The 231,914-nt window shown below is 35.5% G+C and overlaps 1 protein-coding gene across 1 annotated transcript; it reads left to right on the forward strand.

Moving 5' to 3' along the window:
• The first annotated feature begins 51,799 nt into the window (after positions 1–51,799).
• On the forward strand, positions 51,800–225,543 carry LOC145672682 (membrane metallo-endopeptidase-like 1). The gene is made up of 18 exons (XM_081741850.1): positions 51,800–52,070; positions 112,891–114,136; positions 124,774–124,956; positions 142,787–142,912; positions 150,237–150,327; positions 158,626–158,821; positions 159,862–159,984; positions 166,589–166,657; positions 175,362–175,486; positions 182,866–183,052; positions 187,048–187,227; positions 191,644–191,750; positions 195,872–195,936; positions 201,990–202,109; positions 204,854–204,987; positions 209,304–209,462; positions 216,126–216,202; positions 225,281–225,543. The coding sequence occupies exons 1-18, from the start codon at positions 51,882–51,884 to the stop codon at positions 225,459–225,461; spliced, it is 3,558 nt and encodes a 1,185-aa protein (XP_081597976.1). The 5' UTR covers positions 51,800–51,881; the 3' UTR covers positions 225,462–225,543.
• Positions 225,544–231,914: the final 6,371 nt, after the last annotated feature.

A 231,914-nucleotide genomic window follows, 5' to 3' on the forward strand; every position in this document is an offset into this window, starting at 1 on the left:
GCTACTATATATATATACAGATTCGAATTATTTCATTTTCTACTCTCAGTTATTTCCGGTAAAATTATACTCCGTTGGAGAGTACCTCGAATACCATTGAAGTCATAGTAGTCCGTGGTAGGATGTTGACCTCTTGAAATTTGAACGTAGTGGAAAACACGATCATAAGTAATATTGGACTTGCTCTTTTCCTAAGAAATATGTAGCATTTCGATTACCTGAATTCATTTATGGTCTATACAACATCACACGAAGCTGCCTCTTTCTTAGCAGCGAAGCAGATCATGGGAGTTTTATTTCTCTGAAATATGGTTGGATTTTAAGCTACCTGGTTGTTTCATTTTAGTGGTCATCATTACAGCTTCACCATTGTTCATTTCCATTTTATTTTAGTCTAATATCTATCTATCTATCTATCTATCTATATCTATATCTATATCTATATCTATATATATATATATATACATATATATATATATATATATATATATATATATATATATATATATATATATATATATATATATATATATATATATATATATAGAGAGAGAGAGAGAGAGAGAGAGAGAGGTTGTTCTGTATTATACAGGCATAGTTTCAGAGCACTTAAGACAGTTCACGTTGTTGAACTATTTACTTCTCACAATGAAAACTTGTAATATGTCTTTTAAAATTTTACACTTAGTGGAAATAATGTATCAGTTGTAGCTTCAAATAAATATCTAAAATTTAATACTTTTTTCGAAGAATTCTCTTTGATAATTGTGAGTTTCTTTCAAGAATAGCCAAGTCTTAGCCAAGTTATAAAATAATATAAATAATAGAAATAAGCGAAGTGAGTTTGAATAATTGGTTTGTTTTAAAAATAGCAATATGTCATAGAAAAGCATCTTAAAATAGTTTATCTTATTTTAGGTGGTCTTTAGATCCACTATTAAATCATGAAAGTGCATTGTCATTTTGTTTATCAAATAATAAACTCTCCGTTGTGGGTTTTCGTTTTTTTCATGTATATATCAATATCATTGGTGGCTTTTAACCCGAAGTTGCAGATAGATGGATGTGGATTTCTATTTTCTCGTATAATTTTTCTCGTTCTTACGGGACCCTCTTTTGGCGTGTAAATTGTGTGAGTCTAAGTATTACGTATTCGCAGCTGGAATGTTTTGTATTGAGTTTTTCGAATAGTCAAAACTTCAAAATTGTATACCAAGGTAAACACTTGAGGATATTGTTTTAGATTGCAGTTGTATGGATTTTTTTTTTTTTTTTTTTTAATAGCTCAAGTGAAATTTTTGCTGGCTGTATGGTAGTACACTTCGCTGTGCTTTTTGAGACGAAGGCAACCATAAAATCATGATCTTATTCTCATTTGTACATGATGTAAAAGGAAAATACTTAATAGTGTAGCCGTTATTATGGATAGACTACGGGACTTCCATAGTAGGAGACGAGTGTGTGGCTATTTGTTCTGTCTCTAAATGTGATTGTTTGGAGCAGGAGGAAAACTTCACCTTGTACTAAAATATGATTGGCATGAAAGAATTATAACTAGGGTTAGGATTTTTAGGGGCGAGTGCAAAAACGAACTGTCCAAATGTACCAGACGTGTCAAATGTTTGTTAAGTTGAGAATAGAGTTAATTTTTCAACACTTTTCCTTTTTAGATTATTTTTTCCCTTAATCTGCTCCGGTTTCCCTTTTCTTTCATTTCTTTACCGCTGCGTTTTAAAAATTTAGTTCGAATTTTTCGATCATCGTGGGTTGAGTGTTGTTGTGCTAGAATTTTGGCAAGATCAAGCAGTTCATGCTTTCTTTGAATCCAAACTACGCAGTGTAATTTCAGAGACGTATCAAAATTATTCAGCCAGAGAAGATTAGACAACTACTTTGTTTCTACTGTTACAAATATGTGGAAACTACCATTAAAATCTTAACAACAGCATTTAGAGATGTAAATAGCAATCTTCTTCAATAAGGCAATCGTTAAATGGTTTTGCCAGAGAAAAGCTTGATGTTAGTCTTCAGAATTTGAATCAGTCTTTATCTACAGATTTGTCATTCTGAATGAATTCAAAGTTTGTCTCTGAGATATGTGGTAGGAAATTTTAAGTATTTACAAAAATGTTTCATTTCCAAATAAAACATGCATTTACATTTAACAACTTAGGCATACTTAAATATAACAGCTTTATTTTTTTCCTTTCGAACATAAGTTAGACTATTCAGTATTTATATATGAATAAGAGCACATAGTTTATATTATCAGTTATAGTAAAGAGCAGCTAAACGAAATAGCACTTTTCTTGTCCTGTATTTTGCCTTACTTTAGCACCTTGTCCCTTCCTTTTTTCCTGTAGAAACTGACCCGAAAAATGTTAACCCTAATTAAAACATATCTACACATTCGTTTTGTGTATTAGGAAGGAATAAGATTAATCTCTGTTACATTGGAAATGCAATAAAAGTGTATCTGAATAGGTCTTAAGCAAGGCTGCATTTCAACTTCTTAAATCGATATTTTTATTGGATACGGCTTGATGTTGTTAGAGGTATATTGATTCGCACAATTGCAAGATAATGTAAAATGTTTTCCTGTATCTTACTTTATTGCTATTTTTGTTTTTCTTTTATTTTCGCATGGAGAGGAAGACGATAAAAATTACCTATTCTTAATTTTCCAGGAGCAAATATCAATACTTTTTTTTTTGTAATTACTCGTACTGTGTATTATATGAACACACAAAAATAAATTTATATATAGTGGTTGCATTTATATACATGCATTTAGCATGAAGAACATTTATGTACAATTTTCATTTTGTTAAAATGTGGACAGGGTTGTTTTTGTTTTCGTTTAATTGACACAATTGAACACCGTCATATATTATTTAATAGAACTTGTTACATTTTATTATTATATTAAATACTTGTTTTGTAAAAAAAAAAAAAATATTTTATTAATCATGTCCTATAGCCCTATATATAGTTTTAAGTCTTGAAATATACAGAAACTTACATTTTCTATTTATACAGGTTGACACACTATACAGTTCCCAAAGTAAACATAAAATATCTAGTTTTTGCATCAACAAGGTACTGTATACGTAATTACGAAGTGCATACCGAAAGTTCGAACCTATCACATTTCGGAATGTAAATTCTTGTAACTGAGTCATCCTACTACATCGTTCGCGTGTACTGTCTTTTAGCCCACCTATCGAAGCGTTCAAGAAGCCATTTTCGGGCGAGAAAAGGGCAGAGTTTGGACATTGAAAAATAGTACTTTTGGGGATCAAACTGCCTAAAAATGAATCCTCCGGTTTCAAAAATCATCAGACGTCAGGTGTAATATTGGGATTCCGTAACGAAGTCTTAATACAATTTTAAATATTTGACGTTGTTTATTATCCCAATGGTAGAGAAGGAAAGTATTGTGCCAAGTAAAGAGTATGGAAGAACTAGAATGAAAACAACTACCTACGACAGGAAAGCGAGTATGGAGTTCGAAACGGTGTATTCTCCCGTGCTTTGGGCTTCGAACTGCAGAATTCTTTGTACACAAGCAATGAAATGGTAGCAAAATTCAAAGACGGTTTGTGCAAAAGGATGAGAGATTCAGGATTTGCTGGTTGTTGCCTTGGCCATACTGCTGAGCTACGCTGACTCCCCGATGTCTTGAAGAATAATTATTATTCGTCGAGTAACTAATAAAATGTATCTGCCAAGAATCGAACTATATTGCCTTATGACCTCAGTTCAGCACCGGAAACACGTATCCAGCCCAATTTATTCGATGAAGAGGATTCTGACTGGTCCTAGAACTTCTGCTAAGAACATGCGAAGTTTGGGCCAGGCTCGTAACGTCTGTATCTCCCAGTTTTCACACACGACTTAATAGATTCTGATCATCTGCTTATCCGAAAATAGTGGAGAGTATATAGAGGACCCATCATGGCACGCTGGACAGCCGCTGACGATGAACTAAAGGAGACCTCTGCTTTATTTCTGATTTTATAACAGTATTGGAGCGTGTTACATAAATGGAAAGAAAAGCATTAGTCAGCAAAGTTGAGTCAGTCAAGAAAGTTCGTTAAATGCATGAATGTTTATGAATAAAATAAACAACAAATGAAAAATGAGAGCAGGTTGAATCATTATAGTCTTTTTGGTTTTAGTCAATAAACGATCAATAATTAATGTTTAACTACAGTACCACACAAAGATCGTTAAAAAAAAAAAAATAATAAACACTTTTCCTCATAAGAGTTACCTTATTATCGATTCGGTAATTGCCAATCGAAACCGACCAGACTTATGATGTGGATCAAATATTCACATCTCTTTACACAAGTTAGACCGATTTGGTGCACTGCAGAAAGAAATTGTTATCCAAACGTTTGAAAACATTGCTGCTCATTTTATAGTTTTTCCTTTACTATAGAATCAGCTAGAATTAGTCCACTTTCGTCCAAAACATGGCATAAAGAATTTTTTCATTCGATGGGACCTTGCAAAATTTCTTGGCCGAGGGAAAGAAAACTGTCTTTTTCCTATTTGATTAAGGAGAACAGTATATAAATTTTTTCCATTGTAATTAGAAACTCCAATAATTGGTTTTCATAGTATGGGTTCTCTTTATACGAGAGGTCTCATGTTTATTCAGGTGCCGGTGGACTCAACGTGAACTAACCCTGGACAATTTCAAGCGTTCTGTCTAAATGTTTTTGACACTTCTAGAACAAAATATTAGATATCTTTCAGCAGTGTACCTTTTATGTTTCGTGGCAATGATCTTCAGTAAAATGAATCCTTTCTGGTCAATATCAAAAATATACCACTTTTGATGTGTCAAATGGCCTGCTTCAGCATAGGTCGAATTTACATACACCAAAGCTCTCCAGTGAAGCCTAATTGATTTGTATAGTCATATACAGAAGTAAATAGCGTATTCTCATGACAAGCTGTGTGCAATATTCTTTTGTCGGAGAATGTACAATCTGATGACTCGATTTACTTTATCTGAGACGTTTTGGAGCCAGGCAAGGTATTGACATAACTTAATTCAGAAAGAACGAAAATGTAATTATGCAGGACAAATTAATTCTAGAGATTTTGCACTTCTGTTTCTCTCCTATTTTTATTTATTTTATTTAGAATGTATAGTCTCTATTTCGTATTCGGAAATCTTTAAAATTTTTCTAATCAACATAGTCCTCGGTTTTTGTGTCACAAACAACGAACTTACTTTCCTCTATAAAATATATTGTAAGGATCCGTACACCACACGTACTGTAAGCCGCATGTTTTCATTATAAACACGTGTTTTTACAACTTATAAACAAACCGTGGAAGACGATGGAAGGAACATTACCTGGAAGAAACGAAATGGACACGAAGAATCACGAAGTAAAACGACTACCCCTCTACAAGTTCTTCCTCGAGAAGGATGGCTATAAAAGAGGACGACGGAGCCAAAAAAAAAAAAAAAAGTACCAGTGCTGATCGCTCACCTACCGGAGACTTTCTTTAATTACCTACTCCCGGGGCTGCTATGAGCTACGGAGTATAACCGATCCTGTCTGAAGCCGATGTGAACTAAGACAGATATCCTTTATTCCCAGTGCCACATTGTGTGCCGAGGGACTTGCACTAATTCTACACTGGAACATTTTAAATAATAAAAACGTGAAGGGTTAAATTCCCGCGTATATTGACTCTACCTACAGAACATTACAATATACAGCTTAAATTCATGTATTTATTTATATGAAGCAGTTCTTTCTAACTGGACACTGTATGACACAGTGGCACGCTTTTACGATCGGAAAAAACGATAAAGAGATAGGGTAACAGAGGAGAAGGGACAAGGTAGGAGAAAGGAACAAACGAAGTGTTGGTAAGGTAAGAGTAATCGTATTCACGAGTAGTGTATCTGTAAAACCATCGACTACACCATTCTTGTTTGCCTGTTACCACTGGTTTTTATAAACGCCAGTTTTCTGCTTTTTCCTTCCCGTGGGATTTAGTGAGAATGGGAGCAGTAATCAGTGATGTCACTGAGCATCTAATTGGAAATGACTGGTAACAAATACAGTCAGTGCGTTTGCTTAATTTTCATGTGAAAATTCTTTTATTTAGTAAATTTAGTAAGCTCTACTTTGCATTGTAAATAAAAATATAATGACAATCACTAATTATTATTGGTATCATTATAATCTAAAATTACGAGGGATGATCGGAAAAAGTTACAAAGCATATAACTTTTGGGTTTATTCACTGTAACTTAACGAAAGTGTATTTGTAGATTAATAATGTACTGTACCTGTCTTGTTGAGGACTTGAATTCTGACCAGATATACCCGAGAAGCGGACATTTAAAATGATTCATCTGGAAAATTGGTCAAGAATAGAAGTTCGGATAGCAAAACATAATATGTGCATTTTGACAGGAGAGCATACTACAACATTTTGTTTTAAATTTAAAATACACACTTTCAATGCACTAATGAAAACTATATATGTATATACAGTGAAACCTCTACTAACGGACACCTCTGTAAAGCGGACACCTCCCGTAACGGACATATTTTGTAATCCCCAAACACTGTAATAGGAAAAAACATATTGGCAAACCTCTCTAAAGCGGACACTCTCTAGTACGGACACGGACAGTCTTTTCTGTCTCTTATAGTTATTATTTACCTCCGTATTACGGACGCTTTCTCTAAAAACAAGTTGAAAAGTACAGTAAAAATACATTTTTAGTAATTCATACATGTGTCACTAAGGAAGCATTATGACAGCATTTTGCCTTCTCAACTGTCTGCCTGCAAGCCAGACGAAGCGCCTATGTTTAACAACACTCTCATGTCTTTTGCTTGCATCTCACTCCCACCCAAGCTGTTTTAGACACAAAAGTGATTGATAATTGTCCGCCGTTTGGAATGACATGTTATTCTACTGTCCCGCTGGAATCTCTAACCAAGCAAAAGACAAGCTTGGTATTTTTGGCCCGCGGGCACGCATATTATCCCGAAAAAGACATTACTGGACTGTAATTAACCACAAATTAAAGCGACATACTGAAAACGTAGTAAAGTGATAAGTGTAAACTGCAGAGAACTATAACATCTTATTTCTATGTTATCCCTCGAACATAGAGTATTGGATGGCGGAGGATAATGCGGGTACAGTAACATTTGGCAACATTCGTAAATATATGATTCATGCAAAAAATATTTATTTCGAATTGCATATTACCTTTTTTACTCATTACATAAGAAAATATTGAAACCTCCCTAAGGCGGACACCTCTCTATAGCGGACATTTTTTTATTCCCCACGGCTGTCCGCTTTAGAGAGGTTTCACTGTATACTGTCAAATAGGGAACTTATAATTAAACTGTGATCAACTTTTTTCCGACATATATTTCTTAATATGAACAACTATTGGAGCGAAAACACAAAGTGACATCATATATTTTGCCATCCTCTTACAGATTTAATTCATAAAGTCACGATTCGATTTCCTGTAAAAATGTACGTATTATGTAGCCTATAGATACAAAACGTGCATACCTACCGGAAGTTGAGTTGATTTTGAGTTTATCGTCCCGTTCAGCAGCGAGGCTATATGAGACGTGGACCTACAGATTAACGTGGAATCCGAACCACATGAGCTCCCGCCGGGAATCGAACCCGGGTCTCCCGCGCCAAAGGCGCGTACGCTAACCGCTTAGCCACGGAGGAGCTCCTACCGGAAGTTGAAACAAATTGGCACATTCGATCCTATTATTGACAAGAGAACCTGCTAAGAAGGAAGAGACATTTCCTTCGTTGGTGATTTTAAGTTACTTCTTTATTACTATAGCAACAGTTAACCCTTTTAGAATTTCCACTTTTTGAGGTAAATTTTAGACTTTCACTCAAACAGCTAACCCTTTTAGAATTTCCACTTTTTGAGGTAAATTTTAGACTTTCACTCAAACAGCTACTGCTTCCTTACTATTTATCGTAGGATCATGATTCGTACCTCGAGCTCATCCGTGGCTAAGCGGTTAGCGTACGCGCCTTTGGCGTAGGAGACCCGGGTTCGATTCCTGGCGGGAGCTCATGTGGTTCGGATTCCACGTTAATCAGTAGGTCCACGTCTCATATAGCCTCGTTGCTGAACGGGACGTAAAACTCAAATTCAATCAATCAATGATTCGTACCTCGTTATTTTCCTTTTTTTTTCAGGATAGAGTATACTTTAACGGTACTGCTCGCTTATTCGTATTATACACCAAAAACGGGAAAACCGAGAGATTTTTCGAAATTTTTCCGCTCTTCTCTGAGCCTGGGTTCACGTAGGGATCTGAATTTAAAAAAAAAAAAAAAAAAAAACTACGTTGTTATGCACATAATACGTGTGCAAAATTTCGATCTTGTAAAGATCAGGAGAAATTTTTGAAAATCTGAAGGTGATCCATATATATATATATATACTTCAAAAATGTACTACGTCATTACTATTTCACCTAGAGTCATGGTTCAAACGCCATTCGTATAACAAGCCCTTTCTAACGGTACTACTCACATGTCCGTATCATACACTTGAACCAGAAAAATCGGAAGAACCGGAAATTTTTCTGAAAAACCACCCCCTCGAAACACTTGCACCCTCCGGGCCCAGCCCCAGTTTCACGTGGGATCTCAAAAAAAAAAAAAAAAGAGAGAGAAATACCCAAAGATACACACAATTTGTAGGGTGATTTTTTTTTTTTTTTGAAATTTGCTTTAAGAAAAAAAACAATAGTCATGTCCCTCCGCCCCCACTTGACGCCGCCAAATTGAACATTCGGTTCCAAAACGCATCTAGGGTAGTCTCTGGTCCATCCTTGAGTTGACCAATAAAAAAAAAAAAAACCGGCCTAAATACCTGTTATAGAATCTAAATAATTGGTCAAAGACGATACTACTCCATGGTATAAAAAATGTACCATAAATCCTAAAAGGGTTGAGGGCCAATTAAATGATACTCGAAGGAAGCAAGTAAAGTGATCATGATAGAGATCAATCATGATAGAGATCTTATTGAATCTTTTCAATGATTGCTGCCATCAATGTCGATACACGCTTCAACACTCTTGCGTCGTCACGTTAGATCAAGATACTTAACGAAGTCGAAAAGTTCAGCCCCATATAGCCAGTGGTGCTATTCAGCCGGTTCGTTAGAACCGGTTGTTAAAATATTTCGAGCTCGCAGAACCGTTTGTTATACCCAGACATAGACACATAACTTGTAAAAAATCCTCTGTACTTTTCCCACTCGCTTATATTGTTGTGAAAATAAACAACTTTTAATTGTTTCAATTCAATGGGCAAATAGAAATTTGAACGTGAATTCCGGGATTATGTCCGGGATACTGGGATCTGTGAGTGTAATGAACAGTGTATCTTGCCACTTGCTGCGATGAAAATAAAGTACTACACATTACGCCATACGATTTCGCCACTAGCTTCCTATTTGCTAATCAGTTAAAACAGTATTTCTGGGCATCGTGGCGAAAAATGTATTTGCTTTTTCGTGCATTGTACGAAAAACACTAAGAGTGAGACGCAATAAAAACAAGGAAAAACAGAAAAAATACAATGAGATGTAAAGTGCTTGGACTCTTTCGACAAATCACTCAATATAGCACTATCCTTGCAAGCAGGTCTTGATGGTGTAATCGGTAACACCATGGGCTTAAGTTCACGGGGTCCTCAGATCGATTCCCCCTGCAGACATACATTTTATTTTCTTTACAACAATAGAAGTTATTTAAAATGATCTAATCATCCGAGAAAAGGAAATTCTGTGGAAACACAACATTTCACTTTTGCTCAACATTTCATTTATTTCCTTTTTTGTCATTCTAGTGATAATAATAATAATAATAATAATAATAATAATAATAATAATAATAATAATAATAATAATAATAATAATAATAATAATAATAATAATAGTAAATGGACACTGTTTTCCTCATAAACTTGCGACTTTAAAGCCTAGTGTAGAGCTCTGCCGACAACAACACACTGGACATTGTTTATAAAAGAACCGAAATACATTATTCACTAACTTATTGTCTACGGTTTGAACTGAAAGAAATTATCATTTCTTCGCGATAATGTGAATGCAAAAGTGAAATGTGTTTTTACAGAATTTCCTTTTCTCGGATGATTAGATCATTTTAAATAACTTCTATTGTTGTAAAGAAAATAAAATGTATGTCTGCAGGGGGAATCGATCTGAGGACCCCGTGAACTTAAGCCCATGGTGTTACCGATTACACCATCAAGACCTGCTTGCAAGGATAGTGCTATATTGAGTGATTTGTCGAAAGAGTCCAAGCACTTTACATCGCACTGTATTTTTCCCTTGTTTCCTTGTTTTTATTGCGTCTCACTCTTAGTGTTTTTCGTACAATGCACGAAAAAGCAAATACATTTTTCCCCACGATGCCCAGGAATGCTGTTTTAACTGATCAGCAAATAGGAAGCTAGTGGCGAAATGATATGGGGTAATGTGTAGTATTTTTTTTTTTTGGCATAGCAGCAAGGGGCAGTGGTGCCCCCCTCATGTCCATGACGCACCCCCCCCTCAATTGTCTATCCGTAGGTGTTCTTCCATGAAAAAAAATCTTTTCGATTAATTTTTACACCCCCTCAAACATATTTATATAGATTTTTAAACCCCCCAAATATTTCAATGACGCAGTTTGCGTCATAGCCCCCTTTGCGGACACCCCTGGCAAGGGGCAAGATACTATCCCGCTGAAAACATGTAGTATTTATTTGTTTGACAGACAATACAGGTCTTACATATGTGTCGGACTTCAAATAAAATATTAAATAAAAGCGTAGTGACCTCATTCCGTTAAGGTTTGCGTCAACGCAATGCAAACTACTTTTTAGCTCGCGATATATAAAGTTACAATTGATTTTTTGAAAATTTTACGTTGAGTTGCGGTTCGCAGTGTTTATGAAGACTAGTATGAAATAAGGCTGTAGATCGCATTTTGTGTGTGTAGTGGCACCAAGTTGAACACATGTAATTCAGGATCATATTCTCCATGCTTTCCGTTTTCTTATATCCAATCTCTTATGATTGTCGGCACCCAATGTGCCTAAATATCTCTTTTGTTGGTTTTTTACAATGTAAGTGGCAATGTTTTTTTTTATTTCTAAGAAATTAAAAACGAAAAACAACTTCAGTATTGTGTTTCTGAGGAAGTTCTAGCCTTCTTTCATGTATCGCACATATATAGTCTTGTTCAAATAATTTTGGTCATCCATTTAGTTTTAAAATGCGATATTATGGTACCTGTACGTAGTAAATTTAATACTTTGCGTCTAAACAAAGATCTATATTGGATATAGAGAACAACAAGGGCGCAGGTCCTGGGGGTGAGGCCCCTCCCCAAAGCTCATGTGGGCCCCCGCATTGTATTTATGAATGTACAATATTTGGCATAATTTGAATGCATTTTTTTTTTTTAAATCCTCATATTTATACCTTCTGCATCTGAATGCCCCCCCCCCCCAAATTTACAGAGAAATCGGCGCCCTTGGAGAATAAACGTTAGTTTGATGTAATTTCCACTGTACGTAAGGATATAGGACTTTTCAGAGAGAGGTGGGTGGTCAGGTTTTTGAAAGCAATACTGTACTTTTCCATTTAGTATGTATGAACGAAATTCAATATGCTGGATACCGAAAGGGCAAATGTGGGTGGTACTACAGATGCCACCCACCCCGATTGCTCATATAGACCTACATTCTCCAACTACTGCTACCTGCTTCACTTTTCTGAATGAATAGCCCGCGGCAATGATTTTTGGGGCACCCTGTAGTTCTTTATTTTTTCTGAGAATATAGGTGGCAGTATTTAACAATTATTCATCATCTTTTCGGGCACAGATTAACATCGGTTCAATACCAGATATATGTATTGTCTTGTAGTATTGGACTTCACTCACATTTGGACCCCTCCCCTAAAAAAAATTCTAAGTGCGCGTCTCAACACCTCCCTTACATCGTGTCATTACACTAGCATTGTCATAATACTGACAAATTATTTCTTCCTTTTGCGATCCTGCTTCAGAAAAGCTTCAAACTCTTTTCTAATAACGTATGCCTTTAGATGATAAATGCGATAATTTGAAAAGATCCAATAAATATTCATGCACCTTTTCTTCTTTCCCAAATTTCACAACCTCAGACAAATTTTCCACACCAGAGAAGTCTATGTTTCATCAGCTTTCAATCAAAGAAACTGTGATTCATTTTCATCATATTCTGTTCTTATTTTGTCCAGTATCATCTTTGCAAACACATCTATTGTTTTGTTCTGGACTTCAGGTGATGTATATACATTGAGCATTCTGAGGAATATGTGTAACTATGGACTTCAGTTTCGAATCTTTTTCCACTTGTGTACTTGAATAGTGCTGTAAAAATTTTAGTAGAACCTAATTCATAAGGATTTAATTCTTACAGATCTTCGAGTCCATATCCTCAATCCCCATGATATGGTACATCATTTACTTGGAGAAACTGCACTACCTCAGCTACACACTTTGCATAGTACCTGTTTCATGCTATCTGTTCCACACCTAGAATCATATTAGCATCTTTCCCCTGCAACTGTTTTAATTTAAGTTCTTCCCAAATTTGAATTGCTTCAGGCCGTGCCGTGCCGTAGAGGAAGGGGCGAGCGGGGCGACGGCCCCGGGCGCCGAAGTAAGGGGGCGAAAAATTCGGGAGAAAAAAGGAAACAAGATAGGAAAAATTGCTTGGAATATATGTATGGGAGCGCCGTCGTATACTCGCGCCACTGGCGCTGATTTTCCACGGCACGGCCCTGGCTTCAGGGACTCTGTGTGGGGGAATTGCTCTGTGTGGTTTTTAGAGGAAGAAAGCTTATCAAATCCTTTCCCCTGCTCCAATGTTGATTTCAAGTGCAAAATCCTGTCACAGTAAAAGTTTGATCCCATGGACTATTCCTAAAAAGCTTCCTACAAGGATACCAGAACAGAGATGGAGTGGGTGAGTGAGTCAAGTTTTGTGAGTGGGTCAGTGGGTCGTGGGTCAACAGCAGGTGACTCACTGTGACCCACCACCCACCGTGACCCACTGCAACCCACTACCCACCATGACCCACTGCAAACCACCGACTCAGTCTGATCTACCGACTCTGCTCACTGCATTGTACACAGTACGAGCTTCTGAAGACTGGTAAATTTGTCTGCGTTGTACTTTCAAGACCTTCATTTCCCTTTCTTTTCCGTTTGTTTCTTTGGGGTCGCGGTGGCTCAGTGGTAGAGCGTTCATCTCCGGTGCTTCGGGTCCTTGGTTCGATCCCAGCTCGCGCCGTGTGGACTTTGTGGTGGGCAAACACACACGACGGGTCGTGGGTTTTTTCGGGTTCTCCCGTTTCCTCCCACTTTCTTCATTCCACCATCTCATTCATTTCTCATCATCACCGTCTCCTTTAGCCTCACCGGCGTGAGACGTAAAACTGATTTCATTTCATTTTCATTTTCCATTTGTTTCTTTCTACTTACCTGAGATGAATATATCTAATTAAAAAAGAACTTCAGGCACTTTTGGATATTGATATTTGTAATTGGAATAATAGCAATAGGACTTATGCTACTACTTGGCTTTCGAGGCTTATGAGTTTTTAGAGCTAACTACTGGAAAAAAAGAGACATTTTTGAATTACTGTAATATAGAAAAATATATAAATTATTATATAAAAAATTGAATGTAACTATGTATGCCTTATCATCACGGCCAAATTCCAAAGTCAAACGAAATGACTTTTGGCATATAGTAAGGCCTTAATCCAAAGTGGGATGATGCTTTCATTATAATTCATATCCTAGGGAGGTAGTGAGGATTCGAATTTTTGCGAAAAAAAAATTGAGTATCTCGCAAGCCGTTAAACTTACGGAGCTAAAATTCAGTCTTGAATTAACTCTTTATTGAAAATAAACAGAATGTGTCCTAACATTTTTTAAAATTCTCCTTTATGGGGGACTTTCTATATATGGAAAATTGGTAGTGAGTTGGTTTGTAAAATGTTCGAAAACGATCGATATTAGTTAAGAAAAAAATTCAGAAACAAAAAATACAGTGCTTCGCTTCATATATCCATTGCTTTCTACTACAATAATTGCTAAAGCTTATGTTTATTATATAGAGCGCTTACAGCACAGGGCAATCAACCCATAAAGTTGTGAGAAAAATAGGCATAAAATTTGTACTGTAAGCTTAATTACACGGAAATTTTAAGTTTGGATTGTACGCATAATTATATGGAAAATTTTACACTTTTTTCCTGTACGTTGGCCTACTTACCTTTATTTGGGACTTCCAAATTTCATCCTTTTTTCCACTGAAAAGTATCGACAATTGAACAAGGAAATAATTATATTATGATAATTTAATTAAAATTTATCGTAATTTGGCCCATGACAAACAGCAGTGTCGCAATTGAAGGGGAAGAAGGAGAGAAATTCCCATTCACCTCTGAACACTTTCCCGGAACTCGTTCCCTTTTGCTTTCTGGGTTGGGGGGGGGGGGACTTCGTAATGACATCAAACCTTCATATGTAATTACAAAAATTAAATTTATAAACAAATAAGAAATCATCAGTTTATCAGGCTTTAATTGATAATTTATGCACAAGATTCCCTATCGAAGGTGTGGTAGATGAAGTTTCTGTTCTACAAGGGTCGACTCGACATTGCCAACTGACATGGTCGATATGGAAAAGATGTTGTATGGTGATAGAGAGATGATACTTCTTGCTGAGTATTTCAAAACTGACCGAGAAAAATCGTTATCAGAATGAAGTCTAACAAGGAGATTGTCGATGAGGAGTTGCAGAAATCGGGTAGAAGTATTATCAATTTCTACGACAGAGTGGGAACAGGGATTTTCCCTTATGAATTTACAGATGACTGATATTAGAAATAGACTAAGTGCTCAAACATTGTCTAACTTGTTGCTCATCAATGTTAATGGCCCACCGCTAGACAAGCTCAAAGTAGACGAGCTAGTTATTTCTTGGCTGAAGGATGGACATCATTCCGCTGCGGATGATTTACCACGAAAAAGCTCTGGAGGCCAACAGGAAATAAACCCGTATTTAGATTTGTTTTGAGTTGGCAAATTACGAGTTATGGAAAAAGTAGGATAGTTGTATTACTAATAGTTTATTTGTGTTATTAAATTTGTACCTAATTTTTAATAAGTCTCTTCTTTGTTTTTATAAACTAGAAGGTAAACTACTTTGAATAAATATTCATAATAATTGCAATTATGCACTGAGAAAAATCCATTATCCGGAGAGCGGTATACTGTACAAATACAAGGATTCGTTATGTTTACTAAGGAAATCTGTACGGAGCGTACTTTATCCATATACTACACAGGTACTGCCTTTTACCCGCTTAGATATTACATCATTTCGCTGCAGGATGTCTGACATCTAACAATCTTCTGTATTTTACATACATATACGTATGTTAAGTACTTCAGTTATACGTTATATACGTCCATCTGTACGTGAGATCCAGACCGCCTATAGACACTCTTTCTTTCGCCATGGCTGACGTCATTGAACTAGCGTCTTTTGCTTGCGAAACGAGGTTGTTACAATCGGAAAAGAAGAGAGGAAGGAAACAAAACCTGGGTAAGTGCACTAGTTAACTATTACTTTAGTTAAATATTCCATTAATTATATATTCTTTTAGTGTAACTTGCTTTAGTATAGTACTAAGTAAGTAATATAGTTTATGACTACAACTCGTTAATGATTGAGGAGAATGGAATGGGTGAATCTGAATTTTGAGAAATCTTTGAATATTAATGTTTTGAAACATTTTACGTTACAAGGGAGCAAAATGAATGTTATGTGTTTATTCATTCCGTTTTATATGTGACGATTTATTACGTGGTGCAGAGTTACTACAGGACTGCTTAACATAATTGCTAAGAAACCGTTTTCAGCGCGAAAATTCCCTTGTGTAGTGAAGATTTAGGCTTTAGGTCTCTGGGCTTTCGGCATCAATGGCCTTGTTAGCCCGTCACATATGAGGGATGACGTCCCTCGATGAGCACACTATCCGGGTAAAGGAAGGGAAGAAAGGATTGGGGAAGGAAGAAAACGGCCTGGGACCTATATGTTAGGTACCACTCCGGCATTTTCCTGCTGTGAATGAGGAAAACCCAAGGAAATCTCATTCAGGATGGCTGGACTTAAAATCTTTTGATACTTTTTCGACTGAGGAAATCGATCCCCAACGGGATCGAACCCGGGACCGTTCGCACCGAAGGCGAGAGCGTTAGCAACTACGCTACGCGGGGCCACTTGTGTAGTCTAGAAAACTCATTTTTATTAGGATATTTGCATTTTTTTTTTTACTTTTAGTTTAACGCCCCATGATTGTACATAAACGTAAGTGAGAAGGTGACGATGAGATACATGATAATGGTGGAATCAACAACATGTAAGGAAACTGGAAAGTCTTAAGAATAACCACACCTACAGTGTTCACCAAAAGGCTATTTGTCGGGAGCAGGAATCGAACCAGGGACCTAACAGGTCAGAGGTAAGCGCTCTACTACAGAGCTTTCTTTTGTTTAAAGAACTTGTTTACATTGAAATATATATATTTGACGAAGATATTGATATATTTTACAGCCTCACTGAAATTTAAAAAAAAAAGTAGTCAGGGAGAGCTTACTTGTCAGGTTTTTATTTTTTAAATTTAATTTGATTTGATTTCTATTTATTTATTTTTGCTTGTTATGTTCCCTAGTTAATTAATGTTTGGGTTACTGAGAATTAAAACCTTTTTAGTATTATTGTTATGGCATCACTTTGGAACCAAAAAGTTTGAATTTTTTTTTTCTTGTGTTTTCATATAGGAAGTTGGTAAGTTTGTGCCTTAGCATTGGTTTGGTTTCTACTGTAGAACGTAATTGAAGGTCATGTTGAGTTGAGTCTTGGCGGGTTTGAGTTCGTGAAGTGTCAGGCACTGATTGTGCCCCTGTCTTCTGTCTGTGATGTTTCCTGGTTTTGGGCAGTGACGTATTTATGTTGAGGAGTACCAACGCAGGCCGCGTAACTACAACACAGCTTCAACAACTACGAGTGCCAGGCGTTTGAATTTCACCCTTCGTTCCGGCGTGACTAATGCAGTATAGTACTAGGTTCAAATTCTATGGCTGGTAAAAACGGTATGGTAAGAAACACAACGTAATAGTTATTAGTTTAATTAGTGTTTCTTCATAGTATTGTTTCACTATTTCTAGAAGGAATTAACTATTAACGAAGTAATGAATAAGCAAAAACACACTTTGATTGACGTTTACGATTTCTCATACTCCATTGAGGATGTTTTGATCCTCAGTTGCGCAAACATCCAGTGTGCGTTTTTTTTTTTTTTTAATTTTTTGTTGCTTACACTGCCTTACAGATGAGGGTTATAGTTAAGGAGCCGTACTTCCCATTTAGGGAAGGACGAGAAACGCCATACTTTCAGGAATTATTCATTGACTATCTAGGACAGCGTTTCCCAACCGGTGCGCCGCGGCACACTGGTGTGCCGTGAATGGGCCGCTAGTGTGCCGCGAGGAAGTCGAAGCAAATTATTAATTCTATAGCAATCAAATTGCAAGACGAAGGAAAAATGTATATTTTTATTTCACATTACTATGAACCTCTACTATGAATCTACAACTTTAAGTTTCATACCGTGTTACTTTTCTGTACATTTTTAATGTTGAAAATATATATTGGTTATCATTGTTGTGACTATTATTGCTTCTTTATTGTTGCAGACTATTTTGTAACTTGAAAATTTAAAATAACATTCAATCCTTTCGACAAATTAAATACATTTGTATTTTAAAAGTAAAAAAGATTTGTTTGTTCGTTCGTTATTTAGTGATCTTACTTCTTAGTGAAAGGTTGGATACAGTTTTCGAACAAGAAAGCTTAGTTTTAAAAACCTGAGTCCAATATTTCATTGCAATTGTTTTATATTTTTAAATTAGAATGAAAAATAAGCATAATAATTTACCACGGGGAAAAAAACAGTGATTGAGCTTTCTTCTCTGTGAGAAGAAGATCAATAATCGCAGAAAAAATACTAGTTTTATATTTACAAATAATAATATCTATGAGTGCGCCGCGAGAATTCAAGTTACATCCGTAGTGTGCCGCAAGTTGAAAAAGGTTAGGAAACGCTGATCTAGGATGTTAAAAAGCAGGTAATAGACTGAGTTCTTGCCCTTGTACTTAGGGTGTTTAGGTAGTGCAACAATAAGATGTATCCTCGTGCACGGGAGATGAGAAGTAGCTGTTCTTAACTATTACCCAGATGGGTTCCCTCGTGGCTAAGTGGTTAGTGTACACGCCTTTGGCGTGGGACACCCGGGTTCGATTCCCGGCCGGAGCTTATGTGGTTCGGATTTCACGTTAATCTGTAAGTCCATGTCTCATACAGCCTTGCTGCTGAAAGGAACGTTAAAATGAACTCAGCACTGCTTTACAGATGCAATTGTTCGATTCCGAGTTCGAATGAAGCTTTTTACGGGCAGGGGGTGACTTTTATATATACAATCCAAGCATTTTAGTTATCAGTCAGTGATGTAATATATATATACAGTAATATATACTGTAATATATATATACAGTATATATATATATATTACAAAATTGAAAGTGACTAAGTTTATGACTCTCAATCTCTTAGGGCCGCGGTGGCTCAATGGTAGAGCGTTCACCTCTGGTGCTTGGGGTCCCGGGTTCGATCCCAGCTCCCGCCAAATGAACTTTGTGGTGAACAAACACCGCGTGCGTGGGTTTCCTCGGGATTTTCCCGTTTCCTCCCACTTTCTTCATTCCACCATTTCATTCATTGCTCATCATCACCGTCTCCTTTAGCCTAACCGGCATAACCGTGAGACATAAAACTCAAAGATTTCATTTCATTTTCATTTCCATTGTAGCTCTCCCCGCAACCAGTGTTGCCAAAATGTTGACAATAAGTTTGCGAAACGAGAGGTGGCGACTCGAATTTTGGGTGAAAAGTCGCTATAAAAAATAATCGAGAAATTCATTGTCTATAAGCATTGTTTTAAAGTTGTAGATGTAAACTAAACAATATGTTCTACTCACTGCCGCAAATCCCGGGGGGGGGGGGATGACGGATACATGTCCCCTCCAATCTTGGAACTGAGGGGGAGTTTTCCCCAATAATCCGATTTGAAATGTGTTTTTTGGGAGAAATTTGATGATTTTTGTCCAATTGCTACAAAGGAACGTGAGATAAAATAGACGTCTCCCAGAATAAGCCTCAAATCTGCAGCTTCCCAATGCTGAAGACAACTCTGATACTCCACAACATTGTTTTTCAACTTCATAACTATTTTGGACATCGCAAAATAAAAAGTATGGTAACGGTCTTACCCTTCCCCCCCCAATGTTGAAGACAGATTTGCGCCGCTGGTTCTACTCACATCTTTGTAAACAGGGCGCAACCAATCCTTGAATTCAGGGATCATTTCAGATTGTTTCGGGTACTTTTGTTCATATTGTGGAGTCAAAATAGTTCCGAAATAATTAACACTACAGTACTTACGTTAAGCAATTTTTTGTAAAAGAAAAACTGCAGAATAATTAAAAGACCCCAAAGAACAAATATAACAAACATCCACATCGCCTTTATTCACGCATCTATAGCTAATCTTTTTGCTATCGGTAAAGATGTATTACGTGTGTCTCTCAACGGAAACTGCGAACTAAAGGACATCAAGTTTGTAGTTCTTCTTCGTTAGAGGACAAGGGCAACATAACAATGCAGGATTGTGGGCCAGTGGGTACGCTGTATTTCCAAACTCTTCATCACTTGCGCTGATTAAAACAAACAAACAGAAAAAAGAACAAACAGAAGCATTATTAGTTCAAAAACTGTTTTGAACTAATAATGCTTCTCTACAGATGAAAATTTTGTTTGCAGCAAAAAGTCGCTAAATGTATAAGTAGCTGAATCGTCATTTAAAAATCACCCATAAAAGTCTCCAATCGGAAAAATTATTCGTAGGGCGACCATACGTCCCGTTTTGACCGGGACAGTCCCGTTTTAGGGGCGTTTCCCGGCCTTCCCGTCAGTAGATGGAAAAAAGTAGTATTCGTCCCATTTTATGTAAATGAAAGAAGTAAATAACAAACCCAGTACCTTTACTCCTTTTAAAAGTATTAATAACAACAAAGAGGCAAAAATTGAACTGAAATTCCCTATATTAAACATACTCTATAGTTCGTAGTACTGCTCGAAAGACAGCAGAGATTTAGCAGTTGGTTGTGTGTTGAACAAACTTCAACGTGTCTTTCCTTTTTCATAAGTACCCGCTCAGTAACTAAGAGAGAGAGAGGGGGAACTCTGATATCAAGGCACTGATAAATGAAATGAAATGAAATTTTTGAGTTTTACGTCCCACGGTTATGCCGATTAGGCTAAAGGAGACGGTGATGATGAGAGATGAATGAAATGGTGGAATGAAGAAAGTGGGAGGAAACGGGAGAACCCCGAGAAAACCCACGCACACGGTGTTTGTACACCACAAAGTTCACTTGGCGGGAGCAGGGTTTGAACCCGGAACCCCAAGCACCAGAGGTGAACGCTCTACCACTGAGCCACCGCGGCCCCAAGGCACTGGTAAGAACAAAGGTAGATCTAAAAGCCAGAACCTATCCCGTTTTTAACTGAAAATTTTATGGTCACCCTACGCTATCGTTGAGGTCGAATTCCCCTGATTTAGTGACTTTTCCCAAAATTGGCAACATTGACCCCCACCGAACAACACCAAGTCATCTGTAGCCTAGCAAGCATAATAGTGGGACGTAAAACTTAAAGATTTTATTTCATTTCGAACAACACCCCCAGAAACCTACTGTTATACCATTCCCAAAACACCCTTTTGTACAATTCTCCCTATTCGAAAAAAATTGTAAATAGCAGGGTTCATACATAAATATGGAACTCAATTTCCCTGAATTTTCCAGGTTTTCCAGGTATTAATTTTGCAATTTCCAGGTCTAGTGGAAGAAACTAATAATACGAGAAGACATAAATTTTAAGAATACTATATTTATATATTTGAGAATGGCCACCCTTCTCCCCAATGAACGATTGCAATTAAATATTGAGTCAAAAGAAAATAAATAATCAAAACAAATAAAATTTAAGTTGAAAAATATTAAGTTGAGAAGCCTACTAAGGGAATTAATTAAACACTTTTGTTCCATACTTGAATACATTCAAAATATATAAAAATATTGGGTTGGGAAAGAAAAAAGGGCCCGCGAGATTTTAACAGATTCTTGTAGTACTCGACGACAGAAATCGATTACTGAAAGAATTTTCAAAATCGGCGCAGGCAAATATGGAGAAAATCATATTTTCATGTACCTGTTCAAAATGGGGAAGGAAAAAGGGCCCGCGAGATTTTAACTGATTCTTGTAGTACTCAACGAGAGAAATCGACTAGTGAGGGAATTTTCAAAATCGGCGCAGGCAAGCATGAAGAAAAACCCATTTTCATGTACCGGATCAAAATGGGGAAGAAAAAAGGGCCGCGAAATTTTAACTGATTCTTGTAGTACTCAACGAGAGAAATCGACTAGTGAAGAAATTTTCAAAATCGGCGCAGGCAAGCATGAAGAAAAACGCATTTTCATGTACCGGTTCAAAATGGGGAAGAAAAAAGGGCCCGTGCGATTTTAACTGATTCTTGTAGTACTCGTCGAGAGAAATCGATTAGTGAAAGAATTTTCAAAATCGGCGCAGGCAAACATAGAGAAAATGGCATTTTCATGTACCGGTTCAAAATGGGGAAGGAAAAAGGGCCCGCGAGTTTGAACCGTTACGATGTATGTTCACGAATGTGCTCGTCTTCTCATATTTAGTTAATTACTGTAGCACTGAAACATGTGACACAGAGTCACGTTGTGGATGACTCTGCAATCGGCAACCACTGCACATATACTCCTCCAGTCCCACAGTTTTATTATTTCGATCCATTCCTCACGTGCTAACGGCATGGTTTAACATCTGCAAGAAAGAGGTAAATGTAACGTTCAATTGGCAATAGCTTTTCACCAAATTAAGCTGCATGAAATCTGATTGCATTTTTGACATACTGAGAAAATTTTAGCCCGTGGCCATATGTATCACATATCCCACCAGTTCATAATAAAAATTTTGAACACAAAATTACGGTCGTCCGTGTGATGTACTCCCAAAAGGCCTAATGTGTATCACCCACCTCACATTCAATGAAACCACATCCGTGTAGAATTTAGAAAGGAACTTCTTATGATGTATACAGTATGTCTCAAAAGTTCCCTGACATAGGGTAACTCTGTTATTATCAGAGTTACAGCAAAATGTAAGAGGAAAAATCATATCGAAATATGACGTTTTCAATCTAAAGTGAACACTTTTTTTTTTTTTTTCAAAAAAAAAATCGGACGAGATATTTGTGCTGTATACTCTTTATGCACCCAAATTTAAATGAAAATGCAACGTTGTCATTTACCTGGACCCACAACATAAGTGAATGAAGTTCCTGTTTGAAACGGGGGCTGGCCATCGAAATGTTAGCGCAGAAGGAAGTAACTTCATTCACTTATGTTGTAGGTCCAGGTAAATGGCAACGTTGCATTTTCATTTCACATTAGGCGCATAAAGAGTGTACAGCGCAAACGAGTCATCCGATTTTAAAAATTCCTTCACTTTAGATTGAAAACATCATATTTGGAGATGCTTTCCTCTCCTACATTTTGTTGTAACTCTGATAATAACAGAGTTACCCTATGTCAGGGGACTTTTGAGACACCCTGTATACCTTATTTAATGTATGTTTTATGTCACTATAACTGTAGTATAATTTAGTTTGTTTAAATTTACAATTTAATATAAGTAGATTCGGATTTACATGCGTAGGATTTTGTATGCATCTAACTAATGAATTCTTTTATATTCATGCTTCACTTAGTGACTTGGCTTTGGACTGCAACTGATTATTGTAACCCATTATTGCTTGAGAAGAAACAAGATATCCGAATCTTCATTTGAAGAAATCAAAGGTCTATTGGAAAGCTGGGGATTACAATCATTAATTTCTACATTTCAAGGTGCGTAAATTATATATTCTGTGTTTCTTGTTAAATTACTATTACTATTATTGGGTTTAGAATCAATCAAGCACTTCATGATATTTTATGGGGATCAAGATGGGTGCCGGATAGATAAGTATTTAAGCGTCAGGTTCTTAATTCTTTTCAATTTAATATTTAATCAATGATTATTTTCTCCCTCGTTATTCGGCCAAATCGTATTCCAAGATCATCAATTTTCATTACTCAATTCTGACCGTCAACCTACATAGCATATTCGTAGGACGTAAAACAAAGATTTCCTGTTATTTTTTTTGTTTCTATCTCTTTCCTCCATAGCTGTGAAAAATAACGCCTTCAGCATCATAAATTTGTATGCTACTTGCGCCTTCAGTCGTCTACTCTTCGGTGGCTCAGTGGTAGAGCGTTCACCTCCGGTGCAGGGGGTTCCTGGTTCGATCCCAGCTGCGCCGTGTGGACTTTGTGGTGGACAAACACCGTGCTCGTGGGTTTTCTCGGGGTTCTCCCATTTCCTGCCACTTTCTTTATTCCACCATTTCAGTCATTTCTCATTATCACCGTCTCCTTTAGCCTAACCAGCATAACCGTGGGACGTTAACTCGTCGTTACACGCACCCGCGGCAAATTGCCGCAGTTTTGCAAAAACACCTGCACTTTACTTATTCTAAGACAATAGGGGCGGAGGGGCCGAGTTATCCCCTACCCACCCCAGCTCTACCTGACCCTGACCGGTTTTGCCAGTCACGCGCATGGTTCTGGAGTGGAGGGGTGTGTATTGGTCACCGTGAGCAAATTGCTAACGGCGCGTGTAACCACGTAAAGATTGTTGTGAGCAGGCTGCTAACGGGCGTGTTCTAGTGTTAAGTGTTTTATTTTAAGGGCAGTTTGCTCATTCTTTAAACGTATTATTTGAAGATTAGAACAACAGGTGGCACTAGTATCGTACAAAGCTGCAAAGAACAAGTATATTGTATTACTTTCCACATGGGAGGAGGACGATGAGATTAGTGAAAGTACAGGTGATGCATGCAAAACATCAATTACCTTCTACAACAGAAACAAATGTGGTGTAGATGTCAGTGACGTCATGCAAAAAGAGTATAGCGTATCGAGTGTATCAAATCGCTGGCCACTAACAATGTTTTTCTTTGAATTGAATATTGGTGGAATAAATTCGTTTGTTATTTGGAAAGCCAACAACATGGGAGATAATGAATTCAACAAGCCTGCAAGAAAAGACTTCTTGAAATCACTTGGTCGACAGCTTATTATGGACCATGCGCAAAGAAGAATAGCTGCAAACTATCCAATCGCAAGGTCAATAAAGGACCGGCTAGTTGAAATGCAAGGAACATAAGACCATCATGTACAAACCGCACCGAGCGTGGCGAAGGACCAGCTGTAAACGATAAGGACGGAGAAGATGACATGTAACTATACGTTTTAAATTTCACTGGACTAGTTTCATAACATCACTGTTCTAGTACATTAATGATGTTTTTGTACATTTTTTTGTATTTGCAATAATAAAACGTGTGTCAATATGACGGAGAAAATTTCCTATAGCCCAAATAGCTAATGCGGCAATTTGCTAACAGCGCGTGTTCTGGCGTTACTTTGTAAATCCAAGAGTGCAGCAATATGCTAACGTGGCGTGTTCTCGTGTAGTAATAGAGAATTCAAAAACTGTGAAAACATAAAAAAAAAAATCTCAACATCTTTAGGTTAATCTTTTCTAGGCACTGAAAGTGTCTATAATAAGCTAAGAAGCCAACATTTTATAGAATAAATTTTCACTGTCAATAAAAATGTAAAAATACTGAAATTAACTATCAAAACTTGCGTGAGCAAATTGCCGTCATGGCGTGTCCTCATGTTACAATTGGGGGGCGTGTACTGACGTGTTAAAGATTTCATTTTTTATTAATCTCAGTATTTTATAGTGTATTCTTAAGCTTAAGGTGATGTATAATTAAATTTTGAATTCAGTTAACTTATTTTATTTCTCAGATTGTTTTTAAAATGAATGTACAAACGTTTATTTTCATTCTTGAGTGTTTAAAGTGATGTATAGTTATTAAACATAGTATTTAATATTGTACTCTTAACGTGAAAGTGATATACAGTTAACTTTTGAATTCAGTTAACATTTTTCTTTCTGAAATTGCTTTAAAAAGTATGTAAAAACGTTTCTATTTTCTTTCTTGAGTGCTAAAAGTGATGCAAAGTTATTAAGCTTACTACTTTATATTGTATTCTTAACCCTAAACTGATACACAGTGCGTTTTTGAATAAATTATATCAAGTTATTTGAGTGACGAATACTGGTAGAAAATCCTGACTACTACTGGAACATTTTGATTTTAAGGTGACGACTACTGGTGCAAGGATTTTAAAATATTGTTTTTCCTTCAACGGCTACTCCTTTTTGAATTCTGACTATATGGTCATTATAGGAAGGATCAGTGAGTCCTTCCAACTATGGTACAGCTCCGACAGATTCACGATGCTCAGAGAAGAGACAAAATAGTATGTTTTCAACCTTAAAGTGAGAACCATTGGCGTTTTTACCCTGCTATGCAAAAGTAAGTGAGTACTCCAATGGGGTTCCAATGCGGTACCTAATTTCTGCATTTTAGATATTTGGAAATACATGTCTCTAAAATGTAAACAACTGATTTTTTTTTTTTAACTGAAAACTGCAACTCGGTAAGCCTTATGGATACCGAGATATGGGAAAATAAAGAGCGATACTATAGGTATGTGGGACTTGCATACTTGACGCTAGAATTCGGAAATTGAATTAAAATATGACTAAAGGCTATCAAGATGTTGTCAAATAAAGGGAGGACCAACACAGTTAAGGGGTTTTAGTGTTAGATGCTAAAATTTCCGAAATCGGTCATAGAAAGTTAATAAACACCAGTAGCAATTTCATCTTAAAGTAATTAGATATCTTCAGGGGGTGTTAGAACATCATGGAGTCTACCAAAATTAAATTTTAAAAGCTTTTGAAAATATAATCTGACATTTGTAAACAATATTTGAAATATGTGTTTACCCAAAACTTCCAGCTAGTACATCTAACATCTGGAGAAACACTGAAATAAAAGCGTATGAGATCTTGAAATTTCGGAAACAATTATTGGTCGCAACAAAATTAAATCAGATGGGTACTTCTATGGGTTAAATGAGTACCTTAGTACAATTTCGATCGAAAATTTAGTTCAGTCCTAGGTTTTCTTCAGGCAATTCCAAGGGTTCATCGAGCTGTGCAAAAGAATGAAAAGTCGCTGTCAATATCTAAGATAGTCGAGAAGATATAAGGAATTATATATTTTATGACGTAAAAATAGATCTTTATGGATTTGTACTTTTGGGTCTTTCCCATAAGAAAAAAAATCAGGAAACTACTGTATATACCTTAATAGACAATTCAATGGACGGGGATACAGTAGCTTAGTGGTAGGGTTTTTAACTAGTCTTCTTTTGCAGAAACTATTGGAGTTTTCACTTATCCCATAGAGATACGATCATACTTAACTCCCTATTTCATTTTAAAATTAAATAAAAGGAAATATTTCAGAGTAGCGACCCACGATTATGCATTTTAGTCTCAGGGAGATTACGATTAAAGCAAGTGAATGTTGTTGACAGAATTGATGGAATGCAAAGGTGGGAGGAGAGGTAGTACCTCTAGAAAACCCACGAATACGATGTCCACTACAAACTGACGGCCGCGGATCGAACCACGAACCCAATACACCAGAGGTAAGCACTCTACCACTAAGCCACCGTGCTCCCGCCCATTTAATTTTCTATTAAGGTATATACCGTTGTTTTCTGAAATTTCTTCTTACAGCAAAGACTCAAAAGTACAAATCCATGTGGGTCTCTATTTTTACGACGTCATAAAATAATTTCTTATATCTCGCTTGCTATATTAGATATTGACAAAAAATGTTCACTTATTTCAGAGCCCGATGAACGCTTGGAATTGTCCAAAGAAAATTTAGAGCTGAATTAATCTTTCGATCGAAATTGTACTGACAAGTCTGAGGTAGTCACTTAACCCATAGAAGTACCATCTTATTTAACGTTTGTTAGGATCAATAATTGTTTTCTGAAATTTCAAGATCTAATACGCTTTTATTGTATGGTGTCTCTCTAGCTGCTAGATGTACTAGCTGGAAATTTTAGGTAAATACATATTTCTAATACTCTTTACAAATGTCAAAATATATTTTCCAAAGCTTTTAAAATTTAACCTTGGTAGACCCCATGATGTTCTTAAACTCCATGGAAGTACCTAATTACTTTAAGATGAAATTGCTACTGATGCTTATTAACTTTCCATGACCGGTTTCGGAAACTTTACCACCTAACACGAAAATCCCATAACTGTATGGATCCTCCCTTTATTTGACAATATCTTGATAGTCATATTTTAATTAATTTTCTAAATTGTACTGTCTAATATGCAAGCTCCACGTACCTATGGTGTCGCTTTTTATTTCACCATATTTCGGTAACTGTTAGGCGTACCGACTTGCAGTTTCGGCAAACACACACCTCTAACGTTCTTTAAAACGTTATTAAGACATATTTTAGAATATTTAGAAATGAGAGTTCTGCGAATATCATGGTACCCGAAAAGCCCCATCAGGGCGTGTGTGTAGTGTATTTAATTGAAATTACTTTTGAGGTTGTTGTAAGCCCTCGTAATTACATTTCCGAAACTGCACCATCTAGTACTCAAACCCCACACTTCTATGGTGTCGCTCTTTATTTTCCCATATCTCAATATCCATAAGGCTTACCGAGTTGAGGTTTTCGGTAAACAGATGTCAGTTCCTTACATTTTAGAGACATACATTTCCATATATCTAAAAAAATACAGACATTAGATACCCCATGGTACCCCGAACACCATTGGGGTACCCACTTACTTTTGAATAGTAATACATTTTGAGTTGTTATTCAGCATCAATAAACACTTCGTAATTTTTCTATGTGCAACCTAAAAGTCCATACCTGACCGAACAGATTTTGTCCATTTAATCTCAAAAATGTTAAGATACTTTGTATTGTTAAGTACAACCAAGTTGAGCACACCGAATGTAACATTTTAAATGTTTTCTGATTTTTGTTTCAGGTATTTCGTGCATCAAACCAGGATTCTGCTTGAAAGACAGTGAAAAGAAGCAGTGTAGGTTGTGGCTAAAAGTACGTCCTTTCTGAAGACAGACCCAATTGTACTTACATTCTTTTGTACGAACATATAACCCTAATAAAGATACTGTACTACAAATTATTTCTTTCTTCCATAAATTAGAATAAAATATTGTCTCTGTTTAAAGAAAATGTTTGTTACTGTTAAGTCATTTCAACTCTTTTTCTCTGTAATAAGAACATTATCTTTCGCAATATTTTTTTATCTTCGTGCTATTACGTTTGAATGAAGTAAAATTCTATACGAAGCACTATTATTTCAGACATGCATTAATAACTAATGTATTGTTCTGTATGTAAGACAATGTGTATACTGAACATGTCTAGCAAAGGTGTTGTTTTAATACAGAATCTGTAACTCAGCTTTTCAGTAGTCAACTTTATTGGGAATCCGAAGAAAGAAGTAAAAAAAAAAAAAAAAAGTTCGACTTACCAACGTATATGTGTTCGAATTCTGGACTAATCCAAATTATCCAGAGAAATCATATATTTTTTGTTGCAATTTCAGATGTATCCTTTATCCAAGTCGTATGAAACGGAGACTTCATACATCGCTATACTTTGTATGAACTATGTTCCGTATTTACTTAATCACTTTGTAACTTTCTCTAGTGTTGACAAGGCCGCAGGTGTCAATCGAATAGTTTAGTGTTTCACTCATGTCACCTTGTGACTAAGGTACGTCCTGTCGGTATATATATATGGTACTGGGTTCAAGTAGCGATAAAATACATTTTTAGCATTAAACAAATGCAAAAGTCTACACGAAATGAGATACCATGATCTCTGACTTACGGATAACAACATGAACTAATGGTACTGAGTGTGATTGAGTTTACTAGTTACTATCTGGCTAAAATCAGTGTTCCTTTAGCTATAGTTCTTTTCGTGCTCTGAATTGCAAAGTTTGAAATAACAGTTTTAAATTATTGTATATATATATATATATAATATCTTCCGAGTAATTCTGAGAATCATTGCTCTTTCTTTAAGCAATGTATGAGACTGTTAATCCGCTCGTTGCTTAAAATGTTGCACTAAGAAGGATGCACCCACGAAAATCCAAATTTGCAGAATGTCTAGAGCAGGGAAGGATAAATATGTTTAGTCGATGGCTGCACAACGCCTCCGCTGTCACCACGTTGTCGCACAGCGAATACGGTGGACGTTTAAGAGTATTCTGCACTTACTATTAGGTATCGGCCTGGGAACTTTGGCGCAGCTACCCAACCTCCTTCTTGGTGTTGCATTTTTATGGCGAGTACTGAGTAGAAATCATCTTGTGAGCGAACACGTTTTCAGCTGACACCATACTTTTAATTGTTGCGACATTAAAAAAAAAAAAAAAAAACATACCTGTTAATTAAAATGTACAGAGAAGTTGTTTGAGTTTGAATATAGGATTGTATATGGCTGTGCATTTTGCATTATTATTAAAGTGCTGGAACTAACTAACAACAAAGCATATGATAAATTCTTACAGTAATATATCACATATTGATTTACTCTGTATGAAAACGAAAATAGTTTAACATACGGTTAACCTCCTTTGTGCCCATAATTTTAAAATTAACGCTTGTGTCACTTTTCAACACTTGGCTTTGCAGTAGCTTCCCAACGAATTAGCAGGAAATCCAAACTTATAGGACACCCTGCAGGTAAATACATTTCTTTGGACACTTTCACTGCTCCAAACTAAGATTGTTAATTTTATTATTATTGGCACAAAGGAGATCAAACATATTTTAAGCTATTTAGTTTTCATACAGAGTAAAACAATATTTGACAACATTACAGTAAGAATGTATCATGCATTTTGCAGTATGTTGCAGCACTTTAATAATGGTGCACTATACGTACAATCTAGATCCTAAATATGTCCAATCCATATATTACAAGAAGGCAATACGTATGCGATACAGGTAAAATCCGTATATTTCATATGGACAACCTATTAGCTATATACATCCAATCCATACATTACATATGGCCAACCTGTACGCGACATACGTATAATCTATATGCTGCATGCATACAGTCTGTAAGCTACATATGTGCACTCTGTATGGTGCATATGGATATTCTGTATGCTGTATCTGGACAAGCTGTGTGCGACATAAGGAAAATCTGTATAATACATACGTACAATACGTATACTGTATCTAGTCGTACGTACGGGGCACAAGTACAATATAGATGCTGTCTTGGGGTTGAACGAAAGAAACATACGTAAAGAACGTATATTGCATACTTCTTGAAATTATGCTCCGTCCTGATAGTCAGTGTGTGTCGTCATTATTAACCCACATGCTACATACGATCCTGACGTCACAAAGCTAGATATCACCTCCGTATATATTTGTTACTGCAGATGACGTCACACGAATGACGTCATTGCACTTATGCAGACAGTGCGTATAATACATACTTTTTCAGCTATACGTTTGCTGCAGGATGTTATATACGGTTGTACGTTAAGTCCAGAAACTACAGGAATTACGAATGTAACCTACGTTTTTAAGTATGCCACCTACATTTTTTTTTCTCAGTGTGCATATTTGTAACTTAAATTTAATATGGTGTTTTAGTGATTGCACAAATTACAATTATGAGCATACTTTATGGAGATGCTCTCACGGAGGGTACCCGAGCACCTTTATACGCTATGGGAAACTGATTTTTCAAGTCTTTAATGAGAAAAATACTGTGAACTGAGAAATAACCTTTTCCATATTGTACAGAGGTAGTTTTCTGCGAATAGAAGTTTCTTTTGGAATTCGTTGAGAAATTAACACTTATTTCTACAAGAATATTCTCTTACACGTTAGTACAAGTATATTTTAGGCACACACTAATTTTCCGCACCTCGAAGTACTTCAATTTCCTCACTGACAAACACTTTACCATTTTATATCGTAAAGGTTAGATCCACCATTATTATAACAGAGTAGTGCTTCAGCGATTGATCGTAGAAATTCAAACTCCGATTAGTGACAATTTCACAGTCTTGTTTTATTACAAATGTAAACTCTTTAGTCAGTAGAGAACAGGCCGTGGATCGTGTCAGAATTGATTATGGATTTTGGTGAATCAGAGTAGGTCACAGTGGATGAGAGTGGTTCATGATGGGTGGTGGGTCAGTGGGTCACGGTGAGTCGTGGGTCACGATGGGTGGTAGATCAGTGGGTCGTGGATCAAGTTTTCATTGATCCACGCCAACTCCGTACCAGAATGCTTCGTCTCTTAAAACGGAATATTCTAACCAAGGCCTTGTATGATTCCACTGATTTTGGAAACTTCGAACTTTGTTTTGAGGTACTCAGTAGATTGAGCTGAGTAGGTTTTCCGTCCCTAAGATCCATCGCTTGTGCAATGCAATTGAAGGTTGTAGATTTTGCACTTGACAACATGCTCTGAATATTATCTACTTAATCTTCAACGTCAAATATTTCACAGTAAATGTTCATAATTGTCACTTGAGGATCATTGGTTTGAACATTTGGTTCTCTTGGCCGGATAATAACAAACTTATCAATCCTATTTTGAAATATACTGTGCTTGTGTATTTACAAGAAATACTAGCACTTTAAACTCTTTTTTTTTTTTTTTGAGTGTGTGTGTGTGTGTGTGTGTGTAATGATACTCGCACGAGCAATATATAGGGCCTAGGTCGTGTAATGATGAGCAATATAAACATCGACATAAAATAATATACCTTGAGAATTTGAAAGATTATTCTGTAGATAACGTTACCTTATTCCAAATTAAGAACTTTCTACATTGATTCACTAACTTGCTACGCGGAGACACACAACTTTGCATCATGTCATCACCACAAAATATTGAACACACTGTAGAACTTGTTAATAGAGATTTGACCTCTATATCTGAATGGTGTACTGATAACGGTCTTGTCATCAACCCTAGTAAGAGTACATTTACGATTATAGGAACCTCACAACAGTTGAGTAAAATCAAGGCAGCGGATCTAAAAATTAAAATTATGGACACATACAGTATTTCTTACTCTACCCATGTGAAAAGCTTAGGACTCATATTGGATTAGGAACTAAACTATAATAATCATGTATCTACTCAGTGTAATAAAGCTATTACTTTATTACGTCGACTTTACAAAGCCAAAGACTTTCTATCTCAGTCTATGAAATTATATCTCATACAACTTCTTGTTTTACCGTTATTAGACTACTGTGACGCTGTATATGGACCATTTCTCTCCGTTCACAATTTTAAAACTATACAGAAAATACAGAACTTGTGCATTAGATTTGCCTTTAACTTAAAGAAATCGGAACATATCCTACCAGTGCTAAATAGAAACGATATTTTAACAATCTCGAGAAGAAGAAACCTGCACTATAGTTGTCTGATATATAAAATCCTTAAAACTCAATCCCCAGAATATTTATATTGTAAATTTACAAAGCGGTCACAAATTCACTCTCACGTTACGCGTAACAGTGAGAAATTCAATGTGTATACAAAGACTTAAACTGAAGATAGTGCAAAAATCATTTTCTAGAGCAGATCCGAGAGTATGAAATGCGATACCAAAAGCTCTCACGGAAATAGAGTCATTTAACTTAATTCATTTCGAAATTCATTAAAATCACATTTGATGAAATCCCAGCGACTGGCCTCTGGCACTTACGACATGTACAGTTTTATGTAACAACTTAGCTAAATCCAACAATATCGATACATTTTATTGCATACGTTACTTGTTTATTTTCTGATTTATTCTTTTACTTGTATTTTTTTCCGTTCCTTTTGATGTGTAATGTTTAATATTGTATTCTTTTGACAAGGGTTAGGTGGTAGAGCAGCCATGGCTGAACCTCGCCTGCTTCAATAAAGACATTTTAATTTCATTAAAAAAAAAAAAAAACTTATTGTGAGCAATATTTCTTGATTCAAAAATACGAAACTTTTAAGTTTTACAGGGGCCGCGGTGGCTCAGTGTTAGAGCGTTCACCTCTGGTGCTAGGGGTCCCGGGTTCGATCCCAGCTCCCGCCAAGTGAACTTTGTGGTGGACAAACACCGTGTGCGTGGGTTTTCTCGGGGTTCTCCCGTTTCCTCCCACTTTCTTCATTCCACCATTTCATTCATTACTCATCATCACCGTCTCCTTTAGCCTAACCGGCATAACCGTGGGACGTAAACCTCAAAGATTTCATTTTTTTAAAGTTTTACAATACCCGTACATTTGAATCCAAAGGTTTTTTTTTTTTTGGCACCATCTAAGCTTCTACAATAAAATTGTTTTATGCAGGTACAAATGTAGAGTATCGATTTCAAAGTGATAGAAAAAAATAACCACTAGTCTAAGTGTGAATCCAAGTACGTATTGTTTTAAGAGTGGTTGTGAAACACCGTATTTTGTTTACGTATTAGTATGATCTCTCTCACCAAAAATATGTTTTACATGTTGAGTGTAACCTACTGAGATTCGAAAGGACAGCTGAATAAAATATATGTAATGATTTAATTCAGAATATACGTATAATGCTCTGATGTAATACACCATAAAATTTATTCTACCATAAAATTTATTCTAAAATCTTTCGCCAGTCGAAACATGTCAAGTATAAATATGTTCTGACTAGGTAAAAAGAAAAGTCTTTCTTACTTAGGTTTTGGTCTTATTTATTTATTTATTTATTTATTTATTTTTTGCTTCCCCCACTCTCCTGTTACCTCAACCTTTACCTCAACCCTGGAACTACAAAAACTAGCATCGATTGATGAACGATATCTCTAAACTAGTAGACTTGATATAAAACAAATCAAGCACTTTTTGTTGATCTTTCACTTGGGGAGCACGACTAAACTTGGGGAGGAGCTGCCCCAGACATAAGTTAAGTAATATAAAATAATTATTTTCTGTATACAAAAAACTTCTTCCCCCAAGATATCTGTGCCCCTCTACTTCCCCCTCCCCTCAAGAAAAGAAATTAAAATTGGTATCGTCACTGAGTAGGAGATTGTAATATTTTGGCTCCAAACATTTCATAGTAGTTGAGTTGAGTTTAACGTCCCGCTTAGCAGCGAGGCTATATAAGGGGTGGGCATACTAATTAACGTGGAATCCGAATCACATGAGCTCCCGCCGGGTATCGAACCCAGGTCTTCCACGCCAAAGACGCGTATGCTAACCGCTTAGCCACGAAGGAGCTCTAAACATTTCATAGTAGTATGGGATAAACTAATAACTAATGACCACATTGAACCTAACTAAACGTCAGTTAGGATAGCTAAACTATTATAGTTTACCATAGAATGTCTTCTATGCTAGACCGTAGAAGAATCACGTAAGTGAGATTTCTGTGGCAGAGCTTTGTATATGACATCATGGCTTATCAATTTGTACATTGATAACTCCTGTAATAACAGAAACTCTAGTTCCGACAAATATTGCAAATATTCTCTATAAAGGAAAAAGTTCAGCGGATGTTGTTTTATCTCGTTTCCTTCTCGGAAAGATATCTGGAACAAATTCCAGGATACTTATCTTTCAAAAAAAAGATTTACTTGTTTGGAGTAACGTTCTATGTCATTACATGGCTAAATTAAATTCCCTTTAATTTAAGGAACTTTATTACACTCTTCATCACTTCCTTGAATTTTAATACAATTTTGAATTTTAATAATAATGTAAATACAATAAAAAAAAAGTACCAAAAATTAGAAATGTAACCTTTTTAGTATACGATTTGAGGACCTTCCCATAATTAAAATGAAGTTATTATCTGGGCCAGCAACCTCTCGATTGGTTTGACGCAGCTGTCCACTCTTCCCTATTCGTACTAAGACGTTTCTTCTTTCCTACATCTTGTATTATTTGATCTCTGTAGTTTAATCGTGGCCTTTTTCTAGGTATTTTCTATCTGTCATTCCTTTTACAGCCAACAGCACGATTCCTTTATGTCTTATAATGTACCCGATTATCAATTTTTTTAATCGAAATGGTCTTTTCGCAGTAACGTACGAAAGTAATGGGTTTCCGGATTTTGACCCCTTCCCCTCTTAAACAAGATATTGTACAAAAATAATCATTTACCATAGGAAGATATGTAGGATGTACAAAAATCTCAAATGATATGAACTTGGAGATTGAGCTCCCCCTTGACTAAATTCTGCGTACACCACTGGCTTATTTTTCCTCCTACCATTTCCACTACTTTTCATTTGATACCTTATCAACCCATTTAATTTAAAACACTTTTCCGCGTAGCACCGTATTTCGCAGCCTTTCATTCTGTTTTAACTTCTTGAGTCCACGCCTCAAATTCATAAAACGCTATATTCCATTCATACTTTCATGAGTCTTCTATTCAGACTTTTTCGTTATTTCCGATCAGAAACTTTACTTATTCTTCAAATGTCTTCTTTACCTGAGATATTTATAGATTTTACATCTTTTTTTGCACCCATTACACTTGTTATTTTATTACGTAATTAATAGAATTATAGCATATATATAGCATATAATATATATACAAGAATTTTAATTGAAAATATAGATTGCACAAGGTGCGTGATATTACTGAGAAGATTCTTTTGGGAATATACTGGGTCATGTCATATCATTATGTGTTGGTTTCTTCCTTCGATCTGATGGAGCTGGTCGTGCATCTGCTAATATGTGGAAATGAAATATTCTTCTCTCGGATGGTACAGGGAGGTTATCTGTTGAATCCTACTTCTAGCAATCGGAACGGTTATTTTGTTAGATCAAAGAACCAACACGAGATCCTCGTCTGGAGAACTGCATGTGTAGTCATATCCAAACTTTCACTTAACTCAGTATAATGTGCTTATTCCCTAGAAAATACGAAAACTGGATTTAGGGACCGTTCAAGAATTTTGTGGCCCCTGATCCAAAAACTAATTATTGGCCAAGGTCGCAATCTTTTGATGGACTTTTTTTTATCGTTCCTAAAATTCTTGGCCAAAATCGCAATCTTTTGATCCATTTTTTGATCGTTCCTAAAATTCTTGTGTTTATCACATGCCTCATTCTTTCACCATGGCCATTTCTAAATACACAAATGTGTTCTTTTTCTTTCTTCTTTTCAAACGATTGAAACCTACATAAGGCAAGTTGTGTCGTTTAGTTGTAAACCAGAGAAGGTATTTACATCACAAAATACCATAAAAATGCATTCTTTGACATGTCATGTTTATTCTGTTTAGGCTTAAGGAAACTGTTGATTAATGAAAGTGAATGACTATGTAATAGTTGGTAGATTGAAAATGTGGGAGGAAACAAAAGAATCTCGAAAACCTATGCACACGCTTTTGTCCGCCAAAAACTACTTCGCTTGGGATCGAACCAGGAATCTCTAGTACTAGAGATGAGCGCTCTGAACTGAGCCAGTGTGTCCCCTACATGTCATAAATTTCAAGACTCATTCATTATTTATTTAATAGAAAATATTTTGTAAATATTAATTTAGAATTCACGAGTAATAATAATAATAATAATAATAATAATAATAATAATAATAATAATAATAATAATAATAATAATAATAATACAAAACTGTTCTTTGTCTACGGGATCCATGGCGTGTCAATAAAATTCAAAGATTTGAATTGGGTTCACTCACTTCAACAAACTTTAAATGAGTTTTCATGTGTAAGATACATTTGAATATTAAACTGTTATAAATTGAAATCATGAAACCACATTACTTGTACGTTAAAAACTACTTTGCCTTTCTGACTGAATTTCTATATCCCTTTTTTGACGTGAGTTCTTCTATCGAATTCTAGAAAAGCAGCCAGACATTTTGGTGGAAAGAAGGACCAGAGCGGTTAGTCACTCTTGGGATATGATGCTCTTGAGGTATAGCATATTTCTGAATAGGTTATATGTAGGTTCATCGCCGAGATCTTAGTAAGGATTATAAGCATTCTTTCCTGTACTGTATGGAAGAAGAGTGTATGTCTCTATACAGTATATACTCATGTAGAGGATTTCAAAAGAATCAAAACGCCCTTATAAACAGTTTTTTTTTTTTTTAAATACCTTTACATCCCCTTCTCCTTCCTGGTTTCTTACACACAGTCGCAAGTTGTATTTGCCTTTTTTTTCACTGTCTTTACTTTTATTTCGTTTTTCCCTTTTCTTTCGGCCTATCATCCTTACCAGATTGAGGTGAGCTAATTTTCTTTTATGACGTGGTAACTAAAAATTTAATTACATTTAAGAATTTAGAAGAAAAAAAGAAAGAAAAACATGTTGAATTAATCTACTTTGTCTGTGCACGGAATAAATTCTCAAAAGATGAACTGAGCTGTAATAAAAACTTTAATGTCTCATGAATATGTCCTTCAGACTAACGCAGACATATATTAATTAAAGTAAATGATTATGAGAAATTGGTGGAATGAGAGTACAGGAGACCCTGAGAAGATTTTTTGAATCGATGTTGTCCGTCACAAACTGACGTGGTCAGCTATCGAACATGCAGCATGGCTCGTATTACTGACCTACCGTGCCTTCAGTACAGATTTGAAATATGTATCAGCCCATAAACATTGCATTGAAAATGTCAATTACGTGAATATATCATGCAACTTGCATTAATGAATTTTAAGGATTATTAATCTATCACGGATCACAAAGTAATTCATCAAGCTTCCTAGTGATGAAATAAACATAATTCTACGCTACTGGAGAAAAGAAGTTCCTCGGCAGATGGGGAAAATATGTGGCAATGGTAGGGTACTAAGTCGGAAAATACTATTAGTAACTTCAATTCATATGTCATAAAGGCTAAATATTAATTTGCCTCAATATTTACTGAACGCTATTCGTATTAAAGCATTTCAAATTACGATGTACAGTATTTAGCTGGCGTTTTAAGGTCAATTCTACAAAAGACCTGCGTAGTCAACAATACTGAACTAAGATATTTTGACTGTTTGATTGAGTCACAATAACTGTTTATTGACTTATAAAGCATTCATTAAGTGATAAGTATTTTAAATTCGGAAGAAATTGATACAGCAACTCACTGAAAGATTATTAACTTTTACACCCAAAGGCTTTGCGAACGTATTAAGGGTACCGCGAGAGAAAGTGGAGGCAAATATATATAGTAGAGAGTTCAATGAAGCATTAATTCAGAAACGTAAACACACCAAAGATCACTGGCGTAACTTCTGTGTGGACAGGGTGGACAAAGGACAGGCCCCGAGCCCCGTCCAGATGTTGAGGGGCCCCCAGGTGGGCAAGTACTCCTATTAAAATAAACGACTGGATAGTTTCTAACCTACATCTACCTACTACGTTTCACAGTGAGGCCAAATTTGTGCAGACCATTTTCAACTGCAGGCTGTCATTCAACCATGGGTCTTTATAACTAAAAATGGCCAAGTAGTTACAGCAGCACTTTTCTTGTATTTCCTTCATTACATATGTTATTCTTGGATTTTCTATTCTGTGTTCATATTCACGAGTGTTTGAACTGACTTTATCCTATACTGAGGAGTGAATTAGACCACGGGAGTGTATTCATAGGAAGCGGCAAAGTTGCAATTTCCTTATATTGTTTCAATATAATTTTCATATTAAAGACTGAGGTAACAAATATAATTAAGAGAATTAGTACTAAACTGTTGAAGGAAGTGTACTATAGCGGGGTATTTGCTTCACATATATTTGTCAGGAAATCCACTCATGAGTCAGGAGGGAATTGCCTCTCCAGAATTGAGTCTTCTTATTGATGTGTTGAAGAAATTGACCGAAACACGGAAAACCAAGAAAAATACCGAAATTGACCGAAACACGGAAAACCAAGAAAAATACCGAAATTGACGACGATTTTCTCTCCACTTGCACAAGCTACACGGTAGCTCTGAAGCTGAACATGATCAAGACCAAAAGACGTAGTCAGCAATGATAAACAATATGCTAATATCTCAGGACTTGAAGATTTTGCTCATCAAATTGAAGTTGAAATGCGCGAATATAGTCACCAAAATGGAGCTGAAAAAAGTGTGGCTGCATTGAAACAGCAGGAAAGTCGTGCTGCCAGCAGCAAAAGTGATGAAAACACAAGCATGGGTGTTGGAGACACTAGTGAATCCCGGTTGGTTTTGTTTGACATTCGTCGAAACTATTTAATTGTTAGAGGTCACTATCCAGCTACGATTACAACGAATGAACTAAAACACCTCATAATTGAACATGGTCTGTGCCAACCCACTGGTCCATTTAAAGTACCGAAACTGAATAGGCCTGTTTTCTCAACAAAACATTATTCCACTGTAGCTGCAGGTGGTGGATTACAAATTCACAGCGAGGTATGTTGGCTTTTTGGTGATCAGTCATCACCTGACATGTGTTGGGAGTGGATTAACGGAATAAAAGGCGGGAGCAAACATCTATCTTTAAAGATTCGTCGGCGTGAGACATCTTGTCTTTCATCGACAAATCGACAACTCTTGAAAATATTTGACTCGTGGCAAAATGGAAACATCATTGACAAGCAACAGAATCTACAACTCCGTAAAGAGACCAACTTCTGGAGAAAAGTACAGTATTACAGAGGATCGTGGCGATCATTCTCACTCTAGCTGTGCTTGGATTGCCATTTCGTGGCCATGAAGAAAGTGTCAGTTTAGGATTTTGTAAAGGTGGAAATTTTGTTAGTATTGTGTATCTTGTAGCTCAGTTTGAATTCGTGCTACAAGAATTATCAAATCGTTCTGCGCATAAAGTTAAGTATCTTAGTGCCAAGGTTCAAAATGAAGTTATTCCATTGATAAGCGATGCTATTCGGTCTCATATTCTGGAAGTCATCAGAAATAGGGATCGCCACATTTTCCGGAAAAACGGAAAACGGAAACTATATTTTTCGGAAACCGGAAAATTGAAAGCGGAAGACGGAAAATTTTCCGGAAAAGCGGAAGACGGAAAATTTTTCGGAGAAACGGAAGAGGGAAAATTTTCGGGAAAAGCGGAAAACGTGATTTCCGGAAACCGGAAAACCATTTTCCCGGAAATGGCCATCCCTAATCAGAACTGCTCCCTATTTTTCTGTGCTTTTAGACAACCAGTGATATTACAAGGCGTAATCAATTAAGAATTGTAATTAGGTGGATTAAGGTATACTTTAAAAGAGAAATTGGGAATATTAATGAAACCTTTCTTAGATTCATTAATATTGAGACAGCAAATGCTGGAACTTTGTTTAATCTTCTATGAATTACTGTAAAAAATGGAAACTTAAAATACAAAAACGTCGGAAACAGGGTTATGATAGAGCATCTGTTATGAGTGGGGGCATACACCAGTGTGCAGAAGCGATTAAACGATTTTGTTACTTCTTCTCCTGTACCTTACGTCTCATAATCTTAACCTCGTGATTAGTGACGCTGTTAACACACAGTAGAAACTACAGTATTGTAGAGGAACTTTCTAATTTATTCACTAGTAGTTTGCCCCATTGGGCAAAAATAGCCTTCAGTTCTGAAAAAGTTTTCAAAAACCTACATTTAAAAGATTGTGCCCAACCCGATGGGCTTCACAATGGGCTCTTAGGGTTTTGAGAAGTTATTATAAAGATGTTTACATATAAGTTCTGAGCAAAATAATGCTTACTTCTAAGACTAAGAAGTAAAGTGATGCCAAATCTCTGCGTTGGAATTTAAAAAGTTTTGAATTCATAGTTCTGTTGGTGGTTTGTGAGGAAATTTTTTCTCATTAAATTACGTTTCCAAAGAACTACGTCCATTTCAGTAGATTTAAGTGTAGGAGTGTCTTTAAGTACGACAAAAAAAAAAAAAAAAAAAAAAAAAAAAAAAAGCGCCTTGTGCAACTTCGAAACAACTGGAACGACAGTGTATTACCTACAGCAAAAGCTCTTGATGATAGCTGCGGAGTGTCCCACACATTTCAAGACAAAAGAAATAGAAACATCAAGTTTTTTCCCGTTTTTAAAAGGAATTTTCTTGCGTTGAACCTGTAAGAAATTCCGAAGATAAATTTCGGGTAACGGTTTTTTTTAAAATTTATACTACAATAGGACAATTGAAACACAGATTTACAGGATCTGAGTTTGTGGCAAGGTCTTCAAAATTTTTTCCCCTAAAAATATGTTAAAAATGTCAGAGTTGAAAGATTCGGCCAAAAAATTGTGTACAATTTACATAAGACACAGATAACGATGTGATGAATGATATAATCTCTTTTAGAAATGAATTTAAAGAAAGTCTGGAAAATTTGATTACAGCAAATAAAGTGTTTGATTTACTTGTAACATCTAGAATGGCAAGCTCTTTACCAGACGTTACTCCTGCGTACGTCTTGTACCTGACGTTACCCGTGACAGTTGCCTCTCTGCTGAAAGATCATTTTCAAAGTTAAAATAATCAGGTCGTTTTTACGGGCTATTATGTCTCGAGGAAGACTTGATAACTTGATCATTATTTCAATAAAAAATGAGACTATTAAAAAATGGGATAAAGGGAAGTTAGTTGACAACTTTGCGGCAATGAAAGTCCGCAAGTGTTCATTTTAATTCCCACTGTATAAACATATACAGCAGAACGCAGGAGAGAGCAGGAGTAAACTTGAAGAATAAAGAGAACGTACAAGATATGGAGTTCGTCACTGACTAATGTCTTGGTGTTTTTTCAACTCTTTCACGTCTTATGATATCTTTTTTATGTTTTCATGCTGGATCAAATGATGGAAAATTAACCTTATCATCAACTATTGTGTGTTTCTCTCAAAAACGTAAATTTTATTAAGAAGGATGGCAATTCCTTAAGGTTTGAGTATCTCTAGTTCTTTGAGCTATTCTCTAACAAAGAGATAAATAAAACTATATACACTAAATATACAAGTCGAGTTCAATAATAATTTAACAGAAATATTTCATTATTATAATGTTTATCTCCAAATCTTTATTTGTTAAATACAACCCTTAAAACTGAGTCCTAATCAGCGTTGCCAATGTGTGTGTAATTGCACAAAATGTGTGCAATTTTGGCCTGTTTGTGCATTTTGTGTGTAATGCCAATCTGTGTGCATTTTGTGTGTAATTTGGCACAATTAAAAATTTTGATCATTGATGATTTTTACGAAGTTCCTTTCATTCAAATATTCATTATTTCCACCATCATTATTTCTTTCTGAAAATTGCCTTCTAAAAACTACGAGTTTCAACGCCTGACTCCAGGCCAGCGTAATAAAACCACAGAGAAAATAACAAGTTACTTGTTACTATTGTTAATCTCTTGTTATTTTCTCTACAGTATGATAAAACCTATCTTGCTTCTTTAGTACCTCACTTCTTGTTTTTCAGAGGCGGGTGTCATGACATCCCCAAGCAAAGACGCTTTGTTCAAGCAATCAATGTGAATGATTGTTGACCCTTGATGTTGCCCAAAACATGAGGTGGAGGGGTAAGAAGTCTTTTGTCTTCTCACCACTTGTGAAGAAAATGCCATTTTGCAAACAGATGAACGACAGAGTGGCCGATGCCCAATTAAAAACAAGTACGTTGAAAGCAATGGCGCAGACTTTCCAAGATTTAGGTCTATGTGGTTGCATATCAATGGCGGGTCATATTAGCCTATATGTTTTCAGGGAAGTCTCGATGTTTGATTGATTTACTTTTAGTTAAATATTTTATGAACGTTGTCATAAAGGCCTGTGCTGTGAGAAAGTAAAATATATCGGTACTATAAGGATAAATTGGGGCTGTCCTAGCTCAGTCAGTAACACGACTGATTTAAACGCAAGAGAAACTGGTTCAAACCCGGGCTCAAGCTAAAAATCTTGTGGGTGCGGCGCACCCACAAAGTTATTTATGTGGGTGCCGGAGCCCTGGAGCACCCACGTAGTCGGCGCGCATGGTTGAAAGTAAAATAAAAGTGACAATGGGTGGGAAGGTGGCGGTTTTACAACGATAATAATAATAATAATAATAATAATAATAATAATAATAATAATAATAATAATAATAATAATAATAATAATAATAATAATAATAATAAATCAAGCGCTGAATCCCTGAACAATGGCTGGTCAATGTACACTCATGTCCAAAATGATTGTCGCATATCTATAATGGTCGTGTTGTGCGAATATAATTGGATAATAAACTCGCAAGGTACTTCTAGTACTGTTACTATGTGTATAATCGGGAAATGTATATTTGTGCTAAATTTCATAGAAAAAAATATAAATACGAAAATTAGAATGAGTACATCAAAATGTTGCTAAATGGACAAGAAAAGTTTTTTTTTCGTTATATTGTTCTTATTTACAGATCTTTTGACATGAAATTTACCACATACATGTCTCTGCCGATTATACACATAGTAAGAGTGTTAAATGTACCCTGCGATATCATTATCCAAATATATTCGCACAACAAGCCTGTTATAGATATGCGACAATCATTTTGGACATTAGTGTACGTATAGGTATGTACGTCATTAGATATAATATACATATAGATAGGTAGTTATGTATTGTGTAATGTTGTGTGCATTATCTTCCAGCTTGTGTGTAAAATTGTGCAATTTGGACGGAAGGTGTGTGTAATTTTGTTTGTCGTGTCTGGCAACACTGGTCCTAATACCACTCAGGGCCGTATGCATAGTTATTCTGCGGGTTACTTAGGGGCTACGTACGGGACACGTGATAATTTGCGTTGCAGAGTTTTCCCGCAGGGTCAAACAAGCCCGCAACCTTCCCGTAAGTCAAGGAGATGGCTAGGGGTGCTTCAACGCACCCTTTGCTAGGCCGTAGCAGTTTCTGTTGTTGTATAAAATGCACATGCTCCGTGCTGACAAAATATTTGAGTATGTTAATGAGTTTACCGAATTCGTTGAGCTGATTACGCGATAATAAATGACATATTGATGGCAACCAATTTAAAAATATATACCAATTCCTGAAAGAAGATTGCAGGATATTTTGCTTCCGCTCGTACAAATATTGAATACAAGGTCAAAGAATGGACTAACAACTTCTACCTGAAATAAAATAAACGAGAGATACTTGTTGTTACAGTATTGGTACTGAAGTAGATTTTAGATTAGATTGTAGATTAGCTTCAGAATTGATTCTAGGGGTCCAGTGGTGATTTCAAGGATCGGCCGGGGGGGGGGGGGAGAAATTTCTCCCCGAGAACCATGACATTCCCTCAGGACCACATAGCCTATCGTGCTCAATGTGAATTCTCAGTATTTTCGTTACTAATACATTTCATCCGCAGAATATTGAAATCGCCACAAAAAAAAAAAAAAAAAAAAAAAAACTGGAATCATCACTGATGGGAAAAATTGACTCAATAGTTACACATATTTCATCGTGAAAATTTTATTCTAATGTGTATTACATCCTTCTCCCTGTTGGTGTTTTCCTACATTTCTAAGTTAGCATAGGTAAAGTTGAGGAGCGCTAACATCCCTTTTTTTTCACTAATGATCTAACGTCTTCTGCATTCTTGGTTTCTTACCTGACCACCAGCTGCGTACACATTTATAATATGCTTGCAAATTTATATATTAGCCCTATAAATAAATAAGTGCGAAAAACCATGCCCAACACAGGATAAGTTTGCATTTATTCCGATTCCAAGCTGGGCACAATTTGAGGGATAACGCATGATTTTGTCCGCGGAAGCAGGCACATTACTGTTGGTGATATGCGTATAAGGAAAGACAAGTGGAACTCATCGAACTCCTGTTTATCGACGCGCTGTAATTGCTCAAAGTATGCATCGGTTCACGTGATTATGGAAACAATGTTAAGAAGTATGGCTCATAATTATGCAATTATAATGCAAAACTAGGTTCTAGTGACCACCTACTACAGATAGATGCATATTTTTTATACTAATTTGATCATTATTCGAGTAAATAGTTCTATCAAATTTTTACACATTTCTTACATTTTCAGGTTAAGTTAGAGCTTTGTATTTCTTTTAGCAAAGTATGTCTATATGAAGAGCTCCATTACTACTTGCAGATTAACTTCAGGAGGGCTCAGTATAAATACAGTGTGGGCGTATAACATAAAAACTACAGTACATAAGATACGAATCAATTTGTGCTATGTGGCTAAAAGCACGAATGCTACCTAACTGAGTTATGGTAGGAGCGCATCAGGCGGCTCCAAGTGATAGTGAGCGGGTGCGTCCATAGGGAGCAGGCGCGTCAGCGATGGGGGTATACGTATATACGAGGATAGTGGAAGAGCACACTTACACATACAATACTTTCATTATTACTTAAATCATTTCAATATGCTGCCATTGATGGTAATTACTTATATTTACTCTTTCATTCCTTCACGAAAAATGTAGGGATCACATCGTATTTTACCTATAAATTTTCTATTTCGTAAAAGTGTCTGCTCGAGTGAACCCCTAATTCGTTTACACACCATCTCAAACTCGCCCGTTCCCTACGGACGGACTTCGACTGAAGCCCTCCAGCTTCACCTTGGCATTAAACCGTAGTAGATGCAAAAATTGCTTGTAATAAGCAGCTTGCAAAGTTTGGTGCGTGGTTTTGAGACGTCTGGCTTTCACTATATGTATGTATGTCTTATGCAATTGTACGCAATTAGATGATAACACTAGGAATAAGTAGATAAGAAGTTTTACGCTATTTGCATGGAATATCCCCCCAAAAATACTGTATTTATAGACATAACTTTTATGCCCTCCTAAGGTTAACTTTTACTGGCAAATTGTTTAGAAAATACATTCACAAAAATACTATGGGTTGATTTTGTCCAAAAAAATTACACTGTACATGTAATTTATTTCTAGTGGGATCTCTATTGTAAAGCTACAGCCTTACACGTTTTCTAGCTACATATCCATATTTCTTTTTGCGAGTTAACAGACTTTACCTGACAATTAAAAAAAGAAGTGTATTGCTAATCTACACCGATATTTTTCCGCCTTGGCAAGAACAAAGTTCAGAACATTTATTTCATTTTTTTGATATAGCATGCGTTGTATCCATGCAGTTGCTGCTTCGATGTTAATTTTTTATCATAGTAGAATTGAGTTTCGGAATTCTACCTTCAACTTTTTTTTGACAAAATTTTAGCCTCGCTCGAGGTGTACTAGACCAATCAGCTCTTAGTGTTAACCGTACCTGAGGGTTCACTTTGGAAGCTTTATGCATTGCAAAGTCAAGGGGAAGGTTGAGGAAGCCCACAGGTACGGTTCGTCTAGGGGACCCCTACGTGGTCGACTATGCATATGGCCCTCAGATTTCTTGTACTTTTCAAGCTAAAGGCCCACCACCTTTATTGTACACGGGCCTCAACTGTTCTTGTTATGCCACTGACCAAAGATAAATTCTACAGTAAAAATGAGAGAACAGAGGAACTATATATACTCGCATAATGGTGGATATAGAAGGTAAAAACCGGCGCAGTCAGAATACACTGTGATAGACACAATATGAGTTTATTATAAGCTTCCAAAAATGTATAACCGGATCATGACGTAATGTATTCCTTCTCGAATAACTAGCTCCCGACATGACGTATTTGGCGCATGCGCAGCAATTGCAGGTAACATGGTGGCAAGCAGTATGTCTATGGCTGTGGAGCAGCAGTGTGTAATCAAATTTCTTGTGAAGGAGAAAGTTAAAGCAGCTGAGATTTTCAAAAGATTGCAAGCACAGTAGGATGAACAAACGATGTCACGGACAAGAGTGTACGAATGGTGTGAACAGTTTCGCGAAGGACGGGAGCTGGTAACAAATGAAGTGCATGGACACATTCACCGACTGCAGTCACACCAGTGAAAATCGCACGTGTTGAGCAAATGATTCTTGAGAACCGACGGGTAACAGTGCGGGATATTGCTGCCGGGGTGAATGTCAGTGCTGGGAGTGTTGAGACAATAATTCACGATCACTTACGTTTCCGCAAAATCTGTGCAAGGTGGGTTCCTCTCCAGCTGACATTTGATCAGAAGTGGACACACATGACGGTCTGTGAACAGCTTCTGAATCGGTTTCGAGCCGAAGGTGATGCTCCCAATGATTACCATTTGTTTGCACCCGTTAAAGACCATCTGGGAGGGAAGAAATTCACGACAGATGAAGCACTGCGGAGCGATGTCCTCCAATGGCTACGACAACAACCAAGTTCTTTCTACGCCAAAGGAATCCGGGAGCTGCCGCAACGATGGCAACGGTGCCTCGACGCACACGGTGAATACTTTACAAAGCTGACATAGCTCGGTGCTTCTTGTGCTGTTTCCTCTGAAGAAATAAAACTTCCGATCAACTTGAACGACCCTTATATATATATTAGTAAACTGATATAGTATATAGTATATATTATATATAATATATATTATATATATATTATATATAGTATATATAGTATATATATACAGTATATATATATATATATATATATATATATATATATATATATATATATATATATATATATATATATATATATATATATATATATATATATATATAGTATATTAGTAAACTGATAACTCATACACAGAAAAGCTGCGTTCATCGGGATTATGGTTGCTCTTCCAACATTTTTTCTACTCAGACAAAGCAGATTAATCAAACATGTTTATCTTTCCCACTTTTGTGTTCTAGCAGTTTTCTTCTGATCTGTAAATTGTATTGTGATTTTTATTCGTGGAAATATTATCCTTTGTTATTATTATTATTATTATTATTATTATTATTATTATTATTATTATTATTATTATTATTATTTCCCCGTTGTACCTTTGATAGAATATTTCAAGAATTTCACGATTTCTTTTGAGGTTATACTTGCGCCGCCCCTGCACCACATCAAACTGTGTACCAATAAAATCTATAACTAAAAGTAAGGAATATTCTACTGACTTTTATCAATGTTTCATTCTCAAGTTATACCTATTTTCGCATTTTTCTGACAAATTTTCGACTGGTCACAGCGCCGAAAGTAAGCATTTCTACATTCAAATTGGACTATATTTTTTGCTATCTTTGCTTAATGTTGTTTAGAAACTATATGTATACGAGAGGTGTGATTACACTTTCTTTTCTCGTTCCAGGTGCAGTGGACCACTCAAGTTGCTGTGGCAGTCACAGGCACCTAAGGTCTTCAACTCCAACTGAGAGCGTCACTGGCAACGGGGACGATAACAGCGCCCTGTGCGTCTTACTAGCGGGCTCCTGTGATCGTTACTAACGAACAACATGGAAAGTAATTATGGAGGACAGCGCTGGATATCGTGGTTCCTGTAGAAAGAGGACGTCGCCGCTGCTGAAATCCATAAACGATTTGTGGCAGTGTGTGTGTAGAGAATACGCACCGTCGCGGTAAATAGTGTACAACTAAGTAGAAGGTTGGAAAGTGGGTAGCATCTCTACGCAGAGGAGCAGTTCTGGAAGGAAAGTGACATTGGTAACACCAGCCATTATCGCCTTGGTAGAGAGTTCCATTCAAGAGAACAAATGCATCACATTCTCTGAAATAGAGGCTGTCACAGAATTAATCAGAAACACTGCAGAACTTCGTGCACAACTATTACAATTGAGGATGATCAATGGAAGATGGGTTCCAAAACCCTTGTTTGTAGAGCAAAAACAATGTCATGTGGGCGTGTGTAAGGAACTTTCGCAGCGATATGATCATGATCCAGAAGATTTCATGTGTAATCTTGTGACTGGTAATAAGACTTGGCTCCATAACCAAGAGCCAACGACAAAACAGCAATCAATGCAGTGGAAACATCATGTCAGTCCACTGCCAAGAAATTTCAAACAACATTCAGCTGGGAACCTTATGGCAACAATGCTCTGGGACACAAAATTAGTTACCCTGACCGACTGGCTGAAAACTAGAGCAGATTAACTGTGCAGCATATGTGAAGACCCCCAGACGCTTACGTCGTGCTATTCTAAGGAAGCGACCAGGAAAATGGACGAAAGGAGTACTTTTGCAACACGATAATGCATATTCTCATACCAGTCGAGAAACTACTGTTGCCATTGATCAACTAGGATTTACATTGCTGCCACACTCACCCACTCTCCGGACTTGGCTTCCAGCGATTACCTTCTCTTCAAGGCAGTGAAAAAAAATTCCGGCGTGGTTGTCGATTTGCAGGTTCTTTTGAACTTCAACGAAATATCTAAAGATAGGTGAGTTGGATTCCAAACAGTTGGTTCCAGGAGGAACTTCTAAAGCTGGCGTATCCCTAGCAAAAGTACATAAAGATACGGGTAGATTATAATTAGAAGGTGGACACATCAGTTGTTGTGTAACTTGAATATATCTGAAAAATGAAAGCACTCACATCACACAACGACCTGGGTTCGATTCCCATTGAGAGCTTGTAGGTTGAGATCCCACGTTAAGCTCTAGTTTCACGTTTCATATAGCTTTGGTGCTGAAAAGGGAGCTAAATTCCAATGTAATCAACAATCAATTCGTGCGTAAGGCACAGCGGAGAATACAAATTAATTCTTGCCGCAAGCAAGGCTCGGCAAGGAGCTATTAAATTTTAACATACAGGGTCTGTCCAAAAGGTACATACATTTTATTGTGAAGTGATTGTATGTTGCAGCGTGCTCTATCCGCCGGGATCGATGGTGGTGTAAGTCAACTACCGAACGAGTGCTTGCTCTGTTGTTTCTGAGGTTTCGGAGATGAAGAACGGGCGATTTCGTAAACCTCTGTTTCGTCTCTTGTACAAATCGCAATGTAGCGCTCACTGAAACAAAGATACGTGATCAAGTTTTGTTTGAAACTCGGCAAATCCGTAGTGGAAACTTTTCCAGGAGTCTAACAGGCCTTCGAGGATGAGTGTTTATCACAAATGCAAGTCTGGAGATGGCACAAGGCATTTTTGGAAGGCCGTAAAAAGCTCGACAACGAAGCCCGCGGGACTACTGTCAACGTTCTCAAACGACAAAATTGTGAATTTGTGAAAAACTTTTGAAAATAGATCACCGAACGAGTGTTCGTTTAATGACCGTCATGTGAAGTATTCCAAAAATTATCGTACACGAGATTGTTACCAAGGATTTGCAAATGAGAAAAGTGTGCGCGAAGCTTGTCCCAAGAATGTTGACCGACGACCAAAAATCTCGCCGAGTGGAAATTTGTCAAGGCGCTTTGGAAGTGTGTGAAAATAATCCTAATTTTTTGGACAATGTTATCACTGGTGATGAAACATGGATATCCTAGTATGACCTCGAAACGAAGAGGCAAACTGCCAAGTAGCACACTTCGACGTCCCCTCGCCCCAAGCAGGCTCGAATGAGCAAATCAAAGATCAAGGCCATGCTCATTTTTTTCTTTGGCATCAGGGGGATCGTCCACTGTGAGTTTGTACCTTCCAGAACAACCATTAAGTCCATATTTTATGAAGAAGTCCTGAAGAGTCCGAGAATAAGGAACCGGTGCGTCAGATTAAACATCAGCAATGATTAAAAACTTCATCATAACAATGCGCCAGCCCACATTGTCTTTGTCGTGACCAGCTACCTGGTCAAATCTAACGTGGCAACGTTGCCCCAGCCATCCCACAATCCCGACTTGGCTCCCAAAACTTTTTGTTTCTCCGTTTGAAATCATCACTGAAAGAACATCGTTAGAACAATTGACGACGTGAAGGGAGCTTGTGAAATGGCTTACACTTTGACAAAGATGGATCGACACAGGAGGACATTATTTTGAAGAATTTTAATGTATGGGTATTATTATTTCTATTATTATGTAAATAAATGTTTGTTTTGTTTATACTTGTAGACTTGGTGATATTACCTTCTGAACAGACTATATAGATTCAGAAATAAGCCAGATTAGGCTCGACTTTAATCTCATAAATGTAGGAACCATTACAGATTATATCTCACATGTTGATCACACAGAAGTAAAACCTCAAAAAACATTCTATCTGTGGTAGTCTGCAGTGAGAAATTCTAGTAACCTTAGGTTGACCATGATCTTGAACTGAAATTTATGTGATCTTGTGACATTAAATCTTCATCAGAGACAACCTCGAAAGTTTGCATTTTTAAGGTCTTGATGTTTCTTATTGGTCTTCATGTTATCTCGATACCATGTTTCAAGGATTTTGAAAGTAATCTTAAATGTCAAAGTGACGGAAAATCTAGGACAATAATTTGTTTAGGGTTGACGTGATGATAACGTGGAAATAAACGGAACTGCAGAAAATTTCAAAGGATGTTAGCAGTTCCTGTTTTGTGGTTGTACTGTGGTCCCCTTAGCCGGATGTTGATATCAGTTCTAAAGCCCTTCCGTAGAAAATGTAGAAAAATGTTCTTTAGTGTGAAAACAATACTCAAACAGAGGTGTTATTCTGCTGAATATGTCTCGAGGGTCCTATATAGTGCAGCAAGGCATAGATGGAGAAGTTCCAGCTTCCAATGGACCCAAAGGACCACGAGATAGGTCGTTCCTCAGCTGTGTTCTCTCTCTGTTTTTAGTTTTTGTTTTCTGTTTAATAATTATTATAGCTGTTATACCTTGGGGGTCAAGTAAATCTTCTGAAGACAAGGTAAGTACAAAATTCTCGTAAATTTAGTTTTGTTTTTTTAATAATCTGTCAAAATCAACGTGGTTTGACTCTACTTTTAATTTCAGATTTGTATTATTTATTTATTTTTATGAGATTGAACTATCTACAGCATGAAGGCTACACGAACCAAATATACTTCCACCGGGAATGGAGACTGAGTCGAGAAAAGACGAGAATCCTAATCATTGAGCCATAACTAAGACAAGGATATTAATCTTCTGGGAGCCACTTGTTTGTAATTTGAGGTGAACTTTTTGGCCAGTATTGTATTACTTCACTGGGCTACTTTTATGTGGGCCACCTTGTAGAAGGGCGCGCCCCTTCGTAGTCAAGTGGGTTATGCTTATCCTTTCTGTGTGTACTTGGCCCCTAGTACAGTTCCTGATGGGAATACTTCTTTCCAATTCAAACATGGGCAGTGGTATGGATCTCATTTCCAGCAACAGATCCCGTCTTTTTACCTAGCCTCGCTACTGACAAGGAACGTTACACTCCAATCAATTAAAAGGAAAGAAAAGAATTTTTGTTAAACTGTAGGTCCGTGTTTCTTATAGGCTGATGCTGAAATTGACCCCAACCTCGAATACAATCATCCATGCATAATATTCAAATCATTTAACCAATACTAAGACAGCAAACTCATTTTCCTGACCTTTCGCGTGGCTTGAAAAGTGAAAATACACGTATATATTTTCTCTTTTCCAAAAAATCAATGTAATTTTGATTGCTTAGGATCACAAGATGGTATTTTATAAATAACCATTTTCTCTTAGTTGTCTATATCTTTTAACTTTACGTCTCACGATTATGTCGGGTAGGCTAAAGGAGATGGTGATAATGAAAACGAAGAAAGTAGGAGGAAAGGGAAAAACTAAAGCACACGGCGTTTGTCTACCAAAAAGACATTTGGTGCGAGCGCGAATTGAACCAGGGACTTCACACACCAGAGATGAAGCCTGGACCACTTAACAACTACTTCTCTCTGTGGCTGTCATATAACATGTGAGCGTATAAGTCAACGTAGGATTCGAACACATGAACTCCAACTGAGAATCTAACTTGTGTGCCACATACCAAAGAAGTACAACGCTATTTTAGCTACTAGGGAGCCCATAACACGTTATCTGTTTTGTCCTCCCCGTCAGTCTAGTGGTAGATTGGACGTCTTCGGTAGACGGGGCCCTGGGTTTGATTACCAGTGGGCGAACATTTTGAACGCATTATAGGGTTCAGATTCTACCTTAAACTGTAGATTCAAGTTCCATATAGTCTCGATGCTGAAAAGGAACGCTAAACCCTAAGAAAGAAAGAAATAATTAATGAGTTAATTTCTACACAGAGAAAAAAACTTATATGGCGTACGTAAAACGTAGGTTACATGCGGAAATCCTGTAGTTTTTGGACAACGTACAATTATAGGTAACATCCTGCAGAAAACGTGTAACTGAAAATGTATGTTTGGGTAATACTTTCCGTATAAGTGTTCCATCTATACGTACTTTCCGTATGAAACGAAGAAATATATATATAGGCGGTCAGGATCTCACATAAAGATGGGCGTATATAACATATAGCTAACATAAGTAACATACATATACGTATGTAATATATGTAAAACTGTTAGATGTCAGACATCCTGCAGTAGCATAACATCTAAACGGGAAAAAGGCAGTAGGTATGTAGCATATGGATAACGTATGCTCGTACAGATTTCCGTAGTAAACTTATGGATTCCGTATATGTGTACAATATACCGCTGTCCGGATAACGGATTTTTCTCAATGTATCTTAAAGAGAATTGTTAGTTATGCCATAAATTTACTTCCTGCTTTCGGTAGACGTACCGATAATGGATGCACTTTTCGTAAGCATGATGCCGGGTTCAATATTAGGGATGGGAACGAGCCGAGCTAAAACTCGACTCGACTCGAAACTCGAAGCGAATTCAAAGGTAATTTTCTCGAGTCGAGTTTCGAGTCGAGTCGAGTTTGAAAAATGGCTCGCTCGTTTAGCTCGTTTTAGCTCGTTTTAAAATCATGGCCTGATTAAGTGATTAGACTGGAAAGCGAAAGCTATGAGAAATGTAAACAGTAATGTGGACTACTTTTAGTGTTGCTCACGAGGTGAGACATTACTCGCATTTCGCCTCGTCTTGATTAACAAGATGGCAATGGATTTTTATAACGAGACAGCCTCAAATGTCGTGAACACTAACATAAGTATATACTGTAGTTCTCACCACCAAGGCTAAGACCTGCACGGTGAAAGTTTTGAGCGAAGCAGAAGCCCAACCAGTGTAGGGATGTTAACCGACTTAGCTCGGTTCAACTGAGCGAACAACTCGAGCCGGCTTGGTTGAGATGAGACACCGACTCGGCTCAGGTGAGCCATCGTCCCTCGCCCACTCGGTTGGGGTGAGCCATCAGCTCGGTTTGTTTAGGCTCGTGTCGGTTTGGGTGGGTGAGTTGTCGGCTCGGCTTGATAGTGGATGAGCTATGAGCCAAGCCGTTGGGAGCCCTAAATCCGGACCAAGCAGTTTTGAACATGTGTGGCCAGCGCCCTCTAACTTTTAACGATTTTTGGTTCAAGCCCGGATACTTGCTCCTCCGGAACTCAAACCCAAAACCTCGTGAACGATGTCCTTGCCTCCTAGACTTCACGACTACCGAGGTCACCAGTCAGCTAGTTTTTAGTATTCATCTTTCATGTTTATACACGGTGTTGTTATAATAATAATAATAATAATAATAATAATAATAATAATAATAATAATAATAATAATAATAATAATAATAATAATAATAATAATAATAATATAATGTTATAGTAGTAGTAGTATCATTGGTAATAATTATATTGTCTATGTAGAATACTTGAAGAAAATACTTGAAATCTACACACAGCATTTGGCTCGATTTGGCTCATTTTGACTCGACTCGACTCGAAACTCGAGTCAAATTCGAGTCGAGTTTCGAGTCGAGTTGGATGAAATTTTTCGAGCCGAGTTCTCGAGTCGAGTCGAGTTTCAATGAAAACTCGCTGGAACTCGTTCATGCCCATCCCTATTCAATACCTGATTAGATCACTGAATTTTCGGTATTAGTTGATCATCATGAGACAATTGTGGGTCATTTGAATGTAGGCTGTTATTTCATGACAAATTTCAAAAATCAATTAACTAAACTATTACTTTGTTAAATCTTACTTTTTCAAACCAGTATGAGATTTATGCCTAACCTATAAGTGAAAATGATGTCCGATTGTAAGCGAAAATCAATTTGTGAATTGTGATGATATATAAAATAATATTTTTGCTAATGATTTCCTAAAGAAGAAAGAAAAGATGAAAAAGTGTTTAGAATCGCTAGATTTTCTGTATAACATTTGGTATTGGTACTAGTGTTGACCGGGGTGACCGGGGAAAATTCCCCTACATCAACAAAATTCCTTCCCAAGTCTGCTCAATGTGGATCACTTGTATTTTTGCTTTAGTATTTTTACCTTCTGTGTATTAAAAGTCCTCCGAAGGTAATCTGAAGTCACCACTATTTGACATCAAATCGATCCTTACTTTGTAAAAACTTTTATGAGAACAAAGGTGGTTTAGTTTATTGTCTAAGTATCTTTCTAGATTTCAGGAATTAATGATCACAATCGAAATCGAACCGTTTTAGTTATGAAGAAAATTTTGTACGTGAAGTTTTAGGTTCAATGGGAGTCTGTAAAGAACTTGTTTTTTTTTTTTTTTTAAGTTATTATTTTTCGGTGATGTTATCGATTTCGGATTTTAAGTAAATCTTACTATCAATGGTCTTTGCTGTAATTGATCAAGTTCCGTCAAATGGTTCCAAACAAGAATCGTCATGAATGTGTTGCATTTCCTGGAGACAATAGAGCTCCACTTGCTTCGCTCAATAAGAGGAGCTATCGGACTCCGCGATTGACATGCCCATGACTCACCCCTTCCCTTCTCGTCTAATAACTTGCGTGCGTGCCTTTTGGGCAGAGCTGGATTTAGGTTTGGTGGGGCCCTAAGCTATTGAAGGTAATGGGGTTCTTTATGTGTCCAAGTGAACGTAGGCATCCAATATACAGAAATGAAGAAACTAGTGATATTTTAAAAATTAGGCTATCAGAAGGGGCTTATTGCTTATATCATAGGACTTACACAACACGAAGCACTGTTGTTATACCTAGATTTAATCTTATTTACTGATTCTCTTATATTTTAGAAATGTAAATCCAGTTTTTAACTTCTTTTTTGGGGCCCCCAAGAGAGTGGAGCCCTTTAGCTTATACGTAAATCCGGCACTGCTTTTGGGCACGGGATCTCATGTTGAATTCTCAGTGGGAGGGCATTTAAATGCATTACAGTTGTTCGGATTCCACAAGGCAGTGCGATATTAACATTTGAAAATATCGAAATATAACGGAGCTATCAAAATACTGCGGTTCCAAAAACATCGATGGAAAATCACGTTCATCTCTTGAGAAGTCTAAATACGAAATAGTAATAGAGAAATAAAAAGAAGCAGAGGAGAAAATGTTTCCATCTATTTCGTGTGTATATAAGAGGTGTGTTCAAAAAATATAGAACCTTATTTTTTCGCACGCGAAAACCAATGAAGCGCAGGAGATGTAGAGAGAACACTCATGCGCAGTCGTGAACTTTTTCCCGCCTGTAGAAAGCGTCAATCATTGGGGGGAGTCGGCCAACGAGTGAAGATGTGTAATGAGCGGTCGCCGGATTCAGTTTTTTTTTTTTTTTTTAATGACAGAAAAGCTTGAGCAGCGATATTGAATAAAATTTTGCCAAATCTTGACGATACCCAAGCGGAAACCATTCAATTTTGAACCAGAATTTGGGCATGAGGAGAGGATAAGCGAAATTTGATTCAGGCTTTCATCGCCAAACACAACATTTCTATGTGTCGCCAGGCTCCCTACTCACCTGACATGGCTCCATGTGACTTTTGATTACTTTCCAAGTTGAAAATGACACTAAAAGGGATCCGATTTGAGTCAAGAGAAGACATCATGCGGAATACGACAGCACACTTGCTCACCATTCCAAAAACTGCGTTCCAGAAGTGTTTACAACAATCACGGGAGCACTGGGAGAAGTGTGTGCATTGCCAAGAACACTACTTTGAAGAGAATTAGTATTTCGGAGTTCCAAATCAATAAATGTATTTTTGCCAAACAAAGGTTCGACACTTTATGAACACACCTCGTATTAAAGGTAAACAAAAAATTACAGTTAAAAGTTAATCAGAATTTTGGGCTTCATCTCATTAACCAGACTTTGCAGTACCTTCTTTGCTAGTGTCATAATAAAGGGGTTAAAGAGGGTATGTTTCAGTATTAATTTCACACTACAGTAGACTAATCAATTTTTACGTTTAGAAATTGTTTTTTCTCTATTTTCTGGAAAAGTATGAGGTTTTACAATTACGCGTATCATTGTATTCAGCCCAATGAGATATATCAATTGGTACAAGTTTCATTTTTAAACCTTTTTCCTGTTAAATGGCGGTCCTGGCTGTTATCCTTGATTTTCCTTATAGTGTATTCCAGGACAAAGTTGAATAATAATGACGGTAACTCCTCTCCTTGTTTCAGGCCATTCTCGACGTGAAAGCTTGTAGACAAGAATTTTTCTACCCGGACTTTACTTTGGGATTTATTTAAACATACTTTAATTAATCTAATTAGCTTTTTCGGTATTCCAAATTCTGTAAGAATGTTGTACAATGTTTCTCTCCTAACCGAATCGTAAGTCTTTCTAAAATCAACAAATAATTGATGTTTCCGGGGTATTGTATTCAGTGGCTTCTCGTGACATAATTTTTCGGTAGTTTGCAGTCGTTAGAAAATTTTATACTAGAATTCTTTCAGTATTCTAAATGAGAAAAACTATAAATAACTATTTTTTAGAAAATTCTATTCTAGAATTTTTTCAGTATTCTAAATAAGAAATACTATAAAAACTATTTTTCGGTGATGTTACCGATTTCATAGTGAAAGTAAACATATATATAGAAATATTTACACACAATGAAAAGTACCAATTTATAAACAAATGCTCGATTTCATTCGTATATGAAATTACTTCTCATGCTTTTCTGGACAATCAACTTGTCAATAACTCTTCTGAAGTTTAGTTTTTTCATTTTTTTCTCTGTTGATACTATAGCTAATGTACTGAGACTATTTTGAGATACGGCACTCCTTTAAATGCTTTCATATTCTTGAATATGGTAACACAACTTTCGGTTTCTGAAGTCAGCTTCGTATTATTTGCTATGATTTTCACGAATTTTGTTGTATGCCATTTTTTTCTACAGACTCTCCATCAATTTCACAATATACTAAATGGAATCTCCATTAGTATCAAGACTGCAAACGTCTGCTATCTCGTATATTTGAAAAGTTTCTTCGTGGCTAAGCGGCTAGCGTACGTGCTTTTGACGTGGGAGACCCGGATTCGATTCACGGAGGGAGCTCATGTTGTTTGGATTCCACGTTAATCAGTAGGTGCCGTCTCATGTAGCCTCGCTGCTGAAAGGGACCTTAAACTCAAAATCAACTCAACTCGTATATTTGAATTGCCATGTATGCTCTTTAGTGAACTGTTAATAGTATACACGAAACATGCAATGTATCAATTTATCATTATAGTTGCAGAGGCATCTTTAATTAGGAACGATTTGTCTATGTACTTTTGTATTGTTATCTCAAGACACTTTATTACTGTTCCGCCCCCTCCAAAGAAAAACCTTTCTGGTTACAGCTGAACATACGTTACTACAAATCTCAATACTCCTTTCTTCTTCTTCTTCTTCTTCTTCTTCTTATTATTATTATTATTATTATTATTATTATTATTATTATTATTATTATTATTATTATTATTATTATTATTATTTTGCATGTGTTAAAGTTGAATGTTGAAAAAATCAATTCCAAAATTTCCTTCAGGTTCCCACAATACAGAAGGTAAGATTTTATCACTGTAGCAATATTACCAAGTACAGCATGTTTTGATAAGCTATTCGCTTTTCTTACAAACATTTAGTTTATTTAGGTAGATAAAAACGTATCCTAAAGAAAAATCAGAGATTATATATATATTTTTAAAAAGTCTTGAAACTAGATTAAAATTTTTATTCTGCATTAACTTAAAAATCTATGATGAAGAGTTTTAAACATCCCATTATCTTTGGTACGACCTCAGAAAGCCGTAATTTTGTTTGTAGGGATAGGCACCAGCGAGTTCGAGCGAGTTTTCTTTGAAACTCGACTCGACTCGAGACAGACATCTTTTAGCTCGACTCGAGAACTTGGCTCGAAATATTTCCTCTGACTTGACTCGAATTCTGCTCGAGTTTCGAGTCGAGTCGAGCCAAAACGAGCCAAATCCTGTGTGTAGATTCAAATACTCTCTTCAAGTATTATACATAGACAATATAATTATTATCAATGTTACTACTTTTACTACAACTTTTACTATTATTATTATTATTATTATTATTATTATTATTATTATTATTATTATTATTATTATTATTATTATTATTATTATTATTATTATTATTATTATTATTATTATAAGAACAGGCGGTTTGTATCTGAATACTAAAGTCTAGTTGACTACCGACCTTGCTGGTCGTGAAGTCTAGGAGGCAAGGACATCATTTATGAGGTTCTGGGTTTGACTTCCAGAGGAGCAAGTATTCGGGCTCGAGCCAAGATGTATTAAAGGTTATAGGGCGCCGGCCAAACACGTTCAAAACTGCTGGGCCCAGGTTTAGGGTTGTCAACGGCTTGAGCAGTTTGGCTGACAGCTCATTCACTATCGAGCCGAACCAAGAAGTAGGGATGTGTACGAGTCGAGAGATGTCTCGAATCTCGACTCGAATTCGAGACGAGATTCCGAGTCAAGACACATTGTAAAATTTGAGATGAGTCGAGACAAACGTCTTTCTCGACTCGAATTTTCGAGTCGAGTCGAGACTGCCCGTAAAAATCTTAATTCGATTCGGATGTCTCGAAAATCATTGCATATTTTTAAAAATTATTTCGACGAAACTTAACATTCAGAAACAGCTATTTCGCCGTGAAACCAATACCGTACCAGCATTTATTTTTTTGAAAAGGTACAGAATGCGTAAACTTAATAGTTAACTTTTCATTTCAGTTAATTAAAAGTAAATACCTATATATCATGATATTTGATAGTACTTTAAAGGTCTACTAACAATAGTTAAATATTTATCCATATATCTAATTTGTATAAAACTGTTGCGGTAAAGTGAACTTCATAAATTGTCTAAGTGAGCAATTGGCAGTCTATAGCAATTTAATATAATTATAGTTATAGTCTTTTTGGTCACATGAACGCAATAGTCTTATGTAATAACTAGACTTCGTATTTTTGCATATTTGCATGTTTAATTCCTGATGTGATATTGATATGCTCTTTAAACAGAAATTCGTTTGAGCTATTTTGGGGTAAAATAGCAGTTTTATAGTGCATATATTTGCATATTTCGGAGGTTAGTGCATATTTATATCGTTCCTGCATATAAATGCATATTTAAAGGAACGACCAAATTGATTATGTTTAACGACCAATGACTTTCCTCAAAAATGGAATTTTAAGTTCCTAATATAAATGGACTCAAGTTTTTTAAGTGGCTCATTGTTGTCGGTTTAGAATATCTTCCAAAGTCCGTGAAAGAAAAATAAGAAAAGGGTGAGTGATTCATCCTCTACAGAATTTATTTCTGATGTTACAAAAATGTTCAAAAATTGGACACAATTCTGAGCTAATTAAAATTCGAATTTGAAGATGTCGCCGTACAGATGATCGAAGTAGCCGAAATTTTGAAATGGTCCTCCCTTGTTTATTTGAATGGTACAAATTTTTTCTTGGATAGTCAAAACTTGGACAAAATTCTGAGCAAGTTAAAATTCCAATTTGAAGATATCGCACTACAGGTGATCGAAGTGGCCAACATTTTGAAATAACCCTCCTTTGTTAATTTGAATGGCACAATTTCTTTTGATGGTACAAATGTGTATGGAAATTAGACAAAATTCCCATTCGAATCCAAAACTCTGAGCTAATTAAAACTCGAATTCGAAGATGTCGACAAAACTTGGACAAAATTCTGAGCAAGTTAAAATTCCAATTTGAAGATGTCGCACTACAGATGATCGAAGTGGCCAAATTTTGAAATGACCATCCCTAGTTTATTTGAATGGTACAAAATGTTTTTTGGGTGAACAAAAATGGATAAAAAATGGACAAAATGCTGAGCTAGTTAAAATTCGGATTTGAAGACATCACACTAGAGATGATCGAGGTGGCCGAATTTTGAAATGGTCCTCCGTCGTTTATTTGAATGGTACAAAGTTTTTATGGGTGGTCAAAATTTGGATAAAATTCTGACCTACTGTAGTTAAAATTGAAATTTGAAGATGTCGCACTACAGGTAAATGAAGTGACAAAGCTCACTTGGCGCGAGTTGGGATCAAACCAGAGACCCCATGCACCAGAGGGAACACTCTACTACTGAGCCACCGTGGCCCCTTTTGTTAATTTGAATGATACATATTTTTTTCTTGGGTGGACAAAAATTGGACAAACATGTCACACTACAACTAAATCCGACATATGACACTACTGTCCGAAAAATCTTCTAGAAGTTATCTTCTAAAACAATGGATTGAAGTTGAGAGACAAACAATTCAAGAAGAAAATTTCAAAGTAAGTAAGCTTGTTTAAAGAATTTCTATTTCTCACAACAGCAAAAGCTCAAATTTCAGAAGCGCTTAATTTTTTGGCCTTCTTATATTCTCATAGCAGTTTCAAGCCTGGTAAGGAGTTTATACAACTATGAAAAACCCAGATTTGGCTTTTTTTATACTCGACAGAGTTCATTCCAAAGAAACCGTTCAAGAATGTATTTCGGGAAGAAATTAACAACTCTTTAGAAAATTAGCTCTACAAATTAAAATATTTGCTTTATAAAATCTAAAACTTGTTACAGCAGTTACTTTCTGAGATAAGTTCTCAAGTTTTCCTTTAAGGAGTTTAGGAGACTATTAAAATAAAAGCTTGTGTGCTTTGATACGCACCTCGGTCTCTCAAAACGTATCAATGCTCCATGCCTCGCTCATATCACTTTATTCCATTTAAAGTATCATTATTATACATTGTAAATTACTGCTGTTTGATTGGACAGTGTTACGCTAGAAGAAAATATTGGATGCAATATTGGATTTACACATAATTGGCTACAAAAAGTAATTTCAAGTGATTTATTTTCTTTTAAACAATAACAAGGTTTTCGAATACAGGCTTTTAATACAGTAAAAACTGCCTTCAACAGGCCCCGTATTAAACGGAAATTTATCTTAAATGGAAATATTCCACGGTCCCATGAATTTAAAGGTACAAAAATAATGGCTATATTATCTTAGACGGAACCTGTGTTGCGAACAACCGATGTTAAAATATACTTTTTAACACAAATTTTCAAGTTCCCTAGTCTGTAAGAAGTTAGGCAGTGGTGCCCCCCCCCTTATGTCTATGACGCACCCCCCAATTGTCTATCCGTAGGTGTTCTTCCATGAAAAAAAACTTCTTTTCGATTAATTTTACCCCCCCTCATCAAACATATTTATATAGATTTTAACCCCCCCAAATATTTCAATGACGCAGTTTGCGTCATAGCCCCCCCTTGTGGGCACCCCTGAGTTAGGTATATGAACTACGTTGTCTGTAAAGGTCTTAGTTTACTTGTTACCCTACACATTTAACCTTTAGTTCACTGCCAAGTAAGACCCTAAATACTCTGCGAGTTTTTGAATGAAGTGCTATTTAAATAGTAAATTCCAAATACCAATAACTCGTTCTCTAGATGGTCTAGATACATGGAACAAGGAGCATAAATCAAAATAGATCAAAAGGGAGACTAAAGTAGAGGGAGGAGCGCTGAAAAGGGCATATCATCTAATTTTTGTCTTGACTTTTGAAGCCATATGTAGGTTTTTTTTTTTTTTTTTTTGTTCACTGTAAGTTTTATGTGTATTAATTCGTAGCATAAATAAATACTGTAATTGAATACAGTAGGCCCATGCACAAGATTTTATTTTACCTCACTACGTCTATTACATGTATGTACCTTATTTATTTTTCTCATTGATCTATGAAATTTTCATTTAAAAATGAAACTTGTACCAATTGATATATCTCATTGGGCTGAATACAATGATACGCGTAATTGTAAAACCTCATACTTTTCCAGAAAATAGAGAAAAAACAATTTCTAAACGTAAAAATTGATTAGTCTACTGTAGTGTGAAATTAATACTGAAACATACCCTCTTTAACCCCTTTATTATGACACTAGCAAAGAAGGCACTGCAAAGTCTGGTTAATGAGATGAAGCCCAAAATTCTGATTAACTTTTAACTGTAATTTTTTGTTTACCTTTAATACGAGGTGTGTTCATAAAGTGTCGAACCTTTGTTTGGCAAAAATACATTTATTGATTTGGAACTCCGAAATACTAATTCTCTTCAAAGTAGTGTTCTTGGTAATGCACACACTTCTCCCAGTGCTCCCGTGATTGTTGTAAACACTTCTGGAACGCAGTTTTTGGAATGGTGAGCAACTGTGCTGTCGTATTCTGCATGATGTCTTCTCTTGACTCAAATCGGATCCCTTTTAGTGGCATTTTCAACTTGGGAAATAACCAAAAGTCACATGGAGCCATGTCAGGTGAGTAGGGAGCCTGGCGACATATAGAAATGTTGTGTTTGGCGATGAAAGCCTGAATCAAATTTCGCTTACACTCTCCTCATGCACAAATTCTGGTTCAAAATTGAATGTACTGATCCGATTGAATGGTTTCCGCTTGAGTATCGCCAAGATTTTTGGCAAAATTCAATGCAATATCGCTGCTCATGCTTTTCTGTCATTTTACCAAAAAAAAAAAAAAAAAAAAAAAACTGAATCCGGCGACCGCTCACTACACATCTTCATTTTTAAGAGTCTTCATCCCGGCGAAATTAAAATACCGCTAATTTTACATTAATTATGTAATATCTTCAAATAGATAAAAGATAATCGAAATGTGGAACAAGAGCGCCCTAGACAATATCATTTTACATAAGATACCGTTATCACGACTCACTTATCTGCTTTCGATTTCAAGCCATTTTGAAAATCGGCATTTATTTTCGCGTTTCTAAACTGCTGAAAACATAAAGCCGCTAGGTGACTTGTGATAACGGTACCACACGCAAAATAATATTGTCTAGGGCGCTCTTGTTCCATATTTCAATTATCTTTTATCTATTTGAAGATATCACATAATTACTGTAAAATTAGCGGTGTTTTAATTTCGCCGCGACCTTTTGGCTGACTAGCGGGACATAGACATTAATATATTTTTGCGGAATGAAAAGCCAGGATTAAGTTAGATTAGGGATGGTACCGAGACCGAGACGGACTTTTATATACCGAGACGAGACCGAGACGGATTATTACATACCGAGACGAGACAGAGACCGAAACTGACCTCTATAAATCGAGACGAGACCGAGACGAGACCATGGTCAGTCTCGAAAGTCTCGGTCTCGTCTCGAATATTGATAGTTATTGTGCCTTACTTAATTTTTGTTTCGTTGCTGTATGAGATAATATGAGAACGGTTGACTGATGTACCTGCACAGTGGCGTATTTAGGGGGTAGGTATCGGGCTCAAGCCTCCCGAAATAAATTTGAAATCATTTTTCGCATTGCAAGTACAACACAAATGTTTATTACCCGTTCCTCAAGCCTCTACCGAAACAAAATTCACTGCTGTTGTATATAATCTTTCTCTCTATCTATCTATCTATCTATCTACGTATATATATATATATATAGTGGCGTATCCGGATCCAGGATATGATCAAGGGAGGAACTAAACCATAGTTTGCCGCTTTATCCAGTGTAAAACAGGATTGAAGTCCATTTTATCCAGTGTATACCTGAGGGTCAAGGGGGGAGGGCTATAGCCCATAGCCCCCCTTGGATCCGCCTTTGTATATATATATATACAGGGTGGCCCATTTTAATCTTTCTACGGAAATATCTCGAAAACGGTTGAACATAAATAAACTGAACAAAAACTAAAATAAGAAATACCATGGGGCAGATCGAATGGCATTATCGCGGTGCCCCCCAGGGCCGCTCTTCAAATGGGCCCGGGGCCCAACTTTAAAATCTTAAATGGAAACATGGGTCGAGTGACACCTCATTCGATAGGTCTTTAAAAACTAAAAAGCGATGTGGCAAAAGATTTTTCATATCGGTCACCGTATTCAAAATATCCCCCAAGATATGTTACCTGCATCAGGTGAAGGTCCAGTAGCACTAGTATGAAAACGGTTGAACATAAATGAACCAAACAAAAATTCAAATATTAAATCAACGGGGCAAATCGAATGATGTTGTCGCGGTGCCCCCAGGGCCGGCTTTCATGGGGGCCCAGGGCCCAACTTAAAAATTTTAAATGGAAACATGGGGCAAGTGATACCTCGTTCGATAGACCTTCAAACACTAAACAGAGTTGTGACAATGAACAGAACAAAAAGTGAAACAGGATATATATACATGCGCGGATCCAAAATATGATTAAGAGAAGGACTAAACCATACTTTGTCTCTTTATCCAGTTAAAGCAGGATTGAAGCTCATTTTATTCAGTGTATACCTGAACATTAAGGGGGATATAACTCCTATAGCCCTTCCCTTGGATCCGAGCCTATATATAAGCAAGCAGTGTTACCAACGCAAAATAAAGTTATATTTTCTCAAATTGCACTATGTAAGGTATTATCTATTTCTAATTTAGATATTAAATAAAACCACATATATTCACTAACATCAATATTTTGGAGAGCTCTAGTAACTCAAATAGCATAGACGGTGCAATGCGATCATTTGTATCTTAGCGTCAAATACTATGATCATGAAATAGTGTATTTCGAATGAATGAAGGAACAAAGTTACAAGAAATGAAATATTTTACTTTTTCTAAATACCTTACTTCGAAAACCTGCTGACATATCACGTCTCTTCATGTAGATACTTCCAAAAGATACTCGGTCTCGTCTCGGTATATAAAAGTCCGTCTCGGTCTCGGTACCATCCCTAATCTAACTTAATCCTGGCTTTTCATTCCGCAAAAATATATTAATGTCTATGTCCCGCTAGTCAGCCAAAAGGTCGCGGCGAAATTAAAACACCGCTAATTTTACAGTAATTATGTGATATCTTCAAATAGATAAAAGATAATTGAAATATGGAACAAGAGCGCCCTAGACAATATTATTTTGCGTGTGGTACCGTTATCACAAGTCACCTAGCGGCTTTATGTTTTCAGCAGTTTAGAAACGCGAAAATAAATGCCGATTTTCAAAATGGCTTGAAATCGAAAGCAGATAAGTGAGTCGTGATAACGGTATCTTATGTAAAATGATATTGTCTAGGGCGCTCTTGTTCCACATTTCGATTATCTTTTATCTATTTGAAGATATTACATAATTAATGTAAAATTAGCGGTATTTTAATTTCGCCGGGATGAAGACTCTTAAAAATGAAGATGTGTAGTGAGCGGTCGCCGGATTCAGTTTTTTTTTTTTTTTTTTTTTTTTTGGTAAAATGACAGAAAAGCATGAGCAGCGATATTGCATTGAATTTTGCCAAAAATCTTGGCGATACTCAAGCGGAAACCATTCAATCGGATCAGTACATTCAATTTTGAACCAGAATTTGTGCATGAGAAGAGTGTAAGCGAAATTTGATTCAGGCTTTAATCGCCAAACACAACATTTCTATATGTCGCCAGGCTCCCTACTCACCTGACATGGCTCCATGTGACTTTTGGTTATTTCCCAAGTTGAAAATGCCACTAAAAGGGATCCGATTTGAGTCAAGAGAAGACATCATGCGGAATACGACAGCACAGTTGCTCACCATTCCAAAAACTCCGTTCCAGAAGTGTTTACAACAATCACGGGAGCACTGGGAGAAGTGTGTGCATTACCAAGAACACTACTTTGAAGAGAATTAGTATTTCGGAGTTCCAAATCAATAAATGTATTTTTGCCAAACAAAGGTTCGATAGTTTTTGAACACACCTCGTATTAAAGGTAAACAAAAAATTACAGTTAAAAGTTAATCAGAATTTTGGGCTTCATCTCATTAACCAGACTTTGCAGTGCCTTCTTTGCTAGTGTCATAATAAAGGGGTTAAAGAGGGTATGTTTGAGTATTAATTTCACACTACAGTAGACTAATCAATTTTTACGTTTAGAAATTGTTTTTACTCTATTTTCTGGAAAAGTATGAGGTTTTACAATTACGCGTATCATTGTATTCAGCCCAATGAGATATATCAATTGGTACAAGTTTCATTTTTAAACCTTTTTCCTGTTAAATGGTGGTCCTGGCTGCTATCCTTGATTTTCTTTATAGTGTATTCCAGGACAAAGTTGAATAATAATGACGGTAACTCCTCTCCTTGTTTCAGGCCATTCTCGACGTGAAAGCTTGTAGACAAGAATTTTTCTACCCGGACTTTACTTTGGGATTTATTTAAACATACTTTAATTAATCTAATTAGCTTTTTCGGTATTCCAAATTCTGTAAGAATGTTGTACAATGTTTCTCTCCTAACCGAATCGTAAGCCTTTCTAAAATCAACAAATAATTGATGTTTCCGGGGTATTGTATTCAGTGGCTTCTCGTGACATAATTTTTCGGTAGTTTGCAGTCGTTAGAAAATTTTATACTAGAATTCTTTCAGTATTCTAAATGAGAAAAACTATAAATAACAATTTTTAGAAAATTCTATTCTAGAATTCTTTCAGTATTCTAAATAAGAAATACTATAAAAACTATTTTTCGGTGATAATACCAATTCCATAGTGAAAATAACAATATATATAGAAATATTTACACACAATGAAAAGTACCAATTTATAAACAAATGCTCGATTTCATTCGTATATGAAATTACTTCTCATCCTTTTCTGGACAATCAACTTGTCAATAACTCTTCTGAAGTTTAGTTTTTTTTTCATTTTTTTCTCTGTTGATACTATAGCTAATGTACTGAGACTATTTTGAGCTACGGTACTCCTTTAATTGCTTTCATATTCTTGAATATGGTAACACAACTTTCAGTTTCTGAAGTCAGCTTCGTATTATTTGCTATGATTTTCACGAATTTAGTTGTATGCCATTTTTTTTCTACAGAGTCTCCATCAATTTCACAATATACTAAATGTAATCTCCATTACCATCAAGAGTGTAAACGTTTGCTATCTCGTATATTTGAAAAGTTTCTTCGTGGCTAAGCGGCTAGCGTACGTGCCTTTGGCGTGGGAGACCCAGATTCGATTCACGGAGGGAGTTCATGTGGTTCGGTATTTATGTTAATCAGTAGGTGTCGCGTCATGTAGCCTCGCTGCTGAAAGGGACCTTAAACTCAAAATCAACTCAACTCGTATATTTGAATTGCCACGTATGCTCTTTAGTGAACTGTTAATAGTATACACGAAACATGCAATGTATCAATTTATCATTATAGTTGCAGAGGCATCTTTAATTAGGAACGATTTGTCTATGTACTTTTGTATTGTTATCTCAAGACACTTTATTACTGTTCCGCCCCCTCCAAAGAAAAAACCTTTCCAGTTACAGCTGAACGTACGCTACTACAAATGTAAATACTCGTTTTTTCTTTTTCTTTTCTTTTCTTTTCTTTTCTTTTTTTCTTTTTTTTTTGCATGTGTTAAAGTTGAATGTTGAAGAAACCAATTCCAAAATTTCCTTTAGGTTCCCACAATACAGAAGGTAAGATTTTATCACTGTAGCAATATTACCAAGTATAGCATGTTTTGATAAGCTATTCGTTTTTCTTACAAACATTTAGTTTATTTAGGTAGAAAAAAACCACAGCCTAAAGAAAAATCAGAGATTACATATATTTAAAAAAGCCTTGAAAATAAATTAAAATTTTATTTTATTCGTATTAAGTTAAAAATCTTTGATAAGGGTTTTAAACCTCCCATTCCCTTTGGTACGACCTCGGAAAGCCGTAATTTTGTTTGTAGGGATGGGCATGAGCGAGTTCGAGCGAGTTTTCTTTGAAACTCGACTCGACTCGAAACAGACATCTTTTACCTCGACTCGAGAACTCGGCTCGAAAAGTTTCCTCAAACTCGACTCGAATTCTGCTCGAGTTTCGAGTCGAGTCGAGCCAAAACGAGCCAAATCCTATGCGTAGGTTCAAGTACTCTTTGGAAGTATTAATACATAGACAATATAATTATTATCAATGTTACTACTTCTATTACAACTTCTTCTTCTTCTTCTTCTTCTTCTTCTTATTATTATTATTATTATTATTATTATTATTATTATTATTATTATTATTATTATTATTATTATTATTATTATTATTATTATTATTATTATTATTATTATTATAAGAACACCGTGTATAAACATGAAAGATAGGCGGTTTATATCTGAATACTAAAATCTAGTTGACTACCGACCTCACTAGCCGTGAAGTGTAGGAGGCAAGTACATCATTCATGAGGTTCTAGGCTTGAGTTCCAGAGGAGCAAGTATTCGGGCTCGAGCCAAAATGTATTAAAAGTTATAGGGCGAAGGCCAAACATGTTCAAAAGTGTCTCGACTTTGGATTACAAAACAGTTTTTCACTCTGTCTTTCCTTCACTTTGTCGGTTTATTGCTAGTGTGTCATCCTCCAGACCTTCTCAGGTTTCGGGTCATTCTAACCTTGTTTCTGAGTGTGTAACAAAAAAAAAAAAAAAAAAAAAAAGAATCCCTTGAAGAAAAGGCGCATTGGCACAGAGAAAACAAATTCGAAATATATTGGACCTAGCCGAAATGTGGTGTAGCATGATTGGGGCTTCATCACTGAAACAGTAACGGTATTCTTCAGTGCCGAAAATATAGAAAAATACACTCGTTTCTCTCTCTTTTCGCGGTAGCAGACGGGTTATGTCGGAAATTGTCTGAGACGGACAATTAACGTGTCAATCGATTCAGAAGGGTCTAAGGAGTGTTTTAAAGTTGGTCTCATCACTTGTTGATGCGTAGTTGCCGACATATTTAAGATTAAAGTGTAAGGGCGGGTTTTGTCAGAAATTGTCTGAGAGGGACAATGAAATGAAATGAAATGAAATGAATGAAATGAAAATGTCTTTATTGAGACGGGCGAGGTTCAGCCATGGCTGCTCTACCACCGAACCCTTGTCAAAAGAATATAATATTAAATATTAAATATTAAGGTGTCAATCGATTCAGTAGGACCTAAGGAGTGTTTTAAAGTTAGTCTCATCACTTGTTGATGCGTAGTTGCCGACATATTTAAGATTAAAGTGTAAGGGCGGGTTATGTCGGAAATTGTCTGAGAGGGACAATTAAGATCTTAGTCGGTTCGCTAGAGCTTAAGAAGTGTTTTAAAGTTGGTTTCGTCACTTGCTGAGGTGTGGTTGCCGAGATATTCAAGATCAAAGTAAAGGGGAGGGCACCATAGAAAAATTTTCTATCTGAACGCATTTTACTGTATTTTTTCTCTTGTTATAGAAAAAAATACTTGCGAGATCTTTTCTTTTATCCATAAATGCTAAATTCTTCTTTATTGATACTAATTTTCGACCTTATTCAGTTTTCATTGTTGAGTAAAATTCTTTTGCTAATAGTAACTACTCCTTTCAGTAGAGGTGCTATTTTCAATTTAAAACCCCTTCCATTTCTTTTTTGGTAATGTGATTCTCTCACACACAAAAAATATATATATTTCTAAGAGCTTTTCTTTTATCCATGAAGGCTAAATTGTTGTTTATTGATACTAATTTTCGACGTTATTTAATTTTCATTGTTGGATAAAACTCTTTTGTTCTTTCCTTTCGATAGAAGTTACGAGTATGTTTCGAATTTAAAATCCCTTCTATTTTTTTTTTCAATGTGATCTTCAATAGTGTTTTAGCCAGTTACACTGCATAAGCTCGAAAATTAGTATCAATAAAGAACAATTTAGCCTTTATGGAGAAGAGAAAAGATTTCATAAGTATTTTTTCTATGACAAGAGAAAGAATTACAGTAAAATACGTTCAGATAGAATTTTTTTCTATAGTACCCTCCTCTTACACTTTAATCTTAAATATGTCGGCAACTACGCATGAGCAAGTGATGAAACCAACTTTAAAACACTCCTTAAACCCTACTGAATCGATTGACACGTTAATTGTCCCTCTCAGACAATTTCCGACATAACCTGTCTGCTACCCTTTTCGCTTTTCATTTGAAGTACTCATATACCGAATGCCCATTTACGTCCTTTGTAAAAACCAACATAACAAAAGACATCCCGACCAAATGGACTCTCTCATTGTGTGTCTGTTTGAAGAAAGAACAGCCAATGTGTAGTTTATCTGATCCTAATTGTTCAATTTGCCGCTGTGGTAAGATTCTTATTTCGCTAACCTTGACAAATAATATAATAAAATATAATGCTTATCCAACAATGAGCGCAGATTGCAAAGAAAAGCCGTAAACTCTAAAGTACCCCTATAGCCTCCCCTCGAAATTAAATGCATAGATCTATTATTCCCAATTCGAAGTCATTTTCGCTTCTAGGTTAATAGTAACGGAATTCTTGTTCTTTGTATCCTTTTAGTCGAGAAAATAATAATAATAATAATAATAATAATAATAATAATAATAATAATAATAATAATAATAATAATAATAATAATAATAATAATAATAATTTCATATAACAAATCCAATAAATAAGAAAGTAATTCTCAACTAAATTCATAATGAATGGAATAGTAAAGTACTTTCGTGTTTATTGGACTGTATCGCAATTTGCTACACAAAATGTAAGCTACTTAAAAATAAAAAAATAAAAATAAAAAAACAGCTTATTTATATCTATCTACTGAACACACAAACACCGTAATCTGAAATCGCTCTTTTGCTGTCTGTAGAGTAAGAAACTTTGATCTGAACTGATTAAACAGTAACAAATATTTTCTGTAGATACCTTTCGATAAATAGCGAATCAGATATTAACAACAAATTTATTCATGATGGTTCATTCTATACGTACTTCTTTTATTCTTTTCGCACATATGCACATTCTAATCTTATAGTACCTCTTGCTAATGAGCTACAGCTGTTTCCTTCGGAGCAAAAGGTGTTTTGAGAAAATCTTAAGGGAATTCATATCTCAAAACCTCCGCTACCTTTCTACAAGCCGTCAGGTGCCAATAGTGGACAATTGAGATCGTTAGATTTTAATCTTGAGAATTTTCAGGAATTAGTAAAGCTCGCCACTGATGAAAGGAGCCGATATAGCTAATGATTTTACCAAAACAGATAGGGTAAACAAATACGTGCAACTATTTTCTGACTTCCTGTACGTTCTTTTTCTTATTCACATCTTTCTTTACCATACCTTCATCAGGGTAGTGTCCTGGCCATTGATCTCCAAGAACAAATTGTGGAAATCTATGCTTCTTTGTCTCTAGTCACAAATACAGAACATCTGGCTCTCATATGGTAATATGAAAGAGTTAAGAAAAATAACAAAATGGATTTTGCGTGGCTAAGATACACAGGTAAATTTATCATTATCATCAGAGGTGTATTTAGGATTTTGTTTCAGGAGGGGCTATGCACAACACCCGATTAAGCACTTATATTTTTCCTTTTGGGTACCGACAAATTTTAATTAAGTTGGGCATATAACAAATTTATATTGGGGGGACTGGAGCCCGATATACCTTCCCCTAAATACGCCACTGATTATCATCATAGAGTAAAGATTGCTTCAATGTGGCCAACTACCAAGAGACACAGGTGATTACAGAGTAATTAGTAACGAATGTCTTATGGGAAAATGCAGGTTCGAGACGAACCAGGCCAAGATGAGCAGGTGGCCAACTTAGAGTGGTGGCCAAGTTGAAAGGTTTTACTGTATAACTTCGTACATTTTGTCTCGTCTCGAATTTCGAGTTGAAACAGAACCCGTCGAGTCGATACACGAATATATTTTCAAGTTGAGATAGCGTTCTCTCCAGGCGAGTCGAAACAGCCTTAAATCTCGATTCGACTCGACTCGTGGCGCATCCCTACCGAGAAGTAAGCCGAGCCAACAGCTCATCCTAACAAAGTTGATTCGAGCCGAGCCGATGGCTCATCCCAATCGAATCGGCTTGAGCCGGTGGCTCTCATCTGAGCGGAACCGAACCGAGTTGATGGCATATCCTAACCGAGCCCACTAGAGCCATCAGCTGTTGAGCCAAGTCGTATCGAGCCGATGGAGTCGTTTCAACCGAGCCCTCTCGAGCCGATGGCTCACCTGAACCGAGTCAAATTTAGACGGTGGCTCATCCCTACCGAACCAGCTCGAGCTATCGGCTCAGTTGAGAGACGAGATGCGAGCAGTGTCCACTCTCGTGAGCAACACTAAAAGTAGTCCACATTACTGTTTACATTTCTCATAGCTTTCGCTTTCCAGTCTAATCACTTAATCAGGCCATGATTTTAAAACGAGCTAAAATGAGCTGAACGAGCGAGCCATGTATCAAACTCAACTCGACTCGAAACTCGACCTCAAAAACAGTGACTCGGCTCGGAACTCTTCTCGAGAAAATTACCTTTGGCTCGACTCGTGCCCATCCCTATTTGTTTGTTCCATTGGTGTATTTTCATTATGAAAAATTGAGATAAAAAGAAATGTAGATAACTGATTGAAAGAATGAGTTATAGAGTACTACTATATTCTCCTATATATTTTAAGTTGCAGTTCATTGTTCGATTCTGTTTAAAGCGCCACGTTACTGAAAACTACTCAACAACAGCTGTCAACGCAGAAGTTCATTCTTTGATTCTGTTTAAAGCGCCACATTACTGGAAGTAAGTCAACAACAGTACTGTCAACGCTGCTCGTGCAAATCTCGATTTGAACGTCAGGAGAACTTAGTTCCTCCCCTCAGCTGCCCGCATTTCCTTCAGTACTACACACAGAGCAATCTATCACGCTCCCTGCTCTTTTGTGAACGTGGTGTGATGATGGAATGCATATACGCAAGGGGTAAAGCAAGCAAAAAGTACAAACGAAACGACAATATAATAATATTCTAAATATTATTAAATATCTTAAGGAGTAACAAACAGCCCACGATACTTGGTGGTTCACGTGCTCTTGCGAACTGCACAAGGCGACGTAATTGATTGTATTCCCATTTCTTTTCAAGTATTTGTCAAGTGGTAAATATCTGGTCGATAGTTGATCGATTTCGCGTAAATCCGCTAATAATGCGTGTGGCTTTGTATTAAGAGGGGATAGTGCAGAGGCAACAGTTCCTATACCATAATTATCGCACCGTCTTAAATAACGTTGTTTTCTTCTTCAAATTAATTTCAAAAAGTATTACAGAATTTTTTAAACAACATAAGTAATCACGGGATTGAAACAGACTCAAATTAAATTGATTTGATTAGAGAGATAAGTACTTTCCGTAAGGATTTCCTGCGTATGAAACTGTTTTATTTTATTTGAATCAAATGTTTAGGTATATTTACTGATAATAGTATATCCTCAAACTGGTAATTAGGTCTAAGTTTCAATTTCGATATAAACAGGAAGTGGTCGTGAATTAAACGCTAAATGAATTCTTGGATATAGGCCAGCAGCCGCAAGAAACCGCAACTACGTATAAAGTTTCAGATTCTGCTTTAATTTTCTTTTCTTTTCTTTCTTCTTTTCCTTTAGTTATAGATTTCTTCAGAACTGATAAAATTAGAAGTTTCACTATCTAACTTAATCCTGGCTTTTCATTCCGCAAACATATATTAATGTCTATGTCCCGCCAGTCAGCCAGTAGTTTATCCAGGCACTCGTAATTGGGTAGTAATAGAAATTTGGAGGTCCATAAATTGCTTTCAGATATACCTGGCTCACATGGAAAAATGTTTCCAAATCTAATTGGGTTGGACACTTCTGTTCATTTGAGACATGATGCTGATGTGTTATGGGATACGGATTAGTGGTGAGCGGAAGAACCGGTTTTTCGTTTTTTTTTTTTTTTTTTAGAAAACTCGAAACTTTTTTGAGAACTTTCAAAACATTTTTTAAAAATTGTTCTCGATTTTATTTCAAAAATAAACCGATCAGCGAAACCGTTTATGGTGAAAAATTGAACCGATTTTTGAAGGAAACTGAAGCCAGTTTCAGTGGAGAAAACCTATTTTTGATGAAAACCGAAACCGCTGTCGATGATAAACAACCGGTTTTTTTTAAAAAAGAAACCAGTTTCGGTAAAAAAACAGAATTTTGGTTTATCGGATTTCCAAGGAACCGGTTTTTGTTCATCTCTAGTATGGATACGTCACAACTGACTGAAGTGCGGTCAGTACATTTTTTTGCCTTTGGTTCTAGCTATCAAGATCGGAGTTTTCTAATTCTTAACTCAAGTACTTTCCAAATATATTCACGATACTGCTTTGTTACCGATAGTTTTGTTCCTCTATAGACTATCGAACTCTTTACTACACATAATAAGAGGAGAAGTCAAAAAGTAAAGGTACTTCGAGAAAAGTTACATTTATTCTAAGAGAAAAGTTACATTTATTCTAAGAGAAAAGGTACATTTATTCTAGGAGAAAAGTTACATTTATTCTAAGAGAAAAGTTACATTTATTCTAAGAGAAAGGGAACATTTATTCTAAGAGAAAAGTTACATTTATTCTAAGAGAAAAGTTACATTTATTCTAAGAGAAAAGTTACATTTATCCTAAGAGAAAAGGTACATTTATTCTAGGAGAAAAGTTACATTTATTCTAAGAGAAAAGTTACATTTATTCTAAGAGAAAGGGAACATTTATTCTAAGAGAAAAGTTACATTTATTCTAAGAGAAAAGGTACATTTATTCTAATCATAGAAAACTGAAACGTACATTATTTCTCTACATAAACTCCCTGCACTACAATACACTTTTCCCAACGTTTCACAAGCTTTTTTGATTCCGTCGGAAAAAAAAGTTTTTCCGTTACACCTGTAAACAAGTTTTTACCAGTAGCGTAGCGTGATATTCCGAAAGGGGGATGCCAAAGTTAGTCATTTGTGAGATATAGTACTACTGCAAGCAGCAATACATAGCTATTCCGAATAGAAATATAGGGCTATACAAAATTTAGGAGGAAGCCCCCCCTAATTGGAGGTCTAGTGGGGCATAGAGAAGCGAATGCGTGGATTACGTTAGAATTAAAAAAACAATTGTCTCAGCTCCTTCTTGCTACTACCGTTGTGACGAGAAAACTAGGCCCCACTTTTGTATGAACATTGTTTCCAGTATCGTTCCCTTCATTTCTTTCTCGTGGGCGGCTTTTTTTCCCACATACCACACGTCAATCTCGTTCTTTCAAAAAAAAAAAAAAAAAAAAAATCGCCCCTAGAAATTTGTCATCTTGGGTCCGGAACTCAGACGCCCGTTCGTGAATATGGGCCTGATTGTATATATCATTTGAAGATGTAAATACAAAGCACTTAAACCAACTCTGGGGGCCTATTTCTGTATCCAGACACTGGAGTCAAGGGCGCAAATCTGTCTTCAACGTTCGTGGGATGGGTAAGACTGTTCCCATAATCCTTTCCTTTTTTAACGATGTTCAAAATATTTATGAAGTTGAAAAAAATGCTGTGGAGGATTAGGGAAGCAGAGTTGTCTATAACATCGGCAGGAGGGTACATTTTAAGGCTTATTGTGGGGGGAGGGGAGAGACTCATATTACAGTAGGTGAATCAGATTTCTGAGGTAAACCTGTTGTACTCGTATATTATATACCAAATGACGTAGATGAAATAGTGGTACATATCATTATTACAACTCAGTGCCGTGAGCACATTCTGAAATTTGAATATATGCATAAAGTAGTAGAAAAATGAGGCTTCTGCGCCACTGACCCTGTACCCACTTTCTCGGTCCCGCCTGAAGCAGACAACGAGTTTCCCAGTGCCGCCTGACACACTATGCCGGGGGACATATGGGGGATACGAGAAATCGAGCATCGTGAACCGTGAGCCCACGGTCTTTTACGACCTCCATTTTAGGGGTGAATTTATTCCCTTTTATGACCACTTTTTAGGGGGTGTATTCATTCTCTTTTACGAGCACATTTTAGGGGGTGAACTCATTCCCTTTTATGAGCATATTTTTCAACCCCTACGAACACATAACAGAACAAGGGTATACTCGTTCTCTTCATGAGCACTTTTTCAACATAGCAGACAATGAACATAGCAAAGGGGTACGAACACATAACATAACAAGGGTGTACTCGTTTTCAACCCCTATTTTAACATAGGAGATAACACATAAGATTACGAACACATAGAAGAGAAGATAACACATAACACTACGTAACACACAGCAGAGCAGATAATACATAAGAATACGTAACATAACAAGGGTGTACTCGTTCTCTTTTATGAGCATATTTTTCAACCCCTATTTTAACATAGGAGATAACACATAAGATTACGAACACATAGAAGAGAAGATAACACATAACACTACGTAACACACAGCAGAACAGATAACACAAAAGAGTACGTAACATAACAAGGGTGTATTCATTCCCTTTTATGAGCATATTTTTCAACCCCTATTTTAACATAGGAGATAACACATAAGATTACGAACACATAGAAGAGAAGATAACACATAACACTATTTTAACATAGCAGATAACATATAAGATTACGAACACATAACATAGCAAGGGTGTACTCGTTCCCTTTTATGAGCATATTTTCCAACCCCTATTCTGAACATAGCAGATAACACATAGAAGAGCAGATAACACATAGCACTATTTTAACATAGTAGGTAACATAAGATTACGAACACATATAAGAGCAGAAGACTACATAACATAGCAGGCCTCCATTTTAGGGGTGAACTCGTTCTCTTTTATGAGCATATTTTTCAACCCCTATTTTAACATAACAGAAATGACATAAGAATACTTAACTCATTCCAACCCTTATTTTAACATAACGAGCAAAGATTACAATTGAACACCCACGGTCTACAGATAATCATTTTAGAGGGTGTATTCATTCATTCTCTTTGATGACCATTTTTTTCCACCCCTAATGAAATTACATAGGAGAGCAGATAATACATAAGATTCGTTCCCTTTTATGAACACTTTTTAGAGGGTGAACTCGTTTTTCAACCCATATTTGAACATTTTAACATAGCAGAAATGACATAAGCATGTCCTCAAACTACTGACCATCGTGAACAAAGGTCAAACTCGAAAACGAAACAACATATCGAGGTGCTGTTTCCACATTTAGCAATTGGTCATCAAAAAAGTACTGACCATCAAGGTCAAAGGTCAAAACTCGAAAACGGAGCCACATACTCAGGTGCTGTTTCCACATTGAGTAATAGGTCATCAGGTACCACAAGTTCCAAAATAGTGGCCATCGAGGTCAAAGGTCAACATACTTAAAACCTAATTACTCGAAAATGGATCCACATATTGAGGTGGTTTCCACATTGAGTAATAGGTCATCAGGTACCACAAGTTCCAAAATAGTGGTCATCGAGGTCAAAGGTCAAAATACTTAAAACCCAATAACTCGAAAACGAAGCAACGTATTGAGGTGCTGTTTCCAAATCTAGTAATAGGTCATCAACTAGTGCAAGTTCCAAAATAGTGACCATCGAGGTCAAAGGTCAAAATACTTAAAACCTAATAACTCAGAAACGGAGCCACATATTGAAGTGCTGTTTCCAAATCTAGTAACTGGTCATCAACTACTACAAGTTCCAAAATAATGACCATCGAGGTCAAAGGTCAACATACTTAAAACCAAATAACTCTTAAATGGATCCACATATTGAGGTGCTGTTTCCAAATCTAGTAACTGGTCATCAACTACTACAAGTTTCAAAATAATGATCATCGAGGTCAAAGGTCAACATACTTAAAACCTAATAACACGAAAACTGAGCCACATATTGAGATGCTGTTTCCACATTTAGTAATCGACCACCAACTACTACAAGTTCCAAAATAATGACCATCGAGGTCAAAGTACTTAAAACCCAATAACTCGAAAACGGAGCCAAGTATTGAGGTGCTGTTTCCAAATCTGGTAATTGGTCATCAGGTACTACAAGTTCCAAAATAATGATCATCGAGGTCAAAGGTTAACATACTTAAAACCTAATAACACGAAAACTGAGCCACATATTGAGATGCTGTTTCCACATTTAGTAATCGACCACCAACTACTACAAGTTCCAAAATAATGATCATCGAGGTCAAAGGTCAACATACTTAAAAACTAATGACTCCTCGATGGTCCTCAAACTACTGACCATCGTGAACAAAGGTCAAACTCGAAAACGAAACAACATATCGAGGTGCTGTTTCCACATTTAGCAATTGGTCATCAAAAAAGTACTGACCATCAAGGTCAAAGGTCAAAACTCGAAAACGGAGCCACATACTCAGGTGCTGTTTCCACATTGAGTAATAGGTCATCAGGTACCACAAGTTCCAAAATAGTGGCCATCGAGGTCAAAGGTCAACATACTTAAAACCTAATTACTCGAAAATGGATCCACATATTGAGGTGGTTTCCACATTGAGTAATAGGTCATCAGGTACCACAAGTTCCAAAATAGTGGTCATCGAGGTCAAAGGTCAAAATACTTAAAACCCAATAACTCGAAAACGAAGCAACGTATTGAGATGCTGTTTCCACATTTAGTAATCGACCACCAACTACTACAAGTTCCAAAATAATGACCATCGAGGTCAAAGTACTCAAAACCCAATAACTCGAAAACTGAGCCAAATATTGAGGTGGTGTTTCCACATTTAGTAATAGTTCATCAATCACTGCAAGTTCCAAAATAATGACAATCGAGAGCTTGTAAACGGAGCAACGGATAAATTTTGTACAAAGCAGAAAAAGTGAAGGAGGAATAAATTTTAGTGGCCTATTGAATTTTGTACCAACGAGAAATGTCATTTTTTCTAGACCATGTTCTAATACTTAAACAAACGAAGGGGTGAATTTGAGTGACCTATTCAATTTTGCATCAACGAGAAATAATTGCGTATTTTAAACAAACAATCGGATAAATTTAACCGGCTCAGAAGTTCAATACTATTTTGTACTCTTGAGTGAGCTTTCCAATTTTGTAGCAAGAAGGACCATTTTTAAACTAACTCAGAATTTCATTTCATTTTTGTAATACTCAAATTTGGATGGAGTGTTTAGTTTTGTACGAACCAGAAAAATTTGATTGGATTATTTCCTTAGGTACCAACTGGAAAAAGTGAAGAAGAGCTACTTTAACTAGCTCATTATGTACTGTTTAAAGAAACGAAAATTGACCATTATGTAACTTTTGAACTACTGAAATGTTCTATTTTTGTATCAATCAGAAAAAAACGAAGAAGAGCCATTTTAACAAGTTCATAATTTCGATGTTCTACTTTTTATACCAACGAGAAAAAATGAACTAGCTGAATATTTAAATATACGAAAGAATAAATTTCGGTGACCTAATCAGTTTTGTACTAAGCAGAAAAAAGCGAAGAAAGTAAAATTTAAATAGCTCAGTATTTATAACGAAGGAATAAATTTGAGTGTTCTACAGAAGAAAACGGGAAGGGCCATTTTATTTAATTTTGTAGTACTCAAAATATACAAAGATATAAATTTGTGTGACCCATTCAGTTTTGTACTAAGCAGAAAATTTGTTGGTTTTTGTGCTCTACAAATAAACAGAGGAAAAGCAAAGAGAGACCATTTTATGTGTCTTTTGTAACGAAGAAACAAATTTGAAGGAGGTTCATTTTAACTAACTGAGAATTTCTGTACCTTTTTGTACTATTTAAACAAACGATGGGATAAATTTGAGTGACCTGTTTTTTGTAGTAACCAGAAAAATCGAAGGAGGTCCAATTTAGCTAACTCAGAATTTATGTACCTTTTGTACTAGCCCAATGAACGAAAGAAAAGCAAAAAAAAGTTCTTTTTAACTAGCGCAGAATTTATGTAAGAATAATTTCGATGTTCTACTTTTTATACCAACGAGAAAAAATGAACTAGCTGAATATACGAAAGAATAAATTTAAGTGATCTATTCCATTTTGTACCAAGGAGAAATGCCATTTTTATCTAGCTTAGAATTTCTAGTGCATGTTGTATTATTTAAACAAAACGAAGGGCTAAATTTGAGAAAGCGAACATGAACCATTTTACTCAAATTTGACCATTATGTAACTTTTGAAATACTGAAATGTTCTATTTTTGTATCAATCAGAAAAACCCGAAGAAGGATCATTTTAACAACTTCATAATTTCGATGTTCTACTTTTTATACCAACGAGAAAAAAATGAACTAGCTGAATATACGAAAGAATAAATTTAAGTGACCTATTCAATTTTGTACCAATGAGAAATGTCATTTTTTAACTGGTTCAGAATTTTACTACTCAAATAAACAATGGAATATTGTACCATTTTGGAGTTTTATAATTTGTGTCAACTTCAACAAAGAAAAGGAAAAAGCAAAAAAAGGATCATTTTAACTAGTCTAATAAACGAAGGCATAAATATGAGTGAGCTATTTAATTTTGTAGCAACCAAAGGATTTTCACGAAAGAAGAAAATTGTACTAATCAGAAAAAGCTAAGAATTTCCGTACCTTTTTGTACTATTTAAACAAACGATGGGATAAATTTGAGTGACCTTTTTTTGTACTAACCAGAAAAATCGAACAAGGTACCTTTATACTAGCTCAATGAACGAAAGAACAAATTTGGGTGTTCTACTTTTTTATTTTAACTCGCTGAGTATTTTATACCATTTTGTACTACTCAAATAAACGAAAGAAAAAGCGAAAAAATACCTTTTTAACTAGCGCAGAATTTCTGTAACAAGAAAGAAAGCAAAGATATGCCATATTAACTATTTAAATAAACGAAGGGATAAATTTAAGTGATCTATTCCATTTTGTACCAAGGAGAAATGTCATTTTTATCTAGCTTAGAATTTCTAGTGCATGTTGTATTATGTAAACAAAACGAAGGGCTAAATTTGAGAAAGCGAACATGAACCATTTTACTCAAATTTGGATGAAGTGTTTAGTTTTGTATGAACCAGAAAAAAGTGAAGAAGGACCTTTTTAACTAGTTCAATATTTTTGTATAATTTTGTACTACCCAAATAAACGAAATTTTATTTTTGTACCAATCAGAAGAAAATCAAAGAAGGGTCATTTTAAATAGCCAAGCAGAAAAAAGGAAAGAATTAACACTTTGTACTAATCAAGTAAACGAAGGTATAAATTTATTGAGGTGTCCTATTTCTTTTTTACCAACGAGAACCATTTTTAACTGGCTTAGAATTTTATACCTTTTTGAAAAATTTGTATCAAATCGAAAAAAGCAAGGAAATACCATTTTAAATAGCTCAGCATGTTACAGCTTTTTGTGTTTTTGGTCTACCCAATTTAAACAAACAAAGGAATAAATTTGTGTGACCTATTCACTTTTATAGCAAACAGAAAAAGGCAAGAATAAATTTTGAGTGGCTTAAGCAAAGAAGGTCAATGGTAACTAATCTTTTTGTGCTATTAAATTTGAATGACCTATTGAAGAATGAATAAATTTTGTTTGCAATTAAAAAAGCGGAGAAGGTCTACTTTCTGTACATTTTGTACTACTCAAATAAACAAAGAAATACCATATTCTGCTACTCAAACAAACGACGGAATAAGCTCAGAATTTCTATACCTTTTTGTGTTATTCAAATAAACGAAGGAATAAATTTGTGTGACTTATACCAACCATGAAGGTCCATTATACCATTTTGTATTACGGGTGGTCTATTTCATTTTTGTAACAATCAGAAGAAAACAGCTCAGAATTTTATACCTTTGTGTTGCTACATTTTGTATTATTTTTGTGTCATCCAGAGAACAATTTAAATTGCCTCTCCCGTCACTAAGAAAGGCTCATAAAATATTGAACGTGAGATTTAACAAACCAGAGTTGAGTCATAATTGTGTAGAACAGACTACATAGCAATTTGCGTAACAGCATACTTGACCATTTTGAACCACAGCAGAAGAAGAGATTATATCAAAGTAAGAGAAGTTTTCAAAGTTCCATGTTGCTGCAGTTAGGGTCCTAAGGTACTGCGTATTGCTCAACGATTCAATTATTTTTTAAAACTTTTTTCCTCGTCTAAGGTAAAGTATATGAAACTTCAAATATATATTTTTGCATATATGTATTTTATTATAATGGAATATAAGTTTATGGAGTATATTTGGAAAATAATAGAACATACATCATGATGTTATATTGCCTTGAAAACATGTTATTAAACACGGAAAATGCATAGAATGCTTTTATTGTAGGTATATAAAATTATTTATTTGATTTGTTTTTGCTGAAGAGCAGAAAAATGACTAGCATGGAGATTGTATATGTTTCACCTAGAGAAAAAGAAATGCAGCGTGAAAACGAGAAACCTATGCTTTTAATACAACCGTCTGACCCCGATTTGCCAGATGAATTACGTGATAAAGTGAGAATCATATATCCAACACAAGAAATAGAACAAGTGCATTATTTTAGACGCTACAATAGATATAATGATGAAATACTCCCTGAAAGTGATGATGACAGTGTTTCAAATATTAACTGTTTTGAAGTGGAAGCTAACGAGTGCGAGTGTAGTAGTCAAAGTATTAGTGATACATGTGTTATACAATTATTTAATTCTGTAAATGAACACTGAGCCCACTGTAGCATATGCATTTGATTGTGTAAGAATAGAAGAACTTGAACTGTTAACTGGATCAATTTGTAGTATTGTAATATTACAAACATTGGACTCTGGCAACTGATTTGTCAGGGAGAGGCAATTTAAATTGTTCTCTGGATGACACAAAAATAATACAAAATGTAGCACCACAAAGGTATAAAATTCTGAGCTGTTTTCTTCTGATTGTTACAAAAATGAAATAGACCACCCGTAATACAAAATGGTATAATGGACCTTCATGGTTGGTATAAGTCACACAAATTTATTCCTTCGTTTATTTGAATAACACAAAAAGGTATAGAAATTCTGAGCTTATTCCGTCGTTTGTTTGAGTAGCAGAATATGGTATTTCTTTGTTTATTTGAGTAGTACAAAATGTACAGAAAGTAGACCTTCTCCGCTTTTTTAATTGCAAACAAAATTTATTCATTCTTCAATAGGTCATTCAAATTTAATAGCACAAAAAGATTAGTTACCATTGACCTTCTTTGCTTAAGCCACTCAAAATTTATTCTTGCCTTTTTCTGTTTGCTATAAAAGTGAATAGGTCACACAAATTTATTCCTTTGTTTGTTTAAATTGGGTAGACCAAAAACACAAAAAGCTGTAACATGCTGAGCTATTTAAAATGGTATTTCCTTGCTTTTTTCGATTTGATACAAATTTTTCAAAAAGGTATAAAATTCTAAGCCAGTTAAAAATGGTTCTCGTTGGTAAAAAAGAAATAGGACACCTCAATAAATTTATACCTTCGTTTACTTGATTAGTACAAAGTGTTAATTCTTTCCTTTTTTCTGCTTGGCTATTTAAAATGACCCTTCTTTGATTTTCTTCTGATTGGTACAAAAATAAAATTTCGTTTATTTGGGTAGTACAAAATTATACAGAAATATTGAACTAGTTAAAATGGTCCTTCTTCACTTTTTTCTGGTTCATACAAAACTAAACACTTCATCCAAATTTGAGTAAAATGGTTCATGTTCGCTTTCTCAAATTTAGCCCTTCGTTTTGTTTACATAATACAACATGCACTAGAAATTCTAAGCTAGATAAAAATGACATTTCTCCTTGGTACAAAATGGAATAGATCACTTAAATTTATCCCTTCGTTTATTTAAATAGTTAATATGGCATATCTTTGCTTTCTTTCTTGTTACAGAAATTCTGCGCTAGTTAAAAAGGTATTTTTTCGCTTTTTCTTTCGTTTATTTGAGTAGTACAAAATGGTATAAAATACTCAGCGAGTTAAAATAAAAAAGTAGAACACCCAAATTTGTTCTTTCGTTCATTGAGCTAGTATAAAGGTACCTTGTTCGATTTTTCTGGTTAGTACAAAAAAAAGGTCACTCAAATTTATCCCATCGTTTGTTTAAATAGTACAAAAAGGTACGGAAATTCTTAGCTTTTTCTGATTAGTACAATTTTCTTCTTTCGTGAAAATCCTTTGGTTGCTACAAAATTAAATAGCTCACTCATATTTATGCCTTCGTTTATTAGACTAGTTAAAATGATCCTTTTTTTGCTTTTTCCTTTTCTTTGTTGAAGTTGACACAAATTATAAAACTCCAAAATGGTACAATATTCCATTGTTTATTTGAGTAGTAAAATTCTGAACCAGTTAAAAAATGACATTTCTCATTGGTACAAAATTGAATAGGTCACTTAAATTTATTCTTTCGTATATTCAGCTAGTTCATTTTTTTCTCGTTGGTATAAAAAGTAGAACATCGAAATTATGAAGTTGTTAAAATGATCCTTCTTCGGGTTTTTCTGATTGATACAAAAATAGAACATTTCAGTATTTCAAAAGTTACATAATGGTCAAATTTGAGTAAAATGGTTCATGTTCGCTTTCTCAAATTTAGCCCTTCGTTTTGTTTAAATAATACAACATGCACTAGAAATTCTAAGCTAGATAAAAATGGCATTTCTCCTTGGTACAAAATGGAATAGATCACTTAAATTTATTCTTTCGTATATTCAGCTAGTTCATTTTTTCTCGTTGGTATAAAAAGTAGAACATCGAAATTATTCTTACATAAATTCTGCGATAGTTAAAAAGGACTTTTTTGCTTTTCTTTCGTTCATTGGGCTAGTACAAAAGGTACATAAATTCTGAGTTAGCTAAATTGGACCTCCTTCGATTTTTCTGGTTACTACAAAAAACAGGTCACTCAAATTTATCCCATCGTTTGTTTAAATAGTACAAAAAGGTACAGAAATTCTCAGTTAGTTAAAATGAACCTCCTTCAAATTTGTTTCTTCGTTACAAAAGACACATAAAATGGTCTCTCTTTGCTCTTTCTCTGTTTATTTGTAGAGCACAAAAACCAACAAATTTTCTGCTTAGTACAAAACTGAATGGGTCACACAAATTTATATCTTTGTATATTTTGAGTACTACAAAATTAAATAAAATGGCCCTTCCCGTTTTCTTCTGTAGAACACTCAAATTTATTCCTTCGTTATAAATACTGAGCTATTTAAATTTTACTTTCTTCGCTTTTTTCTGCTTAGTACAAAACTGATTAGGTCACCGAAATTTATTCTTTCGTATATTTAAATATTCAGCTAGTTCATTTTTTCTCGTTGGTATAAAAAGTAGAACATCGAAATTATGAACTTGTTAAAATGGCTCTTCTTCGTTTTTTTCTGATTGATACAAAAATAGAACATTTCAGTAGTTCAAAAGTTACATAATGGTCAATTTTCGTTTCTTTAAACAGTACATAATGAGCTAGTTAAAGTAGCTCTTCTTCACTTTTTCCAGTTGGTACCTAAGGAAATAATCCAATCAAATTTTTCTGGTTCGTACAAAACTAAACACTCCATCCAAATTTGAGTATTACAAAAATGAAATGAAATTCTGAGTTAGTTTAAAAAATGGTCCTTCTTGCTACAAAATTGGAAAGCTCACTCAAGAGTACAAAATAGTATTGAACTTCTGAGCCGGTTAAATTTATCCGATTGTTTGTTTAAAATACGCAATTATTTCTCGTTGATGCAAAATTGAATAGGTCACTCAAATTCACCCCTTCGTTTGTTTAAGTATTAGAACATGGTCTAGAAAAAATGACATTTCTCGTTGGTACAAAATTCAATAGGCCACTAAAATTTATTCCTCCTTCACTTTTTCTGCTTTGTACAAAATTTATCCTTTGCTCCGTTTACAAGCTCTCGATGGTCATTATTTTGGAACTTGCAGTGATTGATGAACTATTACTAAATGTGGAAACACCACCTCAATATTTGGCTCAGTTTTCGAGTCATTAGTTTTTAAGTATGTTGACCTTTGACCTCGATGATCATTATTTTGGAACTTGTAGTAGTTGGTGGTCGATTACTAAATGTGGAAACAGCATCTCAATATGTGGCTCAGTTTTCGTGTTATTAGGTTTTAAGTATGTTAACCTTTGACCTCGATGATCATTATTTTGGAACTTGTAGTACCTGATGACCAATTACCAGATTTGGAAACAGCACCTCAATACTTGGCTCCGTTTTCGAGTTATTGGGTTTTAAGTACTTTGACCTCGATGGTCATTATTTTGGAACTTGTAGTAGTTGGTGGTCGATTACTAAATGTGGAAACAGCATCTCAATATGTGGCTCAGTTTTCGTGTTATTAGGTTTTAAGTATGTTGACCTTTGACCTCGATGATCATTATTTTGAAACTTGTAGTAGTTGATGACCAGTTACTAGATTTGGAAACAGCACCTCAATATGTGGATCCATTTAAGAGTTATTTGGTTTTAAGTATGTTGACCTTTGACCTCGATGGTCATTATTTTGGAACTTGTAGTAGTTGATGACCAGTTACTAGATTTGGAAACAGCACTTCAATATGTGGCTCCGTTTCTGAGTTATTAGGTTTTAAGTATTTTGACCTTTGACCTCGATGGTCACTATTTTGGAACTTGCACTAGTTGATGACCTATTACTAGATTTGGAAACAGCACCTCAATACGTTGCTTCGTTTTCGAGTTATTGGGTTTTAAGTATTTTGACCTTTGACCTCGATGACCACTATTTTGGAACTTGTGGTACCTGATGACCTATTACTCAATGTGGAAACCACCTCAATATGTGGATCCATTTTCGAGTAATTAGGTTTTAAGTATGTTGACCTTTGACCTCGATGGCCACTATTTTGGAACTTGTGGTACCTGATGACCTATTACTCAATGTGGAAACAGCACCTGAGTATGTGGCTCCGTTTTCGAGTTTTGACCTTTGACCTTGATGGTCAGTACTTTTTTGATGACCAATTGCTAAATGTGGAAACCACCTCGATATGTTGTTTCGTTTTCGAGTTTGACCTTTGTTCACGATGGTCAGTAGTTTGAGGACATGCTTATGTCATTTCTGCTATGTTAAAATGTTCAAATATGGGTTGAAAAACGAGTTCACCCTCTAAAAAGTGTTCATAAAAGGGAACGAATCTTATGTATTATCTGCTCTCCTATGTAATTTCATTAGGGGTGGAAAAAAATGGTCATCAAAGAGAATGAATGAATACACCCTCTAAAATGATTATCTGTAGACCGTGGGTGTTCAATTGTAATCTTTGCTCGTTATGTTAAAATAAGGATTGGAATGAGTTAAGTATTCTTATGTCATTTCTGTTATGTTAAAATAGGGGTTGAAAAATATGCTCATAAAAGAGAACGAGTTCACCCCTAAAATGGAGGCCTGCTATGTTATGTAGTCTTCTGCTCTTATATGTGTTCGTAATCTTATGTTACCTACTATGTTAAAATAGTGCTATGTGTTATCTGCTCTTCTATGTGTTATCTGCTATGTTCAGAATAGGGGTTGGAAAATATGCTCATAAAAGGGAACGAGTACACCCTTGCTATGTTATGTGTTCGTAATCTTATATGTTATCTGCTATGTTAAAATAGTGTTATGTGTTATCTTCTCTTCTATGTGTTCGTAATCTTATGTGTTATCTCCTATGTTAAAATAGGGGTTGAAAAATATGCTCATAAAAGGGAATGAATACACCCTTGTTATGTTACGTACTCTTTTGTGTTATCTGTTCTGCTGTGTGTTACGTAGTGTTATGTGTTATCTTCTCTTCTATGTGTTCGTAATCTTATGTGTTATCTCCTATGTTAAAATAGGGGTTGAAAAATATGCTCATAAAAGAGAACGAGTACACCCTTGTTATGTTACGTATTCTTATGTATTATCTGCTCTGCTGTGTGTTACGTAGTGTTATGTGTTATCTTCTCTTCTATGTGTTCGTAATCTTATGTGTTATCTCCTATGTTAAAATAGGGGTTGAAAACGAGTACACCCTTGTTATGTTATGTGTTCGAACCCCTTTGCTATGTTCATTGTCTGCTATGTTGAAAAAGTGCTCATGAAGAGAACGAGTATACCCTTGTTCTGTTATGTGTTCGTAGGGGTTGAAAAATATGCTCATAAAAGGGAATGAGTTCACCCCCTAAAATGTGCTCGTAAAAGAGAATGAATACACCCCCTAAAAAGTGGTCATAAAAGGGAATAAATTCACCCCTAAAATGGAGGTCGTAAAAGACCGTGGGCTCACGGTTCACGATGCTCGATTTCTCGTATCCCCCATATGTCCCCCGGCATAGTGTGTCAGGCGGCACTGGGAAACTCGTTGTCTGCTTCAGGCGGGACCGAGAAAGTGGGTACAGGGTCAGTGGCGCAGAAGCCTCACGTTTATACTACTGCATAATAATAATTGACATGTTTCTACTTACGCATCCACAATGATCCACATTAAAATTTTAGGACATTTGTTTTATAGCAATACAAATAATGACTTCCCCAAAACTATGAAAGAAAATCAATCAGGCCTATATTTGGCGCAACAATACTCTTATCTGAGCAAAATTATGATTACCACAATAGCATTATAGGAATTGTTACAGGAATTAAACAAATAGTTGAAAATAGACTACTAATAATTAATGACAATGAAATATTAAAAAATACGATTCTTTTTTAAAAATGAAACAAGTCAAAGGACATCAGTTTCGTTTGTGGCAGTCGGATAGAAATCATCATCACAATCTCAAATCGGATTATTGGGGGGGGGACAAGATTGTAGGGAACATGTTCCCCTTATGTCCCCGAGATTTGTGCCAGTGACTGAAGGGCCCTGGCACAATCTTTGCGAGTGACGGGGAGTGGTGGCTCTCTTGTCCTACCAGATCGGTGATCGTAATTCTACAGAATGCTTTATATTTATGCCTGTGTCTTTGAGCTCCTTTACGATGAAGATTACAATTACGATGCATTTAGTTGTGATTAAGGCATAACTATTTTAATACTATTATTTACATAACCGGCATGCTTCAAAAATGCGTTGAACTAACCATTTCCGTTTTGTTCTATTTCCTTTATATTAGGGCTCGTACGTTCTGTTCAGAAACTATAGCTTAGTTCAAAATATATATAGTTGGAAATACTTGAATATGCCAGCGTATATCTAAAGCAAATGTAGGGTTGCAAGGGATGAGGAGGAGTGAGAAGGGAAGTATTGCGCATGCGCATTCAACAGAAAGCAGACGAAAACCCCGATGCCTTCAGTAGGCCTGGAAGCCCGAGGAAAATAGCATACGACAGGAGGAAAGACAGAAAATGTGCATCTGAGCGACGCGCATGCGTAGGTTCCTCTTGTCAAAGTAAGTCGAGAGAGTGCGCCAGAAGATTGCAGTGGAAGTAATTGTGATAATTACAAGCAAACAATTTATATATAATGAAATACGTACTTTTTCTTATTAACAGGGGTTGCCGGGCATACCGGCGTTCTCTTACGCTACGCCGCTGGTTTTTACCGCACCAATGACTTCTGCATCGGTTGCAAATCTTCCCCTGAGTGTTGATGGGTGTTTCCAAACCATGTTCGCAGCCTTATTTTCCGGTTCGTGGTGATGAGCTCAAGTTTAATCTACAATAACCATTTAAGATGCCATGTAAGATGGAATACGCTGAACCATGACTTATATGTAAAGTATTGGCGATTTCGTCCACTGTGATTCGTCTATTTTCCATCACCATACCCTCAACGACTTTCAAATTGTCCTCAGCCGTTGATGTCGATGGCCTGCTCTATCTTTACTCGTCACATAAAGAAGTTCTTCCCTATTTGAAACGCTCTATCCATTCGTAGATCTTTCTTCGCGATAAACAGCTGTCACCATACTGCACTTGCATTCGACGAATAATTACCCCAGGTTTAACACTTCCGCAAACAAAAGGCGAATCATGGTGCAGATCGACAATCGAGCTGCAATGTTTAACGGTCTGAAACACTCCAATGACTAACCCGGGAATAAGAGTGACACGTTATTGCAGACGACACTAATTCAGCGCTGGATACTAGCAGTGTTACCAAACCCTAGTGCGAGAAATTGCAACAGTACCTTTACACTTTGACTTTCCCTCGTAAGTGCACGCGAGGTCGCGAGTAAGCATTTGACTACTAGGAAAGTTACATTTATTAACGAAGTTCCACACACTATTTGCATCCGGCCTAAGGCACTTGTAGGCTAGAAAATTAAAAATTACATACATGTCAAGATAAAAGTTTTCAATAAATCTATCAGATACCGTATATTGTGGGTTCGATACCCTGTGGGATGGCATTGAATAAATAGCAGTGGTCCGGATTCCACTCTAGAGTGTATGTCCACCTCTCATATAGCTTCAGTACTGAGCAGGGACGCTAGACTAAACTGAAGGGATCTCGCTAGTAAATAAACAAACAAACATGTAACTGCACATTAATATTTTCCTGCATCCGTGGGTCAAATATTAATAAAATCTCTGCTTGCTGCCACCACTTTTGAAATGATGTCACAAGTGTGATTTTTGCTAGATTTAATGTAAATTTAACGAGGAAAAGTTTGAATAGGTAAGGCATAGAAAAAACAGAACTAAAATTAAGTTATTTGAAATAACGGTCTGGAAACATACTTTCCAGACAACATTTCAGACAGTGATTTTGGGATTAACTGTAGTAAACCTAATGAGGAAATAATTTCTGATTATTACAAAATGAAATTTATGTCATTCATTCACATTGAATACATTAATTTCATTTGACATATTCTTTACCAGCATTTTATGCAACTTGTCACATCAATATCCTTTTTCCGTTTCCACTTTTGATGTTACAAAATACTTCATATGTATGGTATCGATTAGGAAGATGATTGTGTATCAAGTGACGTTGAAAACCCAGGAAATAGGTCAATCTACTTCCTGATGATAACAAAGTTAATATGATAACAAAGTTAATAACCACACAATACAGCTCAGCAACTATGTTTAATTTATAATTAAAATGTATTATTTGAGAATAGCCAGCAGTAGTGCATATCTTTTTACTATCCATGTATTCATTCATTTAAAATCCATTTAATTACGCTAGTTCTTCGCGCGGGAAAAATATGATTTATGGAAAGCATTTAAAAGTCAAATAAAAATATTTTTTCTGCTCTCAGGATATTTGTTGACACACATTCACAACGTCAAGATGGAGTCAATTAATTTCATATTATACCAAAATGGTGGATGTGCCCCAATTCATGCAAACCATTAAGCAAATTGTTTAGTCCATGCTACTTCCTCCAAATCCATTTTACTACAGGTGCCCGAAATTGAGTTCTGCCAAAGTTGATATACCAATTAAATCGTTTTCTTCCGCCCAAAATTCGACGAACCTATCCGTTTTCTGGAAATTTCAAATTTTGCCGTCTCGAAGCTTAGTCACATCGCCTTTTCACATAACATAGGGCACAGCAGTTTCTGAATGTCATTTTAGCTATGCCTTTCACGATGACATTGAGATAACGGAGGTTAGCTAGGATACCTATGCTCTGGAGAATATTACTACCCTTTCGGTAATAATGTATTTAAGTATAATTCTTTTCTCTACCGTTTGCTTACTACGCGCTTCCAATAGAAATAATCCACGTAGTTGATAATACCATTCCTAAAATCCCGCTCTATTTTACTGCCAGCTCATAGTAACTCACGTACAAGCTGGATTCCTAGCTGTCAACCCATATCCTGCCACCAATGGCGTACACAAAAGGGGGTATGGAAAAATATACATTTACTGTATTAAGATACATATATTCCAAAATCATACGTGTCCTGATAGAATATGAGATTAGGTGTTTAGGAAACTCTCGATGAAATTCTGTGTATGTCACTGCCTGTCACTTCCAAACACTATTAAACAGTGACGTCGCCATGTGCAGTTCGCAAGAGCACGTAAACCACCAAATATCGTGCTCTGTTGCTTGTCGTTTCATTTCTACTCTTCGCTTGCTTTACCCCTTGCGTATATGCATTCCATCATCACACCACGTTCACAACAACGCAGCGAGCGTGATAGACTGCTCTGTGTGTAGTATAGAAGGGAATAGCGGGCAGTTGAGGGAGGGGGGACTGTGGTCTCCTGACATTCAAATCAACATTTGCACGAGCAGCGTTGAGAGCTATTGTTGACTTATTTCTCGTAACGTGGCACTTTAAACAGAATCAAAGAATGAACTTCTGCGTTGACAGCTCTTGTTGACTAATTTCCACTAATGTGGCGCTTTAAACAGAAAGAATGAACTGCAATTTAAAATAGAACATAATAGTATATAACTCATTCTTTTAATGTTATCTACATTTCTTTTTATCTCAATTTCTTCTAATGAAAATACACTCATGGAACAAACAAAGTTACGGCTTTCCGAGGTCTTACCAAGGAAAATGGGAGGTTTAGAACCCCTCCTCAGAGATTCATGAACAGAACACAATTAAATTTTAATTTATTTTCAAGACTTTTTTTTTAAATATTTATAATCTCTAATTTTTCTTTAGGTTACTGTTTGCCTGCCTAAAAAAACTAAATGTTTGTAAAAAAAAGAAAGAGAAAAAAGAAAGAAAGAAAAAAGAAAAAAGAAAGAAAAAAAAAGAAAAGAAAAAAAGCGAATAGCTTATCAAAAGATACCGTGTTTTATAGTAACAGTGCTACAATGGTAAAATCTTACCTTCTGTGTTGTGGGAACCTGAAGGAAATTTTGGAACTGATTTATTTTCAACATTCATCTTTAACACATACGAAATAGAAAAAGACAAGTATTGGTATTTGCAGTAGCGTACGTTCAGCTGTAACACTTCTAAAATCCGTGGAAAGGTTTTTTTTTCTTTGGAGGGGGGAGGAACTTACTTCGTAGATCGTACTTTATGCGCAGAAACATTATTCTCTCAAAGTGGCAAAAGTGAAAACGTGTCGTGTGGTGGTATACTGATTGATTTATTATTTCTTGTCCATAATTTCCATCAGCTATGTACTATTAGAATTTTTGGTAGATATACTCTCGACCTTTTTTAAAACTATAGCTTATATCCATCCTTATACCCCAATTACATCTCTCAATTAAAGTAAATATATGCTGAACTATAAAGATATTAAGGTGGGTATACTCCATATACTCTTGCATACTCTCCTGAATAGGTTTGTAGTGTTAGGTTTTTCTAAAATATCTTCTCAATATTAGTGAATCTAAGGCTTGTTCGATACGGAAGTATTTTTCGAAAGATTTCTTGTAAGAAAAATCTTATCATTACTCTATTTTGTAGAAGATTCTGTTGAGTGATTTCAAACTACTTTTAGTGCACTGATAAATTGTAAAAGGTTAGAAAGAAGTTAGAAGATTATCGACCAAAGTTAATTATCATCTGGAGGTGATAACTAAACTGTGTCAAAATTTCAAAGTTAATTTAAAACAATAAATAGCTGATAGATTCTGAAATGAAAATATCATTGTTTTGCTTTTTTCGCGTCTTACATGAAAGGAATTAACAGCGGACCTGAATTGTGTAATATATTTGGGATATCTGATTGAAAAAGTAGACGTATGAGAACTGTAATAAACACATTAAAATTATGCTGTATTTAACTGGTGTGAGCACCAGGGGTGCACCCACAAGGAGAATCTACCAGGTTCGGATCCCCCTCAAAACCTCTTAACTCGAGATTCGCTTGTATATTTTCATAATAATACTATAATTGTTTAGTAGAGAAGTGACTGATGTATTCTAAGATATTATGTTACATTTCATCTGCACTTTCTTTTCTTTTAAAAAATCTAATTCTATATTTTTTCTTAGAATATAGATGGCGGAACTTAACATTAGATTTCTTGGTTGTAGAATTATGTACTCCCATGCGCAAAAAAAAAAAAAAAAAAAAAAAAAAAAAATTGCGCGTATACTGTAACTCACGATTTTTCGCAATTATTTCATTTTCCATATGTTTATGGGTAAATTTGGTTATTAGTAAGTGGAGATAATAGAAAGCAATCCATCTAAGGAGATATTTCCAAAAAATATAATAAAATAATAAAAATATAAGCAAAAAACAAAATTATGTTCGGTTTTGTGTATACTGGCAAATGTTTTCGAGGGAATTTTTGGAGTAGCACAGCACGATTGCAGAGGGAATAACAAGATTAGTAGGAGAAGAACTGAACCAAGGAACTGGAAATTGGAGTAAAATATTGCATTTATTGGCTTAAATCTAGGGTGTAAATTGTCTGCAAAATATAAATTAGCTCCTGTAATCAAGATGTTGTACGGAAATATATAAACAAAGAGAAAAACTATTGTCTTAAGTTTGGAAGTGACATGCTCTATAGCCATGAGCATGTATTTCTTAAGAAAAAAAAAAGGCAACAAAAGGAAATCTATGTGGTCAAGTTGATAGAGTGACGGACTAGTAATTTTTATACTGTTTTGACACCAGATCGAATCCCATCCGGTCCTGTTCAATTTTTTTTCTTTACAAAACATTGTAGAAAGTGTATAATTTTTATGTTAATAAAACTGAAACAATACAATTAGGAAATAACTTTTTGTTTCCTCTGATGACGTATTTATTTAGAATTAGTGTACTATTAGTAATACCGATTGCTTTCAGTTTATGGTGTTGTATAGCTTCCTTTATCATCCTCTTTTCTTGAAAAAAAATTGTCTCCAATAAAGTATGAAAAATATATATAGTCAGAAAAAGACATCTTAGTATCAAACGTGATTTATCGTGATGAAATAAACAAGTTTCCCGTTATTAAAAAAGAAAACTATAGAAAATCATTGAATTTGGTCTTAAGGTTTTTATTATGCTATATATATTCTTTATAAGACTATACTTTATAAGGCAAGATGAGCGATCATACCCTCAAATTTAGCTAGTGAGTGAAAGATGTTTTCGGCACAAATATTTTACAGGTTTAGGTGCATGAAACACCAATACGCCATGGTCTTGACCTTCGTTTATTTCACATTATTATCCGAGATATCATAGCAGGTAAAAAGCAGCATCAATCGGCAAGAAGAACTGCAAGTTGTGGTCTTAGTCTGTTTTTGATGATCCGGACTCGATCGCCTAGCACGCTCGTCTATACCTTGACTCATACGTTTATCATTCAGTGCAGGCACATATCCAGCTTTTCTTTTCGGAGGGGACCCGACACGAATCCTCGTAAGCACGTAATTCTAATGTTTCAAAAATATCAATATCAATAATAATAATAATAATAATAATAATAATAATAATAATAATAATAATAATAATAATAATAATAATAATAATAATAATAATAATAATAATAATCCAACAGTTCTGTATTTCTCTTAAACGTTTCTTACTTGTCATTTATGAACCGGTCAAACTTAATTCTAACTCACACGAAATCAAAAAATATTTTCTAGAGACATGTAAGGAAAACTGTCTGCTACGTATATCACATAACAAAAATAGCAAATGGCAATGAGTGTATCGTTCTAATACAGTAATGTCAGAAACAGACCGGAAACGAAATTGTAATCCCATTTAAAAGTGTTCTATGGCATTACGGTATATTCTTACAAGTAACACTTCCCAAGTGTAACACTCCGATTTTGATAAAATTTGACAGGCAGATACTACACATAAAATAAACGAATACATGTTGTTTATTTTCTGCGGAAAAACTGTTTTACGGGGGCAAAAGCACTCACCCAAAATTTTGAAAGTTGACGCCTGAAAGACAAAAACAAGTGGACCAAAGTGTACGAAATTGTGCACAGATATGGCAGACGTAAAATGAAGGAATACGTGTTTTGTATTTTCCTGGAAAAAACGGTTAGGTGGGACGCAGACCCCTCCAAACCTTTGATCATGAAATATCAAAAGTGCTAGTTACAATATGTCTGATGTGTGTAAAGGACGAAGAATTCCGATGACACTTTGTGTATGGACAATACGCAAAAACTAAACGAATGCCTGTTTTAGGGGACAAAATCCCCCATCCAAAATGATGAAAGTTGACGCCCGAAAGGCAAGAAGAAGTGAACCGAAATGAATGAAATTGTGCACAGATATTGTAGACGAAAAATGAGGGAATATGGGTTCCGTATTTTCCTGAAAAAAAGAAAAACGTTTCGGTGGGACACAGACCCCTCCAAAACTTTGATCGTAAAATATCAAAAGTGCTAATAACAGTATGTCAGAAGTGCTTAAAGGACATGAAGAATTGGAACGACACATTGTGTAGGGACAATACGCAAAATAAATAAATAAATAAATAAATAAATAAATAAATAAATAAAAGAATACGCGTTTATTTTCTGCGAAAAATTGGTTTTAGGGGGCAGAATTCCCCACCCAAAATTTTGAAATCGTGCACAGATATTCTAGACGTAAATTGAGGTAATTATGTTTCGTATTTTCCTGGAAAAAAGCGATTGAGTGGGGCTCGGACCTTCCAAGCTGTTGATTAGGAAATATCAAAAGTGCAAATAAGTATGTATACGTCAGAAGTTCCTAAAGAGTATGGAGAATTGCAACGAAACTTCGTATAGGGACAATTTGCAAAACAATAAATGAAATGTATTTTAATTTGTATGAAAAAACAGTGTTGGGGCCTAGAGCCCCTCCAAAAAAAAGTTAATATTACCGTAAAAGTGCAGGCAGGAGTGGACCGAAGCAAATGAAATTGTGTGTAGATATTGTATAGACTGTATGTAAAATAAGGACTTTCGTGTTTTAAAGATGTCCCTATCAATTTTGGCACATCAACAGCAAACAGGAAATTAATCGGCACGTGTTTTTGTTTATGCGGAAAAACATTGTAAGGGTTAAAGTTGCCTCGTGAAATACTACAAAATACGCTATACTGTTTGTGCTTGTTGTTGATCTGCCAAATTTGAAGAAATCTGATGGAGACACTTGTGAAACACGAGAGGCTTTATTTTTCATATCCAATATCTACAGACAATTTCATTCGCTTCGGTCCAATCCTTCCGACACTCAACGCCTCGGTTCACTCAAAAAGTTTTTTTCTCTTTTCAGGAAAATACGAAGCACGTATTTCCTCATCTTACCTCTACAACATTTGTGAACAATTTCATTCAGTTCGGTATATTTTTTCTTGCCTTTCTTGCGTCAAATTTCAAAATTCATGGGGGGGGGGACCTTTTGTCCTCTAAAACCGTTTTTTCGCAGGAAATAAAAAAGCCGAATTTGTTTATTTTTTGCTTATTGTCCTAACACAAAGTTTTGTTCCAATTCTTCATGTAAATTTAGGCACTTCTGACATACTGTTATTAGCACTTTTGATATTTCATGATCAAAGGTTTGGAGGGATCTGTGCCCCACCTAACCGTTTTTTCCAGGAAAATACAAAACACGTATTCCGTAATTTTATGTCCGCAATATCTGTTCACAATTTCGTTCACTTTGGTCCACTTGTTTTTGCCTTTCGAGCGTCAACTTTCAAATTTTGGGTGAGGGCTTTTGCCCCCTAAAACCGTTTTTCAGCAAAAAAAAATAAAATAAAAATAAAAATAAAAAGCACTTATTTGTTTATTTTATGTATAGCATCTACCTGCCAAATTTTATCAAAACCGGAGTGTTACACTTGGGAAGTGTTACTTGTTAGAATGATAACAACAACGCATTGTCCACAGTTTGGACACTGACTCAAAGTAATCTGACATAAAAAAAAAAAATCAAAAGGGAAAAAGTAGGTTTATTAAAAAGTGCTTGAGGTTTGGTAAGGACAGCTTCCAGGACCTCACGCTGGATACGTCATTGAGTCAATGCATTATATTTGTTTCTTGCAAAGATGATAATTAGATGCGTAATGTGTAAAATTATATCATAGTTTGACTTTTTATAGGTCTTTCCTTAACACATCCATATTATCCGGCGTTCTGCCTGCCTGTTTTATGTCAGATAAGCGAAACTCTACTTTATTTTCAGATAGCATATACACAGGGGCTAGAGGTCTGCACGGGCCGGAATTTTTAGAACGGACCCGGCCCGTCCCCTTTAATTTATAATCTATAGGCATTAGCAGATTAAGGGCGGAGCCAATGGAGCCCAGGGCCCCCAGCTCAGGGGGCTCTTTAAAATCCCTCTGTTTAATACTTACGCTCGCGGTATCGCTAGATTTAAGTCTTTGCATCAGCAGCATTTACCTGTCAATAATGAATGCAATTATTTAATCGTTAATAATGAATTTAACTAAACTAATTATTGTAAACTTGGAGCACATTCAAATATTACAGCATAGTTCTCGGTAGTTCCATAAGTAATTTCAGAGACCACGGTGTTTCAGTGGTAGAGCGTTCACCTTTGGTGCATGGAGTCCTTGGTTCGATCTATGCTCGCGTCAAGTGAACCTTGTGCTGGACAAACACTGCGTGCGTGGGTTTTCTCGAGGTTCTCCCGTTTTATCCCACTTTTTTCATTCCACCATTTCATTCATTTCTTATCATCACTGTCTCCTTTAGCCTATCCGGCATAATCGTGGGACGTAAAACTTAAAAATATCATTTCAAATCATTTCAATCAAAAAACAGTTGCAGGAAGTATGTAATTTCGAATCAAACAAACTACTATATACAATTCTGAGTATATTATTCTTTTATGAAATTCTCGCGAACCTTATTTCTAAATTGAAGGGTAAGAAGACTAAATTCATTCTCTTATTATTATAGATCCATTTCAATTGAAGCAGTTGGAATAGTTGAAAAAAAAATTAAAAAAAAAAAAAAAACATACCCTATATTCCAGTGTGCCTCAATCGGTATAACGCGCCAGACTGGTGTGTCCAGCAAAGTGAACAGTGTGACGCAAACTTTTTCCTATTATTTGCAAGAATATTTGTTGAGTTCCTATTATTTATTATTATTATTTATTATTATTATTATTATTATTATTATTATTATTATTATTATTATTATTATTATTATTATTATTATTATTATTATTATTATTAACGATTTTTCCATGGATCAGCTGTCTGTATACGGTTAAGCAACCATAAGTATCACATTGAAGGAATGAGTGTAATTATTTACTTTAATAGTAATACAAAAGTCTATTTGCTTGTATATTCTACCGGTAATAACTGCATCCGTCTAGAAAGCTAGGACTAACAACAAAGGGATACCAAGTTGTGACCACACACCGCCCCAAATCGTGGGTTCCACAAGTTCTCTTCTACGCCTTAGAACAATAAGGGCTGTAGCGTTCAGGGAGAGAGAGAAACAACTTAATTCCATTGCAGTTATATGCTTATTAAATGTTAACTTATATTTATAAATTATGTAAGTGATCGTATCGTTTTCTGTTTATTATTATTATTATTATTATTATTATTATTATTATTATTATTATACATTTCTTAATACGTTGATTGCCATGCGTATGGAATTCCATACACACGGCTGTCCTGTACAGTAGAGCGTGGTTATTTTCCATACGCAAACAATGTAGATATTCCAAGTTTGTTGTGTTCGTTCTATAGGTGTGTATGTAATTAGATACATATGGCGTAGAAATCAAAATTTAATGTCCATGCCACGTATATGCAAAATCATACACAAAGACATTTATGAACAAAGACATTGAGTTTGAGTTTAACGTCTCGTTCAGCAACGAAGCTATATGAGACGTCGGCCTACTGATTAACGTGGACTCCGAACCACGTGAGCTCTCGCCGGGAATCGATGCCGGGTCTTCCACGCCAAAGGCGCGTACGCTAACCACTAAGGAGCTTATGAACAGAGACATTTATGAGCTAAAACAAAGGCGAAAACAAAGATGTGTGATGTGATTTTGAGTTTATCGTCAATTTAAGCAGCGAGGCTATATGAGACGTGGACCTACTGATTAACGTGAAATCCGAACCACTTGAGCTCCCGCCGGACGAAAACAAAGACCTTTGGAATTGACAATTGTTTGGACATTCCAGTCGAACCTACCTAATATTAACAACGTTTCTACGATAATTTCGTAACATTGTATTATTTCTTTTGTTGATTAGTTTGGTTAGGCTTATTTAAACACTTTCTTCTTTGCACCGACGTGTCACATCTCTTGGATGAAGATACACTAGCTCTCACTGGAAATCTAATCCAGAACCAATGCACTTGCACCATTTGACCACAACAAGGCACATTTAAAAAGAAGTTCCGATTTTGTTCGGAAAATTGTGATTAGGTGTAACATTTAAAAATATATTTAAGAAAGGGTACGGAGTAAACGCACTGTACTTTCTCGCTCGTATTTTTTACACTGACTTATGTTAGGCTGCAACTGTTATTGAAACATTTATTTGGGAAATTGCGAATAAAATAATGTTTTGGAAAACTTTGCTAGAAGAAACTTCAGGCCCAAAAGTAAAGTACCCATTGGTCATATTTCCGTTAGAAATAACTTGATCCATATATTAGAATGATAAAGGATATAATTGTATGTGAACTATAAGCAAAAGCGTCTGAGTAATTTCTGAGAAAATTATGCAAAAAGTCACCCCCAAGAATAAATTATCCCTTGTGGATCTTTTCAGTACAAACGAGCTATGCTATATTGTTAGTGTTTTCATAAAACATTTATTTATGAAATACGAACACAATCGCCTGAGTCGCTCTTGAGAAAATCGCAGGATAAAACTTACTGTCAAGAGTAATATACCATTTCTAGATTTTCCGGATGAGGGAATTATACCATATAGCTAGGTTATTTATGTAACACGTATTTATAAAATATGAACAACAAACATCTCCTGAGTTGTTTTTATGAAGGTCATCGGGAAAAGCTTACCCCCAGAGGTAAACTCTTTTATCTGTAATTTTGACAGTATATCGAGTAATTTTTAAGCAAATCGTCGGGAAAAATTTCACTGTCAAAGTAAACTATCTCTTTTGGATTTTTCTTTTCGGAACAAGCGAGTTACACTATATTGTAAGATTATTACAGAAAATATTTTTACTGAAATTAGAACAAATTTGTCTCAGTTATTACTGAGACAATTGTCCAAAAAAATCAACCCTTGAGAAAACCACTTCTTCTGTATGTTATCGGAATAAACTATTTATGCTCTATGTTAGTTTATTAATGAAATATTTCTTTACGAAATATGAACAAAATTGCCTGAGGCGTTAATGGGAAAACCATCGGGGGAAAACTCACCCTAAGATTAAGCTACTCCTTCGAACGAGTTGTCATATTGTTAGGTAATTAATGATACGTTTATTTATGAAATGTGGTTGAGAAAATTGTGCAAAAAGAACGCATACCATACAGTAAATTACACCATATATATTTTTTCCAGAAAAATTATTCATATGTGGTGGAGATTTGTTAATAAAATATATATTTATCAAAAGTAAATAAAATCGTCACAGCTTTTTTTTTTTTTTTTTGAGAAAATTGAATTATTTTAAATTTTAATCCTTCAGTAAATTACCCTTGCTTTTAGGTGTCGAAGGACATAAAATTCGAAAGATATTGTTATTAAAACGTTATGTCTAGAATTCGGTGCAGATACATTGAACAGTATGGCCTCTATTTGAGTGCGTGTAAAAGCGTGACGAACCGAGAGACAAATAGATGGACAGACATCGAAAAATCATTTTTTTTTCGATATGTAGGAGCCATGTAACTTGAATTTATTGAAATCTGGTATTCGGTTTTTATAACTATCACCACACTTTCTTCTTTCGTCGCTCGAATGTGAAAACGAATAGGCCTACACCGACACGTAATGTGATAATTTGTAATCCCAAAAATTTAATTTGTTATGTTTAATGTGTGATTACTCTAGAAAAAAAAGCTTACGCATGTTACATCATTTTATTATCAGTTTTTCACACTACTGTATAATTCGGTACGATTATAGTTAATATTCATGGCATCTTTTAGAAGCATTCGCGTTCCTCACAAAGAGAGCTGCAAAATTTAGTTTTGTTTAAAGAAAGCACTCTTGATTTTTTTCACACAGACTTGCATTTGTTGCACTTGTGGATATGAAACAAAAGGAGAGACAGAGAGAGTCAATACTTTAAAAAGAAACACACACACAGAAACACTAGAACAGTTTTTTATCTTCATGACAACGAGCTATCGCTGTGATTGTGTTCCTCACGCTGTGTGTAAAGCTGCAGGTTGCTCTTGTTTTGTTTTTTCCTGTTCCTGACTCACAGACACTCGCAGTGAGTTGAAGCTGTGTAAAAACGGAGAGGGAACGGTTAAGCATACCATACCATAAACTAAAAACAATCGCTATTAGTAATAAATAGTAAGCTAATTCTGAATAAATACGTATCAGAAAAACAAAAAGTTATTTTATTATTATATTATTTCGTTTCTTATTAACATAAAAATTATACACTTTCTACAATGTTTTGTAAAGAAAAAAAATTGAACAGGACCGGATGGGATTCGATCTGGTGTCAAAACAGTATAAGAATTACTAATCCGTCACTCTACCCACTTGGCCACACAGTTTTTCTTTTGTTGCCTATCTTTTTCTTAAGAAATAAATGCTCATGGCTATAGAGCATGTCACTTCCAAACTTAAGACAACAGTTTTTCTCTTTGTTTATATATTTCCGTATAACATCTTGCTTACAGAAGCTAATTTATATTTGGCAGACAATTTACACCCTAGATTTAAGCCAATAAATGCAATAATTTACTCCAATTTCCAGTTCCTTGGTTCAGTTCTTCTCCTACTAATCTTGTTATTCTCTCTGCAATCGTGCTGTGCTACTCCAAAAATTCCCTCGAAAACATTATTGCCAGTATACACAAAACAGAACATAATTTTGTTTTTTGCTTATATTTTTTTTATTTTATTATATTTTTTTGGAAATATCTCCTTAGATGGATTGCTTTCTATTATCTCCACCTACTAATAACTGAATTTTACCAATAAACATACGGAAAATGGAATAATTGCGAAAAATTGTGAGTTACAGTATACGCGCCATATTTTTTGCGCATGGGAGTACATCGGATCAATCGTACAAGAATGTAATGTTTTGTAGTATTTGACCCTCCAAACTTTGGATTCATCCAACAAAATTTTCTGAGTACGCGCCTGACAAGTGAGTTAAATATTCTATCACGATTCGTTTGCGTGATCATTTCTATGAAGTCTCATAATAATTTTGTAGAAAAAGAAGTTACATTCGCTCACTTTTGATTGGTTCCATCAGATTTTGGGGTGTTATAATATGCTATATGTCACCATGAGAAGTCCGAAGATTCTAGCAGCTCTGGTGTTTTCAGTGGTTTGGTTGACTTTATGAAATGTAGTGTCATCTTCATTTGCATAGTGACTAGTGTATGTCTTTGGTGGACTGGCCCCAAGTTCAATTCCAGGTGGGATTGCGTCAAACACATTACAGTAATCTCTTTTCTAAACTGTAAATCTCGTCTTCTATAGCCTAACCTCTAACAGAGAACGCAAGTACAAAATAAAAAGTCATGAAGTGTGTGACCGTCTGCCCGGCCACAAAACTATGTTTTTGGACGACCAGTGTATTTCTTTTTAACTTTTATTCATGCAACGAAATTATTATTTTACTCAATTAAAAGCTATTTCTCTTTTGGTGAGAATTTCAACTCGTTCTGTGTATGCAGGTGTTCTTCAGTCGTTCTTATCGCTTCTCACGATAGAACAAAGAAGTTGTTGTTTTTTAATGCAACGCTCATCGTCTCAACAGAGCATTTCGTCGTAGCAAACTTATTTTTTCTTTCTGTAAAATAGTTTCCAACTTATAGTCTTCGTCACCACGACTGTTTTGCATATACGTTTTTCTTAATTACATTTATTAACATTGGGAATATTTTTGGATACGAAGTTGATATTGTGTGTGAATGATATTGTATTTATCGTGTTCTCATGCTTTCGCATTACGTCATCCGTCCTGCCGTGAGAACAAACGTTCATATCCTGCAGGAGTCGTAGGTGGGATGACTCATACACACCGTTACCATTGTTCGCTTCTTTCCACTGAACAATTTTACCTATAACAGCAGTGCATAAAAATCTATAACCATGGGAAGAATTTATTAGTTAAGACTGCTACACTTTTTCAACTATTATTTCAAAGCTTCTTTCCCACGGGATCAAATCAAATGTTGCCAGTATTCTTTATTATAAAATCGATCCATTGGCATTGTCTATGAATGCGGAAAACATTAACATTTTCTTTATTATTTTACATGGTGCATTGCCAACCCTAAGTATCGAAACGGGTTATTCCCAAGTGTGAGCAGAAGCGAGAAGTTAGCAAAGAGAATCCGTTGTAGCAAGAGTGTGAAAAAGTTTGCTGGAGAAAAAGGCAGTGCAATACATCGTATAGAAGGATAGTATGAAGAATTTTTTAGTGCTACATTAATATATATAGGATGTGAAACAAGATAACAAATACCTTCTGGAGATGTAACGTCTTTTAGGAATCAAGATACCTCAATCAGCAGTATTCCCCCCTTTTCCCCTCGTCATTATCACATAGTGAAAATCTTAGCATAATACGAAGAGTGAATATATAGTGCTAGTGATATTCAAACAAGGGCTATGTTTCTAGTGTTCATATAGAGTGTGTGCATATTTACATTTACCATGCAGTGTTAAAAGTTTATTCTTCATTTTGCTTATTCGATTGCCATAGAGCAATTTCTTCTGTTCGAGCATTTAGCTCTGCCAAGTGAGAATCTTGTGTGTTGTTAATATATATATATATATATATATATATATATATATATATATATATATATATATATATATATATATATATATATATATATATTGTTCCGTACCCACATATATCTATACTCAATAAATAGGAATTTACCTAAGTAAATATCACCGTCTTCATTCATGTGTGTGTGAATTCCTGCGAGCAGACGGCTTGCCAGTTACGTGTATGTATGCGTGTGCATACACAAAAGTAAGTATAACACAACCTGAGTCTCAAAAGCATCAACGTGGCTCATGTCAAATCACTGTTCACATTTCAACATTATCAATCTGCGCCCAACAGAGTATGAGCCTGGACCAGGATTGTTATCAGCTGTTTTCTTAGGGAGTTCTTCGTGAGCCAGCATCCAAGGGAAACGGTAGGTAGCAAGTGTCTCGAGAAAACAATGCAAAAGTGCTTGGACAAAGCGTTCGTAATTAAAGGTGCCTCTGCAACTATCATATTAACTTGATACATTGCATGTTTCATTATACTGTTCACAAAACAGCATACATGGCAATTTAAATATACGAGATAGCAGACGTTTGCAGTCTAATGAAGATTCCATATAGTATATTGTGAAATTGATGGCGAGTCTGTAGAAAGAGAATGGCATAAAACAAAATTCGTGAAAATCATGGTAAATAATCCAACGTTGACTTCAGAAACTGAAAGTTGTTTTTAACCATTTTAAAGAATATGAAAGCATTTAAAGGAGTACCGTAGCTCGAAATAGTCTCAGTGCATTAGCTATATTATCAACAGAGAAAAATTGAAAAAAAACTAAACTTCAGGAGAGTTATTGACAAGTTGATTGCCCAGAAGAACATTAGAAGTGATTTCATATACGAATGAAATGAGCATTTATTTATGAATGGGTACTTATTATATATATATATATATATATATATATATATATATATATATATATATATATATATATATATATATATATATATATGGATACTTTCATTGATTTTTGTAGTTTTTCTTATTTAGAATATTGAAACGATTCTAGAATGGAATTTTCTAACTACTGTGAACTACCGAAAAATTATGTCACGAGACGCCACTGCTATTAAAATTAGTATCCATCAATTGCCAAAATTTACGGGTCTTGAAATTACATTCTTTGTCCATGGCAATCCATATTCAAGAGACTTAGGTTCGATTTCCGGTTTAAGCTCATTTGGTTTGGAACCAATGTTAAGCTGTAGGTTCACGTTTCATATGCCTCGTTGCCGAACTGGACGTTGCCGAACCAACCAAGTAACAAGAGGTGCTAAATATTTCCTACTTGCAATGTTGAGTTCTCACTCTTCTGTGACAGCACGGAAAGTGAAGATAACGCAAGATACGTAATTCTGGAGCTCAGAGCTTCTCTGCTTTCTCATTGGGCTTTCTACGAGAACTGGCATCTACCAATGTCTGACAGCTTTAGATATCCGTCTAACACTAACAGTACGTGACGGTGATTACTCTGTATATGCGTTCTCCAGTTCTACGCGTAATTTGGTTAAATGGGAGACTGTTTCCAGCAATCCTGGTAGACCTGGTTCCAAGACCTGTTTGTTCGATTATTCATTCGTTCTAAGTTAAATTAACTTTTGCCTCCTTAGGTCAAGGCAAGTTTGTTTAGCGTCAATTACACATTGGCATTGAGTTTTCACATAAATTAAATGTCATTAAACCAAGATATACGCGTACTTGATGACACTCTCTTCTGTTAAGAAAACTCTCTCTTCATAGAATTTTATCACGTAATGTAACCGCGTTTTACTTCAAGTGGGCAAGTTTTTAAGTTCCTCTGTGGGATTGCCAGATTAAACTAAGAGCAAGCTCAGAGACCAGTGACGTGTAACTGGGAACACAAATTTTAGTTTCCTGGCAGGGGCTTACAAGGTGGTTGGACTGGCAAACGTGCAGGGGCCCACAAGATGAAAGGGCCCATCTGTGACCTGGTCAATTTTGAGGAAGTTGAACTTACCAGAAATTCCTTTATATGTTAACTCGTCTGTCCTCGTGCCCGTCTCAAGAGCTACTTAACGGATCACCATCAATTTTGACCATGATGTAAAGAGTCAAAAACTAGGAATCGAGTTAGCTGATGATGATGATTCATTCACTTGATCTCAAGATAGAAACAATGGATTTTCCCCACGTATTTTTATGGGAGTAATCATGAACAATATCCTTGTTTAATACATTTCCCGCAGTGCTGCGGAGATTAGCGGGTTAGTATAATGCTCAGGATCTAAAATACTAATCTGTCCATCTAATACACACTAGAATGAAACTAAATAACCTTCTACTCGACAAATCTAAAGAATATTTTCTGTTTCCAAATATTCATTCACCTTAAAATACATTTAATTTATTTTCTGGTAAAATGGCTATATTTAAGCCTAAGCTTGGTAAAATTTGACTTCTTAAGGAGCTTGGTTACGAAAACAAAGACCAAACTTCTCCACGTGGTGCACATACTGCGACATTGTTACTTATTATTGTTTTTAATGTTTCTTCTCTTCAAGAAAGCGTTCTTTACCATAAAGAGATTAAAGACAGTATATTGATTTCAATAATGTATGCCATTCTTGTCTTAAATTATGTACCATAAGGAATTCACAACTGCCCTCCACACTGTTCTAGTGCCCAGCGCATGTGTCTCTGTTACACGTGGTCCTGGGTACGATTTCCACTAGGAGAACAAAAACATTTTAATTCACAATTATTCACTTGCATTAATCATCCGTCTTCTTTAGTCTACAGGGCATAATCATGGGACGTTAAACTAAAAAAAAAAAAAAATTCTAGTTATAACATTTGTGTCATAGGTATGGGCAATGAAATAATAATATGTTTATACTTACATTAGCGGATTCCTGTCTTGTGTATGAACAATGACATTTACATGGTGCAGTAATGCAACAGGAGGGGAAACGGAGCTTCTTGTGCCCCGGACGCCGGATTAGGACGGCTCAAAATTGGGCAAATACATGGGGGGTTTGGTTTCGTTGGTCAGGGGGCTCTAAGGAGAGTCCTTGCCCCGGGCGACAACTAGTGTATTTGTGTCGCTGACATGGTGCGCTGGATGAAGCACTAGAAACAATAAAGAAACATATAGTCATTGGAGGCGAAGCAGATAGGGGCGAAGTTGGTAGTGCTTACGAAAATTGGAGCTCGCAACACAGTGGCTGCTTGCATTTTGTAAATCGATTCACTGATTAACATCAGTAGTTAGTTGATGTAGTCGAGTTGTCTCTGGATTAACATCAGTAGTCGAGTTTACCTGGATTCTGGTAAACACAGATGCAGCAGGTATATTTCTTTGTGGAGCACAGCACGACTAACGTTGGAGTCATACATGCTAAGCAAAACCTACCAGTTGTTCGAGACAAACAAAACAGCTGTCATAAAATTATTCAGGGATGGTTTCGCCAAAATTAGATGTATTGGCAATCGTCGCTGATAGATTGTGTCTTAGAAGCAGTTCCAAAATGAGAAATGTAATGTAAGGAGAAGAGGGTAACCCGAGACAGAGTGTAATCAGTTATAATGTAACGGGGTGACCTAGGGGAGAAATTCCCCCGGGACATATCTCCGATCGTCCTCACGTAGGTTAACAATATTTTCGCAGTACTACTTTTACCCCTTCTCCATTGAAAGTCTTCTCCCAGAGGAAATTGTCTGAACCCATTAAAGGTAGGCTATAGATACCTGGCCTAGATGAACTAAAATGTTAAAACATGTAAGTGATTAACATCATGAATGTTGTGTTGGTGTTACTCATAAAGATGAGTTCATTTGTGGAAAATATTGAGAGTGAACTTACATATGTAGTTAATTGTGCTTTATAGCTGTCATTGCAAGAAGTACCTACTGTAAAAACAAATACGAAAAAAAGAGATATAAGAGCAATTTATGTATTTTCCAGACATTTCTACAAACTTTTACGCCTGAAATTATGTTTCCAGGTTTCAGAGTGCATCTAGGACACACTAGGTATACATGTAGCAATAGCAGAATTTGTTATTTTAATGATTGTATAGTGTACCCACTTCACCCCATAGCCTACCCACTTTGCCCCCACTGTTGGGTCGAAGTGGGAAATTAAGCCATGTACTATATGTTAAAAATTCCTATAAATGGACATACTTTCACTTGTGATAATAACCAAATAAACATTGTGTCTGTGATTTTAAAAGAAGTTCCCAATAGACACTACCAAAAGAAGAGTCCAGAACCTCTTTGTGGGAAAGTTGAAGTCACACAAATTTCGGCCATTCCAAACTCTGCTCACATTCTATCATTTGGTCATAATGCTTTCATTATACTAAATGAACAGGTGCATTACTGACTGGTATAGCGAGAAATATTGTGCTATTTTGAACATATTTGATGCATCTGCTTTCTTGGAAAACGCACTCGCAGTTTACATTAATTATTATTATCCTTTCTCTGAAATGTTGATTAGACTTCAAAACAGAGAACTTATTGTAGGAAGTACTTTTAAAGGAGCAGTTCGACTTAGAAATACAATTTTTACAAATTATTTCCATTTGTAGAGTTGGAAATTCTAAAAGGAATTGTGTTTGTTTGATTGCGATACGTCCAGTAGAAAGCAACAGAGAAAAAAATTGTGATGACGTCATCCGTGGTCAAGCTGCGAGAGCAGGATTCCACACACACAGTACCAAACATTTCATATGCCAGTGGTGCGATAGCACGTTGTAAAGACCGATTTCCTTTTCCTGAACTGATTGCAAAGACTTAGAAGTGTCATCTGCACGTAAAAAAATAATAATACCTGATGATGGGCTGCACAAAAGCTTTTGTAATATCATAAAACGCAGTTTTTCCTACAAAGCATAAGTTCGGCGTTTTACAAAAGGAACTAAAAGTTTCGAAACCAATACAATTTAAATAGATGACAGATGAGATTGCTACAACACCTAAGTACCTTTTCTTTAGTCTTGGTTCCGATTTCCAAATATAAGTATGTTCATTTTCATGTTTTGTTGCAATTTTAAATGATAATTCTATTATTTTGTGCTTCAAGGTATCTACAGGAGCGCGGCATATGTGGCAAAAATGAAATAACATTAGTAAAGTTTGCCAGAATACGAAAAATATTATACCGGTTAAATTTGTTTTATTCGCATCGCTCTCCGCGGAACAACCCTCGTCACCCGTTTAATCATCATTGTCACTTCATACAGAAAAATTAAACGATTAATCAATGTCCTGAGGAACACTGTCATCGTCATTGATTCCTTCTACAAGCCGGTATATATCAATTCCCAATTCACATTGTATAGTAGTGTATTTATATTTATTTCTAAAACAGTACCTTCAGAATCACGAGTGACACGGTCGCTATTACCCTCTACTGTCTCGTCTTGACTACAACCGGCAATCGCGTCTTGAACGATTTCTTTTACGTTGGTAATTGGACATACATTGGCGCTTGTTGAATGGCTCGGATTCTAAACCTTTCAATAATATACTTGGAACGGCATTCTTTCTCAGTTTGCGTGTAAATGATTCTCCTAGCGTTAGTTTTTCTTTCAGTAAACTTGACTGCTCGAAGTCGGACTCTTCAAAATGTTTGGAACAAACACACGTGTTTATATTTGTCACAAATTTTTTTTCTATTGATTTCCTTTAGCCGTAATTTATATCGATCTGGTGATTTCTCACGACTTGGAAACGTATAAAAATGTCTCTCATCTTTAATCGCACCCAGAATTACAAACACAACATGTGTTAGGCATTTCTACCTCACTTCACAGACACAGCACACACTAAACTAACACATGTTTTCTACTTCGCACAACACTACATAATTGCTGCTTTCTCCATATACTAATGCTGAAGGTAAAACAACCAACAAAAACGTCCCTAGAAATTCAACACAAAGCAAGACAGCTAACAAGCCCAAAACAATCTATTAAATCCACTTCACTATTCAAGGTTTATCAGCTGCGCACAAGGGAGTGGTTCCTCGCTAGCCCACGAGTGACGTCATCATTTGAGATTCATCAAAAACAAACGCCTATAGAAGCTGAACGAGAAGGCCTATCAAGATTTTAAAAAAATACGTGTCTCTTAATTTTTTACTCTTTCTATTGCACCAAACTTATTTTAACTCGAACTGCTCTTTTAAGTTTCATCTTCACTTCTATTAAATCGTTAAATGAAAATAGTGTTGGTGCCACGCGATAATACAGATGCAACAAGTTTTAAAACCTAGCTTCCTGCTACGATAGAAATATATTTCCTTCTATATACTTATGTGTTACTAACAACAACTGAGTACAACATATATTAGGATAAGATATAAATGTTTTCAATTTTTTAATTATAGATAATTTAATAATAAGTATGAGCTCGAAGATTTAGTTCGTTGGCCCTTAAACCCGTAGAATGGATTTCGGACTCAGACACTCTGGGAAGGCCAGAGATCTGGCAACCCCATTCCTCTAACGTAAAATCGCCTTGTCACACTTCTTGTTTTGGAAATAAATTCGGACCTTATCTAAAACTTCTTGTGTCTCAGTATAACCCGCAAGTGCTAAATTGTCGAAGGACTACTATTAGAAAATGACAGTCTGACAGATGTCTATTTGCTAATATTATGTTTATGAAGATGTTGAAAGGAATTCATTTTTTGTTTCTGTTATCATTATTATTTGAAAAAAGATACTTTGTATTAATTATCTACTTGTTTCTGATTTTACAGATTGCAGACCCTGCAAGGTCCAGGGGTATTACGGCTTACCTTGAGGATATCACAGAAGAGCAAGAGTTAACTACTGCATTACGGACAACAACAACACCACGAACAAAGCATCCTGTTCCTATTCCTTTTGATGAAGAAACTACGTCGAAGCGAACAACTAAAAAGCAAGAAACGACTACTGAAAATCAACCAACGACAAAACAAACAACTGAAAGGCAAACGACCCAAAAAACAGAGTCTAGTTCTGCTAAAACTAGCAGTGCAGTATTCAAATCTACAGCTGTCACTTTTGAAACTCATAAGACCAAAACCACAGTTACCGAAGCAGGCTGGCTACCTATACATCACACAAGAGCTGGAAAGGAAGAAGTATTGTCAACGACTGAAGACATAGTCTCATCAGCAACAGACATAGCAAGTAGTCATAAAATTACTCCAACTACTCCAACGAGTCTGGCTACTGGGTCGTCAACCGAAACAGACAAAATCTTTGGCAAAATAGTTGAAGCTGAAGAATTTTCAACTCCAAACTTATCATCATTAATACCACAAGAAAGTACTCCCTTGGTTTACTTATTGACTAAAACTAGTAGTGCAGAATCCAAATCGACAGCTGTCACTTCTGAAACTCATGAGAACAAAACCACAGTTACCGAAGCAGGCTGGCCACCTACACATCACACAAAAGCTGGAAAGGAAGAAGTTTTGTCAACGACTGAAGACATAGTCTCCTCAGCAACAGACATAGCAAGTAGTCATAAAATTACTGCAACTTCTCCAACGAGTCTGAATACGGGATCTTCAACCGAAACAGACAAAATCTTTGGTAAAATAATTGAAGCTGAAGAATCCTCAACTCCAAACTCATCATTAACTACACCACAAGAAAGTACTCCCTTGGTTTACTCATTGGCTACTAATGATTCACGATACATAGTAAATGTAATAGAATCTACAGCAAGTACTGATTTCTCAGAAAGGTCTACAGATTCCAGTGATTCAACAGGACATGCATCAAGTTCTATTCCAGTTGCATTGGACTCCGAAACATCCCAATCGTCATTTAAATATATAGCTACTACTGATGCTTTGGAAAAGGAAACTCAAAAACCCTCTACAGATTCAAGACCGACATCTCATTCTACTTCCACAGAGCCTGGTGAATATGTCCACTCGGAAGCAGAAGTGATACATGATCCTTCAAGTGACAATGAAACTAAAAGTGGGCGTCTGATTGCTTCAGAAGGTATGTTCTGTTTATGTAGTTATTTGTAGGGCATATTATGTGACTTCAGTAAACTCAAGACGGGTTCTTGTCTGTTTCTACCTATTTGGTGGTGAATTTACGTTAAGGTTATTGTTACAATCAAACTTTATGTACAATATCTTAAATATAATTCCATTTTTTTCTTTTGTCACGTCACGAAAGACGTCATTGCAGGGATATAACAAAAGTCATCCCAAAGCGTAAACCTAAAATATTCATAGACTTACGTAGCTTCCAACTAATGAGGAGCTATTATATTTCAAAAGAGTTGGGCTTTTCTTAGAATGCATATCAACTTTCGTTGCTGCTATTGTCTTTTTAAACAGAACTTTCATTTTTAATTTAGTTAAAATTACCTGTCTCATTTTCAGAATCAATATAAAAAAATCCATGACTCCTAACGACAGCAAACAAGAGCAAGCATATTAATGTATAGTTTTGTTCAAAAATCTTGGCTACCACTTTAGAAAGCGATATTGAAAAATGAAATGAAATTTTTGAGTTTTACGTCCCACGCTTATGCCGGTTAGGCTAAAGGAGACGGTGATGATGAGAGATGGATGAAATGGTGGAATGAAGAAAGTGGGAGGAAACGGGAGAACTCCGAGAAAACCCACGCACACGGTGTTTGTCCACCACAAAGCTCACTTGGCGGGAGCAGGGTTTGAACCCGGAACCCCAAGCACCAGAGGTGAACGCTCTACCACTGAGCCACCGCGACCCCTAGAAAGCGATATTCTGGCAAACTGTACGTTAGTGTTGTCAATGGCTCGAGCGGCTCGGCTCACGGCTCAGTTACCACCGAGCCGAGCCAACATCTCACCCAACTGAGCCGACTCGAGCCCTCGGCTCAATTGGGCAGAACCGAGCCAAGCCGATGGCTCAGGGCTCGAGCCGAGCCAGTTGACATCACTACTGTACGTCGGAAATCCTAATTCTCTGGCTCCAAATGACACTCTCAAACGTCATAAGAAAAATCTACATTCTATTGATTTAATTCCATCTGTAGGCAAGAGTGCAGACTTTTCAAAGAGAGATGAGTAGCCGGATTTTGTGAATAATTACACATTAGAAATAAAATTACCTTTAAGTAGTAAATTTATATAAAACTGGTCTACAAAAAAAAAAAAAAAAAAAAAAAATTCACAAGAACAAGTGTTACTTATTCTAAATGTACTTGTCCTGTTAAATTTAAAAATGAAATCAGAATTTTCCCATCAGGCACGGTTTTCTTGTGACAGTCATTTGTTTTTCCACGTAATGGACCATATTTTCTTAAATCGTCCTTGTGTTTGTAGCGGTATAGCTCAGCTGTTTATTAACATAAGCATATAATGTTGATGTCAGTGGAAGGACAAAGGTTATATCATATATGGAGTTTGTTGTCATCGATTCCATACGAAGGGGAGAGAGTGTTATTAAATTGTGTAAAATTTGGAAATTGTACATTTCCATTGCTCATTTTAACAATAGATTGTCAAAGTAAAGGGAACATCTTATTTTGCAGTTTTCGTTCTTGTTGTACATTAAAGAAAACACAAATACGACCACAGTATAAATATCACTTTTACTTACCTAAGATGTTGTAGGCCTGAATGATGATTTTTGGCTGTATTTAGTTTCCGGGATGTCTTTCTTCAATGTCCAGCAGTAATCGGCTAGCATTCTGGGACTACATTTGCCCTGATACCTCTTCTCCATTGCAGAAATTTGCTGGTGGAATCTCTCACCATGTTCGTTACTTACTGCAACAAGATTTTGCGGGAAAAAATCTAAATGAGAGTCTAAGAAGTGAATCTTTAAAGACATACTGCATCCCATAGCTTAGTACGAATTCACAAGATCATTGACTATTTCACAATAGTTTTCTGCTTTATGTTTTCCAAGGAAACCACGACAGATACCTACGAAGGCTTTCCACGCTTGTCTTCTAAGGGATTCAACAGCTCTGCAAACTTGTCGTATTGAAAGAAGGAATACTTGTTGGGCCAGTAGCGGTGTGATTTGCGGCCCAACAAATATTCCTTCTTTCAGTTTTGCGTCACTGACTTTGGGAAATTTAGATTGCAAATACATGAATGCAGGATAATTTTTGTCAAGTGCTTTTACAAAATTCTTCATAAGGTCCAATTTGATATGCAGCGGTGGTAAGTACACTCGTTCGGGATTCACCAATGGGGTGTGAAACACATTTTTGCTCCCAGGAGTAAGAGAGCCACGTTTAGGCCATTGCTTCTTAATGTAGTGCGACTTCTTATATCTGCTGTCCAATTCACATAAGAAACAGCAACATTTTGTGTGTCCCAGTTGCAAGCCAAGAAGTAAAGCTATGACCTTTAAATCACCACAGATATTCCAGTTATATTTTGTGTACTGGAGTTTATCTAACAACAATTTCAAATTCTGATATGTCTCTTTCATGTCAACTGCATGGGCCACAGGTATTGATGGTAATTCATTGCCATTATGCAGAATCACCGCCTTCAAACTAATTTTCGTGGAGTCTATGAACAATCGCCATTCCTGTGGCTGGTGTTCATGTCCAAGAGCTTCCATAACTGCACTAACATTATTACAGAACACGATACCATCACTTTGTTGAAAAATATTCTTTGAAATCACTATCGCAACTACGATACACGCATATCCTTGTTTCTTTGTGTAATAGATTTCAACCTTTGAGCCTGGAAGCTAGAAGTTCGGCTTGTTGTTTACACAACTGTAAATCCCGAATGAGATCATTGAGGTCTGCTTGAGTTAGTAGGTGGGGTTCTGATGTAGAAGCCTCGAATGGATTATCACTTCTATAAAAAGTTTCTTCCCCAGTATGCACTGCCTCGGAGTCAGAGTCTTCACTTACGGTCACAAAATCTGGACACGTCGACACAGGATACTCATCACTATGTAATACAGGCCTCATGGCAGATGGCAAATTTGGATATGTAACGGTATGTTTAGTTTTATTTTTTGTAATTCCTTTTATGTTTGTTAAACAAAAGTAGCAGTCACTGGAATGGTCTTTTTGTTCCCTTCAGATCATGGGAATTGCAAAAGGCATATGATGTGTGTCCTTTTTCCATCTTGTGAGAAGCCGCACACATATCACACAACATATATTCGGAGCCCATGGCTTATCAAAATCATCCGCTTTGCAGCCAAAGTAAAGCTCGTAACACTTTTTTATAAGTGGCGTAAAATTTCGCCTCGGAGATTTAAACGTTAGTTCACCACAAATGTAGCAGAAATTGTCCGGATGATTCAAACACTTTCTTGGCATTATGCAAGTTCTTTTTAACAACACAAGAAATGAAACAAAGAGCACTCCACTTACACAGAAAGAAAACCTGCGAGGCTCACTACACGATCACGAAGTCTTTCTGCTAAAACAGGTCTGATCTTGATCGACATTTACAGTGTTGTCAAGCCCCAAAAAGCAAACACCTTTGCTCCATTATTTTCCACTTTTTTTATTGCATAACAAAGAAACTTTCAGAAACTCGAATACCTATATACCAAGTGGGTCTCATAAGCTATATAAGTTTATAATTTTATCGTCCGTCGTTGAGGTGCGGCAAGAGGTAAGGGAGGAATTGCGCAATTGAAAAAAATACAATTTTCACAATATTTACCTAAATTCAATTACCTCCACCCCCATAACATTGATGACACAAATCTTGCACTACATGAAAGTTTTATTTTTTGCCAGTAATGTGCCACTTAAATTATCCTTCTTCATTAATAAAACACTGCGCTATGTAGATTCAAACATATGGACATTTCATGAAAATACGTTTCATTTCGTATATAAGGGTTAAAAAACAAGTGAATGTCACAACAAAACGGTGCCTAATGGAAACATTTTGATTGCATTATTGAATTCAGGAGAATAAACTGCTTCAGAATCAGCAATCACTTCTTTTGTGAAAAAAGTCATGTTGACCAGTGTAATTACTATTTTAATTTTCATACTTCTAAAATTAAAGATTAACTATTAATTTTCGTAACGTTTCAATCCTGCTTAGAGATCAGTATGATGTTTTTTGTTCCTTTCTAGACGAATTCAAAATTTGCTTATAATTTTTTTTCTTTCTGTCTTTAAAATAACTCAAGTATAACTTTTGGGATAAGCAGTTATACACTTTATTTTGTCCGTATAAATAGATGCGTTCTTAATTCTAATCAGGTATTTTTTTGTGTAATGTGGGTTCCTATCACCACGGCATGGCGCGTCCTCAGGTTGCGGATCGAGGAGAAGGCCTCTAGATATAGAGGTTAGCTGCGAATATACTGGATAAGCAGTCGCGGACAGACGGCAAGGAGTGGTACTCCAGCATGTGGGTTTGAGTGAAGCTAACAACCTCATCCTGTAAAAAGGTCACTTGTTCAAAAATATTCACAGAAGCCTTGGACCAGGACTGATAACTTGGCACAACCTCAACAAAAGAAAATGGACATGAGATTTGAAACACGGAATGTTAGAAGTCTTTATAGGGTAGGCGCGTTAAAATCCGTAACGAGTGAGTTAGAGAAATACAGGATAGACCTAGTAGAAGTTCAGGAAGTTAGGTGGGAAGGAAATTGAACTGTGGATTCCGGAAATTTTACGTTCTTTTACGGGGAAGGAAATAAAGATCACCTATTAGAAACAGAGCTTTTCGTTCACAAATGAATAATATCAGCAATAAAGCGGTTTGGATTTGTTACTGATAGACTTTCTTTTATTACTCTTAAGGGTCGGTGGTGTGATATTATTGTTTGAAATGTATATGCCCCAACAGAAGATAAGGGTGACGATACAAATGACAGTTTTTACGAAGAAGTGGAACGGATATTTGACCAAATCTCGCGATACCATATGAAAAATGTGTTAGGGGATTTCAATACGAAGGTAGGACGAGAGGATATTTTCAAACCGATTATTGGGAACAAAAATCTGCATAAGGAAAGTAATGACAACGGTGTTAGTCTCATGAAATTTGCAACACCCAAAAACCTTATCGTGAAAAATACATAAGGAAGTTTATCAATACAAATGGACCTCACCAAACGGAAAAGCACACAATCAAATTGATCACGTTTTACTAGATAGAAGAAGACAATGTAGTATAACTGATGTTCAGTCGTTTAGAGGAGCTGATTGTGACACTGATCACTACCTGGTAGCAGCGGTAATAAGAGAGAGATTATCGTTGAATCAAAAAATATTCAATGTCTGAAAACGGAGAGATTTAATTTAAAGAAAATAGAAGAGAGTCAGGTAAGAGAGGAATACCAGGTTGAATAGATTTTCGGTTTTAGAAGATTCGGAATGCATTAGTGTTGAGAGTACTTGAATTTAACATTTCAGGAAAAAAAGAGAGAGAGAGAAGCTGAAATACGTAGGAACAAACCATGGTCCGACCAGGAATGCATTAAACTAGCAGGAAGAGAAAACAGACAAAATTACGTTGGCTACAAAATCCGAATGAAATAACTACACAAAATTTCGTAGACATCAGACCGGAAACTTCTAAAACTTTTAGAACAGATAAATGCGATTTTTTGAAAGCTAAAATTAAAGAACTTGAAGATAGTAGTAAAAATAAAAACATTCGGGACATGTATAAGGGAATCAACGAATTTAAGAAAAGCTCCAACCTTGTGCTTATATATTAAAGAAAGTTGATGGAACAGTTCTCACTGATACAGACAGCATATTAAATAGATGGAAAGATTTCTTTGACGAACATGCAGCCAAAATCTAATGTGCATGGAGAAAGGAAAATACACACCGCAGAACCGTATATTCCAGAACCTAACCGAATAGAAGTAGAAATCGCTATAAAGAAATTAAAGAAACACAAATCTCCGGGTGTAGACGAAATTCCGGCTGAGTTAACTTTAGCTGGAGGCGAAAAATTGCGAAACAAGATACACAAACTCATTCTCCATATCTGGAACAAGGAAGAATTGCCACAAGAGTGGAAAGAATCAATCATTGTTCCAGTTCACAAGAAAGGCGACTAAACTGACTGTAATAATTATTGAGACATTTCTCTTCTGTCCACATCCTATAAAATCCTTTCAAATATTCTATTACCAAGATTGACCCCATACGCAGATGAAATTATTGAAGATTATTAGTGCGAACTTAAACGAAATCGATCAAATATTATCATTCGAAAAATACTCGGAAAGAAGTGGGAATACAATACCCCGGTACATCAACTATTTATTGATTTTAGAAAGACTTACTACTCGGTTAGGAGAGAAACATTGTACAACATTCTTAGACAATTTGGAATACCGGAAAAGCTAATTAGATTAAATAAGATATGTATAAATGAATTCCAATTCAAAGACCGGGTAGGAAAGTTTTTGTCCACGAGCTTTCACGTCGAGAATGACCTGAAATAAGGAGATTCGTTGTCGCCATTATTATTCAACTTTGTCCTGGAGTATTCAAGGAAAATCAAAGCAACCAGGGCCTAAAGTTAAATGGAATTCACGAGGTTATGGCGTATGCTGATGATGTAAATTTAATAGGGAATTATAGGAGAACAATAGAAAGAAATGCAGAGGTTTTATTAAACACTTACAGGGACTAGGGTTTAGAAGTAAATGCAGAGAAAACTAAATACATAGAAGTTCGTCGGGATCGTGATACGGCAAATTATGATGCGTTAAAATATCAAATAATACTTTTGATAAAGTGGATACTTTCAAATATCTAGGATCAATATTAAGAGATGAAAATCATATTCACGAAGAAATTAAATGTCGACTAAAAGCAGGGAACTCGTCTTATTATTCAGTTCAAAATCTCTTGTCGTTGCGAATTCTGTCGAGGAAGTTGAAGCTTAAAAAAATATAAAACGATTATCATGCCTGTTGTTCTGTATGGTTTCGAAAAATGGTCGCTTACTCTGAGGGAAGAACATAAACTGAAAGTATTTGAGAACAAGATACTGAGACGAATATTCGGACCCAAGAGGAACGGGAATGGGGAATGGTGGAAACTTCATAACGAGGAACTAAATAATTTATACTGCTTACCAAACATTGTTAGGATCATCAAGTCTAGAAGACTCAGACGAGCAGGTTATGTAGCTAGGATGGAAGAAAGTAGGAACGCTTTCAAGATCTTAACTGTAAGGCCAATTGGAAAACGACCATCAGGAGGACCTAGGCGCAAATGGGATGACAATATTAAGATAGATCTCGCAGAAATAGGAATATAAAGTAGAAACTGGATCCAGTTGGCTAAGAATAGAAGTCAGTGGAGAGCTTTTGTGAACGCGGCATTGAACCTCTGGGTTGCATAGGACATAGAGTTAGTTAATTATATTTTGCATCATTACCATGATTCTTTTCGAACATTCACGAGAAAATGTACCATTAATAAGGTAATAACTCCGGTTTTCATTCTAGCTGGAAGCACAGAGCCAATTTTGATCACTTACTTTGTTGAGCTGAGCGAAGCGAAGCTCTTATACTCGGGTTAGCCGTTTGGTTGTCCGCGAACTCCTCCTAGACCGTTTGGCCGATCTCAACCAAACTTAGCACGCTGATAGAGTATGTCGTGCTGAGTGACAACATAGGTCGAAATCAAAAATCCGATGTACCATCGAGGAATAATCACCGAAAAACGCTTCCTCCTAGACCGTTTGGCCGATCTCAACCAAACTTAGCACGCTGATAGAGTATGTCGTGCTGAGTGACAACATAGGTCGAAATCAAAAATCCGATGTACCATCGAGGAATAATCACCGAAAAACGCTTACTCCTAGACCGTTTGGCCGATCTCAACCAAACTTAGCACGCTGATAGAGTATGTCGTGCTGAGTGACAACATAGGTCGAAATAAAAAAATCCGATGTACCATCGAGGAATAATCACCGAAAAACGCTTCCTGATTACGTAGTTTAAGCTCGCTCAGCTCATTTCATTGCAATCGGGTATATCCATTGCATTCCTAGTATATCAAGTACTTTAGAGATTAGGACGATTGGGGAATAAGAAACACAGAAGTGAATTCTCTGAGTTCGCTAAGATGCATCACATGCCCTGCAATTAAACATAAATATATATACGAGTAAATAAATACAAATGTAGAAATATAGACTGATAGACATTTCTGAAGTTTGCAAATAGTAGATATGGAATATCCTTGTTACGAAACAGAGATTTGCTTTTGTTTTCTTAGCATCGCAAGGAACGTATTTGTCCCTTAGAATTTATGCACGTGCCTCCGTCTGACACTGATCAAATTTAGGAAGACAACGTTGGATGAAATTCTGAGAAAAAGAGTAAGCTGTTACTAATCACAAAGAACATATTCTCAACTTATGACAATTTGTGTTAGTTGGGATTCTCAGTAATTTGATGTTTCTGTTGTTCACGTAAGTGTGTATGCTAATTTTAACAATAAATAGGGCCTAAACATATTTTCACTGCATTCATGTAAAATATAAAATATTGGTGTTAACATCGCTACGCAATTGCGGACATTGACAACTACCAGAGGCATAAACAAACTACTGAAAGTTCCATTAAACACATGCGCACAATCTACTGACGATTAAAGAAGGCAATTTGTGAACTCTTTTTCACAGTTTCATCCAACGAATTTTCGTTAAATTTGATCAATATTTAATGAGTGTGCACACATGAATTCCTAGAGACAAAAACGACCCTTGAGAAACTAAGAAGATAAAAATAAGTCTAAGATTTTTTAAACATATACAGGCTTGACTGACACATTTCAAACTTGAATATTGCGTAGATGTAATAACACATGTATATTGGTTGGCGGGGTGGAATCCGAAAGAAGAAAGAACGCCACGTTATATATTCATCGCAATGGAGCGTTGGAGCACAGAACATCTCGTTACCTCAATTCATATTTATTACGAAACGTAAGTCTGTGCCAGAAATGCTTTTTTTTTTTTTTTTTTTTTTTTTTTATAGACGAAACTTTAATGTTGGTTGACATGGTAAGGTTCCATATCGGAATACAATATTGGCTTGAGTAAAGAAGTTTGAAGAGTCTGGTAATGTGTTCGATGTGAAACATGGGGCTTCAAGAACACTGCGAAATTCCAGAGAACGTGGAGAGATCAACATTAAAGTTTCGTCTAAAGAAATCGTTGGCAATTGAAAAAAAAATGAAATGAAATCTTTGAGTTTTACGTCTCACGGTTATGCCGGTTAGGCTAAAGGAGACGGTGATGATGAAAAATGAATGAAATGGTAGAATGAAGAAAGTGGGAGGAAATGGGAGAACCCCGAGAAAACCCACGAGCACGGTGTTTATCCACCACAGCCAAGGAGAGGGTCAGGGGGGTCTGGGGGTTTAAGGACCCCCAGAAATTTTTAAACGTTGTAAAAATAAAACCTAAAATTGTCTTTCCAGTTTATATATTGCCAAAAATTTTCCGCGGTAGGACCCTTGGATCAACCAAATTTGTAAGGGTCCTTAAAATATACTTGCGTTCCCAGTTTACAAGTTGCGAAAAATTTTCCGTGATGGGACCCGGATCCCTCGAAACAAAATCCTGGCTACGCCGCTGTCGAAAACATTGTTTGTCGAATTAAATCGTTATTTTTTGCGAAACTAACGATAGTTTTAGCAAAACTAACGTAAACTAACGATATGAATTGGAGTTGAGTTGATTTTAAGTTTAACGTCCCTTTTCAGCAGCGAGGCTATATGAGACGTGGACCTACTAATTAACGTGGAATCCGAACCACATGAGCTCCCGCCGGGAATCGAACCCGGGTCTCCCGCACCAAAGGCGCGTACGCTAACCGCTTAGCCACGGAGGAGCTCTGATATGAATTGGAATTTTATGAGAATTCAATATGGGCGGGATAATTCACAGTTGGCAGGAAACTTTATTTCTAGAATAAAATCGTCATTTTTGCGCTACTAACGATAGTTTTACCAAAACTAGCGTAAACTAACGATAAACTAACGATGGGTAAACGATATGAAAAACTTTTGAAATTCATTTGTGGGTGGGGAACCGTGAAGCCCATTTATTTTTTGAATAAATATTTTATTTTTTCGAAACTAACAATAATTTTAGCAAAACTAACGCAAAATAACGATGTAGATAAGAAAAAGAAAAATTCGTTAGGTGGGCAGGACAACTTCACAGACGTCCTTAAGGGGGCTATAGTCCCGAGCCTCCAGGTGAACAGGAGCGTCCACTCTGATAAAAATCTCAACTGGCTATCTAAAAAGAATTAAGAAGATACCATCATCATCATAAAATAAAATATGATCAAAAATATGAAACATATTCCCTTAACTATTCTACTGTACTTTCACAAAAATGTATTAGTTGAAGTCAGCAGGGGCCACATATTTTTTCTAGCCTCCAAATGGGTTAATCCAGCCCTGGTAATAGTATTGCAATAAAATATCTCCAATTCGTTTGAAAACTATTTTAATATTAAAGAGGTGTCTAAGATTGAGAATTTTTACATATTATTACATGGGGATAGGATTTTTGTTTCGGATAAATGTGTCCAACTTTATGATTTTGATTAGTTTCACGACCTGTTTTTTTTTTTTTTTTTTTTTTTTTTTTTTTTTTTTTTAAACTTAAACTTAGTCATATATTTTCCAGATTCCGAGAATGGCACCTGTTTAACGCCATTCTGCAAGACTCTTGCCAGTAGAATGCTCAGTTATATGAATCATTCTGTCTCTGCATGCGAAGACTTCTACGAGTATTCTTGTGGTGGATTTCGACGAGATAAACATATTTCACCTTACGATTCTCAACAAGAAATCACGCAAAGACTTAGAGGTAAGATTGCAATTTGGTATTTCTTCTCTATATAAATAATTAAATGCTTTGGAAGTTAGAAACACTTAACAATAAATCAATATAATTCAATCCAGTGGTGCAATGATTGATTACGTATACGTGATCTTAGAAATTGGAAAAGTAACTCGTAATGTACTGGTGATATACAAAATGATGGCGCGATTTCATAATTTGATAACAAACTAATTTCTCATCTTACACGTATAAATCTCACAATGTCACAGTTTCCCTTCTTATACTTCCTACGGAACAAATCTCCAAGATGACATCTTAGCATCTCTCTGTGACTGTGAGGTCCGTTTTGAAATCCAGATACGGGATTACTATATAATATGAGTTTCGTGTAAAGTTTGAAAAAAGACGCAAAGCACAAGAATAACATAACTAGGTCATATCCACAGTTTGGAAACTGGATGCTTTTGTATAAAGATAAGAACCATGGTCGCCCTTGTATGTCATATGAAAACATTACAGCGTTTCAGCAAAGATCACGCAAGTCACTAGCTAGAAAAGGGGAAACTGAACATACCGAAAGTGGCAATAGTAATGCTGCTGTATGTTTTAAAGCGTACAAGATATAATTAGTGCAAGTACTGGCACTGAAGATAACTTACTTTTAGGACAAAAGTAATATATATATATATATATATATATATATATATATATATATATATATATATATATATATATATATATATATATATAAGGGATGCAAATAAGCAACAAAATATTTTACCAGCCCAACAAAAAAGCTGCTAGCCCTCATTCCACAATAGAAATCATTTACTTACCTTTGGTATGATATTAAATACTTGTCCGCACCGATGAACCACTCGCCCCGGGCGAGTAGGCGAGTGATTACTTGCATCCTTTATATATATATATATATATATATATATATATATATATATATATATATATATATATATATATACAGTAGCGTACCCAGGAATTTATTTCGGGGGGGGGTCCAAACTAAATATGAAGCTATTTTATATTAAAATTGCTAAAATTGCCCCTAAAATTAGGCTAAATTTTTAAAAAGTCGAAATTTCGGGGGGGGGGGGGTCCGGACCCCCGCTCCCCCCTTCCGTACGTCCCTGTATATATATATATATATATATATATATATATATATATATATATATATATATATATACAGAGTGAGAGAGAGAGAGATAGGTAGATAGATAGATATAGATATAAAAAGATATATGCTCATTTTTACAGAATGGTTTGCTCGGAGCGGGGTTTAAACTTCTAACCCTTTTCGTGTGCAGCTGGGTGAAGGCCCTTACACCAACTGAAAAAGTAAAAAGGTGTGACTTTTACAAGTAGATACCTACAGTTGAAAATAGAGAAAATTGTTCGCTAAGCTACAATTGAAAGTAGAGGAAATGGTTCGTTGTATGCTGTACAATTTCATCGTTGACGGTGATTCTAGTGACCGAAGCAACGTTGCAATAACTTTGTGATTGAACTGTAAATTAACAGTGGTTAAAAGAAATCGTGAAATCACTTTGATAAAAGAAATAAATGTGAAAAAAATGTTAGACGAAAAATAAAAATCATATTACTAAAATGAAATTGCAAGTAGAGATATAATGCAGTTTTTCTAGTCCCGAAGTTTCTTGCATCGATTAATCCGTCAACTCATTTTTATTAATAATATCAACAAGTGAAATGAATTCGAAGTAATGCTGAAATTGTGTGGAAGTTCAAAAAAAAATATCTAGACAATATGGAACGGAGAAATAATATAAATATGGTTAATTCCAAATAATTACAGTATTTTCGAAAAAAGGTAACACTACCGGTAAGTTACACCAATTTAAGCACCAAGCTATTATTTATTTGTTTAAAACTAGGTTGGTTTCTGTGAAAATATATTACATTTCTAAGTGAAATATTTCACGATGATTGGAAAAGGAAAATCATTCAAGGAACGAAATTTTTCAAGAAATAAATAATGTACAGGGTTTTCATAAAATCTGGATGGATTTAATTCGCTTATAATTTACATAAAAATGCTCATATTGAAATCAAATAAAGTGCAAACGGTAGCGGAAGGATTAAATTTTTACCTGTAATCTGCACCAGCTCAGTTCATTCACCACCACACCTCCAACTGGGCGCCATTTACGTCCACACATTTGCGTAGGCGGCGCTGGAATCCCTTACCCTGTTCATTGTTGCAGGCGATATTGGCGGCCTCCCACTTCGAGGACGGTCCAGGACGCTTCCTGTCTCCAAGAACTTAGCATGCCACTTTCGGATTGCACTCTCAGTCGGTGCCGGCTTTTTGAACTCTTTGGTGAACTTTCGACACACCAGAATTGGTGATTTTAGCTTTGCGTACCACAGAACACATTGCGACGCCATCTTTGATACGGTAAAAAAAAATAGTCTTCTTAGAGGAGTTTTTCATTTATTTATTTCTTTAAAAGAAACACACACCAATACAGCTTACAACTTACTTTTAACAATCAACATTGAAACAACAATGGATGGAATTTGGTAAGAAACTGCCCCTTGCCCTCCCTCTCCCTCTCTCAACGTGTTCAGAGTTGCCGCTTATCTAACAGTGTTGCCAACTAAAAATTTAATCCTTCCGCTACCGTTTGCACTTTATTTGATTTCATTATGAGCATTTTAATGAAAATTATAAGCAAATTAAATCCGTCCACACTTTATGAAAACCTTGTATTCTATAGAAACGTCCATATTTCAACGGGTGACACAGGTTACTGTTCTTGCACTAACGAAATTGATGGTTTTAGAAATAGGCGCCGACTATATGGTTGCTCCAGGGCTCGAGCACCCATTGGAATTTTCTCTCTTCTTTTGGCTCATATTGGTAAACACATTTGCAAAAATTAAAATAAAATTTTGAAAAGTTCAATGTTAGAGTTTTGTTCAATACAAAGTTTAGGTGATCGTCGTAAAAATAAAAATAATAAATAAATAAGTAAATTGAAATAAAAATAAAGATCTTTAATACCTTTCATTTCATTACAGTAGCCTGTACTCTCCTGGATCCCACTCCCCTTAGTTTGAAAGTAACTGTTCTATTGAATCTGTTAAAAATAATAGAATACGAGATTCAAGATATGATTTAACTGAGAAGTACCGAAGCGTAGGAACCCACTGAAAAAAAAAATAAAAGTCAGCGTCTATGGTATTGGCATGAGGCAAGGTGTTTCCTCGTGTAGGTGACGTCGCTATCTCAATATTGTTAATTGACTTGTTTTTTCTATGTCTTTACGTACAACAATCTGTCATGCACTCGATTCCTTTTTGGATCAAAAGATACAATATATTGCAATGAAAAATTTTCTTGCAGGCCTTATATCTGAAGAACTACATATAGTGTAGCCAAACACAAACTCTCACTTAACTCAGTATTATGCCCTTATTCCGTAGAAAATGCGAAAACTCGATTTAGGGGCCGTTCAAAAATTTTGTGTGGCCCCTGATCTAAAAGCTAATTATTGGGCAAAATCGCAATCTTTTGATGCATTTTTTTGGATCATTTCTAAAATTTTTGACCAAGATCGCAATCTTTTGATCCATTTTTGATCATTCCTGAAATTATTGTATGTGATGTCAAAAGCAGTGAGAATCTGCTTCCTGAAAACATATAAACAGACTATATTGGATTTGGAGTCAATATTTGTAAATGACATAAATCGAGGTAAACGTTTGAAAAACACCATAAATACCCATAAATTGATACAAAATGTACTACAGCGTTATGTTATACTTGGATAAAAACAAAAAAAATGAATCATAAACTAACAAATTCTATAAATGTAACGTTAATAGTAGTAGCCACTTTAAGAAAGTAATAGTAGTACTCACGCTACTGTTCTGCATATAATGTCTAGCAGGGCAATTTGGGTGTAAATGATTTCGTGCATCACCACAGTCACTGTTAGAATATTACACACTAGATAAAAGCATCACTCGGGAATAGAGATGACTGCCTTCTATAATATTTTACCTGAAGTCTATGAAAAGAACAGGCACTATGGGAAAGATGGATCAACTCCGTTTCTCTGTCTTCTTGAAGTGATGACTGGTGTCTTACTTCTTGTCGTTTCTGGAATGTGCGGCATCTTATTATGGTATCATCCTGGTGTAGAACTCAGGAACTTGAAGTAGGTTTTCTTGACGGGTAGTGCAAATTTACTGGTACTAAGCCTTTGTCATAATAACGAAATTGACTAAAACAGGTAAATTACGTGAAGTCCGTGATTAGGGAACGATGCTTGTGCTTCTGTTTGTGGTCTTCTGAAAACTCTTCTAATTTTTTCTAGCAAAACTTTTATTAAATTTGGAAACGTCTTCTCAAACTTTCTTCTGATCATCTTGTAATATCTAATGAGAAACGTTGAATTTGGTACTGTGGTGCTGAAATTTATGGGATATATGAAGACAAGGCTCTGTTAACTAAAGTCAGAAATCCAATTTGCTTGCGTATTATTCATTCCCGAAGATTAAGCTTAACGGCAGTTTGCAAAATATCCTGTATTAGGGCTAATTTCGATCTTGGGTTCTCATTGAATCAGCATATGGTTAAATCTGTGCTATTTTTATTTTTATTTTAAACTAGCAGCGTTCACCCCGCTTCGCTGGGGTCACCCCGGAACGCAATAAACTTTGTTACTTAGATATTTTTTACTTTTTCGCTTTCAAGTGATATGATAAAAACCATAGAAGATTGCAGTAAATGTTAACATTATATCGCCTGTCATTTATGTTAACCCGCCGAGTGACACGGTCATGTGGGTTGCATATAAATACGGTTAGATTTAGCTATGATGAGCTAACAAAGGATTTCTACGTTATGTACACTTGAATGGTCAATTATCTCAAGACACTGGTAATTGAAAATTAAAGTGATATGATAAAAACCATCTAGGGTCCAAATCTTAATAACCCCCCAAAAATGAAAGAAATTGGTTCAGCCGTATTAGCGTGATGAGCTAACAAAGGATTTGTACGTTCTCTTTTATATATATAGATTATATTATATTATATTATACTAGCAGCGTTCACCCCGCTTCGCTGGGGTCACCCCGGAACGCAATAAACTTTGTTACTTAGATAATTTTTACTTTTTCGGTTTCAAGTGATATGATAAAAACCATAGAAGATTGCAGTAAATGTTAACATTATATCGCCTGTCATTTATGTTAACCCGCCGAGTGACACGGTCATGTGGGTTGCATATAAATACGGTTAGATTTAGCTATGATGAGCTAACAAAGGATTTCTACGTTATGGACACTTGAATGGTCAATTATCTCAAGACACTGGTAATTGAAAATTAAAGTGATATGATAAAAACCATCTAGGGTCCAAATCTTAATAACCCCCCAAAAATGAAAGAAATTGGTTCAGCCGTATTAGCGTGATGAGCTAACAAAGGATTTGTACGTTCTCTTTTATATATATAGACTAGCATATATTACCCGCTTCGCTGGGTTGAAATGAAAATTTAAATGCACAACTCCATATCTCATGTGTTTAATACCCGTGAAATATGCTTGCAGTAAATGTTAACATTATATCGCCTGTCATTTATGTTAACCCGCCGAGTGACACGGTCATGCGGGTTGCATATAAATACGTTTATTTTTATACCTATGATGAACTAAGAAAGGATTTGTACGTTATGGACACTTGAATGGTCCATTATCTCAAGACACTGGTAATTAAAAATTAAAGTGATATGATAAAAACCATCTAGGGTCCAAATCCTAATAACCCCCCAAAAATGAAAGAAATTGGTTCAGCCGTATTAGCGTGATGAGCTAACAAAGGATTTGTGCGTTCTCTTTTATATAATAGACTAGCAGCGTTCACCCCGCTTCGCTGCGGTCACCCCGGAACGCAATAAACTTTGTTACTTAGATAATTTTTACTTTTTCGCTTTCAAATTGCAGTAAATGTTAACATTATAGCGCCTGTCATTTATGTTAACCCGCCGAGTGACACGGTCATGCGGGTTGCATATAAATACGTTTATTTTTATACCTATGATGAACTAAGAAAGGATTTGTACGTTATGGACACTTGAATGGTCAATTATCTCAAGACACTGGTAATTAAAAATTAAAGTGATATGATAAAAACCATCTAGGGTCCAAATCCTAATAACCCCCCAAAAATGAAAGAAATTGGTTCAGCCGTATTAGCGTGATGAGCTAACAAAGGATTTGTGCGTTCTCTTTTATATAATAGATAAGAGGTACAAAGTACAAAAATATTCATGAATTATTCGTTTCCTTGTTTCTACCTGTTAGATGTTTGTTTGCTATGCTTCTAATTCAATAAAGCTTATTAATACCGTCTTTACTTGGGTAATAGTCTCACTTTTTGTACAAATTTTTTAATGTGAAAATCCAACTGCGATTATTACGCGAGGAAAACTGCCATTCAATTATCGCTATGATCAAAATAATTTCGAATTTTGATACATACAGCATTGTGTCAACATAAAATGGAGGGTGGAAGTAGGTTACTTGATCTCTGTTGACAGATGTGTCATGATATTACGTATAGTAAACACGAAAAGTTCTTTAGCTCGGATTCGCACAAGATAAACAATTTCGATGGAAGTCTCGTTCAAAAAGACAAAAATCCCGTAGACTGCGACTTTTATGCGGGGAAATTTTTTGGCGAATATTTTTTCTTTAAACTTAGGGTGCGACTATTATGCGAAGGCGACTATTATGCGAGTAAACATGGTAGAAAACCTATATTTTTATAATATTTTTTATATTTTTCATTCATCTGGCTTCTGAACTCATTATTTTTTCTTATTTTACAATTTCATCTACTAAAGAATATACTTCCTAAGCGATTCGTACGACCGATCTTTGGTTTTATCATCTAATTATCTTCACTTAACTCTCAATTGCGGCCGAGTGAGTGTTCTCATTTTGGTTTGCAGATTCATGTATAGAGACCGTTAACGAGATTTGGAATTCACATGTTTCGATGGATAATTCTATAGTTTACTTCATAAACATACAATATAGTATACTGAAACCAATCCAATCTGTATGAGTATATAATAATTTCATGACAGAAAAGGACTTGATCAAATATTCCGTGTGTATACTTCAATTTATGATGATCTTATTCTCCGGAGTGAAATCTCAATGTGAGAGGGTTGGCTACTAAAATTCGTTACAGCTCTGACAACTTCTTTCACAATGTTAGCAGTGGAAGGAAGTTTGGCCATATTTAAGTTTTGATTTTAATTTCGTTCTTTCATTGTAATGAATTTTGAACAAAAATATTCAAAATGTATTTGCCAGTAAGATTTCCTTCTGTCCAAATATTCAAAAATTCAGAATTGTTGTTACAATTGCATATGACATAAATAACCAGTTAATTTTTAATACGAGACATTCCAGGAAATAAGGGCGATTTTTCATATTTATAACTTTCTTCATAACGGCGAAAACAACTAAACGTTCCTGTATCAACTAGTTATTATTATTGTTATTATGGTAAAGAAGGGTGAACTCCACATAATTTACCTACATGTAAGTCTGGTTGCTGACAAATATCACTTTGAGTGAATAAAAAAAAAAAAATACCCGATGTTGAATTCGTCTTTAGTACCTGGAACACTTCATACGTTGTCTAAGAAGTGCTAAGAAGGAAACTTACTGACAAGGCAGGGTATCCGGGTGTAACACGCCGATTGCGATAACATTGCACAGGCATAGAGAAAATCGAAAAAGAAGCGACACGTTTTATATATATATATATATATATATATATATATATATATATATATAGGCCAACAACCGCATTGAAAGGGTCAAATAGGGGCATAAAAACGGGGTCAAACTGAGATTAAGTGGAATATAGCGAGAATGAGAAGAGATAACAGAAAAGATTCAATATACGAAATGCTACACATAGTCAACGCAAGGCAATGAGGTAGAATGCACCCATACGAAAAAAGCAGAACATTCGGAAATGGACCAATCACGTGTACAACATTGTCAAAATGTGTTACTGAAATGAGTGAAGAGGGTGGCAAGGAGCAGGAAGAAGAGAAGAAACGAAAACGGGAAAATACTTGTTTTTGCTTTGGGTCCATACGTCGTCTGTATACCAAAGAGACGCAGATTCACCTCAATGCACAAAGATGGGAGAACACGCAGGAAGGATGCAAATGCCACTCGTATAGACAGCTGGCGAGACAATACTGCGCAGTGAGTTGCATATATCGCGTAATAGGAACAACGATGAAATGCACGTTGCAAACGAAAATGCGTTGATTTAATTTGATTTTGATTTTAACGTTTAACGTTCCTTTCACCAGCGAGGCTATATGAAACGGGACCTACTGATTAACGTGAAATCCGAACCACATGAGATCCTGCTGGAATCCAATACAGGTATCCCACATCAAAGGCGAGTACGCTAACGAAAATGTGTGTAGGCAGTAATAACACAAAAACAAAGTGTTACAATTGTTGTTATGTTGTATGTACACTCATATCCAAAATTATTGTCGCATGTCTATAAATATGTTGTTGTAGGAATACTATTTTGATAACGAATTCGCCCGGTATTTCTTACAATGTTAGTATGTGTACCGGTATAATCGGCAAAGACATGTATGATGTAAATTTCATGTCAAAAGAGCAGTAAATAAGAACAATAAAAGGAAAATAAAACTTTCTTGTCCATTTAGCAACATTTTGTTTTACTCATTCTAATTTTCGTATTTATAATTCTTTTCCTATGAAATTTACCACAAATATACATTTCCCGATTATACACACAGTATCAGTATTAAAAGTACCTTGCAAAGTTATTATCAAATTATATTCTTACAAGAAGATAGTTATAGATATGCGACAATCATTTTGGACATGAGTGTACATATATACGTGTATTTTCGTAGTGATGTAATGTTGATACTCGTGCGTGGTACTGATATTACTATTGCTGTTTATCTTACGTATGTGGACCACCTGCTATTACATTCAACAGTGCTATGCATTTTTGTTCCCATTATGTGATATATGCAACCCACTGCGCACTAACTGTCTCGCCGGCTGCCTATAGGAAGGGCATTTGCATCCTTCCTGCGTGTTCTCCAATCTTCGTGAATTGAGATGAGTCTGCGTCTTTTTTGCATACGGGTAGGGATGGTATCGAGACGATTGTACAGTCTCGGTCTCGTCTCGGTTTAAAAATAGCTGTCTCGGTCTCGTCTCGAGTCAAAAATCGTCGTCTCGGTCTCGGTCTCGTCTCGGTCAACAAATGCTTGTCTCGATCTCGGTCTCGGTCTCGAGGGCCAAATCTCGGTCTCGTCTCGAAAGTCTCGAAATAAATAGGTGAAATTAAAATTGTAAAAGTATTATTATTGAAAAGTCTGTCGTTTCTGCTTCTTATTTTTGGCCTTATTCTTGACTTAGAATTATAGTATAGTGTACTTCTTCAGAGCTAATTTGCTAGCGCTGATGCCTTCCATGCGTATGTTCCAGTTTCAATCATCAGTGGGTACATCAAATCTGGGATAAAATTCTAATAGTAACCCATATTTCACTTTCATCAAAAGACTTACTCATATGGCCTCAGTACTGCCTATAGAATTAAACTCTATTAAATTAACTTCAGTACTATACAGTAGTTTATTTCCTTCCTTAGAATAAGAATTGTTCAATACATTCTAACGGATAACGCAACACATAGCAGCATGAATGTATTTAATAGTACCGAAATTGAAATTTTACAATTTCTCATTTATTATCCAATACATTCTGTTTTGACTGTCATTTTAAAAACATAATATAACGTTCATTATCTGAACAAATAGGGTAAATTATTACTATAATATATTTTGTTTAAAATTGATCAAATGCTTTATTACCGTTTCACATCTACGTGTTTAATTGACACCTTATAACACAAAATTCCTGAACTTTGTGGTGGGAGCTACGGCACTCATCTTTCCTATGTGTGGCCTCGGGTTGCATCACGAAACAAGTTAGATTCAAAGTCAGATGTTTCGCATAGTTCGCTTCTAAATTTAAGTACATTCTGTTTCTTACACAAGTTCCTAAAGTTGTAATGCATTATACGTATATCCACTGCCGTAACATAGATTAAGCTTATTCCTGAGCTCTTAGCGGTGCATACGATCTTTATTCGAGAAAACCTATCGTGCGTTCATTACGTTGAAATTTTATATTGATTGAAAATTACTTGCGAAACATGAACATACATATTATATAAGTATATAGGTAATTCGAGCTAGCTGTATCTTTTTTCTCTCTCTCGCCAAAACAAGTGATTCTTAACTTTCTAGTTTTCTTTTGTATTCATTTTCGTAGTTTTGCAGCAACATGAAGTATTAAATAGTCAAATTTTGGATCCAATTTTACCCTACCTTACCTAGTAAATTTATACAGTATACAGTAGACTATGTAAAGTCACTTTTTGGTCAAATTGAGTTAGAATACTTTTTTTTAAATAGACTATGTTCTTTCTAGTGGTGTAATAATGTAAGTCTAAAGCCATCTTACTACTTTGTAACTACTTAGTATAGTTTGAAAAACAGTATTATAAATCTTAGTTAAGGAACTGGTTTTTCGCTTCTCCTGTAAAATTACGAAATTATGACTTGGTTTAGTTTACCTCTGAGGTCTCGATATAAAATCATCACCATCATCATAATCAAGCATTATCAATCCACTGCTGGATGAAGTCTTCCCAAGTATTTCTACAACTATCTATCTTCGGTAATTCTTTTCCAGGTTACTCCCCACTGGTTCCTGATTTTGTCACAATTTCTTGTATGCGGACATTTCCTATGCTGTTTTTGTCACGTGGTATCCAATCTAAAATTGTTTTCGTCTATCGATCATAATTTTGTCTTGCAATATGTCCATCACATTTTCCGGTCTATTTTAAACATTATTTCATTAGTACCAGTCATTAGTTGCGATACAAATAGTTCATATCCTCTACTTTTGGAGCACAGACACGCTGCTTTTTGATCTTCGGATCTGGCAACACTGACTCAATTATTTAAATCAACAAAATGTAAGGACCCCCATTTGCTGTAATGGCTAGTACGCTTGATTTTGGTTCGCATGGTCCCGAGTTCGATTCCCGGTGGCGGTAATGTTCAACGACCGAAGTTTTTCAGATTCCACTATGATCAGCAACCCCACGTCTCCTTTAGCCGCCCTAGCATAATCGTGAGACGTTAAACTAACTGTGTATTACTAACAATGTGTATTACTAACTGTAAGTCTGAATAATTGCATATAGCTATATGGTATGGATCGAGTTTGAGGTGGTCGGTGGTCAAACTATAACAAATGAAATGCAGTTAGGGTGTAATTAAAATTTTAATAAAGCAGTTTTTTAATCTAAAAAATAAACCAAGGAAAACAACTAGTGCTACTGATAAGTTGTCAGTTACGTTTAATTTTAGTTACAATTTGCTTTTACATGTATTGCTGGAACGAAAACTTTGACATTAACATTATAAGTAGCCCAAAGACTATGAAAAACATCGTGTTTTGAAAACATTATTGCACCATAAAACAAATTACGAGTAATTTTAAAATATTTTGCATTTTAGCTACGTTATTTGCACTATATTTATAATAATATTTAGCAATTTATTTAAGTTCGCAACATTGCTTAAAATAATGTAACTGCGACTTGTTGTAATTAAAACTATTGAACACTAATGTTATAATGTTCCTGCCATTTGAGTTATTAGAGATCTCCAAAATGTTTATGTTAGTGATACTGTATTGTCCTTTGTTACACTGAATAATATATGTGCTTTTGTGGTTTAATTTAATATCTAAATTAGAAATATGTAGAGCTCTTTCGTGGCTAAGCAGTTAGCCTATGGCGTGAGAGACCCGGGTTAGATTCCCGGCGGGAGCTCATGTGGTTTAGATCCAACATTAATCCGTAGGTTCAGTCTCATATAACCTCGCTGCTGAAAGAGGCGTTAAAATCAATTTAAAATTATATGAATTTTTTGAGTTTTACGTCCCACGCTTATGCCGGTTAGGCTAAAGGAGACTGTGATGATGAGAGATGAATGAAATGGTGGAATGAAGAAAGTGGGAGGAAACGGGAGAACCACGAGAAAACCCACGCACTAAACTAAATTAACTGAACAGAAATATGTAATATCAAACGTAGTGCAATTTGAGAAATTACAACTTTAAGTTGCGTTGGCAACATTGCTTGTTTATCTAGTGGTATTGCAGAGTATCTAGAAGAATTTCTCCTTCCATATTTTACACAGCATGTTAAAAAAATCATTATTTTTAATATATAGGACTATTATATATAACTAGATGAAATACCCATTTTTCGCATGGGACCAGTATTTCGAAGTCAAGGCCTGTGGAAGTATCACTATCTCAGCAACCGCGAAAACTATGTATTTGACACTAATATCGGTCATTTTGTATTATTTTTACATGTCTCGGTACCTCCTCCCCAGCAGGTGAACCCCGGCCCGCATGCACTTTTAGCTGAATTTGAAAGTCATCGCTAATGGAAGGGACACCATTGATCTCAGCGATCGCAAAAACTATACATTTGACACTAAAATCGGCCATTTTGGATTACTTTTACATGTCTCGGTATCCCTCTTGTGAACTCCGGCCCGCAGCTGAATGGGGTGAATTTGGAGATTAATGTGATCGGAGTTTCACCATTGATCTCAGAAAACGCGGAAACTATTTGACCCTAATATCGGTCATTTTGTATTATTTTTACGTCTCGGTACTCCCCTCCCCCGCAAGTGAACCACGGCCGCATGCACTGGTAGCTGACTTTGAAAGTCATCGCTAATGGAAGTATCATCATTGATCTCAGCGACTGCGAAAACTATGTATTCGACACTAATATTGGTCATTTTCTACTACTTTTACATGTCCCGGTAAACGCCCCTCCAGATTCAATTTTTTTTTTTTTTTTTTTTTAAAAAAAGCTTCTTCTTGGTCTGAGGCCTGGGACATGATACTTGTCACCCAAATTTCGTAACTCTTGGACTCTCGTCTGGTTCCCAGGTCGCACACAGGCAATCAGAAAGACAGGCACGCAGACACAGACAAACAAAATCTCCTTTTACTTACATTAGATATGATATACAGGCGAGGATCCAAGGGGATCCAGCTATACACTGTATAAAATGGGCTTCAATCCTACTTCTTTCTTTACACTGGATAAAATGTCAAACTATGGTTTAGCCCCTCCCTCGATGATATCCTGGATCCTCTGGTATATATATATATGTTGAGAGAGAGAGAGAGAGAGACAGAGTTGACTATACACATCAGCAGTGGATTTTGTTTCGGGAGAGGCTTGAGAACGAGTAAGAAATATTTGTGATGTACGTGCAATGCGAAAAAATGATCACAAATCTATTTCAGGAGGGGCTTCAGTCCGTTAGCCATCCCCTAAATACGCCACTGAACATTAGTCAACTGTTCCCATATTACCTAATACAGCAACGAAAGAAATTTTGAGTAAAGGTCAATCTTAATAGTTGTCTATATCAATATTCGAGACGAGACCGAGACTTTCGAGACTGACCTAAGTCTCGTCTCGATTTACAGACGGTCTCGTCTCGGTATATAAAAGGCCGTCTCGGTCTCGTCTCGGTATATAAAAGGCCGTCTCGGTCTCGGTCTCGGTACCATCCCTACATACGGGCGACGTATGGACCCAAAGCAAAAACACGTGTTTTCCGTTTTCGTTTCTTCTTTTTCCTGCTTCTTGCCACCCCTTCACTCATTTCAGTAAAACATTTTGACAATATTGTACACGTGATTGGTCCATTTCCGGATGTTCTGCTTTGTTCGCATTGGTGCATTCTACCTCATTGCCTTGCGTTGATTATGTGTAGTATTTCGTACATTTAACCTTTTCGGTTATTTCTTCTCATTCTCGCTATATTCCACATAATCACATTTTGACCCCATTTTTATGCCTCTATTTGACCCTTTCAATGCGATTGTTGGCTGATATATATATATGGCACTGAACCTCCGGGTTCCATAGGCCATAGAGTTAGTTTTAGTTATATATATATACACAGGGTGGGCCATTTTAATTAATCCACGGAAATATCTGAAAAATGATAAAACATACAAGAAATTTTTGAAGTACACATTATATATTGCTAAGGGGGAAAACCAATTCCGCCAAAAGTACCCCTCCCCGCCCCCCGTAAATGGGGGTAACGGGGGTAACTTTGAAATGTCAAATGGGAACATGGGTCGAGTAATACCTCGTTCGAAAGGTCTTGGAAAGCTAAGTAACGCTGTACCATGAGATGTTTCATATTGTGCGCCATGATCTGGTTCGGAAACTCCAGTACCCGTAGTATGAAAACCATGGAAGGTAAATGAATGGAACAAAATTGAAATACGTAAATATCATAGGGCATATCGAATGATATAATCCCTGTGATCCCAGTGGCCTTTCTGAAGGGGTCTTGTGGGCTAACTTCAAAATTACAATGTCCGACCGGACAACGGTTCGGGCGTACGCTTGACCTACCCAATGCTATTTGGAAGGCAGACTTCATGCATAGAGAATTGGTGCACTAAGTTAACGCGGATGGCCACAATTACATTTTGATTAACTATTAGCATTCATGTCATATTGTGAACTTGAGGGACAAAACGGTGTGTACGTATATCCCCGAAATGCTTTCTGAATAACCAGCACGCATTGCATAAAAGTTTCTCTTTTTTTAGTCACTACAGCGTCATCCTTACAAACAAATGTTTCAACCACACCATACCTATTTGTAAGGTTAGCCTTAATTTACGAATTAAAGTAGAGTTCTCGTTTGAACTTTCACTTTACTTTCCACTCCACTCACATACAGAGCGCAGGGAGAGATTATTTTGCAGGACTTGGATTTCTCTCTATACATTATGGCAATTTTACTCTAATATTTTTATCTCTGTTGTATTATTTTCGAGTCTTGGAACGCCTCCGTGGTTTTCCTATTTAATTTTCGTTATTTTCATTTATGTCTAACCGTATTCATACTATGGGCACTAGACGTTTTCTTAGACACAGTCACCATGTCTTTGCGATCATTTTGAAAACGGTGTCTCATGTCGAAAATTTTCTTACAGAAGCTGTTTGATATTAATTTGTCTATGTAACGTGATGTTACTCGCTTCAAGCTGCTATTTGAAATTTTCAAGTTGGCCCCGGATACCTTTCAGTTGGCCCTTGGAGTCACCCCGACAACACCTCTCGATGTGCCTTACGTCAGTTAGCTACTCCAGTTTTTCTTTTGTTGATTTATCTCCAATCGCTTTCATACTACGGGTGACCTTTTCTCTGACACGGATACTATGTTTCGGCGGCCTTTTGAGAACACTGCCATTTCCCATCAATCGTTTTCTCCTGCAATATGTTAGATTTTGCAAGATTTATCGAACGAGGTACCACTCGACTCATGTTACTATTTGAAATTTTGAAGTTAGCCCCCAAGACCCCTTTAGGGAGGCCACTGGGATCACAGGGACCACACCGTTCGATATGCCCTATGATATTTACGTATTTCAATTTTGTTCCATTCATTTACCTTCCATGGTTTTCACACTACGAGTACTGGAGTTTCCGAACCATATTATGGCGGCCATTTTGAAACCGATGCACAATATGGAACATCTTTTAGTACAGCAATACTTAGTTTTCCAAGACCTTTCGAACGAGGTATTACTCGACCCATGTTCCCATTTGATATTTCAAAGTTTCCCACCGTTACCCCTATTTAGGGGGGGGCGGGGAGGGGTACTTTTGGCGGAATTCGGTTTCCCCCTTAGCAATATATAACGTGTACTTGAAACATTTGTTCTATGTTTTATCATTTTTCAGATATTTCCGTGGATTAATTAAAATGGCCCACCCTGTATATATATATATATATATATATATATATATATATATATATATATATATATATATATATATATATATATATATATATATATATATATATATATATACGTGTCACTTCTTTTTTGATGTTCTCTATGTCTGTGCAATTTTATCACAATCGGCGTGTTACACCAGGGTACCCTGCCTTGTGTGTAGAAAGTGGAAAATTTCGACCAAGGCTACTACACTACGGCACTATGAAGTCCAAATGTTGTTATTTGTCTTTATTTTCCATTAGTTTACAAATTATGAAATTATAGAGACTTATTACTATCAAAATAACCCAACGTTCTAAGCAAAGACCCTTAGAACTTAGTGATGTTAAAAATTTGCACAATAAAAATGAAAATCTCTAATGAGAAGTTTACATATTGATGTTGTATTAGGTTACCATTACAGAAGGTCACTCCACATTTATGGAAACACGTTTGAATGATCCTTGAAGATACTGTAATTGCAATTTGCGAGAGACATGCACAGCAGAAAGAAGCATGTATACATTAGAGTGTATGCTGTCACAGAGTAAAGTTATTTTGGAGTAGAAAATAATACTTTATTCCTTAGAAAATAATACTGTTCTGGAAGAGGTACTCGTATATTAGAGCCCTTTCTCACATAGAATACAGTAATAGTGAAATCAAGAAACAATATTCTTCGAAGATTTTAGCAAATCTAAAAAGGGCATCTACAATGTGATCGAAAGCAACAAGAGTGTATCACTAAAATAAATAGATTATTTCACAGTGACAGGAAGAAAATACCCCGAACATACAACGGGTGTGATCCGATAAGTACATCTACTCTTCAACAAGTAGAATCTACCTACAGAACAACCTATTGTCAGGAAGACCCAGAAAAACCGTGCAGAAGATTATTTACCAGAATTAACAGAAAGTGAAACAAAAACAGTGTTTTCAGCCTCTCACCGAACTACTTATCTAAAAAAACGCAAGATAAACTGCAAGCGAATGTAGGAGCTATATTTATCAGGGACAAATGACAATATGTTATAACCCAGAACAAGATTGAGTATATTTAATTTCCAAAGAGAAACGTCCAGTTACTGTCGCAATAAGAATTGGACAATCTGTGTTTTCACGTAGTAATGGAACGTTTCTCCTACAGAGACAAGCTTCCACTCCATAGTTTCGTCAAATGTCAAGATAAGCGCAGCATACAACACCACGTTCTCTAGTTGTTGTATCGAAGAGGCATTTTTTCTTTGTACGTTGATGAAATGTCGAAATTGTACATTTAGCAAGGTAAAGCGTCCAGCCATACGACTTGAACAACTTTCGTGTATATAAGCCACATACTGTATGAAACTACCTTATTTGTAGATTTCTGTGAAATATCTGGATGTTGCACCAATGGTCTTTAGTTCATTTAGGTATTTGAAGAAAGCAACTGCCAAATATCGTTCACACATAGTGGAACCTGTCGCAAGAAAAGTGGGACAAACTTCATTAGATTAATCTCAACCAGACCCCCCTTAAGGAAAAAATCATTTTTCAGGATATTATCTATAGCTAGATCCGTCATATAGAACACAATCGGTACTCGGTAGTGGAAACACGGCTTAATGTCGTAACGTAAGGGATCGAATTGTGTTTCCATAAATACAGATCGAAGTGTGTTTCCGTAAGTGTGGATAAAGTATGCAGAAGTGTGCTACTGTATATCCTATATGGCATAAGTATTTTATAATTTTTACGAATAAATATTAACATAATAATAATAATAATAATAATAATAATAATAATAATAATAATAATAATAATAATAATAATAATAATCATGTATCTTTTTTTATAAGGTGTTATGTCGTCCTTCAGTGAATCCGATGAAGAAATACCTCAGGCACATATGAAATTTAAAAATGTTTTTGGGGTTTGCGTCAACCACACTGATCAAGAAGAAGAACAAGACAGACAAAAGAAAGGTACGTTGTGTTTCTTTTCATGTTAATGAAATATTATGGCGTATTCTAAAATGCTTTGGCCCTGAAATGCCTCCTATGTTGTCTAGGAATATGGCAATTTTAAGGGTGAGCAAGAACGGTAAAGGATCCACTGAATTCTATATATACAGGGTGCGGCACGTAAAACCGGCCCGTAAAGCAGTGGCGGCGATACCGGCTTCGGGCCCCCTCCGCAAAAACTGAACCGAGTGGCCATGTGTTACTCGAACATCATTTACAATTTCTATATGTGTACTAATGTGCCATTTTACAATGTTAACAGTATTACCACTATGATTACAGCTATTATGAATCATAATAATAATAATAATAATAATAATAATAATAATACAGTATAACCACGGTTAACAGATTTAAAGTAGTGAGCTTATTTCGGATATTTTTTTTGTTTGTTTGTTAAGTCATGGATATCTGTTACCGGGCATGTACTACAGTATTTTTTATTTATCTGAAATGTTTTGAAGATTAAATAACTTCAAAACTCTCTTTGTATGCTACACTTATGTTCTTTATTAAAGTTAAGGAGTTCCATAATCTAGTGGTTACAGCCTTGGATTCATACCCACGTGATCCTGGATTCAATCCTCCGCTGGAATACTCCAAATTTTTGACGTATGCCCACCGCCGTGAGGAAAACTGAGGAGTGATACGCCTGTTGGTGGAGGGTGACGCAATGGGCTGACCACCTGTTCGTCACCCAAGTAGTTGTAGGCAGGGTGGATTGATTTAAATCAGTCTGATTTAAATCACGATTTTAATCAAGATTTAAATCATTTGATTTTTTAAAATAAAAATCGTTGATTTAAATAAAAATCCGAAATAGAATAAATTAATTTAAAGTGAAAATAAGTAAAATCCCGTTTCTGTTCTGTTATTTCGATTATGGAAGATAATAATCATAATACAATGAGACTCAAATGTATGTAAGCTCAGTATGAAAACGAGTATCATGCAAAGGATGATTAGAGAAATTCCCGCTTTGAACGGATAACGGGTGAATCCTGCTTTCTTCTCTCCGTAACATACGGTTTTTAAATCGTTAACTATTCCAACGGGGAAATCACCATGGACATTTTAAGCGAAAATTCTCTTCTGTCCACGTCTATTTGTTTGTTTCCAGATAAAGGAGCGCATTTAGAGGGGTCCGATCCCCTCTCCTAAAAAAAAAATAAAACTAAGCGAAATTTACGGACTAAATACATAAAAGTTCCTCGGAATCATAATACGGCAAATTTTGGATGCGTTAAAATATCGAATAATACTTTTGATAAAGTGGATACTTTCAAATATCTAGAATCAATATTAACATACCTAAACCATATTACGAGGAACTTAAATGTCGACTAAAAGCAGAGAATTCTTGTTATTAATCAGTTCAAAAACTTTTGTCGTCGCGAATTTTGTCGAGAAATTTGAAGCTTAAAATATATAAAATGATAATCATGCCTGTTGCTCTGTATGGTTGCGAAACATGGTCGCTTACTCTGAGGGAAGAACATAGACTGAAAGTATTTGAGAACAAGATCCTGAGACGAATATTCGTTCCCAAGAGGAACGGGAATGGGGAATGACGGAAACTTCAGAACGAGGAACTACATAATTTATACGGTTCACCCAACACTGTTAAGGTCATCAAGTCTAAGAGATTCAGGTGGACAGGTCATGTGGCCAGAATGGAAGAAGGTAGGAACGCTTTCAAAGTCTTAACTGGAAAACCAATCGGAAAAAGATCATTAGGAAGACCTAGGCGCAGATGGGAGGACAAAATTAAGATGCATCTCGCAGAAATAAGAATAAAAGTAGAAACTGGATCCAATTGGCTAAGGATAGAAATCAATGGAGAGCTTTTGTAAACGTGGCATTGAAGCTCCGGGTTCCATAGACCATAGAGTTAGTTACTTAATTTTAGGTGAAATATATGTACTTTATATGTATTTCGTGCCGCTAGCTAGTTCCGATTTTTTTTTTAAATATGCACCTGCGAAATATCAGTAACTTTCGTGAAAAGAAAAGTGTCATGTTGATAAATGTTGCTGTATTTTTTCCTTAATGCTGAAGAAATATTGTTTGGGATTGAAATAGGTTAACGATTGGGGATTAATTAAAAATTCAACCCCAATATTTTCAATTAAATGGCATAACTAACATTTAATACTAATTCCTAATGTTTTTTCTTCAGTTCTTGACAGTTCGTGACTCAGATAATTCGGGCTTCGGTTATCCGGGATTATACTGTAACTACATTCCACACAGAGGAGAATTAACGTAGAATATTTTTGTATACTCGCGTAAAATACAGTGCTCTCATTGCCTAGAATAAAACGGATGGGAAACTCTTCTTGTATCGTCACACCGGAACACGTAACACACAAGATAAAACTAAGGAGAGGTATTGTAAGCGTCACTATCACTATATTTCACTTGAAATGGAATGGAACACAAAATTTGTAAGAACTGTTTACCTAACCTTCAGTTCTTCAGGAGCAAGAATTTGTCTATAATTTTATCCAGTTTTTTTTTCCATGTTCGATGCTCAAAATGGCAATGAAACTGTTAGAATTAGTTATAGGCTGTGTAGAAACGCTTTCAAAATGCATTAAGAATATAAATGACATGTAAAATGAGTCTTGCTGAGCGTACTTTGTAGGGGCCCCTCAGGTCCGGGCCCCCCCCGCACCGCGGGGTCTGCGGGGCCTTTATCGCCGCCACTGCCGTAAAGTGAACACATAAAATGAAATGTAATGTATTGAATATGATTAACTACAACACATAAATGAAATGTAATGTATTGAATATGACTACTCACCTTCACAGCAGCCTTCACAGCAGGTGCTGAAAGTGTCCTCCGCCCACTTCAACACACATGTGAGCACGATTGAGGAGATTCATATATACCCTTGTCAGTTCTTGTGTTGTAATGCTATTGGTGACATCCTGGATCCTGGTCTTGAGTTCTTCAATTGTGTGTGGATTTGTTTCGTATACTCTTCCCTTTAACAGTCCCCATAAGTAAAAGTCACACGTGGACAACTCTGGTGACCGAGGAGGCCACAAGCCTTTGCTGATTGTCCTCTCTGATGTAAACGTCTCATGCACAAGGGACAATGATGCAGCTGATGTGTGGCATGTTGCACCGTCCTGCTGAAAGTAACATAACTGACGCTCCTCTTCGGTCAACTGTGTATAAAACTCCTCCAGGATTCCCATATACACGTCACTGTTCACTGTCGTCTCAAAGAATATGGGCCCAATAACGCGTGTGGCGGAAATGGCACACCAAACACCAATCTTCTCATCATGCAAGGGTACCTGGTGGATTGCGTGTGGATTTTCTGTCGACCAATACCGGTTGTTTTGGGAATTTACGTACCCAGACAGGTGGAACCACGCCTTGTCACTCATGATGAGCATTAGTGGATCCAAGAAACCACTGGCAACATTGCTCAACAGCCATGAACAGAAATACACCCTCTTCTGCAGGTCAGGCTCCTTCAGTTCTTGCACAACACTTATCCGGTACGGTTTTAACTTCAGTCCCCTTAAAACACGTCTGCAGCTTCTCTCACTCGCATGAACCTGTTGGCTCAATCTCCTGGTTGACTTTCGAGGACTTCTTCTCATTATCTCCTCCACCTGCATCTTTAAATCAGGTGTGCAGACAGATGGTCGTCTGTTCCTGGGAGCATTTTGAACCGATCCTGTACGCCGCCATTTTTCAATCAATTCCTGAATGGTGCTTTTTGCTGGCACAGAACGTCCTGGAAATTTCTCCCGAAACAAATTCTTTGTTTTCACAAAAGATCCAGTGAGAATGAACCCTTCAACAATGGTAACACGCTCGGGTATCGAATACGGCATTATCACACACTGACACTCACCCGGCTTAACACAACGAGGCCTTTTTCTCAACTGGTTTCGACAAGTTTCACTGGCTGCGGCTGCACGTGACTGCTGCAGGTCACGTAAGTTGACCCGACCTCGACACGCCATCTCTTGGTAGGAAGGTAGATTATTTAAGTGTTGCCAAAAACACAATATACCAGAATATTACGACGGGCCGGTTTTACGTGCCGCACCCTGTATATATATATATATATATATATATATATATATATATATATATATATATATATATATATATATATATATATATATATAGGATGTTTCAAAACAATACCGACAACGTTTGGGAAGTGATTCCTGACACCAAAATAAGACAAAAAAGTATAGACCAACCTGGGTGTACAAATGATTCCTTTCGGAGTTATAGGCTGTCGAAAACATGAAAAAATGAACTTTAAAAGTCAGTAGCTCCAGAACTATGGGATCTACCGTAGTCGGGTCAAGACTTCACTTAGGAACTAATACGTGAACTATCCAAAAATACATGTTTCAGAATCCTAATGTACTCACACAACAATTTTTATAGAGGGAGTTTGGCTACGGGCATATAATTTGAAGTACTTACCAACTACCTCTATAAAAATTGTTAAGGAAGTATCGTAGGATTCTGAAACTTCGATATTTGGTAAGGTAGATACCAGTTCTTATGTGAAGTCTTGACCCCACTATGGTAGGTCCCATACACTCTGTAAAGAAAAAATAGCGACACTTGCTCGGATATGGTTTTCTCAACATACTCTAATCAATATGATTTTTTACATGAATTCCTGATAATATTACAATACATATTCTTAATGACCAGTTCATTCTTAATACTTGCGCCAGAGTTTCAGGATTTTGACATGAATTTAGTGAATTTATATGCATATATAAGTAGCTATGTGTGTTTTGAGCAAAATCGTTTGTAGGAAGAGTAATACATAAAACTGAAAAAGATCAACAACAATAGCAGAAAACAAGAAATGGAATTTCTTTAGGGTAAGACATATTGTGTGCAAACATCGGGAAGTACGATACACCAAACTAGTATTTTGTATGTGCACCATGGGCTTTCTGCAGTGCAGCGAATCATCGGAGCCCTTTGGTAACAAGGCTATTGCAAATGCAACCTCGATTTCACGGAATAACACCCGGATTATCTGTTCTTTGAATTCCATTCTGTTTGAGATAGTTGTCTATTGAATCTTCTGCTCATATTGATCCACCAATTGTAAACTGGATTCATGTCAGGTGAGTTTGTAGGCCACATGAGTCTCTAAATAGTCATATTCTTGAACCACGTATTAACGATTTTCGCTCGGTAACATGAAGTATTATCGTCCTGAAAAAGGAAGTAGTCCAAATTTTCTTCAGAAAAGTCGTATTTAGCTATTTTAAGAATTTTAACTACCAGAATTTGAAGATATTTTCGTGCATCAAACATCCTTCACATATATCCGTTGGTCTGATGCCTTTAACGGTGAACCAAGCCCATACCATCACTCAGTAACTGAATATTTGCATCTCTTAAACTAAATCCTTGTCAAGTTCCTTGCTTGTTCGTATCCACAACTTCACACCACCATCGTTTCCCACTATTCTAAACTTCTTTTCAACGAAGAAAACGACATGCTTTAAGTTGTCAAAAGTCCAAGTTGAATATCGACTCACAAAACTACATGTTGAAGTCCTCTGTGTTTTGTCAGTTTCGACCTTCTACACGGTTTCTTCTTTGTAATATCCTCTTCATACAGTCAAGACAATACAGTTGTACGAGTAACTGCAGTTCCAAGATCATGTCAAACTACAGAAGCGATTTTTGGGGAAATCACTCCTTAAATCTGCGGTGCTATTGATTTCATTTAGCAATCTGCTCTGGGTGATGCTTTCTTTTTTCTTTCACACTGTTGACGAAGGGACGATTTGTTATGCTGTTTCCGCTTATAAATTACTCTTCCTGCCGTAGAATGATGGATTTTCAATATTCCATCTATTCCCTTAGAGATTTGCCTTAGCTGCGCAAAGCAAGAATTATGTCTTGTTCACATGGCAACAACTCACATTTCTTACCCATCTTATTTGTTTACGGTCCACATGTAGCAACAATATCACACACAAACATCACTGCACAACAACAATTTTGCCACTTGACACTGTTCAAACAATGAGAAAGCAAAGAACAATCATAAAATGCTATTTACCTCAGCCCACACATCACAAATGCAATGCAGAATTTCTCACTACAATAATTTACGAGACGCACTCAGTGCCATGTATCGAAAATACTACTGATACACAAACAATTGACAAGCGATGTCGTACACCACAGGTGTCACAGATAACGCAAATGAACTATCCCACTCTTCATTTCCTTCTATTCCTCTTCTAACGGGCTGCAACTATGGTTTTCTGTGTAAGTTACTTTGAAAATTGAGGTGTCGCTATTTTTTCTTTACAGAGTGTAGTATTGGAGCTATGGCTCTTAAAGTTAATTTTTTCATGTTTTCGGCAGTCTATAACTCCGAAAGGAAGCATTTGTGTACCCAGGTTGGTCTATACTTTTTGTCTTATCTTGGTGTCAGGAATCACCTCCCAAACGTTGTCGGTGTCGTTTTGAAACGCCCTGTATATACATATCATATAAACCAACTTCTTTTGAGATGGGGATAAACATGTTTATTTGAAGGTAGCTTATAGAGCTGTAAGAATGAGCAAAATAATAGTCATGAATTTCGAAAGAAGTGGATCAGGTCCAAAGCAACTCACTTTTAATAAATAATAGTATTCCTGTTTGTACTCAATTGGTATATTAATCTACCTATAGAATTTAAAATTGTGCACTTTTTAAAATTTGTTTTTCTTTAATATTTAATGAGGAACATTGTAAGCAATTGAATTCAAATAAAGACTACAGATGAAAAGAAAGAAAAAAACAAGGAAAATCACAGTCAATGTATGTTGAGAAAAAATATTTGAAAACTAATCCGTTTTCTGCACAGCAAAACTGTATTCGTTGCTTTCATTAAGAAAGTTGTATAGCTTTTCCCCCGTACATCATAGATGTGTGTAAGAGTTTCTCGTTTTGTTTAATTTTATGACATTCCTCACTTCTACCGTATAGTTTTCAATCTTAATAATATAGTGTATTCTTTCTAACAGCTGGGGCCGCGGTGGCTCAGTGGTAGAGCGTTCATTTCTGGTGCATGAGGTTCTCGATTCGATCCTACCTTGCGCCAAGTGAGCTTTGTGGTGGATAAACTCCGTGTGCTGGGTTTTCGCGGAGTTTTCCTGTTTCTTCTCACTTCCTTCATTTCATTCATTTTTCATCTTTACTGTTTCTTTTCGCTTAGCCGGCATAACTCTAAGATATAAAACTTAAAGATTTCATTTTTCTTTCTAACAGCTCAAGAATTCCTGCAAAAGATCGTTTTTAAAGATTCAGATGATATTCAGACTTTAACAAAGTTAGTCGCTGAGATGCTCAATTACAATAGGTAAGTAACTTCTTCATCATAGGCCTACTGGCAAATACTTTTTACCCCATTGCTTTCGCGCACTCTTTCCCTATACGTTCTTTATATTGAGTTCATGCAAACATATTTGAACCAGAAAGCCTCCACATAACAAATTGTTTTTTCATGACCAACAATTTCTAAGAAATATGTAACATGCAATTCCACCCCCGATCATTCAATTCGTGTTTTGCTTTATGAATTAGTTATGAGATCTAATATAGTTGAATCAATGAGTGGAAGAACAGCTTTAGTCCATAGGCGTCTAATAAACACGCTTCATGAATACTTAAATAAGAAAATTGTGTTATGTTGTTCTACACATGAAATTCACTGCGTTTCTTTATACATTCAACAGTTATTATTACTAGAGTTACCACGAGACGAGACTTCATGTTGTCTCGTCTCGTCTCATGTAAAGCATGTCTCATCTCGTCTCGTCTCGTGTCTTTTCTCGAATGGTTCTATTTCGCCTCGTCTCGTGGCAATACTAGGAGGCACGAGACGAGACATTTCACAATACACCTTGTCTCATCTCCTGTCCCGTCTCGAAAGCGAGACGAGACAAGCAATCTGTCTCGTCTCGTGACTCGCCTCAGAGGGTTCTGTCTCGTCTCATGGCAACACAAGTGAAGTACAAAGCCTAATGGGTTATTTTGAAGTGTTGTACTGTTCTTCCACTAATTCAGTTTTACATCTAATAACGTTTATTTATTTTTATACTAATCATAATCCAGGTTAATTAATGTAATAGTGAAAATACGTAATCTATAGCAGATAATAAGAAAAAGGGGTAATACAGATACTTGTTTAACTATTCATATTATTACTATTCGACTTACATTTACTATTCGTACGTAACAGAAACTACCAGTACATAATCGAAAATTAATGATTACACGGTTGCAGCTTTCAGAAAAAGGGAATAAAGTTGAGAAAGAATAATATATATGAAAGGTAGTTCACTGGGTACCACAGGTAGGATTTGTTGGTCGCAACAAATCTTCTGTTCTTGAAGCGATTCAGAAACAAATGTAGGCAAGGGTAATCCATCTCAATAGGTACTGTATTTACAATGTTTGTGATTAATTTATATGGGATGAAACTTCTCGTGGCCGGTAAATTGCAAAGATTTGGAGATCCAAGATGTCATTTTCTAACTGTAAAAGGGATATTGTCATAAAATATTGAAGAGCAATGTCGACATAAGTGCTGGTATGTCATTATCACGGTCGGGACGTAGTATATAAATTAGCATGAGATGCTGCGGATCCAAACATTTCAGACATAACGAATACAAAGCTATTCTACAGACATGTTCAAATTATTGGACTCAACATTGAGTTTCTCAATACTGTTCTTACAATATTATGTGAGGAAACACGTTCGAACTTAGTCCAAATTACTGCTCTGTAATTCTGTCCTAATTTGTGGTGGGTGTGACACATGATTTTCAATATCAGTAAGACAAGTGCGCACATAACATTCGAATATAACTAGTATACAGTGTGCATATCCTAATTGATGAAATACTTACAAGAAAATTATCTCTTACACAAAGATTAATATTTCGTATGAAATACCTTATTCTTTATTAAGTTTTTTATCCTTTGTGGCATGCTTCTTGCTCATTGCAACAGAGATTCTATTCACAGATTTATGCCTTATCCTAACTCTACTAGCAACTCTACTAGCCGTACTGTATATCTTCCTTCCGCCAGAAGTGTTGATAACTTTCACTTTACGCGGAAAAAGATCTCTGGCTTTTCCTATTATGCCAGGATTACAGGACTTCACAGAATAAAAGGTTAATACACAAAACACGTCACGATCACTTTAAACTGACTCATTTGAACTGTTGAATGCTTTGAACGTCGTAACTGCTTACGACTGCAACCACAACACTCCAGATTGGTAGAAACCACAATAGCTGTCTACAACTGAAACATCATTTTCAGAACTCCTCCCCCTCATTAATGCCATCTGCTATTCAACGATGATATCACCACTTCAACTGTATAGTAAACAAATCAAGGATTCTATATTTGTGGTTTAATCAATAAATTACATGTTCTAGAACCCAGAAATTAGGACTGCAACATTACCTTTGCGTTTTTTGAGCGTCAGTCTAATAATTTGAACATGTCTGTAGATACGTTAGTAATGCCAGAAAGTCAATAAGAACATGAAGTAACTGTATTGTGTGAGGTTAGCGGTCGTGCTAAGCCAGATGTAATATACTAGATACACTGGATATACGCTCGATAAAATGGGCTTCAATCCTACTTTCTTTACAGTAGATAACACGGTAAACTACGGTTTAGCCCCTTCCTTGATCATATCCTGGATCCGTGCATATATATGCGAGACTTCGCTAAAAATGACAGGAATAGCAACTTTGTCAGTAGTGTACGTCGAGCAATGTTAATGCATGCGGGTTGAATAATCTTGAGCCTCGAGTCAGGTTAGTCTGTGAGCAGTGATTGAAGAGAGAGAATGTGTAATCGAGTTGCTGAAAAAATGGCGAATTTGCAAAATTGAGCAGTAAATGAACTTGAAATTCCTTGTCAAGTTAAAGAATCACGAAATGAGTATGTGAAACTGTTGTAGGATATGTATGGTGATAATACGATGTTACGCATGCAAGTATTTGAATAGCACGAACGCTTCAGCGAGGGAAGAACATTGATGATGAAAGACAAGGTTATCTTGTCACAGCAACAACAGAGGAAAATGTGGCTAAAGTGACAAACATTGTGCGGAAAGATCGCAAGCGCAATATTCGAATGATAGCAGACACATTGGACACGAGTCTGTCCACCCAAGTCTGCACGACCATAGAAACACGTGCAAAGTTTCCGCTAAAATGATACCAAAAAACTGGAGCAGAAGGACTTCTGGAAACACGTCTGCAGTGACACTATGTAACGCCTGGAAGCAGAACTGGACTTGTTAACCAAAATCTTCACTAATGACGAGACGGGGATCTTTCAGTATGATCCTGAAGAGAAAAGGAGATCTATGCACTGGAAAACTCCCTGATCATCGCGAATGAAAAAGGCATGCAAGAGCAAATCAATGCTGAAGGTCGTGCTCATTGTTTTCTTTGATATCAATGGCCTACTCCTGACTAAATGCGTATCATCAGGTCAGACAGAGAATAAGCAGCATTATCAGCAGGTTTCGGCCAAGTGTAAAAATAAGTGAGAAAGAAAAGGAGAAATTTCCTTGCGGCAGAACAATGAATGAATTGTGCATCACGACAATGTATAGCCTGCAATGCCACTAGTAAATTTTTAAAATTAGACTGAAGCCAGCACGGGTGTTAATAAATGTATATATCGTGTGAATTATAGTACGAAATTCGCAAAACAACAAAGTATTTATTAACAAGTAAAAGAATGATTTTTTAACACGTTGAATAGCAAAGCAAACCTGTTGTGTTCTTTCAACAGCAAATGCAGCGAAGAAATCGAACATAAGAAATAGTAATATATAAATCATATTATTTGTAGTACTCTTTGCACTAAATAGATTTTCTTTAGTGCCCGAAACATATAAAAATAACACTTGAATATAAATCATGAGCACAAGATGATACCTAGTAAAAGGGCATCGTGGAAAGTAATCTTAACAAATTATTTTTGAAGGTTTACATGACCATATATAGGAATAAATTAGCCCCGTTTATGCCTGAATGGTACCATAAAACTTCCTTTTCCATTATACAATTTTACGAAAGAATATAATTTAACATGTGTTGATTTTAGACCAATAACTAGACTAGGTCAAATATCTATCCCTACGTCTTACCTGCTAAATCGAAAGTGATTTGAAATTCGGTATGGCATGGTTAGGTTCCGGCACTAGTACCACAATTGCCCACCAGGTGACAGTTCACTTCAGACACAGGATTAGACGCTGAAGATTCTCTCTCTCTCTTTCTCTTTCTCTCTCTCTCTCTCTCTCTCTCCGCAAAATATTATCATCATGCTCTTACAAATATTTTTCATATTTAAAAATACATACAAATACATTTATTGGGGCTATTACGTTACATAATATATACTACCGTCTCTCTTTAAAAATTTTTCTTTCCAAAAGTAATAGTCTACAATAAATTGATAAAGAATTGTTGATCACAAGCAACTTTTCTACTTACAGTTTTCCAGTATTTTACAAATATATATTTAACCTCTTACTATAATATTGCCAATCCGATTTACAATATGTTGGAAGAATATGTTATACCTCTCTCTGCAAAAATATATAAACCACAGACAATTTCTAACAATTATTACAAAGAAAAGAAATACATATATTTTAACTACTAAGTTTCATTATTATTATCAATGTAAGATTTTACATGATTAACCTGACGTTTTATCACAATACTACGTTGGTAACATTTCCTCAACCAAAGTGTGTTTAAGGTGTGTTTCTTAATGATTTCAAATGGTCCATAGTACAAGGGGATAACTTAGGTGTGTAATGTTTCATTAATGAAGCCTTTTGAAACATTTTTACTAATACCCTTTGACCTTCAGAATAATTATAAGGTTCTCTATTTTTATTATAACATTTCTCTTTTCTTCGCCATGCTTCGCCAATATTGATTATGACTCTTCTTAACTTCTCTTCCTTGTCATGTGCTTGTGTTAACTCTTCGAAAACTATTTCCCACAAAACATCAAGAGGTGTGTGAAGTTTTCTTCCAAGAAACAACTCGGATGGCTCGTATCCTGTACTCTCATTTTGCTGATGTTTAAAGTGAACTGGATTCTATCCAACAGTTCCGCCCAGTTATTTTGATGTTCATTAACATTAACACGCAACATATTCTTGAGACCTCTGTTCACTCTCTCAAAGCGGTTACTACTAGGATTGTATGGTGCTGTACTCACATCTTGAATACCTAAACTGAACAGAAATTGCTTCATATGGTGACTATAGAACACTTGAGCTCGATTATGGATAATTTTCTGAGGTTGACCTAACATGAACAATTTCATCAAGTGTTTCCATATAACATTGGAATTCAGGAAACACAATGGTTAAAGCATGGCAAACCGTGATGCTGCGTCAGTAATGACGAGGATATGACGGTGAGGTCCAGAATTCGGAAGTTGACCAACGGTATCAAGGTACCAGCTGTTTTTCGTCGTGGTAAACTTTCTGCTGTAGTATACATCTTGCCTTTTTCTGATGGCGCCCTTGCAAAGTTGACATCGGTGAAACCTCTTCACGTATTCACTGACGTCACTGTACAAGGTCTTCCAGGTACATCTGGAGGCTATTTTTGCTATTGTCTTCGAATAACCAGCATAGAAACCGCCAATCTCATCGGTGTGAAATTACTTCATAATAGGATACCCCATTTCCTTTGGGATGACTATCCTCCAACCATGGTCTCGTATGCCACTGGTTTTCTTAATTAAGATTTCATTCTTGATGCAGAATACATTCTCTCTTTGGCCTGGTTGCACTTCGTGGATGATATTCCGTAGTTCACGATCTTCCAGTGGATGCTCCTTTAACGGCTTGCTGAAAAAGGGTGAACTTCAAAAATTTGCAAAACTAATGTTGACTAGTTTTCCATCGAATTCTTCAAGTTCTTTTACTGAAGGATTATTGGTATAAAATTCCACACCATTGTTTGTGCGCGAAATAAAATCTGCCTAAAAGTTCTGCTACTTCAGAGGTAAACTACCTTAAAAGAATATTTAGATAGTCTTTCAATTAATGTTCCATACTTACGTTGGCGCTTATGGTTCCGTAACAACCAAGTGACTGATGAATTATCGCATTAAACAGTAAATGGTTTTATAAAGTACATTTCAAATTTTTCAATTGGAAGAAGAAGCGAACGTAGTTCAAGTTCGTAGACCATCCGCTTTTTTACACGATAATCAAAGACAGCTGCATTTGATGCTTGCCTTCCTTGATGGACTTTGGATTTAGCAGCTTTAAATTTTAGTACGTAGCGTGCAATGCCTCTAGTATTTTTTTAAAATTAGACTGAAGCCAGCACGGGTCTAAATAAATATATATATCGTGTGAATTATAGCAACTAAAAGAATGATTTTTTACACGTTGAATAACAAAACAAACAGCAGTTGCAGCGAAGAAATCGAAGATAAGAAATAGTAATATATAAATCGTATTATTTGTAGTACTCTTTACCCTAAATAGATTTTCTTTTATACCCAAAACATAAAAATAAGACTTGACTTGAATATAAATCGTAAGCACAAGATGATACCTAGTAAAAAAGACCTCGTGGAAAATAATCTTAACAAATTAATTTTGAAGGTTTACATGACCAAATATAGGAATAAATTTGCCCCGTTTATGTTAGAATGGTACCATAAAACTTTCTTTTCCATTACACAATTTTACGAAAGAATATAATTTAACATGTGTTGATTTTAGACCAAAAACTAGACTAGGTCAAATATCTAACCCTACGTCTTACCTGTTAAACCCGAAGTGATTTCGAAATTCGGTACGGCACGGTTAGGTTCCGGCACTAACATCGCAGTTGCCCACCAGGTGGCAGCACACTTCAGACACAGGATTGGGCGCTGAAGATTCTCTCTCTCTCTACGCAAAATATCATCATTGTGCTCTTACAAATATTTTTCAAAATTAGAAATACATACAAATACATTTATTGGGGCTATTACGTTACAAATGCTCCCTCGTATACTGCTTTGACCGTTAAGTAATTTCTTGCAGCTAAGAAGACTTCAGTGTTGGAACACCCACCTTATTCGCTGGGCTTGTCAGTGTTCCGACTTTTGTCTTTCTCCGAAAGTGAAATCGCTCTCAAGGGAACTCATTTTCAGACTGTTGAAGAGGTAAATCAGAAGCAAAAAACGAGAGTGGTACTCAAAACAGACACACCTGGATATTTTCACAACTGCTTACAACAATGAAAACTTCGTATTCAAATGTGCATAGAGAGGGGAGCGGAGTATGTTGAAGGGAATCACCTTTAAGTTGTAAGTTTGTGACAGTTAACCGTACTTTTGGCTCGAGTCCTGTTATTTTTTAGTGAAACCTCGTATAACTATTCTAATTACAAGTCACACCATCTGTTTTACCAAATTTTATAAATAATTATATTTCATGATTCTTAACTAAGGATTGTAAAATTTCAATGACTTATTATTCTAAATATGAGCGGCTGAAGCGAATATAGTGACAAGCACTGTATCCGGTGAAATTGTTATTAGGTGAAATGAGATGACATCAGCGTTGTCAGATCTAGCATAATGATGCTAGATCTAGCATAATTTGCATGTCTTTAGCATCTAGCATCTTGCTTTTAGCATCCTGCCTAAATCTAGCATAATCTCAGCAAGTTTATCAAAAAGTCGTAAAACCTGGAGATGAGAAAGAAGTTGGTCGTGGGAAGAAAAAGAACGACAGAAATGTATCCTCTCTCATTGATTCATACAGTCGGTAAACCATACAAGCAGTCTCAATTTCCGAAGTAAGTTACAAACTTTTTTTTTTTTTTGTGGCTCCACCCAGGGGTTTCTAATCCTCTATCTGCGAGGCATGGACAGAGCTATGGAGGCCATTCTCCCCCAACTTTTTGACAACGTCACCATCTTTATTTCTGACTTTATGACCATCTTTATTCCTGAAATGAAAGGTCCGAGACCGACCAAAAATCTGCCCCCCTCCCCCAGCAGACAATTCCCAACTCCGCTTATGCTGCGAGGTAATTTTCTTTCAAAATATGTAAACAAACACTTTGCATTCATTTATACGATATAGCCTATACGTCATTGAGTCTGGCAACGACTGCACTAGTTTAGTTGAGTTAAAGCTTTGGTGCGTGAAGTATTGAGTTCTATCCTTGCATTCTTGCGCTCTGCGTATTTTAAGTTACATTATCTTATCTCAACTTCGTTTTTTTCTTTTGAAACTCCTGAATTAGTAATTATGAGGATCTAGCATAATTTGACCAAATCTAGCATAATTTTGATCAGGTTTTGGAATAATTTCGAGCTTTGAGTCTGGCAACGCTGGATGACATCGGACCACAGAACAGTATGTAAGCAGTTTAGTTTCGAAAATGTACCTGCAAATGGCAGGAGAAGCCGGTTTGGTATTGTCATAATATTAAATTGCATAGGAATGTGGAACCTTCCTTTTAGGTTTACTCAAACGTTAAAAAATCTTATATATACCGTCTTCCCGAGCCGCTCATATATTAAGAAACATTTGTCAGAATACTCTGATTTAATCTTTTTTTCAAATTTTCAGTTCGCAGTTGTTCGATTTGCTACTTGACATTGATAAGAGAAATGTTTCTCAATTTACTCTAAAGATGGTGCCACCCGACAGACGTTCTGTTTTCTATGAAGACCAAACAGCACGACATTGCAAACCAGATTGGAGTAAAATGAGCCAGACGTCTATATATTTAAATAGTGTTCATCTAGAATATAAATTATGCAGGGTAAGTTTTGTACGAGTCTCATTTAGTCATTCTTAGAGAAATCACATAATTTTGTATTTTTAAAAAAACTTTTTCTTATCTCTTAAATTGCATTCATGGAATGTTTTGTTTTGTCATATTTACTTTGTAGTAAGTACCAAATTAGTTTCTTTATATTATAAAACGAGTATAATTGTCCGTTCTTTGCACGCGAAAAATAAATTTTGGAAAAAGTATTTATGAATATACAAACTTTGCTTTAGGTTGCTTGATAATGCAAGTTGAATTTCACTTCAGGTACATAAACCCTTACATGTTCCCATATTTACTTTAATGAAGAATTTATCTACTGAAATTTACATCTGTGACTTAAACGAATTCTCACATTGGACATTTTCCGCAGAAAAAAAAATCGAAAATTTGAATATTATGGAAAACCCTTACTTTTTCTTTAGGAACGGAATTTTCATAAATTTGGAAACATATTTTCACTCATTTTAAGTACTCGTAAGAAGTTTATTTCCCCATTTTCTGCACTTTATAAATATAACATCGCCGAAATTAGAATATAAAAATTGTCTTCTTTTCCTTCTTTGAGAGAGAATTTTTCGAAATATTGAAACACATATTTACTTATTCTTAACGGGGAGATACTTTGTTCTTGACAAGCATTTGAACCCTCTACCCATGTAGAATCCAAATAAAAAAAAAATAGAGCATTTTGTGACTGATAGAAAGGTCACGTCACAAGTTACAAATATAATTGAGAGGGTGTTCCGGAAAAAAATCTTCTACTCTCAAATAAATTTTATCTGTTGTCAATAGTCATAAAAAATTACGAATTTCACAGTTTGATTTTCCGTTATTCTGTCCGTATTTGTTTAACATTCTGCCTCATAACAACTGTATTGTATTTAAATGTTTGGACAATGTTTAGACGAATAATAAATATGGCATAAGTTTGTCTTATAAAAGAGTATTTTAATATTCTAATTATTTTTGTCAACTGTAAAATCAACTTTAAACCTTTTTTAAAGTTAACATTCATACTTCTTTCGTAGGCAGACCACTCTTTATACCTAACTTCAGTAGAAGAAGCACTCAAAAATCTAGGCTACGGCGACAAGATTGAAGATGACCTTTTAAATATAATTGAAACAAACATTCTTAATAACACAATTCAGGTGAGTTAAGAAGAAGAAGAATATTCCATGTGACTTCCAAAAAAAAAAATTATCAGTGGAATAAAATGTTTGAGTTAGGAATCATTCATTGCTAGCCATACATGAAGATAAAATAAATGGAGTGCCGTAAGTGTGAATTGATACAAAATTTAATATGATCTTTAAAGAGCAATATTGAAAATGGTTTGATATTTTTTCCCCTCTTCAATAAGTTAGATTGACTCACTTAAGATAAAACAAACGTAAATTAAATTAAATTAAATTAAAACACTCTCTTTACTCACATATGGAGTACTCAGCCCACAAAATATTCAAGTCCATTTTTGATTATTTTGGACATATATCATATTTAAGACCTCTACCTGAAGCTCCTTTCAGTGCATGAAAGATTCACGCCCAGATGTTGCACATAAATAACTCTTACAATGTTAAAAAAAAAAAAAAAAAACTATGCATGTTTCCGTGTATGGAATTGCAGGATACACATTTTTATATGTTTTGAGAAGATGGTATAAAAGCTTGGTAATTGAAGTTAAATCACTTGTGCTCTGAACAACCTATATCGATACTCGTAAACCAACATCCACACCGATATAGTTTAACTTGACTTTGAAGAAAATTCCATAAACTATTTTAGAATATCTTATAAAAACCTTAAGTCTTAAAACTTGGTCAAGATTTAAGTTGGTCGTGAGAGGAGACGGGAAATAAGGTTCTTGTAGTCTCCTCTCGTGATTTTTTTTTTTTTAACTATCGTCTTGTCTCGTTTCGCAATGCTTTACTAATTTCCTCTCGAAATGTTTTCAGTCTCGTTTTGTAAACTTATGTACAATATCTAATTTATGTACAGTAAATTTATGTAAATATGTACAGTAATTTATGTGCAGTGGTCTCGATTTGTTCCTTAATTTCATGTAGAAGTTATCAGAGTCCATACAAGTCAAGAGAAATGCACGAAGGGTGTAATATAACAACATTTAATCCATATTCATTATTGCAGTATATTCTGAAATGACGTGCGTATTTTTAAATGTTGAACAAAAGCTTTTCATGCAACAAAACTTTAACTTGTGTGTCTCTATGTAAGAAATGAGTTTCTGGAGGTACATAATTTTTCATTGAAAATGATACAGTGAAACATCTGAATAATGAACATCAATGTAAAATAATAAACTTAAGAATATTGAAAATTCATTGCCACAGAAACAAATGGTTGTCATAGACATGATTATGGACAGAAGATACATTACACTAATTCTTTTGTTTGAAATGTAAAATCTAGAAACTAGGCAATTCGTATTTGAGAAGAGGGGATAAGTACATCTTCCTCATCTTTGGAAGTAGCATGACAAATATCATGGAGCTAACAAAACTTAAATAGTTTACAAAATTTTCAGTCGAAAATGTTCATAATTTCTGGTTCATTTCAAATAAAAAAAATTCTTCCATTTTAGAAGCAGGGAAGAAACTTAAAATGCTATCTGCATTACCTCGCTGAATTGCTAGACTAATGCGTTGAAATAAAAATTGTGCGCTTCTTGGATCTCCTGTCTTGAGATTTAATTTCAATCCGATTTCCTTTAGGAATTCCCTAGCTCCCTGGCTACAAACTCCCATGGTTTCCGTAGCAAAAGTAATAAACATATGATCTTTTAATTTGGATTATTTCGTGTGTTTCCGCTTACAGGCAGTCTCAGCAGCATTTCCGGCCTCTTTACATGATGAAGCTAAATGGAAAGGTGCAAATGTGTCTACACAGGGGATGTCCCATACCAGTCATTGTCCCATTTTCCAATGGATTAATGTCACTCCATCTGGTCGTTTCCCATCATCTCTGGACATTCCAGGTGGTTCTAAAATATTTGGGACATCAATGCTGGCAAGGGCTCGTCTTATTATATTATTCAGCTCTCCATGACGAATTTCATTATATTTGTACGATCATATTATCAATTAATAGCTGTTCTACTATGAATCGTATAACACTACAACCAGTGGTCGAAGGGAGACGGTATGCGGTGGTATGCCATGTCGCCTTTGGTTTTTCAGTAATGAGGACATACCGTCTCTGGTTTTTCAATGATCAAGACAATATTTAAATAGCCAGAATGGTGAGTCAAAATTATAATAAAACATACCGCTTCTGATTTTTTTCTTTCCACTTCGAACACTGACTACAACAGCGTTTGAGATATAAAACTTGGGTTAACTAGTGTTGCTTACGAGAAGTGAGAAGTCTCTCGTCTTATCTCGTTTCGTCTCGAATTTGAAAATGTATTTCTCATCTCGACTCTTAGTCTCATTTTGAGACCAGGTGAGAAATTTCTCGTGTCATGAGTAACACTAGTCTGTGTACGTTGAAAAGAATGTACTCAAGACACGTAATATATACATCTGGACGAATAGATAACATCTAAAGTCCCCTTTTCAGCATGCAAGGACGATGAAACGTATAAACCCGTTAAAATTTTGAATTCGATTATTTTCACAATCATTATAATTATTTTCCCTCTCGCGTCGTGGCTCTAAAATGAAATTATACAGAAATAAAGTAGCATATAAATGAATATCAGACATACGCTCAAAATTATGACAACCCACTACTTTTTGAACGAAGTGGTTGGGCTGACGTAAGAGTTACGGAGCACTGCTGAACCGGTCGCCAGACGGTGACAGCGGTCTTACTGGATCAGTCAGTATGATGTTTGTCTGTAGAATGGGGGAGGAAAAATAAAATTATCTTCATTCGCTCATTATCCTCAAAACATATAAAGAATAATTGTGTTTTAAATCTTGAAATATGGGTCATTCCATGTCAAATCACCAAATTTTAAAACATGACCGTGCTTCAATGTCTCAGATTCTCTTCAAAAATTTTTCATACATAAATACCAATGAAATTATGCTAAATTAATTCTTTCCGATCTTTTGGATGACAAATGAGCCGGGGAGATTTTTTTTAAAAATGTGAATTTTACTTCAATTTCACTATTTGGCACTCAGCATCATGAATCTAAATTACCATAACTTCCTTATTTTTGAAGTTATTGGGCTCATCTAGGTGTCAAATGAAAGCTTAATTTTTGCTCTTTCAGTAGATCTTAAGTAACCTTGCAAAATGATACACTGTGAAACATTAATGGGCATACAAACAAATTTTAGGATTTTTTACAAATTGTACCATTGCTCAAAAGTTACAACTATGAAACTTTTGAAACTTTTTTGTACATTCACCTTAAGACGTACATGGTTTGGTTAAAAAATAAAGAGAGTGTTTTTTTGTATTTTTGTAATTATTATTTTTTATGTACGGAAATGTACAGTTTTAAGTTTCGTTACAAATTGTCATTGCTTGTAAGTTACAACTATGAAACTTTTGAAACTTTTTAAATAGAATTATCTTAGCACATAAATGATATGGTTAAACAATAAAAAGGATGTTTTGGTATTTTGGTATTTTTGCATTTTTTTTTTTTTTTTTTTACATGTACGGAAATATTCAGTTTAAAGTTTTGTTACAAATTGTGTCATTGCTCTTAAGTTACAACTATGACACTTTTGAAGCTTCTTTTTATAGAAACATTTTTTTCACATACGGTTAAAAGATAAAAATGGTGCTATTGGTATTTTTGCAACTATTATTATTACAGTTTTATTGTTGTCAACAGATTATGCTTTCCTCTGAAGTAGTGATGGCCAATTCCAGAATTTTACTTTACGGAATCCGGAAAGTAATATCGGAACAATTTCGGAATTCGGAAAAATTCCGATTGTGGAAAAATCTGGAATCCGGAAAAATTCCGAAAAGTGAACTTTCCGAATCCGGAAAATTTTGGTCATACCTACTCTGAAGTGACAACTGTCAGACTTTAAAATTTTTCAAATAATCATCTTAGTAAATATTAGGTATGCTTAAAAATAGAACTGGTGTAATGTGTAGTTTTGGTATTACCATAACATATATTTTTGTACTTTAACTATGACTTTCAACTTTTTCTAAATTCATCGCTTACAACTATCAAACTTTTGTAACTTTTTATAGGATTAGTTTGCATTTACTAGGTATGACTAAATGACAAAAAGGGATACCTTTTTTGTAATATTCTTGCGGTTTTGTGAATGGAAAATATAGGCCTAGCAATGTAAGGGCTTGAGTGATTATTACAAACCCTATCAACAGAAATAAGAATTAATGGACTAATGTACATGGATGAAAACAATAAACATTCATACCAGTAATACTTAAAATCACATAGATTTACATGCAAAATGTTGTGTCCTATACTTCATAGCTCATTCTTTTCATTGATGATGTGATGTTGTCTTTTAATTTTGCTTTCAGTTCCGTAAGTCCGGGTTGATTGGTTTGTAAGAAATGGAACAGGAACTTCTCAGATAATATATTCAAAAGGTATCCAACAAAAGTCTTCATTTTCTGACCAGTAGAATATAGAAGACCTAGAGCGATTCATGAATTGCACTCTGACGTACAAAAATAATATTTTAATTACAAAAATACCAAAAGCACCCTTTTTATTTTTTTAACCATACCATGCATGCGCTAAGATGATCCTATAAAAAAGGTTTCAAGAGTTTCACAGTGTTAATTTACGAGCAATGACACATTTTGTAACAAAACTTAAAACGGTATGTTTCCGCACATGTAAAATATTAAAAAAATAATAATTGCAAAAATACCAAAAGCACCCTTTTCATTTTTTAACCATATCATTTATGTGCTAAGATGATTCTATTTAAAAAGTTTCAAAAGTTTCATAGTTATGACTTACGAGCAATGACACAATTTGTAAAAAAAAAAAAAAAAAAAAAAACAACAACAACTTAAAACTGTATATTTCCGTACGTAAAAAATAATTATTACAAAAATACAAAAGACACCCTCTTTATTTTTTAACCAAACCATGTACGTCTTAAGGTGAATGTACAAAAAAGTTTCAAAAGTTTCATAGTTGTAACTTTTGAGCAACGCCACAATTTGTAAAAAAATCCTAAAATTTGATTTTATGCCCATTAATGTTTGACGTGTATCATTTTGCACGATTACTTAAGATCTACTGAAAGAGCAAAAATTAAGCTTTCATTTGACACCTAGATGAGCCCAATAATTTCAAAAATAAGGAAGTTATAGTAATTTAGATCCATGAAGCTGAGTGCCAAAAAGTGATATTGAAGCAAAATTAACATATTTCAAAATTTTTTCCCGGCCTATTTCTGATCCAAAAAATCGGAAAAAAATAATTTAGCATAATTTCATTGATATATATGTATGAAAAAAAATTGAAGAGAATCTGAGACATTTTAGCACAGTGCTCTAGGTGATTTGACATGGAGTGACACACATAATATAGCTCGCCCTCACAAAAGTACCAGTCATCCGGTAAAATACCAGTTAGTTGGCAATCGTAAGCTCCTTAGATGTTTACCACACACACGAATAACGCCCCAACTTCATTCGAAATTCACGGGTTTTGCCACTTGTTTTGTATCCTTCCTGCCTTCGGAAATTCATGTGTTTCGCGTCATTATGAATGTCAACATTCAATTCCATGCTCTACATGTTGTCTATAATGTCATTAAGGAATTACCATGAAATTTGTGTAAAAAATGTTGCTGAAAAGATGTACATTCATGTCCAAAATGATTGTCGCATATCTATAACTGTCTTCTTGTAAGAATATTATTTGATAATGATTTTGCAGGATACTTTTAAAGCTGATACTATGTGTATAATTGGGAAATGTATATATCGGGTAAATTTAATAGGAAAAGAATTATAAATACGAAAATTAGAATGAGTAAAACAAAATGTTGCTAAATGGACAAGAAAGTTTTATTTTCGTTTTATTGTTCTTATTTACTGCTCTTTTGGCATGAAATTTGCCACATACATGTCTTTGTCGATTATACATATACTAACATTATAAGAAATACTAGGCGAATTCGTTATCAAATTATATTCCTACAACAACATATTTATAGACATGCGACAATAATTTTGGACATGAGTGTACATTTTTCATCTATCACTCGTTCGTATGCGTCCAATATTTCATCTCATAAAATGAAATTTTTGAACGTTACATTCCGTGAACGTTGAAGTTTACGTCCGACATTATGGACTTTAGACTGAAGGAGACGGATGGTCAATGAAAGTGAATAATTATGAGGTTAAATTTTTTGTGCTCTCCCAGCGGGAATCAAACCAAGGATTACGTGCAACAAGGCAAACGTGCTAGTCACTAGCAAATAAGCACTTTATCTCGTATTTTCTTGTAGGAGTTAAAATGAATTTAAAGTGAAGTATCTCTTATATATATCTAAATTTTATTTTTTTTGTATTTGTATAGCATTTAATGAAAAATTGTGGTTGTGAGGAGGCCAGACCCCGTAAACCCCTCTTATCTGCGGGCCTGGCTTAAGATAAATATGACCGGATGTTTCATAAATGAGGCACTGAACAGGACCACTCTCAAAATGACTAAACTAGCTTGTTTTTAAACAAGAGAATTTGTTTTGGGTTTAGTAGTAATGAACTTATAAGATTTATTATTACTATTTGAAACTTAGTTTTTATTTGTTTCAGAATTCAGAATCTTCAAATGTTGCCATGGAAACATTTGATTTGGCTGAGTTAGAGCATAAGTATGCATTGGTAAGTAAGCCTTCATTATACAACATTTAATTTTTTAAAAAAAAATTTCAATGCTATATTTACTTGAATATAAATGTACGTTGTCATTCACATTCTTTAAAGTATAGGGCTAAATTCTTGAAGTGATTTTATAATCCTATTAGATGTTGTTGGACAAATGGTAAACAACTTTTTTTAACAGTCGCTTAAAATAAATCGTAAACGATAACGATTTGAGGATTTTGAGAATGTAAAATTATATTTTCGACTGTTTTAAGATGGATCACTAGGTGTTCTCGGCAAGTTCTCGGTGCTACGGTAAACACTACTTGAATAGTGAGGCATTGCCAGGTAGTGTTGAATGTTTACTGGTGCCAGATAATAAAGGAAGTAATCATGGGATTCTGCTTGGATACTTACTGGAGAAATTAGTTTTCGACCCTTAACGCAATTCACAGTTAAGTTCCGCTTTTCGAACTGCAACGGTAGAATCCAGGAATTAAACGCACAAATTTGGCAACAACGCATTATGGCGTTCTGCGCAAGTTTCTTCTTAAAATCTATTTCCTTAAATATAAATTAATATTTAAATAAACTGTGATACATAACACAGAAATCGGTCAAACAATATATATTTTGTAATAAGTTCGTTACTTTAAAGTACTTTACACATTCAAATAAATATTTCATAAAATTGAGCACTTCTTGTAAGATCTAACAGCAAGTGCCATCTTGTGTGCTCATTGTAAAACGAATCAAATATTTTCTTTTATTTGCTACCTTTTTCGATATCAGAAGACAGCCAAATGAACAATGTCTTGTGTTGTTGCTGAATCTTATAGTACAATATTTATAATATGTAACATTTCATTGCGCAGTAGTTAAGGGAACGAGCTGAAATATGTACTGACTTCCGGGTGGTAATCCACCTATTGCATAGCTTTTTATTTTTAGAATGAATAGAGGTACTACCGACAACTATATCTGGAAACGTACTTTTAACTTGTCACTGGTTTTGCAGCAAATGTTGAATCGTTGTCTTGGTAGCTCCATTAATTTTGTGTAGTGATCTAATAGCATAATAAACGGAGTCTTGAAAACTACAACAAAATTATGAGGGTGCCTATATTCAAATAAAGGGTTAACTGCCGCAGATGGCGGCCCCGAAGTACAAAATTTACGGAGAAATGAACAGAATCAGACTAAATGTGATAATGAGTGTAACAAACGTTAGAAAGGTCATTACTGTAGGGTGATTAATAAGTGTTCGCGGATTGATGTGATATGAGGTGAGGTGGCAGTAGAGCATAATATGATAGTGTTTCAAACCCACTGCGTTATGAACTAAAGTAGGATATGTATGCTGCTGTATTATCATGGGGTCAAGGTGGAACAAAACGAGCCCTGCGGGGCTTCTAACCTCCTTTGATCACTCAGCTGTGTTTCGTAACGTAAGTAAATTCCTTTTTTAAATAATAAAGTTTGTTGTTAAAATTCGAACCAGGGGAGTCTCAGGGGAGAAAGTTTAACGGGACATGTAAAAATAGTAGAAAATGACCGATATTACTGTCGAATTCATAGTTTTCACGGTCGCTGAAATAAATGATGAAACTGCGATCGCATTAACTTCCAAATTCACCCTATTTGGCTGCGAGCCGTGGGTCACCGGAGCGGGTTACGGAGGCATGTAAAAGTAATCCAAAATGACCGATATTAATTGTCAAATCCATAATTTTCGCGGTCGCTGAGATCAATGGTGACACTTCCATTAGCGTTGTCTTGCAAATTCACCTACCATTGTATGCCGGTTGAGGGCAACGGGGGGATACCGAGACATGTAAAAAGAGCCTAAAATGACCGATATTAGTGTCAAATCCATACTTTTCGCGGTCGATGAAATGAATGATGATACTTCCACAGGCGTTGACTTCCAAATACTACCCCCATGCGAAGAATGGGTATATTCAGCTAGTATACAATAATAACCGCATGCACATGATTGGCGATAGTTTGTGTTGGTCCCTTCGCGATTCTCCGCGACGAATCGAAGGAGCGCGGACCAAAATGAAGTCTTCGCTGCTACGCGGTGGTAACTGCAATATCCCGACTCTAGATATCTCTTTCGACTTAACACACTAGCGGCAATCCTTTGACGCGTCGCTATAGCGACGATCGACATTTACCAGCAAGTGGGTCACTAGGTTTTGGCGACGTATACGGCATGGAGTTTGAACTTGCACGGCGTAATCACTGCATAGCATGTTATTACTTCTGTAATTTTTCCTTGATTGTATGATATTTCGTTTATTAGTGGGCACTCATTTCTCTGTAGGTCGTCGAATGAATGAATTTCGGCGTGCACTTTGGTGTAAATAACCTTACAGAAAGAAGCCGGTTCGTTGCAAAGAGCAGAACTGAACTTAGTAGGATTTGAGTTATAGTTTCAGGTGGCAGCGTAGGGTAGGGGTAACGTACTGGACTCACGAATAGTATAGGTTCAAAACGTACGTTCGAGTCCAGGTCAAGACACAGCTCTTTTTTCACAAAGTGATCGTGAAGAATCGAAGAGTGACTTTTGATATTAAACGAGCAATCCGTAAGAATGTGGAAGCAAATACCTGTATCATAATAGAGGCGATTTACAAATTTTAGTTGGGAGAGGGCAAATTATAGCTATTGGGGATACTAGGACAATCAGGAACACATAATTGGTCTGTAGTATCTACTTTTCATGTTATTGTTCTTAGAAAGAAACACTATACCTTTTGTTAAATATGTTTCGAATAGAGTAGCCGTTGGTGTATTGGTACCGTCCTAGACTTCCAAACAGAAAATATCGGTTCGAATTCCCATCAGGTACTATGTTTTTCTTATAAAACATTCGCTACCAACGTTGGTTGGAGAAGTTACAAGGCGATAATCCGAATAAACAGTGTGTGCAGTCTTCATCATACAGAGTAGTGATAAGTAGTTTTCATATTTACATTCGTCTCTCTTTCTCTCTATCCATCTTTCTTGACATTTACTTATCATGTCTTACATCTTTCTCTTTCCTTTCACGCACACACACGCACAAATACACACTCTATATCAAGGAAATAAGTAGTTTCTTTTTTTTCCTATGGGTTACCGAGTCTCAATCAGCTTGAGTTTTTGAGTTGATTTTGAGTTTAACGTCCCGTTCAGCAGCGAGGCTATATGAGACGTGGACCTACTGATTAACGGGGAATATGAACCAAATGACCTCCCGCCGGGAATTGAACCCGGGTCTGCCACGCCAAAGGCGAGTCTCAATCGAATCACTGTGTCACTGCGATGACCCGTTTCAGCTCTAGCGTGTTCATTATATCATTGCGAATTACAACTTCATATCCGCAATAGGTGGAATCGAGAGTAGATATTCAGAACACACAAATATTTAGAAATGGCTAAAAATGGCCCCCTTTTGGGTTATTTCAAGAAAAATTTTATTGATATTAATTTCACACAAAATTCGTTTCTATCCTATAATTCTTCAATTTGTTTTATCCACGTATGAAATGCGAAATATGGAAAATTTGCTACGTTTATATTGAACCAACATCCAATTTTCCTTTTAAATATTTGTAACATTTCATTATCATACAATTTCGACTTTTAATGTAGGCTCTTACTGATAGAAATTTAGCAGTAAAATAGGACTCATTAAATTTTTGTTTTCGTCTTTTTCAATATTTTCTTTTTTCTTTTTGTCTCTTTTTTTTTTTTTTTTTTTTGTTCAGTTTGCATTAATAGTCTGGAATGGAAAGTATGACCTACGCTACCTACTAGGTTTATTGTAATGTATTTCAGATCTGTACGTTTAATGAACACTATCGAATTTGCAACCGAACAACGCGGAAAGACAGGATGTGTGTTAAACTTTTGGCATGATTCTAGATGTGTATCGGAACTTTTCAGTTTCAATGGAAATTGAGTACTTAATTTGATTACCAAATTTGGTATTCATTTTGAAAATGATTTAATGATTTTTTCAAGCATCCTCTACGTATTTATTTGAATAGTTCTGACAAAAATAAAAATAAAAATGTTATTTCTATATTACTGTTGGATTTCTGGAAACGAAACTTTATAATGTTAGGTTCTTTTCTTACTACGTTTAAATCCAATATTTTTATCTGTGTTCCCTTTTCTTTTTCTTCTTCTATCTCATTTTCTCACTCTGTCTCACTTCCGTACCTCTAACAAATATCTACCTAGGTATTGGTTTCAATTTTTCATTCATATATGTTTAAGTTTCTCTCTACATCAACTTATGAATTTCGTTTCGTCTCATTTTTATTCTTTCACTTTATTGACACTAATACATGTATATTTTGAAATTAGAATTGTGCTCATGGTGTTACTGATTTTAATATGGGAGAGAGGAAAGGAGGATTAAGAGGGGGTCTCTCTACCAGACACGATTGTGGGATAAGAAGGTATATATTGGATGGCCTACTGCAAGGTATCAGCTGTCGCTTTTTTATGCGGAGTGTATAAGTTCAGTGATTTACCATGAGTATAATCAATCAGAAGTGATCTGTAACGAAGAAATAGCAATATGAATTGTTAAATCTCTTTTAACAAACTATCGAGATCTGAGAGTCAACAAACGTAACACTTTCTGGTACTGATTACCTAGAAACCCTGGTAGCCAGAATTAGCACGGGATAGGGGACTTATATATTTAAAAAAATGACAATCTCAGCAAAATGCAGTCTTTTAGTGTGAGAGAAAAAAGAACTTAAATCTCTCGTTTCTAGTTCTATTAATCTTGTAGTTGTGAGTCTGTGTCAAAATTACTGACAGAAATAAGGACAATGAATTATGATTACTTTGTAGAATATTCCACTTTATTATCACAAGAATTTCATCTTCCGGTTTACTTAGTTATGAAAAGTTATAGAGTATATTGCTATACTATGTAAAGTATGTGTACTGTCGCTAATTTCAGATGACAATCAGAAACAGAAGGATAAATTACATTAACAGTTTTCTATTAAGGGGGAAGTATAACTACTTTTATTTTAACAATTTTTTGGTTTAAAATGTTTGTTCGGGTTCACCCCGTTCCCCCTCAACGTTGGATACGGAATGCAAGAACATGTTTAGATTTTGATTATTGATTCCAGTATATTTCAAGCATCATTTCTCGGTTCTAGGCCTGTGCGATAGGTCGATATATCGATATCGATATTGTCACATATCAACATTCGATATCGCAAATATATCCACATCAATATATCCATATCCTAAATTTTCGATATTGATCTTTTGGGGGACCAAGGCATAGGGGGCCCTAAGACTTGCGATGGGTGACGAAACAAAACTTAATTTTTACAATAATGTCTTCCAATGACAATTTCTTTATTACCACAAATAACAATGTAAATAAATCCACTTGCAAATTTGCAATATTATATACTGGCATTTCTTAGGCGCCAAAAATTTTCTCTTCCCGAAAAAGAAAGAAAGAAAGAAACACCTGTCAAAAGTGCCTCGAACTTTGACCTAGAATTTATCATAAGAAAGTGTTTTTGTTCCTCTCTCCTCATTTGGTCTTTGAGACCGCTCGTTGACAAAAACTGCACGCATGACCGCTATATGCAGACATGCTCTTAGGCAGAATCAGAGAATTGGAATGGAAACGAGTTTTCAATAATAATAATAATAATAATAATAATAATAATAATAATAATAATAATAATAATAATAATAAAATATAACAATTGGGTTTACAATTGGGGTCTCGTCTGTTTATCTTGCATTGGAGGCCCGCAAATCTACTACAATAATGGTGTTTCTTAGTCTGTGTTTGTCTCTCTTTCCATTTCCTGTGCTGTTAGGCATTTATATTAAACCTTTACATTATGTAACCTATTTTCTTATTTCCGAGTTTGTTTTTTAAAAGGAAAGAAACTGCTTTCCTCTTATATCTATTTCTTACCCTTCTTCTTGTTTCGACTACTTAAGGAAGATCATTTTGTAACTTTTTGTGCCATTCATTTCCCTCAGAATAATAAAACCGTCATTCTTAACAATTTACTTTATTCTCTTTCTTGCAGTTTGCCACACTAATATATTTGTAACAGAATTGAGGTTTAGTCCACAGTTTTTTGTATTCTCATCCAAACAACAACCGAGCTTTTTGGGTTGCTTACTATTGCAGGAAAAGGAGAATTGAAGGTGATAATGCAGTTTTGGAGTCGTGTGTATATAAAGTTTATAAATAATAGAAATTATATGTTTTAGCGCATGAGTATTAGTGAAATTTGCCTACCTCTCTCTCTCTCTTTTAAGAAAAAATTTGGTTAAAATTAACAAAATTTACCAGATCAAAGAGCATATTAAGAACTCTGCCCTATTTGTTGCATGATGGTAGATGGGTATGCAACAATAAAAGTTCTGTAATTAATGCCCAACCACGAATAAACTACTAAAAAGCACTTAAAGGAAATGAGTGCAGACTTTAATTTTCAAGAATAATTACAACAGTTTTATTTTCGAATGCTTATTTTTTAAATATTCGCAATATTGAAATTTCTCAACTTACGTTTTTCGCGTTTTCGAAAAAAAGTCGGTTCCATTATAGTAAAATTAACCCAATACAAAGATTTTTATTTATTTATTTATTTATTTATTTAATGGACACCTATTACAGGAAAAGAATATTCCCATTTACAATAGGCTTACATAATTACAAGCTTTATAAATCTTCCCAATTTTTTCAATTTTTCCGGAAAGAAACCAGAAAAAAAACTGCTTTTTACCAACAGGTTCAAAATTTCCGGAAATTTTACAACACAACGTGTGATATGGTTCAAGTGAGTCATTGTTCACCTTATTTCAAACTATGGACCGTGTTTATGTGTGGTAGACGCCCAAAAAAGCGTATGATCCGCAGTGTCTCCGCCCAACCGTGAAACATAGCGGCGGCTCTGTGATACTGTTCGCTGTGATATTCTGTGCTGACGCTTACCAGTTGCACCAGCTCGTCATTCCGTCATTATGTCGCCAAGTATGAACACCTTCCAAGCTCGACCAGTTCCCGGGTCTGGTCGATTTTGGAGTCAGGAATATGACATAATTTCATCCTCCACCCTTTCTCACAAAACTGATGCACTGCACGGAGAACGGTATAATTTTCACTTACTACTATTCACGACCGCTGTGACTCCATTCCACGATACATCATAGTTTCTTTCAAGACCGAAAGTTGGTCCAACGCCATATTATGCTTTAAGTTGATTTTTTTCAGGTATTTCCATTAAATTTATAAATATCTGTACACTACTTGGTTTTCGGCAAAGATGTTAAGTTTTTGTTATCGATTACATTTTATTCTATTAGTTTTTGTATATTATTGTATATACAATTTATGTTTTGTATATTATATAATTGTAGATCACATATTACACCTCGTACATGTCAGATTTTCAGTTTCCATAGGCCAAGTGCATGAAGTTGATGTCAAATCGCTCATATATCTCACATACAAATAATTTAAAATTAGTTTTAATTCCTGAAATTACATATTACTATTGCTAAAACCTTAAAAATAGGTTCGCAATCTACCTTAAACGTGACGGGATTTGTGACGTAAAAGGCAGTTAGAAACTTCTGGAGGCATGTCGAACGGAGACCTCTTGTCTGGGTCGCAAACCCCAAACAATTCTCATACATGAAAACTACTGAATGGCCTTAACATCCACCCAGTTCCTCCAAGAAGTAATTTAAACTAATGCAAGTCTTGGGGGCGTAGATAGCGTAGCTCAGAATTAGAAACATGGGAGTAGAAATTCAAAGATAAAATTCGACAACACAGAAATAATTTAGAATAAGAATTTAATGAACTGATCTTGAATGACTGAATAACTACAGAGCATGATGTGGACTGGTATGACTTAAAGACTAGAGAAGACAATGCATAATCACTTACTTTTGGTAACGATGACGAGCAGAACCTCTGATGGACAGAATGACGGAGTGACAAAACTGATTATGAATAATTTGACTCGCAGAGTTTCGACGTCAAAATAGAACTTCCCATACCCGGAAGAGAATCCGGTAGTATTATGATTTTTCCGTCATGTCAACATTCTTGCACATTCTTTCTGAGTCTTCCTAGTTTTAGAAGTCATAGCCGGTCATTTGCATTGTAGAAGTCAAGGCACTCTAAAGTTTCCATTGGATTATGAATCATAAAGAATATTCAAACTGCCTCCACTTCATACATTGCCTGTTTTATACACATTTTAAAATTCAATTAAATATTTTGTTTCATTACATTGTGGTACACAATATTCCCTGTGCTTTAATTAAATATTTTGTTTCTTTGGTGGTTGAAACAAAAGCGTGAAAAAAAATAAAAAGTTAAACCAAAACCAAAAGGTTACATAAAATGATAATAGTAATAATAATCAATTCTTCTTAAAATATTGACCCATAAATTATGAAACACCCTATATGTGATATGAAGTTCCCTATACGTAATACATGATGTATAAAATGAACGTCCAAATGAATAAAAGAAAATAATGCTTGATTTAAATTTTAAAAATTGTTCTGAAATATTGTCCACATTGGATTATCCTGTATATAAAAAGAATATTTTTTTGTTAAAATGTTTTATTGTTTTACTGTTTTATTGTTTTAAAATGTTTTATTAATGTTAATACTATGTTTTATTGTTTTCTGTTTGCAGATTGATTGGAGAACCTTGATTCACGAGCTGTTAGGACAAGCACCGCCTGATGATATGGTCATTCAAGTTTACCACAAAGATTTATTTGATAATCTCTTTGATAGTTTGAAAAGCATACCTGGCAGGTAAATATTTCTTGTCTCTCCCTCTTTATATAGTGCTGTTTCAGTGTTGACAATTGAAGACACCTGTAAATTAAGACGTTATCTTGCAAAATTATATATCAAAAACTTGAGTTTATTGACACTATGAAATGTCCTTTAGTCTCCGAAAGCAAATAAGGATTTGTCAAATGAAAATGTATTAAGGTATATAAAATAAAACTGCTTCAATTGTATAGGGAACAGCTGAGAAAGTTGAAGCACCAGCAACTATTTACAAGAATTTACGAGGGAATACTTCTGTATTAAAATTATTTACGATATATTATGTATGCATGACGTGACCAAGAAGCAGCAAGAGAGCTAGAAAACTACTGTCAGTTTGTGTTTCTGTCCAATAGGAACATGTGACCTGTCTAGAGAAGTTATAAAGGTGTCCCCATACGAAATAACCTTTCATCTGTTCCAATTTCCCTAAGAAGGGCTGGAATATCCACCTTCAGGGGTGCTTTCAATTGTACCAAGCCGCTGCTAGCGCTCTTCACTGGTGAAACAATAGATGATCTCTTAAAAGACGCACGTACTGTTTTACTTCTACCCGACAAAGTCGGTTGCCTGTTGGAGTTAAGGTTCTATAGCTTAGATCTTGCATACGATGACTTTATTTGTAAGATCTACTCATCAAATATCTGAAGAGTGAATGTTTGGCTGTAGACGTTACTTACTGGTTTGAAGTTTAACATCCCTTGTCGTATGTACGTAGTATCCATATGACCACAAGAGAGGTCGTGGTTCTGGACGTATATAATGGATCGTTGCCTCTCATGAGAACCCAAGATCTTCCAGCAGGTGTACATTGGTTGCCACAATAAGAAATTGCTACCTTCTTTTAGACTTCAGAACAAATATGCGAATGAGACTGACAAGGACTAGCATCTCCTTTTTAGTTGACATACCTTTTAGGCGAAACAAATACTGTATTTATGCTCATCCAATACTAATTCTAGAATTTCTCAGATTCTTCATGCTAACGAGGAAACCGATTCAAGTGTGACACGAAATTGTGGACGAGTTATGTTCAAACGAAGTCCTTTTGTGTACAATTAAACCCATTAGAGGGAAAAACCCTCGATCTCAACCGTTCCGGAGATATAGAGGAATAAGGGGAAGGTTGGTGCTCCGATATTTTGCGAATTTTCGGCTATGTTGCGAGTGAATATGTTTGAAAATTGCATTGAAACGTTAAGAAAGATGCACCGGGTGGAATAAAAGTGGTGTTGAATGTTGAGGTGAGTGGCGTAGCTTTTACCCGGGGCTGGAAAAAGAAGGAGCTTAAGGAATAACAAACGCCATTGGTACGAAGAACAAAATTGTGTGATATTACATGCTAATATATAATGTCGTTAGTTCGTAAAAAATGAGAAAAGGTAATATAAAATGTATTAATTACATTGCTAAAGGAACAGAGACGTGATTGTGTGAACAAAAATACAATGCTATATTCTGTGCAAAAGTGCTATAGAAAAACAAATTAAATAATATGAATCATAAACACATATTGTTGCAAACATAAGTACGAACGACTGCAAACGTAAGTTGAATTTATTTTCAGTGCCCTTTAATTTGTAGCACAAGTGGTCATTTTGCAATTGAGGCTCCTGCGGACCTAAGGTCACTTACCCTCGAAAGGACTCACGCTTACGATGGTTGTGCCGCTATATGAACCATACTCCAGTCACGTAGCACTACCGTCTAAAGCAGAAGACGGCGCCCTGTCCTTGGCTGCTCAAACACGCAATCGTAGAGTTCGGACTCACTATCCTTAATTAGGCTCGCACTAGCTCCATCTCGCGCGCTTGCTATCCTCAATGGGGCTCGCACTAGCTCCATCTCGCGCGCTTGCTATCCTCAATGGGGCTCGCACTAGCTCCATCTCGCGCGCTTGCTATCCTCAATGGGGCTCGCACTAGCTCCATCTCGCGCGCTTGCTATCCTCAATGGGGCTCGCACTAGCTCCATCTCGCGCGCTTGCTATCCTCAATGGGGCTCGCACTAGCTCCATCTCGCGCGCTTGCTATCCTCAATGGGGCTCGCACTAGCTCCATCTCGCGCGCTTGCTATCCTCAATGGGGCTCGCACTAGCTCGGAGTCAGAGTCTTGCTCGCATTCAGTAGCGCTAGTGCTCTGTCTCAATTGTAAAACTCAAGATCAGGGGCCGTGAGTTTGAATATGTCTGGTCTGCAGGGAATAACAGCAATATGCTTAATTAACTAAGTGTTTCACTCAATGAAAGAAAATTTCTGATATAATACTTTCATATATTCGCATTCTTAGTTGGGCTTACTGATAATTGCTTTGGTACAGTAGTGATTTAGAACACCTAAACAGTGTAAAAGAGACAGACAGACAATGAAAATAAATGATTATGAAAACTAATTGGAGAAAGGATTAAAAATATTAAGAGAATAGCCTGTGTAATTAGAATTTATCTACCACAAACACCATTTCGATTGAATAGCGATTAAACTTTCTATTAAGTTGCGAACCATGATGGTGAATGATTTAAGTTCACGAGATTTCACTTAACCCAATTGCAGGAATAGTTATCTGCTACGCATTGTTGCCATACCATTGTTATAAAAAAAACTAACTTATGTCTTTAAAGTTTTGACAAACCACAATACATGTACAATACAACACACTCGCGAACAGTGTTTCTTTCAGAAACTATGTTCCGGGGGAGCACACTTCATGTTCTGGGAAGCACTGATGGTACTATTCTATTTATTATTATATTATAGACATATTATTTTGGTCTCCTCCGGGAGGGGGCAATCTCAGAGCTCCGGGGAGCAGGGCCCCCCTAAATACATGTCTGGAAGAAACACTGCTTGCGAGAGCACCCTAAATACGCGTATTAAGACGTAAAACGGTCCATGAAGTAGGATATTTAGCCGGTTCGTCAGTTCGAGATGACTTCAACACTTCTCGAACACTACAAACGTTGTTCATGGCTTTCTACAGCTGTAAGGACATGCTTTGCAGAAAGCAATTGACAGTTGCATATCACGACTCATGGTCCCCTAGAGTTTGTTTAATTTCATCGTAGATCTGCTCGCACCTTTCCCTTGGAGGAAGAAAAACTTCACGACGGTCCTTTGCTCCTCTGGACTGAAGCTTGCTGGAGGTGCTACCATGTTCACTTCTGAAATGAAGAAGAAAAGGATGTTAGTATCATAGAATATTGCATTTTACAACATAGTCTATTCAGATCCTGCCCTGCTAATTTCAGCTTCCTAGCTCAACTTTTTCTTGGTAAGAATCAATCTTTATTAGCACCCCTTCGTATCATATTTGCCGCTCCGTCAGTAGCTCATTGATATGTTGTGCGAAAGTCACCTATACTGTGTACATTGAAGCCAATGAACTAGCTAAAAATCCATGGTAATTATGATTTTTATCTATGTGATCCTGCTAACCCCTGAACTACGAAATAACAGAGGATGAAGAAAACATTCAACAGAGAGCTACTCTTGCAGATTTCATATATCTTTCCTTACTCTTAGACATCAAAGATGACACGTTTACATCTTTGTCCATTGCAATTTTCCTAGTCATAATAGTACCTATCAAAATCGAATTTTTCAGGAGAAGCGAATCTTTGAAAGTTTTTTTTTTCAAGAACAAAACCTGACTTCTACAAATGTTTTTATTAAGTCTTCGTCTTGTTTAATTTTTTGCAAAAGGTCCATTGGGATAAAACATTCCCTTACATACAGAACAAGATATTTTATCGCACTTTTCATCATATAAGATCCACTTATATTTGCCTTACCATTGTTTTTGAAAAGAATGCTGATCAGGTCTGCTTGTTTCTTCAAAAGCAGTACTTGTATCATATCCACCTGAAACCCTGTCTGTTGATGGTGTAGTATCCAAAGCATTTTTTCATTGGCAAGGAACAATTATGTCCAAACGATTAGATCAAACAAAGAATTCCCAAACTTGAACTTTTCCTTGTATTTAAAGGTATATGATAAATGATAGCACGTAGCAGTAGTGATAAGACAAAAATCTTTACTGAGTGGCTGAAAAATGCGTATGGGTTCACCACAGGCTGCCCGTACGCATTTGTATTAGTGCTATTAAAATTATTCGGATAATTATTCTACAAAGATAAGTGATAAGTCTTGCAATATTTCCACAACCCAAACATCAGGCGCGTTTATGCGTGGTGATCGACAGTAACTACAAGGTTTATCTGGTTCAAGAGGTAGTGTGGCAAGCAGACTTGGAGGACACACTTCGTCAATATCTTCAGTCAGTTTTAGTTATAGTGACCATGAGTGCTCAACACTATCTGATACGTGAACTGACACTATATGAGCTCGATCTCAGGCATGAAGCTGACGATACCAATCCAAACCATTTGTCATGAATCATAGCACAGCAACTTACTGGTTTCAGGAATATCGTGGTTGTAAAAATGTCGAAAATCAGCCAATTTCCGATCCCTCCAGGATAACTGATTCTGAGATCATAGGGTACATCATTGAGGAAAGTCCATCAATCAGCACTCGACGATTGTCCACATGTCCCAACCAACCCCACATGGCCCAATCCACTGTAGTGCGTCACCTTCACAAACTCAGGAAAACCATTAGGAGTTACCCCATTGTGCCACATGAGTTGATCCCAGACCAGGCTCAGAGAACAGTTCGTATGTGCTGACAACTGCTGAAAAATCAGCATGATGTGCATTTTTTGAAACGGATTGTCACATGCGACGAAAAGTCAGTGTTTTCCCTAAATCCGAATGCGCAAAAGCAATGGTTGAGCAAGGGCCAACTTCCAGAACTGATAGTCAAACAGGGAAGTTTTAATCATAAAGCCATACTCTGTGTGTGGTTTAGCTATGAGGGGATAATTCAGTTCGAGTTCGTTCCTAACGGTTGTAACATCAATGCCAACCATTATTTTGAATAGTTGAAGCAGATGTTTGCTGTGCTACTCCAAAAAATCTGCATTAATGAACCGAAAGCATGCCCTTCTGCAACAGAATAACACAAAACCACACTCGACTCAAAAATAAAAAAAAAATGCAGGAACTTGTTGGCATCGAGCTTGTACCACACCCGGCATATAGTCTGGACCTTGGCCCTTGGCATTACCTCCTGTTTCGACCTATGTCACAGTTACTGAAATCATAATCCTTCACCAATCAACAGGAGGTGGAAACAGCAGTGACTGAGTTCTTTGTCTCTAACCACAAGAGGTGCTATTGACATGGAATCGAGGAACTGGCAGGGAGGTGGCTGCAGGTAGTCCAACACGAGGGAATATACTTTAAATGTTAATTTGCTTCAGGTATTTATGTACCGTGTAATGAGCATGAGATCGGATGAAGGTATTTAATGATCACCATCTGTGTCTCTATTTATAAGAATGTCCGAATACATTCAAATGAAATTTGAATATTATAAATAATTAGTAATCTTTTATTATCCAGAATAAAATAAAAAATAAAGATTTATTTAAGTCAGTAGAGCCAAATAAAGTAAAGTGTAAGATTTACGTTCCTGTAAACGTTTGTCTTATATCAAAATCTCAGTGACTCTTAGTTGATACTTGTTGGTAAGACACGAAAACATTTGCATCAAAACATGAATTTTTCATCAGATTTGAGTAAGTTGCGCCCAGCACACAAAGGATATCAAGGAATGCTCTGAAAAGTAAAGCAAGGTACTTATCGTCTCAAGTTGTTGAGAGAGAAGACATACAGATGAATATTTATGTAATGAAAATAAAATGAATATTTATTTAATTTACCAATATCCACTATCGCTTCACGTTCATATAATCCACCTGTCTGTAGAAGCATTTAGTGCTGGAAGTCATTATACTAACGGCACAATCAGACGATAATTTTTCCTATTAGAATGCAGAATTCTGTTGTAACTTCCTTATAAAAAACTTGATTATGATGAGGCATAACTTAAGCAGTAGACATAGCAGAAAAGGTCCTTCCATGTCGTTTTCTTTAATTTATAACAAATACTATTTAATAATGGTTAATCAAATGACACAATTAAGTCGGTATGATCGTAAACAAACTCACTAATTGGAATTGTTACAGTCTATTGGCCCTGTACACAAAACTTGTATCTTTTCAAATGTTTTAAATGCGACATATAATTGAATAAGCATTACTCAGGACAGAACTATCATTACTTAGTAAGCAGATAGTTTTTATGTGAATATGTGTTTATGTGTTACACTTGACCCCACAACTAAAATAAGATGCCTAGACCATTACAAAGGCTTTTTAAAATATACATAATTACGGTACTAGAGACCGGATGTTAGGCAAAATGCCTATTCTTTAATATTAAAGATATGATTAAACATAACGTTTTAAAGTTTACATTAAAAGTTATAGTTTCAATTTAAGCCAATTTTATTTCGCCTATGTCGCCTCTTCCTCCCTAAATAATTGCTTTAGTGCCTAATGTTGCTTATTCTATGCATTTTCTTCAAAATAAGACTTTATCGGGAAAAATATATAGTTTAGTGTTTTGAGACAGGATTCTGACTTTTCCGAGAAATATAAGTGCTGTTTGTAGTAATAAGATGCCGTAAAACTTCGGACTGATGTGTGTACTGATGAAGTGATGTAAAACTTTGGACTGCTGTGTGTACTGATAAAGTGTATAAAATTTGGACTGTTATGCGTAGTGATAAAGTTCTGTATAGAATGTATTCACGAAATATACATGGAATACAAGTCAAGCTTCGTTTTTCTATATACCGTAAAAGAAGATATTAACAAACAAGTATGTTTCTATATTCTTCGAACATTATCTATGACGAATTTATTTTTTAACTGTTTTGAGTATTTATCTGCATTATTTCGAATTATTTTAGTGCCTATTTTTAAATTTTAAGTGCCTATTTGAATTCCTATTTTCCAGGTTTTTAATGCCTTAACATCCGGTCTCTAGTAATTACTGTAAAAGAAAACGTAGGTTAGAAATAGAAGATTTGAATAAGTTCAAACCCCTATAGTATGTGAAATATTTCCCTGGGACATACTAAGCAAGTCAAGGTTCATCATTCCAAGTTTGATAATAATAGAATCAGTTCTGTAGATCACGTTCGTAATTGATTTATTTTTTAATGAGGAATGTAAAATCATTATTACCTAGAATGGGTCTAGTTTCAACAAAATATTGACACTTCTTAAATTCCCAAGCTGGGAGCTTATTAGAACTTCTTCATATACCTTGTGTACGGGAATTTGGGAGAAAACAAGTAAGATATTTTTATATTTGAAAAGAAGTCCGAAAATTCTGTCTTTTAACTGTTTGTTATAACTTCTAAACTGTATTTATTTTTCTTTTTAGGACCATTTACAACGCTTTGTCAGCAATGTTTGTCCGTGATATCTATGAGAGTGTTGTGAAAACTAAAGATGCTTGCAGTATACATGAATATTGTCTTCAAGTAACTTCTGGTCTAATGGAGGAGGTTGCTTCTGCTTTGTACCTCAGGAGTTTTAAATCAGATGAGTTTGAGATCTTGACAAATCACGTAAGCGTTTGTGATTTTGTTTTATATTTTGTTGAAATACATAATTCGAGAAGTTATGGACAAGTAGCAAGAATAAAAATTTTGCTAGATAATAATAATAATTTCACTACAAATGAATATCGGAATTAAGTGTTTGATATAAGGGGGACAAAGCTCAAGAAATATAATGTTATTTAATTATGCATTTACATTTTTATTTGTCTACTAGCTGAAATGTCTGTTCTTCGTACTAGAAGAGTAGGTTTACGAAAAATATTTAGCCTTGAAATGCCCATTGACGCAACTACTCTTCCAAAGATTTAAACCTCAATACTTCAGCCGCTAAATAAGCTAGGAAGATAATCTTGATATCAGGATGTTCCTGAAGGAAGAAGCTTTCCGCAAATATGCATTTTATGTATGTAGGAGGTACCACGGTGGAGGGGAGGGTAAAGTTCGTGTTTTTTTTTTGTTTTTTGTTTTTTGACCTCAGATTATTTTGGGGCCATTCCTCCCCTGAAGGTACACTCATGTCCAAAATGATTGTCGCATATCTATAACTGTCTTCTTGTAAGAATATAATTTGATAATGATCTTGCAGGGTACTTTTAATACTGATACTATGTGTATAATTGAGAAATGTATATTTGTGGTAAATTTCATAGAAAAAAGAATTATAAATACGAAAATTAGAATAAGTAAAACAAAATGTTGCTAAATGCACAAGAAAGTTTTATTTTCGTTTTATTGTTCTTATTTACTGCTCTTTTGACATGAAATTTGCCATATACATATCTTTGCCGATTATACACATACTAACATTATAAGAAATACCGATCGGATTCGTACTCCTAGAAAAACATATTTATAGACATGCGACAGTAATTTTGGACATGAGTGTACACTTATAAAAATTGGAATGTGAAGCAATGAAGTAGTCCACTACATGGTAATACCCTGTATGTATATTTGTTGCTTATATGGGGGAGAAGGGGGCAAAGTTGACCTATTTTTTGAGTTTCCAGAACTCCCAAACTCTATTTTTTCATATTTTAGAACTTTCTCGTTTCTTCTTCTTCTTCTTTTTCTACGAATAGGGCGAAAATCAAGGATGTTATAAAATAGATCTGCCTATACACAAAATCGTGAAGCCATACGTCAGAGTTTCGCCACTCCCACTCTGCCCATTCCAATCCAATAAGATCGCAATGTTTTGAGCCAACTTCATAACGGAAACGTGAGTAGCCAATCAGACTCGGTGTGCTGACAGATGTTTGGTTGTTTTTTTTTTTTTTTTTTTTTGGCTTCATATAGTTAATAGGATGAAGATACATATGGACAGATCCTCTATTTTATAACAGTCTTGGCGGAAATTGCACAAATCGCATCGTTGGAATCTGTGTTCCATAATCTTTCCAACGATATATCAGTCATGACTCTGTGATAATTAAGGGGGTCACCGGGACCCCCAATGTGAGAGTCTACGATTTCGTTCAAATCCCTGGCGGGCATAGAAAAGTTAAACCTTTTTCTCCCCTTAGTGTACACATGTATGATAAAAATCCATAACATACTCTATCGTGGCCTCCTACTACACTTTAATCAAAGGGACATGATAGAAACTCAGGTTGAGGTAGGATCTAACTACTTTCAAAAATTCATTTCAAACTGTTCAACAGTTGTCCCATGATGAAATCACAAGTAGCTGACAACATCGCTTTAAATGTGACGTAAAAAAATGTAGAAAACTACCCCCTTCTTCTCTTAGAACAGGAAATTTCAAAAACGCTGAGACAAGTGACTCGTTTATTTTTAAAGAAGAGTTTATATACCGATTTTTATCTTCCTAACTTGACGGATTCGTGAGATACAGATTTTTGCATATATTTGGTCCCCGACTCCCCCTTAGGATACTCATTTTAATCAAAGTGACGCGATAAAACGCCAGTTTGAGGTGGTAAGTACATTCAAAAATTGATTTCAAATGGTTCAGCCGTTCAGCCTAACCAACTTCTACTAACTATATCAGTTATACAGGTTGGGGCAAATAAAAGTGGCCCGGACGAGTGGATATGATTGGACGTGAATGTATGCACGGAACCACACCACAGGTTCAGATCTTAGTGCGGGCTGTGTCAGTCTGAGTTGAGCAATGCACAGTTGAAGATGGTACTCAGAGTGCAGCAGAGGGTGATCGTTGTGGAAAGTTACCTGGCTGCCCACCTCGCTTACCTGATCTGTACGTGTGCAATTACTTTTTGTGGGGAACCTCAAGTCTTAAGGTTTATCGCAATAATCCTCATAGTCTTCAAGAACTACAGCAGAATATTTCTGATGAAATTGCAGCAATCCCAGCAGCCCATCTTCGATCTGACTTTTGCAAATTGATTACCAGTGCCCAAAAGTGACAAGAAATGAATGGTGGTCATTTTCAACATCTGCTATAAGCAGGTTAGCGAACTATTGCCTTTCCTTTGCTGTGTTTCTTTGTACCCTGGAACTCTGTTCTCCGGGCCACTTTTATTTGCCCCACCCTGTATGTACACTTCATGGATTACAGTAAATACAAAGCAATAATTAACACTTCTGGTCACAGTATATACTCTTATTTATTAAAACTAAACTACAGTGTAATGGTAAACTTAACATTATCTTCATCAGACGTAACTCTCAGCTTAGCGAAGTTGTGGATATACTGCGGAAAATATGAAATCAGCGATAATGACAGCCAAGGGAGTACGAAGGATTTTATTTCGGGACGTCCAAAGCTTTTCGGAGGGTCCAAACTCAATATGAGGATAAATTATATTAATTCGTAAAATTGCCCCCAAAATTAGACCAAATTTATAGAAAAGTTGGGATTTCGGAGGAAGAGGGAGTCCGGACCCTCAGAATCCATCCCACGCGTACGTCCCTGATAACAGCAACCCATAGGAATGCAATACAAACTTTTAATGAGATATTTTTAATAAAATATTCAATTTTAATTGAAAATCGTAAAATAAGTAACCAAAATCTTTTTACCAGAATAAGCATTTTAAGAGACCCTGTCACGGCGGAATTAAAATACCACTAATTTTACAGTTATTATATGATATTTGCAAATAGATAAAAGATAATCGATAAATGGAACAAGAGCTCGCTAGACATTATTTTGCACGTGGTAACGTTATCACGACTCACTTATCTGCTTTTATTTCTAACCATTTGGAAAATCGGCATTTATTTTCGCGTTTTTATATGGCTACAAACGGAAAACTACTATGTGAATCTTAATAACGGTACCTCATGCAAAATAATATTGTCTAGAGCGCTTTTGTTCCACATTTCTATTATCTTTTATCTATTTGAAGATATCACATAATTATTGTAAAATTAGCGGTATTATAATTTCGCAGTGATTAGGCTTCTTAAGTACTATCAACCATGGTTAAAATGGCTTTTAGGGTGTGTACTACGAAGCACAGGTTTCTACATACCTTTTGAAGTGTGGAAAGAAATCAGCATTAAAAAGAAACTAGCCTTGATTTTACGGTTCATTTTATAGCAGTATTATTTTTTTCAACGATAGTTCATACCTATTCCACATACCCTAACAAAGAACCCTTTGCTATACATACTATTTATTTAAACCGGCATTTAACTAAATTGTACGGTGAAGTCACTGGTACCGCTGCTTGCGGAGAACGTACCGTAAAATAAACTCTTACTTTTTTAGTGTAAAGCTATATCTCATATGTTGATAGACAATTTTAATCTCGAAGGGAACAAAAATAATATGTATCTCTTAAATTTTACGGAATTATTATATATATATCTATAGTTCGTTCGTGTCTTAAATAAATTGAAAACGTGTTCCATAATGGTGACGCTCATAATTTAAGATAATTTGGCAAGATAAAAATTAGATACTTTTTTTTAAAATCTCATAGTACGTGATTGGAATTTATTGCTTTCTAAAACATTGTTCTTTATTATAATATGCCTTTGTTGAATAATTGTATTTGCAATTACAGACAGAAAACATCTATAAGGAAATTATCAAGACCTTTGATGAGGAATTAAACACTACAGAATGGCTGGGTGATTATTCTCGCTTGCAGGCACGAGATAAATTAAACAGAACATCAGTAGATGCTCTCGGCGGAAAAGATTATTTTCTGAATGATACAGCAGTTGATGCTATATTTGAAAAGGTATTTGTATATTATTAATATATTTCTCTTAATATTTTTAATTTTACAGTATGGTTCAAGGATGTTATAAAATAGAGAATTTGTCCTTACAACAATATCTTGAAGCCATACGTCACAGTTTCGCCACCCCTACTCAGCCCATTCCGCCCAATAAGATCGCGAAATTTTGAGCTAACATTCATGGCGGAAACGAAAGTAGCCAATTAGACGATGGCGGAAACTAGAGTAGCCAATCAGAAGTGCTGATGCTCGGTTGTCTTTTGGCTTCATTGATTTAATAGAATGAAGATACATATGGACAGATTCTCTATTTTATAACATCCTGGTATAGATCACGGTGCATCTGTACCTGCACTATTTATTATTGTCCACGAGACGAGGATAGATATTTCTCGAGTCTTGTGGATAACAGTATTTCATCCAAGTCCCTGTCCTCAAACATTGTTTTTTTCATGATTCATAGTATAAAACTTATAAATTGATAAAGCGATTATACAAATACAGTGAAGAGCATTTATCAATATTTACAGACGTACATTTTTTTTGTGGGACGAGACGGGAACATCTCATTTCTCGTCTTGTAGGCAGTTCTACCGCGTTCTTGGTTTTTCAATCCATTGTTCTCTTTTCTTTGAAATTAAAGGCAGGGGTACATTCACGGGGGCACCGGTTCTGGATCTCCCCCCCCATCAAAAAAAATCTTCGTAGCTCTTTTAAAATAATATATGTGTGCTTTGCATGCACTAGGAGCGCACTCATGGGAGTCCACACGGTCCGAACACTTCAATTTTTCTACTTTGGACCTCCCCAAGAAATGTTTCTGAATGCTCTCTTGTGAACAGGCATTACTTAGAATACATAACAGAAAATGTATTATTTACAAATTAAAAGACATTTAAATAGACGTAAAGAAACAGCCAGTAAAACTAAATTAAACAATTAAAAATCCTTGTTCATTTCAAGGAAAATGGAAAAATGTGTCCACATATAAATTAATGAGTTGTTAAATTAAGATGGAGATATTCGACACAAATAAGTACCCTCATTCATTTTGCCCTCAATAGGGCCGACCTCACCTTCCTTCCAATAAAGATAGTGAGGGTAACGGCATTAGTATTATTTTAGGGTAAGGGAAGGACATCAATAATATTTGAGGGTCCGTAAGAGGAGGCCAGAAATAAAATTTGAGGCTGAGTAGGGGAAGGGCATCAATAATTTAAACCTCCCCTACAAAGAAACCGTGCATTTAGAGGTGAGACAACAGGGATCATATTAGACAGGAACCATGTAGGCAGAGCTGTCGTAATGAAAGGACGTGTTTGTGAGAAGTTTCAGGGAGCACTGAACAGTGACAACATGGGGATAGAAATTCAGACCTGGCGTGCAGTCGATTGTGGTGCGGTCGAATGTGTATGAAGTGTCTGAGAACTCAGTGTGACCAACCTTCTTTGTCTCTTATGTATTTCATGGGAATTGTGATTGCTGTGTTGCTAGTAATTGGTGGGGTGGAACTGAATCCTGGACCAGCCACAATAGATGATGTGTTATCTAAGCTTGAGGATATGGACAGTCGAGGCATTTCTCTTCTGTCAACATCCTATAAAATCCTTTCAAATATTCTATTAGCAAGACTGACTCCATACGCAGATGAAATTATTGGAGATTATCAGTGCGGATTTAGACGAAACCGATCAACTATCGACCAAATATTTACCATTCGACAAATACTCGAAAAAAAGTGGGAATACAATACCCCGGTGCATCAACTATTTATTGATTTTAGAAAGGCGTACGAATCGGTTAGGAGAGAAATATTATACAACGTTCTTACAGAACTTGGAATACCGAGAAAGCTAATTAGATTAATTAAGATATTTTTAAATGAACCCCAAAGTAAAGTCCGGGTAGGAAAATTTTTGTCCACGAGCTTTCACGTCAAAGATAGCCTGAAAGAAGGAGATGCGTTGTCGCCATTATTATTTAACTTTGTTGTGGAATACGCTATAAGGAAAATCAAAGATAGCAACCAGGGCCTAGAGTTGAACGGTATTCACAGGTTATGGCATATGCTGATGATGTAAATTTAATAGCAGATGATAGGAGAACAATAGAAAGAAATGCAGAGATCTTATTAAACGCTTGCAGGGACATGGGTTTAGAAGTAAATGCAGAGAAAACTAAATATATGGAAGTGCGTCGGGACCGTAATACGGCAAATTATAGATGCGTTAAAATATTAAATAATACTTTTGATAAAGTGGATAGTTTCAAATATCTAGGATCAATATTAACAGAGGAAAATCACATCCACGAAGAAATTAAATGTCGACTAAAAGCAGGGAATTCGTGTTACTACTCGGTTCAAAATCTCTTGTCGTCGCGAATTCTGTCGGGGAATTTGAAGCTTAAAATATACAAAACGATAATCATGCCTGTTGTTTTGTATGGCTGTGCAACATGGTCACTTACTCTGAGGGAAGAACATAGACTGAAAGTATTTGAGAACAAGATCCTGAGACGAATATTCGGACCCAAGAGGAACGGGAATGGGGAATGGCGGAAACTTCATAACGAGGAACTACATAATTTATACGGTTTACCAAACATTATTAGGGTCATCAAGTCTAGGGGGCTTAGGTAGAAACTCTTTCAAAGTCTTGACTGGAAGACCAATCGGAAAACGACCATTAGGAAGACCTAGGCGCAGATGGGAGGACAATATTAAGATGGATCTCGCAGAGATTGAAATACAAAGTAGAAACTGGATGCAGTTAGCTAAGGATAGAAGTCAGTGGAGAGCTTTTGTGAACGCGGCATTGAACCTACGGGTTCCATAGGCCATAGAGTTAGTTAGTTAGTTAGCACAACTACTTGTGATCTGGATAAAATAATAGAAAACTTGACTGATGAATTACGTGTTATCAGGAACGAAAATAAGGAACTTAAGCGACAGTTGCAGGAAACAAAGAAGTTGATTGATAAGCTTGAGGACCACTCCCGCCGCAATAATCTTGTTTTCTACAATATTGGGGAAGGGGAGAAAGAAAAATGGGAGGAACTGATAAGGGAATCCGTTGGGGAGAAGCCGCAAATTAAGCTTAATCGAGCTTAATCCGATGGACATTGAAAGATTACATAGATTGGGTAGGGGTAGGGATAGACCCATAATAGTGAAATTTGCGAATCACAAAAGAAAGGAAGAAATACTAAAAAGTGTAAGGGAACGCCTGTCTGAATAGTAGAGGACTTTTGCCATGCTACTCGTGCCATTAGGAAAGAACTAAACACTTACCGGATTGAAGCAGTGTCAAGGGGTCAGAAAGCACGACTTCAGTATAATATGCTCTACATCGATGAGAATCCTTTCCGGCTAGATTTTAAGGAAAATAGTAACAACCAGATGTCCTTGAGAGTGCAACATGATAGTGAAACTAGACTCTGAAAACGTGCCGCGGGCAACATCACTCATTTCGGCAAATATTCGGCCTACGCACTGTGGCGCATATCTTATTATAACTGGTTTTATTTATAGGAATGCTTTTAAATTTGATATATTATCTTTTAATACTACCCAACTTATGTGTACAACTTTTCATGAAAATCCATGATGGTCACTGGGAGGGGGTGGTTGAACTGTGGAATGACTCTTTGTATTTCTAAAGAAATATAAGACTTTTCTGGGATCACCCTCGTATATTAATAGGAGGATATATTTCTATGTTATGAAGAGATTTTGTCGAACAATATTAACCTTTTTGTTTCATATGGTTATCCTAAATTTAAAACACACTGTAGAATTGCGATTTGTTTTGTAATCTAACCTATGGTCATCCTCATTCGGTATTCCCCTCAGTTTTCTCCAGACGAATGTTGATATAGTACCTTAAAGCATGGACTCGACCCGTATGCACCCATTTCTTTCCACCATTGGTTGTTCATAGCTGATGATTTAATTCTAAGTTGGCTCTTGCCGTCTGAATTTGGAAGTTAGATGATAAATAAATAAACAAAATTTTCTCCGTCCTTAAGAAGAATGTGAATTTCCATGTTTGAGGTTAGAACGTAGGCATTTTTGCAAAATGTTTTTTCAAGTTGATCACCGACAAAATAGACTGTTTTTAAGTTGCTTTCACAACTGAAGTTTGTAATTTCCATGGCACAAAACTCGTTCGGTAAACTACCATTTCTTTCACGAAGGAATTCGATTATATAGAGATTTCATAGCACAACGCTACAACATCAAAAGGAAAAAAATGCGGAAGACTTCAATATAAATAACACAAGCATTAAAAAAACGTGACACTGTTCTATAACTCCTAAAAGATCAACACACACATTGCAATTAAGTTTTCATTTGTTTTGTCCTGTTTAACAAAATGGCTGAACAAATTATACATATTAAAAATAATATTACAGGTAAACATCGGCAAAGACTTTCTTGAGAATTCGCTTACATTACTGCGTGAATATAGAAGAAGGATGTACGCTAAAATTCAATATGTCACAGAGGACCAACCGCAACTGTAAGTTTTTCTTTGAAAGTTTGAAATTTATTACACTTTTTCAGTTTTGTTCTGATACGAACAAGAGAAACTAGCAAGTAGCCATTAGGTTTTCATAATCTGTTTCGCACCATATTTAGAAGTTGATGTATATAGTCATTGTCAAAGGGCTGAGCACGCTACTGATTTTTTCTAAATTTTCAAAATTAAATACATAGTATCTTAGAAAATCCTACTTGTTTGTTGGGTTTGTTTTGCAAAATTAATATCTTTGATCGCATAAGGAAACGATAATACACTGTCCTGTTTCCACTGAGACAGATTTATTGAAGAAGTTTGCGTTCATCAAAGTGCCGAATCTTAGCCTTGATAAGAGCTTTTGTTTGATCAATTTATTCAACTTTTGTGAAGCTGTGATCAATTTATCCAACAATTTCGAAAAACCTTCCAAAGATCTTCTGTATTTGTTGGCAAGTTTTCACGGACTCTCATGTAAAGTTCATCTCACAAGAGCTTGAGGCGTAGCAAATCCTGAGACTGTGAAGCCTGTTCTTTCTTGCAGATAATTACTGCATAACTTGGAAGAATGTTTTGGATCGTTATTCTGTTGTAGTACAAAGTTATGACTCAAAATCTGCGTTCCTTATTGAATTATTGAATTGCGTGCCTAACTTAAATGTTGTGATGCGCGTTTTTCTCCATTATTCTGTTGATTTGAATTAAACCACTAACTTGTTTGCCTATAAAACATCCCTACACAATGACATTAGACCCTACGTGTTATTAGTACTTCATGCTGGAAGGAATGGTTTCTTAGCTGCAACCACACTCCCAAGATCATAAATCTTCAGGCTTCGGACTACCGTTCTACCTGATACCGATTTCGAACGACTCTTCCGTAGTTCTGTTGCTGCTTCCGGAGCAGTTACGTTAAACATCTATTCCGTTTGCATATAGTCCTAATTAACTTGTTTTGACAAGAAGTTGTCATTTCTTAACGACTAGTTTGTTTCTGTGCAATACTTACACCAGTTTGTGGCTATCTTTGAAGAGTCCCAGGCATTGCACCGACTGCTATCTACAACCATTAAACAAAATAGCTCTCTTCTCTCAAAATAACAACTCGAGTACATTATGCGGAACTTACGCTAGTTTTAGACGGAAGCATTTATCGTAGCAAACATCGTATCATCGATATCCTACCGTGTAAAATACCAAATGCAATAGCATTCCCCATGCTATGACATATCCTATGACATTTCTTGTTGATAGAACCTGTTCTATTTCGTAGCATTTTCCCCAGCATTTCTGGTCCGATTGTAGCGCCGTGGTGTGTGAAAAAGATTTTGAGTCAAATATCCATACTCTTTGTTTAGTGTGGGAAATTAAAATGTAAAAAAAAAAAAAAAAGAGTTGGAGTAGGGATACTATCATTATACTAATTGAAAAATATGGGGAGTATCCTTGTTTGTACGAAGTTAAAAGACCTTTGTATCATAATAAGCATATGCGAAAAAGGGCTTTAGAAGAAATAGCGACTGAAATCTCTGTTTTTAGTTTCGGAGCCATAATTGCGCTTTTCTCCAATGATTTGTTTGCTACGTTACGACAAGATCCTTATCAAAATGCAACCATGTAAAAGCACCATATACTTTTGATGCCATAGAATATTATACGAGATTTTTGGCAGCACATCTGCTACGATAAATGCTTCCGTCTAAAACTAGCCTTAGTTCAGTTTCATTCTACATTTTATAACACTTGCACGTTCTTTATACTAATTTACTAATTTAGATGGGTGAAAGCAGCACGTTCGAATGCAATATATTCGCACCCAACTTCAACTATATACGACACCATTGAAAAGCATACACACACACACACACACACACACACACACACACACACACACACACACACAACTGTTTGTTGTAATAAACAGACAGCTAGGATAAGAGTTCGCACAAACCACGAGATGTCGTTAAACTGTTTACTGCAAAGCATAATGTAACCCAATGTAAGTAGAATCATATATTTTTGTACCCGTATATGAACAACGTTGTTTATTTTAGCAAACGAGACAACTAAAATGTTTTTTGTATAAATGCAATGTCTTTTACATTGAAAATTCTGAAAAATCAGTACTGTGCTTTGACTTTTAACAATGACTGTGTTTATATACAGTGGTGTACACATAAGTTAATCAAGGGAGATGAGCGTACAAGCTCCTAAATTCATGTAATTCCAGGTGTTTGTATACAAATCTTAGTATGTTAAGTTTATTTTTGCATATCTAGATTTCATTTCGTATGTCCCAACTTGTAAAATAAAGACCTGGCACTACAATCCGTGAAGAGTAATGCCCTGGCTCCCAACACCAATATTTCTGGATTCCTAGACTAGAATTTACTTCCGTCTGCATCATTGTGCTGGATCAACATCGACGTTTTAACTAAAAAAAAAGTCAAACCTGTAACAAAAAAGGTATGAGTAAATAGCTATTTAGTTAGATTGAAACACCGTTTTGGCATAAAATATTCCTAAACCAGTTCCTCCTTTCTTTCCTCGTATTTGTGCTTGTCAAAAGGGCTCTTCTATCTAACCAAATGTCAACTTATTCATACTCTTGGCGCACCAGGTTCGATTTTCAAATTGAATCTGCGATACTGATTCAGCACAATGATGCAGACGAAGAGCAGTCCTCGTCTGGATTAGTGCCAGGTACTTCATTTTACAAGTTATGGCATATGATTTATTTACGTAGTTAACCTTCAATAAGAATATCCTGCGGACTAGAGAAAGTTTCAAAAATTTTATGATAAAAATAATTCACAAAATACAAGGGTAAGTTATAAGTCTTTCAATATTTACACAAGCCAAAAAGTAGGCATGTGCATACGTAAGTACAAGGTCAAACTGGACTAAGAAATAGTATGGCAAGCGGACTATTTAATATGGAGGCCACCATTCTGTCAGTATCTTTAGTTAGTTTTAACGCAAATGACAATGAATGCTGAACATTGTCTCTTCTTACTGTTTGAGTTCAAACTTGGGCATAATGCTGCGGCAGCAACCCAAAACATTACGCGAAAGCAGAAGATGCAGTGAACTACAGTACACCAATTCGCTGGTTCCAGAAATTTCGTTAACTTGTAAAAATATCAACTCCGACTGCTCCAGGATAACTGATTGTGAGACATGGGATTCACCATTGAAGAAAATCCATCCAGCAGCACACGACGATTGTGAAACCAACTCCACTTATGCCAATCCACTTTGGTGCGTCACTTCACGTTGTGACGGGGAAACCATCAGGTGCTGCCACATTGTCATGTGAGTTGAACCTAGCTTAGGCTTAGAGGAAAGTGGATCTGTGCCCATAACTGCTGAAAGATAAGACACGTGTGATATGAATTTCTTGAAAATGGATTATCACTTGTGGCGAAAAGTGTTTTTTTTTTTTTTTCGAAATCCGAATGTTCAAAATCAGTGATTTGGCAAGGGCCAACTTTCAGAGTCTATCGTGAGACATGACCTATCGTGGAACTACGAGTGGATAATTAACTTCAACTTCGTTTCTAACGGTCGTACAATCTATGCCGATCTTTATTCTGAACAGTTGGAGTGGATGTAGGCTGCACTACGCCAAACACGTCCTCCATCGGTGAACTGAAAGCACAACATGATAACACAAAACCACACTCGGCTCGAAAAATGCAATAACAATGCAAGAACTTGTTGAAATCAAACTGATACCACACCCGGCATATAGTCCGGACCTTGTCCTTCGAATTACCACATGTTTCGGTCCATGGCACACGAAATCCTGAAATCACGATCCTTCACCTACCAGTAGGAAGTGGAAACAGCAGTGACAGCTCTTTGTCTCTAAGGACAAAAGGTGCTAGCGAAGTGGAACCGAGGAACTTTCAGGGAGGTGGCTGCAGGTAGTCCAACGCGAGGAACTATACTTTAAATGCTAACTTGCTTTCATTACACTGAATTAAATTCAGATATGTTGTGTACCAGAATATTGTAAGATTTATGACTCATCCTTGTATTAATGAAGTGAAATGTATACCTTATGTTTTAATTTTTCAACTTTATCTTTTAATATTTATGATATCACCTGTATATTCCAGATGGACAGTGTTTGCTCGACCATTTGACACTCATATTACTACTATATATGACTTAAATTTGAGCTGTAAGTACCTTTTTGCTAAATACATATTATTTTCTAGAAAAATAAATACATACGTTACTTAAGAGTCAAATACGTGGCGTAGCACAATTGAAATGGAATAAAAATTATTGTCTCGATTCTTGCTCTAGGATTTATTAGCCTAAGAAATGATGATTACGGCATGACTTTTTATATTCACTTTTATATACGAGTGAACTTATCTATTATTCTAATTTTTTTTATATAAATCTTTGACTTGAGATCAGATAGGTCATTTAGGGAGAGCGAAGGAACTCAATTGCACTCTAAATTTAAAAAAACACGCTTTTTAATAAATTGTGCAATAAATATAGGCCTACTAATAAAAATGTGAAAGTCTTTGTCGATAGACAATCTCTCCCTCCTCCTGCCAAAACTTGAAGTGATGTTACTGTTTCAAATAATATATTTAATCAAGTAGTGTAAAGAAGGCGTATTATCTGTCACATAAGTTTATGCATGTTTTCCGCGGGACAGTATCTTTTGTCCCTTGACGCGATCGAAGATATGAGAAAATCAGTTCGCTTAATGTATTTGGCCTTAAAACTTTTAAAGCTGTGGATCCTGGTAAAACAACAAAACATATTACGTTTGCAAATGCAATTTACACTACAAATAATACGGATAGTGTGACAAGCAGGGAAAGCAGAGAAACTGTTATATGGGAAGACGACAGAAGCAAAAATCACAAGCTGAATGTTTCAAGTGAATAGCAAGGAAACAAGTACCCGACTATGTGGCGTAGTGGGTAACGCCCTAACTTATCAATCAACAGAAATGTAAAATCTTTGAATATTTCATGTTAACGAGCATTAAAATGTAATCTATTCCGCGTTGTATATTGATGCCATGGGTTATATTATGGTTAGAGCAGTCGTTGTGCAAAAATGTTCTTGACGCTTCGTGTCTATATCTGTGAACATTGTGCGAATTGACCGGACTTTTGCAAGGGGGGATGGATTGTGTTTCAGACGACAATAGTATGGCAAACTATGACAGTTGTAGTCAGGGGAGTCATTTAGGGAGAGCAGGAGAGGCAATTGCCCCTCAAGAATTTGAGGAATAAATATACTTAAGTCGTTAAGTTAAATATACAAAGCGTGAAAGTCTTATGTCGGTGATGCTCTTGATCCCCTCAAGTAAAGTCTGAAATGACGCCCCTGGTTATGGCATACATCCAATATTACCAAAGGGAATTTCTTCCTCATTCCCCTTGTAATTCCACACTGTCCACAGATATAGACACGAAGCGTCTGGAACATTTTTTTAGAGAACGAGTTTGGTATTCATAATATAACTCGTGATATCAATATACAACGCGGAATAGGTTACATTTTATTGCTATGGAACATTTCGTTGCAGTTTATTTTATAAAACATTGCTTAATTCTATTATAGAATTATTCATAATATTTGTCATACTATCTTCTACATTTTCAAGTATAGATGTATTATTTTTTCATTTCAAGAACTAAAGGTGAGTATTTTATATCTAAACGAAAAGTAAAATTAATTATACTTAGTTCCAGAATTGAAGATGATGGAAGCCAATGTGCTGACTACACACAAAACAACTGAAATCCATCTTCTTGACCATAGCTAATTATGGATTACAATTGAAGAGAATTCAATTTATTTTTGAGCTGTACACTTATTCATAGTTTTTATTAATAGTAAAATCTAGAACAGTTTTACCCTTGTAAAATTCTACTTCATCTTGTTCGCTTTACAATAAATATATAAATAAATTCTTGCATAATATCGAATCACACCTTAAACTGTAACCATATTTTTCCTTTTTACTGGAGTGTTACCTGATCAATGAAAAAATAAAAATAAAAAAGTAGTAGGACAAACAGTCGAACACGGGTCGCGGGACTTGGAATTCTAGACGCATTCAACAAGCTACGGAACAAGATACCCAAATCATCCACTCTATAAATATATGGCAATAACCGTAAGCTTCACGCTGTGAAAGAACGTTGTTTTTTCCCCTTTTCATTAAGTTTTACGATATTTCTGTAGTGTCTTGTGTTAACTACAAAGAGAGAGAGATCATGGTTAGGGTTTGGTTATCGATTTGGTTAGGGATTGATCTTATAAAACCTTTAAAACATTTAATTAAATCGCGAGGTAGTAGCAAGGAATGTGTACCGACTTCATTTTCATAGTAAGGGGCAAAATATACTATCCCGCGGAAAACATGCATAAACTTATGTGGCAGATAATGCATTGAAATGTATTGAAACGAAATACTTTTCTTCAAGTTAGCTGGAAAGGCTTAATAAATTACCTACATGCACTTGTGGTACCTGTACGTAAAATCTGACTCTAAGAAATATACGTAGATTCCAGGAATTTACTTAGCATTTCCTGCAGTTTTTAAAAGAAGCGATCGATATATTAAACAAAAATTTAAATCATTTATAAACAATCCAATGATTTTACTAAACAGAACACTTTTTATGCAGAGAACCTTCAATGTTGTTAAGCTGATGGAGCTGAGAGGTCAGTTTTGTTTATAATTTATTAGATCACCCTTTGATCTCCTGCATTGGTTGTCTGGCCTCTTAGTCGCAAATACCACTCCAGGATTCGCAGATGTTTGATGGTAGTTTGCTAAGAGGATTGGGCGGCTTCGTTCAAATGAGATGAATTTGCACCTATCCAGTGGTTTTCTTTATTGTGATGAATACAATAACGTCAAAAATTTAAATAAGGCAAAAATAAATAGATAAAAAATAATCCTTTTAAAATCACGCATCTCTTTTCTAAATCTTTGTTTTCGTCCCTTAGGCCTGTCTTAATTTCTTCAAATCATTTCTGTTCTCTGACTTCCGGGTCATGTGATTTCCCGACGGATATGCTGGTTTGGTGCACTTCCCATTCTCGATAACCATGTCAATCCCACGTTGATTCTATAGTGTGAACGAGTATGCGCGATTGCTAGGGAAATAGCATTAGTTTCTTCGTGAATGTTCCGTTGTTGTGTCGCCGTGATCGGGCGTGTGTAATCGTGCAATTTAAAACAACAGAAGGATCGATACGAGAAACAAACCAAGAGTATCATTTCTTTATCGAACATTCGAATGAAAAGGGTTCATTTTCCATATTTCACATAAGCTAATGTAGTTCCCTTTACCTCCAAATGATGAACTCTCCCAATAAGAAAAAAACTTTAGGTTTTACGTCCCTCGGTTATGCCGGCTAGGTTAAAGAAGACGGTGATGATAAGAAATAAAGAACGTGCGAAGAAACGGGAGAACCCCGAGGAAACCCAAGCACAGGGCGTTTGTTCACCACAAAGTCATCGTGGCGTGAGCTGGGATCGAACCAAGGACTCCAAGCATGAGAGATGAATGCTTTACCACTGAGCCACTGCAGCCCTCTCCGTAGAGCAGCGTTTCCCAACCTTTTTCAACTTGCGGCACACTACGGGTGTAACTTGAATTCTGGCGGCACACTCATTGTTACTTGTAAATATAAAATACCGTGGTATTTTTTTCTGTGATTAGTGATCTCCTCAGAGAAGAAAGCTCGATCACTGGTTTACCACGTGGTAAATCATTATGCTTATTTTTCATTCTTATTTAAAAATAGAAAACAATTCAATGACATATTGGACTCAGGTTTGCAAAACTACGCTTTCTTTTTCGTAAACTCTATCCAACCATTCACTAAGAAGGTAGATCACTAAATAACGAACGGAAAAACAAATCTCTTTTACTTTTAAAACACAAATGTAGGTAATTTGTATGCATATTTGCTTTGTCGAAAGTATTGAATGATACTTTAAAATTTCAAGTTACGAAACAGTCTGCAACAATAAAGGAGCAACAATAGTCACAACAATGATAACAAATACTTTATTAAACATCAAGATTGTACACGAGAGTAACACGGTATGAAACTTAAAATTGTAGATTCATAGTAGAGTTTCATTGTAATGTGAAATACAAATATACATTTTCCCTTATGTCTTGCAATTTGATTTTTATAGAATTAATAATTTTGTTTGGATTTCCTCGCAGCACACCAGCGGCCCGTTCACGGCACACCGGTTGGGAAACACTGCCGTAGAGAGTGAAGAATATAAAAATCTACTTCTCACTTTGTTTCCTTCCTGCTTGAAGATTGAATTAAAGAAATACGTAAATTCATTCTTTCTTTAGCCTCAGCCATAATTAATTTTATAGTATCATATTATTGGACTCATCGAAAAGAAAATGTCCAAAGATGAGATTTATATCAATCATTAGAACTTATTGTACGGAACAAACTGAAATTAATCAATGTAAACCTCATGCGTATTTTCGAGAAAAAGGAGAAAAACTAATTTCTTTTTAAACTTACGAATTGATGCTTTACGAGGACCATGCTACTTATTGAGATGAAACTAATACAGAAACATACCCTCTTTAAACTGTTCATTATGACACTAGCAAGACAATACATAACTAGTTAACCCTGCAAAAGAAGGACTGGGTTTGTCAGATTCATCGACACGGTGAAAATTGAATATTTTGTCATAGTTTTTCATCTGCGCTAACAGTGTCTGTATATCTTTCAGATAATGTATACACAGGGTATCAATGTGTACATGTAACTTCAGTTTCCACTATTCCGTGCACAAAAAAACATTTACTTTTATTTGGGTCTGTGAGACACAGCCTGTCCGATTGTGTTATCTTCTTGGATTTCTATGTACTAATTCATATAGGGTTATCAGAGGTTTTCTTTCACGCAGACATGTTTTCTTTTTCGAGCCCTAAAATTAGAGCGGCCGGTTGGAAAAAAAGAATCTCCTTTTTCCCTGGATACAGACAACTAATACTAGTTTTTGTTTTTCATTATTGAATTACTGAATGTTTAAATGGAAAAAAATCTTACATAATTTTTTAAATTTTATTTTCAAACTTCAAACTTTTAATCTAAAGGTTGTATCCGTTTATCTAGAATAATTATTAAAGATGCGCACGAGACGAGGCGAGACAAGATTTAAGACTGATCGACTCGACTCGATTTTCGAGACGAGACATCTCGTTTTGAAGTCGGGACAAAAATAGTACGAAATAAAACACAAGTTTAAAAATTTCGTGTGGGAAATTTGGAGCATTCTGAAACTGCACAAAATTAGTATTTGATGCTGAAGTATATCGAATCAAACTTTTCACTATATATAAAAAATAGCAAGACTAGAGGCGCTTGGAGTCTCTGGCTCGATCCAACCCTCGTCAAGTTGAATTTGTAATGGACAAACAACATGTGCGAGAATTATTTTATCGGGAGTCTTCAATTTTCAATGATGCATATATGATTCCATAATGCTATTTTCAAATCACAATAATTTTTTTTATCGATTTTGATCTACCAACCAATCGATGACGTCTAGCTAAAGAAAATGATTTTTTAAAGATAAATTCTCAACGTAGTTTCCAAGAAAATCGAAAAAACAAATTTTATGGCTTTACAGAGTATGTTGTTCGTTGTCAATAATTAATAGTATTTGTTCTTTTCTACTTTCAAGCTTTTGTTTCTAACGTAAGCTAGCCCCACGCAAGGGTTATGCCCTTGACTTGGGAAGAAGTATTATAGAAAATTAGGGAAGGTTTATTACTATGGTTGGGATAAGTGTTCTTTATTTCTTTATTTCTTTATTTATTAAGTTCACACTGTTTTTAACGTATTTTTAGAATTTTATGATCAAAAACATAAGGTTGCTTCTTTTTTTACTTTCAAGCCTCTTTTATAAGCTTATATGAGTATTTAAATGTCTTTCTTTTATGAGCATGAATGAAAGGTTTTTAAATATAATTTATATAGTCTTTATTTTAAAAGATGTTTCTATATTTCTATTTTTTATTTCATACATTTAATAATTGTCCACTACAGAAGGGACTTAATCTCACAGCTTCTCTGATTTTTCATGTAATTCATCAGAAAAAAACTTTAAAAAATATACTATGGATAATTTAATGTCAGGTCTGTGATGAAATTGACTGTATATTACCGTTTGCTTTCTCTTTATATTTACAGTGATACCAATCGAATTGATTTCAAGGATTCTCTCTGATCCTGAATATCCATTATACATCCTTTACTCAAAGATTGGATTTACAATAGCTGAAGCAATATCCCACCTCTTTGATACCAAAGGTATGTTGACTATATATGTATATAATTTATTTTAAGTTATATATTAACGTTTTAAGGCCGTGATGTAGCCGTTTAGCCGATAAAACCTCCTTTATAATGCCGTTAAGGATAGCTGAAGTCTGATGGATGGCTGGACGTGCTGTAAACAAAACGAAGGGAAGGAATATTCACCAATCATAGCAGGATTCTTTCAAGCTGTTTCTAGGTAACCAAAGTAACTCAATGCTGTTGCCGGTAGTTGAATCTTGAGTTTTCTGTGAAGAACTAGTACAAATGCTATTATTTTTCTTATTTGGAAACAAGAAAGTACAGGAACATATTTACGTTATAAATTATCTGTTCATATTATGACAATTTGTGTCTTGTTAAACATTCTAGGTTTGTCGCTACTGTCTCTGTTGTTGCACATCCTTTGGCAACAGCTTCTCCAATGCATCACGTGTTCTGTTTCTCAGATGCTAGCTTCTTTTAAACGCACGGGAAAGAGCATTAGCAAAAAAGCGCCTACAAATCTCTGATAAATCTCTCCTTAGATCTAGACCTTGGAAGATTTCTTTTTTTAACTGAAAGTTATGAATCAATAAACTAATAAAGTTTAAAATAACTAACAGTAACAACACGTAATCCATATATTTGTAGACAGTCCGTACTTAAGTTAGATTTGAAATTAATAAACACATCGGAATTAAATTCCAAATTACAGCAACGACACGCGTTTAAATAATTGAAGAAACAATGGTAGCATGGGCGCCGAAACGGGAGAGCAGGATGGGGGCAGGAGGGCAAGAAAATTATACGTAATATAGTAAACCACGTATATTAAATGCCAGACGTAATACAATAACAATGTAGATGCCCACCCTGGAAAATTTTCTTCGTGTACCCCTGAATGCTAGACCTAATTTTTCAAAAATAAAAATGAATTGAATATTGAAGTACAATGGAAACACTCTTGTGAGCTAAACTGTGTAAAGAATTCAGGTAATAAGTTTACTTATACTCTTTCCACAGTTCAGATCACACGAGTGTTCCCAACGTATGTATTTCTGTACTCATTTTTTTAAAAAAATAATATTATCATTTCTTTACACCATCATTTCAATTGACAAATGTATTTCAGTTAGGGTTTAAGAAATTTACTTTACACTGTGTACTTTGGTCATGGGCTGGAAATTTTAAGCTTTGTCACACTGTCACGCATTACGTACCTTGTTCAAGATAGTACTCATCAAGATTAACAGAGCGTTTCTCTCGGTAAACAGCGATAAAAAGAAGAATATTCTCGTTAATTTTTAACAGTTTTAAATAAAAAGGAGAAGGAGGTTCTCAATTCAATCCTGTTTATCTATATATTTTGGTATGTTCTCACAATACCTGACCGGCCGGATAAGTTTTAAAAATTCTTGGTCTTAGCCCGACCCGACGCGATAACCAAGCCACCACTAGGTAACACAAACCGTAAATATTGCATTGTTTACCTTTCACTCTACCTGTGTACACACAGACTTCAACATTTGACTTTATTCCAATTATTCTTTAATGGAAGTCAATAATTATTCAAGAACTGCAGTTAATCGGTCCAAGCACTGCCCGATCTCAAGAAGATAGCAGTGTCAGCTCATCTAAGCCCGGTCCGGCCTGTGCAGGTCACTAATAGGTACATCAATTTTGATTTTTTTTAAATATATAAGAGTATGCCTTCCCGGTTGTTCCGTATAAATCTCTGTATGAGCTGAAGGCAAACTTTTGAAGCTAGACTATGAAACACCTCAGCGGATGCGGTTAATTACAGCAAAGTAACATGCTTGTAGGCAACCATACGTTTTTAATGTGATTATGGTTGTATAACATCATGGGAATATACTGTAAGGTTTCGGAACACTGTAACATACAAAAAAAAAAAAAAAAAAAAAAAAAAAAAAAAAGTGGGTTACGTGTGTTTGAAGTTGGTTAAGATTTCTTTGGAAATGTGTAATACTTAAGGAGTTCGGTTTATCAACCAAAACACAACGTATAGTATACTTTTATCCCGTCTGTTCGTCCGGGAGTCAAGAAATCTCAAGAATTACGTAATGGATGGCTATCAATTTTGGCCAGAAAGTAGAGGGTACAAAGGTAGAAAGCGAGATTGATGGCGATTCATCGACCAGATGTGGAAGAAGTAAACCATTTCAGGTTTTACTCCTAATCACTATGGAGCAAAAACGGTAATAGATAGGGAGAAGCGGTTTTATGAATCAAATAAGCGTTAGATGTGTATATATACCATCACCACTCTAATCTCTCTCTCTACTAAAAATTGGAAGTTACAGAAATCAACCACTTCCGGTTTCCATGTTGAGTGCTATAGAGTAGAAACTGTAATAGATAACAGAAAGCGGTTTCCTAAAAACCAATTAAGCGTCCCAAGAATGCATTCTATATCAACTTTAATCTCTCTTCACTAAAACCGGAAGTGATAGAAATTACAACTACTTTCAGTTTCAATATTAATTGAGAAAAATATTACAAAACAAACTGTTTCATGTGATGTACACATGAGACTGCTAATTGTTTTAATGTGTATTGTGTAACCCTTTTTCTCAAGTATTATCCAGCTTGAAATAAATTCTATTTGTAAAAATACAGGGGTAAGGTACTATATTTGAGTGCTAGTTAATGATAATATATGTCAAGTGAGATAGAAACATAAGTAATAAACAACGTATTCATAAATATTTAACTATTACTTTTGTTTCTTGAAGGTACCAGATACGACGAGGAAGACTCTCTCTTTTACTGGGATAGAGCTTACGGAAAGACTGTAGAATGTGCAAAATCTCAATATGTACTTCCACAGTACAAGTTAGAAGACGATTCGAGGAAAGTCAGTTTCCAGGTATATTTACAGTCACGTCAGAGGTGATTATTTTTAAAGCTTAAGAATAGGTTAGTTTTATAAGTAGCGCACTTTGAATTCGTAAACTTTCGTATTTTATTTGTCATCGCATTTGGACAGTTAACCTTTATATATTACATTAAATTAACTGAAAACCTCTATAATACTATTTATGTAATATCATGAAACTGAGCAAAATGACCCTCGTACGTGGTTTCCGAGAAAATTAACAGAAACTAAGTTTTATGACACTGAAAAATATGTAAATCATGGTCAAGAAAAGCACGCCACAAGTCAGTAACTTGGGAGAGGCTAGAGTAGGCAGTGCTGGTCCTAAATTATTTTTTACCCTTTCTGAGACAACGTTGTAGATAATATTAGAATTGACTCAGAACTACATATCAAATTACAACGATATTGTATATCTGTTTTGTGAATTTCTTCCATTTTTGTATCTTGGTTTTGGGCAACGACGCTTAAAAATACACAACCTGTTGTGTAACTTACAAGAAGAAGAAGAAAAAGTATGTATATACATATATATATATATATATATATATATGTGTGTGTGTGTGTGTGTTGTTGTTGTTGTTGTTGTTGTTGTTGACTCTAAATATAAAAAATAAGGTTTAATCTTAGTAGCTAAAAATATATGTTGATTTTATATGTGTAATCTGTACTCCGAGTTACCGTAACAGCAGATAATTGTTTATTTAAAAGTGACTATGACAATCGAAAAAGAAAATTGTTATTAATGGAGATGTGAAAAAATGAATAAAAGTTAATAGTGATTCAAAGTAGTGTGTCTGATTTAATGTTATGTATTGAGAATTTACGTATTAAGGAAGAGTAATTGAACGTGTTGACATATTTTAAAAATTACGCGAATTGTGGGCTAAGTGTAACGTGTAAATATAAGAATAAGAATGTAATCGTAACAAAATCCTTGCAATTTTACCTACCAAACTATATTCAATATAGCGTATTTTATTCACTTCTGGGTATAACAATAGCCATCTTCCTAGGTGCACCAAACATCTCCTACAATACTTACAAAATATGTAATTGAACTGAATTATGTATAATTTGTATTTTTTTTTACATATCAGCATGATAATGATAAATCTTAATAGTCTTACATTTGTGTTTCTTAATATTAGTCAGATTACACTATATCCTCTGTAAAAAGAGCTATAGACATGTTACAGACCCCATAAATAATAAATAAACAGTTTTGTGTTCTTCCGTGATGTATTTGTCGTTGCTCACTTAGCATTAATTTCTCTCCTAAGTAATTGGATTGACAACGTGCATGCACACGAGCTGTTGTTCAGTAAATCTCAGATATATTCTCATACAGGTTGAAGAATGAGAAATTTCGTTCTTGATGTTATTTGAATTAAAAGAGACTACAAGTTTCTAACTTACAGTATAATTCTAAATATTGTTCCATGCTACGTGAATTCTGTAGGTGAGGGATCATATCAGAAATAGGTTAAGAGGAATTTAACCACACTTACACGATGCATATAGAAGTAATGGGGAAGGTCAGTTCAATGGAGAAGCAAGGCAGTTGTTTTAGTTGGAATATGTACTGTACGTCTTCCGAAGCCTCCGTCATTTGATATTCTGATATGGATCTCACCTCTGCTCATTAAAAGGTTGGATCTTCTGGTCTCTTCTGCCAAATATTAACATAATTGGCAATCCTTTTCTTTCGCTAGAGGGGCCGCGGTGGCTCAGTGGTAGAGCGTTCACCTCTGGTGTTAGGGGTCTCGGGTTCAAACCCTGCTCCCGCCAAGTGAACTTTGTGGTGGACAAACACCGTGTGCGTGGGTTTTCTCGGGGTTTTCCCGTTTCCTCCCACTTTCTTCATTCCACCATTTCATTCATTATTCATCATCACCGTCTCCTTTAGCCTAACCGGCATAACCGTGGGACGTAAAATTAAAGATTTCATTTTTTTCTTTCGCTAGAATACGAATGAGTGTCTACTTCTGATTTTTCAATAGGAAACGTAATTGGAAACGCCTCCCATGTAGATCTCACTTATTAAGAAGTGTCCAAATCAAGTATTTTAATTAATTAACATTTTATACTGAGTTTCATATATTTTAAATAAATTGTTGTAGTAGTTTAACCCTAGTATCCTTTAGTTGCATCTTTTATATTTATGCTCCTTGAAGTTACTTATAATCAAAGCTTATGAAGTAGTGACAAGTGTTTTGAAAAACCTATACTCTTTCCAACAAAAATTTATTTACATTTATTTATTTATTTATGGCATTAGAAGTAGTAAAATTCTTTTTTTACACAAGTTGAAGTACACCACACTATTAAGGTGCAAGTGATACTCCTATCAACGTATTTATTAGGACACTACCAAGATGATGATACACGCTATAATTAATTATACAGTATATAATAATCTAAAGTCAGCACTAATCTTAAACTTTTAAAATACTTCAATTAATGTTTTCAGTGTTGCGCGTATCTCTTGCAAAACTAAAATAAAATCGAACAGACGAATCAAGAAATTATACACCAACTGATAGAAGCTATATTTTAAACCAACATTTTCAAATACATTTTACAACACCATTAGAATATGTTAATAGAGCGCTTACGTCTGACATGAAGTTCTTTGTTTCGATACCCAGATCTTGAGAGTTTGTGGTGGCCATGGTGTTCGTTGGTTGACTTTTGAGAATTTACTATTTTCTATCTGTTTCTTATTGTAGAATCGGCATCTTTTTCTTCCATCATTTGTTGCTAATTTCCTTTAAGTTCCAAACAATCTGCGTGAAACACTAAACTAATTACAGTGGACCCTCAGTTACGAATACCACGTTTGCGAACAAATCGGTTTATGAAGAAGTTTTGTGAACAATTTTTACGAACCGTTTTTCAATATACAAAACAGACGCACACGTCTGTACGCACAATCCCACGCACCTAAGAGTGTTTTTGCGCGTTTTCCGTATTCATTATCTCAGAGTCCTGTGTTCAAAAACTACTTGTTCTTTTTTTACTTTTTGTGTTTTTAACCCTCATATTAATTTTTTTTAATTCAAAGCGTCTTTTAAAAAAGGGTTATTTTCATGATATATTGTTTATCACTGAAAAACACTCTAACATGTAAAATAATAGATACAGTACCATGTTTTCTGTAGCTAGAACAAATTAATGGTATTTATATTAGTTTGAATGGGAAAAATAGTTTCTGTTTTCGAATAGTTTACGGGATGGATTTAGTTCGAAATCCAAAGATCCACTGTATTTCTTTTCTAATGAAGACACGAGTGTAATACACAGTCGTCTTAATTTGTTGTTTCGTAAATCCGTAGTTTTCAAAACTCGTCGTAGTCAGACTACGTACTTTTTATGTCTAATTATTTAATATTAAAGTAGCATCATGTATATGTAAACTATTTGAGTGTATGTCCCTATAATATCTATCATAATTATAATCTAATAATATTAAAAGTACTGTATCTTGTAACTAATTTTGGTATATTGAACAGGACATGTTACATGAAGTAATCCATGCATATATATGTTTCTGTTACTATTTGAAATCCTTTAAATTTACGTTCCGCATTTGTGCCTTTCAGGCCAAAGAATACGGACGATTTGTGAAACAGAATATTTGAAAGAATTGATAGAATGAGAATGTGAGAGAAAACGAAAGAACCCCGAGAAGACCCAATATGTAGTCTACCACATACTCATACGGCCTGGAATCCATCCAGGGCGCACAAGATATAACGTGCACCATTAAGAATCGCCAGTAGAGTTATTTGTAGTTTTGTATACAACGATAGAAACTGTGAATTACAACTTGTACTCAACTTTGTTTCGTGCTTAAATTCTCAATATAAAATATACGAGAAACATACAGTAATATGCAATGTAAAATATAACATTTACTGACAACACGGAGGAAATATTTTAATTTAGCAAGAGAGTTAGAAATCTAGTTTTCCACTTGACAAATCATCAGCTGAAGTATGTGATCCAAGATAGATATAATACAATAGTATCTGACTGAATCAGACATAATTATCAAGTTATAATAACAATGAAACTTTAAGTCCAATTATGCAACTAGTGATAACGGGCGAGAATAAGAAACGCTAACTTCACGGATTCAAGTTTATCCATAAATATTTTAAATCATTTTTTCAACGATTCTGATACCCGCGTTGCTCTGAGATGGTTTTTATAGGAACATATTAATTTTCTTTTTAGTTTAAATTAACGGAATTCCTACTGTTTTTCCTTTGTTTTAATTAATTGTAACATTCTATTTCTAGATTAACTGCTCTGCATCACGGGACAATATACTGTCAGACAACAGTGCGTTAAAAGTTACATACGAAACTTACAAACGTCTGAATGGAAATCATCAAAGAAATTTACTGCCATACCTAGATATGACATGGGAACAACTCTACTTTTTGTCTCATGTACAGGTAAAGTATTAACGTTGTCGTTAAATATGTTTCCAGTAGTTTATCCATGGCAATTTTGTATTCTGAAGGACAGCATAATCTGTAAATTTGTTTGTACAGTATATGTGTGGCTCCAGAACTATATATTTCCGAAGAGTTAATCTCCAACTGTGCTGTCATTTCGGTCAAAATTTCGCCTATAAAAGTCATTCATTAAAATATAGCATGTATATACTATTTTAGAAGTCTAGGTCGAGTATCAGAAGGATTTCCACCATACAACATACGAATTCGTTTTGTGAATACGGCACTGTTTCCAAACATTAATATACTTTCGAAAACTTTATATGATTTTGTTTAATCCAAAAAAAAAAAAAAAAGAAGAAGAAGAAGAAAAGAACTCCGAAATCTAATGGTTGTGTTTTCTCTCATGTTGTATTCGTATACGCGCATAGTATAAATCATTTATATAATGATAAAGTTTTCTTCTAAAAAGTTGAAAAGTTATATGCATTATCTAATTGGGATACCTTCCAGTAAAAGTCTCTCCTGTGTTTTGTCTTTTACATATTGGTAAATCCATATCAAATCAACCAATGATGGTTGCTGAAAAAATTTGTTACTTTTTAATTTTTGAAAACAAAGTCGAACTATATTTAGAGAGTTAAAATAAACACTCATTCATTTTCTAGATGCTCAGCTTGTTTTTAGTAGCCATTTTGTCTTGGCGTGTATACTTATTTTGTACTTCTCAAACTTTTCCGGCAAATACTATAGCTCATTTGTTTTAGAAGATATTGATTTTAAATAAAAACCATTTGAAAGAGAATTAAATGTACATTTTATTGTCTAGTGAACATTTAAACCTACCTCACTATAAATACCTTTAAAAATATGTTGAAAGTTTAAAGTTTGTAAAAAACAAATTGTCAATTTTTTAAATTCTAATTTTAAAGAAGAAAATAAGTTAATATTTCTCTAGATATAGGCTTCGTGGAATAAGTACTACATAAAAGTTTGGTACCTGGGAGTCTCATCTTTTTTCATGTTATGGGTCTCCAAACATTGCGATTTTTCGAAAATCGGCTTTGTTAAACCACAAATGTCTCTAAAGGTACACGCATGAAAAAATTTCTTAAAACAATTAAGTAATTAAATGGTTAAAATTTGATCACTGAGCCCTGACTAATTTTTGAGTTGCTCTTGTGTGTTTGTTTATGTATATGTTGCGGCTTGTTTGTGTGCGGCTAAATTAGGTGTATTAGCAAGTAAAGTACAACTAAACTAATAGTTCATTTTCCTTTGGTATTAAAAATACATTTCAGTTCAATTATGCATATTGTTATCTTGCGGTAATATTTTACTGAGACAAACTAATTGTTAATCATGTTTTGAAGGAAATAATTATTAAAGTTTGAATGCTACTTTGTTTCGTGCAATTCATAAAACAATCGAGATTACTTTATTAATTGGAGGTACTATTTAGCTTACTACTGTATTTAAGCGAAATCAGTGTTGCCACAATCCTCGCTCTGGAGTGGGCTGAAAAATAGTACCAAATTGAAACAAAAAGGGCTGAATTCATTATTTTATATCAGTGTAATACATGGTTCTATAACACGAAATTAAAAGAGGTAAAGTTCTAGAACCCCCCCTCTTCCAAGTCCAAATCAAGAAAGTGCTCATTTAAAAATTATTTTTTAAAAAACATCCAAATAGCAGGACCCAGTGGCATAACAACGGCCCTTGGCGCCCCTATGCAAAATACCTAGTGGCGCCCCCTCACCCATTTAATAGACCAATGTATGACTATCTCTAACTTACGCGTATGCACCACATCCTACATTTGACTAACTTTGGGCAGTGTTGCCAATATGAGATTTTTCTTTCCGCTAAAACAGGGCTAAAAATTCGCTAACTGCAAAAAAAAAAAAAAAAAAAAATCAAGTCTACAAAAAAGCTGTAAGTAATATTGCAATCGGTATTTAAGAAGATCAGCTAAGTATTACTCTCCAATAATGTTGAGATTATAGCTTAAATAGGTCAGTATCGTCCTCATCCATTTAACACTACGTCATCTCAGTCAACTTCAGCTCATCAGGAGGGGACGAAGGCAAAATTTTCACCCTGCCAATGAGTATTTGCCCCCCCCCCAAGCCTATATTTTACATTTTATTACAGTGATGTTAAAAAATATGTTCGAAAATTTATTTCGGGTGCTCGTTTGGGCGCCCCTGACGTTAGCGTCCCAGGCAGTTGCACGGTTTACCCAACCTTTGGTGCTTGGAGTATTTGTCGTTATTGTTGAAAGCCTGTTGCGCAGGGGAATTTTATTTATAGTTAGTAAGCTCAGTGCATGTAATATAGGACTAGTATCGTATTAATACGGTAATAATTAACTACCAGGAGGATTAATTTCTTAATCAAACGGTGCTATATCCTCGACGAGTTTACAGTAGTGCCAATAATTTGATGCACAAATGTAATAAACTGCGAGTGAAGTGAGCAGGAATTTTTATTCTTGTCATGTCTGGAAATGAAGACCACGAAAACTTGGGGCTCCATTTATATAATTTGATTCTCTTTTACTAAAAACCTGGGGCGACCCCTAATATACCAAAACGTCCTGCGCCCGAAGGCAATGCCTACCCTGCCTACCCTATTGCTACGCCACTGGAGGACCCCAAACAACCGTGGAAGTAGATGAAACTTTTCTCGCACGTAGGAAGTAGGACAGAGGCCGCAAATTAAAAGAGAAAACAGTTATCATCTTCGGTATGTATTGCAAGGAAACCAAACGCGCCTCTATTTCAAAGTGACCAATAAACCAAAACGGTATTATGGCCATATATGAATATATATATATATATATATATATATATATATATATATATATATATATATATATATATATATATATATATATATATATATATATATATATATATATATATATATATATATATATATATATAGGGTATATATAGGGGCGGATCCAGGATATGATCAAGGGAGGGGCTAAACCATATTTTGCCGTTTTATCCAGTGTAAAGCAGGATTGAAGCCCATTTTATCTAGTGTATACCTGAACGTCAAAGGGGAAGCTATAGCCCCCATAGCCCTCCCCTTGGATCCGCCACTGTATATATATATATAAAACGAGAAACAAATCAATCATCTCCGAGTTCGCTCCTCATGACATCACACAGTATGAGTAACGGGAGATGTAAGAAAAGTCTTACTGTCACTATTTGTTAAATGGTGCTGAATTGGGTAGAATTGTACCAACTTTTTCACAAAAGGGGCTGAAAATGCCAGCGTGGTACCAACGGGCCGATGAATGACAAAAAGGGCTGAATTTGGTACAATTGTACCAAGTGTGGCAACAGTGAGCGAAATACAAAAGAAGAAAATCAAGAAACGCCTTCTTAACACTCAAGCACAAGCTCCTACTATTTGCCGTAACAACAAGCGACGGGGATTCCCTCACTCTGAAAATAACTACCCGGAGATTTCTACTTCAAAGGTATTTTATTTAGAAACTTTTACTGCAGTATAACCTACGTATCTATTTGTTAAAAACATCGCGAAATTTCGTTTTTTTTTTCTTTTTTTGTGCGAGCGCCAAAAGAATATTTTGCAAATATGTTGAAATTGAAGAAAGAAAAGCTGAAATCTTTAAAACATAAGCACACGCGGTGACGGGGATTGCCCGCACTTTAGAAATTTATTCTCCTCGCAATCTCTAATACTGTTTTCCAAAAGCTGTCTTCATTCTTACTTGAAACTAAATGCAAAAGTAGATTATACTAAATGAAAACAATGAAACATTTCAATGTTAACACATTTGGAAAGACTCATGTATTTGTAGATTCATCCACAATCAGTACACATGGAACCCATATCATCTTCACGATTTGACATAGGAAACGATGGTTGATGGTTCAGCTATCTTCACCTTCACCTTCAACTTCATCTTCTCTTGTTGAGCTAAACAGTTCATACCCCATTCTGATCAAAGATATAACACGAGTATAGTATAATCATCAAAAAATAAATGATTGTTTGTTTTCAACTCTCCAAGTATATTATGTACAATTTTAAAAAAATTGTCAGCAACCTTTGTTGGGTATATAATCTGAAGTTGGGTAAATTGAAATGGATTAACCCATACTGCAAAGGATATAATTAGACCATAAAACATATGTCATATCCTGCTTTTTACAAGCTAATGATCATTCGGTTCTGTAGTATTTCGTCCCTGTAATATTTCGTCCGAAGACAAAATCCGTAGCATTTCGTCCCGGTGTAGTAGCGTTTCGTCCCAATGCAAATCCATGGCAGTTCGTCTCAAGCTACCGTTATGTTTATTGATTAGTGAACAGACTAATGAGTAGTTTCGTCCAGTAACCCACACAGGCAATGACTCACACGTTGATCAACCGGTAATTCTGAAACTTAATCTAGGTGGCAGCACAGCCGGATGGGCCTACTAGGCACTTCGAACACTTGCTAATGAGCGTTCTCCAATGGAAGTACGGGACTCAGGATATGTGCTGCCTTACCTTTTTGAAGCCAGCAAAAATGGAGGAAGGATTACTATATATCCACAGTATCACAGAAAACCACGGAAAACTGACTGAATTTTTCATTACTTTGTTGACCAGTGGTTTGAAAATTCACAAATATGTTTCCAAGGATGGCAGAATTGTAAGAGCAACTGAGTCACTGGAAAAGTCAGGAGACATCGGGAGCTTTTTGAGAAGTGTCTCTTACATAATCCTTATAGATTAAAAAGAAAGGAAAGCCGTTAGGACTGACATAAGAAAATATTGGACGAAGCTATTGATAGTGAAGAATATACGAATATCATTTAATAAGTAACAAAGCGCTGGCTGCAATTATATTCTTGGGACTAGGTCTTAAGTTTTAAGCCCGAGTGCGGTAATTCCGTGGATTTTTTAGTTTATGAAAATTTTAAAAAATAATCCATGAATTAACCGCACGGGTCCATGAAATTCGTGGGTTACTTACTACCTCTTTCGTATATGTTGAGTGCCAATCTTATACAGCAGGCCCACCTCTGTCAGAGAGGTGCCAATAAAAGAGTGCACGCAGTCCAGGCAACAGTGAAACTTATCGCACTGTAAACTTAATAAATGTGTGTGTGTGTGTGTGTGTGTTGTGTTTGTGAGTGTAATTACTGGAAACGCTACTCGAAAGCTAAGTTTCATGTTCGTGGAATTGGGACGAAACGATACGACACGTGGTGGGATTGGGACGAAACGCTACTTGGGACGAAACGACACGACACGAATCATTCATGTATTTAAATAATCAAATCCGATGTTGTACAATAGAATTAATGGACTGTTATTTTGTAACTTCTATTTTTAATAATTACTGTTTCTTGTTAAAAGTTGTTTCCAAACTATAGCCAGCAGATTTGCTACAAAAGTTGTAAATCTGCCTATGAAAGCAACAACTGAGAGTTCAAGTATAGTGTTACTTTTCAACATAATACTTTGACAATTCAAAGCACTTTGTTAATCGATGTTCATATGTGTTTATGAAGCTGGTAAACAAAATTTTTGTAGAACCCGTTTAAAATGGCATCTATGGGACGCATTACATCATGAATGTCAAAATGAATATCTTTCAACTTCTTTTTGAGATTTGGCATCAGATGAAAGTCAGATATTGCCAAATCAGGTGTAACCAATTCGAAGCCGCAATCATGAATTATTGCCATCATTGCCATTTTCCTGATGGAAAACAATTTTTTGTCAGTTTCCAAAGACGCTTCTGATGAATATGATCAAACCGCTTTCGTAGAAGGCCTGCATAATAATTCCCTGTTACTGGATGATAATAAGCTATATACTGTCATCACCCTCTTCTTTGATTGTTGAAATAAATGGTGTTTCCACTAGTGGACCTATTTATTTTTAACTCCAGTTGATAATGGCCGACTCAGATATTATCTACTGTTACTGAATTGAATCAGAAAGGAATCTATATTTTCCCAGAAATGCTGAAGGTTATCCATCGAAACGTTTTGTGTGGTCACCTTTTGGTCAGGGACTACAAAATTTGTATGTTTATCTTACTGAAACATTTCTTATTTCTAGGGTTCTGTCAACGCTTACAGTTGACAAACTCACTCTCTTAGCAATCTGTCTGAAGTTAATCGGTGATCATTTATGACACTTTTATGAATTTTATCCATGTATCCCTGGGTTGGTGCTTTTATAGCCCTTCCATGTTGATTACCCTCCCAATCCATAATTCAGCTGCTCATTTCTTCACTGTGACGCAAGGGAGGGGGCACTATCGCCGTGGATATTGTATGGCTTTAAACCCTTCTTATGAAGGTATTCAATAATAGCTCGTGCCTTCAGTTTGTCCATTTAGCCAAAATTCGTTTACTTTACTTTGTATTTCTTTACTTTCACAAACAAAGAGAAAGTAGATATTGACGTCTTAAATTTAATCTGATATCTTATGAAGGCTCAATAAATATGTCCTGAATTTTTCGTTTCTAGTTATAATATTTCTTAGAGAGGCTTACAATATTTGCTTATTGTCATAATATATCTATTTCAAACGTATAGAATAGCAATTGTAGTATTTTTTTAAAATATGTGAGTGAAATACTTACGTACATCTATAATATATTTACAGGAGTACTGCTCCAAAGGTTCTCTGTACGATTATGCCATATCAATGTTTGAAGACAATCAGTTACCACCCTTCTTAAGGTAAGCAAAGAATATAGTGTTTATTCGTGTATGTAGACAGTAACACAACATTTTCAAAAAGTGCAATCCTAAAAACTATACAACCTTCGAAATTCTCCATATACTTAAAATCAAACAAAATCAAGTCAGTGGGATTTCATAACTATTTAGTTTAAATTGCTTTTTGTTTTTGATTAATTTGAAGTTTGACGTCTCTTTCAACACAGAGGCTATTAATTTATTTATTTTATTTGAATACAACAGGAGTACATATGATGATAATGTTCTATTATGTCCTGTAACATTACTTTTACACAGTTAGCATACATTATATATGATAAGCTTACATTATACGTATTATACGTTATTTGCATTTGATAAATACGGTGTTCTATGTGAGTCGAATATATCGACATTTGATTGTGCTGAGAATTGAATTATTATATATAAAGTGTAAATTCTTCTAACAGGCGATATGTTTAATGCATATGTGCTTTATTTCGTTAGATAGAAAGTTACTAGACGAGGACGGGTTCTGTTTTGGGAATGTGAAAGTAGATTTCTGATAGTACTCTTTGTGTGTCTTTGTAACTATATCAACTTACGTAGGAATCACAAATGAGAGTTAGTTCTATTAGTTTAAAGTGACTAGTGAATACTGTTGTAGGAGGTCTATGTCATATCTTGGATAGATGCCTGATTCCTTATAGATTATAAATCGTACAAACTTAGATTGTATTACTTCAAGTTTACCTGAGTCGATTTTAGTACAGATATTCCAAATTATTGCTGCATATTGTAGTTTAGAGCGTACAGTGTCATCACGTTTGGCCTCATCCTCGTTTAACTTAACCAATTATCTGACATTTTTATGATAGATAAATGATAAGATTTGTTTCCGCCATTTTAGGCGAAAGAAGAATCCTTGTTTGTCCTAATTTTCGTTATGCCTAAAATGGCGGACAAACTAGAGGGAAATTACAAGGGAAAATTTCCTAGTAGGCCTATATGAAGAATTTAGAAATGCAAAATATATATTGTTAATATTGATATTAGGCCTATATTAATCCGCGGTCGATATTTTTAAGGAATTAGGATTACCAAAACGTAGGATTATGTGGATTAGGATTATGTATTTGCCATGTTCATGTATATCATATATATATATAATGTGTGTGTGTGTTCGTCCGGGAGACAAAAAGATCGCTATTGTGCACTTTAGATTCATTATTATGCAAACCATGCATAAAATTGATTGTAACATGCATGCGTTTAACAATTAATAGCATAAGATTATCCTTCACTACTATTATTTGAATTTTTTTCAATTTTTACATCCTCTCTGAGTTGTAGCAACTTTAATCAGAGACTTATGCTATGGATGTTCCCATTAGTATGTGAAACGAATGGAATTTCAACTCAAAAGTAATAATTTCATCAATGAAAATAGAAACTAGTTGATTAAGTGCTTCGAGAAAATTTAAAATGTAATGCATTGGGACGACAAAAGCATAATTGAAGCAGAGACGTATAAAACACTGGTAGTGTATGAACGATACTTGTTTATCTTGAGCTTCTTCCAGATTTGTTCTTGTACGTCTGATTTTAACATTTTACAATAAAAATACACTTTGTTTGTTCTTGCACTTCCGAACATTTTGCAATAAAAAATAAATAAATGCTTAAAGTAGTAAAAGAGTTTCGAAGTCATTTGCTACATTCGAATTTCTGAGATTCGAGCAAATGCCGAGAAATAAATCCAGTATCATATGAAATTTACTAGCCCTTCCCCCCCTCCCCCAGGAAAACTTTTACTGTGGAGCAATAGTAGAACATGATACTAAGAAGTTGTATGACTAAATAATTACGCTAACAATAGACACGTTTGAATCGAATGAAATACTACTCTCTTGTACACTCACAAACATCATGTGTAAGGGTTATCTTGGAGTTCATTCGTTTCCTTCCACTTTCTTCATCCCATCATTTTCGTTCATTATCATCATCATCACCGCCTTTCTTAGCCTCGGAAATTTAAATAAAAGAAAAAATACTACTCTTGTTTCCAATAGTGAATTATAAGAAATCTTTAAAAGAAAATTAGAAAGCTATTAAGTGTTTTTTTTTTTTCAGAATAAACGTTGCTTGCATTTCCCAAAATTTAATGTAAAATGAGTAACTAAACTGCAAAATGTAAATAAATTCATATCTGTGATTGGTCAAATGCCTGTCCACGATTTTTGAGGGAATGTCTAGAAATTTTAATATGTTTTCTTAATAACTATTTGCTCATGCTTACTCAGAATTGAAATATAGTTTTCTTCTTTTCTTATTAGTAACACATTGAGATATTTAGATTGTAGAATCATCCAAAGAGAAACTTGAGAGCGGATCGATTTTTCACAAATCACACATTGCGATCACAGTTGTCCATTATTATGAGCAAATTTAGAGACTTTTGTAAGATCTAGCTCGAAATGTATACAAATTTCATATGAATTAACATTATACAGAATCACAATAGGATGACTTATAATGCATTAACAGCTTAAAAAAAGCATCGAATCTGAAATGAAATCCTCTCAAAGATCAACAAAACCTAAAATAAAATAATTTCTGCGTCTACATGAAAACGGAATAAATAGAAATGTAAAATCCAAACGATATTTCCGATTATACTCACACAAACTATATTTTCTTTAGTACATTTGGAAACAAACAGCAACTAAAAGTTGCTTTTGAAAAACACTCACCTTTAAACAAAATTAGTGACAGGGTATAAACTACGCGTAATCTATTGTTTTTATTCTCTTCTCAAATACTGCCTCTATACACGCTGTGAAAACATTTAGTTTAAATGAAAAATATATTTGATATTAATGTTCTCAAAATAGAATGGAAAAATAAATGTAACACAACTGTCGTAACATTTTTTCAAAAGTAAATACTCATATTACAAATTAATTATAGGGAAATAATATTTCTTAGTTCACAGAGTGGGGAATATTCTTTCGAAATTTCCCTCCAGTTTTATTTCCGCAATATTTTTATAGTCCGCCATTTTAGGCGAAACGAGAATTAGACCAAATGATGATCCTTCTTTCGCCTAAAATGGCGGACACAAATCTTATTGTTTATCTGTCATAAAAGTGTAAGATAATTGGTTAGGCGAAACGAGGATTAGGCCAAACGATGCAAAATCGACGTACATAGGCAGCATAAAGTACTTTTTATAATATCAGGATTTCTGTGTTCATTTCCGAGTCTCATTACATATCCGACGCTTCACTTATTATTTTCTTAATATGAAAGTTCTTTTATTGTCACTCCAAGATCGCGGATATGATCAGCACTCTTTAATAGAGTTTTATCGATTTGATATTGAAAATGAAAAGTATAAGTTTCTGTACGAAATACACAGCACTTTTTTTTAGCATTTAAAAATGGTTTGTTGATTTTACACCATTCATGAATTGCGTTGATATCACTTTGTAATGTGACAGCATCTCTTTCAATAGTTATAATACGATAAATTTTAAATTATCTGCTTATTACAGTTTTATGTAATTGTGCACTAGGTAATTTATTTAGGTATAATAAGAACAACAGAGGTCTCAGGTTCGAATCCCATGGATCACCAGAGCAAACTATACAGAGTGGTCCAAAAGTAGATATACACCATTGCATTGATCAAGTATAACATTCTAGTTTATGGATTTATTTGGTTCGACTGTTCCGGGCTTAAGTTACCAGTAAAAACACGTTAAGAACAAATAATAAAGAAATTAGGTCTCTCTGTTTGATAACAATAAGAAATGATATAAAATAAGGTGAGCTGATCAGTACGAGACAGTATACCTACTTTTGGGCCACCATATATATGATTCAGTCAAAGCGCCCTCGTAATGTACGCGAAGTTTATGTTCACGAAGATAGGATACTATAAATATACGCAACTTACATGTGAAGTTGAACATAGTAAGTTTACTTAGCAATATATCATGATTGATGACATCAATATCTCCCTGCTAAAGTCTGTATATACCACATTTACTTGATTTTTGTTGTCAATTTCTATAGCTGAATAATTAGAAAATTCAGGAAGGTTTGTTATTGTTAACTTTTCTTTTCTTTTCTTTTCTTTTCTTTTCTTTTCTTTTTTTGGTAAGAAGCCATGTTGTTCTACGGAAATAACTAGAGTGGTTCTGCATAACAACTTCTAACACTTTAGCTGGTGCAGAAATGATCGAAATCGGTCGATGATTATATGTCAAGTGTACCAGTCATCTTGGGTATTGGGAAGATAACTGCACGTTTCCATATGGCTGGAAAATTAGAATTACCCTAGCGCTTTATTGAATATAGCTTGCAATGGATATTTAAGTGTTTCAGATCAAATTTTGATAATGTACGGTGTAATTTTGTCTGGTCCAGGGAGGTTCTAGACTTATAGCAATTTTAATATCATTAAGTTCTATATAATCAATTGAAAATTGATCGAAAATGCTCGAATTTACATGATCAGATAAACAGTTTAGGTTGTACCTGGATTTGTTACGTATTTGCCACATCCAGTTCATCCTCCCCTTTTCATTATGAATCAAAACATTGCATTCTGTTTTTCGTTTCTTTATTTTTTACGTAAGTCCATTAGAATTTAGCATTAGCTAAAATGCTAGATTCACAGTTAACGAACATAATGTTCGTGTGGAATAGTAATTTTCCTCTTTGATGTAGCCCGAATTTTTTTGAATTTATTTAAATGGAATTAACATTCCCCATACCTTGCCTCCATTTTTCCCTGTGATGCTGTTTACTCTTTATTAATTTAACTATACAAGATGTGATCCAAGAAGGATACTTCTGGTTTGTTTTCCTATGCGGTACATATGTATCATAAATAATGTAGAATATTTTATTTAAAAAAATATTTTTAAAAAGACTCCGTAGCACCTTCAATGCTAGAGTTAAACAGGGTTAGCATAAAGATTCATTCGTTTCGAAAAGGCTATATTTTCAAATGTATTACACATATACACATGAAACATATATGAAAAGAACCACACACTCACCAAGTTTATATAAGTCTACAAATGTTCAATGAGTGCCCGTTTGGTGACACGACACACGTCAAGACAATACTCGAGCTCATTCCATACGTTTCGTAGCATTGACGTTTCCTGTCAATTGTCTGCACTGCAGCACGGATGCCTTCTTAGAGCTGGATTAAGATTTGCGGTAGTGGGGATACGTAAACAAGGTCCTTAACGTACTCCCACAGGAAGAAGTCGCTGGGCATTAAATCAGGAGATCTGGAAGGCCAGGGAAAAAAAGCTAGCTCATTCTCGAAAATATGCCAAATTCAGCGATGTGGGATGTGCCAATAAGGGGATGCTCCGTCTTGTACCCCCTCGTGCTGCCATCTGAAATACACAATACACACTTAGTGAGTTTGTGGTTCTTTTCATATATTTATCATGTGTGCACGTATAATACATTTGAAAAAGTAGCCTTTTTAAAACGAATGAATCATTTATGCTAACCCTGTAAATTGCAGACAATCTGTCGAGATGTCTTGATATAATTGAACAAAATTCTCTTTAAAAAATATGTTTTTAATGTAATGTTGTGTTTGAGTTTGGAATTCTTATTTTTGAACTGAATCAGAAGTAAATTAAAAGAACAGGCAGTCACTATAGATTGAGTTTCTCACATCATTGAAGTACTATTAATATTTGTTAGGACTAGGTTTAGGGCTTTGCTGTTTTTGTTTCTAATATTATTGAGTGACTTTAAACTAACCGGACTTATGAAGTAATGTAGCTCATGACATACACTTGTAGAGGTAAGGAAGACAAAAGTCAACCCCGGTTACATGAGAAAGATTCCAATCACATATTAGAAGAATGCTACTATCTGGCTCTATTATACTGTACAGATAGTTAGAAAATTATTAGATAGTAAGCTACTAGTGGGTGGTGGAAAATATAAAATACGTACGCAAATAGATGTGAAATTCTCTATAGTCATTTTTACGAGAATGGAATAAAAAAAAGTCAGTATCTGCTGGGCGGGGGGGATGTTTGCATTCTAAAGTCATTTTTATTGTTAATAGTACTCCACCTCCTGATTTCTTCGACATGGTCGATGCAAATCTTTTTTTTTTTTTTTTTTGCTTGTTTGAAAGAGTTCGCTTCCGCAGTGTCTCGTAAAATTAGGATTTGTGATGATCATAAGGATCTGATATCAGTTTTCGGAGCTAAACCATGTAACTCCTCAATGGATGATAGTGTTATACCATAATTCAGTGTAAGTCTGTATAATTCTCCCCACGGGTAAATCAATTAGAGGAAAAATACTTTTTCACACGAATTTCGTAGGCCGACCTATTGTATAGGATGTTAGTGTTCTAATTTTTTAAAATTTCGGTTCGTACCTAAACTACTTGGGTAACGAAAAAGTGGAGAAATAAAACAAAGTTATGAAATGATATTAGCTGACTTTATAAAAGCATAAAATATAAACATTTTATAAAAAATATTACCCGACTTCAGAAAAGCAATAAAATGCAGAAAATAATTTTAAAAGCGCATAAAGAAAGAAACTAAATTAAAAAGTACTAACGCATTACTATTATTATTAAAAGAATTGAAGTATCTGCTAATCAAAACAAGTTATTGCTTAATATAAAATTATAGTTGGAATAGTAAGTTTATTAGGCATTACTTTTGAGTTGTCGCAGACTTAATATTTATTCAAAATATTAATGATGCAGTGTTTTTAAAACTATTGTCTCCTCTTAAGCATTTGAATGCTTTCTGCATTTTTTTCTGCATATTAGTGCTTTCTTGAAGTCGGTTAATATACTTTATAATAAGTTTCTGTACCTAGTATATTTAACAGATAAGAAAACCGTGAGTAATGATAGTAAATTATTAAATTATTAGCTCAAAAAAATATGATTAACCCACATAGAGGATATTGGTCTCTAAGGTAACTTTTGGTGCACATTGAGAATAGAACTCACATAGGTATTCATTGCATATATACTGTCTTTTTTTTTTTTTTTTGACAAAATCGACTTTTACTACTTTTTATAATTGTATTTTATAGTGATTGCATTACTCTGTGTAGGTTAACTTTAAGAGGATTTAATGTTCAGGGTATAAATGCAGCATTTGCCAAGAACATCTTAGTAGGATGTTACACATCAATTGCGAATACCTGCAACTTATGTCGCAAAAGCGAAAAATGCGAAAACCATACACCAATCTGCGCTAGGTGATCACTCAAAGCAAGATTTTTTTAATCTATTCCGGTTCAAGTAAGAGTAGGATGTAGGTCCACTCAGGAGTACGGTGACGTGTTCATAGGGAGCAAGTACATTAAGCCACATTGCCACGTTAAATGAATCTTGTAGCTGTCATAAAAAAAAAAAAAAAAAAACTTTCAACCCAATCTTTCTATTTACTCTTTACATGTTACAAGTTCTTGAAGGCAAGAAAGGTTTCTCCACACATGCAGCACTGCACTCTAGTAAACAAACAGTGAACCTCCTCATTAAAAACGTGTATTTTGGCGCACTTCCCCTGCCTGTCCAAAAGAATCCATTGTTTCGGAAGCGGCGAAACTGGTTTTCTTTTATGTCAGCGGGAGGGCGATAGCAGGTAGCAAGCAAGACGTCCCAGAAAGCTGCGCATTGTTCAACTCCTTGCAAGATGGAAAAAATGTTTTATGACCCTTTCAAGACTATGTGTACACGGTGAAATATGGTAGGGTTTCAAGTTGTTGTTGTTTTTATTTATTTATTTATTTATTTATTTATGACAGCTACAAGTTCTTCTAACGTGACAATGTGGCTTTAGCGGCGGTAGATGACGAATAAAAGATGACAAGTGAGAAAACCACGCATCAATCTGTGGTCACTAAAAGCAAGATTTCTGTCTATTCCGATTCTGGGAAATATCTAAATAGCTTAAATGTAATTATCGTTTGCGCGCTTCTATGGTTTCGGGTTGTGAATTGACACAAGAGATTAACCTTTGCATTTCCTGAATGGTGGTTTCCTTACTGCAAATTCCGTTGTGCACGGCGTACGTTCATCGGATTCGTTCATCGGTTTATCAAATACTATTTACTTTACAAAATTTCGCTCACATTTTTGTTATTATTTACTTAGTACTCTATCGATGTAATAGTACAAACTTTTTCACCAAAATTTGTAAATACGTTGGTCCATATTCTTTACCGATTTATGTAATAATTTGAATAATACTCGCAAACTTATGTACATCGATTGAATTTAAGTTCGTTTGAAAGTTGGTGTTTCAGCTTTACAGTGTATTTTTTCCTTTTTAAATAACTTCAATGACTAAGCAACAATCATCATCACCATCAGTATCATCATAACTATTCTGCCATGACTAACAAGTTATTTCTCGAAACTTAGGACCTTCCATCCATTAAGCCCTCTACTAATATTCAAATGATTCAAGTAAGATGTAAAGAAAACCCCTACTCTTTAATGATCAATATTAAAGAGAGAATTCTTACACCAATTCTAAGACGTTAGTGTTGTCAAAATTCGAATAATTTTACCCTCTGCTATTCGAATAATTATTGAAACAATTATTCCAATATTCATTTATTCCCATATACAAATAGCCTTATAAAACTCCTTCATGGCTAAGCGGTTCGTGTACGCGGCTTTGGTGTGGGAGACCCGGGTTCGATTACCGGCGGGAGCTCATGTGGTTCGGATTCCACGTTAATCAGTAGTTCTCGTCCGAAACAGCCTCGGTGCTGAAAGTTACGTTAAACTCAAAATCAACTTAACAAATGGCCTTATTATGCCAAAAAAAAAAGCATCTTTGCAGAGAAGAGCTCTGGAAACTAATTCTTTAACACAATTAAGACTTGTTCTCTTGTAGTGGATCCATAGCTATGTCCACTTCTGCTCCCTCTTAATGGAAACAAGATAAAATACCACAGCATCCCGTTGAACATAGATATCATTGTATCTGTATTATTATTAATATTATACTATGCTTATTATATCATTATTATTTATAGTTTCGCTTACTACTTTTTTATTTTTAGGGCAGAAAATATGGTAATGAATTCTGTGGAATTCGCTCGAGTCTTCAGTTGCTCCAACGACGACAAAATGAACCAACAAACAAAATGTGATGCTTTTCCGTTTCTAAATTCCGATTATTCAGAAACTGCGCAAAAGTCAGAAGAATCACATGAAGAATATGCTATGGCGGATGTTTCATAACTTTGTAATATCTTGTAAATAGTTTTGTATGTGTATATATGTGCGTGTGATTTACTTCCATAATAAATGTAAATTAATTTGTTATTACAGTTTTTCTCAAATGATCTTACACTATAGGGTAAACATAATGTAATTTCTTCAATCAAAACACTGTGTTAGTGCTGAAAACTATTATTAGTGTTGTTATTATTATTATCACTAATATATGTTGGTTTAACCGGTTATAACTTGGTAACTGACACTCATCTCCAGTAAATAAGAATATTGAAAGAGTTCTTCTCCAAAGAGGTTTCTGACCATAAGGTGTCCAGCATTACTATTCTTTCATTGTTTTTACAGTGCTTGTAGAGACAATGGCTGCAGCTGAGATAATGATTGGTCTCACTATAACCTTCTGATATTTTCTGATTTCTTCTTTTTTATTTCATCTGATGGATATTTAAAGCTGTTAATTCTTGTGCTAGATATTGAGAAAATGTCGTGAGAAAATGACACTGCTTCATCTGTGAGAAGCACTCCATTTTATTGATGACATTTTATAATTGTAGTACTTAGTGATAGGACCATCATGTGCTTCAGGAGTAAAGTGATGGCCAGAAATGTGCCATACATTTAACATTAGGGAATTGAACGCATTTCCATTCCTTTCTAATCCTCCGCGACAATTTGAGTTACTTTGAGAAACTTTGCACGGTAATAGTGTTCATAGAATATCACTATGAAGAGAAATAGTCATGTTTGATCATGTCCTTGCAGAATGCTGGTTGAAAAATTGTCCGATATTCTTATTACTAACAAATTTAGTACATTTCGGATGTTTTATAATCATAACTAATCATGTTTTATAATCATAATAGAGGCGATTTAAGAATATTGAGCAAACTTTGCTGGTCATAGCAATTCCACAGACGGTTTCTAAGCAAGGATGTTATTACCAGTTACATTCAGTTGATAATACTGTGACAATGGCCCGAATTTATATGCACTATAAAACTGAAGATATGCATATTTGAGGTTTACTTGCATCAATGTTTACTACGTGCACAATGGATTTCCAAAGTACACTAGTAAAAGTTCTTCACGGTTCTCTGGTGTTAAATTTCGTCTTTTGCCATTGTCTGTCGAAATAAGTTTCGGCAGAAAACGACCATTTAATATCAACTGACGTGATTGGACAATGTTTGTACAGCAAAACAGAAAGTTTGGAATATTCGTCTAACAAAACTTTATTAATCCCATAAATATACTTGTTGATTTACTCAATTCTTCCTAATTGGAGCATATTATCCAACTTCTCTTTAACCTTTTCTTCCAGTTTCGCCTGCTCCAGAACTAGTGATAACGGAAGAGTCTCTAAGAAACATACATGGATACTATGTTCACTACTATAAACTTACAAAACCAAAAATTACTATTGCCCAACAACTACAAAATCTATCACTTATTATGTGCAGAAAATAAATACTTCATGTTTTTTTTTCAATATTTGCTTTATTTTATGTTTCGTATTGTTATCTATTGATTGCATAGCCCAATTCACAGCAGGCTCTTTGAGAACACAATTGTAATTTCAGTTTCCGATACTTCAGTTTCCGAAAAGGGGATATCGCTTATTAATGTATGTAAAGGAACGATCAAATATCGGGAACATACGTAAAAAGAATGCAAACCTTATTGAATACATCCATTCAACTAGCACTCACAGAACTAGTCCCATGCAACCATTGACGAATGATATCCCAAGTGTAATGATAGCAGTAACAATTTCCGATCCCGAACCAACATGTGTTCCTCTCAAGTACTTGTTAAATATTAGCAGGTTAGTATGCCAACTACTGAGGCAAGTAATGGTAATTTAATAGACAGTTTTAGTACTGCAGTTTTAAGTGTGCCTCTAAAAGTTTGTTACTTCACGGACACTGTACAGAAAGATTCAACAAGTGATTTCGTAAGAGATTTCGACCGCAGATACACTTTTTGTGATAAACAAAAGTTACTGCAACTTCAGCTTAATAGTAGTGCTATACCTAAAGATACTAAAAGTAAGTGAATTACAGAAAGATCCAATCAATGTAATGTAAGAACAGCACAAAATTCAACGAAAAATCTCAAATCAGGCCGATAATAGTGCTCCTTTATAACAAATAATTTGTAAACTTTATATACATTTTTGTTTCTTGCAAATATAACATGGTATTGTTCACATTGTTTTGGATCCATATATTCACCTTGGATATATAATATAGTGTTTAGTTTTCGTATCCCTACAGTTAATTTAAATTGTCTCACTTTCCGTGTTAAATTGTGTGCACTAAAAGATTTTATGTACCATGGATTAATTGTTCTACCAGGACAAGAGTTTGTCAGAATTTCTTTAAATTTATAATTATTTTACTAAAAATGGTTTAGGGTATGTTATCATCTATCACAAAGAGTTCAGTTTACAAGAGACTAAAGATCTCAAATGAACTTATAAACAGAGTATGTAAAATATACGCTGCATTGTGCTAACGCACTCTCGTGTTTAGATCATTGATTCAATACGTTCACGAAATTGATTTTTGTTAGATTTTAAAATACTGATCTTGATTTTGAAAGTCATAGATAATGGCTCCTTTCCGTGTATAATGATTTGAGGTTTTAATAATGCCCTTTCAAATGTAGATATGAAACCGAATTATAACTTCTTATCCAGCCTGTTTAATTGATATTTATGATATTGTAGACGCATGGCGACATTCACTTCCTAATACTTGTTACGAGAAGCTCACCTCGTTTTGTTAAGTTTTATGTCAGTAAATTTCTCGTATATCAAATTAAATACATAACAATCATTATAATCTGTTTCGCTAATTATTATACTGTACTAATTATCATCAAATATCTAGTCTGAAAATTGCTCAAATGTAGTACTTTGTAGTTCCTTAATGCCTCTATTTTAGTGATCTACACTAAGGATCAAGAGCAGTTCTTTAACAGAAATAACACTGTACACGTTGTCTCATGAAACGTGTCAAATCAAAGTTATACACTGTGATGGTGAATATTGTAAACTCGAAACGTCTATCATCATATGCATTGTCAGTACTTAAGAAAATGCATTATACTGTTAAAGGAATAAGTATATGGCACAATTAAATTAAATGCTTGCATTTTCTTGAATTAAAGATATTATGGTTGTGTTAATAAAGAGTCATTTTTATATATGCATGTTTTACAATGTATGGAAATGGATTTAATTGAAACATCTTTGAATCTAGGTAAAAATTTATTTCTTCATTAGGAATATCAAATGATAATTACATTTCAATATTTTTTCTAGTGATAATATATGTTTCAAAAGTTTGTAGTATACTATATCGTTGAACATCGCCAGAAAATAAAAACAGCCGAGACGTATTCTACAACCAGAAACAGGAAATTGTGTGGTTCAAGGTTTCTCCGCATACAGGAAACACTGGTAGGACCCGGTGTGGTTAATTTATCCATTTATGTTTAAATTAGCAATTTCGTGTGTTGATTACAAAAGAAAAATGTAGTTTAACTATTAGCTATAATTTTGGCCAATTCTATATTCATAATATGCAATTGCTAGTAATTTGTTCTTAGCAGTATTTCGATCATTTTTTCCAATTAATTTCTATTAGAAAAATATACATTGAAACGAAATGTGTCTTCGTATTTTTCTAACAACCGTGTTTGCAGTAACACTTATATTGCCACACCAGACTCAATATATTACATGTATCACTTTGTTGTATGTGTCACAGTGTCAAGGCAAAACAGGGTACCGGAAACTCTTGTCTTTCCATTGTAATTCTACCGCGTTGTTAATGTACAGCCATTTACATAAGTACCTGGATCCCTGACTGTTATAATTCCATTACTTGGGGTCCAGGGCATTTGCATTTGTGAGAACGCCTAGACAGATGCAACCCAACTTACACGTATCTTTTCTCGGCACTAACAGTAGTTGGTAGCCCTGATCCAGGTGTTTATGCAGGTAAAATTGTAAAGCAGGTAGCTAACGAAACAGTTCTCCATTCTAAGATGAATCTCTATGGTTCGGATCGTGTTTTCCAAAGAACACCATATATCAATCTCAATATTGCTGTGCATGTAATGTATTATTTCTTTATATACTGTATGTTAGAGAAATAAAATACTGATCACACATGAATCAGGAAATGCTTCAAAGTAGACGAAAAAATCAAATTTGGAATACTGCTGGAAATAAATTTGTAAATGATTGCCTCCATTTAAAGACCTTTTCCAATTCCCCTCATTCCAACATCTTTTTTCTCTCTCAAGGAGAGAGGACAGTTAAAATTTCGACCTTGCTCTTAAGAGGAATTCGAACCCCAAGTGGATTGTGCCTCATGATCAGAAGCCAAACACCCGAGATCACTCGGCTAGTGCCACCGGCTTAATTTGCCACAAATTCCTCATATGAACATAAGAAAATAAACTAGTAGTTATGAAACATAAACATAGAAATGTCTATTTCTACACGTGTTGATACAATTCAAAGAATGTGAAAAAAAATTCTGTCGTCTTTTCTTCTTTGGAAATTAGAATTTCTGGTAAAGACGAAATGTAATGTAAATCGGGACCATCCCTGCAACCGATGACGTAACCTCAACTTGAAGAACGTTTCGTGATATTTTCCTCATTGAGGAACGTCTATATAACTTGTTTTTGAGTTAAACAAGGGAATCTCGAGTAAGTCATTAAGACACTCACACAAGCATTAGTATCTTGTTTATATTTTTTCATGAAACGATTTTAACTAGGTATTAGTTTGGATGGAAGCTGAAGTGGCGTGGTAGTTGAGTGATTAGCGTATTGAAATTCTATTTGGTCGATCCGGGTTCGAATCCCGACCAGGATGGAACTTTTTCAAGTGTTTCTGTTTCAATTTCAATTTCAATGCATACTCGGTGTGACAAGCAAGATCTTCCCTCCTCCAGAAAGAAAAAGATGTTGGAATGAGGAGAATTAGAGAAGGTCTGTCAATGTAGACAGTGATTTACAAACTTATTTCCAGCAGTTGTTCTAAATTTGATATTTTCGTCTACTTTCAAGCATCTTCTGTGTGTGTGTGATCAGTGGTTTTATTTCTTTGAATATACAGTACGGTATATAAAGAAATAATACATTACATACACAGCAATATTGAGATTAACATATAATGTTCTTTCGACAACGCGCTGTGAACCAGCGAGATTCATCTCAGAATGGAGTAATGTTTCGTGCATCATCTACTCACAATTTTACTTGCATAAAGACTTGACTCGGTGCTACCAACTGCTGTCAGTGCCGAGAAAAGTTACGTGTAAGTTGAGTTGCATCTGTCTAGGCGTTCTCACAACTGCAAATGGCCTGGACCCCAAGTAATGGAATTATAACAGTCAGGGGTCCAGGTACTTATGTAAGTGGATGTATGTGTGATTTTTTCGAATCTATTCTTATTTTGAGCTGTGTACTTCTAGTATTGTGTTAAATCATCGATGCCTTCAAAATTACCGAAGAATTAAAACGAAGAAAAGAATTAAAGGAATTCTAATAGTCAATGAAGAAGCAAACCGTACTGTAAATACGGTATTTTAAGGGTGAATGGTAAAAGTGCAGTCATTTTAAAATACCTGGAAGAACATTATGGTATGTTTTAAGTTATTACTAAATTTGGGAGATGTTTGGTTACTTGATTCTAAAATTCTGTTACCTGTGTAAATTATCAACTTTTTATGTACGTTTATCTGTTTTAAGCGTCCATACGTCATTTAGATGATTTTGAAGGCACCTGCTAACAACACCGGTAGACAGTAACGTACCCAGGAATTTATTTCGGGGGGGGTCCAAACTAAATATGAAGCTATTTTATATTAAAATTGCTAAAATTGTCCCTAAAATTAGGCTAAATTTTTAAAAAGTCGAAATTTCGGGGGGGTCCGGCCCCCCGTGTCTTCCCCTCCGTACGTCCCTGCCGGTAGAACCATACAACTGACTATGAAACAAATTTTAAAAACCGGAAATGGGTGAGTATAAGCAGCAACTATGTCAACTGAGCAAAAACAAAAGAGGATCTGTGTGTGCGATGGACCCTGTGGTCTCAGTCTGTATCAACTTACGTGTTAGTTTGCGATATACCGTATACCATTCTGATTTTGCGCTATGATACCAGTGATACAAGTTTTGAATTCGCGATCGTATTAAGACCAGAACTTCCACACTCTTTTTCACATACTCACCACCAAATGTTTTAACGCATGTATTTAATTGCGTCGCTGCCCGCAAATTTGGTGAAGATTGATGCGAAATGAAGCTCTAAACTACACAATTTCTTATCATTGGCTTTTAATTATTAAAATATAAAGTTTACTTTTGGCTGGATGTTAAAGTAAGTGAAAAGATTATTAAACTCAGATCGAAAAATTTATACTTAGTAGAACC

Source organism: Thermobia domestica, chromosome 2 (assembly GCF_964235325.1).
Source record: "Thermobia domestica chromosome 2, izTheDome1.hap1.1, whole genome shotgun sequence".
In the NCBI taxonomy this organism is placed as follows: domain Eukaryota; kingdom Metazoa; phylum Arthropoda; class Insecta; order Zygentoma; family Lepismatidae; genus Thermobia; species Thermobia domestica.

Excerpts from the sequence above, each read along its gene's own strand:
- LOC145672682 (XM_081741850.1), top strand. The coding sequence starts at position 51,882 with ATGTCTCGAGGGTCCTATATAGTGCAGCAAGGCATAGATGGAGAAGTT. Across the intron at positions 166,658-175,361 it reads TAGAGCATAAGTATGCATTG|ATTGATTGGAGAACCTTGAT; the intron begins GTAAGTAAGCCT and ends TTCTGTTTGCAG. Across the intron at positions 191,751-195,871 it reads ACAGAGGACCAACCGCAACT|ATGGACAGTGTTTGCTCGAC; the intron begins GTAAGTTTTTCT and ends TGTATATTCCAG.